This window comes from Misgurnus anguillicaudatus, chromosome 5 (genome assembly GCF_027580225.2).
Source record: "Misgurnus anguillicaudatus chromosome 5, ASM2758022v2, whole genome shotgun sequence".
Classification (NCBI taxonomy): Eukaryota; Metazoa; Chordata; class Actinopteri; order Cypriniformes; family Cobitidae; genus Misgurnus; species Misgurnus anguillicaudatus.
In genome coordinates, this window is record NC_073341.2 from 29,232,931 (window position 1) to 29,473,710 (window position 240,780).

Genomic DNA, 240,780 nt, shown 5'->3' on the forward strand with positions numbered 1-240,780 from the left:
TGACCCGCCGACATAATCCCCGATGTGCTGCATCTGGCGCGATACAGGCACTGCACGCGGCACAAGAGGTTATTCGCGGTCATTGACATTACTCATCACTGAGTGTGTGTGTGTGTGTGTGTGTGTGTGTGTGTGTGTGTGTGTGTGCGCGCGCACGTGCAAGCGCGCGCTTTCTCGTCAGTGTACATTACAAATATTTGGGGCTATTACTGGTAGAATTACAATGCAATTAAAATGAACAAAAGCCCTATCTGTGACTGGCCTGATATGTCAACTATATACATTCAGACCAAATTGATTATCCTGTGTTGATTTATTAAGCTTCGTTTTAAAAACGAACAGAATCTGTATAAAGTTGTGTTGCTATAATTTTTTATAGATTTGCACATATGCATAAATCATTCATAAATCATTGTTGTGCTTTTATTTCTTTGCATCTCTTAGACGTAAGTAACCAGAACGTGTTGCTAAACAAATAAAAAGTACTTACCCTTCTTTATAATATCAGGACTGGCAGATGTTTAGGTTGTCACTTCAACAAATTGCATAGATTCAAAGATTTAAAATCAGTAACCGTGTTGAGAGACAGATAATGTGCGATAACGTTTGTGTTTATGTGTGAGACTGTCACACACCGGCTCACTTTATCAAGTTCCCGCCTGCTAGTGAACGCATGAGAGCAGTAAGTGAAGTTTAATGATCTATAATCAATTCTCCAGCACACGCCCCCACCACTATCAAACTTCTCCAAAGCGACACCTGGTGTTCATTACATTTATGAACAAAATTAACAAAACTACCAACATTAATCACTATGCACTTTAGAGTTGTGTATATATAGCAAAATCATTAGTTAACATGAACTAATAATATACAATATATTTTTCAGCATTTATTTTAATCTTTGTTAATGTTAGTTAATTCTAATACACTTGTTTGTGTTAGTTCACTGTGCATAAACTAATGTGAAATTTAAATTCAAATACATTAACCAGAATTAATAAATGCATATTGTTTGTTTATGTTACCTAATGCAGTAACTAATAACAAATACAACCTTATTGTAAAGTACTGCCAATAAACCTAAAACAATACTTCTGAAATATTTTAGAGCTTGACAAAACTAGAAAGATGTATATTCGTTTCAAAATAAACAAAGAATAATTATTTATAATGATCTCAAGTTTTGGTTTTTAAATTATTTTAAATAATTTAAGTAATCTTGATGACCACTGGTTGAGAAGCACTGTTTAATGGTGCAACACTGCCACCGAGCGGTGATGGTGGCGAAGTACACCTGAAATGGGTGCAAGTGTGTTTGACAGCATGGACAGTTTTAGTACAGAACAAAAACATGTGCATGGATTGTTCAGACACAGTTCATGGAGTTCACGCTGTAACAACATTGTAGCTGAAAAATGGGCGACCCATGCCGTTTAAATACGTTAAACGTTCAAGAGTCATATTTCCTCAAACTCCTCTATATCAGTTTATCTGATATCTTGCGCGGTAAAATCACTGGTTTTGGCGGAATCTGAGCGGAGCCAAAGCGCGTTTTTGCGCCGCTTGCCGCGGGAATCAAACATTAACCGGTTAAGCCCAGAGAGTGAAATGCTTAGGAGGAGGAGACTGCGTTTAGCCCCTCCCCCTCTCGCTTTTTAGCCTATGACGTATGAAGAGGACTATAGCAACAGTTGCCTCGAGACCCCCGCTCGCCATAGTGACTGTAGTCGTGGAGACAGTTACTTACCAACGGGAGCAACACTCAGCAACAGCAGCAGCAGCAGCAACTGGAGGAGAGAGAGAGGGAAACGAGCAGTAAAGCCAGAGCAGATCTAAGCAGAAGCCTGAGGTGAATATCTTTTTACTGCTTAGAGACAGATTGAAATTAAATTTCATGTACATTTAACGGATCACAAGGGCTGAGTAATCTGCATCTGGACGTGTTTTCACGCTCCGATCTTCTCGCTGTGTTAGAATCACGTTAGCACGCTAGTTGGTTAGCTCATCTGGCTCGCCAACTTAAACCAGTTTGTTTTTAAACTAACGGGCGAAACCCCCAATTGCTCTTACTTACGTGTATGATAAATGTCATACATGTTTATTACATCTAAGTTAATGTAATACATTAACCGGTTAAGTTTAGAGCTAACTGGCTAACCAACCAAGTAGGTAAACTTTTCCAAAAGCTTAAACAGTTTTAATAACAGCAAGATGTTTTGCGGGAGAAGTGTATTATTCTTGTCATTCAAACGCTTTACTACACGCATCGCTTTAATTTTGGAAAGCGCGTGAGTTTACTTCGATTTATTTTGCGCTGATTCCGAGGGACTGGTGTGGTGTAACCCGGGTAATTTTTGGTTTTGTTCAACTAAAGCTCAGGTTAAATATCTTTTATCTTTAGACAAAGAATCACATATTTTTCATTTAGTCCTGTCGTGTTTATGCGAGTAAGCAGCTGCAGACTCGGACGGATGCATCAACAGGTTGTTGAAGTGGTGAGAAAGGCGCCCGGTTAGTAATCGGTGACTGTGTGTCTGTTATAGAAGCTTCATTGTCAATACAAACTTTATAAACTATTCAGACATTTACTTTATGTCTATTGATATATTTGCACAAGTAGATTTAAATATATCTTTAGGTCATCTGGTTCACATCGGATCGTTATCTAGCCTATTCTACACTAATTTCTTGCAGTCTGTCGGATCTGTAAATCATAAATTGAACGCAAAATACAGATAATTTTATGAGTCGGAAGTGATGATGGTGAGTCAAGTACTCAACAGCTGAATTTTTGGTAAAATGCAATGGAAAGAGTTTAAATTTGTTGTCCGTATCTTGTATTTTATATAGAGACAGCTGGCTAAGACGCAGACCCTATCTCAAAAAAATCCCAACACACTAAACATATACATTTACGCATATCATTTGTTATTGTTTCATGCCTTATTGACTAATTTTATGCGTAAGCACATTGAAAATAAGTGCAATACATTTGTTGTGCTTGGTATTTCCTTGTTATGGCTCAAATCCCCCTGCCTTTTCAAAGTTTTAACGGGTAACTAGGTAGATTAGTGTTAGTGAATCTCCATACTGTTGTAATTGTGAGCAAATGAGACATGTATTTGCATTATAACTCTCTAATGAGATATGGGTGTCTGTGGGTGCCAACCGCTTGACTGTGCTCATCCAAAGCTGCTGTCATTTTTCTGAAGTTGCAACGTGTCGCCGTGGCGATGTTACACCTGCTCAGCAGAGAGTCTGGTAATGAGTCCTCTTCATGACAAAAGCTTGAGGTCCAGGTGTCGACCCTCATTGGGCTCTACATCCCTATTGATCTCTCTTTAGCCGAGAGTGTCCGTGCTATTGAAAGCCTGCCTGATAATGAGGATAATTGCCATAGAGACGGATACGGGTCCTGATGCAACATGTGGCTCACGTTGACCAGCACTTTCCTCGTCTATAACACCATGCTTGGGTAGTTTCGATGATTTCACTCTCTCTGCAGATAAGGTTCTGGATTGGGTAAGATGAGGTGTTTTCATCTGTCGCATTGAAAAGTGTGGATGTGTGACGGGTCCCTCCTGAGCTCATCTGAAGGGGGGGCAACCGAGCTCAAATCAGTCTGTCAGAAGCTTCGCTGAGCTCTGACATTCTCCCCAAACACATCCTCGCGATGTGACATCTCCAAAAGCCCTAGATATCTGGTTTCTGTAATGAAATATGTTGTTACAGGTGCATTTCCAGGCTGGGGAGAAATGAATCATTCATGTAATTGAAGTTAATTATTAATGGGGGCTGGTTGCTGCTTCCTGAGCTGTGTGATGTCCAGTTGGGCAATTTTGTGGGGTTTGCACGCTACAGTGTTGCATAACTGACCTCTTCCTTTATTTTTTTCTTATTAGACTTATTATAAACGCTGTTCTCTGACTGGCTTACTTGACTAATCGGAATTCAAAGACTTTATTTGGTTTCACATAAGCTTGTGTGAAGTTGTATCATGTGTTGCAAATGGACACACTATTCCAGGGGACAACGTGGGTTGCAGGGCCAGGCCCCAAGCACTAGATGGCCCTGGGAACAGGCAATCAATTATAAGAGGTGTAATTACTAATTGGAATTGCCGTAATAATGATGATTTCTGCAGAGGTTTCCCAAAAATAGGAAAGAGTGTTTCACGAATTCGCATGAACATGTAATCAATAGGGTAATATTGTAATAAAGCATATATGGCATGCTGTCCATGGAGGAGGGATGCTGCAAAAACTGTCACGAGACAGAGATATGGGACAGCCATACACTCACCTAAAGGATTATTAGGTACATTATCTAATCAACCAATCACAAGGCAGTTGCTTCAATGCATTTAAGGGTGTGGTCCTGGTCAAGACAATCTCTTGAACTCCATACTGAATGTCAGAATGGGAAAGAAAAGTGATTTAAGCAATTTTGAGCGTGGCATGATTGTTGGTGCCAGATGGTCTGAGTATTTCACAATCTGCTCAGTTACTGGGATTTTCACGCACAACCATTTCTAGGGTTTACAAAAATGGTGTGAAAAGGGAAAAACATCCAGTATGTGGCAGTTCTGTGGGCGAAAACGCCTTGTTGATGCTAGAGGTCAGAGGAGAATGGGCCGACTGATTCAAGCTGATAGAAGAGCAACTTTGACTGAAATAACACTCGTTACAACCGAGGTATGCAGCAAAGCATTTGTGAAGCTACAACACGCACAACCTTGAGGCGGATGGGCTACAACAGCAGAAGACCCCACCGGGTACCAATCATCTCCACTACAAATGGGAAAAAGTGGCTACAATTTGCACGAGCTCACCAAAATTGGACAGTTCAAGACTGGAAAAATGTTGCTTGGTCTGATGAGTCTTGATTTCTGTTTAGACATTCAGATGGTAGAGTCAGAATTTGGCATAAACAGAACGAGAACATAGATCCATCATGCCTTGTTACCACTGTGCAGGCTGGTGGTGGTGGTGTAATGGTGTGGGGGATGTTTTCTTGGCACACATTAGGCCCCTTAGTGCCAATTAGGCATCATTTAAAGCCACGGCCTACCTGAGCATTGTTTCTGACCATGTCCATCCTTTTATGACCACCATGTACCCATCATCTGATGGTTGATTCCAGCAGGATAATGCACCACAAAGCTAGAATCATTTCAAATTGGTTTCTTGAACATGACAATGAGTTCACTGTACTTAAATGGCCCCCATAGCCACCAGATCTCAACCCAATAGAGCATCTTTTGGAATGAGGTGGAACGGGAGCTTCGTGCCCTGGATGTGCATCCCACAAATCTCCATCAACTGCAAGATGCTATCAAATCAATATGGGCCAACATTTCTAAAGAATGCTTTCAGCACTTGAATCAATGCCACGTAGAATTAAGGCAGTTCTGAAGGCGAAAGGGGGTCAAACACAGTATTAGTTTGGTGTTCCTAATAATCCTTTAGGTGAGTGTATATAGAGACCTCTTCGCGCTGATTGGTTGGATAATATGAGCATGCTCCTCCCGAACGTAGTTAAATAAATTTATTTAAAAAAAGTAGAAAGTTTACCTGTCAATCATTCAGTGCATAAAAACTGACTGATGTGTTAAATGTGTTTTGATGTAAACTGTAACCCAGCCCTAGTGAACCATATCTTATGCCAGCACCAGCAGGAAGTATGGGTTTTGGTAGTGGTGACATTTAACTCATTTTAGATCTCTGTTTGGGTGTACAACATGGTTGGCCATACAATAAATTTCATCTAACTGATTTAAGCTTTTTTGTATTTGTACTCACCTGTTCCAGTAGATGTTTCCCATTAAAATGTTTCCCATAAAAAATGTTTTGCCTTTTTGGTGCCTTTCTGGTTACTTAAATGCAAAAGGTTTTCTAAAAATGACATTAAGAGCAACTTTTTAAGTCTTATCTCATGAATATTAATTAGTTCATAGTGCTCTCGGTCATGTGATCTTATTAATATGCTAATACAAGCCAAGCTTAACCACCAAAGCAAACACTTTGCTGGCTATACAAAGTCTTATCATGCTAAAATCAATATGTGGTGAAGTTTCATCTCAAACACCACAGCTATGTGGGTAAATATTATATCACTAGTTTTGCAATGCACATCTGAGTAAGGGATTTGCTCTAAATCGGTGGGCAAATTTAAAACCATTTGTTCGCTTGTTTTGACAAAGCCCCATAATGCAACAAAGTCCAAATCAAGCTTTTAATTTGGTTACACACCCACCGCAAAGAAAAATAAAGGAATGGGAATGGAATTCTGTGCAACCCAGATCCAAGCAGCTGTTATGTTTACATGGCAACTTGATACACAAATACAGTCTTGGATATGGAAAGAGAGGGGCTGAACGGGGGGTGCTGTGTTATTCTTTTAAAAGTCAGTGGTTTTTAATCGGCTCCCTTCAATCTGATGGATGTACTCTCTGCTTGCAACCAGGTGAAGTGCTAGATGCAGAATTATCCGGCTGATCGCCCAAACACATCCCTGTTTTACACCAGATATCTGCTTGGAGTTTTGATGTCTCTTCTTTCTCTTCAACACCACTGAGAAGCATCAATACTACGAGAGCAGGTGTTTTGTAGCATCTATAGATCGTCATTCTTAAATCATAGGGTAACAATCTCCATTTACACAGTAGCAAGTGATAACATCAGGTGTATGTGAGAGATTGTTTAACTAGATCTGTACCCAGTACTACTCGCACACATTTATGCAGGGGAAATCCCTATTAGATCACGTTCATCTGTCAGTGCTCACATCAAACCCTGGTTGTGTCCTATGTCCTGGGTCAAACTAGTTCACCTCCTCTCCGATCCCTCCGCCAATCTTCTTCCAATACGGAGACTTCATGATTGTTTTAGCAGGGTCTACGGTAACCCTATACCGTGCTGAGCTTTTAATGGACTATAGTACAAGCAGACAGCTGCTGTGCTCCCCTGTGAAAGGTATTTGTGCATGTGGATGCACGATGGGGGTGGGGTGGCAGATGACCAGATACAACTCACCCGTGTATGCATGCGTGTGTATGTGCACATGATTAAGCTGGTGCTGTATTTAGCCCTTGTGGAACTGCTGTACCCACCCGGCAACTGCCCTTGTGTTGCACAGGGTGTACTAGGGGTGTCAGGCCTGTTTTAGGGCAGCAGTACTTGGAAATTTGAGTTGAAACCATTGGATGTGGCCATAAGACCACAGGCATTATTACATCGCATAAATCCGACAAAGTTACAAAATCAAATGACAAATTGAAATGAGCTGTTTTGGCACTGTCAGCGTGTTTGTTTCATGTGATTGAAAATGTATTTAGAAAGAAAGATTATTCCTGGCAGCGTAAGAAGCGATGTTAATCATTAGTCTTTTTTGTTTCCATAGATATAATCATCGTGTTTTGTTATCCTGTTTATGACTGTAATTATCTCATTATCTTATCTCTTGTTCAGACATTACAGAAGCAACTCTTTCATACTGTCATGCAAAATTGACAGCTTGAGGAAGAGTAAGAAGTTTGAAGTGGATAGGCAGGCATCACTATAGTCTTAGGGCTCAGTCACACCAAAAGCGCTTTAAACGCTTGCAAACGCAAGGCGCGACGCACTGCCTTTTTTAAAAAAGAGCAGTGCAGCGCGGCTTTTCATATTGCTAAGCAACCACCGAGTCAGCTGTCTTGTCAATCAAATATTGAAGCGTGAGCGCTCTTTTGCTGTTAACTGTCATATTAGCAGAAACTTTAAAAAGAGGGCGCTTGCTCTGACCTTGTTTGAGGATAAGAGGAGCACAAACACGCAGGAGAGAGTGAGCGAGTGGAGTCCGGTTCTTCAAAGCAACTGTAAACTTTCCTCGCCACAACGTAAGGCCCGCCTCTCCCCTCATTCGATTGGACAATGGAAGACGCGAATGACGTCAGGCGCTCCTCCGCTCTCAGCGCTCCTTCAAAAACGCGTGCGCGGCAGGCGGCAGAAAACCGCAAGGCGCTCGGCGCGCATAAACAGCGCGCAAACGCGCCCTGCCCATAGAATATCATTCAAAAAAGGCGCCTGCAACTGCCATAAACGCTTTTGGTGTGACTGAGCCCCTAGGGGCCAGTCACACAAAAAGCGTTTATGGCAGTTGCAGGCACCTTTTTTGAATGATATTCTATGGGCAGGGCGCGTTTGCGCGCTGTTTATGCGCGTCGAGCGCCTTGCGGTTTTTTGCCGTCTGCCGCGCACGCGTTTTTGAAGGAGCGCTGAGAGCGGAGAAGCACCCGACGTCATTCGCATCTTTCCATTGTCCAATCGAATGAGGGGAGAGGCGGGCCTTACGTTGTGGTGAGGGAAGTTTACAGTTGCTTTGAAGAACCGGACTCCACTCGCTCACTCTCTCCTGCGTTTGTGCACCTCTCACCCTCAAACAAGGTCAGAGCAAGCATCCTCTTTTTAAAGTTTCTGCTAATATGACAGTTAACAGCAAAAGAGCGCTCACGCTTCAATATTTGATTGACAAGACAGCTGACTCGGAGGTTGCTTACCAATATGAAAAGCCGCGTCGCACTGCTCTTTTTTTAAAAAAAAGGCAGTGCATCGCGCCTTGTGTTTGCAAGCGTTTAAAGCGCTTTTGGTGTGACTGGCCCATTAGGCTGTTGCTCATATTTAGTGTGTAACTCATCCAACACTGTTTGCGCTACCAATGTGTGACCCTGCATGTGAAATCTAGGCTAAAGTCGCATTAAAGTTTGACTTCACTCACTAACTTCAATTTAATTTCAATCTTTGACTTGTGTTTTTTTTAAATATTAAGGTTATATTTTTACAGAATGTTTACATTATGTAGGATGATTTTATGTAGAAAACAGTAAATAGAAAAATTAGCTAGGTTTTTGGGAAACTCATTGGCTTTTTGGGAATGAGTGTGCTTATTTTTAAGTCATCTGCCTGATGGATAAATAAAAGAAAAAATCTCATAGATTTGCGTTGCGTTGAAAGAGGGCCTGACACTACATTCCATAATTTAACTCCCAATTTATACTTGCGTCGATTATACGGTGTAACCTACGCATAGATGTGAACCCTATGCAGTAGCCCACAGCGTAGCCTCAAGCGCACCTCTCCAAAAGCGTTGGGATTGGTCTGCTAGAACCCCTCAGGTCAAAAAAACCCGTGTTTTCTTCGTAAAAAATGTTCTGCTTGTGACAGTAAAAAATAAGGATGCTCCGATCGATCGATAACGGCCTTAAATGACTTGATCGGTACTAAATTTGCATATCTCATTAACCAATCTTCCTGTTTACTTTTAGCATCATAGGGCTCCTAAAATGCGGCTGCAATTAGAGACAATTTTTACACAGTGCAAGCATTTTTATAACCCGTTGCCCATGTGCGACGTGCAGATTTGGATTTCTGTCTTCGCCTTTACAGAGATATGTGAATTTTTAATGAGGACGCATTCCGGTCCTAACAGTGCGACGCATCTTCACATCCCCATCAAACAGCGTATACAACACATATCTATCGCGGACAATTGCATGCTCATGCCGAAAGTTTATTATTTGCATGCGTTTTATTGTGGGTTCACACTGTTTGAGGCGTCAAAATCGCGTCTACCGCGCCTAGGTTGCCTCTTGAACAGTTTAATACTACGTACACACCAAACGCGGGGCATCGCGTTACTCGCTCTAGATTACTCACGGGATTTAGCCTTGTTTCATGTGAATTTTTTCGCTCGAGTTCAATATTTTGACATCGCTCCATGCGAGGACGCGTCTGATCATATCTTTCCATTGACTTTGTATGTAATCTGCAAATCGTTGAACTCACGTCTGGTGTAAACCCACAGTAAGTTTACTCGCTTCATTCGTGCGTGAAATTCTAGTCATCGAGACATTCACGTGGAAATTCGCGTCATGGGAGGCGCTTCTGTGACTCGGCCCGTTGCCTGCAATCACGTCACTACTACACTGTTAGCCCATACAGGTTCATTGAACTTAAAAAATTTATGGGAACTCGTTGCCCTAAAAAAGTAAATTTTGCCTGGTTAAAAAATAACAATTAATTTTAAGTTTAATGTACTTAATGTTTTAATTTCTTCCAATATCTCTGCACTCTTAACCCAGATTAAATGACAATAATACCATTTATAACATCAAAAGTAATATAAAGTGATAAAAACTAAAGTTATATGCAAAGGGTTTCCTCACATATTTCTAGTAATGTCATAACAAAAATTAATGACTGACTTTAAGTCAATCATTGAATAAACGTGATTCTCAACAGAAACACACAAAAAATGTGTTTTGACATACATTGTCAGTACTGTGGAGAGAAATACGATAAAATGTTCTGAACAGGGTTCATGTATGGAAACACTGATCACCTGAACGGTGACTTCACAAAATTATAATTTACAACAAAACAACATCAATAATATAAGAACCTATATGACATTTTATTAACAAATATTTGAGTAGAGAAAGTTCTTATCAGTTTTTAATTTGTGAAAAAGCAGAAAATAATCAAAATATTCAGGCGCAAAGGATTAGGGGTATTCCTCACAACATGAACTAATAATTTTAAGTTCATTTTACTTGAATGTTTTAGTTTAATAGATTTTGTAACCTTAAAAGTTAAATCAACTAAACTTTTTAAGCTTTGGCTTCAAAACAGAAAATATTAATGATGTTTTCTTGATTGTTTGAGTAAAGACAATATCTGGGTTAACAGTGTAGAGCAAGCTCCTGATTGGTTAACGTGGCGCGGTTTTCCGCGGCAACGATCAAAATGCGCCATTCGCGCTAACTAGACATGCCGCAAGACCTTCAGATGCGCGTCAACGCGTCTTTACATTGACTTAACATTGAAATCACTCGCGCTTGATGCCTCTGGTCTGAACACAGCATTAAAGTTTTTTGTACAGAGCAATCTCTCTCACGTCTTAAAGCTAAAGTAACCTAATTCTCTCTCAATAATATCTCTCTCTGCTCTTGACTGATGAATTGCTGTACTTCATATGAATGTGTGTATATTTAATTAATACAGTAAAGACTGTGAAGTGTTTTATTTTCATTACTTTTAACAGACATAAGCATTTTTACATGCATATTCAATTTCTCTTTGCAGAAGAAATATTTGTTGTGCAAATTTATTTGATTCTCTATTAAAACAATAATATACCTAATTACTGCAAGTAATAACAAAGGCAACATCTGTTGTATTACTTTATCTAGAAAACGTGTTAACAGTTACAGTCATCCAAGAGCCTGCATTTCAGCTTTAAGAATCGGTATCGGCATTGGTATTGGCCGATCACGAAGAGAACAAAACGGTAATCGGTATTGGCTGCAAAAATCCTGATCGGAGCATCCCTAGTAGAAACAGTGATGGACCAAGTTGAAGAGTAATATTTAACATCTCAAGCTGCAACAAAAGTCTATTTACCTCCATCACTGCTGATGCTTTTCCAACAACGTACCCAACAAGCTGCTGCTTCTTCAGCTTTTGCCCTGACACTAAAACATCCCCGTGGCGTGGACATCTGCATGTTGTCTACTAGTGATCTGCACCTCGACACAAGCAAAGTATAAAAAAAATAAATGACAGGTATAGGCTATGGCGGCGTAGAGGCTGCGACGTAGATCTGATGCAAAAGGTATAAATCAAGCTTCAAGTTGGGTTCTTTGGATTTGTGTTAATTTGTATATTTACGTTTACATTTAGGAATTTTATCCAAAGCGACTTAAAAACATTAAGGTAGCCCAACCAGGGTGGCCTTAACAACTAATCTGGCAATATGGCAAAAACATTCCATAGTAATCATATAGCCACACCCTGGCATTTTATTTTTATTTAAAAAAAATTTAAATGAATATGTACAAATGTAACTTTGCAAATCTAATTTGTGTCAATATTTATTTATTTATTTATTTATATAATAATGTTATTTTGTGTATTTGGTATAATACAATGTGTTTGCGTGGTTTATGTTTTAAAAGACATTACTTTCCACATACCGTACATTTTTGTAGCTCCAGATTTCACTCTGTTCCTGAAATGCACAGACTTTAAAAAGCTCTGTGTCCATGATTGACCAGCTAACCTGTACGTTGTGATTGGCCTGAATACCTCTGACGTTAGCCGGAAATGAGACGCTCCTTACCATGTTTGAAGGATTCGCTCACAATGCAATGCTAACAGGAGTTAAAGGTACTCTAAGCGAATTCACGCGTTTTAGACCATAAAACATTTTTTGTTACATACAGCAAACATCTCCTCACTATCTGCTTGCTACCTGTCCGCTGATCAAACTGTAAAAAAAGCGATCTCTGTAGACAGCCCAGGCTCCACAAACGGCAATATCAACACAGTGGCCAAACCTAACACCAAGAAACATAACTTCTCAATTAATGTAAAGCTGCTTCTATTAATGTAAAGCTGCTTTGAAACAATTGAGTATTGTGAAAAGCGCTATATAAATAAAATTGAATTGAATTGAATTGAATAACAAAGTTGTCCAGCCAATAAACGACAAGAAGGATTTGGGGGTGGGGGTTGGTCGCGTTCATGAAAGCACGGAAGGGAGAGGGAGGGGAAGGAGTTAGCTATGCTCCGTTTGTTTGAAAACAGTTCAAACATCAACAAAAAGTGACGTCACACAGATTCGCTTAGAGCGCCTTTAACTTACAGGCTGTGAGTCTGAGGCTGGAGGAATTGTAATAATATCGGTCTTCTCTACATCACCAATTCCAGGAAGTAAACCGTTTCCCCGAATCCATGCGTTTGTTGTAGTCCAAGAAAAGAGATTTACGTTGGAGACGATAACTCACGTCATCGTTTACTTTGGGGTTTGTACCTTTTGCATTTCATTAACATGTACACACTTACACACCAAAGGAAATGTAAAATCGTGAATCGGACCATTTGTGCTCTTTAAGCCATTTTCTCTGATGAACCATATGTAAAGGTGATCAAAACTTCTGTCTTGTTTCCCTCTCATGTCTTTATTTGGGGGAAAAAGGAAACGGATGACTTAGCTGTTAGATGTCTGGGCGGCAGGCTGAGACTTGTTTGAGATTGAATGTGTTGCTCACAAGAGCCTCTCCCTCAGCGTTTAACCCCCCTCCTGGTCTCAAGCCGCTCCTGGTCGGGCGTTCTTTACATTCCACCTGCTTTGTGTCGTCGCTGCACAACTGCTAATTAAATTTCCTGCCGCAAACAGCACACTGGGCTGACATTTGCATCACAATGGCATCGTCTCCTTCTCAGTCCCTCATGATCCGCAGACATGGACAGTCCCTGTAATGTCCGCTATTTAACTCTTGTGTATTATACAAAGTTGTCCATTCTCTAGTCTCCTCTTGTTGACCTCAAAGTTTAAGGAAGTCATATAGATCTAAAACAACATGAGGGTGAGATACAATGACAGTACTTATATTTTTTGGATAAATTACAACCAATAAACAGCATTTTTACGATCTGCTAATGTCTTAGTTTTTGAATAGCAAAAAACTAATTTAGACCAGACCAGACTGACTTTATTTCTCCCTTCTATTTTGATATCACTATAGACACTATCTGTTAATCCATCCTTAGAAAGTCACTCTGATACATTTATGTACACAGAGAAACTGCTTTCATTCATCACTTCACTTATGCTAACGTCTCTGTATTTATCATGTGTTGCTCAAGCTATGGCTGAGTACAGATGTGCACTTTAGCCCCTGAATGCCCATTCATGCCTCTATATGCACCTGAATAGACGATAAGAAAGTGTTTGTTTATTCTGTAGGGGCTGAACCCTGTGTGACTCTTGCTTTGCCCTCTGTGCTATTGTATGCAGAACTTGTCAATAGTCATCTTGGCCCCTTTCCTCCATCGTTCAAGGCCAGGTTTGTTGAGGAGGCTGGATCGAATCATCTCCAACAGGACCAAGTTGTTCCTTCTTTGTTTATAAAAAACCTTTTTGCCGCTTCCAAACAGTCAAATGTTCTCATAAAATACATTTGTTTACGAGACGCAATAAACACAGATTTTCACGCTGCTGCTCGCAGGATTTCTTATGATATTTACTAAAACCACAATTTGAGTATTACCGGTTCAGATGATTTAAAAGGTTTTGCATTGTAAGCATACTACAGTATGTTGCCTATAAACAAAACATGGAGTATTCATCTTTGGGTGAGCCAGTGATTAAATTGGATTAATTCTAGTCAATCAAATGCTTTTACACAATTAAATTGTAGTAATCTTTAAATTAGTCTCATGCAATTATCGAAAAGCAAAAGCATTTTACAAAGAAACCATCCATTAGATTTGGCGCAACCATTGACATTATTGTATTGCATAATGTGACACTCAGGGAAAGATGCCTGATGAGTTTTGCTTGCTATTACAATTTAGGTTGGGTAGAAACGTGTTAACAATCCCAAAAAGTCAAACATCATCCAGTCGGATTCTTTTCAACTGGTCTTTCTCTGCTTGTAATAATGACAGACTGTAAATCAAGAAGTTGAAATGTCAACAACTTACAGAGGTGGTTTCGCAGACAGAGCTTTTGATGCATGTTTGAGCTGTGTTAATTTAAAAACATTTTGTGCTGACATATCCTTACATATATCAGTGCCATTGTTTTGTTTCAAGATGCACACCACCCTCCTGAAAAATCACCCAGCCTAGTTTTAGCTGGCTTCGCTGGTGTAGCAGGCTGGTTTTAGAGGGTTTTGGGCTTGTTTTAGCTAGTCAGGCTTGAATACCAGTTGACCTACCAGCTTAAACTAGCTTGACCAGGCTCTAAGATTGGTCTTAGCTGGTTTAAGATGGAAGAAGCTGGTTTAAGATGGTTCTCCTAGTCTTGCAAAGCTGGTCTTCCAGCCTGGTCAAGCTATTGGCTCAGCTGGTTTAGATGGTGGGCCAGCTTGACCACCTTGACCAGCTAAAAAGGGCTAAACCCCCTATAAAACCAGCCTGCAACATCACCCCAACCAGCAAAAACCAGACTGGGAGACCAGCTAAAACCAACCAACCATCTGAGGCTGGTTTTAGCTGGTCTTTTCAGAAAGGCACTTAAATGTTCTAAAATAGCAAAGGCCTAGTCCTGGATGAACCCAAGTCTGGGAAAACTGCCATATAAAGCTTAGCCTAATCTTTTCATTTACAACTGTAGAGGTCGGTCAAAAGATTATCATGATCGTCTGATAATCAAGTTATCATTGAGATAGAAGCAAGTCAATCACAGAAGGTGTGTTGTTTTTAAAGATGAATAAAGGAAAGATTACTCGTCCTGCGCGACTCTGAAATCCCAACATGGAAGTTTTTCTCCGGAGAGCAGACGTAATGCAGAGACAATGTGGTGGAACAGAATCACGTAGGAAGTTTTCCATCTCTTCGCATCCCGCTATATAGGTAACAGTTGACCTGATGCCATTTGGCGCTTATCACTGGCCGTCTGGTTATCTTCCTTCACGAAGAGGTTCTTCAAACAGAAATGGCCAGCATTTGCTGTATTTTATTGCATATAGTAGTAACAAATGTTGACATACCTTTAAAACAGCTGGTACATTTGATCCATTTAATAATGCACTTATTTTTTCATCTGCTGGTTTGTTTGCCGGCTAGAACCTGTTGCACGGTTGCAACAGCAAGCCCGTAGCAGTAACTGATCCATCACATTTGTGAGGAAATTCTGACATGAACAGTTTCTGTAACGCGTCACTGGGTGTTGTAACCACTATGTATATTTTTTCGCCCCAAACAGGCACCTGCTTGGAGAGCGTTGTGAAATGCAACTCTTACCCTAGGGCACCTTTTCGTAGCTCAAGACTGTTTTTGTATCACCATGGGCAACAAAATGGTGTGACAACAGAAACTGGAGCTCCACCAGGTTGTCATGACTGGAAAAGAGAAAGGGAAATGACTCCTACGAAACCATTTAACAGTTTACCTTAATGACTCTGTCTTTCCCTTTACACTTCTTTTTGGTCTTTGTTTCATGTAAGCTTTCCAGTTTACAATGCACTTTCTCTTCTCAGAATCATCCTCTGATCTGGGTTGGGGGTGGTGCGTAATTCTGGAATGGGTTACCGGCGGCGGCGGAGGGTGGGGGGGTTGTAGAGTTGTAAGTGTGAACAAACGGTTTCTATGGCAACGACCGATTCTCCCTGGCTGCAGAGCCCTTTGCTTGTGGTGTGCTGGCGACGGATGGACTGGGGTTGTGATGGCAATTGAAGATTGAGGGTTCTGCATATGTGCATGTGTAAAGAGTCAAGGAGAGTAAATGGAGTTGCAGGTTTTTTGAAGGGTCTTGAATGGATCTGAAAAAGGATCCAGCTAGCCACTTAGACTGACCATATCTAGATACATCTAAAGAACTTTCTCTTTTATCTAACCCTAGATGTTTAATTTTGTAGGTGTATGTAAACTAATACGAATTAACATTTGAATTCACACAAATTACTAATTGGAATTGGATTGCAATTCAGTTTGTCCAATACATACAAACGTACACGCAATATCTGCCATACATTAGTAAATAATCTACAGGTTCAAGATTTGTTTTTCTGTCAGTTAGTTTAGATGGATGTCTTTATTACAGGCAGTAGGCAGAGCGCCGTGTCATTAGTCTGTGTTTTGAAAGCCGCGTATCTGCGAAACATCAGCCCAGCTTGTTGGACACAGATGTCCAGTATAGACAGCCCTTTAATGGCAACAAGTGCTTCTGCTTTATTGCACGGCTGTTTGAAGCTTCCGGTGGGTCATAAAAACAAACCGAGTGCATTTCCAAGACTGCAAATCTGTCAGAAAAAAGTCTGGATTATTTAGTTGGAAAAGTAATTTGAAGCTAAGTGATTGTTGTATCTCGGTGCATTGAAGGCGTGATGTCTTTTCCTTTTTTGTCTTAGTGTCCCCTTTCTGATGGCTTTAACATTCCTCATCACATAACAAACAAAAAAGACTAGAAAGTAAGTTTCTAGGTCCTGCAGTACAAAGTTTCTGAAGGCAAATATGTTTTTGGGCTGTAATGACGCATGGCCTCCACCCCTCCCCAGTCGGTGACCCCCCTCTCCCCCTTCTAAGAGGGTCAGAGTAATAGCTTATGTATTTATTGTTCTAAGTTTCTGGTTAATGTGAGATAGAAGGATCACTTGGGGGATGGCATTGTTTGGTTTGGGAAGTATTCTGTTGGTTGCCTAGCAACAGGCTCCTGGAAACGGGAGTGGACGGTGTTGCCACTAGCAACCGTTGTTGGTCTGCAAACAATGTGGGCCAGTGCAAACAAGAGCCAAGACTACGGGCTCCTGTTTTTAATTGAACATCTGCATGTGCTTTGCCCTGATAGAGTGCTGTTTAAGTTCGATCTGTCTTTGACAGATGCATCTAAATCTTTTTCTCAACACTAACCTTATCAACAGGTATTACGTTGTTTTTTCTCAGTCATGTAGTACTGGATTAATGCCAGGTTACTCCCAAGAAAGGATTTAGGTCTACTTTACTTCAAACTCAGGTTAATGTGAACAGAAGGAAGTTGTGACGGACTTTAATAGCTCATTTGTGTTACGCTGAGGCGAGCGGTTGTGTCGTGCGGCGGGGAGCCTGTGGTCTACTGTAATAAAGCGCAGCCCTATTCAGGACGGGCCTCTTTCGTTTTTCACACCAAAGTGCCGGGGCTCCCGCTGTTTGTCCGCCTTTGTGGGGCTTGTCGCAGTCGGTGGGGAATTTGTGCGGCTTTTAACCTTCTCTAGAAACTCGTATGAAGGCGAAAAAGTGACGCCGCTTATAGAAAACTGCCCCTGTTATCACTTTTTCTTCATCTTGAAGTTTTACCACCGAGCGCTGACTGACAGGCTGAAGTTGATTTGTCTCTGAACACCTGAAGGCTTACAGTGAGGAGTAATAACAGTGGGAATAATAGCGGTAGGCAGGATTCGCCTCCAAAGATAACTATGGGCCTACCAGAACGTATTTATATCCAATGCAACACCCCCACAGGCGAATTCCTTTCTTTTAAAAGATCTTAGTGCAGTGGTACTATTTACACAGAGTTTTGATGAAACTTATTGATGTTATGACTACGATTTTTTGAGTCTGGTTCAGGTGAGAATTGGACAAGTCTGTTGGAATTCAACCAAATAAGCCCTGTTGATTGATGCAAAGCTGAAAAAAGTTCTAACTGATGACATATACATGATATATATAAAACACCATAAATAATTTATCTCCATTGTTATTTTGTCAGTACTGAGCTACCCCAATGTCATCCAAGTTGTTAAAGAGCAACTCTATTCAGGCCAATCACAACGTACAGATTAGCTGGCCAATCAGGGACACAGCACTTTTGAGATCGATGAGGTTTTTTTTACAAAATCAATGTGTTTGAGAAGAACACTATATCTGGAGCTACAAAAATTTACGATATGTGGAAAATAATGTGTTTTTTAACCATAAACCACGCAAACACATGGTATTACAAAATACACAAAATGACTTTCTTCAGCCGAACTCAATTGCAGTTATATTAAGTAATATATAATGTGTGTGGAACCTTTTTAGCCACACATTAGTTACGACCAGTGTTGGGGTAACGCATTACAAGTAACATGCATTACGTAAAAATATTACTTTTCTGAAGTAACGAGTAAAGTAACGCATTACTTTTTAAAAGTACACATTAATATTTGAGTTACTTTTTAAAAAAAGGAATGCAAGTTACTTTTCAGTTTAATTAATTAAATTGAACGTATTAACGTAGAATTACACACTTTATGCGTGAACAGTTTCAGTCAGTAATGGAGATGGCAGACCAGAGCTTGACATTTTTGCGATTGAATGCAGAACTTCTCAGTCATAGAAAACACCTGCACGGTAAGAAAAAGTAATGCAAAAGTAACTTAAAAGTAACTTAAGCATTACTTTCCATGAAAAGTAAATAAGTAACACAATTAGTTCCTTTTTTGGGGAGTAACTTAATATTGTAATGCATTACTTTTAAAAGTAACTTTCCCCAACACTGGTTACGACACATATGTAACAACTCTAGATTCAGATATGGCGAACCGTGAAATCTCATTGATTTGTCATTAGTTGTGACGGAACACAGTCATGAGACATGCAAAAACCAATGCGGGGCTCCTAAAGTAAAAGAAAACCAGCAAATATTAGAGAATTTTAAAACTGACTAAAGCTTTGTTTATACTTGCGCTTTGGTCCGCAACGTGAGCCTCCGCTAATCGCATGCACATCTTAACAAACGGAACAGGCGTTTATAGTTGACGCGCTCGCTGTTGCAATATTCATTGAAATGACAGGGGGCGACGATGAGCAATCGAGTCAAAAACAAACAAAAAGAAGAGGATAGAAGAAGTTGTTCGCTGGAACAACCTTGCTTGTAACATCGGAGCTTGATATATAAATATGAGAACATGAATAAAACACCAATCTGTTAAATATGTTTTTATTAAACATTATAATTTCTTTAAAGTTTTACTAAACAAACAGTACAGAAATCTCATGGTTTGTATTATATTCCTCTTCCAGTGGTACATTTACTACAAATATAAGCCAATAATTTTAATCATATGTAAAGATGCTAGTGTTTTAAATGGTAAGGTTTTCATACTTTACTTTAAGAGTGTCAGATAACAGTATATGCATTGTTGTGCATGGATTGATCAAACATATACGTCACAGGCTTGCCTATTCGTCCAGGGGTGCGTTTCCCAAAAGCATCGTTGCTAACCAAGTTAGCAACTTTGTTGGTTGCAATGCAATTTCCCATTGTCAACCAACGAAGTTGCTAACAGGTTAGCACCGATGCTTTTGGGAAACGCACCCCTATGTGGAGCCGCACGCACAGTTACAAAAATTGTCGTGCACACCTCTACGCGAAATGAGGTCTCGCGCACCCAACACGCACAACCGCACACTGATGTCATGCAGCGTGCACCAACGCGCTCATGCGGACGCGTCAAGTATAAACAAAGCTTTACAGGTCATGGGAAATGTGTATGCTTTATACTGTTGGTGTGCAATTGCTTTTTCAAGCAATCAAATCTTACTAAATAATATCATTGCAGATCATTCCATTAGCAAAAGTCGTGTTCAATCCCAAGCAAACACACATTTTAATAATAAAATGCATACCATGTAATGCACTCCATGTCACTTTGAATTAAAGCACATGCCAGAATGCATTCATGTAAATGTAACATTTTGAGAGCTGATTTTTATGGGCAATTGCGTTTTCGGGGACCAAAGTTTGATTGCTGGCTAGTGGCCCTTTAACAGTCTTGTTATTCTTTATTCACTTTGTCCAATTTACGTAATGTCCTTTGAAATAAAATCATAAAATACCTTTAAAATCCAACTGTTTGTTTATAAAATTATTTTTTATTTACCCTTTTATTGTGTTTAATTCTATTTCTGCTTTATCTTATTTCAAAGTAAGTGTTTGTTCTTTCTATAATCCATGAAGTTCAAGCTTAACTGATCTGATTCATCGTATGTATTATCACTCGTCACGGTTCTTTTATTTTTAAACAGGCGATAGATATATTTGTCCACGTTCAGCTCTGATTAATTTACCTTTTAATTGATCTTTACACTTGAGAATTCATTATTTCCTATTCCTAATCTCAGAAACGCAATGAGTTGTTTTTCTTTATTCTTTCGCTCCCAGCGGAAAACATTGATTGCTTGTAATTAGCATCCGTGTTTCAGATGAAATCGTGCATGTTAAGCTTATTGCTTGTGTTATACTCTTTTGTACAACAAACTGTCAGTCAGAGAGTCTCTCCGAGCGCATGAGCTCTCAGTTCAGTCTTCGCTCTTGACAGCCCTCAGGATCGATGTTCTAAACGCTGATCCGGGACCTGTTGCACGCTCTGCCGGTTGTTTTTAAATGCGTAACGAAAGATCCGTGTCCCTGTCAGGCTGGATAAGAGCTTATTTAAACGTAGAGAGATCGGCAGGCCTCCTGTAGCTCTTTTTCCATGTTTCCGAGTCTGTCTGTCTCTCCAACACTCCAGAGTTCCTGTGTGTGAGCCTAAAAAAGAATAGCGCTAGGGGCGGAGGGGTTGGGGTGGTGGAGTTAGGGATGGTTTCCATGGATCCCTCTCCATAGCAACCGACAAACGTTTACAAAGCATTGAGGAATTTCCTCATATCAGCTGTATTATTGGAGCCCCTAGAGACGGGACTCATTCCAAACAACTGCTGGAGATCATCAGTATCCTGGCGGGGGGGACCAGCCTCATTGCCATTAGTTTTTTTTTTCAGGTGGGGGGTGCAGGTTGTTTTTTCACCTCGTAACTCTTTTCAAAATCCTATGATATTACCTCTTTAGTTCATTTAGTTTTTCTGACTAGTCTCCATTTGTGTCGTCTTTTCTCTTCTTTCCCATTCTCGTGTACACTGGCAAGGTAAGAGTTGTGAGTTCGGAGATGTACACTTGGCTCCTGGCGACAGCGCCAAACACTTCGCTTTAGCTAAATCCCCATTATGTGCCAAACTGTGGCTGTGATGGGATTGTTAATGTTTCTTTTGTTTATTTCCACATAATAGAGTTCAGAGGTGAGTGGCCTGCTTGGGCTGTGGGTGACTCGGTCTGACTTGGCTGCTTCAAGCTCTTCCTGGTCTTGTGTGAAAGCTTTTGGTCCTTTCTTAGAGACTTGTGTGAAAAGCCGCATTGTTTAATACGATTGTTGGCACATGCGCAAAATTGTGTTTCAGTGGGCTGCTCTTATCCCTCCAACAACCTGTTGGATCTCTTTGATTCAATTATGTATTTCTAGCAGCCTCCCACATTGGATTATTACAAGGGGTCGGATCAGCCGGGATATCATTAGACCCTCTTGGTGGGATTATGTGTTAGAATTAGCGTAGCAGATTTAAAGTACTACATTTATCATCTCGAAATGATTTGGCTACTACATCGGAAATTGTGGTGGCATTGTGTTTCCTGTCCATGAAACTTATCTATTTGGGTTGCATAAGGTGTTGAGGGCAATATTAGCTGAAAAAGCATGAACAAATATACACTTCAAAAACTTCACTGTTTGTAACATACGATAATACTGATATGCACTCATTTCAATTCTTCTGTCTACCACTGTTGCAGAAACATGCAGCGCTCAGAGGGTGGCTCAGAGACGGCGACCACTGTGGCGATGAGGACACCCACTTCAGCCCAGGCACCTGTGGTTCAGCCCGTTCCCCCTTCACAACAGGTAAAAATTCTCAACGCATCCTGACCGCACACCATAGCACCTCGTACAAAATACAGATCTGATAATGATTATTATGAAAGCCCTGCCACCTTAAAGATCTGCAGAGCTTTTATTATAGCTTTTCTCTCATCAGTCTGAATCTCTGTAAAGATGACTTCAGTATATGCTGGATCCATCTGAAGTGATGAAATTTCTCTCCTCACCCACACCCATCAGCTGTCAGAGCCGATTGAAATGATTAACCGTGACTTTGAGTTGAGCTGGTGACGGAGATGTAGGGTTTGGATCTACCACACATTAAAAGAAACCCTTCTTTATATAATTTCGATTCATATTTAAGTACAACATCATATTTCTCCTCATGAGTGTGTAGACGATTTGACTAAAACCAGTAGAGGACTTTAAACCACGATCTGCTTTTGCTGTAATTCATACTTTGCATATAGACTCCATTTTTATTGTCACACACATACATAATAACATCTTTGGTGCCAGTATCCCAAAGTGATTAAATAGGGTTTTCTTTAGGCTAAACTGCACTTTCCAGTGTATTTTTAAGGATTTTAAGATCTTTCACAGTGGTTCTCCTACTGGTGTGCGATTTGACATGAAAGAGGAACCAGTCAGAATTATTTCACTTTAAGGTGAAGTGTGTAATTTCTGCACCACCACTGGCCCCTACTGAAAAACATCTTAAACCACCCTAAGCTGACGTGCTGGTCTTGGGTGGTCTGCCAGTCCTGTCAGACTGGTCTGGTTTGCAAGTTTTAGAGGGACTTGAGGCCAAAGTATGGTTCTTTTGTTACGCGTTCGTGAGGGTCTGCGTACAATCATCATCAGATGAGTGAGCGCATACTATACGCGCACCACTGGATTTTTGAAACCTTGCATAAATGGTATGCGTAGGTCATGAATAAACTTTCAGGAGAATGTATTATGTAGCCCAGAAGATGCATTGCGATTTTTAATCAAATACACGTATGCAATAGGGGCGATTTACATTTCTCGTCTTTTGCGCGCTCAAGTTCGTTATTTCAAATGTAGGGGCGCGGTAGGCGCGCTCCTAATGCTGCATTCCCACCAGCTGCGGTAGAGGCGTTAAGCACAAGTGACTTCAATGTTAAGTCAATGTGAAGACGCGTTGACGCGCGTCAGGAGGACTCGCGGCTCGAATGAGGAGTTTAGCACAGCGCAGTAAACACGATTCCACCTCATTTGCGCTAATTGAGCGTTGCCGTGGCGAGTTGAAAACTTAGAACTTTGGCGAAAAAACAAGGTGCGTTAACCAATCAGGAGCTTGCTCTAGTAGTGACGTGATTACAGGATACGAGCGGAGTCGCATAAGCCCCTCTCATGATGCAAATTTCCACGTGAATGTCTCTAACTAGAATTTGACGCGCGGCTTTCACGCACGAATGAAGCGAGTAAACTCAAAATGTTTAAGCGGCAAACTAGACGCGGTAGACGCGAATTTGGTGGCTAAAACGCGTCTGGTGTGAACCCACGGTAATGGAAGCGACACCACGCGATGCGCTTGTTCTTTCCAGGCGCGTCAGCATCGAGGTGAAAACATTTCAACTTTCAAGAATGCCGCAACCGCACCGCAGGTCATGTGACAAGAACCAACCGACGGCTGCGTTTTCCACGCGAAATGTGATCCGCCCCATATGCATACATTTGCATACACGAAAAATACAGTCTATACTCCAGGCTTTAAGAACATACATCAGTTCAAAAATCGAGCTGAGCCAGCTAGACTTGTAATCTTTTAAGATTATCAGCCTGATTTATATCTATAGCTGGGGCGTCTACTGCTTTTTCCACGCCCCCTAATCTCCTATTAATCAGCCAAACAAATAGCCCCGCCCTAAACTCCCACTATTGGCTCAGCCAGAACCAGCTTAATGTTTTAAAGGCGTTACAGCAGTTTTAAGCTTTATGCATTATGTATAAAAGTATTTTTACGCTCACAAAAATGCCACACTTTACCTATCAAGAGACCTTTAATGAATCCGAGTCTCTTATTCTCACGTATGTGTGCGTGTGTGTGTCCCTCACCTGCAGCGTGTGTTAGTTCAGACCGCTGGTTCTGCCCAGAAGGGGACTCAGGCGCAACAGCTACCCGTGCCTAGAGTTCAACAGGTCCCTCAGCAGGTACACACACACACACACACACACAAACACACACACACATTGATACAAGCACATGACAGCCAATCACATCACACCCCAGCAACCCACAACACTTCCGGCTTATCTCTTTCCCTTCTGCTTATCTCTCTTTCTGTGTCTATTGTTCCTGCATCACCAACTCAACAACATGCCGTCAAAAAGCCCTGAAACACAGACACGCATCACCTTCACGCACGCCATGCCTGAAGCATCGCAACTAATAGACTAATAATTGCTTTCCCGTGAGTTTCTAATTGAGGTGAATCTTAGTGCTCACTGCCCTCTGCTGCCTGCATCCTGAACCTCATTTCGCTTACAGAATCCACATCGATGCATCTCAGATGTAATGCACTGCATTTGTACCAGTCTGATCTGTTTATCTGTGTGTGTCTTTTAAGGTTCAACAGGTCCAACATGTGTATCAGTCCCAGGTGCAGTATGTAGAAGGTGGAGAGGCGGTCTACCCCAATGGCACAATGTAAGCATCTATCTGTCACCCTCATGTTGTACTAAACCTGTATGAGTTTTTTTATTCTGTTGAATACAAAAGTAGATATTTTGATAAATGATGGTACAGTTGATGACAGCACACATTGACTTCCATAATTTTATTTTAGTCAACTGTGTGCTTACCATCATTTATCAGGTGAACGGTTACTTTTGTATTCAACAGGTGAACGTTCCCTTTAAGATGACCTTAAATTGGTGTGAATACCCGACTCTTTCTTATTTTTTCAGTCGTGCTGCATACTCGTACAACCCAGAGTCCCAGCTGTACGGACAGGGTAGCGGAAACACCTATTTCGACTCCCAAGCGGGTGGTACCCAGGTCACCACTGTCGTCTCGTCTGCCAGTGGAGTGCCTGCCCACAGCATGGTGGGCATCTCTATGGATGGCAGTCAGATCATTTCCAGCGGCAGTGCCTATTTGATCCACGGTGGAATGGAGAGCGGCCGGCACCACTCATCTCACTCGGCCCGCTCATCATCTGCAATGGTACGATCCACTAAAATTGTGTTTTAGTGTCGGTTACTTCAAGTATTCGGAAAGCTGAGAAATATGTGAGCTACCCTGCCTCACTTTATTCCAGTTTAGACGCCAGTATTTTACAATTCTGTTTATTTTTAAATAGTTACTCAGAGAGATGTTTAATACTCTAAAACATTATCATCTGAGTACAGATATCTCTCTATTTTGTTGTGCAGTGGGCTTGAGGAGGCAACTGCCTCTAAATAATTCAGCTCTGCCTTGTTTTAGCAGTTTTCACAGCCACTTGAGTGGCCTCCGAAACAAAGCAACCCCTGGGGCTCATTACCATTTACCCAAAAGCCCTCGGGAGTCTTTTAAACACTTGGAAGGATGCCAGTGTTTTATCGTCTACCCAGTCTCCCTCTTTGCCACTCTGCCGAATCTCACTGCCTTCTTTTTTCCCTTTAATCTGTATTAGGCCTCACTTTATTCCAGGTTTGGATAGACGGCAATTTTTTTGAGAAATCAAAATTCTGTTTGCCCACTGGACTTGGGTCCAATAGCAGACACCAAACTCCTCTTCCCCAGCTAATACCTTTAAAAAAATGTTTATGTGTATAAATTATGCTGTATTAGAATCATACATAAACACAAAGGCTGCAACCATGCGATTTAAGAAGCGTCTAAAGAGCCGGTCTCATGTTCGAGGGTAGCGTGACCTCGCACCCGTGTGCTCGGCTCATTAGCATACATGAGGCCGAGACAGGAAAAGTGCCGTAACCCTCCGAGTTCCTCGCATTTGCATGCTTTTTGTCCACCCATAATGAATGTGGCTGCAAATACTGACAGACTGTAATGGAAATGCTCAAAATTCGGCTGCAGCTAACAGACTGATTTCCTTTTCTTTTTGTGTGTGTGTTTTTCTCTGTCGTCCCCCCCACACATCCCACCCCCCTCCATTCTTTCTTCTCTTCCCCCGTTTCATGTCTCGCATGCCCTTACTTTTCCTCAGCTTGAAATGGCGATTGAAAACCTCCAAAAGTCAGAAGGGATCGCCACTCACAAAAGCAGCCTGCTCAACAGCCATGTAAGTCGAACCGGGGAAATAAAACTTGATTTGAAACCCTGAAAGAAAAGGCCAGTTTGTCTTGCCTGCTTCTTTCGCTTTGCTTTACACCGCTGCTGTGAGCATGCTTACGCAGAACTGCCCATTGCTTGGTTTTTATTTGGGTTTAAACCCCGTCCCACTGCATTCACCTATACACCACTTATAGAGATGCTATATTGGCATTCTAGGGGCTGAAGGTGGTTTGTATGTTTTTTAGCTTTTGTGAGGCTAATGAAAGGCCCTGATGTATAATTTGAATATTTCTGTATATTCCAAATCCACACACAGTCTATGAATTGATAACTTAACAGTAAAGCAGACCTCTCATACATTAACGGTTTCATTTCGCAAGGTGTAATCAGATCCCGATCGAAATGTGTTAGATGTTTAACAGCCTGAAGTGGCTTAGGGCTCTTGAGTCCGGCACATTTGTGGAGCTCAACATAAGGACAGACACCTCAGCCCACGGTTATGAATATTTACCAATATTCAATTATCCTCCTCCTAAGAGGGGGCTGTGTTGGCTTAACAAAGCCTGTGGTAACGCTTGTGTCAGTGGAGGGCCTAATTTCATCTTCACATATTAGCTATTACTTGTGCTTTAAAGTCCGCATTTCAAATAGAGGCATTTATTATGTATAGAACTCCCTTTTCCATGTTTTAATGTACCTCCGTAGGCCCTGCAGAAAACTCCAAATATTTTTGCATTCATTCACCTCGCCCCTTGCATGTTTGGTATATTTTGGCCTTTGTGATATTTCATATACCTTTAAACTCCAATCTGCAAATTTCCACACATAATCTGTGTAATAAAATGGGAAAGTGTGCACATACCGGGGTTTTGGTTCTGTGTGGTTTATGCTTTTGTTTTTGTGTGCTCAATACTGTAACATTTATAGTCTAGTTGTTTAGAACATTAATGAAAGTAAATTAATTTGATATTGCTTACCAGTTCTATTTATTGTGTTTGTGTGCGCAGCTGCAGTGGTTACTGGATAATTATGAGACTGCTGAGGGTGTGAGTCTGCCGCGGAGCTCTTTGTACAACCACTACCTAAGACACTGTCAGGAGCAAAAACTGGATCCGGTCAACGCAGCCTCGTTCGGCAAACTCATCCGCTCCGTCTTCATGGGCCTTCGCACACGGCGGCTTGGCACCAGGTCAGATAAAGAGTTACAAACACAGTTTAGGGTTAGGGTGTCACCAAATCAAAATCAAACCTGACTACAGCCACTATTAGCATCACTACAACCATAAACACTATCCACAACCCTAAAAACAACTAAAACACCACTTATACACATTCACCTGACTTTAAATGTCATTAAAGGACAAGTTCTGTATTTTACACTTAAAGCCCTGTTTTTAGATTGTTTATGATGAAATGGAACGGTTTTGACTGAAATTTGGACATATGATGCTGGCCCGAGAATTTTTGGGTGTTTCTTGTATCACCTCCCACCTCTATAATGGCTGTATAGGTGCACAGGAACAATCCTTCCTAAAATGCATTAAACTTTCATTTACAAAGACGTGAAACTCACTGAGTGGTCAGGGGTGTTCACTGATGTGCTCACGGAAACGCTGCAAAAGACGCATTCCAACAGGTTTCATCTTAGTTTTTGCCAACTCCATTGACTTGTATTAGATGTGCTGTGAGGTACGGTATTACTCCACGCCGGGAACCCGGTTGTATTCCTGCAATTGGCAAAGGCGGTTTATCGCCACCACCTGGGCTGGAGTGTCTATTATTCAAGCTCTCAGCGGAAGAATGTACGGGTGTGAGGCGTTTGGAAAAATAGGTCCACAAGTTTACAACGAATGCTAAAACACCTGTTGGAAAGCATCTTTTGCGGCGGTTTTTGTGTGAGCATGTCGGTGAGCGCCCCTGGCCGCTCGATGGGTTTCACGTCTTTGTGGACGGGAGTTTGGTGCATTTTGGGAGGCATTGTTCCAGTGCACCTATACAGCCATTATAGAGGTGGGAGGTGAAGCAATAAACACCCGAAGGTTCTCGGGGCAGCCGCATATGTCGAAATTTCAGTCAAAACCTTTCTATTTCATCATAAACAATCTAAAAAACAGGGCTTTAAGTGTAAAATACCAAACTTGTCCTTTAAAAAACTTTTACACTTTAAAAGTGTTAAACTTTTTTCCAGCGTAAACTTGTCCTTCACTTTGCGAATTATACTTATTGTTAGCTTATTGACAAATGTTAAATGCTGTCTCATTTGTAAGTTGCGTTGGATGAAAGCATCTTCTAAATGAATAAAGGTAAAAGCTGCAAACACTATATATATGACGCACTAAAACCATAAACTCTCTCTAACTAAAGCCACAAACAATTTTACGTTTACACAGCAATTATACTAACAACAGACAAGCTTATCGTATTAGCTTTTGAAAAAAAACTTCCCTAAACACTTTCCCTCGGGGGAATCCCTGTCGCCATTTTGAAGTGCGTTCCACTTTGTCAAGTGGACGAGGGAAGTTTGTATGGACAGACCCTCGCTCCCTCGATTTTGACTGAGGGAGTGAGTCTACTTCATATGTACACTTCAGGCAGCTCCATATCCCACAATGCATCACGATTGTGATGTCACTTCAGCAACTCGCGCTTTGCACATGGAGGGGGCGGTCTCCACTTTCCATGTGATCAAGGGCTTAGGGCAATCCATTTGAACCTACTTCAAGTGTTTCAGCAGTAGTGGGCACTCGTACAATGTAAGCAATGACGTACATCCGAGTGAACGAGACTGAGGGAAGTTAGCGAGGGAAGGTCATAAAAAACGAACTGGAACGCAGGGCTAGTGATGGGAGAAACAAAGCTTTTTTAAGCTTCGAATCAATTGAACTAATTGCTTCGGAAATTGATTCAGCTTTTCGAAGCTTTTGAAACACCACACACGCTGGCGACACCTGCTGATCAAAATAGTGTAAAAGCAGTTCTGTCCAAACATTTTACAGTTTTTACAACTCCCCCTTGTGGTGAATCATCAGATTTTCGTAACGTTTTGAAACAGTTAATGCCGTAATGAAGCCTTGTTTGCTAAAATCACGCGACTTGGCCAGTTTGAAACATGCTCCGAACCAATGATTCGAAACAAAAGATTCGTAAGCCTCATGAAGCAGTGCTTCGAAAGCCACCATCACTAAGCAAACCCACAAACGAAGAAGAAGAAGCTGATAGAGGTAAATAGACAGCGACTTTTGTTACAGTTTAAGTTAAATCACTTCTCAACTTGCCCCATCATTGTTCTTGCGTTGAAGAAATGTGACGATTTTTTACCTGACGAGAGGGATAATAGTGAACTAGAGATCGACCGATATATGTTTCCTGATATTTTCCGTGACATAATGGGACACTCCACTTTTTTTGAAAATAGGCTTATTTTTCAGCTCTGCTAGAGTTAAACATTTGATTTCTACCATTTTGGAATCCATTCAGCTGATCTCCGGGTCTGGCGGTAGCACTTTTAGCATAGCTTAGCATAATCCATTGAATCTGATTAGACCATTAGCATCACCCTCAAAAATAACCAAATCTAAAGTGGTACTAAACTCAATGGAAAAGCTAACCGAGCCGAAGTAAAGTGAATTGACACAACCCGACCCGTGGGGTACTATTAAATGGAAAAGCACCATAACACTATCAAAATACAAAATCACCCCAGACTACTGCCACACAACAAACACTATCAGACTACAGCCACATTGCAGGCCGAATCGTGCTCAGATCTCACAACAGCACAGATAAAAATATTCATCTTTTTGCCTCAAACACTGGTGTAATACTTAAAGAATGATCATGAGGTGATGGTCTGAAATAAATCACATTCAGTCTCAAACTGTGGTGTGTTGATCCAGAGATTGGGGTTGCTGGGATAAAAATGTGATGGCTTATTCTCTCCCTGTGTGTGTATATGTGTGTCTCAGGGGGAACTCAAAATACCATTATTATGGCATTCGTCTGAAGCCTGACTCTCCTCTCAACCGCCTGCAGGAGGATACACAGTATATGGCAATGAGACAACAACCTGTCCATCAAAAACAAAGGTGAAAATAATCATTCTTGTATGCAATCTTACATTACAGTTACATCAGAGTCTGTTGGTGTGTTTTTGTGTTACTCGGTTATTTGCATCCAGTCAGTTTTGATTAATTGAATCTATGCCTAATTAATTCCCACACAGGTTAATAGATGGAGATTCAAACTAGTTTTTCTTCTGTATTCAGACATAAATTTCACAAATTCACTCACATCTTAAGTGATCTCTGTAGTAAATTCTAATCCTCTAAGTTTCCTATTGTTTCCTGTGTCCAGGTTTAAGCCCTTGCACAAAATGGAAGGGATGGGAGACAGTTTGAACAGCAGCTCCCAGCATTTCTCCAGCACCCCTGAGCAAAGCGTGGCCGCCCAGAGCCAGCATCACCAGCAGTACATTGGTAAACCTATATGGCATGAACCACCAATCCCGTATTAGAATAAATTAGTATTTATCTACACTCAACCCAAACTTTTCATTTTTTATTTCATCATCCCACCACCCAATCCCTTCACACAGTAGTTACATTGCATATATGTGTGTGTTTTGGCAGATGTGTCCCACGCCTTGCCACCTTTCCCCTCTCCTGATCTCGGCTCATGTCCTCTGCCCGAGCCAATCAGCTTAAACGATGTGAAGAAACTACAGAGCAACTACAGAATCCACTGTGAGGTACTGCACACCTTTGACTATTATGAAGCTTTTTCTTAAAAATGATGCTCTTCTAGGGCATTCCTGTTTCCTTTCTACCTATGTAGTGCTGGTGCTGGTCTCACAGAAACCACTAAAATCTGGTATAGGGGTTATGCAACAGCTTGGTCTGGCTAGGCTGATGTTACAAAGCTTACAAGGACCCGATAGGAAGCAACAATGTTCATATCAACTAATCAAATAACTAATTAATTTAATTTGTGATAAACAACAGAGTGTAAGTCTTGTTCTGACAGGCAGGTAGGATGAGCTAAACGCTGCAGGAAATAAATATAATGCAGAAGAAAGTTAACATGAGAAATAAACACTTGTATTTCCAAATCATGTGTAGCCAGATTCTTTCTCGCTCTCTATAATTTTCGGTTTCTGGTTGGACGTACCTGAGTTTTACTTTACAAATGCAGCTGGTCTCATTACAGCACTGCTCTCAATATTCTGACAGATGGATTTGGCCCATCTTCATCTCAGAGCTTACAATCTTAATGTCATTTTTGCCGTAATGTTAGATTCTCTCTCTCTCTCTCTCTCTCTCTCTCTATCTCTCTCTCTTTGTCTCTCCACTGCACACCTTTGGTTCTGGTCTTTTTTTCTCAGATTAGGCTTTTCAGTCTTGCCAATTAACCTTTCATCCATCTGGATCTTTACTGTGCTGGATGAAAGGATCATCATCATCTCTTCTCATATCTTTGGGATGGACACCCTTAAAGCTCAAATAACACACGCTGTTTCTGCATTTCTGATGTTAATCTGGAGTACCTATAGAGTAGTATGACATCCTTTATATCTCCGAAGAGTCTTTAGTTTAATCAGATTCATAAAAGAAAGATTAGCTTTACCGAATCTTTCCGATAACGTACGAAAAATGAAGAAAGAGGAGTTACTACCGCGGGAGGAGCGAGTACGAGTCATGCAACACTATACAACACTGTTTAACTTATGATTCACCACATGTTCGTGTCATTTATATAATATGCACGCACCTATTTCCAACATAACACAAGGTCTTGCTTACCGCATGCAACTCATGACCCAGTTGGGACTTTTTAATGAAATCCAGCGCATCAATGTGATGTTTGAAAGCTCTAGCGTCTTCCGCTGATTGACGGGTGGGTGGGGTTTTCCAGGGGAACTGCCCATAAAACAAGTGATACGTATAGAAACCCCTGAAACGTCAGCTGGACTTGTAATCGAAAAAAACCTCTCCCGAAACTTGTACAAACCCTGGCGAAGTGCATTCGGCACAGAAATACTCCGTAACACGCTCAACTGCTTTTTTGACACTTTGCCTACGTTTACCATAAGGAAACAACTCTAAAACAAATTCAAAATGTGTGTTTGTTGAGTGATGTGAACCATGTGCATCACGTGTTTTGTCAAAATAAGTGCTTCCTGCACATGCGTCAAAACCGTTTATGATAAAAGAGACGCTCACATTCACAAAATACAGTACACGCAAGACACTCCTTTAACAGTAAACTCTGAGTATGCATGAGATTATGCGAGTATCTGGCAAACGCGAGCGTCTCTTTTATCATAAACCCTTTAGACGCGTCTGCAGCATGCACTTATTTTGACAAGACACGTGATGCATATACGATCACTCGACGCGCAGAACACACATTTTGAAATTACGAACCACACACATGATGGGCTACATACATGTTGTGACGAACTTCACATCGAGCACCCTCGAAAAAAGTAGTCACTGGGCACCATTGAAACATTAGTCCTTATATACGTAGTGTTCATCACTTTTGCATTCACGAAAGAGGATGGTTGGAGTTGTCACACTTTCTTTCTATTGGTTAAATATTTGCAAAACCCACAGACAGACAAGAGTAGCTAATATGATTCGAATCAAGGTTTCTGCCTGACAGCGGCCCAATATGGTACCCAAGCTGAGGCAAATGTTGATTTGTTTGAGCAGTGTTTTGTGTCACAGATCTGACTTTCGAGAAGTGACTTACAGTATATTATTAATTTAGAAGTTCCCTTTAAAGAAGTGCCTTGATATGCACAACTTTGTTTGATGTGTTTATGTAATTTCCACTGAAACAGGAAGTTAAGGTGGGGCATATAGAATGACTCCTCCCCTTTAAAAAAACGTTTAGTTTACCTCACAGCCTAGAATCTGATGGGACCCAAATGCAGAAATTTTCATGAAAATTATTGATCCATGACAGACAGATTTGTCAATCAATGTTTATAAATATCTTAAAGTTAAGGCTATATTGACATTAAAAGTAATTTTTACTCAGAGCTTTAAGTTAAGTGTAGTTTTAAGGCACAACTTCCATTTGTGATCTTTCTAAAGTTTGCTGCATATTTATAAGACTAGTACAGTACACTTTAAAATTATTGAATTGTCCCCTAGAAGCAGGGTGATCGTGCTTTCCCCTTTTTCGATGAAGGTAAGAAAGCTTGTTTGTCCAGGAAAGAGAATTTTCTCTTTTTTGTTTTGGAGTGCTGTGTTTAAACTGTTGCCGGGGCAACGGTAAACAAGGTTGTCATGGTGACCTGGCTGTGGAAGCCAAAACATAGCATGTGACCAGAGAAGGAGGAGGTGGAGGGCTCTGTGTAACTGGATACAATAGTGTGTGTCCTCATGGAGAATCTGAAATCTAAGTGTGAATCACTCTTAGACAGACACATACATTTTCACTTCTGCTCTTAAATAAAGTTCAACACCTTCCTCAATCCTCATGTCACGCTAAATGCCCTTTTTAATCTAAAACGAAATTTAAGATGGTTGAGTTTATGTACAGTTTTGTTAAACTCTTATTTATAGGAGATGGATTGCTTTCAGGATGGACGCTTTTCAATAAGTATTAGCTGTTTCATGATAAGACTTGATAAGATGTTTGTACAGTGATGATGTCATACTCGATTTGATCTCATTATTAATGCCAGCATGATAAAGAAATGTTACTCGTACTAAAGGAGGGAATTTATCTGACATTTATTTTAATTTATCTTAACTTATTAAAATGATCGTACAGCTAAAAAAAGCAAAATTAAACATCAAGAGCTTCATCTTTCTTTCTGTTTTTTAATAGGTGTAACTTTTTAATGTGTTTAATCCTGTTCAAACTTTGGTTTGTAATTTTGGTTTCTCTTTCTCTCTCTCTCTCTCAGGCAACTCTAGATGTAGTGATGAACTTGCAGTTCCATCTCATAGAGAAGCTATGGCAGACGTTTTGGTATTCAACAGCGCCATCTAGTGACGGAACCACTACCATTCCTAACAGGTGCCATATATACTAAAAATTATGGGGTCCAAAATGTATGGGATTTTAATTAGAAATTTAAAATAAAATTTTACCTGGGAATAGGAGGTTTTATGTTTTTGAAATGTTTAGAAGAAAGTGCATTTAAAAATCTGTAAAAAATGAGAATTGTCCCTACTTCTAGATCAGTAAACTAATTTTCTGATTTGTAAATATCTTTCATGTTAACTATTTATACAAATATAGAACATAGTAACAACATAAACAAGCGGCACGTAGCTTCCGGTAAACACTGCTAAGAATAAATAACAACAAAGTTCTTTAAACGTAGTTTATTTATATAACAAGCAAAAAAACAACACATAGATTACCTAGGAAACCAAAACATTTATTTTCGACGAGGCATTTGTTCAAGAGATCAGTTTAGCAACTAGTCAGACCATTAAAAAAACGAAACCGGAAGTAATGTTCGGATCCAGACGTGTATCACGTGCTTCCAATGAAACCGTCTATATGCTTGCTTTCATTGAAATACAAATGTCTCAAATAATGCCTGCTATTTTGAAATGTGTTACTTTTAAAACATATTTTAATTATGCAAATCACATTATTTTACAAATTATTCCATACATTATAACTAATTATAACTATTATCACTTGAAGGGGTGTCTATAAGACTGACCTGACACATTCATAATCATGACATGACACGTGCTATGAACATGAAACAGATTTTACGCATGTTTATGACATTAAGTGTCATTCGTTCAATTATGTCATTTTTAATGCAAAGATGACATTGTTTGAGATGTCTTTATTATGACTTGACATAAACCAATACATCATAACTTGTCATGACAACTGGACATTACCAAGACAACATAACTGACCACTTTTTACCAGTGATACAAATTGAATTTATCATTAAGTGTTAAAACTCTGTCAAATAGTTTTACAACAACATCATGAATATTCTTCAGTTCAACATGTTTTTTTAAGTTTCCTTAATGTTTAACAATAAAATCAATCATTCAAAAATAATAATAATAATAATAATTAAAATTGATAAATTATATTTAATTGCATTTGGAGACCGATTCACCTAAAATTAAATGAAAACAGTACAATAATGGGTTAAGCCATGCAGCGTTGGGTCCATATCGCTGCAAAGTTAATTACATTAAATGAAATTAATTAAATGTTTTGTTCGTTTTTTCTTCGATGTCAGAGAATTTTAGAACCCTCTGTGTGAGGAGGAACAAGCTCTGTTAGTTGTCAGTTTTTTTATTTTGATGTGTCTGTTGCATTTTTGTTAATTATTTGACAGAGTATTAATGACACTTAAATGACAATATTGTTATGTTAACCCATAAAGCTAGGTAATATCTTAAGTTTGACAATTATTTTGCTATGTCATGTTTATGACACATTTATGACAGGTTATGATGTATTGGTTAATGTCAAGTTGTCATAACAAAGACAATTCAAACTATGTCATCTTTGCATTAAAAATGACATAACTGAACAAATAACACTTAATGACAGTTGTCATAAACGTGGATAAAATCTCCTTCATGTTCATGACACGTGTCATGTCAAGATTATGAAGGTGTCATGTCGGTCTTATGAACACTTATGATCTAACACATTGATTTTTAAATGTATTTACTAACAGATTCATACAGTTGTTTTGTTGCTGTGACTTCTAAGATTGACTCCATAAATATCTGTCTGAATAAATGTTTTTGGGCATCTGTTTGTGCAGCGAAGAGGATGTGGAGGATATCCGAGGTTTCCCCAGAGAGAAGCTGATCGCTCTGTGTAAATATGAACCAATCAAAGAGTGGATGAGAAGCTGTGATCACATCCTATACCAGGCACTGGTGGAGATCCTCATCCCTGATGTTCTACGGCCTGTTCCCAGTTAGTACTTATACTAAGACACTAACAGTGAGCTGTTTTAGGATCAGTGTTGCAGTTATACTGTGACCAGAACGTATGAACTTGACTAATGGCAGATGTGATCTCACAGGCACCCTCACACAAGCTATCAGAAACTTTGCGAAGAGTCTGGAGAGTTGGTTAACCTCAGCCATGAGTGACTTCCCACAGGAGATTGTTCGCACTAAGGTACTGCGTATGTGCGTTTGTAATTTGTCTACACTTTGAGGACAAGATGTTAACAAAATAATTAAGCTAAATCACACAAAACATAATGTCTTTAACTTTAGATCCTTTAAAAATTTTTAATGATTACATTTTTTATTAAATATATTGTAAAAATCTATTATAAACTTTAAAGGTTAAAAAAATGCTATACAAACGAGCAAATAGGAAAAAAGTACTAAAATGCACCGTTTATAAATGTTTAGCATGGTCATTTTCCTTTAAGTTTTTCTATATATTTATAATCAATGTATTTTCCCCGTTGTATGCGCAGGCTGCAGTGGTGAGTGCGTTTGCGCAGACCCTGCGCAGGTACACCTCTCTGAATCACCTGGCGCAGGCGGCCCGAGCAGTACTGCAGAATACCTCCCAGATCAACCAGATGCTCAGCGACCTCAACAGAGTGGATTTTGCCAACGTTCAGGTACGTCCTTTTGGTTTCTGTCTAAAATTAGTTTAAATGCATATGCCGTACTGTCCGTATCTCACCCAGTGTGTGTTTTGTGTCACAGGAGCAGGCATCCTGGGTGTGTCAGTGCGATGAAAGCGTCGTCCAGCGTTTGGAGCAAGATTTTAAGGTGACCCTGCAGCAGCAGAGCTCTCTGGATCAGTGGGCCGCCTGGCTGGATAACGTTGTCAACCAAGTGCTGAAACCTTACGAGGGCAGTCCCACCTTCCCCCGCGCCGCCCGCCAGTTTCTGCTCAAGTGGTCTTTCTACAGGTAAAGTATGATTTAACCCACCAGCCCTTGAAATATTCAGCTTTGTTTCATTACTAAATATGAAATTGCCAAAGTCGACACTTGCAATCAGGGTTTCAATTGGCCCGGGGCTAATAAGTCATTTGTATTTATTTTATTGTATTTGTAGTAATTGTATTTACTAGCTGCTGACCGAAAATCAGCATAGGGAATCTTTATGGCTAATAAATGTTGTACCTTTTCTTGTTAATTGAGTCTTTTGAGGTATCTTGTGCCTAGAATTACTCAGGGATGTTGTATGATTCTTATAATTAAATTTTTTAAAAATGTGATCAGTTGTGGATGATGAAATGTGCAACAAATGCACATAGGGCGTCACACTCATAGATTTGCATCATTTAATGCAAATTTAGACGCTCTTTTTTTAAATATTTTGGGTAAACCTCTGGCACAGCTTTAAAGCTGAAACAATCTTATCAGAAATCCATCATGTCACTGAAACATACCAGTGGCTTTGCTGTCATAAGTATTAAACTTGTTTTAATGTCCATCCATATTTATTTAAGCTATTTTATTGAGATACAATCAGAAAATACAGGAAATATGTACCAAAAAATTGAATTTTCAGGACTAAATGTCTTCTTTAGGCATTGTCTGTTTATGCTCTCTTGGTACTAAACACATCTTGAGCGTTTTTGAGCAGAATGAAGTAAAAGACAAATTTCTTTAAAATTAGAAATTAGGATTTCCTTTTATTTAGGTTTAAGAGATCCTGCAGTTTTCTGCTACTGCTCAAGTGGAAGTGGAGTTTATCCTAAAAACATGACACATCAGTTTACATTTTTATACAGTTTTTAATACTACATACACATTTCCTGTATAATCTGGATGTATTCTATAGACGGTTTCATCGGACGCACGCGCGCTGACCGTCTGGATCCGAACTTTACTTCCGGTTTCATTTTTTTAATTTGTCTGACTAGTTGCCAAACTGATCTCTTGAACAAATGCCTTGTCGAAAATAACAAATGTTTTGGTTTCCTAGGTATTTCCTAGGTTTGCTTGTTATATAAATAAAGTACGTTTAAAGAACTTTGTTGTTATTTGTTCTTAGCGGAGTTTACCGGAAGTTACGTGCGGACCACGACAGCCGCTTGTTTATGTTGTTACTGCTGAAAGAAAATGTTGTTACTGCTGAAACCATCTATTAAAGAGACTGAGAAACAATTATATATGATCACTATAACATTGCAAAAACAACAAATCTAATTCTGGCATGGTGGCCTAAGACTTTTGCACAGTACTGTATATGGATGGTAATTAAAACTTTGCTAAAACAACAAAGCTGGCCATGGCCTAAGACTTTCACAAAACCCCAGTCTCACCAAACTAGATTTTTTAAATTTTGAATAAAGGTAATATATGGATGTTCTCTGCTTTAATATCATTACCTCTTTAATAAACACACAGTATAACAATAAGAGGTGTTAATTAAAACATGAAGTGCAGTTCTTAACCTGTGATTTGAATTTGCGGGTCATGTATTATAGTTTGTAATGAAACTCTCCTGTTGCCTCGGTTACAGCTCCATGGTGATCAGAGATCTGACTCTGCGCTCGGCCGCCAGCTTCGGCTCCTTCCATCTCATCCGTCTGCTCTATGATGAATACATGTTCTATTTGGTAGAGCACCGTGTCGCCCAGGCAACCGGAGAGACGCCCATCGCTGTCATGGGGGAGGTAAGGAGATCTGGCTTATCGATCGGTTCATGTTTCAGACCTTCACACATTTATATAACTGTTAACTGCCTGTGAACCGGTTGAACAACTTTTAAAACACATTTTCACACAGATTAGTTAAGCTGAATCGTCCACTAACAATGTCTAACAGTATGTGTACATCATGTATTATTACGTAATAGGTAATGTATATGCAGCTGGTCGTTATCGCGAAAATAAGACCTTTCAGTGTGATACACACTGTCTGGGCTTATTTCTGCGATAAAAACCTGCTGCCTATACATTATCCCGCTTATTACACGGCTATTTACCTCATAAGTAAAGCAAGGAGCATTAAATATTGATTTAAAATATTTTATTTGCTAATTTTTTAACGAATACAAACCTTCCGCGAGGAAAACACGTTTACTTTCGGTTTTAAGTTAAAACAAGACGTTCAAATGTCACGAACACACTCTTTGGTTTAATTATTTGTATATGCCGGTGTTGTGTTATTAAAAGGGATATTTATATTTAATTAGCTGGGTTTCAATACAAACGTGAAGCGAATATTTTCAAAATTTGCCCAAAAAACAAAGAAATGTGAATTAGTTGGGTTTTTCCGTCAAGTTGTTTGAGCGAATGACGGCGGTATTGGTAACCTAGCAACAGTAAACAAAACAAGGTACGCGTGGAAAATGGAGCCGGACTGCATGTAGTCACAATGGCGCAAGTTATTAATTTATTAGCCGTGCAGCTTGTAATTGACAAACTGAATGCTGTGCACAACAGAAGGAATGCAACATTTTTTATAAAAGCACTAGCAGCAAGGACATTGCGACGACGTCGAGCCCATGGTAAAGACAACTCCAGCGAAAACTGCTAGACGATCGGTCACGTGCGTTTAAAAAAAAATAATATTTAAACTGGGTCTTGTTTAGAAATGACTGTTCTGTAATATTTACCTTGATTTTTCTTAAACAGCGCATGTTATATTTCTCATACCGATCCTTACAAGTACCTATCGACAAATGTTTGATAAATCTAGACTGTTTTATTGTATACGTGCGCGTTTTCACAGTTTACGCGCCTAACGTCCGGTCTGTATTTATTCATCGGTCTGGCTAGTGTCTAAACTGTTTGCTGAAACAAATAACTTTAAAATGTTTTGGTTTGCTTAAGACGAGGGGAATTAGGTGCGTTTCCATCAAGTGGTTTGAGCGAATGGCGGTATTGGTAACCTAGCAACAGTAAACAAAACAATGGAGCCGGACTGCATCACAATGGGTCAAGTTATTAATTTATTAGCCATGCAGCTTGTAATTGACAAACTGAATGCTGTGCACAACAGAAGGAATGCAACATTTTTGATGAAGGCACTAGCAAGGACATTTCGACGACGTCGAGCCCCATATATGGTAAAGACAACTCCAGCGGAAAAAGCTAAACGATAGGTCACGTGAGTTTAAAATAATATAATATTTAAACAATCGGGTCTTGTTTAGAAATTACTGTTCTGAGGTAATATTTACCTTGATATCTTTTTACAGCGCATGTTATATTTTTCATACCGATCCTTACCAAGTAGCCTAACTGACGACAAATCAAATGTTTGATAAATCTAGACGGTTTTATCGGGCACGTGCGCGTTTTCGCCGTTACGCGCCCAAACTTCCGGTCTGTATTTATTTATCGGCCTGCTTAGTTAGTGTCTAAACTGATCGCTGAAACAAATAACTTTAAAATGTTTTGGTTTGCTTAAGACGAGGGGAATTAGGTGCGTTTCCATCGAGTTGTTTGAGCGAATGACGGTGGTATTGGTAACCTAGCAACATTAAACAAAACAAGGTACGCGTGGAAAATGGAGCTGAGTTGCATCACAATGGGGCAAGTTATTAATTTATTAGTCGTGAGGCTTGTAATTGCCAAACTGAATGCTGTGCACAGAAGAAGGAATGCGATATTTTTTTATATAAAAGCACTAGCAGCAAGGACATTGCGACGACGTCAAGCCCTTTAATTTGGTAAAGACAACTCCAGCGAAAACAGCTGGACGATCGGTCACGTGCGTTTAAAATAAAATAATATTTAAACAACTGGGTCTTGTTTAGAAATGACTGTTCTGAGGTAATATTTACCTTGATTTTTTTAACAGCGCATGTTATATTTCTCATACCGGTCCTGATTAAGTAACTGACGGCGAATGTTTGATAAATCTACACGGTTTTATCGGACACATGCTCGTTTTCGCAGTTTCGCGCCTAAACTTCCGTTCTGTATTTATTTATCAGTCTGCTTAGTTAGTGTCTAAACTGATCGCTGAAACAAATACCTTGTCGAAAATGAAATGTTTTGGTTTGCTTAAGACACGGGGAATTACGTGCGTTTCCATCATGTTGTTTAAGCGAATGACGGTGGCATTGGTAACCTAGTAACCAACAGTAAACAAAACAAGATACGCGCGAAAAATGAAGACAGTACTGCATTTAGCCACAATAAATACAGACCTTCGGTTTGTTAAGACAAGACGTTCAAATGTCACTAACACACGATTTGGTTTAATTATTTGTATATATATAATGCCAGGCATGTTATTAAATATATTTATATTTAATTTTGTGTAAAATAAAAACAAATAACTTTAAGTTACCTGTCAAAATGATTTGCAGCATCCGGCTTACAGTAGCTGGGTTTCCATCCAAACGTAAAGAAAAACATAAAAAGCGAATTGGGTGCGTTTCCATCGAGTTTTTTTGAGCGAATGACGGTCATATTGGTAACCTAGTAACCAACAGTAAACAAAAATAAGGTACGCGTGTAAAGAGGAGACAGGACTGCATTTTGTCACAATGGGGCATTTACTCTTTTTAGTATTTTTTGTTTATTAGCCGTGCAGCTTGTAACGTTAATTGCCAAACTGAATGTTGTGCACAGAAGGAATGCAACATTTTTGATACATCCGGGAACTTGACTGTCAATTTCATCACCGCCCCTTTTTGGGAGAAAACAAACTAGACATCCATAAAATAGCGGAACAAAGTAACGTTTGTACCCAGCCGACAGGCGTAAATAACTTAAGAAATCACTCAGATTAAACATGTCGAGTCTGCCCGCCATAGAGCGCGAAAGATACATATACAGATTTAATTTGGTCGATTTTAAAACATGTCCCTTTCATTCTCCCAGCGTCAAATTTGTGTTAACGAGATAAAAATTTTTTTTTATCTTAATTTGCCATTTTCATCACTCATTTTTGATGTGATACTTCAATATGCGCATAAAATCATGGCGATGGAAATTAGTTTTGGGCAGTAATTATTATTATTATTTTTTGAGCGGTAGTTATCTGAAAAGAACAAACCTTGGAATTACGCGACTGGCCAGTGGCCAATCAGAACCAAGCATTTAGAGCGCCTTGTAATAAATGAGAATTATGAACATGTACCACATCTCAAATGATGTGAGAATTTTTACCATGGTTTTTGTTTTCATGTTGTGCATCCTAAATGCACATTTTAATGAAATTTTGCGAGTGTAAAATAATATTTAAACAAATAACTGGGTCTTTTTTAGAAATTACTCTTCTCAAGTAATATTTACCTGTTATTTAGCTGTTTGTTTATGTTGTTGCTACTGAAACTGTCTATACTGTATGTGGTAGAAAAATAGTTGGAAGTGGGGGAAATGACTACACAGCTTTTTGCATAAAAACTTACTCGCTGAAGTAAGTTAGCTAAAGTACCCATACTTGATGTGGTAATATCAACTCTGTTTCTTGGTTTTAATTTTCAGTTCAGTGACTTTAGCACAATGATGCCACCAGTCATGGAGAAAGGTAACGGAATGCCCACCCAACATGCAGCTCTCATTTTCAAGGTTCTTACATGTTCTTACATTCACTTTCTTCTTCTCACAGACTCCTCATTCTCAGACGATATGGGCAGTGATGGAGATATGTCGAGGAGCATAAACGAGCCGGCGGTGAAGAGAGAGAGAATCGAGATAAATCACTCCCTACAGGAGATCTAACAGCCTCACCCCAGAACACGACAGCCCACAGCTGCCCGCTACTCTGTGTGTGCGTGTTTAGCAGTATATGTAGGGATGGCGGTGGTCAAGCTAACACTAAGTGGTTTTTGTTTATCTTGAGGGAACGTAGATTTGTGTAGGGTCAGTTTGTCTCTCTCTCTTTCTCTCCCTAGATAGCAGATGACTACGGGCCAGATCTGCACCGAAGCCGGCAGCTCCGGTGTGGATCCGGCCCGGAGTTGTCTGCCGTCTGGGTCCTTTAGGTTTTCTGCGACTGTGAATTAAGAACGTGCTAGTTTTGTGACGTGCCATAGTCTTCATTCAGTGCCTTAGAAACTCTAGAACAGAACTATCTCTCTTTCCTTCGGACTCCGTCTCGTCCTGTCGTTTTCTCGGCCGTGCCTCTAACCGCAGAATGAATGTATCGTCTCAGAACCTCAGATGTCTGAAGCACCTTTTAAAGATAGTCACATTTTCAGTCGTGCCCTTAGCCTCTCCCGTTACCTGCGGTTCCTCAGGCTGCACCCCCAAATCCGCCCAAACCTGCTTAAACAGCAGGGTTGCACATGCAAATGCCTTTCCATGAAATGAAGGGTGGACACTTATTTCTTGCAGTTTTGTAGATAAACGCCCTGGCCATATGAGATGACTAGTCTATACCTCAACAGTTTATATTCCTCAGTGTCTAATTGTAATGTTTTGTTCACTTTAAGTCACTATAACAGAGATTATTCAATCAGTTTGTGCTGATTGGTTGCCCTAAAAGCATCCTAATGTCGCTTGAAAGTTCCAGGATGCACATACATGTATGTGTTAATGGTTATATTACCCAGGTAGAGCCTTTTCCTAGTTTTAGGAAACCAAGTAGGGCAGTTCTCACCAAATATGATTTGTAACACTTTGGTGTAGTTTTCTAGCTATACTGTATAAGAAATATTAGTTGTTTGCAGTGGTTATAAAGAGCCTAAATGATTGTGAATATATTGAAAGTACCTGTGTGTGTGTGTGCACGTGTGTACACAAGGCCTTCTGAAGTAACTGGAAGTGAGTGTGTGTGTGTAAACCAGTTTATGTGAATAGTTTTTGTGTTATTTTTATTAATTGAACATACTGTATACCTGAGCTTTTTACATAGCCCATACGGTTGTTTTTTTATTATAAAGATTAAAAACTTCCTTTGCATAACAGATTGAAGTTGTGTATGTGTAATAGCAAAAAAGTTGTTTTTATTGGTAACGCGTTTTAACTCTGTAACCTGTCAAATGTCTAAGCTTTTTCTAGGAGGTTTAAAAACCCAAAATAGAAAAATCCAGTAAAATAATATGCAGATATCTACAGAAACGCCTCATCAACTGGTGCTGTACATCTGATGTAAGATCTATCGATCGTTTTAATGCTTAAAATAAAATAAAACTGTTGATGTGCCCAACTGACTGATGTAAAGCTGGAAATATTTTCAAAAGATGTCGTTTTCACAATGTTGTGCTGAACCCATGTGGGATCTTAACTGGTGCCTGGTAGCGGCCCATAACGGGCACCCTACACACCCCTCTGTGCTATATACAAAGAGTAATTTCATTTTTAGTCGTCGTTTTGTGTTTCTGAGAAGTGATTGGCTGATGTTCTCTCACTGTGGTTGGTCGTGAGTGTCAGGCTTTGTATTTCTAACGCCTGTCACGTTTGTTGCCTTTGTGTGCTTTTGGGATGGGAACTTTCTTGTTTCGATTTTTCTTTTGTATTGCTGTTTTAAAGCTTCTGGCTAAGGAATATTTTTTATGGAGGTAGATGCAATTCTTCTCACTACTATATTCATACCTTATTTTTGTGTCCTTTATTTAGCCTCAACCGCTTAGTTGGACTGTATTTTGTACTGGTTAAAAGTGTAATAAATTTGTGTAAACCACTTTTGTCTGAAGATAACTGTTTGCTGTAATGAATCTTTTCTTATAAACACACAAATACAAATTTTTCCATATTAAATCTTTCTTGAATACTCAACATGAACAGGACGTTTTTGTAAATGTCATTTCAAATGTTTATACATATCACTGTAGTTTATACTTAATTGTTCACAAACTTGCCTCAAAATGACATTTACATCCAGTTTTTTAAACTTCAAACAAGGTCTGTGCACAGAACAAACAATATATACAAATAAAATAGAGCTTCTTGGGTTTATCTGTTTAGATTTCAAGCTGGTTGCCAGCTGGTCCCCAGTTCAAGTGCATACAGTTCCTGCAAATACAAGTGATGCATCGTGGGTAGTCTCTATTTCCCGTATGTCACACTTGTGTACAATATGAACTCTCCAGCCCAGAAAAAGTGCAAACAGTGTGCCTCTGTGGTACCAGACCAGACACTATCACCTCTCTCACAAAGAACAGCCAGCCATATACTTTCCTAGAAAGTGATAGAAGAATATTATTACTACATCTATTGAAAAACTGTATGCCAACCTACTTATAATACGAATACTTTTTCCAAAACATTTTAAGATTTTTTCATTTTTAAAATATAGTTATATACTCCAAAGAGCCAGAAAAACAAGGATGAAAGAACTGGGTCTTACCAGTGGCAAATCGCTTCTTCACCAGGGACATGCGGTATCGACTGCCCACTAACTCCACATTCATGCCCGAGAGAGAAGCCCCAGATCCCACAAACTGTACAGCCAGACTTGGTGGAGGACCACGGGGCACCTCAAGGCACTGCCAACTGGCACACAATGTGCCAGACCCTGAGAACCACAAACATACAGTCAATAGCTGTTCATCTCTCTCATGCTACAATTTACTTTACCATATTTGGGGTCTCAGAGACCCATTTGATATGCGTGTAAAAAGTTAAAATAATAATTAATTGTCCTCTTCAATTCTTTTGACCTCTGATCTAATTAAAAGCCTGTAAACAGAATATGTAGTTGTAAAAGTAGACGTGATAGAGTACATTTTGTGTTATGAAGTAATGAAGGAATGTTAAACATTATTCTTCTTATATTTAATAAAATATGCATTTGGTTTCAAAATGTTCAAAATCCTCTCATTCTGCTTGCTTGTCTTTGATCAGATTATATGTATTTGCTTCTTGGCCTTTTGCTCGTACAACTCCTCCTCCACCCACTTCCACTGAAAACATCTTCAAGATTGTGTCAATACAGCAATCTAAAACTAGTTTAGATGCACTAACACTAAGCTATATATGTTATTATAATGGAACGTATGGTGTGTTACATTATGGCAGTGTTTCTCAAAGTGTGGGGCGGGCCCCACTGGTGGGGAATAGGAACATTACAAGTGGGGTGTGACAAATGGGAGAAAATCTATTAATTCAATTATTTATTGACCATACACTCAAAATAGTACATTTAAACATAAACCTAGCTTAAAACTTAAATAAATCAGACTGTAGAAAATGTCACGTGGTAACTTAAAGCCTAGCTGATTACGATTTTGTTCGGGCGATTGGGACAAGTGGGGCTTGGAACTCTTCCCTACCTCCAAAGTGGGGAATGGCAGAAAAAGTTTGAGAAACACTGCATTATGAGAACGTATGGTGTGTTACGGTTGTGCAACGTATAGAATGCAATGTTATGGCAATGTATGGTATGTTACGTTACGGCAATGTATGATATGTTACATTAGAGCAACGTATGAAATGCAACGTTAGGGCAACATATGGAATGCAATGTATGGTATGTTACGTTAGGGCAATGTATGGTATGTTACGTTAGGGCAGTAAATAGTATGCAAGGCTAAGACATATGAAGAGTTTCGTTGCAAAACGAGATAAATCCATTTTTTAACATTTTTGTCAAAACATGTTTATTAATATGTTATCATGTTTTATGGTGCTACTTAGCTGAATTTTGTAAGTTATGAAGGTTTAAATCAAAACAAACCAACTGCAGTTGAATTGAAATTAATTGGAATGCACAACCAAAAAACGAGATTTCTGAACAATGAAAAAAACGGTGGTTATCTCGTTTTGCAACGAAACTCTTCATATGGAATATAATGATAGAGCAACACATAATATGTTACGTTAGGGCAACGTATGGAATGCAATGTGAAGACAACATATGGAATGCAACGTTAGAGCAATGTATGATATGTTACATTAGGGCAGCATATGGAATGCAATGTTAGAGCAACGTATGTTATGTTACATTATGGCAACGTATGGAATGCAATGTTAGGCAAGTGCTGAGTCCCAATTCGCCTACTTATATTACGACCTAAGTATGTACTGTTTTTGTGAGGAAAACGTTTATACTTTTGAGTTTGTAGCAAATGAGTATGCACGTTCTGGAACATACTTTGATGACGTCATGCAACGTGAACGAAAACGTGGTTGCCTAGTTAAGCACACCACGACTGTTAACAATATTTCTTTCATTCTTATAACTTATATCCAATATAATTTTATTTACTATTCCCATCTTTTCTTCTCATCGTTTTTTTTCACGATATATATTTTACAATGTGTTCTTCCGAGTTGAGGAGTGAAGCAGGGCGTCATTGTAAAACCAAAGGCAGGTTGTTTGTAAGGGGGCTGGTTCTGATGTTCATGTCAATGTGTGTAACGAAAGCTACTTATTTTAAAGTCAAAAGTTTTAAAGTTTATAGTATAACTATTGTTTAACGTATTTTATACTTATGTATATAACTCAAAAATACCCTGATGAAAATGAACCATGCTTTACTATAGTAAAAGTGTAGTAACCATGTTTCTTTGGTTGGACTAATAAAGTTAACATTTATACAGCTACAGTATTACTACAAATAAGTCAGTGTGGTTAAGGTCCTCCCTCCCGCACGCAATGGGTTGTGGGCAATATTAGCCGTTAGAGTGTGCATTGATCTGCACTTCGAATTCTAACTGGAAATAGTAGACCATCCGGGTATCTTTGGGATTCTCATTTCAACATACTACGATTTGTGACATACTAATTCTAGTTTGCGAATTGGGACTCAGCAAAGGTATGGAATGCAAGGTTAGGGCAATGTATGGAATGCAACGTTAGGGCAACATATGAAATGCAATGTTAGGGCAACATATGGAATGCAATGTTAGGGCAACATATAGTATGCAACGTTAAGGCAAAGTATGCTATGCAACGTTACAGCAACATATGGAATGCAACGTTAGGGCAACATATGGAATGCAATGTTAAGGCAACATATGGAATGCAATGTTAGGGCAACATATGGAATGCAATGTTAGGGCAACATATAGTATGCAACGTTAAGGCAAAGTATGCTATGCAACGTTACGGCAACATATGGAATGCAACGTTAGGGCAACATATGGAATGCAATGTTAAGGCAACATATGGAATGCAATGTTAAGGCAACATATAGTATGCAACGTTAAGGCAAAGTATGCTATGCAACGTTACGGCAACATATGGAATGCAACGTTAGGGCAACATATGGAATGCAATGTTAAGGCAACATATGGAATGCAATGTTAGGGCAACATATGGAATGCAATGTTAGGGCAACATATAGTATGCAACGTTAAGGCAAAGTATGCTATGCAACGTTAGGGCAACATATGGAATGCAACGTTAAGGCAAAGTATGGTATGCAACGTTAGGGCAATGTATATTATGCAACGTTAACGCAAAGTATGGTATGCAACGTTACGGCAACATATGGTATGCAACGTTAGGGCAACGTATCAGGCTTTGAATTGAATTTGAATTTATGTCAAAAACAGGATCTAGAATTACAATTCGAATTTGAATTAAAGGAAGCAGAATTGCAATTCAATAGAAATTCAAAGAAATTCTTATACATACTATACAGTAAGTGAAGTGTTAAAAATGAAGCTTTCAGTATATGTTTGATATGATTGCATTACATATTCTATAAATATATTCATTTGTACAGATTATATTAACAGGAAATGTTTTTCCCCAGCAATTAATTTTAAAAACTCTAGTCACATAACAAATAATTAAGTTAGATTTTTTGCAATTGTAATTTTATGGAACATGATGGCTTTAATTTTACCAAGTATTTAAAATGGTCGCCAAACAATTTTCCAAAGCAACTTTCCTAACACTGAATGTATGTTAGATTCTTTCTGTTGTGTGACTGTGGAATTTCTTTGAATTGCCATGAATTTAATTCCACTTCCTGTCATTCCAATTCAAATTCAAATTCAACTTCCTGTAGGGTGGAGTCAATTCAATTCAAATTCCAATTCATGAATTGAATGGAGGCCAATTCTGAAATTCTGAATTGTGCACAAGCCTGCAACGTATGGAATGCAATGTTAAGGCAACATATAGTATGCAACGTATGGAATGCAATGTTAGGGCAACGTATGGAATGCAACGTTATGGCAACATATAGTATGCAACGTTCAGGCAACATATGGTATGCTACATTAGGGCAACGTATGGAATGCAATGTTATGGCAACATATGGTATGTTAATGGTATGTTACGTAAGGCAACGTATGGAATGCAATGTTAGGGCAACGTATGGAATGCAATGTTAAGGCAACGTATAGTATGCAACGTATGAAGCAATGTTATGGCAACGTATGGAATGCAACGTTAGGGCAACGTATAGTATGCAACGTTAAGGCCACGTATGGTATGCTACGTTAGGGCAACGTATGGAATGCAATGTTAAGGCAACAATGGAATGCAACGTTAGGGCAATGTATATTATGCAACGTTAACGCAAAGTATGGTATGCAACGTTACGGCAACATATGGTATGCAATGTTAAGGCAACATATAGTATTCAACGTATGGAATGTAATGTTAGGGCAACATATGGAATGCAACGTTAGGGCAACGTATGGTATGCTACGTTAGGGCAACGTATGTTATGCTACGTTAGGGCAACGTATGGTATGCTACGTTAGGGCAACGTATGGAATGCAATGTTATGGCAACGTATGGTATGTTACGTAAGGCAACGTATGGAATGCAACGTTAGGGCAACGTATGGAATGCAATGTTAAGGCAACGTATAGCATGCAACGTATGGAATGCAACGTTAGGGCAACGTATGGTATGCTATGTTAGGGAAACATATGGAATGCAATGTTATGGCAACGTATGGTATGTTACGTAAGGCAACGTATGGAATGCAACGTTAGGGCACCGTATGGAATGCAATGTTAAGGCAACGTATGGTATGCTACGTTAGGGAAACGTATGGTATGCTACGTTAGGGCAACATATGGATTGCAATGTTATGGCAATGTATGGTATGTTACGTAAGGCAACGTATGGAATGCGAGATAGAGGTAAAAAGAAACAGGTGGTGATGGTAATAACCTTTGCTGTGATTGGTTGGGCAGAGGCTGGGTAATTTCCATAAGAGTCGTCTTTCCTCTGCGTTCCTATAAAACAAAACAGATCAGTAAAACACCTCTTTATCACTTTACTCGCACCATTTCTCACTCTATCTTCCTCTTTTATGAATACCAACCCATCCAATATTTTTCATGGGAACTCCTGTTCATATTATTAATGTAGTTCATCCATACCACACTCTCTATGCACGCACGCACACACAAACACATGCACACAGTTTCTCACCAGGATGCGGGTGGCTGGCACTGCAGGTCGGTGGCAGTGTGATCAAGGGGTAGCAGCACTTGTACGGAGGTCAGTTGTGTGGCAGGGGCGGTCGCTGGGCAGCAGTGGTAATCCAGAGAAACGCGGGTCACCGTGCCGCTACGCTGACACTCCGCTGACAGCAGCAGGGGAGCACGAGCCGGATCCTGAGATGATGCCTGCAAGAGGATCATTTAACAAAGTACATGACACTAATACACTGAAATAAAAAAGGTAGTTAAAAGCATCATGACACTTTCATTTTTCTTAAGTGGTTACAGCTGTTCAATGATTACAAATAAACAGTTCAGTGCACGTAAAGGAACACAAGATATAAAGATAAAAAAGAGGTTAGATAAAGAAAATATTTAGCTCTCATCATTGTAAACCTCTACGACTTTCTTTATAACATAAATGTCTTATATACAAAAGTATGTACGTTTTGTCTGGACCGTCCCTTTAAGAGATGCAGTGCCTTTAAAATATCATTTGCAGGTCAAATTGCAATTCAAGCATTATTAAGGTTTGTGGTGACTGACCTGGTATTTAAGCAAAGCCACGTTGTAATAAGAGGCCTGTGGGTTGAGCTCTGCCTCTCGCTGCAGATGAAGTGTTAAGGCCTGCATGTTGAACCAGAAATCTTTAGAGTCTGGGTCACTCTGTGATGGGTCACTGCAGGTACAAGACACAAATAACCTTAAAGGAGTATGCAAGCATATCTGGCATGACTTATTTTTTGCACGTGCACACCCCTTTTAAATCAATGTGCGATTTATTGACATGAAATGAGGCATCATACCTGTAGAGTAACTTTTGATTGGGTAATAGGTGATCCACTCGGGAGATGTTGACCAGTCTGAAGCTAAGCACCGGTGGATTTGGGTTGGCATTGAAAATGCGGGTGATTCCGGCAGGAAACGACATGGTGAGGTCACCGGTGATCTTAACTAGACAACTGAAACGTACAGAGACAAATGGTTGGATTTGACTAATAACAATGGAAGCAGGACAGTGTGGTGAAGGGCTTTGTCCTCCAGATGGGGTGAAAGAACCAAAGCTGATCCACAGTCAGTACTAAACACAAGTCTAAACATATTTTTAGCTTTTTAACATGCTGTAACACTCTGAACTATTTAGTGATGTATGTATTGATAAGAGCTTTACTTTGAAATCAGATTACAGGCGGTCACAAGAGATGCATTTGAAACATTATGGTGTTAAATGAAGCGAAGGCAACATTTACATGACAGAGATGTAGTTAAAACGAATTTAAAAAAAAAAAAACTCAAAATATAAATGTGACAACACTGACAAAAAGTTATGCATTTACACAGGTCCTTGAAGACGACAAAAAGGATGTAATATGCGTGCCAGGCCAGACAATGGCGATAAATACAAACAATCAAGACGGCCAAAGCATTAAGTTTATTACTAAAAGTGACCCTGGACAATAAAAACGGCAAATTTTGTTGGAGAAGCGTTAATAAAATCAATATCTTGAGCAGCACAAACAAAGTCCTGTAGGCCACCATTGTTGTTGTGGTTTTACTCGCACATGACTATAGACTGAATTAACATATGTGCATGACTTCACCTTTATCAGAAATTCGTGTTTACGTACTATACACAGAGAGGTGATGTTTTCAAAAACGTGGACCTGTCATTAAAAGTTTGCATTTTCTGGACTTAAAAACAACAACCCAAGACTGACCGGTTGTGTTCTCCTCCTTTGAAGTAAGCATTGATGTACTCTGTGATGGCTGCAGCTACGGGCCACGACTCCTGAGTGCTCAGAGAAATGGGACTGGGTCCTCGAGACAAACCTGCAGGGTCATGCAAGCAAAATCATTCACATTTACATTCGATTCGTTCTAGAGGCATGTACTGTATTTGCAGGTTGTAATAATGTGGGTGTTTGAGGTGCCAGGGACACCTCGGGCTGGACTGGGAACACGATTCTGCACTCCCCACTCGCTAGGGCTGGAAGATGATGAAGAGGTGAGGGGAGGACTGGGCGCTGGCAGTGGAGATGAGCACAGTGATCTAGACTAAAACACACAGGTCAGAGGTCACATTTGTGGTACTTTGGAAAAAGATGGCAAACCAAAAAAGTGACACCACTCACATGCAATATGATATGTTATTCTATGTCTAAAACTATTTTACATTCATTTACTGTGTATAATACATGCATTGTACTGTTTTTATATTTAAAGGACAAGCATCTTTTGCAGCGATTTTTGTGTGAGCATATCAGTGAACACCCCTGACCAATCGGTGAGTTTCACGTCTTTGTAAACGAAAGTTTAATGCATTTTAGGAAGGATTGTTCCAGTGCACCTATACACCCATTGTAGAGGTGGGAGGTGAAACAACAAATACCCCAAAATTCTCGGGACAGCATCATATGTCCACATTTCAGTCAAAACCGTTCTATTTCATCATAAACAATCAGAAAACAGGACTTTAAGTGTAAAATACCGAACTTGTCCTTTAAGCATCACAATAGCATATATAAAAGTTTTACCTGTCAACAATAATTTCTTCATGCTTTGCAATAACAGTTTGAATGTTACTCTACACCCTTGCCTCATTTAGTATACACAAATCAATTAATATATGCATATTAGATTGCAAATTCTACTCAATCTCACAGCTCAGGCCATAGAAAATTAGTCCTCGCCTCCTCTCTTTTACAACACCTCGGACCATAGATATATATCTAAATAGATGCTACATTCACCAGTTTCAGACACATAACTGCTAAGTTTGGTTTTACACAATGCTTACGTAAACTGCGCTTTTGCAGCATTAATCTTTAAGCGCTGATGTTAACAGGTTACAGCACTCACCCTGCATGTGTGAGCAGCACAGAAGCAATGCTGAAGTCTATGATTGGTTACATGTTTGTGACAATGAAAACCAAGGCGATTTAAATCGTAGTAATGAAACTGTCTCTAATTTTATGGAGTAAAAACTCAGCAATGGAGTTGAATGATGAATTTGCCCATGGCTTGTCTTAAAACACCACATAGACAACAATAAAAAACAGATTATTCCCCACACTGAGACTTTAAATAGAGACTACGATTAATATTTTTATATGGATGCAAAATTAGTTTGCAGGAAGCTTTTGAAAGAACAGGTGACTGATTACATTATGTATTCTTAAAAAAAAGTACACTGCCCCTTACACACATAAATTTGAACCTAAATCTAAAGCTAACCCTTATGGGTTGTTGGGGACGTTTTTAGCCACTGTGGGGTTTTTTGTTTGTATTAATTTGGCCACAACTTTCTCTGTGTTTCAGCAAATAAAATGATTTTTGGGTGACAAATTTTACAATTTTCATATTTTGGGAAAATGCTTTGAAATTTTTCAAGAACTTAACAATATACTGTGGGCAAATTTACTACCCTTTCGGGTTGACCGTCGATAAAAACAGCCACTAAATTAAACGGCTGTAAACTTTAAAACTGTAAAAGAAAAATCCCTTTTTTTTGCATAAATCTGTTAATCAACCTCAATACTGATCAAAACTACCAATTGTTTACAAAAATTACAAAACATTGGCTTTAATGCATTTTTAGTATTTTTTTCGCAGCATTAGATTAAATTTTTTCTCCCTCATTTGCTGTACGTGGCTGTTTTTGCCCCATTGACTTCCATTATAACGACATTTTTTGATTGCAAAGCCATGACATCATATAATCATCAATAAGTTTTGAGGATCGCTCTCCATCTGATCTCTATCAAAAGTTCTTTACAAAAATGGAATTATCTCAGCTTTTTGCTCAAAATTTGATGTTTTTGAAGAAACCTACCCATATTTGAGAGGTGATAAAAAGAGAACTAATGAAGGTAGGATGAAAAGTTTTTTTTGTTCGAAAGCAGAGGGTTTGTTCTTTCATTTAATATATTGTATGTTTATATATTTAAAGAGCATTTTCTGGAAGGCATTAAACTTTTGTGAAAATCATGAAAAATGCTGGCGGGGAAAGAGTTAAACAGTTAAAATCATGGAATTTTTGTAAACATTTGGTAGTTAAGAAAAAATATTAATCTGATACATTTTACAGCTGTTTGATTTAGTGGAGGTTTTCATCTACGAACAACGCAAAAGGGTAGGGAATCCTCCCAAATCAGTGACATCACTCAAGAACTTGGCAATTAAAGAGTTAAAATCATGGAATTTTTGTAAACATTTGGTAGTTTTGAAAAAAAATATTCATCTGATACATTCTACAACCGTTTAAGTTTAATTTAGTGGATGTTTTCATCCATGAACAACCCGAAAGGGTAGTGAATTTGAACAACCCACAAGGGTTAAAGTAGAACAACAAAAATCAGACCCATGTTGATAATCAACTACCCACTTAAAACAAATGCGTCTTCTGTGGCTGAAATAAAAAAAGGGTTGTTTCTCTCTCTTGTAATAATATTTGTAACCTCCAAGTGTAAAGCAATTATAGTGCATCAAGTGAGATCTTAATAGTGCTGTTAATGTAGAACTATAGTCAAGGGAGCAATTTCAAAAACCACATCTCATAAAACAAGAGTGAAACAAAGAGTCTGTCGGCTGAGGGATTGGTTTATGAGGTTTTAAAGACATTTGAGTGTTGCTTATGGGACCGATGGTGTATTGAGGTCTGTGGAACATTTACCCGCTCACAGCCACTGAGTCTGCCTGAGGAGCGCTTGGACCGAACCGACCGGGGCGGAGCTAAGACCACATGCTCAGTGCTTTCCTGCCTGAAACCATGCTGGGAGACTAAGAAAGTAAGTGAGAGAGAGAAAGAGAAAGACAGGGAGAGAGAGAGAAAGAGAGATCAAAACCATAAACCTATAACCTTCGTGTTGCTAATCTGCATTGCCATTGACCCTTACAAAACCCACATCAGTCAACCACTAGTTAATACTGTACCTGGTTGTACGTTAATGTCCAAGCAGTTCTGGTCCTTGTCTGTAGAGAAGCAGAGGTCCTCCTGTGGCCCAGAATGCCGTGTGAGTGGCGGTCCGTTCCTTCGAGGTTCATCGTTAAAAGATCTCTGTCTTCTGGACACTTGCGTAACAGTTTTGTTATTGGGAGTTCCCTCACTGAAGGGGTTATGCACAGAGTTCCAATGTACCAGCTCCTTCTTTGGGACGGGGTTAGGACTGGGCGTCTGCCTATTTCCATTGACCCTGCCTTGTGCAGCGACCTGCGCTGCCAACGATGATTGGTGCGTCGGACTGCCAACCATAGTAATAGCGAACGGATCGTCCGGGGACTCTGGAGGCGGGACACTATGTTCTTTTCTCCTGTCTCTGTCCTTGCGACTGAAGGATGATGACGGTGGAGGAAGGGTCTTAGTGTCACTCAAAGAAACGGAAAAGGGGTCAACGCCTCTGCCATCCCTGGCGGGCCGAGGTGGAGGCAGAGCCCAGGCATCAGGTGGAGGCGTGCTGTCCTTGGGGGCCGAACGCTCGAAGGCAGCCAGAAAGGGGTCTTCGGGGGGGATGTGTTTGCAACTCCATACTGAGGGTTCTTGGTCTGAAGATGCCAGGCTGTGGGAGAAGGCCGGGAAGCTGAAGGTGGTGGCCTCGATGTCGGGTGGGGCACGAGGAGAGCGTAGGTTGGAAGGCCAGGCGTTGTTCGGGTCGTCTTGCGGTAGAGGTGAACGGCCGGGCGAGGGGTCGTGGAAGGCAGCTAAGAAGGGGTCAGAAGTTCGACTAAAGTTTGCAGAGTCTTTAGATGGAGCTGGGGGCCAGGCTGCCCAACCAGGCTCTGGGGACACACCGAGGGGCTGATGGGAAGGTGAATCCAATCCAGAATCCTCCACATTATCAGGAGACGACGAATCAGAAGAGAATGCAGCATCTAGCAGAAAATAAACAAGTGCTCAAAAAATACATTTTTAGAAAAGAAAATATCTGATGAGGATAAAAGACGGCAAAAACATAATTAATCTTTCAGTCGGCCCTTTAATCCATCATTGAATAATTTATGCTGTAGTGCCCACACAAACCGATCCAGCAAGTCAATTCATTTTAAGAATATGGCAATGCAACACTGGGGCTGGTTTGAAGCTTTTAATGATCTGTCTACAGGAGAATAGCTTGTTTAGTCGATTCTCATCTATCGTGGTAATAAGGCTGAGAGAGGTTTGGGGAGAGGAGATTTACATTCAGATGCTGCAAAGGCGTTCTGGAGTTGCTCTCTGCCAGCAAAACTGTGAGATTTAAAGGCGGACTCCAGAGGAGGTCCAAACAGAGCATCAGAACCGGATGCTGCCGAGCTCAACCTGCACAGATGGAGTGGGAAAGCAATACAGTGAATGGAAAACATGGCACTACAAGTGAAAATGCTGTGCAGTCAGAGCATACCTGATGTTTAAAGAGCCCCTATTTTCGGTTTCATGATTTCTTTTGGTGTGTAAGTGTGTGTTATTACATGTTAATGATGTGCAAATTTGGAAATTCTAATGTCTACAATGACTGAGTTATCGTCTCCAACTTAAATCTCTGTTCTTGGACTACAACGAATGCAAGGATTGTACTGTAGGCAACAGTTTGTTTACTTCTGCAGCGAGTTCATCTGGACTCGATGCACATTATTGTAATTTCGCCCATTTCTGACTCACAGCCTGTAAGTAGCCTATGTTTTCATAATTAAAGAATTTACTAGTGACTATTCAAACACGAGTTTTGAGCAGTGTTGAGTAGCGTTTGTCGTTCTAAATGCAAACATGGTTTTAGTATCCTTACTTTACTAATCTGTTACATTTTCCTTAAAGGGACACTTCAAAATATGCTCATTTTTCAGCTCCCCTAGATGCTGTAACATGGCTGCAGCAGGCGCAATGATATTACGCAGCACCTGAAAATAGTCCCCTGCTATTGAAAGTAACCATGGGGACTATATGTCATATCACTACGCCTGCTGCAGCCATGTTGCAGCAGCAAAGTCCTTGATTATTAAGCCAGAATGAGAGTATAGTTCTTAGCCATATCGGCCTAAAAAAAATCGCAAATTTAATTTTCTGTCGGTCTTAGTACACGATGTAACTACAGAAGAGACAAGTTTTAAATAGGAAAAATATTGAAACACTTTGGTAATTTTTGAGCGTGATGCTAATAGTCTAATCAGATTCAATGGATTATGCTAAGCCATGCTAAAAATGTTACCGCCAGACCCGGACATCAGCTGAATGGATTCCAAACCGGTAAAAATCAAAATGTTTAACTCTAGGAGAGCTGGAAAATGAATATATTTTCAAAAAAAGTGTTCCTTTAAGCCACGCTGGCAAGTTGGGCGATCAGCTTGGTCATCTGCATTATCTGGATCAGATTCGGTCTCATATTGATAAGGTATTAGCGACAATATTATCTCCTGTTGGGAGCTGATCTTTCAAATATGGTAAGGATCGTCACATTTCTGCCAGACCCTTGAAGTATTCAGCCAATCACAACGCACTGGATAGGTGGCCAATCGGAACACACCAACCTTTTTTAGAACGAGGAGCTTTGTAGAAATGAACGCGTTTCAAAAAGGCGGGGCATAGAGGACAATAATGTACGTTAATGTGAAAAATAATGTGCTTTTAACCATAAACTACACAGACATCTATCTAGCAACATAATAGAGGCTCTTTAATTGTATTTGCAATTTAGCTTGGTTTTGATAGTGGCATAGATATTACACTCTTCACCTTCAAATGTGCATTTTTGCATGTTAAGGAAAGTAATTATGCTGTGTGAGAAATTGCCTCTATACCTGCTGTGATCTGGACTAGATGTGGACCTGCGCAGACCTTCCTGTTCTCCATCTGCAAACCAACACAGCATTACGATACCACACAATTATACATCCAGGTATCATTGGTGATATTTTATGCTTGTCCTTTGCATCTTTTGGTTACACGGATAGATTTTTAACAATTAAACCATAGCATTACCATAGCTAAATAAACATATGATATGTAAATCAGACATTGTGATGCAGTCTGTGAAAACCCAGCTAAAGTCATTTTTAGTAATTTACTGCTTTCTACATAGAATCATCATCTTACATAATGTAAAGAACGCTTTGTGAAACTATAACCTTGATATCTTTAATATTGGCTGAGTGAGGCCATGTCACAGATTTTAAATAAAATGAAATCAGTAAGTTAAATCAAACTTTTATGCTCCTTTTCTACAACATTATTAGATAAAAGACATTTTACCTTGGATTTCACAGACAAGGTCACATATAATGAAAGCACATACTATCAAACTAAATCACTTTATCTAACAAATGCCATAAGGCATTGTGTCCCAAAACCAGAACAACCATTTTCATCAAATCCCACATACTCGCCAAACTGTTTACACTTTTGCCATTATTGTAAGGCCTGTGATATAAAAATAGAGCCCAGGCTTTGGCTCTAATAACAGCAAACTGCCATTCAGCAGACCTGAGATCAGTATGCCAGTCTAAGGCAATAATGACAGTGGAGTTATGACGTATGACGCTGATGGGTCAGCCGGATGGCAGATTGCTGTGATTAAGGCATCAGATGGAGCTTTGTTTGTGGGATAATAACATCTATTAATGTGGACAGTGGAGAAGATGGGACATTCTGTGTGTGTGAATGTGGCTATTTGAGATGATCACATGAACAATGTATGAACTGAAAAATTTATGATCTATTTGGTAACCGAAGCTGTATGAATACAGACGTTTAGCAGAGCGATACCGACCTCTATGAGAAACACTTTCTCCTTCACCTTCAGACCGACCCGCTGAACTGGAGTTTCCTATGACGAAGTAACAGCACGTGAAAAAAACACACACTTACATACACAATATGGTTTAGAATTGCAAAAGGATGCCCTGCTTAGTGCCAAACAGCCCTTATTATTGATCAATTGTGACCCTACTAAACAATTGTAAAATCCAGGCTGAAGTCTCATCAAAGTTAGATTTTCCCAAAATGGTTTTCACATGCAGGGTCACAATTAACAAAGCTATACTGTATTTTAACCAACATCTCGCATTCAAATTTCTTACAAATACATAAAAGATTCATATAGACTACAATTGAATCAAAATACATCAATCAAGTAATATAAATTTCTCCCTTATAGGCACAAAATGGGGCACCTATCTGTGAGGCACAGTATAGAGAAACTAGACTTACGTGATAGCTGTTTCTTAACAGATGCCTGTTTGATGGAGAGAATAAAATGCAATTTCAGTCAAGCTAGCATGAATGAGCCAATAAAAAACCATTACAAATCGCCCTTGCTGTTCTATTAGGAGGAAGGGTCAACGCTCCCACCGTGGCCTTAAGCTCCAGTTCATTGGCTGCTGAGTTGCTACGGCTACTGGTGGCGACTGGTCGGATTTGAATGTGAAATTTCTTGGGTTCCTCATCATCAAAGTCCGAGTCACTGGAGTAAAAATTGCCATCCTTGTTTTCAGCAGCACAACGTAGAGAGCAATAAAGTCAAGGAGGAATTTATGACACAAAACATACAAGGTATACAGACCAGTGTTGGGCTAGTTTCTTTAAAAATATATTATATAGACGGTTTTATCAGACGCACGTGCGGTGACGCTATTACACGTCTGGTCCAAACTTTACTTCTGGTTTCAGTTTTTTTTAATGGTCTGACTAGTGGCTAAACTGAAATCTTGAACAAATACCTAGTTGAAAAAAACAAATGCTTTGGTTTAGGTAATCTACATGTTGCTTATTTTGCTTGTTATATAAATAAACTATGTTTAAAGGACTTTGTTGCTATTTATTCTTAGCGGAGTTTACCGGAAGTTATGTGTGGACCACGAAAGTCCCTTGTTTATGTTGTTACTGTTGAAACCGTCTATACTTATTATGTTGCATTGACACCAGCCGCGGTAGAGGCGCTAAGCTAATCGGGTGTAGTAGGACACTTGACCATTTGAGTTTACTCGCATCATTGGCGCGTGAAAATCTAGTAATTCGAGACATTCACGCACAAATTCGCGTCATGGGAGGGCTTTTGCGACTCTGCTGAGACTCCACTCGATTCCTGTAATCACTGATTGGTTAACGCGGAGCGGAAATCCGCCGAAGTTAAATTTTTAAACTCGCGCGTTTCCCGCGGCACCGCTCAATTTGCGCAAGCCGCGCCGCAGTATGCCTAATTACTTAATTAATTAATTAATTTATTATATATTTAGTTTTTGATACATTTAAAAAATATATTATATAAATAAAAAATATTTAAATATACATAAATTATATATTTTTTACATTTATACATGTATATGTGTATTTATATACACATAATAATTACACACAATACACAAAAATATATTGTGCAAACACAAAGTTTTATTTTGTACGGAGCCCCTAAGGGGACATGTAAAACTATCGTAAAACTATCGCGTGCGCACATTGAAACTTTCGCTTTCACGTGCGCACGCGAAACTAAACACAGTAGTTTCACGTGCGCATGCGATAGTTTCACGTGAGCACAGGATAGTTTCACGTGAGCACGCAAAACTAAACTTTTCAAAAAAATTCTGCACATAAAGGTTTCGCGTGAGCACATGAAACTAAACTAAAAAAAAATCTAATGTCACCTTAGGGGCTCGGTAATTTTGTATGCAATTAATAGCGATTAATCTTTTGACAGCCCTAGTAATTATATAATGTTTGCAGTCTGTGAATCCATGAAAGCACAATAAATTGTTGTTTTTAGGGCTACAGTCATCATTCACGATTTCATGGTTGGCGATGGCTTTTCAACAAGTTTTAAATTTGTGTGCTGTCATAGAAGGTGTTTCAAGAGACTTTAACTGAGTTGATCGCAGTAAACAAACTTATAGTACATATACTGTACACAATTTACATCTGACATTGATGTTTTTGTTATTCTTTATTCCAACACTGGTAGTACAGACACACAAATGAAATGAAATACAAACACATTCTCTCATACAGACACAGCTGTTACGGACAGTCTACAAACCACGGAGAAGTGCTAAAATATCTGTCCTATTTAAAGGTATAGAAGTTTCACATCCTGAAACACAACTAATGGGGAACTTTAAATTCATAGGAATTTAAAAAAGGGACCAGATCTTTATCAGAAGGTTGTTTAGGAGAAATAGTTTATGGGAAATTGAATTGGCACTGGACAGTACTACAATTGTTCATTTCACATCCCTACAGCATAGGCTTGTTTAATGGAAATGCAACAAAACATATATACAGTTTCATCGGATTCACATGCAGTGACGCTATTACGCGTCTGGTCAGAACTTTTCTTCCGGTTTTTGTTTGTTTACTAGTCTGACTAGTTGCTAAACTAAATTCTTGAACAAAAAGCTCGTCAAAAATAACATGTTTTGGTTTCCTAGGTAATCTATGTGTCGTTTATTTTGCTTGTTATATAAATAAACTACTTGGTTGTTATTTATTCTTAGCGGAGTTTACCGGAAGTTACGTGTTTTCCACGAAAGCCGCTTGTTTATGTTGTTACTGCTGAAACCGTCCACACAGAGCCCACTTCAAATCACAAAAATACACACACATGCTCTTAATGCATTCATGAATGGATTTCCTGAAGGATATCATTTTGGTTGATGTCTGCACGTATGACAAATCCTTCGTCGTCCACTTCGAGGGGCGAATTCTGCACACAATCACAAACAGACACCACAACTCACAACAAGAATTTTTTTTAAAACACATAAAGAAACAGGAAATTTTACAACTACGGTGAATCTGTACAGTTCAGTAATGTGGATCTGATCTCATAAACACAATAATCCTGTTGCCATGACTCATGAGATCAGTGTTGATGTTGGAAGAAAGCATCAGTGGATGTCTGACAGAAAACAACACAGTCTCACATAAAAGCTCTTAACAGTGTTTATGAAGGATCTGTGGCAGCCGGTGGGCTATCACACGCTCTATTAAATACTAGGAGTGACGACAAGGTTAAATATAGCCTAATGAAGTAACCAGACTCTTAACAAACACATTACACACACACACACGCGCGCGTCTGTGTAGAAATTAGACCTTTCAGTTTACCAAACAAATACACAAACCTGCATTTAAACTATTTATCGGGGTCTGATTATGTTTTAATGCGTGGCTTGGCTTTAGGGGAAAATAGTTAAAACTTTGGTGACATCCCTAAAGTTAATTTTATATTCATATTTTATTAGTATTTCATTGTATAAGTTAGTCACGACGATTATCTTTATTTAAACACAACAGAAGTTATTTTTGGCATGGTGTGTTCTCTTTTAGACAGCCAAGTAGCGTGTAAACAACAGCACTCCAGATACATATTGCAACAGCAATTCGGGAGACCAGAGTTTAAGTTCATGGTCCCTTCCCAATCCTTCTGCCATTTCTCCTCCCCACTGTTTCCTGTGCTTCTGTACAGTCATCTAAAAACCCAAAAATATAACTAGAGCGTAAACAGAGAATGTTTGTGTGTTATAACTCACAAGAGCATCTGCCACAGCTGAATCCCTGGAGGACAAAAACAGAACAGGTATGAAAAATACAAACTGGAAAACCAGATACTGATCAACCACTACTATATGTCTATGGAAGTTACAGCTCTCTAATGGTGCTTTTCCATTGCATAATACCCCACGGTTTGGCCCGGGTCAAGTCGGGTTAGCTCACCTCACTTTGGCTTGGTTAGATTTTCCATCGAGTTTAGTGACACTTCGAAGTGGGAGGGATTATAGAGGTGTTATATTTGCGCTGCCTACTGCTGTGACATCATACAAGTGAGAGCGTCGTTGTACATTCCCATACATTTATTTATTACTCAGTCTGCCACAAATTTAAAATTGGCCACCACAAATAGATGTTTGCACATTGCGTTAATAACTACCTCTGTCTCACATGACAGTTTTTGAACAAACACCCGTTGCGTCAATCGACACACTCGGCTGAGCCTTATTTAAAGGGATAGTTCACTTTAAAATGAAAATTCTTTCATCATTTACTCATCCTCATGTTGTTCTAAACCTGTATGAATTTCTTTTTCTGATGAACACAAAAGAAGATATTTTGAAAAAAATGATGGTAAACACACAGCATGGATAGTGACCATTGACTTCTATAGTAGGAAAAAATATTTTGGAAGTATTGTGATAAATGATAAAGAAATTATTTTGATAAATGATGTAAGCACACAGTTGACGGTACCCATTATATTTCATCATTTTTTTATTCCTACTATGGAAGTCAATGGTCGCTGTCTGCTGTGTGTTTGCCGTAATTTCCCAAAGTGTCTTGTTTTGTGTTCATCAAAAAAAATACAGGTTTAGAACCACACGAGAATGAGTAAATGATGACAGGATTTTCATTTTAAAGTGAACTATCCCTTTAAGTTGCATTTAAGCGTATATGCATCCTAAAAACTGTTATGGTGTTCCTGATTCACAACCTGTGGATGTTTTTCATTGCTAAAAACGAGTTTGGGAACTTAAAGTAAAGCACAGATGACAACAGGTTTACTTGAGACAGCGCAAGCTAGCATGAAGGTAAAGCTAATCTTTAACATTATAGTGGTGACACTGGTAGTGATGATTCTCTCAGACCAAGCAGTGATCTCCAGTGTTTTCGCATCACGTTTTGGTATCAGTTCGGGTCGCTTGGAACCGCGACCGAGGTGGTACTAAAAAATGTATTGGGTTCTACGTAATGCACCCAGTGAAAAAAACCCAAAAGTAAGCTGACCCGACCTAAACCAAACCATGGGGTACTATGCAATGGAAAAGCATCATAAAACATTACATGTGTTGTGTTTCATATGCATGACTCACGCAGAATCAGGCTCCTTGTCTTTCTTTCCCAATCCAGGAATCCTAAAGGCTTTAGCGCGACTCTTTTTATTGTTCTCAGGTACCAGTGAAGACAGATACTCATCGAACCCTACGGGACCTTACATACCCAAACACACACACACAGGTTTGTTCAGCTACATTGGTGTGTTGATATCTCATAGACAGGTATAAAAACTCATCGTTTTCGTGCTCTGAAGTTGAAAATTTGCCTGTTAACACATGGAAAATGATAAAACCTTGTATTATGCTAAAAAATGATTTCAATAGATTGCTTTATAAACCATTTATATTTACCCATTAATCTTACATGCCAGAAACACAATACAAAGTCAATTGCTAATTTTTTATTCATTTAATCATTCTGCATCAACTTTTCAGACAGCATACCACAATTTTAGTCCTTGACTGACTTATATTTACATCTGGGAAACAGGATAATATAGAAGTTTTTGCGTCTCACCGGGTCTTTCTTTCCCTGTTCCCTTCTGCTCTGTAAACTTCTGGATGAGGTTCTCAATGCCAATGTTCTCCACGTTCTGCTTGAATTCCTCATGGACCTGAAGCAGGAACAGAAACAAGATTTAATCGTGCACAGCTAATCAAGACCACGTCAACCAGAAACCACAGGGGTAATTCAGCTGGACACACAATTTTCAAAACAATTACAGGACGAAAATAGAAAACTGAAGTTGGCTGAAATGATTAAAATCTTTAAGTAGATTTGATTTCAGAGCTCTACCTGGCCAACCTGTACGTGTGTATCTTCAATGGAATGGGAATACGCTTTGATGAGAAACTTCATCTGTCGTAGATGAGCCTCCTCAATGCCCTGAAATTTCTGCAGGTGTGCAAGAAAAAATACAGAGAGGTTACACTGCAAAAAATATTTTCAAGACAAACATTTCTTAGTATTTTTGTCTTGTTTTCAGTAAAAATATCTAAAAATTCTTAAATTAAGATGCTTTTTCTTCATGAGCAAAACGACCCAAGACAATAAGTCTAGTTTTTAGACCAAAAATATCAAATTTAAGTGATTTTGTGCATAAAACAAGCAAAAAATCTGCCGATGGGGTAAGCAATTTTTTAAAAAAAAATTTCTTGAATTTAGTGTTTAACAAAAATGTTCAAGATTTTTTTGCTTACCCCATATTTATATTGATATTTCTACTGAAAACAAGAAAAAAATACTAAGAATTAAGAATATCAAATTGTTATTTGTGCATAAAACAAGCAAAAAAAAATCTGCCATGGGATAAGCAAAAATTTATTTTCTTAAACACTAAATTCAAGAAAAATTCAAGAAAAATTAGCTTACCCCATTGCCAGATTTTTTGCTTGTTTTATGCACAAAATCACTTAAATTTTATATTTTTGGTCTAAAAACTAGACTTATTTTCTTGTCGTTTTGCTCATCAAGAAAAAGCATTATATTTAAGAATTTTTAGATATTTTTTTTACTGAAAACAAGACAAAAATACTAAGATTTTTTTTTCTTGAAAATCATTTTTTGCAGTGTATGCCTTATGATTTAGCAAGATATACCATACAACCCATTCTAGATTTTAATTTTTTTATAATGAAACACATTTTCATTAATTAATCTGCATTAATTAAAAAAGTCCATCAAAGCATCATCAAACAGAACTGAAAAAGTACCAAACCAAACAATATCCCACAAAATCATCCTTTTTAATACTAATTTATACCAATACACTTCAAAAAATTACGTTCTTACTTAGTATTTTTGTCTTGTTTTCAGTACAAATATCTAAAAATTCTTAAATCAAGATGTATTTTCTTGATAAGCAAAATGACCTAAGAAAAAAAGTCTAGTTTCAGACAAATAAAATATACAATTTAAGTGAAATTGTGCTTAAAACAAGCAAAAAAAAATCTGCCAATGGCGTAAGAAAACAAATCTTGTAATAAGTTTACTTTTTCTTAAACACTTAATTCAAGAAAAAAATGTGTCACCCTATTGGCAGATATTTTTGCTTGTTTTAAGCACAATTTTACTTAAATTATATATTTTTTCTGAAAACAAGACAAAATACTAAGTAAGTAAGTCATTTTTTGCAGTGTAGCAAGTATCACACAAGTGAATGTAATACCAAGAACTATAATGTAATGTAATGCAATACCAATCACCAAGAATTTAACTCTTTCGCCGCCATTGACAAGATGTCTCGTCAATTAAGAGAAAACGCTTCCCCCGCCAATGACAAGATTTTCTGTCTTTCCACAATACCACTATTATTCACCAGGTGGCGCACTTCCACAACTTATACAACGCGGAAGTAGCGCCTCACGTGAAAGAGAAAGAACTCCGTGTATGTTTTAAAGATCGCTCTGCATCTGATCTCTATCAAAAGTCCTTCACAAAAATTGAATTATCTCAGCTTTTTGCTCAAAATTGGGTGTTTTTGAAGAAACCCACCCATGTTTGAGAGGTGATTACAAGAGAACTAATGGTAGGATGAAAGTTTTTTTATGTTTGAAAGCAGAGGGTCTGTTTTTTCATTTGATATATTGTATGTTTATATATTTAAAGAAGAACATTTTCTGGAAGGCATTAAACTTTTGTGAAAATCATGAAAAATGCTGGCGCTGGCTGGCAACTTTTTTTTTTAAACGCTGGCGGGGAAAGAGTTAATATAATCACAAAGTGCATCTCAAACACCACATTACCCTCTATATTTAGGATATTAATTGATCACTGCCAACTTTGAAACAGAACTGTCATTACAATTTAATATTGATCAGCCTCTTCAATTTAAAGACTAATGTTGATGCCATAATTGTGGAATACCATGACCCATCTGCTCCTGGAGTGACGTCAGAACTCATTTTACAGATCCATCCTTTCTTCAGTCTCAAATTATTCATACCTGCAGGTCGTCACCCGGCAGAAATAGACTGCAGGCATGTAATTATTTTGTCAGAGAGACTCTCAAAGGGTTCTTGTAGCCATGGTTACTTTATCACTGCAACGATTCTGTAAAATTTGATTAATGTGTTGGCTCACCTAACATATTTTCTTTTTAAAAGATGTTTCAGATGCGGTTTGTGGTCTGCACCAATCACCCCAAAATGTCTGTGACCTCTTACATGATATTTTTTACATCACTAACCTGTGCTGATTCACACATCTTCTGTTCAAACTCTCCTTTAACACGATTGAACTTCTCAATAGACCCTGCAAAAGATTCGGCCACTTTCTTAGACTTCAGTTCAGCCTAAGAAATAAGCACAAGAGAAAAAAAGATAAATATGAAGATATCAACATGATACAAGAAAGCTACAGCTTCAACTTAGTTCACTCAAAGTGAAATAAACTCATCTTCAAGTTACTCATCCTCATTTCAAACCAATTTTCATCTGGAAAACACGAAATTAATGTAGTCCATAAGCATATGGCCATAGATAATCTCATATAATAGCTTTGTCTTAAGAGGGTCAATTTTGTGACGTTAATTATTTTGTGTCGTATGGTTCAATGTAATTATGTAATTAAATGTAAAAGGGTTAAAATTTCAAAATAAACTTGCAGATTACTTGCATACATTCTCTTTTTTGAGGACCAAGACTAAAATTTCTGGTTTTATTTCATTTTTAAAAGAAGATTTGGGGAATAATTGCCACAATGTCAATGTGGTGTAACCGGTCTTTGTCAATTGGTGTTACTAGTATTTTTTTTAATAAAAATAGAAATATATTCATAAAAAATGTGGAATAAAATATAATCATCTAACTTAGTGTAATATGTTTTTTTACATACATTTTTACATCATTTGTCAAAGCTTATTTAGAAAACAAGGCTGTTTTCAGCATATGTCTGGACAAATTACAAAAACGCATTAAAATTTACATTTAGAAATAACTAATAAAATGATATGAAAACTTTTTTTTGATGATTATGCGTACATGCCATCTAGGTGGATAAAATATTTCTAATATAATATTTCTCCTTTTTTGGCGCAATTGGTGGTTACACCATTTGACATTTTCATGTCCATTCAGTCTAACTTTCATAAAAAATTGTCCAAATGTAATTTTTTATTGCATAAAATCAACATAAATACACAATGTGCATTGAAATATACCTGATGCATGCTTTTAAAAGAAGTTTTTTTTTTAAAGATTTTTGAATTTCTCATCTTACTAAACCGTTTTTGTCACTGACCCAAAAACAGATGGAAATGCAAGTTGTTATTCAATCAAAATAATAAAATGGTGGCAAATAATGTTTTTTTGGAGTCAAATATTCCTTAAATGTTCTCCTCTCTTTCTCCTTTACATTTACATTTATGCATTTTACACATTAGATTTGAAATAAAACACACACACACACACACACACACACACACACACACACACACACACACACACACACACCTTTTCCAGCTCTTTCTGAGGAGCTCCTTCTTTGCGTAGTCTCTCCAGCTCCATACACTTGCTATGGTAGCCCTCTCTGGCCTTCTGCAGCTGGGCATTCTGCACCTGAAGCGACTGCACAGCCTCAAGAGTACCAATCACCTCCTCCTTAGTCTTCATAAGACAGAAAATAATACAGAGTCATATGTACATGTGGGCAATAACATACCCCCTCCATTCAAAAACTTTATACCCTAGAACACAACATTGTTCATCAAAATCATGACATATTAAATGTATTTCTTGTGAAAATAAGGGGGGGGGGGGGGTAAACGGTACTTCATGCATTCTGACTTATTAACACAGTTTAAGAGTTGTTTCCTCATACTAAACAAATGCAAAGTGTCAAAAAAAGCAGTTGGACGTGTTAGAGTATTTCTGTGCCGAATCCACTTCGCCAGGGTTCATACAAGTTTCAGAAAGTTTTTTTCAAATATGACTCCAACTGACATTTCAGAGGTAAGCTATACGTATCACTTCTTTTTATTTGCCACACGTCAATCAGCGGGAGAGTGAGAACCAAGGATGTTAAGTTTCAGGCACCACTTCACGCAGCGGGGTTTCGCGTTTGTGTTGTTTAACCCTGGATTTCATTAAAAAGTCCCAACCGGGACTTCTGTGTTATGTTGGAAATAGGCGTGTAATTGCATATAATTGAAATGACACGAACATGTTGTTAATCATAAGTTATCCAGTGTGTTGCATGACACGTGACTCACTCCTCCAGCAGTTCGTAACTCCTCCTTACGAATTTTTTTGTATGTTATCAGAAAGCATCGGTAAAGCTAATCTGCCGTTTATAAATCTGATAAAACTACAGACTCTTTGAAGATACGAAGGATGTAATACTACTCCAGATTAACATCAGATACGCATAAATAGCGTGTTATGGATGCTTTAAAATAGCTTGAATGCAACTCTACACCATTGCTTTATTTAGTAAATGTGTACCTATGGACATGCAAAGTAGTCACTGCCTCGTCATTAACGTAATTGGTTATAACATGATTGTGATGTGGAAACAAGGGCCGTTTCAAAACACGTTTCTGAGACTGTCTTTGGTAAACTGGGGTTTTAAGGACTGTTGCGCATGGTTTGTTTTAAAGCATATTACAACACCACACAGACATATAATCAACCTTAAAAACTTGAGTATAACGAAAGGGGGACTTCAATGTATAATTTATTTTAATGTATAGTAGATGGCATATAATTAAGGTACGTGTCACCATTTTTTTCAAGAGTATTCCCTTTTTTACTTCCCTTTTGGGTTTTTAGCTGCCATTTAGATACTTCAGTTTTGGGGTATATCATGTCAATCCACAGGACCACCAACTTTAAAAAAGTATTTTATGTCAACGGGGAGGGGATGAATCGCCTGTGATTATTGCTGCGTTCCAGGCAGGTTTTTGCGCCCGTAAATGACGACTTCAAACCACGACTCACGGCTTTGTAGCGTTCCAGGCAAGTCACGCCAAACTACCTGAGCGCAAGGAATTTACATCACCTTAACATGTCTATGCGGCAATATACTTTCATGACACACTTTTTGTTTTAGACACATAACATTGTAATACATAATCGTGTGTATTATTAACTATTATTATTACTTTGACTGCAATGTTATATTGTCCTAAAGTGTATTCCCACCATGTACCACTTGCAGAAACACTAAATGCGTGGGGGCCGCCATTGTTGTTTCGCGGGCTACGTAACGTCAGAGCTCGGAACTGGGAGTACACCGATCCAGTACGAGTTCACTCGTGGGAAGTCACGGGTTTGACTGCCGTTCCAGTGCACTTTCAAGGGTAGAAGGGTGGAAAAACACAGGTTACAGGTTGCCTGGAATGCGGCATATGAATGCGATATTTCCCCTCGTAAGTGAACTATAGCTCTGTGTAGTAAATGCCGCTCCATCTGAAAGCAGGTGATGGCGATTTATTACTAATCAACGAACCGGCTTTACTGACAAGATGCGCGTGACAATTGCATGCAATTATTTGTGCAGCCCTTATGTCAACTTTTCATGTAAAAATAAATAAAAAGTATCTGATGCTTGTTACAACAGAGTGAGGAGATTTGAGTGTGGCAGAGGAATTATGAAAAACTAAACAAAAATGCATTGTGGTACAAATACAGTTTGACTCCAGGCAATCAAAGACAAACAAAGAGATTGTGTTCACAGGCACTACAACAAACCGATGACAGATCCAACCGCAAGCACTTAAATTACCTTGCGGTGAATTTTGACCTGCTCCTCGTTGTACTTGTTGATGTCACGGATGAGGTCGTTCATCTTCCTCATGAGCTCCAGGTGGCAAAGGGCCAGTTTGTCGGAAGACACACGAAACACGTCCCACATGGGGGCGAATGTGCTGAGGAGAAGAGCAGGTGGTTAGATGCTGAAGTGTGGAAGTGCGTAAGCCTTTCGGATTTTGTAACAGCACAGCAGTATTAGAAAAACAGCAAGCTTCCTCGTCTTTGTACAGCAAGATCTCCACACTTCCCCTACATCACAAGGCCAATATGTCTTTATAAAAACATCCAAAAATAACATCTGTAGGAAAAATATGTCTTGGTAAGTTGCTGTTAAACACTGTAAGAGGGAATAAAAAGTATAAAGTTGGGCGTTACATAGAAATTCTCTTAGATGTGTATTTGTATTCGTAAACCTGCAAATTTGGCTCTTTTGCATGTGGCAAATGCTTTTTTAACAGTGTTATAAACACTGCGTGATTGTTAACACATGCTTGTGCAGACAGGAAGTGATGTGAAAAGCGCAGAGGAAAAGCTAACCATAGCAAAGATTTGTTCAGGCCAACTGCACAGAGTTAAACACAAATACACAAGCATGCATGCTGAGAGTCTTTGATAGCACAATCCTTTTGACTCATCCTATTGATATCTCTCTTCAAAACTTTAAGAGAAGCTTTGTTCTCCAGATGACATCAAATCAAACGTTTATGCCATTTCTATAAGGTCTAATTTGCTAAACTGCAGCTGTAAAATATGACATCATGATAACAGCAATGACATCACTTACCCGAGAGGGCTTCCATTGCTAGCCATCTTGGCCAGTTTACTCATTGATTTCGAGTAAGTCTCCTCAATGGACGCCCTTGAATGCAAACACACACAGCAGGTGTAAAGTTAGCTTATAAATATGAGACCATCAAAATTGATTTCACATATTGATTTCATTCATTATGTTGGAAGATTTTAACTAGAAAATCGTAACAAAAAAGTGGATCATATGGTAGTTTCAGTCCCTCCAGAAAAACGCGATTATGCGATCGCATGATTTAACGCATAATCAGCCAAAGTCCGTATATTTATGCGCTGCCCGCATTTTTTCAAATATGCCGTACTTTCGCAGCATAAATTGCAGATTTCCATGCCCAAAATATGCGGGCTTGCACATATATCTTAGCAGAAAGTTGAAAATTGCATTCACACAAGTGCATTCACATGCAGCCATGTTCCCTGTTGCCATGGGAATGTTATGAAGTGACGTAATTGATTAAAATGATTATGTGACGTAAACATCACTGAAAAGCTGCAAACAGGTTCCGGCAGTTTTTGCAAGTTCCCGCAATTTCATTGCATAAATATCCCGCATATTCCATCGCATTTTTGAGAAAACGTGCCGCAAGATCAAAGATTTTTGCCCGCAACAATCATAAAAAAACTCTGCGTTTTTCTGGAAGGACTGGTCTGCTTATAGGAAAATAATGTACCTTTGATTATCCTACACTGTACAAAATTCCTTGTTGCACTTAAATTTCAACTTTATTTTTATAATTTATAGCAAATCCTCACTAAAGTCAAGAAGTTGAAATTAAATGTAAATTCAAGTTGATTTAACAAAGACATTTAAGTGCAACAAGGTTTTATTTAGTGTAGTGGCTCTGTTTGTATAAGTGACTTTAACTTTAAAAATACATCTTATATACAACTTATAAGTAAAATTTTGTTTTCTATAGCAATGGAAAGTAAAAGCATAATTTACATCATGTCTTCAAAGAACAGACACAATATCCTAAGTGGATACAAAATTGATTTATGTAATTTATTGCACACGCTATGCTTTTATCAGGGACGTATTTGTCTCTCTCAATTTTCTCTGCACTCCCCTTCGGTACTTTCCAGGACAGATTTCTAACAAACAAAATACAATTTCATTCTCCAGCCCATGATGAATGTTCCCTGGGTTCAGATGCATTAAAATGGATAGGAGAAACGATGAATGTTGGCAATAGGCTTGTAGGAGTTGTAAATAGTCTCAAGTCTCTCTGCAGGAGTCTTTATAAGGTTTCATTTTAATTATTCTAATCAAAACTCAGCCTTGAATCCAGTGTCGTTTATAGACCTCCAACAAAGTTACACTACCCACATACACTGTCAGTGGAAGGGTAAAACTAATTTATCATCATTTATTGAACTACTGCATGAAAGTGTCAGTTTGGGAGTCTGCTGAGCAATCTTGCATATGTGAATGTGTGTAGGTGGACAGTGAGCACTTTGTTGCCTGTACTACAGTATTTCTCTCAGGTTAGTGTGTTTTAACACTCTAGTGTTGTGCAGACATCACAGTGCTGTGGACGGAGACCAGTTTAACTAACTAATGTTAAAAAAAACAACCTTATCAAAAGATCCCACTGCTTATATAGGTTAATAAAATACATCTGTTGCCTCCAAGACCGAAAGAAACAAAATACTATTGTACACTCCTGTCACACCATATCACCCCTCCTTGCCACCACCATGATGACTTCTGCCAAAACAACACCTTACCTCTCACGCACAAACTCTGCCAGCTCTTTGGTGGCGATCTGTCCATGCTTCATGTTGTGGTAGAGAACGTCAAAACCTGCATTTTTCTCTCCCTGTGAACAAACAAACAAAAGCACCAGCATGAGATCCATTCCCTGTGAGTGTTAAAATGATTCATAGACTAAAAACAAATCAAAAGTGTTAAAATTTAAACAGTAAGGGGAAAAACTTGGGCATACGTGCAATAACAAACACAAAATAAATGTATATGCATAACGTTGGCATTTCAAACGAACAATGACAGACAAACAATGTTCTCAAAGACCTTTTGCCCTGCTTGTAACACCTCTTTGTATACTTCACCCTTAAAATGTCTTGACATTTACCATGGAGAAATGCTCTGGTAAACTAAAACGCACAAATAAAAGAATAGCGTGTGCTGAAATGCTACGTGAGCAAGGAGCACTTGCTCCCAGACGTCCCTTTAAGGCCAAGACTTAGCCTGGAGATTCATAGCTGATAACCTTTGGAACAAAGTATCTGAACATCCTGCAGTCAAAGTTAGCAAGTATAAAAATAGCACCCTTTCTTTTCAGCAAACAGAAAAATGTCAACAAATGAGAGAGATGACAGAACCAGGGCAGCGGCCATAAATACCTCCATACCACAGAAAAAACTTCCCAGGTAGAAGAGGAATTAATAATATGTGAGCCTGCCTGTGAAAACCCAGATAAATTCTTTTTTTTTTGTGATTTACTCTTTTCCACTTAAAACAAAATGTAGAGATCATTCTGTGAAAGTATAACCTTGAAATCATTAATACTGACTTAGTAAGGCCGTGTCAAAGATAGAAAATCAATCAAACTTTAAAGTGCACATAACACAATGCGTTTCCATGGTTTATGGTTAAAACACATTATTTTCCACAAACCATATATTTTTGTAGCTCCAGATTTCACTCTCTGCCTCAAATGCACTGATTTTGTACAAAACTCATTGATTTGAAAAGCTCTGTGTCCCTGATTGGCCAGCTAATCTGTACGTTGTGATTGGCCTGAATCCCTCTGACGTCAGCCGGAAATGTGACACTCAAGAAAAGAAAAATCAAGAACTTGTAATTAGATTAAACTACATTTTAAAATACTCGTAATCAGACTACCGTTACTTTTTCATGGATTACATGATTACATATTATTCACACTATGGCAACAATGTTCACAATAGAGGGTTGGCATTGACGTCACTTTTCCACATGACCACGCCGGAGTTGGACTTGATAGTGACCCTAGCAACTTGTCAACCCACCTGTGGTCTGTGGACGTTGGCATGAACTATCTATTTTCTTCTCCTTTCTGTGTTTTTGGCAGTCTGTAAAATGATAGCTCCGAATTCTTTTTAATCTGTTAGTACAGTCTATCGCACAACAGCTTTTTTGCATTTAGACACAATTTCCCGTGTTTTTGATGATTTCACACTGTACTCAAATTCTGCCACTCTGTCTTTTGCCACTCAGTGGACGTAACAGCAGTCATTTTCGCTGAAGGTGATGTCATGTGCATACCTTGTATTAAGTAAATCTCCTTTTTTTAAATTTTTCATAATAAATTTACCTACCGCTTATATACGTTCGTGATTGTTTGAGTTTTTCTTCTGTGGGAGATAGGTGTGGAATCATACAGGAGAGAAGCACGACGAGACAAAATGCAAAACGGAGCAGCACTCAGTGTTTGATCACTGTATGGATGTATAGACGCCACTTAATTTTTAAAGAAACTTGCAGTTTAAAGAAACACTTCAGATTTATTTGTGAGGTGAAATTTTAGACCTAGCAGGGTTGTTGCAGTGAATTTCATGAAATTCAATATGTTTTTTTCAATGTTGCTGTTTTTGTTTTTATTTACTTAAAATAAAGTAATTATGTTTTAAATTTATTAAGTTTGCTTTTGTTTTATGCAATGTGTTACTATCAATTGACACTAATAGCAAAGTAAATCAGTGTTAGTATTCTGAAGTATTAACTGACCGTACATTGCACTTTAAAATGAGTTTTTAAGGCTCTTTTTAGTGAAAAAGAATTGAATCTATATTTTTCCTCTTTAAATAATTGAAATCAAAAAAGATTTGTCAAAAGTAATCTAAATGTAATCCAAAAGTAGTCAGATTACGTTACCAACGATGTGTAATCTGAGAGATTGTATTACTGACTGCAAATTTTGTCATGTAATTCGTAATCAGTAACTGATTACAATTCATAAGTAATCTACCCAGCTCTGGCTATTGCTATGGACATACTATTGAGATTTTAAATAACAGTTGTTTTCTCAAAGTCCCTTTCATTTTCAAAGAAAGCTTTAAAATGCTTATGAAGAAAAAATAGGATAAATAGTCCTTTAACTCAGGCCAAAAAGTGGGCAGTCATTGTTGTGCTGTAAAGTTCCTGTAGCTCAATTGGTAACGTATTGCATTAGCAGTACAAAAGTTTGTGGGTTTGATTCCCGAGATAAAAAAGGCACTACAGTATAAATTCGATTTGGATAAAGCATCTGCCAAATGCATAAAAGTTACAGGCTATCTATTCTGAGGTTTCACTTAGTCATTTATGCAGCTCATAAACAGAGTAAGGTTTAAAGAGTTTGCATTAAAACAAAGTAGACCTCAACAGTTGTGCAATTTCAGCAACCAACATGTAATTTCGGTGTTGTTTTGCCAGTATGCTTGTTGAAACATGACCTTTTTGGAAAGCTGATCTCCCATGATTCTCCGTGCTCTGCCCACACAGGTACGACAGCACACCACCTCTTCTCTCACTCTTTTCTGTCGGTCTTCTCTATCCTCAGTTTTGTGTGCCAGTGTTAGTTAACAAGTATTTGGCAGGCAACCACCAGCATATTCCCCTGACACTTGAAATGATAGCCCACCTGCCGATATCCAAAGCCTTAGCTTTGCTCCCTAATGTTAATTTGCAAAGTACATAGCCTATATATTCACCTTATCTAATGCAATGCAAGCACAGAGGATGCTTAGCGTTCAAAGAGAACCTGATAGACAAGAGAGAGAGCTGGAGAAGAAGAAAGACTGGGGTGGGATTGAGAGGTGACATTAAGCAGGTGTTGAAAGAGGAACTCCATCGGAGCCCATCTGATTACACTCGGTATTAACGTGTCTCTACCAAGATAGTGGTTGCTAAAGAGACAGGGTTTCCGTGGTAACTGGGGGAGAGTGGGAGACACCTGACAGCTTTTTTCGGAAGGTGACATCTATATACGTAGGCATGTAATGTGCTGAAGTGGGATAAAGAATGGCTTAAGTATTATTTCTTGTTCATAAGCCATAGGAACGGCTGGTAGATGCGTTGAATATTTCACAGCAAATTGCAAAACAGATAAAAAGTTTTTTTGTTGAAATGGGTGTCATGTTAATGTGCCCTCAAACTGTATAGGTAACTAATCTAAATCTTAGTGATGAGGTCTTTAACAGCATCTTCAAAAGACTAACATGGGGCGTGCAGAATGAGTGTGTCTCATGTAAGTTGTAATTAAAAGATTGCTGGACATTCCAGTGCCAAGGCAATAAAACAATCATGTGAGACCACAACAAACCCATTCAAATGGCAAGCAACAGAACAGAGGACTATTTTCACTGCAATCCCTCATAATACCCTTTTTAAATATTGTTGTCAGTGCAGGTCCATGAGTTTATTGTGTCATTGTGGTCGCAAGAAGACCCGGAGTCTGTATGATACAGACTGACTTATCTAAGATTTAAATGGCACCTATTTCATTGCTATAAAACATTATTTTGTTATATTTATTTGGTATAATACAATGTGTTTGCGCAGTTTATGGTTCAAAATAGGGTTGTGTATCATGTATCGACAATCGCCAAACATATCGCCAATAGCAGGCTTTCATGACGATAGTTGGCGATGGGTATTATTATTATTATCACCATCATAGTTTCACATTAACGTGCTTTTCCTCACATGAGAGTGTTTGTGGGCTTCACTTTGCGACGCGCGATCAGCTGAGGCTCACGTTGCGGACCAAAGTGCAAGTGTCATTGCTTGCTCGGACCTGAATGCGCGGGGCTTGGAGTCCTTCTAGCACCTGAACTTGTAATGGTCATGATTCAGACTATTCCTTGTACATGAGCTTATAATGCGCGGGTCTTGGACTCTTGCTCGGACCTAAATGCCCGCGGCATGGACTTCTAGAACCTGAATTTGTAATGCGCATAATTCGGACTCTTCCTTGCACATGAGCTTGTAATTCGCGCGGCTCTGACATTTTTGCACGAGTTGCGGTCATGACAGTGTTGCCTTGATTGGCCATCTAATCTGTATGTTGCGATTTGCTTGAATACCTGTGACGTCAGCTGGAAATATGCCGCTTATTACCATGTTTGAAAGATTCTGTCACAATGCAATGCTAACAGGAGTTAACTTACAGGCTATGAGTCCAAAGCGGAGAAATTATGATAATGTTGGTCTTGTCTACATCACCAATCCTAGGAAGTAAACTGTTGTCTACAATCTCTGTGTTTGTTGTAGTCCAAGAAAAGAGATTTACATCGGAAACGATAACTTGCATCGTCGTTTACTTTAGGGTATCGTTAACATATACTAATACACACATACACACCAAAGAAAATGAAAAGTCGTGAATCTGACAATATTTGTACCCTTTAAATAAATTGCTGGATTGAATGGAGGACACAGCTAGGCCCTAAAGCAACTAGAGCTAAAAGTCATCTCTTCTTTGGGTATCATTTGCACCATCATCAGAATCTCAGATGGTGTTGTTCAATGCTGCAACAATGCTCATGGTACTGTAGATATCCCAGGATTCCCTGTAGAGGTACAGTACTGCACTATGAAAGGACTGCTGACTGTGCACCATGGTTAAACACACACACACACACACACACACACACACACACACACACACACACACACACGACCCAATCCTGTCAACCCTGATGAATAACTGCATTAGCTCTTAGGTGAGAAATTGGAGAAATTGAAAAGTACATTATCCTCCTATCTTTCACCCTTGTCTTCACAAGTCTTGATTAAATCAAACCAGCAGGACAGATATATCAATATTTGCCTTCATTTGAAAAATTGAGTTTTACCTTCACATTGGGAGCATCACATTCTGAATACTTCTGCACTATTTTATGCCATTTTGTTAGATAGGCACTAAAAGTACCCAAATGAGGCACCTTTATGTTCAGTGCTGGGAGATATTGACCTAAATTCATATCTCTGTAACTTTAGGATGATTAACAATACTATATTTCTACAAAGTATAATAAATGTTTGCATGTAAGTCAAAGTCTCATGTGATATATCACAATCACCTTTATTAAAACAGAACATAATTCAAATGAAATCTAAAGACTGGGCTTCCTCCCTGTTTGAAACTACACAGCTTTGCAAGCTGGATGGAAAGCTTACGTCTGACCTCAGTGTACATTTCTGCCAGAGAGCTTCTTTTGCAAAGGTCATATCAGACCATAAAATACAGATATATATTATTATCAAAACTCGATAGCCTGCCATCCCTACCCAACAGGCGTTTGAGGTTCCTCAGATGAGCTGCCCCACAAGTGTAACCCTCTAGGCATCTTCATAAAAAAATCATATATTTAAGGAACCTAAAAATATATTTCAAGTGCCTCAAGGCCTTTCCCCTAGAGTCATCATGATTTGAAAAAAAGCAGAATGAAGGTTCTTGAGTTTAAAAATCTGAAACTCATCTAAACGTGCCTATAGGTTCTTTAAAGGGATTCTTTCAATGTGGTATCTGAGGTATCCCATTGCTGTTTTTGTTTTTCATTTTTATCGTGAGTATGTGCCACTAGAGTGTGAGATGAATACAAACCTTATCTTTCAAAGCTTTGCAAACACTTTAATCTAAAAACGAGAAAATGGCAAGTAACCTTGAGGAACTAAACTAGTAAAAGTGGAACTAAATGGAGCGATTAGGCTGCTAAATGAGCTCTCTGTTTGAACACTATTTTGTTTCTGAGAGGAAAACAGATTGAAGACAGTGTAGAAGATGAAGACATACGGACTAAATTAGGAATGTGCTTAATCACTGCGATAGAAAATTCCCTCTCGGAGACTTCCTTCATCACACGCTTTCAGTAATTACTAAAATGTGTCGCCTCAGTCATTTGACGCAGGTGTTTATTATTCACTTCTGGAAGAAGAGTCATAGCAGAGTGAGCTAACACACTCACACAAGTGTTAGAGATTAATTGCGACTTGGGACACAAATTATATAAAAACCCAAAATGTGGGGTCAAATATTTCATCCGTAATTTATTTCTTATATGATACATTTATAGAGCATTTATTGTAGCGAATTGACTAAACGTCTGCCAAGATGGCATGTAGTATATAAACTTAGAAAAATGGCCCCTGGAAATCAATTCACACCATTTTTAATATTACATGGCATGCACTGATGAATCATGCACAATGACTGAGTACAAGAAAATTGGGTCATTATTTTGTATTGAGTTTTAAAGCACCAAGATTTCAGAGCTTTATAGAAAATGAGAAAGTGGACCCCAAGGCGTCTCTATGGGCCTGAGCAATGAGAAGATAAAGAATGAATAAATCTGCATAGATGGTTAGACGTTTGGGGGGTGTTTTATACAAGCTTTGTGTGAGAACACAATAGGGGAGGTCTCCGCATCGACAAAAGTCCAGCGAGACAAAAGCAGACATGACCACAATCTGAAACCACACAGCAGAAAACAAAAATAGAACCTGCAAAAAAAGGAGCGTGCTAAGATTACACTGCAGTAAACACAAACACACAGGTGCACATTAGTCTTGCAAAGTTAGGGGGACCTGAAATTGAATTGTAGCCTGCAATGATACAGTAGTTTCTGAACGTTCTGTCTTGCTTTTCCTCTCTAGTCTCCTCTATCTTTCACTCTCCCTTTTTCTCTGAGTTGGGACCAACTAGGTATTAAAGTAGGACACACCCAAAATAGCCCTGCCAGGTGTGGGGAAACATGGAGCATGGTTGTCCTCATGGGAATGCTGACAAAGCCATTCCCTCTCTGGTTCTCCTCTCGCTCTCTATTTCTCTTTGTTTTTTACTCTTTTCATCCATCTACCTTCATACTTCCTAATCTGATTGAAGCTGTCAACAGTTGAATCCCAAACTGCTACAAGGTAACTGAATAGTAAACAGTCAGACCTGTTTGACATTGCATCCAAAGGTTGCAGCATTCACAAACTGTAGACTTTAAAAAAAATATTGTTTCTCTTCAAATTTTAAGTTTAATCAACTTGAATTTACAATTAATAAATTATAAAAATAAAGTTAAATTATCTTACTTTTTTTTCATATTGACCAGTTAACCGTTAACCGAAAGTAATAATTTAAGACTTTTTTATTTAAGATTAATACTATCAGTTAAAAGAAATATTTGTTAACGCACGGTGCATGTCAACACATGCCTACAGACATTTAGCCACTTTTCTATCCTTAATTTGATATTACGCTGCGCCTGAAAATAGTCCCCTTGGTAACCTTTAATAGCAGGGGACTATTTTCGGGCACTGCGTAATATCATTATGCCTGCTGCAGCCATGTTACATCAGCAAAGTCCTATACGCCAGAATGAGAGTATAGTCCTAGCCATATCAGCCTAGAAAATCGCAACTTTTAAGTTTCTGTCGGTCTTAGTACACAATGTAACTACAAAAGAGTCAAGTAGGAAAAATATCTGAACTCTTTGGATATTTTTCAGTGCGATGCTAATGGTCTAATCAGATTCAATGGATTGTGCTAAGCTATGCTAAAAGTGGTACAGCCAGACCCTGGGATCGGCTAAGAATTTAAGCCTTTTTTAATTTAGGATTAATACTATCAGTTACAAGAAAAAATATTTGTTAAAGGACAAGTTCAGTATTTTACACTTAAAGCCCTGTTTTCAGATTGTTTATGATGAAATAGAACGGTTTTGACTGAAATTTGGACATATGCGGCTGCCCCTAGAATTCTTGGGTGTTTGTGTTTTACCTCCCACCTTTACAATGGGTTTAATGGTGCACTGGAACAATCCTTCCTAAAATGCATTAAACTTTCCGAGTGGTCGGGGGTGTTCAGTGGTATGCTCACACAAAAATCGCTGCAAAATACGCATTCCAACAGGTTTTATCGTAGTTTTTGCCAACTCCATTGACTTGTATTAGATGTGCTGTGTATGGTATTACTCCGCGCCGGGAACTTTGTTTCTATTCTTGCAATTGACAATGGCGGATTAGCGCCACCACCTGGGCTGGAGTGTCTATTATTCAAGCTCTAAGCGGAAGAATGTACGGGTGTGAGGTGTTTGGAAAAAAGGTCCACAAGTTAACAACGAATGCTAAAACAGCTGTTGGAAAGCATCTTTTGCAGCAATTTTTATGTGAGCATATCAGTGAACACCCCTGACCACTCGGTGAGTTTCATGTCTTTGTAAACGAAAGTTTAATGCATTTTAGGAAGGATTGTTCCAGTGCACCATTAAACCCATTGTAGAGGTGTGAGGCGAAACACAAACACCCGAAAATTCTCAGGGCATAAAATACCGAACTTGTCCTTTAACGCACGGTGCATGTCGACACATGCCTACAAACATTTTGGCACTTTTGTATCCTAAATTTGTGAATGTCCTGTTAATGATGCAAATCAGTGCTCACTAGTCAAGAAAGTTGAAATTAATTGTAATGTCAAGTTGATTAAACTTAAAAATTTAAGTTCAACAAGGATTTAGCAACAGCTCCCAATTCACACTGATATTATCTGAACTTAATTCTGAATTTTGATTATTTAACATGATGGTTTATAGCTTAATTTTGAGATTTAGGTTCCGCTCTGTGCAGAATAAAATTTAGATGTAAACCATCCCCTATGCATGTAAATTAAATTTCATGAAAACTACAATCATTTCAATTCTTACATTACACTTCTATGCCCGTCATGCAATATGAAAAAGGCCATATTCTTATACTGTATAGACAAACATCTGAAACAAAAACCCCATTATTACATATCACAAAAAAGTGCATGGTCAGACTTACCCAAAAATTGTTCTTAAAGTACGCCATCTCTGTCGCCATCTTCTAATGTGTTCTGAAAGAGAGATAAAGGTCACGCCATTAGTTTCATCCGGCTGCTCTGAAAGGTGCTACAATATACAAGGTGTTACAATAAAATTAGTAATTAGTATCTTTAAAACAAATGAGGGTATCTTAGTTGTGCCTTTATAAATCTGCTAAATGGATGTTAACCAGAGATGCAGACAATGCTGATATAAGCTACTGCAAAGGCTGGTAGCAAAAACTCAAAGCCACTTTTAATAAGATCAAACCCACGGAGACACCCTTACATTCATTCTTTATTCGTCTCAATGCTTTGCTGAAAAAGGTGATGGTAAGGTGACTGTAAAAGTGTCTTTTTGTGAATATAAAATGTCAGCCAACTAAATAATATAAAATCTTTACCCAAGCATACCGGATTCTTTGCTCAGATCAATCCTATTCAACGTAACCGAATGAAACATTTTCTATTAATGTCACTGAAAGGTCTGGAGCAAAAACTAAACGGTTTTTAAAGCTTACTTTTCAGATCAGTTGAACCTTGTAACATAGCGTAAGCATAGCGTAACTCTTTCACACTTTGTATAGGCTGGATGTTTGGCTAAACACCTTTCTGAAGTGAGACATTACTCTGACAGCCACAACAGGTGCAGGAAGTGCAAAGTCATTATAGACCTCTTCTGTAATAAAGCCTCTCTCAAAACACTCACAGATCTTATAAAAAGATATTTTTATAAAAGAATCTGGCACCTGATGCACATATATTGGTCCCGAGTCATTTTAGATTATTTTTTATAATGTATGTGCTTTTCAGAGCTTCAGCATTATATTCTATGTGCATAAAGTTATGGATATCATACATCTGGGATGCCATGAAGTTAAGTAAAGTATGAGACATTTTTTATTTTTGTGTGAACTAACCTTTAAACAAACCTTGACATTATTTAAAGCTTAATTTAACCATTGTTAAACTGTCCTTAAATGGTTCAACATGTTTCACTACATATGTGAGGACAATTTGGCTATCACAAGTATAGCCAAAACCTGTACAAACCAAGTCACACATGATCCACACCTCTTCCCCAACCTCACCTCATCTTTCCTCAGCCTCTGGTAACCATATCCTGCCATTGACTGGAGGCCACAAGCACAGGCATTACTGGACTAGTCTCAATATCTGCCATGTCCAGTATGTGGACAAGCTTTCTCATGGTGCAGGAGGTTGTTGACGCCTATTTCGTCACAATTTTGAAATATAGACCATATTATTGGGTAAAAGGTTAAAAAGGTAAAATATCTGCTGATATATCAGCCTAAATCAGAGGAACAGGGCTTTGTGTAGCTCAGTAAGTATAGCATTGCATTGCCAGTGCAAGAAGTCACAGGTTTGATCCCAGCGGGAACACACATATTGATAAAAACATACACTCAGTGTAAGTCATGTTGGATATGCCAGATCATCAGACAGATCACATATAAAAGCGTCTCCAAAATGTATAATATGTAAATTAACTATTCTACATCCTTTGCACACGGTATAGTGATTAGCATTAGGAAACAGCTGAATGACAACGATGTCCTTGACTAGATATGTTTACGTGTTCCCAAGCAGAGAGCTGGTTGGAGGTGCGATTCCTCTCATGTTTATGAGAGCTGGAAGCTGGCAGGATCTGCAGCTCATGTAGTGCTGACCATAGGGCTTTTCTCTGGCCTGTTGGCCCGCTCTCCGCCTTCTCCTGGCACTGTTGAAGGCCATCAGCCGGGGCCCAGCACAACCTCTCACCGGACAGAGAAAGACTCATGCTTACCCTTTACTCTCTCTCACTCTCCCACACCCCTTTAATTAACTGGCCAGGCCAATTCTGCACCCCCATGGATGACACGAGCTTGGCAGCGTGGCTTATTCCAAAAATAAAATTTAGTGGTGGGTTCAGAGTGCTCCAGACAGACGTCAGGGCGCAACGTGGCGGAAAGGGAATACGATCCAACTGGGACCAGAAGGAATTTCTAAAGACTGGCTTCATTGATGTTGTAATTAGGCATGTGTGGCAACTACTGTACATGATAAAAATGTATAAAAGATATTTAAAAAAATGATAATCTTAATGCTAATCTTTTTTTAAATCAATAACGTCTTAAAACAGACAGGCTTGTAATTAATCAAGCAACAATGACATTATTGCCCAATTTCAGCCATTGAGGAGCTTGACAGATCTTTGCTTTGGATTTGGCACCAAAACTGAGCGTCAATGGCAGCTGAATTTTCCACTGGCCACTGTCAGCGTGCTAGAGCTGATTCTGTGGTCACTGTGGAGTAAGACCCAAATCCATCTGCTATTCAATGAGTCTGTCAGGACCAATGTACTGAGAAAGATAATAAAAAGACCCAGGAACTGCTGGGAAGAAGCAACATGGCTAATAATACGACTATTGATACAGTGTCCAGATGTTCATTCTCAAGTATCTGTTCTTCACTGTGAACAGTAATGTATGCGTCATTAACACAGTGTTTATTACAAATACACCTGTTACATACAGATTAATTGACAGAAAGACAGATAAATTGATGAAGACAGAGACAGGGATAGACTGATACAGACAGATAAATAGATAGATGATACTTTCACAAAGAAACAGACGGGGCGGGTGGACCATGAAAAATTAGGCCCACACGCCTATAGCCTCATGCCTCGGCTGAATTTCAATAGCAACACTCAGCATTTTAAACCGGTCCACCCTTTCTTTCTTTTCACTTCGTTGTGGCTGAGAGAGAGGATTGTTATGCAGGTATTGGCAAATGGAGATTCAGCTCAGAAGGGACAAAGATGGGCAGCGGGTCTGATCTCTTCTCTATTTTTGAAGCTTCATGTGGTGCTGTATATAAACAGAAACAGCATATCAACCCTCAGCTAAGCAAACTCCAGGAGTGATGCAGCTTAGAGGCGACAATCAACAGTAGACAGCCTGCTTGGATAGTAGCAACCCTATCTGTCAAAGAGTGATTATTATTTATGAGAGAGAGAGAGAGAGAGAGAGAGAGAGAGAGAGAGAGAGAGAGAGAGAGAGAGAGAGTAAGAAAGACAGAAATTACAGAAGGAGCATCAGAAAATAAGGAAGATGTAATGCTTTGTTTTTAAATATTACTTTTTCCTAACTTCAAGGCTTCATTAAAAATAAGAAATTGAGGAAGCAAACTAAAATATACTTATAAGAACAAAAAAAACACTTAAAACTAAATACATGCCCAGCAATCATGAGGATAAAGATGAGCTTAACGTCACTTACTAAGACTAATCTGTTTGGGTTACTGTGTGTTTTTTGCCCTTCCTAACAGTACCTGGGTTGGCATAATAATGCAAAGAGAACATTTCCTGTCAAGAGGGGGTTTTGCTATAAGTTTCAGAAACACATTGCCAAATTCCCCACCCACCTAAGCCAGCCTATTGGTATCAGTGAAATGCACAGAGCTAGATCTGGTGTAATGACAAATAAATTTTGGGGGATTTTTATAGGGCCTTTTAAATGCTACAATGCTAGGTGTAGTATCTTTTACAAAAAGTAGGCTTTACTGTGGTGGCAAAATGAAACCATGACGTAGACAGCATGGTACTTCGATGTACTGTACGCCAGTAGTTCTGAAACTTTTTCGGCTTGCACCCCCCTTGTATACAGTGCATTCTTACGTGGACCCCCAAAGAAAATTTATGACAAAAAACATGTCAAAACTTAATATTTAAATTAAACATTAAATTATACAATGTTGTGCTGTTGGTTAGTAGCCTTATTTTTTTAGACGTAATTGATGAATTTATAATAAATTAATTTATTTTATAAAATGTCATACAACCGCAGAACCCTGGATCCCAGGTTGAGAACCACTGCTTTTTGCCATGGTACTACTGAATACTTACCATAGTACGGTACTCCAAGGTGCTTCAAAAAAATAGCACAGTTACCATGGTACATGAAAAAACTTCTATTTTTGTTTAAAGGTGCAGTGTGTAATTTCTAGAAGCATGTCTTGACAGAAATGCAAAATAATATACAAAACTATATTTGCAGGGGTGTAAAAGACCTTTTTAAAATGAACCGTTATGTTTTTATTACCTTAGAATGAAGCGTTTTATCTACAATCACAGAGGGGCCCCTTACGTGGAAGTCGCCATTTTGTGCCGCCATCTTTCTACAGAAGCCCTTAACGGACAACTATTTTACTAAGTTGTCTTCGACGATGACATGTTTTTCCAGTGGCTGCTACCGTAGCTTCTCTATGCGTTTTAAAAGCAAGGGGTGAGTAGAGGACTAAGCTAATCATCACTAGACTTCACTAAAATTTACACACTGCACCTTTAATTACTATTAAACTTTAATTAAAAAACAATTTTCAATTAAAAAGTGTAATATTCTTTCAGTCCTTCCAGAAAAACGCGGAATTTTTTTGTGATTGTTGCGGGCAAAAATCCTCAATTTTGCGGCACGTTTTTAAAAAATGCGATGGAATATGCGGGATATTTATGCAATTTATGCGATGGAATTGCAGGAATTTGCGAAAATTGCGGAACTTGCAAAAACTGCGGAAACTTGCAAAAGCTGCAATGATGTTCACGTCACATAATCACGTCACTTCATAACGTTCCCATGGCAACAGAGGACACGGCTGCGCTTTTGGGAAGTAAATGCAACATTTTTCAACTTTCTGCTAATATATATGTGACTTTTTTATGAAATCATGCAAGCCCTGCATATTTTGCGCGCGGAAATATGTAATTAATGCGGCGAAAGTGTGTCGTATTTGGAAAAAATGCAGCCCCGCATAAATATGCGGACTTTGGCTAATTATGCAATATATCGCGCAATCGCGTTTTTCTGGAGGGGCGGTTCTTTACACTAAACCTAAAAGAATCAAAATACTACCGTATCATAATTATTGTATCATGCACAGACATCAATATTGTATTGTAAAACATATATATTCACAATCCACAGCCTTTTCTTATCTTATTGCTATGTCCCTGCTGATTCCCACTACTACTTTGCATAATAAATTGTCTTCTAAATAGCTAATTAGTCATTAGGACACATCTGAGTCACCTCAATAAACATTAAATAATAATGAAGCATCATGAATGGCACCATGTGGACAACAGTATCGCGGCCGTCTACACTAGCTTGTGCAAAGACCTGCTGTATCTCTGTCTAGGGTGCAACGGGATGAAGTCACAGTCTCTGCTGGCTTTTTGTATTGAGCTAAATGCTGTGGTCGTTGTCAGTGGGCATCGAGCACAGTCTATGACAGCAAGCCAGAGCCTACCTCCAGTCGGGACATCAACCAGCTGCGTTCAAGCAAATGCGCAATAATTAACTTTACACAATGCATGAATTAATTCACACGATTAGGCCGTGTTTGTACACCCTGACTGCATATTACAATGCCAGAAGGTGTCTACAGGACGATAATGAAGACAATAACAGTCATCTGTGTCTCCATTAAAATCTGTCTATCAGCATGTTCTTCCTAAATTACCTATGTTGCAAATTAGATTAGGGTCTCCTGAATTCGAGGACAGTCGCGAAGGTCTTGAGGGTTTAGCGCTGACCTGATCATTTTACTCAAACACTAAAGTTGTTTAGTTAAAAAGAACAGTCCTTTAATCTGATTCCAAGATTTAATGCCTCTACATCTGAATTAGATCATCATGAAGCATTTATGTAGTACTCATTAAAGGCCAAGATATGACCAACACACTCCAATTCATATAATAATGACCCACAAAGAGGCGTAGCTCAGAGCAACATGTCAGCCATGTTCTCCTCACCAGGCTTCTAAGTGCCTCAAGACAGCCCTACAGGCAGAAATCCTTCATCTGTCAAGCTTTACCCACAGGCACTGTCCTGCTTGGCAGGACTCTATGTGAGCCAGCAGCACTTACACACAACTATGAAGCTGTCAATATTGCCCATTTAGCATGATGAGTTAACACTTATAAAAGAGCGAGTGGCAAACTGGACCAGGGATCCATTGAAACTTGCCATGTTGTTGTTGTGTACTATGATGCTAAATGAGCTTCACTTTGATTATAAGGGAGCTCATGCTAACGCAGCAGGTTCAATCTTAAGTCTAATCAACAGGACCAACTCAGATTTAAATGCAAAGTAGTGCGCAACCACCACCTCACGCTCTGCACTTCTCCATCCTTTATTCCTCTCTCTCCATTGGTCTTCAGAGTCCTTGGATGATCCCTCTTAGATCAGACCATACTGGCTTCCATGTGCCTCTTTGGGCTTGATAATGAATCCAGCTTGACTCAAAATATGCCAGACCAGCTAAGACTCAGAAGGCCCAGTATAAGTTCAATGCAGTATGATCTTCAGCACAAGGAGCTAATGGGTCCAAGCATGTTCCTTTAAGTACAGCTTATAGATCTACACATTTGGCATATTTACCCTCCCCTGGCGTTAAAATTCAGTTTGGAACTTTAACTGAGAGAAAAGCTTACACTACAAAACAGAAAACAATGCATTCTGCATGCATGCGTGCCTGCACTGGTGACCCATGTGACACTGCAGCTCTGCAAAAAAGTGAGCACAAAGAGGAAAAGCGACATCAAACTGAAAATGTTTTAGGTTCATAACTTCATACCAAATTTTTAGACTTTGTTTTCAAGTTTGACCTACTACTTAAAAACATTTTTTATATATTTATTTGCTTATATACTTATTTACTACTACTAAACGCATTAAGTCTTATTACACCACAGGGCTTTTGAATGCTTTATTCTGATTGGTTGAGAAATGTTCCATGGGTGTTGATTATTTTTCAATAACCGCACACCTAACCTTTAAAATATCTTAAAAATAGGCACCAGAGCAATAATTTTGGTTACCGTGGTATAAGAGGAATAATTGACTTCGGTCCTTTAAATTATTCGAAAATAATGCACACCCACGGTGTAATGGCACTCCGTGAAAGAGTGTGCATTATTTTCTTATAATTCAACGGCCAGTCGTCAATTATTCCTTACTTAAACACACACACCCATGAGTGAATAGACTATGCTGACAACCAAATACTGAAACTATTATACTTTAAAGTGGTTTGCATATATTCTGAAATGAATGGCACACATTTAACATTATAAACGTGCAAGATCTGTGATAAAGATGCATTCATCAGCACTGATAAAATGATCAGTTTTGTATTCAGTACAACTCATGGTAAAAGTCCATTTCAATTTATTACAATGTATGCTAAATAACTACAAATTTCAGTGTTTGATTTGATCAATATTGTAAATGCATGCATTAAAATATCAGTTTGGCTTTAGGAGAATCATACTGTAAATGTTTTAGAGGTTCGTTTCGGTTTTGAAAAGCATTCCTGTATTCTTTTATCATTCAATCATCTTGGCTCCCATGTGGGTCATAATATGGGCTGTTGTAATGAGTCTAGAGAGGAATGTTTTGTTTGTATTTGTAAGTGCGAATACAGGTTAACATTTTGTGAATCCCTGGGTTGCTTTAAGGACATACTAAACAAGACAAGACACACTCAAAAGACAGTCTGTATCACAAGACCCTTATCATGAGGTTAGAATACCATGACATAAACTTACAACTCAATAAACAAAGATCTCTATGACATTACACAGTGGAATACAGTGTTCATGAGAACAAGGATCTTTTTACACAGTCACTAGGAAATGAAAATAACTTGCAGCTATTATCTGCGAGTCTAAAACCACATGGCAATGGCTCAGGATGTGACATCGTCCACCAAGTGTTTCTAAACAACCTGCCACACTTCTGAGGTGACGAATGACGACTTCTTATGACGTGTCACCTTGTCTACTTCATCAAACATGACAGAAAACATCCACGCGCAATTTGCAAAACAAACGAGCTGTCTTTCAAAGCATGATAACATTTGGCAGTAAACATAACTGTTTGAATCTTCTTAAAAACATTCCTAAAGTCATTCCTACAGTTAAGGCAAAACTCTAAATGTTAAACGTCATATAGAAAACACATCTACTGAGCTAACATCCATCTTCATCACCACTTTGCCAAGCATTACTACTATAGAGCATAACTTCCACAAAACATCACGTTTAAAGTCTTTGTTATAGAGAATGAAAATATAGGTTTCAGTTAAAAGCAATATACGTTGCAAAAAAACAGAAAACTGTCTTTCTCGCAATAATAGAGCTTACTCCATAATGCTGATACTGTGAAACAGAGATGCTCCGGTGGGGAAAGCCTCTCCTGTCATTGTAGCATACAATGCTGGACGCCTTGATGTTGCATTCCCAATAAAATGTTTCAATAGAATAACTAGAGAGTCCGTTTACTAAATAAAAACCAACCGAAGCAAGTTACCTGTTTGAGATTTCAGTACAAACAACGTGGCTCATTTTCTTCTCCGGTAAACCCCGGTTAGTTGTTCTGACCGCGCCGTGTTCAATCTGTTACGGAGAATAACGAGGTTTGAACGAACTGTTGACGAAATTTGAAAATCCCCGCCTACCTTTGCAGCGATTGGTTCACTCACTCCGTCACTCAAGTGTCACCGGAGCGAAGCTGTGTAGGCATGGCAACTGTGTTTCTAACGGCAAAATTCGAGCCAATGGTATAACGGCTCTGTACAATAGGTAACGCCCCCTGCAATGATTGGATATAGCGATTGTCAGTCAATACAAGACTTTATAAAAGGCGGGAACTCTTGAGTTCGACTATTATTTGTTATGGATGCAAATTCCTTATGGTATAATATCTCGCTATCCAAATCATCATAAAGATTACGCATTATAATAAATAATATATAAACTGCCTTATTGTCTTTAGTTAATTTGATGTATTTTGTTATAATCGATTTAATACAATAAACCAAATCTAAATATTACGTTTATTCACAAAATGTACAAATAAAGATTTACAGTGTATTCACGTTTAGGTTTCCCAAACATTAAATTCAGGTCATTTTTAGAGAAGTCCAGCCTCTGTCGGACATCAACACATCACAGGTTAAAAAACCCATAAAGAGAGTCAGTCTCATGGGGCTTTAAGCATTTACAATTTCTCAGTTGTAGGACATTTGTGTCAGAAACAGCACAAATGTTATACTAGTGTACTTTGATCTATGGCAACGGCATCTGATGAAGATCTAGACAAGCAGGTTTCTAAGTTGGGTGTATTATGGTCCGGGTGGCTCTTGCTGCGGTGAGCTGTCACATTGTCTCTTTTTTCAAAGCGACGACCGCAGATCTCACAGGGGAACTGATAAGTGCTCTCAGCATTATGCTTCCGCATGTGCCAGTTTAAAGAGGCTTTCTGTCGACAGGTAAATCCACACACCTCACACCTGAAAGAGAGAGAAAGAGACAAGGGAGTTGAAAATTTGTAAGCCAGACTTTAGACCTTTATTTACCAGTGTTTTGTCCACAGTGCTGCCACTGGCCAAGAAGCAATCACATCCTTAAAGACGGCCAAATGTAAAGTGACCAACAATAATTGTTTTGCTTTTACAAACCTATTAGGGGTAGTTTTATATGAAATCGAAACTACACTAAGTTTTCTGTCCATCTAAAAGTATTAACACAGTACCCAAAAATGGCAGATGGACTATGTTATGCATGCTAATACTTAAAGGCGGGGTGCATGAATTTTGAAAAACACTTTGGAAAAGGGAGTCGGGCCTAGTACCAAAACACACTTGTAGCCAATCAGCAGTAAGGAGCATGTCTACTAACCGACATTGTTGCCTGGGTTGTGTATGTGTGGGGCGGGTCTATCAAAAGAAGGTCTAGGGGCATGTTTGTTTAGGTGATTTCAAGGCCCTGTCCCAAAATCCGCACTTCCGCCCCTCAATGTGCGTTCTCGCTAAGGGGTGCAAGACCGTAGGGTGTCCCGATCCTCTCATGGTGTTCTACAGGGGTGATTATAAGGGCACTTAATGCACCCCTTTCACAAGTGCGCATCAGACCGCAGTTTGCTGTAGGCTATTACCCAGAATCCTTGTAGTGACGTGACGAACATCTAACTCAGGGGTGGGCAACTCCTGGTCCTGAGGGCCACAGCCCTGCAGAGCCCAGCTCCAACCCCAATCAAACACAGCTGAAAAATCTAATTGAAGTCTTCAGGACTGTTTGGAAATGACATTCAGGTGTGTTCGATTAAGGTTGAATCTAAACTCTGCAGGACTGTGGCCCTCGATGCCCACCCCTGATCTAACCAATGAGGGACCAAAACGGTTGGTAATGTCAGACGCCGGGAAAACTCAGAAGGAAAACATTGAAAATTTTTACTTCACAAAGATTAGTTTAATGTAATTAATTACAAGGGTTTTAATTAGCAGAAATTAAAGTAATTTCATACTCCTAAAATAATGGTTTAATGGCTTACTTCAGTAATATGTCAATAAACACATATTAGTGATAATATTAGCTAACATTTGACTTTATAATACATTCATTGTGAAATTACTAACAGCTCGAAAACGCTCTGAGCGGGAGTCAAACCGGCTTAAATCCAACCAATAATATTACTGCTTTCCAAATTGAGAAAGTGCTTGTTTTAATTGAAATATGCTTAAAATGGTAAGCAAACAAGATCTAGGCCTGTTTGTATGTCACGTGAGGCTGAAAATATAAGCAGTAGACTTTGTGTTAAACAGTAGTATAACGTTCACACAAAAATTTGTTATGTATGCTAAGGTAAAAAACTAAAAGCCCAATGCACATAAACAAAGGGCAGTTTGTGTGTTTGTGTGTGTGCATTGAAACTCATACTGTAGTGGTTTCTCTCCAGTGTGTATCCTCCGATGAATGATCAGGTTACTGCTGGTTCGAAACGCCCGGGCACAGAACTCACATATATAGTCTCTCTGATCTAACAAGCCACAAAGAACCATACAAAACTTTACACATGTCACACAGAACAACATTACATAAAAGAAATCACTATTTTTACTTATCATGTTTACTTATCAATCATTTATTTTAATATGAATGCACTTTTGTCTATTCACAGTAGGATGGAGTGTCACATAAGATACACAAAATATGACACAACAAACACTCAGGTTTATTTCTGGCAATGACTGGATGACACTCACTGCTGTGAAGCTTCTCATGTTCTTTTAGGTGCTTTTTAAAGTTAAATGACTTGTTGCAGGTGGGGTGCGAGCAGGAGAACGTCTTCTGCTGGAGGTGCTGGTACTTGACGTGATGCTGAGAAGAGAAGAGTGAGATGTACTGACTACTGTTTTTACTCTTAACAATGAAGAATAAGGACAGCGCGGGCCTTTTCTTTCACTGAAGATTAATGTACATGTCATGCAGTGTGAACACACGATTGACTCAGCACTCACATTTAGATATTGCCGACTGGAGAAAATCTTATCGCAGCCCTCAAACTCACACGGCAAAATGACTTTCTGTGTTATTTTCCTGCAATTACAAACATCAGTTTCATATAACATGAAAATAAAGACAGGCACCATATACATTTTAACAACATTAACACAATTATAATATATCTTTTTAATTATAATATAGAGCAAACCTTTTCTTCCTGCCACTGATCTGAGACATGTCATCTTTAAAAGACTGGAGGCTGAAGAAAAAATGTGGTAGAGAAATTTGTTAAATTTATTGAAAATCTTTATGTATTAACTTATAAAGCCATGTTCTTGTCAGGAAAGATTACCTGTTGTTTTTAAGAGCTCCTGCCTTTATTTTGATGTCATTTGCTGCATCTGCTCTCCTCTGGGTCCCTCTTTTGGTTAAATTCAGCACTGCAGCATCATCATCATCATCACTAGGAGACTTGGTTATATTAATTCAGAAACCCATTTTGTGTTCAGTAATTCAGTACAGAAGCAAAAAAGGTTTTAAAGAGATTTGATTTGAACTGCAAACCCTATTAGGATCCACTACAGCCATCTCATCATCTTCTGCTGGTGAACCGACAAATGTGCACCAGAGAATGACTGACAGAACAGCCAAAAACTATGAACCATGATTATACTAAACTAACTAAACAAACTATACAACAAAACATGCAGAGATATATACTTAGGTTCTGGAAACAGAAAGACATCTGTTACATCACTTCCTTCCTGTGGGACAGCATCCTGTGCAGTCTCAGTCACTGTAACACCTTTACACAAGATAGTAGTTAGTCCTTGAACACAACAAGTACTTAAAGTCAATTCTTAATTTTGATCTTACTCACCTGCATTCTTGTCATCTCTACAAATCTCAGACCCTGCTTTAATTTTCTCCAATTTTTCCTCTAGTTTATTTAGGGTAACGCCTTGTCGTTGACTGGTTGTAACTGGAGTCACCAACTCCTGCCTCACTATGACTGGCTCCATTAACTGCTTTCTACCTCGCGGTCGGAGTCTCTTTGGACTAGCGGGGATCACATCTCCACTATTGCCATCTCCCTCTTTTTTAGATTTGATTTCCTTCTTCTCAGACTGTTTTTCAGCCGGAAACCACAAAAAATGATGGCTATTATCACAAGTGTATTTGAGGCATATGTCCACCTCAGAAGAATGATTCGAGTTCTTGGATTCAGATTCAACAGCTGTTCTTTCTGTTTCATTGCCAATACTGGGCTGCAGGACAGGTGGAAGGGGGCATTTCTGTCCATGGTTGTGGACCAACAAAATAAGTTCCTGCAAAGACTCCACTGTAGTCAACAAACGTCTTGTAACATCTGTTTTCTTGTTACCTACAGATGCCACAACCACATTAATATCTCAAGGGGTTAAATGTGATTCATTTAGGCTATTACACATTTCAGATACCAAAATAACTGAAATACTGAAAATACTGAAACCACCCATAATCTCATGTTTACCTGAGCACTTCATACAAATTCTTGAGAAGTAGCTGCAAAAGAAAGAGCACACATAATCGTCAGTTAGACCACAAATTATCTACAACGTTCACATCACCAAAAGGCTTGGCTGTTGCCCAAAACGGAATATCTTAAACTGCATAAACCATCGTCTTTGTTTTCTGTCTACATTCCCTCTAAAGCTCACTCATAATTCCTGTCTTTTCCCTGTATGATCTGGAACTGGATCAGAACAAATGGAAAGATTTAATTCTCCGCTTCAAAGCCAGAAACAACAACTGCAGATCTAATTCTGCATTGCCCATCCAATGAACTGTCATCTCTAGTGGGTCTATGGGTAACTTTATCTTTCGGCAGTACAGGATGACTTTATTATACCTCTCCAGCAGATGCTGGGCGAGCTCTGAGTGAAGAGAGAAACCCAGTTCCTCCTTGAGCTGAACCCAGTTCTGCAGGCACGAGCCCAGCCGTATGCGCGACTTACTCCTGCGGGCATCCAGCTCCCTGCGCCGCTGACTTTGAAGAGTGCTTTTGGAGGATGACATCACGCTGACAGCTGTCAATCAAATGGCACTTGAGGTGGAAAGAGATTACAAGGGTTTTAATTAGCAGAGAGTTAAGCAGGGAAAATTACAAGTCTTGTCCATCTAGCTGGGTCAAGATGGGAAGTAAACTGGTCAACTAGCTGAAGAATAACTTGCCCAGGCTGGGCCAAATGTAGACCAGTGGATCTCAAACTATTGACCCCATTCCGCTTCTGTGCGCAACATCTGAAGGCCCCACCAACTCACAATTTTCCACCAATCAAATACTGTAGAGCTGACACAATGCTTAATATTGATTATAATAATTTAAATGCTTGTTTTTCCTTAATTAATTACACTTTTAACAGCAGTAAAACATGTGTAGAATTGTAACTATAATTTACGTTTATTTAAGTAACGTAATTTAAGTAACGTTAGTACATTGCTGTACTAATAATATCAATAAAAATAATAAATGTGCGAATACAGTAGTCTTATAATGACTACAGTAGGTAGCACCTGCCCTTTGTTGGACTTTTATTTCTAGTCCGGCATGTTCTTTTGAAGGAGGAGATCAGACACGTAATTCAAATCAAATTATTTTTAATAAGTATCTCAAATGAAGTATTACAGAGCTCTGGGTCAAAACTGTCCCTATCTTTACACAACACCAATGCAGAAACAGGTCCCCCGAGGAGCGGTTGATCTGATCTGCCTTTCCCTCTGACCCCAAAAATATATATGTGTGCCGTTGGGTGGGGGCTCATTCAATGGAAAGTTTTACTTCTTTCTTAAAAGTTCACCATGCTATAAACATCTATGACCGTTATTTCACCCTGTCGCCTTGACATCCTGTTTCTCGTTTCCCCAGGTATCTCTGCAAAGCAAAAGTTAAAAAACACACATACATACATACCACACACGACTGCATGCCTCCAAAATCTGCAGACATGACCTTTTAGAGTCAAATGCAATGGATTCATATATAAGCTTTGATCATGCACAACAAATAAGACCAATCATAAACATAACTAATTTCAAAACTATGTGATAAACTGCTAAATATTAATACTCATAACTGCTTTATAATATTAGAAGCAATGCAATTATTAATAATGAAAGGATATACTGATGTGGGAAATGTTCTCATTTTCCTTCATTCCCCCTTTTGATCTCCTTTACAGGAGATCAACCACTGGTTCATCCTCCTCCTAGCAGTGGCATCTGATACGGTGGAGGATCCTTTCCCTCCACCGTCTTCACGATACACCTGTTACACAAAGATCTGATACATGGCATACAACAACATCCACAGTTTACTATTATTGCTGCCGCCACCACAATAGACATTATCAATGAGGTTATTAGTGCGCTGTATTGTCCAAACCATTTTGTCATCCAGCTATTACATGGGTTCTTAATCCCTGAATTTTGCCACTTTATTTCTTTGTTTATTTCAACAGGCACTACCACAAATATATGATTTTGTGTAAATCTTATCTCGGCTTGAAAATATTCTAAGAAGACAGGCACAAACCTTAGAATATAGAATATCGTAAAAGAAGTGAAAAATTTAAAATTGGTGAACATATATTATAAACGTCCTGTAAAATATAGCAAAAGAATTTCTTCCACACACTGTCAAATATAACCAAAATATAGTTAATATTCCTCTAAAAACTGTCACGTAATAAAAATGTAAAATATCCCAGAAATAAAAGAATTATAAAACATTTATAAAAGTATAGATGAAGGATGTAAAATATAGTCAAACTGGATGTAAAATAATTTCAAAACACACACATTAAAAGTAAACTGTTAAGCCTACAAATCTATACCACAATATATTTTAATTCAAGATAAATGTAAAATGTTTTCAAAATGCCTTTGTAAAATAATCCATAGACATGTAAAACAATAGTATTAAAAATACTCCTGAAAGGATATATGAAAATTGTAGAATTTTAGCAAATATTTTCAACAATGCTCACAAAAGGATATATTAAAATGTAAGTCCTTTGAAAATCATAAAATATTGTAAACTGGAAAACCCTTGAAAATCACAATATGTAGGAAAATGTAAAATATTTGAAATTCTCAAAAAATAGTCACATGTGAAATACTTGAAACTCATGAAAATGGTAAAATGTAACACCTTTAAAAATCACCAAAAATAGTAAACTGTAAAATACTTGGAAGTTGTAAAATATTCAAATGTAAAATCTTTAAAATCTGAAAATAGAAAAGTGTCAAATATTTGAAAATCATGAAATAGAAAAACGTAAAATATTTGACAAATAGTAAAATACTTCACAATCACAATCTCCTCTTTTTTCCACTTATTATTCCCTTACATACACAGTAATGGTTATTTCAGTGTTTTGGAACTCTTCTTTGATTAAATCCTTTACTTTTTCCCACTCTAATCTATCCAGACCACACCCAATCGTGGGTATAGCCAAGTTTTTTACCCTTTGTTCTTCACAGTGTTTTTTTTTTTTTTTAGTTCTTTTATTGCCTGTCTCAATGTGTCGTATTTTGGAAAATCTTTGGCTTTCTCTTTTGAAAATTTTTTATTTTTGCCCTTCCTGTGTTACCGCGCACTGTCCCACTGTTTCCATTATCAAACTACTTTGTCTACTCCATATCTTTTTCTGAATTCCAATGCTATTCCTTTTCCAAATGCACAATCTTTGCTAATGCAGTGAGCTAATGCTTCATGTTCTGGACTGTTGAATAATCCCCCTTTAGTTCTTTGAGTGTAACTTTTGTGTTCTTTTGGGAAATGTCAACCTGCTGTTGTTCTCCTGTGTTGGATTCCCCCTTTTGGTCCTGCAGTTCCTGCAGGTCCAATCTTACCATATCCCTTAGGAGCACCCAATCCTCCAATTGAGTGATTTCTGCATCTGGATATGCATGAGAGATGGTTTTCTGTTTGAAAAACTTGAAACAATATAATTCAGTTTGGTTAATTATGTTCTGTTATCGAGATTTTTATTTGTTCAGGGTGCACTGGGTTGAACGGAACAGGAAATGAACTACCATCAGAAGTTCAAATTGTGTAAATGAGGTCATGCGGTTAAGATTCATGTGTTTAACTTTTCCCTGTCACTTAGGATGGTATACGGTACCGAAAAGGAAACGCAATCCCAGTGCACTCCCAACCTTTTGCAAATCTTTATTCTTAAAATGTGAACCGTTGTCTGAGCGAATTATTCGCGGAAAACCATGACACGAAATTTATTGGTTAATCAAACACTTAATCACCGAAATCTAATCTTCCTTCCCCGTGGGCCATGCCTCTGGCCAATCTGAAAACTCATTCACGAAAACCAAAAGATAACGTTTAGCTTCCACGCTCTCCCCCATGTCTGTGTAATCAATTACCACTTCCTCACCAGGTCCCCGTGGCGGGAAGACACCTGGGGCACATTTCACTCCAGCACGTACATTGTGTATGGAGCATACCCTGCAGTTAGCGATAAATTCTTTAACTGTAGCAGCCAGGTATGGGTGCCACCACTGGTTAAGGTTGGACACGGGTTGTTTGATTCCAACATGTGAGGGGGTGTGTGCTTGAGCGAGAAGAGGTTTTACCATGCTGGGCATAATTACGGGTCTACCGTCATGCCCTACCCAGGCTGTTTGCGTCCATGCAGCTTCTTTTTGGAGCCACATGGATTTTTCCTCATGCTTTATCTTGTTCTACTGCTATGTTTGGATCATGCAAAATGTCGGTGGTACATTCTTGTGTTGCATTCTGCAATACCATCTGTGTTACGTACCCTGCACCTATCTTTACTGCCATGTCCGCTATCCAGTTACCTTGTGCCGCATCTGAGTTACTGTTATCATTACCTTTGCACTTTATGATCGCCACCTACTTGGGTCTCAAAATAGCTGCTGCTAATGCTATGATGTCTTCCTGATGTTTAATAGGTTTGTTGTTAGCTGCGATAAAACCACATCTTTTCCACTTAGGTAATTCTGTTACTACTGCACCCACTTCATAGGCAGAGTCACTAAAAATGTTAATTATTTTTCTTTCTCCCCACTCTAGCGCCTTTGTCATTGCCACAATTTCTGCTCTCTCAGCTGACTGATGTCCCTGTAAAGGTTCTGCTATCAATATTTCAATCTCTTCCTCTTGCAGTGCTGCAATACCTATTCCTGACCTCAGTGTTCCACTCGAATCTCTGAAACAACATCCATCTGAAAACACCATAACTCCCTCCGGAATGATGTGTGTCAACAAATCTGGTCTAATTTTCTCTTCCCTTTCCACGGTCATACAACAGTCATGGGGTTCTCCTTCTGTCCAATATGAGGCCATGTTTATGCCCTCATGTGTGAAAACCAGATTTGGTTGTGTGAGACAGTTTTCCAGCCGTCTTTGTCTCAGAGTGGAAATTGTAAATGATGCTGAATTAACATAAGCTACCACTGAATGTGCCGTGAGAACTGTTAAACAATGTCCCTGCACTATGTGCCCAACTTTGTCCACAATTTTTGCCAGTCCTGCTGCATATCTGGTACATGGGTGTTCTCTTACCTCAATGTTATCCAGTGAAATGCTGATGTACATAAGAACTATCCGATTACCCTGATCTTTCTGGAACAACACTCCGTTTACTGTAGTCTTACCCTGTGAAACATCTAGGAAAAATTGCTTGTCATAATCTGGTTTTGCCAAATCTGCTGCCATGGATAAACTGCTCTTCACATCTATGAATGCTTTTTCTGTCTCTGTGTCCCATGCTAACTTTGCTTTTAGTTCCCTTGGCCCTGCCTTCCTAACCATTTCCCTTAGTGGGCGTGTCAGCTCTGCATATGCTGGAATATAATTCCTGCTAAAACCTGCCAGGCCAAGAAATGATAACATATCTTTTACTGTAATTGGTTTGGCATGTTGCAAAATTGAGGTTCGATGTTGGCTGGACAATCCTGATCCCTGTGCTGACAATACTCTTCCTAGAAAAGTAACTTCCCTTCTACATACCTGTAATTTGCTCTTGTTCACTTTGAAGCCTTGTTCATACAGTCTTTTGAGCACTTCATGTGTGGCCTGGATACATTGCTCTGCTGTTTCTGCGGCCAGTAACAAATCATCTACATACTGAATGAGAGTCGTGCCCTCCGGCAAATTCACTCCCTGTAACATATCTTTCAGTGCCTGGTTAAATATCCCAGGGGATAAAATGAATCCCTGGGGAATGCGGGAATATCTTATTTGTCGCCCCCTGTAGGTGAAGGAGAAAATATCTCTTAAGTGCTCTGCAAGAGGTAAACAGAAGAAAGCATTAGCGAGATCGAGGCAAGTATACCATGATTGATTTTGAGTGATTTCATTCAGAGAAGTGTATGGATTTGGAACAGGTAAAGTTGGAGTTTTAATGATTTGATTGATTGTTCTCAAATCATGTGCCATTCTGAATTTTCCTGTGTTTTGTTTTTCCACAGGCAGAATGGGTGTGTTCCAATTGGAATCAGCATACTCTAAAACCCCTGCGGTTAACAAACCTTCAATGGTATCTCTGATCCCTTCCTCTGCCTTTGGTTTGTGCTTGTATTGAGGCCTCCAAATTGGATCATCACATGTCAGCTCGAACGAAATTTCTGGGTAATTTTTACAAAACCCTACATCTGTGGGACTCTGTGTCCATAATTGATCGGGCAAACTTTTCAACATTGTTTCAGCATCTTCATGATCACTTTTCTCCCTACCATGCCATCTTGTGAGCCATTCGTGTTCCAACACTACAGTGTCTTTTGTTTCTTGTGTGATCAAATAATACCCTGAGCTAGGTGAATATTTTACATCAGGAACTTGGGTTTCCCTCCAATCTGTTAAATTTATTCCCTTCTTTACCATTGGTCCTAGATCTTTAGCTTGGTGTTGGGGATGTACTAATAATGATATATGGGGTGATGCCTCTTCCCTCATTCTATACCATTGTTCCTGTTCGGGGGTAAGTTCTACTATAGCTGCCACTCCCTCTTTGCCTATCATTATTCCTGCCCCACAAATTTCCCATTGTTCTCCTGCGATGTTATCAAATTGTTCTTGGTACCAGTACTCTTGTGTTCTATCATAAAACAAAGTGACATGCAATGGATCTATTAGCTGAGTGTATGGTGCTAATGATACTATCCAAGGTTCCCATTGACAGTACAGATCATTCAGGGTGTCCCTTGTGTCCCCCAGAAGCACCCTCCCCCAGTAAATGTCAGCTCCCTGTGGAGAGGTGTTTGCAGAAAGTAACCATTGTCCATGCGTTCTCATTGTGGTCATGATGGAACAGTTCATGGTGATACCATTTTTCATAGTTACTATAATCCCCTCCAGGCTGCATAGGATTTCAGCTCCAAGTTTCACTAGCAAGTCTCTTCCCAACAAATTTGTCGGTGAGGAATATGACAGCAGAAAAGAGTGAGTCAGTGATTGTTTTTTCATGCACTGCACTGTGAGTTCTTTGGAGAATGGCAGTCTAGTTATAGCCCCGGAAAACCCCCTTACTTCAGTGGTTTCGTCTGAAATAAGATTTTTTGGAAGTTCATAGTTCAGTGTGGAGTATGTTGCCCCAGTATCCACCAGTAATTCAACAGGACGTGAGTTCACCTCCAAAGTCAGCAAGGGTTCCGCCCTAGCCCTGCTGAGGTCGTTCCGTGGGCTGTCTCAGTACCACTCCCCTTCCCCTCTAATGGACAAAGGGTACTGGGAGTGTGGTCGTGGTGCTTTTTCCACGTTAGAGGCCATGTGTGTGTTATGGCCTCTGCCCCGAGATGGTCTCTGTTGGGCTCCGAGTTCAGGTTGCCGACAATCACGGGTGAAGTGTCCCGGACGACCACAACGGAAACACCCTTCTTGATACTGTACTCTTCCCCTCCCCCTATTGTAATCCCCACCCCTACCTCTATTGGAGTAGTATATTGGTCTTTGGGTGGTTCTTTCCCATTCTACATTTGATGGGTCAGCTTCCTGTTCTTTGTTGTATCTTGGAGGGGTTTTCATTTCCTGAACTACCATTTGTTTATCCTTCTTTTCCCCTTTTTCTTCATTTATTTTAGATCTGGCTTCCTGCAACTGTAATCTTAGCAACTGTTTTTTCAATTCCTCTACTTCCCCTACTTTTTCTTTTTCGTTCGCCCTAGACATGTGATGAAGGAAATGTCGTTCCCAAACCTCACATACAGCACCTGGTAAATCGGGGTTGGCTTTTATTTCATCTTGTACAGATTTAGGAGTCCCTTTCAATACAGCAGCTCTGAAAATTTGTTCCTGTATTTTGTCTGCATGTGGATGAGCCCCAGTGTGCTCTTCCCATTCTCCTTTGCATCGACTCAGTTATGCTGCTGCTGTTTCTTCCCCTTTTGGAGAAAATTTGATATTATAAAGGGTGCCTGCTGGCGCCGGGTACAGCTTTCGCAGGGCCTTTTCCCAAACTGATGCCACTTGACAATATGGGTGGTCATCATATATCCCAACCGTTCCTGCCTCTTGCTCAATTTCCGTCCTACAGTCAGTATCTGTCCCAATAACGCCCTCAGGTCTCCAATCGCCAACGTATGGCCCTGCGTCAAAGTTATTACCTTCCCTTTACATTTACCCCCTCCACTCGTGATATGAGGTAACTTTGCAAGGATAGCTCCCATGTCTGTGAATGACCATGGTTTATATTCTAGGTTTCCATTTGTGTCCGCTAGTGGGCACATATTTGGTATCCCTCGAATGAGACCTAGTTCCCTATATTCCTGTTCTTCTCTTTCCTGTTCTTTCTTTGGTGTCTTTATATTGGAGTTATATTTGCTCTCCTCTCTCATCCTCTTACCCATCCTCATTTCTCCTCTGATTTCCACTGGATATGTTCCCTGATTTTCAACCTCTATCTGACTCCCAGTCTCATCCACTGTTATAAATCTGCTGCTCAATGTTTCTCCTGGGGTGCTTTGTGCTCTGGGCTGAAATGTCATTTCCTGTACTACACTATTCCATTGTTCCCTTATTTCTTTCTCCAGTGTTGCTTTCACCTGTTCTCCCTGCACAGCCAGCTCTTTATGTTGTCTCATCAGCTGAGCTGTCTCTCTCTCTTTCTCCTTAGCTTCGCATCTCTTCATTTCCTCTCATGTTTCTTCTTACACACAAACCCTGCTTCCTGTACATTCTTTCTCAGAAAGTTGCAGTTTGCATCTCCTTCCTGTATTCTAATTTCTTTCAGACTTAACCTTTTTTTCTTCATATCTTTTAGTTTGCTTCCAATCCTCATATATTTCTTTTAATTTCTGAATTTTCTTCTCCCTATCTTTGTTCTCCCATCGTTCCTTAAGAGTTTTCATTTTATTTTCCCACTGAAGTAGTTCTTACCCTGAATGTGTTGTTTATTCTTCCTTTCAATGTTATTTGATGCCAGTCCTTCTGTAAATACACAAAAGACTCTCACAAAATTATTTTCTGTGTTTTCTTAGTCAAATGAATAATAATCACCTCTTTATCCAAATTAAAGTTCACTTTAATAATATTTAATACTTGCCAGACAATAAAATTCAGTAATGTTAACTTCTTTTTGAAATTAAAATATAATAATATTCAACTCTTCAGTCGATGACGGTTAAAGAGGATTCAAGGCGTTGTCAAAACTTAAAGCGAATTCAATCCAGTAATATGTAATTCTTGTCAAAATTCAAACTACATTCATTATATAATACTTGTCAAATTTGAAATTTAAAATCTGTCAAAGCCCAAAAAATGTAATGATATTAAACACTTGTTCTCTAATCTCTTTACTGATCTCACTAATATTCTAACGTTTTTCCTAAAAGTTACAATATTCTTATTAGAAGTCAAAACAATTTATACAATATGCGTCTCAATCAATTCACAGGCACTGTACACTTTTATGATAACCATGGCTGAGTTTCAAACAGAGTCGGTTGATTTTTATTAAACCCTGTCCCAATATTGCAATCAAAACTATTAGATATAAGTAACCGTTTGAATCTTTTACATTTCAACACTTTATGTCTCTTGTCTATCTCGGACTGGGTTTATCTCTCTTCCGCACGCCTTTTTACCATTGATACTCTATAATATATAACTACTTCAATTTTATTTTTCCAAAATGAAAGTAAAACTACAGCCCCGTAGTGGACAAACAACAGAATAAGAGCACGACTTCTAAAGTGAAACTAAATTACGCTACGAGCTGAAAAGTTCACAGTTTTCTCTCCCTTATTTTAGAATCTGTTAAATATGAAACAATCTCTTCTGGTAATAAATTCACCGAAATCAATTCTCAATTTCAATTTATTTTAAAATCAACTACAAATAAACCACTCTTTCTTCCCGAGTCACACCCCGGAATGAAATAAGAAAATGAACATCCACACTAAAATACAATAAACATAAAATATACTGCAGAAACGTCTACTCCTTTAAACATGAAATAACACTAGACAACTCCGGAGAATCACACATTCACACTAATAAAACAAAAATAAAAACTGGATCCGTCTACACTTGTACCGTGTAAATGAAATGATACTAAACAAAATCCCCCAAATACACACAATAGTAAAATATAATATACACAGGATATAAAATATGCTTTTCTACAAATTGAGTTAAAATTTGCTGACAGTAAATTGCAACCACAATAAATTGTCTAAAGACGGAATCCGACGGCTTTTAAAACTAGAAATTTTATTCCAATTTCAGTTACAGTAAAACGATTAACAACTGAACACATAAAAACTGAATTACGATTTTACTTATAATAATAGACAATACTCAGATTTTAGGATGCTAAATTAAAATGTACTGATCATAAATCTGACTCAAAATAAAATGTCTTCGTAGAAATAGAAAATTGAATAAAAATTTAAGATATACAATTAAGTAAAAATTACTGATAATAAAATTGAATAAGAAAAATAGAGAATTGAATTAAAACCTAAGATATAAGATTAAGTAAAAACTTTGTTAAAAATATTTCGTAAAAAGATAACACTGAATTGCAATTCACTGGCAGCAAAAATCAATAAAAATATTTATCCAAAGAAGTTGAATTAAAATATACTCACAGTAAAGCTGATAATATACCGGTAGCAAGCAGAGGGCACATTTACAAATAAACAGCCATTCCGTACAATCTTCAGTAAGTTTCAAATTCCTATTCTTTAGCACAACTTAACAATATTGCTTACAATAAAACTTTTTCAAATACCAATATTCTCTTAGTCTTTTCAACTTTTTCGTGGCTTTCTTACCACTTTCACTTTCTCTTATGCGGTCCGACCGCTATGTTCCCCGTGGTCCCGGACCACTTTCTCGGGTATGAAACCCACTTCAATCTCTATGTATCGCGGTCCAACCGCTCTGTGTTCCCAGAACACTAAGTCCTAATCTACTGCATTCTATTCTCGCGGTCCAACCGCAACGTGTTCCCTGAACACTAAATCCTATTCTACTGTATTCTATTCCCGCGGTCCAACCGCAACGTGTTCCCAGAACACTAAATCCTATTCTACTGTATTCTATTCCCGCGGTCCAACCGCAACGTGTTCCCAGAACACTAAATCCTATTCTACTGTATTCTATTCCCGCGGTCCAACCGCAACGTGTTCCCAGAACACTAAATCTTATTCTACTGTATTCTATTCCCGCGGTCCAACCGCAACGTGTTCCCAGAACACTAAATCTTATTCTACTGTATTCTATTCCCGCGGTCCAACCGCAACGTGTTCCCGGAACACGTATCAAATTTGTCCTACGCTAACAACGTGGTACGTGTCCACGTTCGGGTCCCGGACCCATAATTTTGGAATAACCCACAGAACACTCGTCAGTGCCGGGTTTCCAATTCTGCGTTCCAAACGCCTCCTGGTCCCGGACCAGTTATAATAATATTTCCTTTCTTTTGTTTTACTATTTTTATTTTATTTTATTTTAATCGTATTCTTGTTATTTCCCTTTTTATTTTATTGACACATTTAATAGTTCATTTGAGATATACAATTTAGATAAAAATGACAATAATCATTGTATCATTAATTATTCTTCACGACATTTAAATAAAGCAGAATTTTGATATAACAGGTATCTGCTTACCTTTCCTATTTTGCGCAAGTGGAATGTCGAGAAGAAAAATCAATGATGTCTGATTCTCCTCATCACGTCGACGGGGTCACCAATTGTTGGACTTTTATTTCTAGTCCGGCATGTTCTTTTGAATGAGGAGATCAGACACGTAATTCAAATCAAATTATTTTTAATAAGTATCTCAAATGAAGTATTACAGAGCTCTGGGTCAAAACTGTCCCTATCTTTACACAACACCAATGCAGAAACAGGTCCCCCGAGGAGCGGTTGATCTGATCTGCCTTTCCCTCTGACCCCAAAAATATATATGTGTGCCGTTGGGTGGGGGCTCATTCAATGGAAAGTTTTACTTCTTTCTTAAAAGTTCACCATGCTATAAACATCTATGACCGTTATTTCACCCTGTCGCCTTGACATCCTGTTTCTCGTTTCCCCAGGTATCTCTGCAAAGCAAAAGTTAAAAAACACACATACATACATACCACACACGACTGCATGCCTCCAAAATCTGCAGACATGACCTTTTAGAGTCAAATGCAATGGATTCATATATAAGCTTTGATCATGCACAACAAATAAGACCAATCATAAACATAACTAATTTCAAAACTATGTGATAAACTGCTAAATATTAATACTCATAACTGCTTTATAATATTAGAAGCAATGCAATTATTAATAATGAAAGAATATACTGATGTGGGAAATGTTCTCATTTTCCTTCACCTTACCAGGCCTTAATGTAATTAAATATACGCAATAATAAACAACTGTCCGACGTTTCGCACATTAATAAACTTAAAGGTAACAGAATAAACAGGAAAATATTGTCAGACCTTCGCTGTGTGCTTGTGTTTGCGGGGTCCACGCACTGAAACCGTTGCCCTTTTAAGGGGATGCCGTTGCAGTCAATCGATGACTGCGCGCGACAGATATAAACTACGTAGGCTACGTGATGCTTTTCGACACAAATAAAAATAAGAATGCTGTCTGAAAATCATCTACCGAGAAAATATTTACTTCCAGTGAAATCTCTTAACCGAGACGAAAAATTCAAATCGGAAGTGTATCGTCCCATAATTCTTCACGGCATTGGTGGGATTTATGGGTAATGTAGTCTTTGTAATATCATTTTACAGTGGCACCTGTTGAACGTGTGGTGATTGTGAACTACTGTATTCCGGCATTACCCTTTTAGTGCACACACTGGACAGTTGCAAGTCACAAAAGTGAGCAAAAAAGACTCAAAGTTAGTTCTAAAAAGGGGTCTTTTTGTAACTTGCAAATGCCTCCTGGTTTGGTATTTTGTATCTAATGCAATGCCATTCAGACTCTTTAGGTGTGACCTAGTTTTCCAAAAGTGTAGTTTTTATTGTTTTGTGCATCATATATGATCAGAACAGTATTATAAATGTTTAAGTAATTTGTTCTGGTGTTCAGTACAGTAGGTTTTAAATATCTGTTTAACTTTTTAAAAAACTATATTGCAGTATGCCTGTTTAACTTTGCTCATTTACCTTCAAATTACATTTTCAATTATGTATAATATAAATGGACTCTTATTGGCAAATTAACTGTAAATACAATATTTGTTTTGTAATAACACAAAAATATTATACTGTTATTACTCAAACTAATAATACTAAAAAAAAAATGGCAAGGAAAACACCCAAATGTAATGAGTGCACAAAAAGGAAGCAACATCAGTTTCATATGTGGCTCAGCCCACATCTGCTTGTGTAGTCTCTCAGCCACATATTCATGTTCAGGAACACACAGCACACACTGATCGGCTCTCATCTCAATATAAACCAGCATGGATGATCTTGGTGAGTTGTTAAGCATTTTGTGTAATTTTAACATTAAAGGAAGCACACAGTTGACGGTACCCTTTTAATTCCAGCCTATTTGTTTTTCCTACTATGGTAGTCAATGAGAAAATTATGACAGAATTGTTGTTTTGGGTGAACTATCCCTTTAAATATAAAATTAAATCTTAATTCATATAAGGGCAGTTTCCCGGACAGGGCTTATTCTAGTCCAAGACTAAAATGTATGTTTGAGCTGCTTTCATTTAAAAACATGTCCTGACTCATTTTAAGATATAGCTGTGACATTTTGTCTCAAGATGCTCACCTGTAGTGTTTTTTGTAAGGTAAGTTTGTAAAAACTTCTTTAATGACCTTATTTAAATAAGGCCTAGTCCTGGACTAACCTAAACCCTGTCCGGGAAACAGCCCCGTAGTGCCTCTAAATGAGAGACATGCTTTTTAATCTAGACTGAGATTCTTTCTCTTCTTTTGATCCTTTGAGTGTATTTTTTATATTTTGATTTTAAAAAACATCTCTGTGGAATCTTTAAATATTACATACAAAGTTATGCAAACAAGTGTGTGTGTGTGTGGTGTGTGTGTGTGTGTGTGTGTGTGTGTGTGGTATGAGAATTGTTGTAAGAGATATTCACTGACATACATACAAATTAAAAAGACATGCTTCTAAACACGCCAGGTCTTTCAGTGTGGCCATTGCATTAACCCTGTCAGGATGTGACACATTAACCATGTTAATGTTTTTAGGTCTTTACGGTTAGAGTAAATTACCTCAGCATTTTCTAAAACGTATGCCCTTTTAACGAAAGTGAAAAAGTAAAAAAATATACAGCACATGCACAATTTGAAATAATTAGATGAGGATAAATAATTCTATGACATTTTCCTATAAGATGTATCAAGGGTTATTAATAACATTTTGAACTATTAGTCATCTGACACATGTGAGTCAGACCACCCATCTATATTAATTGAATGTCAGCAAAAATATGTGCTTTCAAAGATTGAACTTTTTGTGTTTATGTGTCATGTTCTGTTTTTCTGTATCCGTTGCAATAACAGATGCAACTTGCTTTTTCACTTCCTCAGGAAATGACATTGATTGCTTGCTGTAGTGGCTTCACCTTATACCACACCTACAGTATACTACAACACGACCCTGATTCCTTTAGTGTAACTTTTATTCCCTTGGTGTATTTGTTTTACATTGATTAATGTATCGTTAACCTAAATTACATTTAAAAGGACTTTAAATGTTTAAAAAAAAAACTTGCTATGTGTACACTATGTCACAAATCTAACAGGTGTCCTGTGTGGTTATGGTTTTACAGACATGCTTTTGGAAGAGTTGGCTCAGGCCACTTCACAGAATCCAACTATTCCAGCCAAAACTCTGGCACCTGGAACTTTAGTCAAAATAGACATTACAACTAAACATGAAGAGGTACAAATTTTTAATTTAGAAATTAAAAGCATTTATGTTTTATCTGTCTCACTGAGAAAACATGATCCATTGTAATTCTGTTGTCACAGACCTCGGGTCTTGTTTCTGGACCGGGAAAGGCATTTGATAATCATTCCTACAGGTACAGACACCTTTTTGCAAAAATTAAGAATAGAAATCTGTACCCTGTATAGATCTGATAATTTGGAGGGTCAGATCTGATTTTTCAATAATAATGAAACATACAGTATACTGCCTGTAAAAACCAAGCAGTGTCATTTTTTGTGATTTACTGTTCTATTTCAAATCATCCTACATAATGTAAAGAACATTCTGTAAAAATATAACCTTAATATGTTTATTAAAGGGACACTCCACTTTTTTTGAAAATATGCTCATTTTCCAGCTGATCTCTGGTTCTGGCGCTACCATTTTTAGCATAGCTTAGCACAATCCATTGAATCTGATTAGACCATTAGCATTGGGCTAAAAAATAACCAAAGAGTTTTGATATATTTTTTTTATTTAAAACTTGACTCTTCTGTAGTTACATTGTGTACTAAGACTGACGGAAAATTAAAAGTTGTGATTTTCTAGGCAGATATGGCTAGGAACTGTACTCTCATTCTGGCGTAATAATCAAGGACTTTGCTGCCGTAACATGGCTGCAAGAGGCGCAATGATGTTGCGCACTGCCCGAAAATAGTCCCCTGCATTGAAAGTAACCACAGGGACTATGTTCGGGCAGTATTGGCCTAGAAAATCCGTCAGTCTTAGTACACGATGTAACTACAGAAGAGTCAAGTTTTAAATAGGGAAAATATCGAAACTATTTGGATATTTTTGAACGTGATGCTAATGGTCTAATCAAATTCAATGGATTATGCTAAGGTATGCTAAAAGTGGTACCGCCAGACCCGGAGATCATTTGAATGGACTCCAAAACGATAAAAATCAAATGTTTAACTCTAGGGGAGCTGGAAATGAGCATATTTTCAAAAAAAGTAAAGTGTCCCTTTAATGACTAAGTAAGGACATATTCAAATGTTAAATCAATGATTAAAATCACTGTCACTGGGGCAGTACCCTTTAAAAATCTCCTAATATCTACCATTAGGTACAGATACAAACATTCGGTACCAATATGTACCTCAACTCTTTAGTTTCAATTGCTGTACAGCCCAAAGGAACAGCTAGAGTACATATTTTGACCATTTTTTTCTTACAGTGTTGACGCTATTATTATTATAATTATGAAATGTTAGCTTGGATTTCACAGACAGTGTCACATATTGGCATGCATGCTTTTCTTTGTGGTGAATACTAAATAGAAAAATCTTTTTTTAGTGTGCCTCCAACCCATGTGGAATCAGAAGTGATGAGTCCCACCACAGCCACAAAAGAGTTAGACTCTCTCATGAACAAGCTTTTAGGTTTAGACCTCGAGGTAAGTGAGAAACAGATGAGATCAGTTCTTGACCATTTCCTGCTCCTTGACCATTTTTGCACCGTTGTAGTCAACAAGTAGCAACTGTAGAGGGCAGCATGGACACAAAATCATTCCTAAATTCTCAGAAAAAATTTAAATGCTCTTCCCCTTTTGAAAGGTACACATCTGTACTTAAAAGGTACATTTTAGGACCCTTTTAAAGGGCACCATCCAAGTGACAGCTTTTGTACATTATTCCTGACAGTGTAGGCAATTTGTAAAATCCTTCAAAATAATCATATTTGTTATTATCACAAACATGGATTTTTTTTTAGCTTCCAGAACAACTACCCACATCAAACCCACCTCCAATCGCTCGCAAGTCAATAAAGGACAGAAATCCAGCGGTAACTACAGAAAGCAGTGGGAAACAAGCAGAGGAAACTACAGATGCTAAGAATCCACAGCATCAGCCTCTATCTAAAACATTATCCAAGGGTGTGGATGCTATAGATGACTTGCTGGGCTCTCTTAGTTCAGACATGGAGAAGATGGGGGTCCGCACGGCTGCCAAAGGCCACTGTGCGTCATGTGGCAAATGCATTGCAGGGAAGGTACCATAAAAATATATTCAGACAGGTGTTTTTTTTTTAATCCCGTGTCCCAAATTTGCTGCATCTCTTTAGCATGTGTATTAATCTGACGCAGGTTGTCACAGCTTTGGGTCAGGTGTGGCACCCTGAACACTTTGTGTGTACGGTGTGCAAGGAAGAGTTTGGCAGGTCTGGTTTCTTTGAGAGAGATGGCATGCCATACTGTGAGAAGGACTACCAAAACCTCTTCTCCCCTCGCTGTGGTTACTGCAAGGGTCCTATTACACAGGTGACCAGTCTATATTGAGAATTTGTGACATCTATACATATAATGCAAGAAACAAATACTTCATTAAATAGCCTGTATATATCTAATATAATAAGCATTAAATACAGCACAAAAACCTCTCGAGAATACTGCTGTCTGGCATTTGCAAGTCTGTCATTACAAATATTTATTCAGTAAAGCAGATAATAATTATGTTTGTTTTGCTCAGAACATTTTAACAGCGATGGATCAAACATGGCATCCAGAACATTTCTTCTGCAGCCACTGTGGAGATGTATTTGGACCTGAAGGTATGACGGCTAGCTGGTTGCAGATTACAAACAGCATAACACAGTTTATCCTGTCACCACACACAGGCTACATTTTGTTGGACTTTGCTTGTCGTTTAACATTTGTAATGAATGGATTTGTCTTGCCAGGGTTTATGGAAAAAGACGGTAAACCATATTGCCCCAGGGATTTCTACCGCCTCTTTGCACCCAAATGCTCTGGCTGTGGAGAACCAGTGAAGGAGAACTATCTGTCTGCAGCCAATGGAACCTGGCATCCCGACTGCTTTGTCTGTGTGGTGAGTGAGTTAGTGGAAGACTGGAATGCAATACAATCATCTGATTCACTGCTTATAAATAAGGATTTTGGAGTCAGTCAGTCTGTTCTGTTGTGGTCAGGTTCAAAGGTGAATTACTATCACGCTAAAAGTTAAATGAATATTCTTAATTTGAATTGTTGCTTCTTTCTTATTCATACCTCTTACTGTCTTTAGCCAGCGGGAAGCTATTACATAGTTCAGAAGACTTAATAGAGGTCTCATATTACTCTTTAAGTACAGTATTAGCTTCTCAAATGTTTAGTCTTAAATCCCTTCGGAAAAATAAGAATGAATTGATACAGTCTTAGGTCTTTAAGGAATTTGATGAGAAACGTTGTGATTTCTATAACTTAAAAGTCAGTGTAAAGTGATTTTAAATGTGTTCTGAGTTTGTCACACCACGAAAAAATGTGCTATTAATCAAAATATGAATGATAAAAAATGCCAAGTAAATAAAATAAGTTATCAGAATCTGGGAAAAGTATGCAGCATTCTCTGAACTCAAACGCTGGGGGCGTGTCCGCTGTCAGCGCTGAAACCACGCCCACTCGCAGAAAAGCTATCATCGCTCTCAAATTTAAAGGGACACTCCACTTTTTTGAGAGTGTGCTCGTTTTCCAGCCCCCCTGGAGTTAAGCATTTGATTTTTGCAGTTTTGGAATCCATTCGGCTGGTCACCGGGTCTCGCGGTACAGGTTTTGGCATGGCTTGGCATAATCCATTGAATCTGATTGGACCATTGGCATCGCGCTAAAAAATAACCAAAGACTTTTGATATTTTTCCTATTTAAAACTTGACTCTTCTGTAGTTACATCGTGAACTAAGACTGACAGAAAATTAAAAGTTGCGATTTTCTAGGCAGATATGACTAATAATCAAGGACTTTGCTGCTGTAACATGGCTCCAGCAGGCGTAGTGATATTACGCAGCGGCCAAAATAGTCCCCTTGGTTACTTTCAATAGCAGGGGACTATTTTCAGGTGGTGCATAATATCATTGTGCCTCCTGCAGCCATGTTACGGCAGCAAAGTCCCAGAATGAGAGTATAGTTCCTAGCCATATCTGCCTAGAAAATCGCACATTTGGTTTTCCGTCGGTCTTGGTGCGCGATGTAGCTACAGAAGAGTCAAGTTTTAAATAAAACTCTTTGGTTATTTTTCAGCGCGATGCTAATGGTCTGGTCAGATTCAATGGATTATGCTAAGCTATGCTAAAAGTGGTACCGCCAGACCTGGAGATCAGCTGAATGGGTTCCAAAACGGTAAAAATCAAATGTTTAACTCTAGGGGAGCTGGAACATGAGCATATTCTCAAAAAGGGTGGACTGTCCCTTTAAAATACCGCTACACCCTGGGTTGTGGCTAGAAGAGATACACCTTTGGAAAAAATCTTGTGAAATTTAACAACAACAACATTTATTTATATAGCACATTTAATACAACACTTGTTGACCAAAGTGCTTTCCACTCTCATATTACCCAAGGGAGAAAAAAAACACATCAAACATAGACAATTACACTAAAAACAGGTCTCTCAGAGACAAGTCATAACTCAGACTTCACAACTATGTGCATTTTTATAGGCAGCAGAATAGAGATGAGTTTTTAGTAAATATTTAAAACATTCCAGCGAGTTAAAAGCTGGAAATATGGGGAGGAAATATTCAAGAGGTGTGGAGAGCCCACAGAAAAGGCATGATCCCCTTAAGTTTTTAGTGTGGATAGGGACATTCAAAGTAAAACCTTTTTACAAAATGTTATGGGCGGGGCCATACTTGGTGGCTCCAGTGCGTCATCAAGCCACTGTTTTAACCCATGTGTCAAAATAAACAAAAACATGTGGAAAAATGGTTTAAAGGGGTACAATTTAGTATTACACACTAGTCAACATTTGAAGTGGATCAAAAACATTTATCAAAGTTGTCCTAAGACAAAAACGGGTACCTTTAGGAGAGGTTTTGATCCACTTTAAATGTTGAATAGTGTAGTTCAACTTCACAGTCTTTTTAATTTATTTCAGCATTAAATTTCTAAAATTTATCATGTTTAGAAAAAATGATCTGAAATGACTTTACAGAGACTTTAAAAGATATACACAAGATTACATGAGTGTTTTTCCTCACAAGAGAAAAACCTGAATAAAGTGGAGACTTCAGCATATTTCCACTCGCTCTCTATTTAATCTCATTGCAGTTTCAGTACAATTCAGATTTTAGTATTCTAATGCAATCTTTAATTCTTCTCTTTCTTCTCAGGATTGTTTGAAGCCCTTTACCGATGGTTGTTTTATGGAGTTAAACGGTCGGCCGCTCTGTTCTCTGCATTATCACTCTAGACAGGGGACTTTGTGTGGGACCTGTGGAGAACCAATCACCGGCCGTTGCATCGCCGCTCTCGACCGCAAGTTTCACCCCGAACACTTTCTTTGTGCGTTCTGCCTTCGACAGCTCAGTCAGGGTGTGTTTAAGGAGCAGGGAGGGAAGCCGTACTGTTCGGTATGTCACGCGAAACTCTTTCGGTGAAAGAGGTAGAATTCTCAAGCATCTTCTGCACATGAAAAGAAAGTGATTCACAATCGATTTTATGCTGGATTTTTTAAATGGAGGCGGTCTTGAGTGGTCCTTGAGAACTTTGTCGAGCCATGAAGTGTAAATTCAGGAAAAACTATATTTTGTCATTTCATTATTAACTGTAATTTTAATGCTTTTTAATGTTGGACAAAACCAAGTATTACTGATGTGAGATATTTCTAAAAAATAAATAAAATAAGTTTTGGATTGAACAACCCCGTGATGCTTACTGTGTTTCTCTCAATGCTGCTGGATATGACTATGGGGGGCAATTCTGACAGAACATTAATTAAAATTTATGTTCAGGTGATTAACATAACACAATACACGTCGGGGTATTGTGATTACATACGGGTCTGAATGACTAAGAAGACTCAAGATTCTTATTAACTTAATACCATCTGTGTTTTCTTAACCACTGCATCACAATGACACCATGGGGATGTTATTCATAAACATTAAAGAAGGGTTAAAAAAATACCAGGCATCATTTGACTGAAAATACATGAAAAGTATGATGCGTGGCATGTGTTTATGCTGGCAATGAGGTAACAGCCCTAAACTCCAGTATATAAAAAAGGCTTCTTGACAGAAAATAATATGTTCAGTATACATTCACCATGTGTGTGTGTATTTATTTGGAATTCTGCTAAAATTACATTTTTGATTTTTAGATATTTTAAATGAAAAACAAGACAAACATATTAAGAAAATCATTTTTCATTTTTTGGCAGATGCTTTTATCGAAGCTGTCTTAGGGGGCGATCACACAGAACATGTTTATAATGGTTAAAAACGCGGATCGCACTGTCTTTATTTATTTGACTTCAGAGAACTTTAAAAAGAGGATGCTTGCTCTGATCTTGATCAAGGGTGAGAGGCGCAAACACACAAATGGTGCACTTCATATGGACTATCGGTATCGTGGTCTTAAATTGTGTGTGCTCGTTTAGTCTACGAGTCCGTAGGGTGTCCCATCTGTCATTTTTATGCTCCAAAGTGTGCTCATCAGCGCCCGCTTTGCACCCTTGATGCGGTCTTTGGCAACGACCGATGGGAGGAGTTCACACTGATGGGCAACTTGGGGTGATGCTCGAGTCTGTCCCAAAATACAACTCCGGTGCGCATCAAGGGTCCCTAAGGTCTGCACTACATGATGTCATCAAAGTGTGGAATCTGCGGAAGTCCACAAGTCTGGAGTGTGCCATTTGGGATAGGGCCAGTGAGTGCAGTTCGGTTGTTTCAAACAACTGTAAGCTTTTGTCACCACAACGGAAAGCCCGCCTCTCCCCTCATTCAATTGAACAATATAAAAATGCAAATGACGTTGGACGCTTTTCCGCTCAGAACGTTCCCGTGGCACAGGAGGCAGTCAAAACGTGAGGCGTTCAGCGCGAATAAACAGTGAGCCCATAGAAAACTATTTAAAAAGTCGCCTTCCACTGTCATAAATGTGTTCTGTGTGATCGGCCCCTTACAGTGCATTTATCATTTATTATCAGTGTTCTGAGGATCCAACCCACAACCTTTGTGTTAATGCAATGAGCATGCACATTCACATGTAAGACAAAATTGACATAAAGCTGTTTCATTTCATTTCAGGCAGGCATTGCAAGGCATTGCTCAAGATCATCAGATTTGTCAGTTCAATACACTTACTCATAATTTAGTAACTTAAGGAGGAGCGTTCTCATCTTCAAAGAATGTTCTCTGATGTTCTGCTAAGAAATGACAGCTGCTTTCTGGGAGAAGAGGTCAAAGATCAAGATGTTTATCACACCGCTAACAGTCACAAACCTTCGAAACCTCCCACAGCGTGTGGACAAACACGAGCACGCGGTCAGCTTTAGATTTAGATGTAGTGTTTGGATCTAACCGTTACTTGCCATAAATGGTACGGAATGAGCAACAATACTTTGTCTATATGCCAAACTGACCTACAGGAAAACCGAGTTGATCACAGCGTTTTATAAAAAGCAAGAGACTGTGTGAGAAAAAAGACAGAGGAACACTATAGAGGGAAGTGTGAGGGAGATGTAACGTTTGTGATTGTAAATCAAGTTGTCATCACTACATGAGAACTTTCACTTCTTACTTATGAAGCCCGGGTTAAATAAATGCTGTCATAAAACGCCACAAAAAGAGATTGTTTTCTTTTTTTAATTCTCTCTCTTTTACTGTCCCTTTGCTCAAATAACTGCTAATCTTGCTCTAATATAGAGCTTCCTGAATGGGGTTTCTATGTGGACCCACGCTGGGTGTGACCTGATTTGTGTTCAGGAGGTTTTCCCTCCTGGATCCAGGCATGCTGGTTGCTTACATGTCCAAATTAAAAGACTCATTCCCAAGTCCCCAGGATGTTTTGGTCTCTCGATGTAAGTCTACAAGATTTTTCTTTTTTTATCAGCACCAGGCAAAGTATGATTGATTTGAGGTATCATTTACATTTTTGATTTACTGTTTTCTACATAAAATCACACTCCACTTTTTTTTAAATAGGCTCATTTTCCAGCTCCCCTATAGAGTTAAAAACTTGATTTTCACCGTTTTGGAATCCATTCAGCTGATCCCCAGGTCTGGCGCTACCACTTTTAGCATAACTTAGCATAATCCATTGAATCTGATTAGACCATCAGCATCGCGCCAAAAAATGACCAAAGAGCCTCGATATTTTTACCTTTGCAAAACTTGACTCTTCTGTAGTTACACCGTGTACTAAGTTGTGATTTTCTAGGCAGATATGGCTAGGAACTATACTCTCATTCTGACGTAATAATCAAGGACTTTGCTGCCGTAACAGCAGCAAAACGCAGCGCCCAAAAAATGTCCCCTTGGTAACTTTCAATATCAGGGGACTGTACGGCAGCAAAGTCCTTGATTATTACGCCGGAATGAGAGTGTAGTTCCTAGCTATACATACAAAAATTTCTGTCGGTCTTAGTACACAATGTAGCTACAGAAGAATTAATGTTTAAATAGGAAAAATATCAAAACTCTTTGGTTATTTTTGAGTGCGATGCTAATGGTCTAACCAGATTCAATGGATTATGCTAAGCTATGCTAAAAGTGGTACCGCCAGACCCGGAGATCGGTTTAATGGATTCCAAAACGGTAAAAATCAAAAGTTTAACTCTAGGGGAGCGGGAAAATTAGCCTTTTTTCAAAAAAGTGGAGTGTCCCTTAAATATTGACTGAGCAAGATCATGCCAAAAATTAAAATCAATGTGAAATCTGCACCTTATCTCATAGATTATGAGACTTAAGCCTGGATTTCACAGACAGGGTCACATATAAGCAAAAGTAACAAAAATGCCTGCCATAGCAGGCACCACTAATAAACCAAAATGATGGTCATATATCTTGAAGAGACAGACTGAAGCGTCCATCCATCTTGTTGGCGTAAACTTCAATGATATGCAAAATATTATTGGGGGCAATGGTGTTGAGTGCACACTTGTAAAGCCACAGGGAACGAAACAGGAGTGTTCGACCTCATTAAAGCGGCAAGAATAAAAGGCCTGTCAATAAGTGTTGGTGTGGCAGGAGTCAAGTGACATTTACAGCTATGGGGCGAGTGGAGGCCGCTGGGTGAATTGGTCTGTGGACCCATAGGGAAAATAGAGAGGGGTGAACAAGTCATTTCAGAGTCACTCTGAAACCCTATAGCCTCACCTGAACCAGACCGTGGCCTTTCTCTCACCCCTCCAATCTACAAAGCCACAGCACGGATCACGAAGCGCCATAAATACCAACCTGGCAACTCTGAGACTCGAGTTAAAATGAAGCCAATAACTGTCCTATATGACACCGCCAGACAAGCCGTTGAGTGTGTAAACCCGGCGAACAAAACCGCATTCAGAAGGCCCGGGCTTGCCTTAAAGGGCCGGTAAGATGAATGTGGAGCGCTGGATGCCAAAATGATTAACTGTATGTGATACTTAATGAAACCAATGAAGGCAAAAGTAACTTAATCTATTTACGGAGCGAATGTGAAATGCTGAAGTGTCAACAGAGTTGGGTTTTATTGATTTATTTGCCGTGTACATACTCCATCACCAGGGAAGCACATTGTAACGTTTATTCTTATATGAACCAGATGGCTGCCAGTGTGTTAGTAAGATGTTAGAGAAACGAAGCAGAAGCTTAATTCAGAAACACGCGAGGCAGCGATGCCATGATGTCATTTATATGAAATGTTTGCCGCCGCTTTTTTGGTCTAGATTACATCCCTATGTTTATTATTAAAATCAAACAGAAAATTATTATGCAAATTAAAATGAACACATAGCCAGTGACTATATGAAATGACAGAAATGTACAATATGGTTCACTGTGTAAATCCAAAAACACTGTATTCAAAAGTATGTAAAAAAAGTATGTATTCATCAAAGCAAGTGACAAGTGGTTATCTAGCTGTCACTGGGGTTGTACCATTAAAGTAAACCTTTGCACCTAAGAAGTTCATGTACCTCAGAGGTACATACTGGTATTAGTACCTCAAAAGTACATACATTATTGCATTTGTACTGGTACCTCGAATTGTTTGTATTACACTCTTAGAAAGGATGTGTTAATTTTTTTACACATCTTTTTGTGTTAAGCTTTCAACACCAGTGTTGGGGAAAGTTACTTTTAAAAGTAATGCATTACAATATTAAGTTACTCCCAAAAAAGCAACTAATTGCATTACTTAGTTACTTTTCATGGAAAGTAATGCTTACGTTACTTTTTAGTTACTTTTGCGTTACTTTTTCTTGGCTGAGGCTTGATCTCTTACACGCCTTGCAGGTGTTTTTTATGACTGAAAAGTGCATTCAGAAATTGTATATTTCATCACAAAAATGTCGAGCTCTGGCTTGCCATCTCAGTTTCTTACTCATAGAGGCATGTACGCATAGAGTGCATAATGTGACAATAGCCTCTTTCACACAGTAATTCTGTTAAATTACCGTGAATTTACCAGAATGAATTTACCAGTAAATACAAAAATGTGCTGTTCACACATTCCGTCTTTTTACCAGTAAGACATCATTCACACATCAGTATCAAAATCCCGGTAAACTCGGAAAGAAAGCGGAAGTTACCTGTGGCGCGCGGCCGGCGAGCTCCGTGTCGTATTTGTAAACGGCGGGTTATGACTTAATATCCACCGTATTTTGTTGTTTTCACATCTGTGGCAAACAGTCGCGAAGTTGCTTGTGACCAAACAAATTGCGTGAGGCGGCGTCAACCTGCGTTTGCACATTAGGCTTCACAGATGGTGTGCTAAGGACGTCGGCAATATGGCAGACGGTAAGCTGTTTTAAACAACTTTGGTGAAGAAATGTGAATGTTAACTTCAGGTGTGCTCGATTTTTAAGCAGCATGTGTGTGGAAACATCCGTAAACAGTTCGGGGGTAAACGCGTCACCTGTATAAAAAAACTTTCTGATTGGCCCGATCTGTCAGCGTGGTCTGACGTCGTCCGTTCTAAATGCCGGTAATCCTATATTTTTCGTTCACACATAGCGCTTACCGGTAAAATACTGGTAATCTTACAACCTGTCGGCTGCAGTCACACCAAAAGCGTGTATGGCAGTTGCCGGCGCCTTTTTTGAATGATATTCTATGGGCAGGGCGCGTTTGCGCGCTGTTTATGCGCGCCGAGCGCCTTGCGGTTTTTTGCCGCATGCCGCGCACGCGTTTTTGAAGGAGCGCTGAGAGCGGAGAAGCGCCTGACGTCATTCGCGTCTTCCATTGTCCAATTGAATGAGGGGAGAGGCGGGCCTTACGTTGTAGTGAGGGAAGTTTACAGTTGCTTTGAAGAACCGGACTCCACTCGCTCACTCTCTCCTGTGTGTTTGTGCACCTCTCACCCTCAAACAAGGTCAGAGCAAGCGCCCTCTTTTAAAGTTTCTGCTAATATGACAGTAAACATCAAAAGAGCGTTCACGCTTCAATATTTGATTGACAAGACAGCTGACTCGGTGGTTGCTTAGCAATATGAAAAGCCGCTTCGCACTGCTCTTTTTTAAAAAAGGCGGTGCGTCGCGCCTTGCGTTTGCAAGCGTTTAAAGCGCTTTTGGTGTGACTGGCCCCTTACTGGTAAATTGGGAGCACTGATTTACCGGAAAGGTTCTGTTCACACATGACATGTTAACTGCAATTTACCAGTAAATTACAAGTAAAGACTGTATGTGTGAAAGGGACTAATGTTTACATTAATTCAGTACATATTTTTTTTAAATCAAATTAATTAAACTAAAAAGTAACTTTTTTGAAAAAGTAACTCAAATATTAATGTGTACATTTAAAAAGTAATGCGTTACTTTACTAGTTACTTCAGAAAAGTAATATTATTACGTAATGCGCGTTACTTGCAATGCGTTACCCCCAACACTGTTCAACACATTATATGTAATTTTAACACATTATGTGTCATTTTGTGTTGATTTTGTGTTAAAATAAAAGTAACACAAAATGTGTTGTTAATAACACAGAGATGGATGGCAACACATTTAGTGTGTTGTCCCAGAATCAACACTAATGTGTTGTTTTTAACACATTCGTTCGAAGAGTATATATACGTAGTTATATACGCATTATATACACATTAGTACCCTTTAAATGGGTACTGTCCTAGTAACAGCTTGATTTTTTGACCACTTTAGCAACAGAAGTGTTCCTGTAGCTAAACTGGTACACTGAAAAAAATATTAATTCAATTTACTCAATTTTTTTAAAAAAAAAATTAGTAAAAAGAAAACAAAAAACCTTTGTTTAATTGTAGTTTATATAAATTGATTGCAACCATTTACATTTAAAAAACGGAGTAAATTGAATGAATAATTTTTTTGTTTCAGCAACACAAAGGTCATGGGTTTGATCCCAGGTAACACACATACACTCTTAAAACGAATGTTTTAAAATAACATCATTAAAAAAAAAAAACATCATGGTTGTGTTAATTTTAACAAATTTTTTTGTGTTAATCTAAAATTTACTGGAAATACAAAAATTGTGACCTATGACGTTTTTTATATTTCCACTTTTAAGCTTTACGGCACGTACAGTTCAAGCTCTGTTTACTGAAGTTAACTGCCCATGACTAAATGACGTTTTTGAACGAACACAAGAAGTGACAACTTCAACACTTTCTAATTGCTTCCTGGTGACACAGTGCTCATATATTAATTAGACAAGCTCATTCAAAGACGTAGGAAGGGTGGGTGAAACATTTCCCCCTTTACCTATGTTTGTTTTGGCCCAAAGCCACCCTAGCGCAGGTATCATACCAGATTAATGACTGGCTTCTCTGTAGCGAAGACTTCCTGTAGCTCAATGCTGAGTCTCCTGCCAGGCGACTACTTTTTTCTTTATCACTTGATCTGTGGTTTCACGCTCTCTTTCCTCTGGCATAGTACGTAGGGCCTTGTGGTATAAACGCCAACGTTCTCAACTGTTTTAACTTCTGTGTGATTAGTCTGAAAGGCATTTTGTATTAGTTTTAATGCCTATTTTTGAGAATATACGTCTTGTTCCTTTGCAGGCCCTCTGCATAGCTAAAACGCAAAGATTTATGAGTCTCAAACATGCCTTGGGAGTTTTGAGCCAAGTGGATCCAACTTCCAAAGAAACAAATCATTTTTGTGTGTGTCTTTGATGATTCTGGTTGTATGGTGGTTAAACTGAACTTCATCTCTCATGATCATCTTTCAGGCTTACATGTTGCTCTAAAGAGATTTTCCTCTGAAGCACAATTAGGAGTTTTGGACATCAAAATGTCCAAGTTGTTATTTATTCAACAAAATGGATGCTGATCACTGTCAAGATGCAATGTTTAACAAACTGTAAATAAAAAAATCTAATTCAATGCCACCTCTGTCAAAAATATGTTGACCGAATGCTTTCGCCACGTATTTTACATTCGTCAAATACTTTTGCTTTAAATCGCTTAGTCCCAGTCTCAGGCCAATCAAAAATACTGGTTTGTTGACAGAATTCATTTAAGTCGGAATTAAATTGAAAATAAAAACTGTAATTTGTTTTGGTATATTGTGGTATTTTTTTAAAATGACTTATCTGTGAGCTTCATTGTTTGTATGTGCCCTCATAATCTTAAATCAAAAACGCAAATCTCCCTCTTTCCTCCAAATGATCTCTCTTTACTTCTGGTCATATGGTATGGCAGGTGGGCGGAATCCGGGAAATGATTGCAGCGATTACCACATAGCAACATGACCCAACTTCAAAACGACCCAATCAACTCTCGATGGACGAAGTCCAGCCCTACCTTTTTTTATTTCAGAAGCCCTTTCCCTTGGATCAGAGATGTTCATGAGTCTCTCATCTGAAGTCCAGTATTTTCCACATGCCGTATATTTTTGTAGCTCCAGATTTCGCTTTCTTCCTGAAACGCACGGATTTGAAAAGCACTGTGTCCCTGATTGGCCAGATAACTGTACATTGTGATTGGTCTGAATACCTCTGACGTCAGCCAGAAATGGGACGCTCTTTACCATGTTTACAAGAGTTGGTCACAATGAAATGCTAACAGGAGTTCACTGTTATGTCCAGCTGTATGTCTGAAGTGGGAGGAATAATGATAATGTCGGTCTTTACTACATCACCAATCCCAGGAAGTAAACTGTTGCCTACAATCCGTGTGTTTGTTGTAGTCCAAGATAAGAGATTTACGTTGTAGGTAACTTGCGCCTTCGTTTACTTTGGGGTATGTACCTTTTGCATATCACTTACATGTACTAATACACACTTACACACCAAAGGAAATGTAAAAATGTGAATCGGACAATAGGTGCTTTTTAAACAATTTTGTAAATACCAAATACATTTTTTATTTAGACAAAACTGTACATAATATACATATACACATGTAAAAGTACACTATTATTCAGTTCAAACTAGTCAAACTTTAAAACTATAATTCTATTTATTTTTCACAATTGCATAGTCATGTTAATGCAGTTTCTAAGTGAGGCAAAAATGGCGACAGTCTCTGGTTATTATGTACAGTATTGCTACTGATGACTTTGTTATTATCAGAAAACAGTTCTTTTAAGGTAAAATTAAAATAAGACGCATATTGTAGCGCTGCACACGTCAATATCTTCTCGGTCTATACAAAAAAACAACAACAACGTAGATTTAAAGGGTTTATTTTTGCTCATGTTTTTAACAGGGAGACAATAGCAGTCTAATGGAGCGAGCAGGCGATGAGTTAACGTGACTAATCTTTGTGGGTGTGTTCTCCGGTGTCTGATAAAGTTCGAAGTTGTTGTCCCAGTATCCTTTATTGTTTTTCCACATTCTTTGCATGAGACTGTTCTTCCAAAAATACCCTTGGATACATTAGAAAACGCAAATGACAAAATATAAGGCACTGCCGGTCCTGCCACCTTTTATAAGACTCTTATGACATTTAAGATTTGATGCACTGCACTCGGCCAATATATGTCATTGAATTCTATAATAAAGGTCCAGTCCGATCCTATTTACTGCGTTACAGCATACACAAAAAAATCTGAAGTTAAGGATAAAAGACTCGAGTTGATTTTAAAATATTCACGAGTCTTTTATGTCGAGTCGAGTCAAGTCTCAAGTTATTTCTGTTTGAGTGTGAAGTCGTGTCTGAAGTCCATAAAAATGAAAGTCGAGTGCGACTCGAGTCCGAGTCACTAACTCGAGTGCCCATCTCTGCCTCAGATACACATCACCACGGGGAAAATAAAGCCGCAATCAGACAGCCAGCGACTTTCTCGCTGTGTGTCGCCCTTCTCTTTCAATGAGGCGTTTCTAAATCTGCTTGTCATAAACAAATGAGTACCATCCACTCCAGTAGCTGACGAGAGAAGGATGACGTGAACTCCACTGCTTCGTTCTCATTGGTAGTCGCTCCCGAAATTCGCTCAACATTTGCATAAAGATAAACTTTTCTTAACTTTCTCGTGTCACATGCTGTCGCCAACGGTCACTTTCATGCCACCGGAAGTCGCCAGGTTTCTATTGAAATCAATGAGATTGCGCCACCCTGCTACTGCTGGTCGCTGTCTGTCTGAATGGAGTGTAAGACAATCACTATACTCCCATTTCATGGCGACTTTAAATGCCACAAAACAAATTTTCAGCAAAGGCCCCTAAGTGCACACAAGAACTGCATTAACAATGATGCACATATGTCGGATTTCATTTGTGGAGCTGCAAAATTTTTTTACCCGGTTAAAGGAAGTTTACTGAATATATTAGGATATTGACTGACTTTTTGAGCTATTTCTTCATTCAGAGAGCACAGTGAAGAGTGACTGAAGACTTTTTTAGAAGTGAAGATTGTTGCATGTACTTTTTGGGTTTTGCAGCACAACACAGTCAAATTTGTTAAATACTGTACCAATTAAAATAAAAAAATTTAATTACTGACTAAAAACCTTTCCATTGCCATTAAAGTGAAATTACTGAACCTAAACCTGATAAAAAAGCTCACTTACAAAAAAAAAACATGTCAGATGCACTATAAAAGGGTTTTGGATCTGAGCTCTTCAAATATTTATAATAGGTTAATGGGATATAATGGATTTACATTATTTACAGACGCTTTCATCCAAATTGACTCCCAAAAGTGCAGTGCGATCTGAATGAGAGATTTGAAGCTACTTGCACACTAATTTTTTTCCACATTTAAACCATGTGTATCTGTACACCGTGTACAAGTAAACTAGAACTGCCACTAGTGCTTTGTTTTTATAAAGCAACATTATCCATGAACCCCTGGTCTCAGTACACTTTTAAAAATAAGGGTTCCTCGCCACTGCCAATGGTTCCAAGTGCAATTTCTTTCTTCTTCAATCTTTCTATAGCCAGTAGAACTTTTATACAACAGAAAAGTTGGAACCCATTTTGGAACCTTTATATAGTGTACTGTAGGTCATTAACAGAACCCCAAAAATAAAATTCTGCCTCATAAACAATAAAGTAACTATGTTGACAACAGAGCTTGGAGGTAACCTGGGGGAGCTTCAAATCAACCTCAAACCGCAATCCTCCCACATACTAAATCCTTCGCTCTCATCTCTACTCTCATCCTCCCACTCCACTGATCTTGAAAAGTGCGCATGGGAGTACTGGAGTAGTGCGAAGGCTGAAAAAGACGAATTCTCCGGGGTGATACTTGCTTTTGTGCTGAGTGGTAAAGTAACATTGACATTTGTCATCTACGGGATCTCCCCATAGTCCACACACAAAACCTGACGCACAATAATACAGTATAGTAAAAGTATTTTTGAAAGTTCCTTCACAGCTTTTTGCACAAACGACACTTTAAACTCAAGGTCTACCTTACCGAGAGAGTTCAGAGTGTATTACTGCGAGCTTTTGAGGGATGGTTTACCACATATGTGTGCATAGTTTTGAGGCAAGTGGTTGGCTACAGTAAGTGATAAATCACAGGTTATGTCAGGGGAGATTTTGGCCTGGGGGTCTGTCTGGCCCCTGCCATGGAAAACTTTGAGAGCCCTTCGCACACACATGCGAAATGTATGTACTGTATATAAACAACCACACCATCCCAAGCTATTCATGTGAAAAACAGAGGAATTTGCTCCAAACTAATCGAATTAACCATATGCAGAATCCGACTTTAGGGTACGACTGCTGTTTTGTTGTTATAGCTGTTTGGTGATCACAAAAAATCAACTGGACTGAAATACAACCTGGAATTAATTTGTATATACTGAACTGTAATAATTTTTTATCAGCACTATTAATTTTACAAATTGGATCCCTACACAAATTACAGTGCTGTTTTACGTCAACGGCACATTTCATACGTGCAAGAACACGGTAATTTATAACTTCCAAGGGTTTGCTTGACATCAGAAACCTTTTCCCCGGTATCAAACACAGTTCCTTGTTTTATCAGCATATCACGTACTGTCAAACTGAGCCAGGATAAACAGGAAAGCCAGGATTATTGCAATTTTTCATCTCCGGCTTTCCTTTGCTGGGATGGTATGTGGTGGTCAGGCTATGAAATTGTTTCCACTTAATAACAGTTTTGAAAAAAACGATGCTGCAGCTCAAGGGGGATTATTTCTCCAATTACCTACATCACGGCTAATTTACTGTCTGAGCCCTGCATCTTGAAAACAGAAGTCTCAACAAGCACAACTCTATGACAGCAGAATGAGAGAACACATGTTGGGTTTGACACGACATCTGATGTAAAAAAGTAAAAAACAGCTAAATCATAAGAAAACCATTATTTCTACTCAGTTCTATGCCATATGCACTCTCAGAAAAAAAGTACCTATACCCTTTTAAAAAGTACACAAAGGTTGCATATTGGTACCTTAGAGGTGGTTCTTACTTATTATTAACTTTTTTAAAGGGTGTGTTTTGCATTACACGCTGATGATACTGTGCTGCAAACCCTTTCAAACATTAAAAAATTTTATTCTTTAAAGTGTGCATGGCATTTGTTGTCTTTATATTTTATACTGTAGAAATGCAACTATTTACAGTAAAACTATGTACATTAATTTAAAACACTGTGTTATACCAGTGGTTTTCAAACTGGGGGCCGGGGCCCCCAGGGGGGCTGCGAGATGGTGCCAGGGGGGCCCCCAGTTTTATGACATTTTTATGAAATACATTAATTTATCGTGAATTCTGTGTAATTAAACCTAAAAAAATAAGACTTCTAACCAAAAGCACTACTGTTTTGTATAATTTAATGTTTTTTTATTAAAATGTGGAGTTTTAGAACAGTTTTTTGTCACAAATTTTCTTTGGGGGGCCATGAAGGAATGCACCTTATACAAGGAGGGCCACACGCTGATAAAGTTTGGGGACCACTGTGTTATACCACAAATAAAACCAAATTTAAAGGGACACTCCACTTTTTTTGAAAATAGGCTCATTTTTTAGCTCCCCTAGAGTTAAACATTTGATTTTTACTGTTTTGGAATCCATTCAGGTGATCTCCGGGTCTGGCGGTACCACTTTTAGCATAGCTTAGCATAATCCATTGAATCTGATTAGACCATTAGCATCACGCTACAAAATAACCAAAGAGTTGTCTCTTCTGTAGTTACATTATGTAGACCGACGAAAAATTAAAAGTTGCGATTTTAAAGGCGCAATGAGATTACGCAGTACCCAAAAATAGTCCCCTGCAGTGTTTGGAAATGTTACTTTTAAAAGTAATTCATTACAATAATATGTTACTCCTAAAAAAAGTAACTAATTGCGTTACTTAGTTACTTTTCATGAAAGTAATGCTTACATTACTTTTTAGTTACTTTTGCGTTACTTTTCGAATCAAAATAATTAAACTAAAAAAGTAAATATTAATGTGTACATTTAAAAAGTAATGCGTTACTTTACTTGTTAATTCAGAAAAGTAATATTATTACGAAATGCACGTTACTTGTAATGCATTACCCCCAACACTGGTCCCCTGCTATTGAAAGTTACCAAGGGGGCTATTTTCGAGCAGTGCATAATATCACTGCCCCTCCTGCAGCCATGTTACAGCAGCAAAGTCCTTGATTATTACGCAACTTTTAATTTTCGGTCGGTCTTAGTACACAATGTAACTACAGAAGAGTCAAGTTTTAAAAAGGAAAAATATCAAAACTCTTTAGTTATTTTTGAGCGCGATGCTAATGGTCTAATCAGATTCAATGGATTATGCTAAGCAATGCTAAAAGTGGTACCCCCTTGTCCGGTGATCAGCTAAATGGATTTCAAAACAGTAAAACTCAATGTTTAACTCTAGGGGAGCTGAAAAAATTGCACATTTTTAAAAAAAGTGGAGTGTCCCGTTAAGATAGACACTATATAAATAACATGCTTTATGGTTTAATAGTAATGAACTGTAATTTAACACGGTTATTAATGATTTTAATGCCTCGCAATTACTGGTGGCCAGGCTTAAAAACATTCTTAGAATTCTTTTATTTCTTATGATAAAAGTTTATTTAACTTGACAACGATACGTGACGGTTGTTTGGTTATGGTCTCGGTCTAAATATGGGAGACAGATTGCAGATTGCGCCTTTGGTACCTGCACGCCTATGCATCATTTAAACCCGACATGTATGATAAAGCAGATGATGAAGATGTGCCGATTGGCTGTGGCTTCTCCTTAGACTAAAATGTTCTTAAAAAGAAACAAATAAAGGATTTCATAACATGCCACGATGTGGATGGAATCTGCATTTGACAGCAGAATGGAAAAACAAGAAAATGTATCATCAGGGTCCGATGTTATTTATTATGTCTGAGCGTGCGGTACTCATCTCATTCAAAACAAATGATACAGAGCATTTACGCTTAAATTGAGGGAAACGGCGATATCACGAAAAGCATCTAGATGATGTGCAACTCGACACTGATAAATCTGCAACTTTCTGGATTTGATTCAACAGCATGTTATCGAAAACAAGTCTGGATGAAGCCAGCATGGTCATCAATCCACAATGCGGGCCATGCTATGTTTTTGACCTCCTGTTGAGTGCTGTGTGTTTAGGCAAACAGAGTCTTTTGCCTTTTAAACAAACCTATGGCTTTGGTGGAGCCCAGCGGAAATGAATGTACTGTAGTAGAAGCTTGAGGTTTACTTGCATAGGAGCCTGGCTACACTCTTAAAACGAATGTGTTAAAATGACACATCTTGTGTCTAGTTAAGGACAACACGCCTAGAGTGTTTTCCTTAATTTAACACATGTCTGTGTTATTTTTGGAACAACGCATTTTGTGTTGTTTTAACACCTCTTGTGTTGTCCCCTTTATTTATACGAACTCAAAATCAACACGAAATGACACATAAGGTGTTAAAAACAACACATAATGTGTTAAATAGTTTAACACAAAAAAATGTGGTAAAATGAACACATCCAGAATGACGTGTTGTCCTTAACTAGACACAAGATGTGTTATTTTAACACATTAATTTTAAGAGTGTATGAAGATTACCAGAACCAGGACAACGGTTTGACAGGCTTGTGGTAAGACCTAGTTTTGAAGATAGCTGCATTTGGCAGACGTTTTTGTTCAAAGTGACGTATTGTGCATTAGAAGGTATACATTTTATCAGTGTGTTTCCTGAGGCTTAAACCCCTGACCTCTGCATTGCTAACGAAAATTGAGCTACAAGACGGCTCATCTCTATAGTATAAAGGCTGCAGGGCAGGTAGGCTGTCAGCTTTAGTGTTATTGAAAAGCCTGTCTTTCAATGCTATCTTACTGAAAACAAGGTGGTGCAGATGAAAGTGTGTCTTACATGTTGTAAATAAGCATTTTATTAGGCTCTGTTGTTTTAGGTAGGGATACACCAAAAGAAAAATTCTTGGCTGAAGCCGAATAAAATGAAACACTCAGCCAATGGCATTATTTAACAATTAGAAATGTTTAACATTCGACATAGGGCCTTTTTACACTGGGTCACTTCTCTGATCGGAAATGATTTGTTAAAACGGTTCCATTTACATTCGACCACATAAATGATTATTGGCTAAACCAGGGATCCCACACCTTAGTTAACTTCATATTCAAGGGCCTTTCAAGGACTTTCCAGGTCCAATACCCTCAAATTGAAGGACTAAATGTGGGGAAACATTTCAAGTGAGAGCAAGGTTACATCGTGTTACCTTTTAAGATACATTATTACAGTTCCCTTTTGAGGGAACTCACGTTGCGTCACTGTGGTGACACTTTGGGGACGCCTCCAGGGGTAAGTGCGTCTGAATGTGTCTATCAAATTCAACCAATTGTGAGACTTAACGACAAAGACAGGGTGACGCGGGAGCCAGGAAGTATATCGCTATCTGAAATATTGCCATTGTTGACTGGACTTAGATATGTAAGTTTTTGTCCAACTCGTTTACCCAACTTGCCAAATTAAGTATTCTGAACAAACAATTAATAAAACAATTGTCTGAATGGTTCCCAGCATGCATTGCGACATGTTCACTTCTTTGGTTAATATTTATTTAAAATAATGACTGTTTTAATGTTTGCTGGATTTATTTATATTGTTATGTTGTTAATGTTAGTTATATGTTGTATTTAGAGTAATTTTGAAAGAATGATGTTTGTTCACTGTTACCATGATTGAGAACTGTGTGCTCAGTGTAGAGGTTCGGCACAGTGGGTTAGTGTGCATCATTATTGCCTCACAGCAAAAATGGTTTCTGCTTCAAGCAAGGGCTAAGTCAGACAAAGACTTTGTCCAGGAGACCTTTCTGGTTAGCTGAACTGGATACTACATTGCCCTTTACCCAACTTATGTGTGGATAACTTTATGGATAGATGCTGGAATGGTGTTGGGACAGTTGTAATCTTAGTTGAGAGGACTTAAAGGGATAGTTCGGCCAAACCGATATTAAACCCATGATTTACTCACCCCCAAGCTGTCCAAGTTGCATATGTCCATCGTGTTTCAGACAAACACATTTTCGGATATTTTAGAAAATATTTTAGATCTTTCAGTTGAATAAATGTAATGTTACGGGGTCCAGCCATAGTCCACGACCTTCAAGTCCCAAAAAAGTGCGTCCATCCTTCACAAATTAAATCCAAACGGCTCCAGGATGATAAACAAAGGTCTTCTGAGGGTAATCCATGCGGTGTTGTTGTAGAAATATCCATATTTAAAATTTTATTAACGTAATTAACTACCTTCCGTTAGCGCCGCCATCTTAGACTCAGGAGAGAGTATTAGCGTAGTGTACGCACTTTTCTTAGTGACGTATGACAAATTCGGAGGGCGGGGGGACAGAGCCGCAGCAGAGAAACCTCTGTATGCTGCGTAAGCGCTCATCCTGAATGCGGATGATACTAAGATGGCGGCGCTACCGGAAGGTAGTTAATTACGTTAATAAAATTTTAAATATGGATATTTCTACAACAACACCGCACGGATTACCCTCAGACGACCTTTGTTTATCATCCTGGAGCCGTTTGGATTTAATTTGTGAAGGATGGACGCACTTTTTTTGGACTTGAAGGTCGTGGACTATGGCTGGGCCCCGTAACATTACATTTAATCAACAGAAAGATCTAAAATATTTTCTAAAATATCCGAAAATGTGTTTGTCTGAAAAACGATGGACATATTCAACTCGGACAGCTTGGGGGTGAGTAAATCATGGTTTTAATATCGTTTTTGGCCGAACTATCCCTTTATGTCACTACTTTGTACTAACTTTAAAGGAACAGTATGTAGGATTGTGGCTGAAACTGGTACTGCAATCACAAAACTTGTGGCTAAAACTGGTACTGCAAGCACACAACTGGTGGCCAATACACAACATGACAACATAAACATCAGTTGAGGGCTGCAACTCCACTATTTAAATGACAATATCCTGGCCGGACGACTGTTGTCAGTGATATAAGTATTTGAAATGAAAATGATTTCTTAATGTTTAGTGACATATCAGAGCCATTTTATGATTAATTGATATAACTTTCTTACATACTGTTCCTTTAAGTTTGCATTACCCAGTAAATTTAGTTAGCTGAACTACATCACCTTCTTATTAGTTTGATAAACATAAATATTTATGTTGTGACAACTTGTGATGTTAATGCAATTTTTTTAGTTGGTCCTTGTTAGCTGAGTTTACTCAAAAATGTGTGTGCGATAGGTTGACTTAAAATTTTACGTTTACCCAACTTTTTTTTACAGTGTGATACTGGGTTGCGTTTAGCGGCTTTTGCATTTAAGCTCTTCACATCTACACCTGCATGGTGCATTTACAGTATAGATGAATTCCTGTTTCATCCATAATCACAAATACCTACGTAATTTCTTCCATAACAACACACTGTCTGTGGAATGTATGCGCACGCCATACAAACGTGTGACATGCAAGGCTCCTGGCAGGACAATAAACAATTCACCAAATGAAAAGAGCATAACGTGTGTTTTCTTTTCCGAGGCGTACTGTAGATTACAGTAAAAGCCCAGACACATGCTCAGAATCAACATGAGAAGCAGAAAATGGGAGTTGATCTTTTCCTGGAAACGGCCACACTCATTGCGAGCGAGCTCTCAGGCTCTCATAGAGGTTGTGGTGGGTTTTTTCTGTTTGTCTGTCATTCATTGGGAAGAGGGGTACTAGAAGCAATGAAGAGGTGGAGAGCGGGTTGTTTTAAGTTCCCATTGACAGCTTCTCTTCACTTCTGGGTCGAGCCATAGAGTAACAACTGTTTGCGAGCCGAAATTGAAAACATGCAGAGCAACGAGAGACGGCAGGAATTGATTCTTCTGTTTACACACAGGACTGGATGAGAACAAACTGTAAAGGAATGTGGCACAGTTGTAATGTCACACAGTATAAAATCTGTCACTGCAACCAAAATAACGGCCTTTTACTGTACTTCAGCCTCCTGTGAGCTTTCCTCTTTGTTTTCCCACTTGAGGATAACAAAAATGGACGTCTGTGTCCCTGGAGAGCTTGGGTTCATTGAATTTGTTTTGGTCTTTAGTGTGGTTCCTTCATGCTGGATAGGAGATTTATTTGACTTTTATTTATATGGAAAAATTGCATAGAGATAATCTCTTCTGAAAAATTACACACACAGACATGATGAGAACGAAATGAAATGCGAGACAACAAAATTATGTTGTTTGACATGACCAATGATCCATTTCTCCAAACCCTGACAGGCTTTGTAACATGGCATTGCAATTCTGTGCACTTGACAGACTGGGGAACCAGACAACATCTTCTCTCTCATGGCCTGCAGGGTCGCTGTGCATTATCACCGATGTTTTTGACAGAAAAATTCAACCCAATCACAAAGCATTCACATAAAAATGACGAGAACCTTGAATCGCAGTGTAGACCAGGGGTCTACTTTTTTGATATAGTCTACTCAAAACTTTTTTGTTTTAATTGTTCATCTTATTTTATTTATTTATATTTAACATACATAAAAGAAGCCAAACTAATATAAAAAATATGTAATAAATAAATATTAAAATTGAGTCTATTAATAGAATGTGCTTTGGAGGGCAACTCACAAACTCCATGTGGGGGGGCACCATGTTGGAGACCACTGGTGTAGACAATAAGATTTTATAAGTTAACATTCACAACATTCCTGTTAATTCACTAGCAAAGATTAACCATAACTTTAAGGTCTCATTTTAAAACATTAAATAGTTAATGCATTAGCTTACAATAAGCTTAATTTTTACAGCATTCATTATCATAAATTAAGTTAATACAAATACATAAATTTAGTTAATACAAATTTGTCAATATTCTAATATATTCTGTAAACCTCCTTTATCCGGGTAAACAACGCATGCACCGTGACGAATGCACGCCATCGTTTATTCAATTCTTCTTCTGTGCACTTAAGAGGACTTTGCTGAAAACTTATAATGGCATTTAATGGATTCTGCTAACAAACTGGTATTTATGAATTGCCCGAAACTGGGATAAAGGGAATTTGAAGCTAAAGTATTTTATGAACGTGTAATATGCTGAGAGCACTCTGTCAATATCATCTATCTCATTTAGTTCTTCATATACAATGTTTGATTTTAAATATGCATTAGTATGTGTTGAAATAAGAAAAATATGGCAAGAAAAATAAAAAATATGCACTTTTAAACCACAACTTCTCGTCTTCCTCCGGTCCTGTGACGCACCAGCGCGACCTTACGTAATACATCATCACATCAAGAGGTCACGGATGACGTATTGAAAACTACGCCCCAGTGTTTACAAGTGTGGAGAAAGAGGACCGTTCCAACGTTTTTGTATGTTGAATGATACGAATTAATGTCATTGTGTTGCTTTATTGTTTAAAATGGTCCGCAAATGTGTGTTTCATATATGTAACACGTGACCTTTCGACGTCATTACGCAATAACGTGATGTCACACTGGCGCGTCACATAGCCGGAGGAAGAAGAGAAGTTGTGGATTAAAAGTGCATATTTTTTATTTTTCTTGCCGAAAATTACAATCGTTTGGCTAAATAAGACCCTTATGCCTCATTTGGGATCGTTTAGAGTCCTTTGAAACTGCAGTTTTAAACTGCATGAAAACTGTTAAAGGAACAGAAATTTATATCAATTAATCATAAAATGGCCCTGATATGTCACTAGACATTAAGAAATCATTTTCATTTCAAATACTTATATCACTAACAACAGTGGTCTGGCAAGGATATTGTCATTTAAAAAGTGGAGTTGCAGCCCTCAACTGATGTTTATGTTGTCATTTTGTGTATTGGCCACAATCCTACATACTGTTCCTTTAAGTGTTGGGGTCCATTACTCTAAAAACAAATGGTGCTATGTGGCACCGAAATTGGTTCTTTGCTCGTGGTCATAGAATAACCGTTTTTAGTGCCATATAGCACCGGTGAAGCACCTGTGTAGAACCATATAGTGCTATGTAGAACCAAATGTGGTGCTATAGTGGTTCTATATGGCCCCTATATGGTTCTACACAGGTGCTTCACCGGTGCTTCACCGGTGCTATATGGCACTAAAAACGGTTCTTCTATGGTTACGATTCAAATAAACAGTTTTGGTTCTATATAGCACCGTTTGTTTTTTTAGAGTGAAGTTCATTAAAATGAGAAAAATCTTGGGATGTTTTCCTCAGAAAACATAATTTCTTCTCGACTGAACAAAGAAAGACCTCAACATTTTGGATGACATGGTGGTGAGTAAATTATCTGGATTTTTTAAAGAAAATACACTCTAAAAAAACAAACGGTTCTATATAGCACCAAAACTGTTGATTTGAATCGTAACCATAGAAGAACCGTTTTTAGTGCCATATAGCACCGGTGAAGCACCTGTGTAGAACCATATAGGTGCCATATAGCACCACTATAGCACCACATTTGGTTCTACATAGCACTATATGGTTCTACACAGGTGCTTCACCGGTGGTATATGACACTAAAAACGGTTTTTCTATGATTGCGAGCAGAGGGCCACTTTTGGTGCTGTATAGCACCGTTTGTTTTTAGAGTGTAGACTAATCCTTTAAGTAAGTTAAGCAATTGTTGGCTTATATTTAAGTGCACCTATTCCATTGATAAAAACAACCTTATTTTGTGTATTTGGTATAATACAATGTGTTTGCATGGTTTATGAGTAAAAAACACGTTATTTTCCACATACCATACATTTTTGTAGCTCCAGATTTCACTCTCTTCCTGAAATGCACGGATTTGAAAAGTGTCCCTGATTGGCCAGCTAATCTGTACAATGTGATTGGCCTGAATACCTCTGACGTGAGCCGGAAATGTAAAGCTCCTTACCATGTTTGAAAGATTCGGTCACAATGCAATACTAACAGGAGTTAACTTACAGGCTGTGAGTCCGAAGCGGAAAAATTGTAATAATGTCGGTCTTGTCTACATCACCAATCGCAGGAAGTAAACTGTTGCCTACAATCCGTGTGTTTGTTGTAGTCCAAGAAAGGAGATTTACGTTGGAGACGATAACTCGCGTTATCGTTTACTTTGGGGTATGTACCTTTTGCATATCGTACACATGTACTAATATAAAAGAAATGCAAAATCATGAATCTGACCATCGGTGCTCTTTAACAAATGTGATTAACTAATGTTAACAAATGGAATTTTATTGTAAATTGCGTTACTATTTTTAATCTTTAAATGGTTAGGCTTCTTTCTCATATTTTAGCCTTCGTGGACACACACATATACATTAAACATTTAATGCATCAACCCAATTCCAAAACATTTCAGTCCTTACAAGCAATCCAGGTCAAGAAACTACTATGTTCTTTAAGAACACTGGCAAAACGCTGGATAAACATGGTTAAGATTTCAGCACTCATAAAATCCCCACACAGTATGCAGCAGCCAGGAAACAGGCCTCTCCGTATTTTCTTAGGCACCTCTCTGCTCACCCCCACCAACTTCTGTCTCCTCTCTCTTTCTCGAACATACACACATAAGTACATTTTAAAAAGAAGATGATACATATGGCATATGTGTGTCAGTACACAGTGAATGGCAAATTTATTCAGATAAATATTTGCCTGTATTGGTCAGATGAAGTGCTTCTGCGAACCACATAATTACATGTTCTGAGATGAGATTCACACCGGCTTCAATATGAAGTACGTCTCTCTTTGTGGGAAGTTTTCAGAGTCCTGCTGCCAATGTCCTTTATTTCAGAATGTCTTGGACAAAGATAAGCGGATTTGTGGTAAATGTGAATGAACTGCTGCCTGACAATGATGTTGCAGTTATTTCCATAACATTATGATTTACACAGTGTCTATTGTTCACATTCTTGCTTTTAGGATATTGGACTACCACAATCTTAAACCAGTGGTAATTTTTGGACCCCTCAAATGGATAGCAGCAGGGCTAAAGGCGCTCTTTTCAGACTGTGACACTACAAGGACCACTAACAGATGAGTCCCCTGCAGATCATCATACAATTACACATAATCTCTGATCTGAAAGAAAGCACTGTTGCATTATGGGAAGCTTTTGTTTGCAGATGTTTTGATGTGATTCTTCAGTGTCTTTTGAGGTTATGAATACAGAAATGTGCCTTACATCAACACTTAAAATTATTTAAATGCAAAACAGACAGCGAAAAAAAATCCATCTATATTTTTGAAAAAAAAAAGATTATTGGAGGCAGCAAAACTTGTGTCACTTTGCCACTTAATATCTATGAAAACCCATTATAAAGAACAACAAGCATATTTCACCATCCATGCTTATCAACATATATCTCTCCACCCCCTCTCACTTTCACTCCTTCTCTCCATCTCTCCCATACTGATTCATGAGATAGCCTGACAGTCTTTAGCTGCATGTGAGCACACGCAAGGACAGAATTGAGCAAGAAAACCTTTGGGCAGTTTTGTTTATAGTTTTTACTCACCCTAAAGTTGTTCCAACAATGTATGACTTTAATAAAAAGTGTCTGGGGTTGTCAGTCACTATAACATTATCCTTGTCATGCATAATTCATTTGTAAGTGAATCCAACTATTCAAGTATGCTAGTTCAGTTTTCAATTGACCACCAAATGACATTTGATCCTGTGAATACTACCACTTTGTCTTCTGGAGTCTCGAGAAAAAACAAACATAAAGAGCCACAAACCACAACAATACCTCAATATTTACAAGACATCCGTGTTGTTTTGGGGTTGATGGACGGTTACTGCTGATCGCACCGTCGTACTACCCACATCAACCACGTTCACTACAAGTCACGATGATCAAACAACAAGATTTTATTTTCATTATCATTTCTTCATAACCCACTCGCCGAACATTTCCCTTTTCTTTGAATTTGTCACACTGAAAAGTACAACTCTTACAACTACCTGCCACACCATAAGTGGGTGATAGAGGGCGCCCTTTTCAAGACAAACAACTCGTACAGCCACAGGTATAAGATTGGGTAGGTAATGGGTAACAAATCAAAATATGCTCAAAAACAGGGGTGGACCTTCACATATGAATGGAAACCATTCTGTCCTGACTCAAATATGATTCATGAGCTCAGTCGAGGGTGAGCTGTGAAATGTCACGGCGTCAGTCCTAGACTCTTCTAGCTCCAGCAAACATGAGACTTCTGGAACCCGGAGGTGAAAGACATTAAGCACTCCATCACAAAAAGTGGTCTGACAGCATACGAGAGCGCAGACCGGTCTGTCAACGCGGTTGTTTGGTTGAACGTCCATTGAAGTGTTCTGAGGACAAGGTGAATGGATGCAGACACAGGCGATGACAGCGTGACCATGCCCATGCAAAACACACAAACTCATGCGTCCCACGACATCCTTTCCAGTGATTTTGGAAGTTTGCAAGAACAACATTACCATTTAACTTTTTAATTTGTCTTGCACTGTACATTTTCGAAGTAGCCTACTCAAAAAGTCATTTTAACCATTTTAGATATTGACTATGAGTTGCAGCATCTTATGTAGAGTGTACTGTAAATTCTGGCATTGATTCAGATTTTTTTAAGTTTTACACACTCACCAGGCAGGAATGTGAAAGTCGCCCTTAGACCTGAGGTGTGGTTTCAACAGGTAAATTCATCTGCAGGTGGCCACAGGTGATACAGCCGACTGCTGTTTCCCATCCGAAGGGAAAAGTCCTGAATAGAAGATCACACACAATGAGGGGGCAGATGTGCTCAATTATCCTTCACTATGAGCCAGGTCAATGAGCCGTGGAATCTAGGGGTTTTATACTCTTGCATTGAGGATTTCTGTATAGCAATTCATTATATTCCTATAACCTGATATATACTTTTAATCGTTCATCAACATGCCTATAACACGCGGCCTCCGACTTGTGATACTGCAAATAATTAAAGCCTGGCTAAAAGCAGGCCCACGCTCACATAAACAAATATAAGTCTGTAATCAGTGCCGTGTAATCACAGCGCCTACAGAAAATATACAGTAGGTAAGAGCAAGTATGCCCACACTGGAGACTCATAACTGACCTGTGGAGAGTCTGGAGATGATGGAAACACAAAGGGGCTCTTGTGCCGACTCTTACGGGTGTCACCAGCAGGGCTGTATGTGGCACTTGTTATGAAGGATCCTTATGATTAATTGCCCACTACTTGACACCGTCACTCGGTCATCCGCTCGGACAATAACACGGGTCACGGCACCAGCGGAAAACGACAACTCGCTTTCAGCACTGCCATTCATTCTCAATCTGTACTACACAGAATGACACAACCATAACGATACCGGGAATGAAAAATAAACTTCAAATATATTTTTGCAAGCATTACTTCCTGCGGTGTTTGGATTCATTAATCATAGCGAGGTCTGCTATCCAGTAAACGTCAATGCAAAAATGATTAGAGTCAAAAGCCATGACGCATTACTGTCAAATACGCGTTGACAGTGATGAATTGTGGGTAAACGGTACAATATGTCAAAACAAGAAACGTTTACGCGTTAAAAGACGACGATAGCCAGCGTAGCCTACATACTAAATGATGATAAGCATTGTTTTAAATAATAAACGAATTAAGGAAGAATGTGTTAAAATGTTTAAAATCTTGGTCTTGGGAAACTTGTGAATGAGTGGATTATTTTGATTCCCCGAAATTCAACCTTTACCTTCTGATCAAGCAATGAATATTTTGAAGATTTAAAGATTAATGCTCTCCATTTTTATCGTCGCTGAAATGTTTTACGCACTCGTCCTTCAAAACAACCTGCTCTCCCCTCCTCTAGTAAAATAAGCAGCGGGGGGAACACGCGAGGCGTTGCGCGTTCCCGGCGCAGTGAGTGAAGCTCGTGTAGAGTTCGTGCGCGCCACAGCTGGGCAGTTTGCGAGTGAGGAGACACGGAGACAAAACTCAAAAGCATTTAAAGTTCGGGACAGGAGCATGGCGGAGGGGCAGAATGCGTCGTGTGTGCTTTCGAGGCGGCATATGTGAGCCGATCACCATAACCGGCGAAAATCTGCGTTCAGCAACAGGGATAAACTTTTGAGAGGTGCTGTGCGGGTTACCCTGTGCACTCTCATCTCGAGATGAACTGTCACTCGGGATTACGATGGCTGGTGATTTTATGCGGTTTCTTTCAAATTGGCTCATCCCGGGATACGCACGAGAGGACGCGGCAATGTGACAAGCATGTGTCGGTAAGTTTGTAAAGCGTGCGCTTTATGAGTTGCGGCATGCACCTTTGCTGCACCTCGTAAATGGCACGTCATGAAACTGTAAAGTGTATAATACATATTTAACTATGTAATTACAAAATATTGTGTTTTTGTTGGCTTGTAGATATCTTTTATTCCCAAGAACTGAAATCTGCTTGATTGATGGCTGAAATTATTAGAATGTCTGTATAGTTTAACAAAATAGCAGCTCACTTGAAAAACATTTAGTTTAACAAAATGAAACAGATGGAATTAAATATGTCAAAATTTTATTGCATTTAAAATCTTTTTTTTATTTTTCAGCAATTTAAAATGTAAACACATTCGTTTTTTTATAACGTTCCGAACTTATATAATTTCGTTGTATAAAGTTCTTGTTAATTCTTGTTCTTCTGTCTCTTCGGGTTATTAAAGATGTTATACAGCTTTTACAATCGCTATAAAAACAAAATTTCTAAGTAACAATAATTATTATATTTTAAGTATAAATGACGCATAACTGCATATTCATTTTAAAGCAATGACAAATATTTTAGGGGCGCCCAGCCAACTTGTCACTTCTTGTCGTTTGCAAGTAAAAATCTGGGCCTGAAAAATGATTTTTTGTGCCAAGTGTAATACTACTCTTACCAGTGCGATGCCAGTTTATGTGTCAAAGGAAAAAAGTTAAAAACCCATGAGTGAATTGACTTGAAGTGCATTTATATGGAACAGTTTCACTGACCCTCATAAACTGATCAAGTTTCAGTCAGACGAGAACTGTTAAAGTTGTTATCGAGCATATTTACGTAATTATGAATTGGCAAGTGCACCAGCTTGTTTAACGCAATTAACTTCTCATTGCTTTCATCTGAGCCATACAGTATATTCATATTCAGTGTATTCATCAGTCGAGGAATGAAAAATATCACCATAGCCGTATTTATTGGATTAGTAATACTCAATTTTTCAAGCATCTCGTATTGAATTTTCCTTTTACACTTCATTCATTCAGTACATATTTTAAACACAAATTTAATAGACTTTAAACAGCACAAAGTTTGTAATGCATTATGCCAGCCTACTTTTATTCTGTCAATTGAGTTTATTTGACATTCATATTTTTATCTGAAATTTAATGTGTATCTTTACCTGGAGATGTATATCATTAATGGCACCATTGTCCAGGATATGACCCGCGCATTCTTTGTATAATTCATAATGCGCACGCACCGCGAGGCCTGGTTTTGGTTAAGAAATTATTCATAAAACTAGGCAATGCTCGTCAGAGAGAGTCTGTGAATGTGACCTTCTTATAAAAAATATAATGTAAGGCCACGAAGACAAAAGCAATGGCGAATAGGTCAATACGTGGATTTTAAAGATTTAAAGAGTTAACATTTTAGATATTTTCTAATATTATTATTAAACATTTAAAAAATGGCATTGCTCACATGCATACTGTAAGGCCTGTAAGGATGAACTAAAATACAGTAGGCCTACATAGTCAGGTATAGTTCATTTCCTTAGACTTGTGATAAACTCTATTCAAAGGCACAGGTAGTTGAATAATTACATTTACAGATTGACCATTTAAAAGTGAGATGTACATTTAAGTTTCCATTTTTACAGCTATTGACAGCCAGCAGTAAATACTTTTCAGCGTTTCAGAGGGTGAAGAACAGCAGAGGTTTGCTGTACTGCGGAGTGTAAAAGCTCTGTTTTACGAGGGGAGGCACACTGTAAACTAAGAACCCTGGTTAAACATTTCCACCACAGATTTTAATACGCCAACACTATCAGTGCTGTGGCATGAACCAACTCCTCTGTGATTGAGCTGTTATACGGCTGGTTGTTTTTTTGTCCTGTTTTGGCAGTGAATAAGAGGACCAATTAAGGAAAAGTTAATGCATTTGTATGGTTGTGGAATCAGTTAAACAAATATTGTTTTATTATGGTTTAGAGATGATTAAATAAGTGTCTAAAACTTCATTGGGTGGTTTACTTTGATTCATGTGTGTGTGAGAACAAGCTTTACTTTATGGGTCACTCTTAAAAGTAAAGGTGCTACAAAGGGATGCCATTAAAGTGATGAAATTAAAGAACCATTTTGGGTTCCCCAAAGATAACCTTTCAGTCAACGGTTCGTAAAGGAAACATTTCTTATGTTTTTATAGTCTGAAGAACTTTTACAAAGAAACTTTTTGTAACAGAAGCTGTTAAAGGTTCTTTATGGAACCACATAGCCAAGTAGGAACCTTCAATTTTCATACATCTTAAATTTTCTACATTAGAATTTAATAGATCTATAAGCACTTACAGTATATCATATTTGTTCAGTTTGTCAGAAATAAATTGTCATAAAATGGTCCCTAGCTGTCACTGGGACAGTACCCCTAAAAAGTAACTAAAGAGGTCATATTAGTACCTCAAAGGTACATACTGGTTCTAAATGCATACATATCTGTACCTACATGTTACATAATAGGGTACTGTCCCAGTAACAGACAATTCTTTGACCATTTTATGAAGGTGTAATGTTCTGCTCCCTGACACTAAAATCCTTATTTCTCCTTCTAAAGCAAAAAGACATGAACTCCTTCCTGTGGACAGTAAAACGGCCTCCTCCTTATCCTCCATCCTACCTGTTTGGGACGATCCACGTCCCCTACACACGAGTCTGGGACTACATCCCTGAGAGCACCAAAACTGCCTTCCAGATCAGCACCAATGTGTTCTTCGAACTGGATCTCACAGATCCTCTAACCATCTCAAAACTTACCAGCTGCCAGCTGCTGCCCAATGGAGAAAACCTCCAGACGTTACTTCCGAGAGACCTTTACCGCCGCCTTAAGCGCCACCTGGACTACGTCAAACACATGATGCCCATGTGGATGACAGCGGACCAGCGTGGCAGAGGGCTTTATGCCGACTACCTCTTTAACGCCATTGCGGGGAACTGGGAACGCAAGCGGCCCGTATGGGTGATGCTGATGGTTAACTCGCTGACGGAAGCTGACGTGAGGTCGAGGGGAACGCCGGTCCTGGACCTCTTCCTGGCGCAGGAGGCCGAACGCCTTCGAAAGAAGACAGGGGCTGTGGAAAGGGTAGAGGAACAGTGTCATCCACTAAATGGACTCAACTTCTCACAAGTAAGTCAGCAACCAATCCTAGAAAGAGATGTGCGTGTGCGCTTGGAAATCTGGTGGTGGAAATAAATGTCGCTTCAGATTAGGTGATTATTACTGTGATTATCCATCAACAAACCAGATCGATGTGGAAATGAGATCTGAAGCCACTAGAGATAAATCAAAGAAGGTGGGAGAGCAGCTGTCGGCTTGATCGATTAGAGTGGAAATCAATGCTAAATAAAATTGATGATGTACAGTGGGAGGAAAAATAATGACTTTCTGCCTGTGCGGTCTCGCTATCATATGACACCTCTTGATTATCCTATTGCTGCCTGTCTAATGTAACATTACAGTGAAAGGAGGACAAACTTACCTAATCACTTGATGATGTGCAGGTGGAGGTTTATTTCTGCAGTGTTCCTGAAGCATTGCATTAGCAGCGGTTGTGGGTTCGATCCTCAGAGACACACTGATAATAAAGAATGAATGCACTTTAATAATGACTTGAGCAGATTTCCAGAGATCTAGAAAAACTGTAAGAGCAATAGACAGCATGGTGGTAAGATTTTTACTAAATAGTCAGTTTTAAAGTCTCGGGGAAGTTATTGTTCGTGTCTGTGGAGATAAGAGGACTTTATCTTTATTTCTTTATCTATTTATTTGCAATGGTAAAATTATGGGGAGATTGCCAATCCAAGGAAAGTCAAGATTAGGGGTGGGCGATATGACCAACATTTTATTTCACGATAGGATAACGATATGTATCACAGTAGAGTTTTTTTATCTTTTAATAAAGTTTTTATGTTATTAAAATATTTAATGCCATAGAATATTCATAATTCTCACAAAAAACTTATACATGCATAAAAAAAGAAGATAAAAACAAACAAAATTCAAGCTCAATGAAGATAAACAGTCAAAGATAAACAGTCAGAGATAAACGAATGATGTACATCAGTGATGCGTGGGTCAATGTATAAACAATGTATAAATATAATTGTTTAAAATAGTTAATTGGCATCTTTATTTCAAACAACCCGACCGACCGCGACCCGAATATCATTAACAATATTTTTGGATGACTCGTAACCAGGGGTGACCCCAGGCACCCACTCATTTCGGATTAACCCGCGCATCACTGATGTACATTATATATCTTATTAAAGGTAGAAAACTGATTTAGTCAAGAGCAGTGAGAGATTTAAAAAAAAACATGAGTGACAGACACGAGCAAAATTGGGCAACTTCCCCTTTAAGACCAATGTCCGGATCCAATCTACCGTTACACATGCGTTTTCTATTTCAGCTGTTTACTATCTCTTAAGCCCTAAATTGTTGTGTTTATGAGGAAACTTGCAAAGACGGGAATTTTGACGCATATATGTATTTATAGCTTATGAGCAGTAGATGGGCGACTTTCGCGCTCCTCTCACACAAAAACAGGGCGCGCATAGCACTGTTGTATCTGTTTCAATGACTTAAAATCGTTTGTTAAAAACTGCGGTGCTTAAATAGGTGTACAAACGTTAAGTTTTCGTGACCATGTGCACAGCAACGTGACGTGGGTACGTAACCTTGATAGAGAAGATAGTCTAAAATCTCTCATCATACCGGTTTATCGGCCACCCGTAGTCAAGATGAAAGGTTAAGGGGTCCTGCACAAAATGCTGAGTTATTTTTAACCCATGGTTGCGCCTAAATAGGACAAACCCAACCGTTGTGTTATAAATTTACCTGTGCTGGATTGTTTCCCTTACAAAAATTAACCATGGTTTTACTACAGTTAAAATCTAAAAACCATGGTTACTGTAGTAAAACCATGGTAACCACAAAATAACCATGGTTTTCAAAAACCATATTTAAACCATGGTTAGTGTAGTAAAACCATGGTTTTGCTGATAGTAATCAATACACCAAAAATCCATGGTTACTACACTTTTTCCACTATAAAACCATGGTTAATTTTTGTAAGGGTTTAGCCGTACTTTTAGGTCAAATATGGACATTTTTGTTAGGTTCATTTAACCCAAACTTGTTTGTTCGTTTTTAACCCAACCATAGGTTAAAAAGAACCCAAATAGAGGCATTTTGCCACCAAAATTTTAGAGTGTACCACTGAATTTTACATCCAGTCGCACATTTGCGACCAGTAAATGTGACCTTTTTTTGTAATGTGACACTGAATTTGAAACAGCACATTGCACTTTCTGCATCTATCATTAAAGTATTTATTAGTAATACAGTGGAAATTAGTAGAAATGTGAAAATTTGGTAAGCATGTTGATTTACAGTGTGTGCCCCTAAATTTTCTGGTTGCGCCCCTAAAATTTTCAGTTGGGGGCCACTATGCTCCTAGTGAAAAAAGTTAGTCTGGAGCCCTGAATAATGTACAACATTTCATGAGGATGTTATTTTAGTTTTATTATGTAAAGACAAAGACTTGTTAATTTTTAATGTTCATTTAACTTTGAACAAACTGTTTCCAGCAAATAACAAATTTAAGTTACTGGCAAACAGTTGCCAGTAATACTGTAATTTCTACAGAATTTTTTTTAACAGTGATGTTACATGTGTTTCACTAAAAAAGTTTATTTAAAAAACATCTTTAAAGCTAACCATGCTAGAATTACCATATTCAACAGGTTGCACCCTGAAAATTATGGATAGAAAAGTCAGTGTAAAATTTGCAGACTGATGACTGCCTCAGACTCTTTTGCATTGGTGGCAAAAACAAACAGACACTACCGCCCAGACTGCAACTGAATCTGTGAACCGGGCCCCCGTGTGACAGGCAACAGGGCTCCTGTGCTAATTTGAGAGGCTACAGAGGCAACATAGCCTCTCCACTTTCATCAGCACCTCCTAACTATGCTGTCAAATAAGAACATGCCTGCAGGGTCTGCCAGCCAGGGTGCCCGGTGAGGAATCGTGGGAAATGTGGACTCAGCACAGGGCGACGTCTCTCTTGTCTTGAATATGAGGGAGAGGTCAAAAAAACAGTCTCATTCCCAGGCTGGGAGAGTCGAAATATATTTGATTCATAATACTTTTCGACTAAATGGAAATTGGATAGCATTCCACTTTGTTGCTAATGTAAAACCAAACAAAGCATATTTACAGCATTGTGTATACAACAAATGTAATTCATTCCTTGAGTCACAGTTTATTTTTCACTGAATTACACTCGATGTCATCCGAATGGGCAGAACAGACGTAGTTATCCGGCGCAATACGAACTGCTGCAAAGTGCTCTCAATGATTGTTAAAGTCTCTGTTTTATATTCTGGCAAAAGCTCAGCCAGCGATCCATTTTAATCACAGGGCTAATCAGCAAGCTTTTGAACATCTGAATTTCCTCCCCCAAAATAGTCCCAGAAGATGTAAAGACCACGAAATGAAATTGACAGGCAAATGATTATGCAGCATTAGAATCTGAGGGATAATTTGAGCGCCGTGCTCGCCTGAAACGCTAAAGTAAGAGTGAGGTCAGCCGACGAGATCATGCATGGAGGCAAGAAAAGGCGGAAGGGGTGGATGATGTGTAGGCTGTGGTGTCGCTGCGAGGCTTAATCTGAAACAGGAGCCATGGGATTTTGAGAGATCAGAGTTGGGAACGGCGCCAAATGCCGCGAGCTGGCTTAATAATCCATCCTAATAAAAGTAACTGCCTACAATATCCTTCAAATTAACGTGGTCTCTTTGCGGAGCTCCAGGAGTGCTATGCAAACCTGGTGGTGTCATTTTTGTTGCGATGTGCACGCTTGGCGACCCGACGCTTGTGGTAGATTCAAGCCGTCTAGTCTGACTGTTTACTGTGATGCTGCACCATTGCCAAGATCTTTGCACCTTCATGGGAAGTGATTTGAGTTCGGAAGGTGTTACAGAAAAACAGGTCCTCATCACGGTGTTGATGCGGTTGCTTGGGGGATAATGGGGTGTGATGATTGGTGCGCAGAGTGGTTTGCATGGCCTGGCGCAGATCCGTGTCTGGTTGTCGGATGAATCGGTTTTCTCCTTGATGCAGGAGTTGGGAGTTTCAGAGGCCGCAGGGAACTTATGGTTTATCTCTAGCTCTACAAAGGAGGATGAGCGTAGACAGCTGGGCATGCAGGAAACAACACACACTTGCTTGAAGCAAGCAAAAAAACACTGAAGTACAAAACAAGTAAATATTTTTCAGCACTCATGCCTCATGTAAGCAAGTGCATATTTATTCATCTCGGGGTCGGTTTGTAGATAACATTTGAAAACTGGGGGAGGTGACCAAAAAACTTTATGCTGTATGTGACCATGTCTGAGAAATCCAGACTAAAGTCTTTTAATGTGATTATGATATTAGGAGCATTAAAGTTTGATTTTAATCATTGATGACCTTACTTAGTCCATTTTAAAGATATCAAGGTTATATATTTCACAGAATGTTCTTTACATTATGTATGATGATTTTATAAACAAAAGTAAATCACAAATGATTTTAGATGGGTTTTAACAGAATGGGTCATATATCTGGAACTCACTTTTGGGTTGAGGTTAAAGGGACATTCCACTTTTTTTGAAAATATGCTCATTGTCCAGCTCCACTAGAGTTAAACATTTGAGTCTTACTGTTTTGGAATCAATTCAGTTGATCTCCGGGTCTGGCGCTACCACTTTTAGCATAGCTTAGCATAATCCATTGAATCTGATTAGACCATTAGCATCACGCTAAAAATAACCAGTTTCGATATTTTTCCTATTTAAAACTTGACTCTTCTGACGGAAAATCAAAAGCTGCGATTTTCTAGGCAGATATGGCTGGGAACTATACTCTTAAACTGGCGTAACAATCAGCGACTTTGCTGATGTAACATGGCTGCAGCAGGCGTGTGATATTACGTACTGCCCGAAAATAGTCCCCTTGGTTACTTTCAATAGCAGGGGACTATTAGTACACGATGTAACTACAGAAGAGTCAAGATTTAAATAGGTAAAATATTGAAACTCTTCGGTTATTGTTTAGCGCGAAGCTAATGGTCTAATCAGATTCAATGGATTGTGCTAAGCTATGCTAAAAGTGTTAGCATATTTTAAAAAAAAGTGGAATGTCCCTTTAAAGGTCATGGTCGTGCTGCCAACTACACTGTAAAGGAAGATTTATTGGTTCAACTTAAAAAAGTAAATTACCTGGTTGCCTTAAAATATTAGTTGACACAACAATTTTTACACACCTTTTTTAGTTAACTAATATTTTTAATTTGAATTAACTCAAATCTTTAGGCAACTTACTTTTTTAATGTGAACCAACTTTTTATTTTTTTACAGTGAGCCTTATAAAGACTAGAATTTGTGATACTGAGCTGGCCAGCAAACATGGAAAGTTACTTGGCTAATTTAGGCTGAAGAAATAAAGTAACGTCACATTACATTATACAGTTTTAGTACATATCCAGTCTGATCTCACGAGAGTTGGCTAATTCATACGAAGCTAATCATGCAAAAACGTATGATTCTTATGAAAAACAACAACGAAACCGAACCCCTAATCCCGCACCTAAACCCAACGTCACAGGGGTCAAGGAAAATCGTACAAAAATTACAAATGTGGTTGTATGAATTAATACGAATTAGCCAACTCGTAAAATATGTACGAATTCTCGTGAGATAGTGTTGACATAGATTCAGATTTAAGGTTTGCTACAGCCACAGCTGTTTTTAAGCTGGACTGAAACTTTCAGTCTGAAGTTTTATTAGTTATTTCATTTAACCATTTAGGTTCGCTCTTCTGATTTGTTTGTATCTTTGTCTTTGCTAAAATTTCAGTTATATTGCAGGGCTTCAGACTGCCTCCAAAATTTGAGAGTGTGCCACTGAATTTTACATCCAGTCGCACATGTGCAACCAGTAAATTTGACCTTTTTTTTGTGATGTGACACTGAATTTGAAACAGCACGTTGTACTTTCTGCATCTATCATCAAACTATTTATTAGTAATACAGTGGAAATTAGTAGAAATGTGAATATCTGGTTAGCATGTTGATTTACGTTGTGTGCCCCTAAATTTTCTGGTTGCGCCCCTAAAATTTTCAGTTGGGGGCTTTCCTAGTGAAAAAAGTTAGTCTGGAGCCCTGTATTGTTTGCGAGATTGTAAATGAGATATTTTTTGGAGCAAAATGAAACAAAATAACTCACACTGTCTTAGCAAATGCCAACCAACACCAAATTCCAATGGTAGTTCAGTTTCGCTGGGTCTGTGTATTTACTCGGTTAATGTTTGTTGTGCCAGTGTAAAAATGTCAGTTATGTTTGCCAACATTGTAAATTCAACATCCAATGGTAGAAAGTGTTAAATAGTGTAGTAGTGGTATCTGTTGGGAAACCATTACCTACTGTAATATTCACTTTCGCTTAATAGATCTGCCAGCTTGTCACTGTAATGTGACCCAATCTGTGAAAACAATCTGTGTAAAGTCATTTTTATTTAATGTCCTCTATAAAATCATCCTACATAATGTAAAGAACATTCTGTTAAAATATAACCTTTATATGAGACTTTAGCCTGCTGGGTTACACAGACAGGGTTACATATGTGACCCTTGACCACAAAACCAGTCATAAGTCCCGGCTATATTTGTAGCAATAGGCAAAAATACATTCTATGGGTCAAAATTATAGATTTTTATGGGATATTAAGTAAAGATCATGTTCCATATAGATATTTTGTAAATTTTCTACTGTATATATATATATATATATATATATATATATATATATATATATATATATATATATATAAAATTTATTTATCATTAGTAATGTGTTGCTAAGGACTTGATTTGGACAACTTTAAAAAGCAAATTTCTCAATAATTAGATTTTTTAACACCGTAATACCAGATTTTTAAATGGTATCTCTGCCAAATATTGTCCTTTCTTAATAAACCACACATCACTGGAAAGCTTATTTATTCAGCTTTCAGATTATGTATAAATCTCAATTCAAAAAAATGACCCTTAAGGTTTTGACTCTTATGGTTACTAAACAAGAAATGCTATTAAGAACGATACTACATATGTATGCAAAATGTTTCCAAAATTTCACAACTGGCTTGTGATTAATACAATTATTCTTCGGTATTGTGCAATTACAATTACTCAACACATACTCAAAACGGCATTGTGACCATCTGATAGACCTGAGGACATATCATATATTTAAATAATAGAATAATGGACAATCTGAGCATTTAAATATTTACATTCCAGTCCTCTTGTGTAAGAGCTGTATAGCAGTGTGATGGAAAAACCAGCCACCTTTTGCCCCTGCTGGATAACCTCCTAGCCCAAAATATACTCTATACTGTATGTCTCTCTCTCTCTCTCTCTCTCTCTCCTGAAAGGCTCTAGAATCATAATCTTAGAATATGGGCATTTACTGTAGCACAAAAACACACGCAGGACATTCAGTCTGGTAGAAGCAAAGATGTTATCGTCAAATTCTTTCCTCATTGTTTCAAGATGGGATTTGAGCTTTGCATTTTCACATGGCTCATTGAAAAAAAATCAATCTTTGGAATGAAAGATGTCTGTGAATATGAACTAAATGAAAGATGTTTGTAAATATGAACTAAAATCTCAGCCCTCTCTTTGTCTTAAAACTATTTGACTCATAAATGACTATCCAGGTTTTCATATTTGCAATTATCAATCATTCTCTGCTACGCCACTGTGAAGGATGTCCACTAGGGGACCTAAGCCTTCAATAACATCACTAGCAAATGTGCATAAAAGTGCCAAATCAGGCAATCTGCGGGCCCATGAGCATACACACGGCAGTCGAAACGCTGCTCTAATTACTTAATTGGCCTTTCAAATGACTAAATTGCCCCCTGCTGTCCAGAACCACTTAGACAATTATGGATTGGCCTGAATACGAGGCTTGCTCTGGAATTCAGCGGAGTGGAAAAGCCAAGCCACGGATATCGTGAATGTTTACTTTCATCCACTGGGAGGTAGTTAGTTACCTACATCAAAGTGCCATCTTACCCCAGAGCGTGGCACACGCAAAGAGTGGTCTGCAAGCCATGCGTCTGTGTTGTGGGTGCGCCCTTCCTCGCAGGAGTAATTATCCATGAGATGCCCACACAAACATCCTGTTCTGTGGCTTTTCTAAAAGATGAAAATAAGAGAGAGGAGTTTCATTTTTACATTATTCTCTTAAGCGGACTACACAATAAAATGTGTATTTTAAGGTAGTTCTCTTGATTCAATGTTTTTTTGTTATAGGGGACATTTCACAAGACTTTTTAAAGATGTCAAATAAATATTTTGGTGTCCCGAGAGTACAAATGTAAAGTTCTAGCTTTAAATACCATATAGATAAAATATTATGGCATGTTAAAAGTGCCACTTTGTAGGTGTGAGCAAAAATGTGCCGTTTTTGGGTGTGTAATTTTAAATGCAATTGAGCTAATCTCTACTCTAAAAGGCAGTGCCGGGGTTGGATAGTGCAGAATAACCTGATAAGGAACACTGTGCCGTAGACGCTACACCCCCTCCCTTGCACGTGAGGCTGCATTATGTCATTGTAACTTTGAAGCATTAAATCTTTAAAATATATGGTCGTGCGGCACATCGTTGCAAAGCTTAGACTTCAGGGATTCCATTAAACGCACACACAAAACATAATATGATTTTTAGCAGTCATAAAACTGTAATCTAGGTGTTAGTTACCTGAACCGGGCGGCGCCGATTTAGGATATTTACTTACCTTCAAAATCTTCCCTTTATCCGCTTCGGTGAAATTGTCCAAAACAAATTGTTCATAAATTTGTATATTAATATCCAAGCCTTTTTAATCCATTTGTTCATCTCACAATCTTCACGTTCCTGACCGAATTACGATATAAATAGTGTATACAATTAGTTCACTAAAGGACATTCGTTCGAATCTCACTTTTCATTCACGATTTATAATGAATATATTCGGATGTCACGTTTATTGTGCAATGTCTGAGGAACAAATACGCCCCCTTGTGGAATTTCAGGCCTTCCATAAGAGGCTACGCAGTCCTTCTAGAAAAACGCTGCTTTTTTGTGATTGTTGCAGGCAAAAATCCTTGATCTTGCGGCATGTTTTCTTAAAAAATGTGAATATGCAGAATATTTATGCAATTTTATGCGATGAAATTGCGGGAACTTGCAAAAATTGTGGGAACTTGCAAAAACTGCTGGAACTTGCAAAAACTGTTTTCAGCTTTTCAATGATGGTCACGTCACATAATCACATCACTTCATAACGTTCCCATGGCAACAGGGGACATGGCTCCGCTTGTGTGAAGTAAATGCAACATTTTTCAAATTTCTGCTAAGATATTTAAAAAAAAAAATTGCAACTACATGTCAATTTGTTCTACTAAACTTACCCCTTCCCTAATCCTATAACAGTCTGCTATCCTCTGGGTCTTTATCAGGGGGTCCTGGGAGCCTTGGGGGTCTGTGGTGGTATTACTGGAGGTCCTCAAAATAGTGTTTAATGCAAAATAATTTTGGGGGAAAATGAAATCAGGCATCAAACAAAAATTGATAGGTTAATAATAAAAAAAATGTGTTATAAAAAAAATAAACGCAGTATTAATTTGCTACATTTACTGGAGGTCCCTGCACCTCTTCTCTATCATTTATGGGGTCCTTTGCCTAAAAAGGTGAAAGACCTCTGCTTTAATGAGAGTAACATATCTAGTAGTCGCAAATTAATGAGAAATAGTTGACATGTAAATGCAAAATGATTTATAGTTATAGTAGAAATTATTATCAAAATAAAGCATAACCGAAACCTGTTACAAAGGCGTTAAATGAAAAATGTATTGTTCAAACAAAAAAAACATCAAAATGTAACTTTGAGTTCATAGAAGAACCTATTGTAGTTCCACAAAGAACCATTCAGGTAAAGGTTCGTATTTATTTCTTACCTTTTTATACACTGTCAAAAATAGGTGCCCTTATGATGCCATAGAGAAACTATTTCTGGCTGAATGGTTCCATAAGGACCTTTAACATCTGATGAACCCTTTTGTTCAGATTGCAAAAAGCTATGAAAGAAATGATTCTTCCAGAACCTTTGCCTGAATGGTTCTTTAGGAACCCAAAAAAATTTCTGTGAAGAACCTATTAAGCACTTTTATTTTAAAGTGTAGTCTGTATGACCTTTTATGCAACAGAAAGGTTCTTTGAATGTTAAATGTTCTTTATGGAACCATAAACCCAAAAATGGTGTTCTGTGGCATCATTTTGCACCTCACTTTTTAAAACTGAGTCAGCTCAAGTTTTGTGCGTGTGTAAAATCAGCAATTCCCTTTAAAGGCGCTTTTTTAAAAGGGATCTGAAGATACAACTTTTCAGAGAGAGTATTAACTGTGCTGACAGTTTATCATTCCCAAATGTGCAGAATTCATTCGAGTTGGAATAGTACTACGGACCGAGCTTTAAACCCCATAAAATATATGTTAAATCTAAGAAAAATCTAGATAAACTGGCCATCCATATTCACAAACATGTTCCTTCAAAACTTCCATACATTTATCTAAACATAATGTATGTGAAGTTGCTGATAATGGAATGATCTATGTTATACCGTATCAAGTGACTAGTCCCTGATGTTTCCTGTCTGTAGTTATTTATGAAACATCTCAATGACTTAATAAATGGTCCTATCTTGCTAAGGCTGTATTCCAACCCTAATGAATTTTGCACATTGGCGAATGATCGTGTTCAGGCCGCAGGGCTGTGTGCTCGCTCAAGAGACACAGCAGCTGGGAATGCAGAAGACTGACTGCTATTCCACACAGCTGTGATCCCTGCACCAGGATCCACCTTTCTTTCTCTTCATCTTCCTCGCTGCATTCCTCTTTAAGAATGGAACAGTCATTTCATCTTCGCTTTCATGGCCTCGCGTCACGCGAAAGGTCGTATACCGGCTGTCTTAGCTATCAGCGAGAATGGGTCCCTTTTTACGACAAAATCATCTAAGCATTCATTTATACACACACACACACATAGAGTACACACAAATATAATATGCTTTTATTAGGGTTCGATCCGATTGAGCATCATTTGCTTTAAATTATACAAATGATTTCCCCACCCTTGTTTTTCCAGTACAACACTTACAAAGTTTTCATCAAAATGTTCAAGCATTATTTCTACAACTAAATGCACGGTGATCACGGCTGTCAAATGTAGTTGCAATTCATTAAAAAAATGACACAGCCCGGGATTTGAACCCCACTTTTCTTTCACGCTAAATAAAAAACCATACCACTAAACTAACAAATCTTACACTTCTGTCACGGACTACGAAATTGTTAGTTTTCTTTTTCTTTTGGTCATGTCTTACCTTGCCCATATGCACCAAGTGAGCCAAGACGCAATTGATTCCTCCTAAAAAAACAAATAGGCATTATGTCTCTCCAAACACAGACGCAGATAAAGAGAGGGTTAGAAAACAGTTTGCTCATTCATTGGAAAGACTTCTGAGGCGATTGACCACAGACATGGCAAGCTTAAAGAAATATGAGACTTTCCTGCATTGCATTTGTTAATGGAAAAAGAACAGAGATAGCAATGAAACAGAAACATATTCATCATGTGTACAACAAAAAACACACAGTTTAAGCTGTCAGTACCAAATATAATTCCATACAAATACAGGACAATTTAAAACAACACAATTTTGGCAATATCTCTCTCCACATGCTGTTCTGTGTCTCAACCCCAATAAAAGTGACCCTGCCTGTCAAAATCCAGCCAAAGTCATTGTTTGTGATTTAATGTTTTCTACATAAAATCATCCAAAAACATCCCGTGTAAATCAGTGACATAAATGATTTGGCAAGATGAGAAATTCAAAAATCTTTATAAAAACTTGTTTAAAAAACACGCATCAGGTTTATTTCAAATGCACATTGTGTATTTATGCTTATTTTATACAATAAAAAAATTACATTTGCAGAATTTTTATGAAAGTTAAGACTGAATGGACCTGAAAATGTCAAATGGCGTAACTGCCTATAGTGGCAAAAACTGAAAAATATTAAATAGTTTATCCACCTTGATGGCATGTTAGCGTAATCATTTTAAAATATCATTTTATTAGTTATTTCTAAATTTTTAATGCATTTTTGTAATATTTGTAATATTTAGTTTTCTAAATAATTTTTGACAAATTATGTAAAAATGTATTTAAAAAATCATATTACCCAAATTAGATGATTATTTTTTATCAAATTTTTTTAATGACTATATTTAAAATTTAATAAAAAAAAAATACTAGTTACAACAGTTGACACAGACCGGTTACACCACATTGACATTTTTGCATTTATTCCCCAAATATTTTTTCAAGATGAAATAAAACCAGAAATTTTAGACTTGGTCCTCAAAAAAGAGGATGTATGCACACTGTAGAAAATACTTTGCTGCCTTAAATTTTTTTGTTAAATCAACTCAGATTTACAAGTCATGTCAACAGAGATGAGTTGTCACAACTTATAAAATATAGTTGAGAAAAGTCAACTTCATTTATAAGTTAAAACAACTCACCTGTAGTTATAACAACCCATCTTTAGTCAAGATAAACAATAGTAACTTAAAATGACTTGTAAATCCGAGTTGATTCAACAAAAAATTTTAAGGCAGCAAAGTATTTTTACAGTGCAAGTAATCTTCAAATTTATTTTGAAATTTTAACCCTTTTACATGTACTTAAATCGTACGGACACAAAATAATTAACGTCACGTTATTGACCCAAATATAACCTTGACATTTGTAATATTGACTGAATAAGGTCATGTCAAATATTGAAATCAATGTAAAATCAAACACTGAAATCAAACTAATGCTCCTAATCTCATTATCAGATTATGAGACTTTAACCTGGATTTTACAGACATAATAATATCATAAATAATTATAAATAACTCATACATGTTTTAACAATTAACAAAGCAGATTTTCACTGAATATTTGGTTTCACATTACGGACGTTAAAATGTTGCGAATGACATGTAACGTTGCCTCTAAATGGAGACCTACCATCTTGGGTTACAGTGGGTTCAGGGGTCTTTTTCTAAGGCGTCATGTTGGTGACCTGTGCTCTAATACGATCCTTACTCTCCCTAAACACTCTTTTGGGTCCTGACCGCTGGTATCCCCACAAATCCCACGAGACGAGTAAGGATGGAAATATGGTTACTACCATGACCTCTGACAGGCACACACAGGCAAGCATGCACACATACACATGCAAGACAAGAAAATATAATCAACATAATATTCATGGTCCTGTGGACAATTTAGCAAGTTCCTCTCTGGCTGCTATTGTTTGAACAGATGCTACCAAGCCACCGATTAAACCACGTATCCATTTACTTTACAAAGTATTTCATTTACAAAGCCTTCATAGTTCGCAGCCGCCAGGGTGGACTGATGTGAAAAACGCCCGTCGGATCGGTTGAAACGTAGCTCCTTTCACAAACTTTTTCTTGCGTGCACATAAATCCCCCTAAGCTATTTTCCCTCATTTTGTTACTCCAACTTCTACGGCCTGTCCCGCTTCTTCATGAGCAGCCCCCAAACAGCATGCAGCACCGGAGTAGAGACAAGCTTGAGTAATATTAACAAGGTACTTGATATTGCTCATACTGTACATTTTCTCTAATAAGATCAGGCAAAATCAAGCTCACTCTATCGATAAAACAAGGGTGTAATACAGCCCACACTGTTCATGCCTGTTAAGGAATGGATTATAGTTATATAATAAGCGGAAATAAGTATGTTTATGGCATTTGCCACTTTATTTCTCAGTCTGATACTGTAGGTGCAGCTTAGCACCTATTAGGTTTCTGTGAGACTGTCCTCCAAAAATAACGACCACATAGGTCGTTTGTGCAAGCACCTTATTATGACATAAAGTGACGTATTAAGGGATTAGTGTCCTCTAGCGGCAGTACCTTATACAACCTGTTGTTATGTTTTAAGGTTTTTGGCTTATACATCAGATTAGACACATTTAATTTTATGAATTTGTAAATGTAGAAACGGTTTCATAAACATTTATGGTTTTAAAGATATTTTGGAGCATCTAACCCCACTCTCACCCTTATCCTAAACCCACCCACTTCTCAACCATATAAAACACAACACGCAAGTAAGGTATTTATTGCATACAACAGTATAAATATTACAAACCATTCGCGTTGCAAACCTTGCGAACTGAAGCCATACGATTACTTTATATGAAGAACTCAAAACGCACAGTTAGATCTCATTCAAACATAAACCAGCATGATGTAGTCGGTCACAAGAGCCAATAGCGCTTCACATTCTTAGCTAACGTAAAAATGCAATCGGTCACAAGACACACGAAAGCCAATGTGTTTTCACAATCATAGACAGTGTTGGGGGTAACGCATTATAAGTAACTTGCATTACGTAATAATATTACTTTTTTGAAGTAACGAGTAAAGTAATGCATTACTTTATAAATGTACACATTAATATTTGAGTTACTTTTTTAAAAAAGTAATGCGAGTTACTTTTTAGTTTAATTAATTTGATTTAAAACAAATTATGTACTAAATTAAATAAGAATGACGCACTCTATGTGTGCGCGCCTAAGTGGGAACGGTTTGAGTGAGAAACAAAAATGGCAGAGCTTGACATTTTTGCATTCATGCAATTTCTGAATGCAGAACTTCTCAGTCATAAAAAACACCTGCAAGGCCTGAAAGAGATCAAGCCTCAGCCAAATAAGAAAAAGTAATGCAAAAGTAACTTAAAAGTAACGTAAGTACTACTTTCCATGAAAAGTAACTAAGTAACGCATTTAGTTACTTTATTGGGGAATAACTTAATATTGTAATGCATTACTTTTAAAAGTAACTTTCCCCAACACTGATCATAGATTATGTATCATCGCTTCTTCTGGCGGCAGTTTTTGAATCAAGTGTACACCCGATCTAATATTTACAGCAGATTGTCATCACTTTTGCATCTTTTCTTCAAATAAATCGATCGGTTGACCTCGGTACACTTGGAATATTTTAAGTACATTTTAAAAAAGTTGTGACTGTTTTGTATGCAGCTGTGTTTATATTATATAATAAATAAACAGGTACATTATTTGCCCTAAACACCTGAATAGTGTGATGTGTAATGAAATACAATTAATCCTGGGGGTTTAAATTAAAAATCTTACCCTATGTCATTATAGGAAAATTATACCCCAAAATATAATTTTATACCTTATTATACAACAGTTCTTTCTGGTTCTCGAATCTGATTGGCTAAGAGCTATGCGATATTGTGCTGATAACGGCACTGTAACTGCTTCACCTTTCGTATCATTCCGCCACCTGGTGAATGGAGGTCCTAAGCAGGCTCATCTCTGAATGGAAAAACACAGACGCCCTGATCTATTACACATATGCGCAAAGTATACAGTAGGTGGCAGTAATACTCCCAAGGAGTGAGCAGCCATTAAACGAAATGAAGAAGAAGAAGAAGCAGACGCCCTGTTTTGAATCACTCTCCGTGTGTTTCATTATTTTACTAGCTCATAAATCAGTCTGTTAATCCCCATTCGGAAGTTATTATTCCGTCAAAGATCAGCGCTCTTGGATGTTACGTTAAAGTTAATGGGAGAAATGTCTTGTCACATCGTGTGGACGATTAACACTTGGAAAGAGGAATATAAACACTCGTTTTTTTCAGGACCTATTATCTCTTATCAGAACGCGAAAACACCGTGGAACTGCAGGTAAGCACCGCAGCTTTTAAATGTGGACATTGATCATTTACTTTATCGTGACGTGACTATTAAAACATGTTATGAGATATCGCCACTGGTATATTTATAAGCAGCATGCAAAAACATCTCTCTGACACTTATAAAAAAACGTTTTATATAGTACTGACAAGAACAAAGTTTAATAATAATAATCGATTGCTCGTATCGCGTTAAGAATAAATGAGAAAGCAATAGTAATGTTATACAAGTATAGTTTTATTCACTTTTACCTCGCGCCAAAACAATAACAACACAAAATACACTAAATATGAATAAAAAACAAGTAATAGTTTGATCATGACACCAAATACTGCTGATTTGATCTCATTTTGACGATCATAAACAAACAAGGCCAACATGAGAGCCAGGGAATCCCTGTCAGAGATGTAGCCCAGAGAGGGCGGTGGTCAGCAGGGCGAGTGAACCCTGACGTCCGCTCATGCTTTGGTTCTCATTCGTACCGAATCTCACTAAGCAAACGTTCAAACAGGCGCTATCTTTACTAATCAACTGCAGATTTAAATATAATACATATATATTCTCGACTGAACTAATCTTAAAACTACACTTTGTGACCAAAACGTTAATATAAAGAAACGTCTATCCGTCCATTGAGTTATTATGAGATTCAAAGCAGCGGAAAGTTTTACCTGTCATTCTGGCCGCCCTCAAATCCGTGGCGGAAGAAGTAGTTCTCAAACAAAGAGGCTTTTAAAATTACTCCGTTGTTGTTTTCTAGTTTCGTTTTTCAAGCGTGTGCCGTCGAACTGTTGTATAAAAGCAATATCGCTCTCGGAGTTGTGCGATATAGCTCTATATCATCAGGGCTGATTGCCTCTGGCCTAATCACAGCCGTGATGATATAGAGCTATATCACACTCCTACTCGAGCGATATTGCTTAAATATATCCAGTTTCACCTGCTGCTGGTAGAGACAATAATTTAGTAAATGCATCTATATATATGGTCATATTTGGTGAAATAGAGAAACGACCAAAGCAATCGTATGGGTTGGAGAATGGTTTGTTTTTATCATTTCATACTCTCTCTTTTATTTTCTCGCACAGCTGTTTTTGTCTTTAAGGTCAGAAGTGATAGCTCATCAGTTAATGCTTGTAATGTTTTCTGCAAGCTTGTTACATTTATTACATTTATGCTCTTGGCAGATGATTTTATATTAAGTGACTTCCAGTGTTTTACAAGGTATACACATTTATAAGCGTGTGTGTTCCCTGGGTTTAAACCCGTAATCTATTACACTACTAACGCAATGCTCATCTAGTAGTGTAAGCTATACAGGAACACCTGATGACTATTTAATGCACTTACTGTTCTCAAAATTGTTTACATTTTAGTCTATCTTTGATTTGTTACATTTGTAATGTTTATTTAATACACCAATGACAAGAACAACATGATCTCACAAAGTGGTATAGTCACGGAATATTTTGCTCATTTATTCGTGTCATTGTCACGGATATCCGCATTTTTCCGTGCCCGTACCATGGACTTTCTTTTCTGTGTCAGTTTCGCGTATTGGTTACTCAATTGTTTTTCCTATTTTTAAACCATTTTTGCTCAGGTTTGGTGTTAGATTTGGAGTTTGGGTTAGGATGTCACTTTAACTATTAGTTTATACTAGGGATGCACCGATATGGAAATTTTGGCCGATACCGATAACCGATAACTCTTTATATTTGGGGGCTAATAACCGAAATAGGCAGATAAATATTCATATTAATTTCACAATGAAAAACTCCCAGACCGCGGACATCTTGTCTTTGCGCTAGGCTAGCATACTCTTCTTAAGCCCGCAACATGTGTCATCTTCGTGCTATGTCACAGGAAGCACCAATCAAAACTCCACATGGCCAGCAATGAGCAAGTGAAGTGGTTCAACAAACCAAAATAATCCATCATTTATCGGCTTTCATTTATCAGCCTAATTTTGCTATCAGACCGATAACCGATAATATTAACAATAAGCAGTAACGATATGTCGGCCGATATATTGTGCATCCCTAGTTTATACTATTTTTTCCGGATTCTTAAACAATTATCCCTGACCTTAGGGTTGGGTTTGGGTTAGGATGTCATTTTACAGAAAGTCGTTCTAACCCCGAACCCACATGAAAATGGTTAGAAACTAGGAAAAAAAATTGAGTAACCAATACGTGAAACTGACACGGAAAAGAAAGTCCGTGATACGGGCACAGACAGATGCGGAGATCGAAATTCGTTGGATCACGTTGCCAAGAAAGTGTGTCTGGAAAATCCGTTTCTTAATCTTAATTTTAATTTCAGCAATTGCCAGCACAGAAAAAACACATTTTAGTTTCTTCTAATACTTTTCATTTTGGAAACCACTCTGTTGATTTATCCTGTTGAGTTTGTTGAAAATGGGTTTGATTTCAGCGCTTCTGGATAGCTTTTTGTTGTATCGTTCAGGTTAGTTGTTGAGATAATGGGGTATTGTTTGTTTCTCCGTGTCTGCTTGTTGAACTTTCCATGTTCTGCCCTTAAAAGGGCAAACAGGATGTTCTCACTTTCGCATGTACAAAATAGACTGAATTAAAGATGAGATCTTTCGCTTTCCTCCTGTTTGTTGCCAAGACGAGAGGAGATGTTTGGCGTATTGTTACTCTCATTCTCTGTTCTGTTTTTCCCTCGCCTCAGATCTCGCTTGATTTCACCTGCCATTTAATTCTCCGGTTCCTGTTCCTCTTTATTCTCTGCACCCACTGGAACAGTTTATATGTAATATCAAACATATGGCAGTGTTTATAGAAGGCAAATGGGTTGAGAAATCGAATTTGCTTAAAGAGTCCTGTACTAGTTCAGAGTTCCTCAGGAGCTGGTCACTACGGGAGACGATGATGGGCAGCTGAAATTACACCCTTTTGACAGAAAGAAAGGAACAGAAAAAAATAGTAATCTTAAGATTTGGGTTCAGAGGAGATACCAAGTGAGAAAGAGCCACACGTCTGTAGCAAAGCTCTTCTGGGCCTGATGAGTTTGGTAACTTCAGACTGTGGTGAGACCAGAGCAAACAGATTAGTGGGCAGCTGTGGGGGAAACCTGGAAAACTTGAGTGGCCATGATAAATATGTTTGTACTATAGAAGCCACAGAGGTAAGAGAAAGAAAGTGGGTTAAAGTGTGTTCAACAGATATGTAATACATGGCAAACATGTTGGAAAACTGAGGTGTGTATTTGCAAAACCTATTGACAGAGAACAGTCCAATGCTTGAACTTTGGCACCCCTTTCTTAAAGGGACATTCAACTTTTTTTTGAAAATATGCTCATTTTCTAGCTCCCCTAGAGTTAAACATTTGATTTTTACCGTTTTGGAATTCATTCAGCTGATCTCTGGGTCTAGCACTAGCACTTTTAGCATAGCTTAGCACAATCCACTGAATCTGACAAGACCACCAGCTTAGCGCTAAAAACAACCAAAGAGCTTCGATATTTTTCCCACTCAAAACTTGACTCCTCTGTAGTCACACTGTGCACTAGAACGAAGGAAAATTAAAAGTTGTGATTTTCTAGGCAGATATGGCTAGGAACTATACTCTCATTCTGGCGTAATAATCAAGGACTTTTCAGCTGTAACATGGCTGCAGCAGGCGTAGTGATATTACGCACTGTTCGAAAAAAGTCTCCTGCCATTGAAAGTAACCAAGGAGACTATTTTCGCCAGAATGAGAGTATAGTCCTAACCACATCAGCCTAGAAAATTGCAACTTTTAATTTACTGTCGGTCTTAGTACACGATGTAACTACAAAAGAGTCAAGGTTTAAATAGGAAAAATATCGAAAAATATTTAAACTCTTTGGTTATTTTTTTGTGCGATGCTAATGGTCTAATCAGATTCAATGGATTGTGCTAAGCTATGCTAAAAGTGCTAGCGCCAGACCGGAAATCAGCTGAATGGATTTCAAAACGTAAGAATCAAATGTTTAACTCTAGGGGAGCTGGAAAATGAGCATATTTTAAAAAAAGTGTAATGTCCCTTTAAAACACACACACACACAAACACACACACACACACACACACACATATTAAACTTTCAATGCATCTTTCCCATAACATACTCCTCCAAATCCTCTGAGAGAAATCCTCAACACACCCTCACTTTATAAATACAATGTAATTGCTAATAATTGCTAAATGGACATCCTGAAGGTACGTCAGTGCATAATGGAAATGAAGAAAAACAGAAAGATGGAGCGCAGGGACATGATAGAGTAACATCTCACATTCCTCCTGCCGTGAGCTGGACGCAGAGAAAGAGAGAGAGGTGGGGGACACGTAGGCCTATTCAGATAGCATAGTTTGGCTTGGCAGCTAAAAGCCTGTGTGTAAGCAGTCTGGGTAATTGGTTTCTGATGCCCTTGTCAGACCACCTGCCCGCGGGGTAGAGAAAGAAAATGAGACTTGCATTACAGCATCTTAATCCCGCCAATCAAACCTCTGACCCCTCCCCTATAGTTCCCCCTCATACACTAGTTTCATCCTATGGGTATCTTGTGACGAGAATAGGTCTATTAAGATTCGATCTTCCCTAAGCAGGTTGCCAGCACATGTCTGAGATGTACAAGGCAACTTTGTTTAATGTGAAAAATATGGCACTTGCTCATGCCAGAGAATATTTTTCCGTGTTATTCGCTTGACAAATCCTTTCTACTTCAAATCTATACATCACGTTTGGGTTAAGCGTGTTCTTCACATTATCTGCTTGGTGTAAATGGCTGTTCAAAGCCGGAGAGACTGAACACCGCTTGCCAAAAGCTTAAGAGATGGCGAATGAGACATGAGTGAACATTTACTGTAAGTGTGCGTATAACAGGCACCCTCCAGACGTTTTAGCTCATCTTTTATGCCGGCCAACTCAAGCACATGGTGTCGGTGTGAATGGTTTTTTAATGCCTGCTAACAGGAGTGGTATTTAGCACGGCGGAGAACTGGAAGAGGGAGTATCGATGGAGCCGCTACGGTATTTCCACCCATCTCTGTCTGAGCTAAACACATCAGCTTTTCCTGTTACCCCTTTAATCCAGAGCGCTACATGCATACTGGATTTGGTTAGACCCACGCATAAAGCCCAAAAAAAAGACCTTGAGAGAAGTTCAATTAATAATCTGTTATTGCTGGAAAAATTCCTGGCTATGTTGAGGAATTAGCTAAATGTTTGAAAACATGGGTGTGGAGGTAAAACGTTGTTGTGATTTCAGCGAGTCTGTGTTATTATAGCGCCCCGATTGGCTCGACAGCTGAAGCAATTACAGATTTTCGTGCTTTTGGGTCCAAGGTTTACATATTTTAGAGCATTTGACTTGAGCCCCGAGATGACCTCAACAGCTCAGCACACACAAACATCTCAGTGTGTTTGTATATATGTGTGCTTTAGTCTCTCTCTGTGTGTCAGCGGCTCTGTACACATCCAACACCAGTAGCTTCAGTTGTAAATTACTGAGAATACAAAAAAGAATTTGTAACCCCAGCTGTCACCATGGTTATACACTTAGATAAAGTACAGTACGCCTTTGCACCTAAAGACATATTATTAGGCACTTTTTATACAGATATTTTGGAAAAACACAGAAAATCAACAATGATTTGTCCGGAGACCGTTTGATTTTACTACCATTGATTTTCCGAAATCTGTACGTTAACTTCTTGTTGCAATGACACGCATCTCACTAGCCACGGCCCTTACGACATTGTTTCCGCCTTTTGTTCATCACGTGTTTTGTCAAAATAAGTGCCTGCTGCACACGCGTCAAAACTGTTTATGATAAAAGAGACGCTCGCGTTCACAAAATACACGCAAAATACTCCCTTAACAGTAAACTCTGATTGCGCGTGAGATTATGCGAGTATCTGGCAAACATGAGCGTCTGTTTTATCATAAATTACCGTGGCCTGGAAAGGCAAAACTAAATTACAATGGTAAATTACTTATTTACAAGATTAAAAACAAATTTACAAGTTTTTTTAAACAAATTTACACGGTTTTTTTTAACAAATTTACAAGTTTTTTTAAAAAATGTACAATGAGTGAATAAATTTAATTTTTTTAAAACAAATTTACAATGAGCGAACAAAAGTACAACTTTTTAACTAATTTACAATGAGTGAACAAATGTACAAGTTTTTAAACAAATTTACAATGAGCGAACAAAATTACAAGTTACTTTATTTTTAAATGTTTAATATTTAATTGTAATTGTTACAAAGCAGGCTCCCTTTGGACGATTCAGCTTACAAGATCATTTAAAAGTGTTTTGTAGCTCAAGTGGTAGACCATTGCATCAACAGCGCAACAGTTACAGGTTCGACTCTCAGGGAACGCACATATTGATAAGTCATTTTGCCCAAAATGGATAAATGTAAGCCAATATGTGCACACCTGTGACAGCATCAGGTGAATTATTTAATAATAAGCTAACCTGTCCCCCCCCAAAAAAAAATAGTTTAAACAAAGATCTATCTTCCAGTGACTTCTGTGCATGTGTATCTTCCCATAATGGCTTTACCGGCCAATCCCCACCCACTTTATGTTCTTCAGGAGCCGTGACCCCGCTGTGTGGCGGTTCAATGTGACAGCACACCGTATATTGCGAGAAAAGCACACAGGAGCTTGTTAACTTTACTACATCTGACCAGGCCACACGCCCCCCCTTGATCGCTTTGTTTGGAGTGCCATACGTTGTCGGGGGAAACAAGTCCCATCACACTGCTAGAGAATAGCAACGTCTCCCCCCAACCTTAGTGCTGTCCGCGGTAAAACAGCCATCCATCAACCTGTAGAATAGAGGCCTATAGGGGCCCCTCTCAAACCTGCCAAGGGCCGGGGCCGAACTCAGGAGGAAACATCCCTCTCCAAACAAACCTTTCAAGAGGCACCCTGCATCACAGGAGAGAGACAAAGAGGGATGAAAGAGATGTGAGGAGTCATTTGAAACACATTAGCCATGGAGGAAAAGTAGGAGGTAATGGTTTTTCTGTGAAGATAGAAAGCGAGAGACAGACAGAAAGAGAGAGAATCTTTAGTGTACTAATCTGCATCTGGGGACCTGCAGTATAAACTGACTTCTCGTTTTGTTTACTTTGGTCATAAAACTTGAATTCTTGCTGTTGTGTGTACTGTAGATCTCATGGTCAAACGATATTCCCATAGCGCATTGGGTAAGCAAAGCAAAGGTGATGGGTTCGAGCCCAGGGAACATGTATAGCTTGAATGAGATAAAAGCATCTGCCAAATGCGTAAATGTGATCAAACTGTCATTTTTCTCTGTGTTGTGGGTCTGTCATAACTGGTTTAGTTTAGTCTCATCTCCGTATGGGAGAGAAGTTCAGGCTCACCGTTTTTCTGTAAGCGAATCCAAACCGCCTGCTAACCAGGATGCCAAGCCTAACAGGCACTGACAGTCCTACAGAACGTCTGTATATATGTGTGTGTGTTTTGCAATGGCAGGCTGCCCCGTCAAATCTCCATTCGCATTTTTCCATGGAGGCGAGCAGCCCACACGTTTACACTGACAAACCTCTGTTTGGGCTGGTTATCCGCGTGTATCTATTGGCTTGCGGTATTTTGAGCGCTATTACAGTATATCGTGGGAATAGATAACCTTCGACTCAACATGGGAAAACGCTTTGGAGCGCAGATCTGACACACTAGACGTGCTTTAATTCCAAACTCCCGGATTCGCTTTCACTCGCGGATCAGAAGCAGATGAGAGTGGGTGAAAAATGGCGAGAGAAAGGAAGAAAGAAAGAGAGAGAGAGAGACAAAGATGGGGAAAGATAAAGGTTGAGAGGGTCACAGCAGGGTTTGGGAAACAGTCAGTCACCCCCATATGACTGGAATCCACAACATCCCTCAATGATAACCATGTGTCCCGGTCAAAACTAGTCGATTGAACTAAATTAGTTTAAACGGACAGACAGGAGAAGGAAAAGTTATTTCCTCTGAGAAGAGTTCGGTTCAAGGCTGCTTTGCCTCATCGCCAGCACTGGACTGCCCACAAACCAAAGTTTATTATGTGTGTGTTGTGGTCTGGCTAATTTTCACCTTTAACATCTCCTGCAGGCATCGGGTTTGGATCTGATGTCTGGAGCTCATCTTAGCTTCTCAAGGATTCTGGTAGCAGCCGTTTATGGGGCACACAATTCACTGCCTGTACTCCGTGTAAAAAGTCCTTGAAAATTAAGCTTTCCAGACTGTGTTGGTGGTCAATGAGTTCATATTATTGCAGGGATGGTTCTTTTTTACCATCCTTATTATGTTTAAAAGAATCGAAACACACACACACACACACAAAAGAAAGAAGACAAACCACAAGCACTCAACCGAAGCATCTGTGACTAAATGGAACAAGAGCAACGGCTGTATTCAAGCAAGATGGCTGCTATCGTTCTTTCCCAAACACATAAACAAAAACATGTTCCTCTTAACAAAAGCGGTTCGGGCACAGACAGTTTTATTGAGAAATGTATGACAGGTATTTTGATGTGGAAGGTTGAACATAACATATCCAGGAACCAGACCTTACATAGAAACCAAAACAAGACACATCCAGAGTTTCTCAAATGTTTTTTTAAGAGACAAGGCCAGTGTCCGTTTCAATTTTAATACTAATTTCGAAAACCAAAAGTGATTGGGGCTTGAGGTTTGGGCAAAACTTTCTCTGTCTGAGATGTAGACATAGAGACAAAGGCGCACATGCCCTTATTACACAAAAGACATAGCCAGTGTCATAGTAGTTTAGATTCACTGTGTTTCAGTATAATAGTAAGATATACTGAGATGTTAAACAACCAGGGGGCATAGACAACCCAGACAGCACTGTCCCAGAGAGAGATCTGAATAAGAGATAGTGGTGGGGTCACAAGATGGTCAATATGAAGCACAGTGTTTGAGTGAGAGAAAGCGAAAGAGAGAGGGAGAGAGACTAAACTAAATCAAAACGGATTCGATTTTGCTCAAGGTTTTATCTGCACACCAGCATCCTTTGGATTGGTGACAGAGATCGACCGATATAAGTTTCCCGTTATTTAAGCATTTTCCCATTATCGGATATCGGTTTTGTAATATCGGATTGACCGATAATTGCCGTTTTAAGAATTGCTCGCTGAACGCCATTTCGTCCAGTGATGCGACTTCATTAAAATGACTTTGAGTATAGTTACTTTGCTTTAATTAATCAACTTATTTAACATAACAGACATTAATGCACAGATAAGATGTGTTATAAATGCTTGATATGCAATGTAAGCAGCTTGGCTAAGAAATAGAGGCGAACTCACAGAGTCACATAAACTGACTAGGGATGTTCACATTGACCGTTTAACCATTAACCGAAGGTAAGAATTTATGACCGATTAACATTATCAGTTAAAATAAAAAATATTTGTTAATACATGGTGTGTGTCGTCATGAGCCGACAGACATTTCGCCACTTTTCTATCTTTAATTTGTGAATGTCCTGTAAATGACACAAATGATTGCTGCCCTGACGGTCTGATAAAGTAATCATTTGTATGAGAAATCATTTGTATGCATGTTTGGAAGCGTGTCCGCGCAAGATGACGCAGTCCATCTCGCGCACATCCGGACAGACGTTCGCTGATGGCCTCTGACCCCAACCATAAACATCTAGCTCTTTTTTTACAAGCGGAGAAAGACGACGCAAAAGCAAAACTTTCTGAAAAGCGTCCTGCTTTAGAAATGACCACTGTGGTAGATGAAACGGAGACAATCTGCCCTTATGATATTAATCCACTGGACCGATCGCATGTTTTTTAATAAGGCAATGTTGCATGAATATCTGATAATGTATGAATCCTGGTTCTGTTGTTGATCTGTCGCTGCTGTTTGCACGTTCAAATTAAATGTTTTGTTTTTACTAGTTCACAGACAACCGTCAACTGTATTTTTACTCAATGACAATTTCATATTAAAATCTTATAAGTTAACGGTTAATGTTAGGTTTAGAAGCTACGGTTGTCGGTCGGGAAAATTAACTGATATGAGCATCCCTAAAACTGACCCATCAAATCCTGTCCCAATAACAATGTAGCTTTACATGAATAAAACAGTCATGAATGAATGCTTGATGGAATTAAAAATGCTGAATTTAATCTTTTTTTTGTTATTTATGCTTATTAGTAGCCTCGTAAAAAGCAAAGAGGAAGTGATTGTTATTATTATAAGGGTTTGTTCAGTTCAGTGTTTTAGTAATTGTGTCAAAAACAATAGTATAACAGTAAATGAAAATCGGTTCAGCATATCGGTTATCGGGGACATAAGCAACCAAATATTTGGTATCGGTTAAAAAAAATGGTCAAGCTCTTGTAGGAAATATCTAAAATTTTAAGTTTTAATCCCCATTGTAAAGAAAGATTTGTTGGTTCAACTTAAAAAATTAAGTTACATGGTTGCATAAATGTTTGAGTTAATTCAACTTAAAAATATTTGTTGTGTCAACTTATATTTTTAAGTAAATTTTAAAGCAACCAGGTAACTTACTTTTTTAAGTTGAACCAACTTTTCTACGATGTAAAAGCATAAACCTTATCAATGTGTCTCGTTAAATATTCATTAAAAGACATGACATTGATCCAGTAGTCTAAAAAGTGTACTGTAAGCTACACTGTCAAAATTAAAGGTAGAAAGCTGTCACTGGCGTGGTACCCTTTTTAAAAGGTCCTAATATGTACCATTTAGTTACAAATATGCATCTTTGAACTGCCAATATGTACCTTTGAAGTACTAATATGCACTTTTGGGTACAAATTTGTACCTTTTTGAAAGGGTACTGTCCCAGTGACAACTTTTGTACCTTTATTTCTGAGAGTGTAGCCATGCTATACATTTCGAAAATCGCACGCTCGCCCTCTCTTACACACCTCTCACATCTGCGACAGGCTTTCGGAATCACGCCTGTTCCCCCAAAGACTTAATCAGCACCATCTATTACAGAAATAGGAGACTCAAAGCCTGCTTAACCCAACAGAGTCCTCTGTGCCCGAACACAGCGGCCTCAAATTTATGAACAAAATCAGAGAGGAAAGAGAGAAAGACTAGTAGTGCGGAGTCAAATAAAAGAGCTCCATTGTATGCATTCCCATGAGGCCTCAGTGCTGCCCTAATGTGATGGGAGGCTGTGTTGTCCAGAGCAGGAAAAAGACGACTCATTGAATTAAATCAGCTGAGATCAGCCTGGCGGCACCGCTGGATTTACTGCTCACAGCTGCTGCAAAGAAAAGTACCGTTTAGTGCGACCGCAAAACTACCTTCGTCCTCACCTGCTCCATCACAGGCTATCAAACCTTATTAAAGGGATTGATGTACATTAATGATACTATATCCCGCAAGAATAAATCAACCTGAGACAAAAAAAGTGAAAATGTTATATGCTTTTTTCAGTCTTTTATAATTTTGCTTGTTAAAGGGACACTCCACGTTTTTTGAAAATAGGCTCATTTTCCAGCTCCCCTAGAGTTAAACAACTGATTTTTACCTTTTACCGTACCATGGCTGCAGCAGGCGCAATGATATTACGCAGTGCCCGAAAAATAGTCCCCTTGGCAATAGCAGGAGTATAGTCCTAGTCATATCAGCCTAGAAAATAGCAACTTTTAATTTACCGTCGGTCTTAGTATACAATGTAACTACAGAAGATTTAGAAGTTTCAAATTGAAAAAATATCAAAACTCTGTGGTCATTTTTGAGGGTGATGCTAATGGTCTAATCAGATTCAATGGATTATGCTAAGCTATGCTAAAAGTGGTACCTAATCAAATGTTTAACTCTAGGGAGCTGGAAAATAAGCATATGTGACCAGTCACGGAAACTAGGGACACAAGTCGGCAGCGCAAGTTTCGAGATAATGAGCAACAAAGTGTTTATTTTCAAAATTTGTGATTTTCGTTTTATTGCAGAATCTGTTAGTTGAGATCATGAAGAAGCCTCTTCATGTTTGAGATAGCAGTTTTTGTATATTTAAAAGCGTACATTTTGCGGTTGAAATAGGCTTGTTTTTCCGGAGATTCTAGCGTGCAGCGGGGGGCGTCATTGTCTGTGTGTATTTACATACTGTATAAGCAGCTTGGTTTTCGCCCCCGCCCCCAAAGGGAACAGCGTGACTACTAAAATAAGGATAGTTTGCCCAAAAATGAAAATAATGTAAGCAATGACTTACCCTTATGTCGTTCTAAACTCAAAAGACCTCCGTTCATCTTCGGAAAACAGTTTAGGATGTTTTAACGTTAGATTTAGTCCGAGAGCTTTATGTCTCCTCCATTTAAACTCTATGTACCGTTTCCATGTCCAGAAAGGTAATAAAAACATCATCAAAGTAGTCCATGTGACATCAGTTGGTCAGTAAGAATGTGTTAAAGCATCGAGAATACAGTTTGGTCCAAAAATAGCAAGAATTACAACATTATTCAGCATTGTCTTCTCTTCCGGCTCGAGCGTGAAGTCACGTGACTGTAGTTCCGTGTCACTGACTTTATGCGGCGCCGCAGTCGGATGATGTCAAAGTACCGCGAGATCTCTTTAAGAAATCTTATGGAGTAGTTTAATTCGACTCGCTCTCGCGGTACTTTGACGTCACTTCTTGCATCACAACATGAAGACTTACACATACACAAAAAGTCACATAGACATTGTTGAATACGTTATATAATTGGCAACATGTTTTGTCTATCAATATTTTCAATGAAGTCATTGGCTGCTGGAGGAACGAGCGAGCGATTGGTTTCATTAAAGTGTAATATATGCTGTTGAGAACGGGTTGTTTTTCCCGAGATTCTAGCGTGCAGCGGGGGGCGCGGTCATTGTCTGTTTATTTACATGCAGCGGCGTTTGATACTTTAGTTATGGACCCGCCCCCCAAGGGAACAGCGTGGCTACTTAAGCAGCACTCTGACAGGCTCAATCTGATATCATTGATATCACAGTGCAAACTTCGGAAATGATAACATCCACAAAGACACCGACAAAGAGAGGTGTGCCCGAACAACTTATTTCATTGGAGGGAACAAGATCTGCAAGAACAGTTTTCTGTTTCTTATGGGGTGAGTTTCCATAAACATTAAAGTTTGTTGTTTTTTGTTCATTGTAAGAACACGTACACGTAGACCTTCACATTTATTATTGCAATTGTTATTAGCTAGCTCAGGTTTCGATTGCCAAAACCCAAAGTTGTTGTTAACTCAGGACTGTGGTTTCGATTGCCAAAACCCGTATTGTTATTAGATAGCTCAGGACTGTGGTTTCGATTGTCCCCATTACTATAATGAGCTTTTAGATGGCAATATGAGCATCTGCTATTAATTTGAATAATGCCTGAATTGACCGATGTTAATGACTTAGCTCACGTATGAAGTATGTGTAGCCGTTAAATGTGCATTATAAGTCAAAACTTAAAATATTTTTACGTTTTTTTTAATCAGACTTAAACCAGCTCTAACCACAAACTTTTACAGTGAATTAACAGTAAAAGGTATTGGTCATGGGGGAGCTTTACAGAGGGTATGGCTTATCTCAATGAGATGTAAATGAGCCCTATTGTCCCTCCCAGCAGCTGAGAGGGGTGAAAAAGCACAAACTTTAAAAGCCGTTTTCTCAGCATTAAGAATTTTGGAGTGCCTACCTTCAAATGGCCACAACTTCTCCAATTCTTATCAGATTTCCATGTGTTACATATCGATGGAAAGCTTAGAATCTGCACTTTCAGGATCTGTGAATAACTCAAAATGTCCCAGATCCGACTTGTGTCCCTACTTTCCGTGACTGGTCACATATTTTCAAAAAAAGTGGAGTGTCCCTTTAAGGGGCAAGCATGACTATTACTGTTGTTCATGACTAGAGATTTGAATAAACCCTTAAATTTACATTTAGTCTTTTAGTAGATGCTTTTATCCAAAGTAACTGAGAGCGCATTTAACAATTTGTCTAAGCAGCCAACAATAAGTTTAGTCTACAAAGCTACAATGGAGCTCCTTAGCCAACAGTGTGACATTTTGATAGGCAACATAACATTTTCGTCCATGCTGTTTGTGGCATGGACCTAATTTATAAGTTCAAATCAAGTGACTTGTTGGAAAGAGGTGTGCTGTTACTTTTAAAGCAATCAAACTTTAATTTTATTTATAAAATGAGCCAGAAATAATATATGCTTTGAAAAGAGACCTTGTATGAAGTAAACCGTACACTGTCCAAATAAATTGTCAAAATATATACCCCACTGTCACTGGGGCCTTTCAAAAAGTACTGCTTTGCTTCTAAAGAGTTCATATTAGTAACTCAAAGGTACATAATGGTACCAAATGTATACATATTTATGCCTAATAGAACATATTAGGTGCTTTTTGGAGGATACTTTCTCAGTGACAGTTGGGGTACATATTTTGACCATTTTCCCCTAAAAATACACACTCTAAAAATGACTGGGTTATTTTTTACCCATGTTGGGTAAATATTGGACAAAACACATGCTGGGTTAAAAATGGCACAATGCTCGGTTAAATATGACCCAATTGTGGGTTGTTGTTATGCAAACATATAATAACCCAACAGTTGGGTTAAAACAACCCAGCATTGGGTACATTTTAACCCAGCGGTGTGTTCTGTCCAATATTTATTAAGTGCAATAATTATAAAAAACAATAACGAAACCCCATCCCTAACCCCAACGTCACAGGGGCGTATTTAAATAAACAGTAAATCTGAAATTTACATGAACCAAGATTAATAAATTCTATACACTCTCAAAAAATAAGGTACAAAGCTGTCACTGAGGCCGTATCCCTTCAAAAACTACACTTTTGTACCTAAAGGGTGCATATTGGTACTTCAAAGGTGCATACAGTACTAGCACATCAAAGGTACATATTGGTACCTAACAGGTATATAATGGTACATATTAGGACCTTTTTAAAGGGTGCTACTATCCCAGTGACAGCTTTTGTACCTTATTTTCTAACAGTGTAGAAGTATTATTTATTCTTACTTCATGTTAGCTAATGCATTAAAGGGATAGTTCGGCCAAAAATTATATTAAACCCACGATTTACTTACCCCGAAGCCGTCCGAGATGCATATGTCCACCATTTTTCAGACGACATTTTCAGTTATTTTAAAAAATGTTTTAGATCTTTCAGTTAATCAAATATAAAGTTATGGGGTCCACGACCTTCAAGTCCAAAAAATGTGCATCCATCCTTCACAAAACAAATCCAAACGGCTCCACGATGACAAACAAAGGTCTTCCGAGGGCAATCCGCACAGTTTCGCTGCAGAAATATCCACATTTAAAACTTCATAAACGTAAATAACTCGCATCCGGTAATGCCGCCATCTTGGTCGCGTCCGCATTCAAGATCAGAGCTTTACGCAGCGTACGGAGGTTACTCTGCTGCTGCTCTGTACCCCCGCCCTCCGAATTTGTCATACGTCACTAAGAAAAGTGCGTACACTACGCTAATACTCTCTCCTGAATACAGAGGAGTCTAAGATGGCGGCGCTACCGGAAGGTAGCCATTTTAGCCCATAAAGTCTTAAATATGGATATTTCTACAACAACACCACACGGATTACCCTCAGAAGCCCGTTTGGATTTATTTTGTGAAGGATGGATGCACATTTTTTGGACTTGAAAGTCGTGGACCCCGTAACTTCACATTTAAAGGGATAGTTCGGCCAAAAACGATATTAAACCCATGATTTACTCACTCCCAAGCTGTCCGAGTTGCATATGTCCATCGTTTTTCAGACAAACACATTTTCGGATATTTTAGAAAATATTTTAGATATTTCTGTTCATTAAATGTTATGTTACGGGGTCCAGCAATAGTCCACGACCTTCAAGTCCAAAAAAGTGCGTCCATCCTTCACAAATTAAATCCAAACGGCTCCAGGATGATAAACAAAGGTCTTCTGTGGGTAATCCGTGCGGTGTTTTTGTAGAAATATCCATATTTAAAATGTTATTAACTTTATAAACTAGCTTCCGGTAGCGCCGCCATCTTAGACTCAGGAGAGAGGATTAGCGTAGTGTACGCACTTTTCTTAGTGACGTATGACAAATTCGGAGGGCGGGGGCACCGAGCAGCAGCAGAGAAACTCTGTACGCTGCGTAAGCTCTCATCCTGAATGCGCATCACTCCAAAATGGCAGCGCTACCGGAAGCTAGTTTATAAAGTTAATAACATTTTAAATATGGATATCTCCACAAAAACACCGCACGGACCACCCACAGAAGACCTTTGTTTATCATCCTGGAGCCGTTTGGATTTAATTTGTGAAGGATGGACGCACTTTTTTGGACTTGAAGGTCGTGGACTATTGCTGGACCCCGTAACATAACATTTAATGAACAGAAATATCTAAAATATTTTCTAAAATATCCGAAAATGTGTTTGTCTGAAAAACGATGGACATATGCAACTCGGACAGCTTGGGGGTGAGTAAATCATGGTTTTAATATCGTTTTTGGCCGAACTATCCCTTTAATTAACTGAAAGATCTAAAACATTTTCTAAAATATCTGAAAATGTCATCGTCTGAAAAATGATGGACATATGCATCTCGGACGGCTTCGGGGTGAGTAAATCATGGGTTTAATATAATTTTTGGCCGAACTATCCCTTTAACTATTGTTAACAAATGCAACCTTAAAGTGTTACCAATATTTCCACTCAAATCTGTATGATTTTACTGTACGAAGTCGGCAAATCGCATTAAATCTTCATTTTAACAGGAAAAACCAAGCACATCAGTTACTCCGAAAGCTCCACATCATGTGTGGTTTCCCTGTTAAACATTTGAATAACTTCATGACTTCAATAGAAAATCAAGATTTAACTCAAAACAGTCTAGCACGCTGTTTCAGCTCCAGTAAGTCTGTTTTCATTACGCTGTGGGTATCATGCAAGCTATACTTTTATATTTTGCTCCTAAATATTGATGCATTGATCACACAAAGCGATGTGCAAAATCAGTGCAGTCCCATTTACCATTTGAAGTGTGTAAAGTTGTGCGTGTTGCTATGGTGTCAGCTACTCTTTGGTTTCATTGGTTAAAATAAAGCGCAATACTTTCCCTTCCCTTGCTGTTCCATAACATCAGCATTGCTCTAAACTTGAATCTGCTATTTATTTTTTCTGAAGGTTTTCCAAGTAATAAACCGCGTTGCCATCCAGAAAACAGGTGTTTGCGTAAATTAGCACATATTTAATATTTTTGTAGGCCGTGTTTGCATGTGTGTGTGTCAAAATCAATGATTCACTTTACCTGTTTAAAATATCTCTATTAATACTTAACCTTAAATGAGTTAGTATCTTTGTCATTACAAAAAAAAACAATCTTTTATTGCGTGTATGCCTATGTGTCAGTTTCCAGGGATTTAGTTAGCCATAAAAGAGATTGGTTTGTGATTGGTTGTTGGCAAAAGTTGGAAAAGAGGATTGCTTGTGATTGGTTGCTGGCAGTAACAGGAGCTAAGGTTGGTTTGCGATTGGTTGTTGGCAGTAGTCTGAGGAAAGAAATTGTTTGTGATTGGTTGCAGGCCCATCGACAAAAAACACAATCTGCATTTCTAACAGAAACCCAAATCCCAGATTTCTGTTTTGCCAAACGCTGCACATTATTAAAGGTCTAATGAAATAATAAAGTGTTTGTTTTTCAAAGCACACGGCCGCAAATGAAACACACTCGCACACTAACAGATACCGAATGAAGCAAACCAAATACTGTTGTGTAATTTCAGCAAAATATGCAAGGTTGCCAAGTGCGTGTGTTACTACTGGAAAGCAAACAAACACACATACACGAACCACCATAAAAGCACAAAACAACAATAAAACATTCATGGAAAATAATTACAGCTGTAACAATATAAGAGAAATGAAATCAGCTTTGAGCACTGCTGGACTACCATGAACTAAACACATCATGTGAATGATATGAAAGCTCCTAATTATGTTAAAAGCACCTATATAGTCCAAACCTGAATTACATGCACGCACGAAACACTGTGTAAATTACATCAGCGCCGCCACCCTGTAGCTTTAAAGAAACACTTCACCCCAAATATACTTGAATGTACAAGCCAGTACGACTATTTCTTTCATAAGGAAAAATTATAAAGAAAATCATAAAAGTAGTCCATACGAAGCTCATTTGTGTATGCGCATATTGAAACGTGGCACGTCAACTTTGGTTCCGACACGTGACAGATCCAATAGCGTTTGGCATCAATAACGGCAAACCAAGCAAAAGATCATAGTGGTTTGGAATAACAGATGGGTTAGTAAATATTGAATACAATTTCCTTTTATAAAACTCTAAACTATATATATATATCATTAATACACATACACTCAAATACAAATACATTTGTGACACGCTAATAAAGAATAAAATGAAGCAATTCCTGCCATTTTGGAAGCACCCCGATGGCTCATTTACAAATTGGCTCTGTGCTCACCTGCAAAGCATTCTTGAAAAGCAATGAACCTCTCTCTGGTTTGGAAAGGTGGGGATGGCCGATAGACAAAAAGAGACGGGAAAAATGAGAAAAAGGATAGAGTAAGAAAGAACTTTGCATCCCACTTTTTAATTAAGACCAGCACACAGTAAAGCAGACGCTGTGTGTGTGTGTCTGTGTGCAGTTGTGTGTCTGTCTGCCTGACTCCATCCTTTGGCACTCTCTCTTTTCCTCTCATTCATCCTGTCGTCTGTCTGTCTGTCTGTCTATGCTTTATCCCTCTTTCCATTTTGCCATTTTCCGCTCTCTTAGTCCCATGCACAGATCGAGATAAGGATCCGGCCATCTGTAGACTGTGCTGTAAGAAACAGAAGCACTGTTTGTGTGTATGTGAGCGTGTATATCTGTTTCAGTGTGTGTGTGTGTGTGTGTGTGTGTGTAAGGGAGTATGAGTAAATCTGTTTTGGTAAGCAACAATCAGAGAGTTTAAGTTCTCAGTGCTCCTAAAACATTGGCTGTGAGTCCACATCTTCATCTGCTTCTAATTCACACTCTTTCGTCTCAGCTCCCCCTTCACCCGTTCCGTGTAGATGGGTGTGGAGGAAAGGAAGGGACCTGACATGATGCATTCGGATGATCTGAGGGAGGGCTGGGCGTATGGCAGGGCGCCCCGAGCCAACTTGCACCTCGCCCGTCACACATACCGTTGAGGTATATTGGTGACGACATCTGAAATGTTTTTCGTATTATGATTATATTATATTTATTCCTATACTTAATCCTATACTTAACTTTTTGCATCCGTCTAATTGTTTATTTCTTTCTACACTGTAAAAATTCCTTGTTGCTCTTAAATGTGTTAGTTTAAACAACTTGAATTAATAAGTCATTTCAACTTTTTTGATTCGTTAAAAGTTGCAAATAAATTATAAAAATAATGTAAATAAATATATATTTTTTTAATTTATAGCAAATTCTCACTAGTCAAGAAAGTTATAATGACTTGTTAATTTTAGTAAGTTTAAAACTTAACAAAGTTAACTGAGAAAAAGCTAAATGTGACACAAAAAATATATCGCTCCATTCTTACATTTCCAAAATAACGGCCACTTTGTGAAATGACAGCATTTCCATAAATCTCCCTTATAATGCTGCATTTACACCAGCCGCGGTAGAGGCATGAAGCGCGAGTGATTTCAATGTTAAGCCAATGCGAAGACGCGTTGACGCGCGTTTGGAGGTCTCGCGGCGCGGATGAGGCGTGGAAAGCGCTGTTCCGCCTCTTTCGCGTGGCTAGTTCGCACGAATGGTGGGAACTGAACGCCTGGCGCAAATGGTGGTTTTGGGGCATTTTGCGTTTGATGCGAATTTGCGGCTGACACCCGAGTTGAACAATTTTAACAGAGGTTAACGCGTGGCGAAATTATCAGGAGCCTGTTTGCTGCTGTGGCGGCAGCCCCGCCCGCAGTCACTCATTCAAACTGAAGGCTTGATATTGTTCGTAAGCAGTCACCCGGAGCTATATGACACAAGTTCTTATTTCTATAGAGACAGGAATAAAAAGGACCTCGCTTGGAAGAGTGTCAGTGAGGACATCGAGAACCTGGTAAGTTGTAATACACATTTCACTTTTGAGTCATGTGATGTTTATCGGCAGAACCCGCTTAATCTCAGCTTAATCTCCGCTTAATCTCCTTATCCGTTTATATCCGTTTATATGTCCGTTTATATGTCCGTTTATATCTCCCAGGGGTTTTTCCCTCCTAGGACTTTTTTTATTTCCTCGGCTAAAAACCCAGGTTTTTTTCTCCTAGGGGTTTTTTTAACCCGGGGAGGCAGCCTTCTTGGGCTTAACTTAGCTTCCTCTTCTAGACGTTACAATGTTGAGTCATAGTCGTTTTTAGAAACACTTACATTTTATATAGAGACAGAGTGCAGTTATGCTAATTTGAAAACCACGCCCACCAGGGGAAAACAATCCAACAGTCTCCATTGACTTTGTATTACGTGAGGCTGCTTCCTTGTCATTTCTGGCTTATAACAAAAAGCAGAATGATGCCTAAAAGCTGCTGTGTGACAAGCTGTACAGCTAACAAGCTAAAAAACCTGTCGACCCCAAAAGTGGATCGCCAACTACGTTTTCCTCCAGTGGACGTAGTTATAATAATAGTAGTACTATGAAAAGTTGCCTGTATCCACTTTTGTGTCTTTTTTTGTCTAGCTGTGTTTTGGTCACTTTTTAAGCTGGTCTTGTTGGACTTAGCTGGTCAGGCTGGACGACTAGCTGACCCACCAGCTTTGCCAGGCTGGGAGAACTAGCTTAAGGCTACTGCCACCTTAAACCAGCTAAAACCAGCTACCAGCTTTTGCTGGTCTAAGCTGGATTTTTCAGTAGGGTGCATATTAGGCCGAAAGCATACGGTTGCCATAGTTGTGCAAGTCACCCTTTTTCTCATTTCAATACATGTTTGTGAATGACATGTTTCAGTTATCCGTATGAAGCTTGCTCACTCTCATGAGTCTATTGTGGGTGTCATTTATGCAATTACATTTACATTTATGCATTTGGCAGATGCTTTTATCCAAAGTGAGCGTATTAAAGCTATACATTTCTTTTAGGAGTATGTCTGTTCCTTGAACCCTTGAACTATGGGGTGCTAACGCAATGCCTTTTGCAATCAAAATGCGGTGCTAACGCAATCAAACATGTTTGATATTTACAATTTGGAATGTAAATCACTCAGACGTGATTCGGAGCAGTAAAATAACACCACAACTCAATCTCCCGATCACAAATCTTCAAGTGTGTGGCACAAAAAATTCAAGAAAATTAAGGGGAAAAGAGAGAGAAAGAGAAACAGATGACATAACATTGCTCAGTACATACTTTCCATCAGAAATAAATGTCATTTCTTTCTTCAGACTTTGAGCCAGCCAGCATTCATTGAGCTTTGGCTTTCCACACAACCATACAGTGACAGTCTGCATGCATTTGCTCCGCCTAGATCTGTTCATACTCTCGTAGGTTTTTCTTGTTGCTGACAGGATTGTTTGAAATACATTAAAACCGACTGAGCGACTTGACCTCTTCAACACAATGCAGTTGTCTTTCTACATGCGCACACATATGACAGCACACACACATCCATGTACCTTGTCATCAGACCACATGTGCAGTACTGTACACACAAGACAAAGTCAAGTCAGCATTTGCCTGCCATTAACCAAACTCAAGCTACACACACACATTTTCTGCTTCTGTTTTCTTGTGTGGGACCGTAGCTTGCAGGCAGGGCTGGCACTGCGTATGTGTGAAATCGGACTTTTCTGCACATGATTTGCCGTGAAATGGCGTGTTTGTTTGGGCTTGGGCTGCATTGAGTTGTAATCTCTGCACAACATGAAGTCACAGACGGGCTATTGAATCGTACATTGCGTCCGATCCAAATACAACACAATTGATGGACGAGAGGTAAACTCAAGTCTTTTAATTTTGATTTTTCTTTCAACTAGCTGTGACTGCAACATGCAAGAAACCATGTTGTCAGTCACTTGGTTTCCTTTGCGTCATAGTGGTAGTACCAGCCAGAGTAAAATCTCAGTGGCCCATACTCTATAAATTATTATGGGTTGTTATTAATATCATAAATATTGTACGTAATAAAATTTAAGTACACTCTTAAAAATAAAGGTTTCAAAAATGGTCTGTGTCAGGCAAAGAAGCACCTTTATAATCGACAGACACTTTCTGTTGCACAAAAGTTCCTTTGTTGTGGAAAATGTTCAAAAAAAGGTAAGAAAGAAATAGTTCTTCTATGGCATAACGTGATGAATCAACATGGGGGATGTAGTCTGTCCAAATTGCATTCGCACTACCCATTATCATACTATATAGAACATACTGTTTTAACGTTCAATGAGTATATAGGGGTGCGCGGGGCACAAACTAATGCAGGGTTAATTGTAACACGGACTATTTATATTGTTGCACAGGGTTGAGCGATTTTTTTTATCCGGTATTGTTTTCACGCTTCAAAGCATTAGGTTGTGCCCCTCTCTCCTACTGTACTTCATCTGATTCAGTATGTATTGTCACAGAATGCGATTTCAAGCCCTCAGTATAATTTTTTTTACGTGTACGCGAACGTACTTGCACAGTCGAATGCAGAGCTTGCAAAGCATAGTTAATTTGACTCGTCCGTGTACAGAGGCGCTTGACGTGTGCACTGTAACAAAATGCAATCTCCTGGGCAACATACTACATTATTCCTACATACGCATGCAAAGTATGCATATTTAAAAAATACACACTTTCTATTCTGATGATGAAATTTACTTCACACGCAAGCTGTGTCCCAATTCAGAGGCTGCGACCTTCTAAGCATGCGACCTTAAATATGAGCACTCGGTCTTTCAAGGTGGCAGCCTCAGAAGTCCACGAAGAGAACTGAAATGAGACGTCTAACCTTCGGACGACCCATAATTGGCGTCACCTGCTGCGCCTGTCAGCAGGACATAGCGGAAACGTTTCTGACTTATTAAAATAAATATGAAATCAGAAAAATATTAATTTAGTTTAGAAAATATGACACGTTGATGTAGATTAAACTATTCAACAGTATATTAAATTAAATTAACCAACCTTAGAAATATATGCGTCATAAAAATAATAATATTGACACAAAACATAACTTGTAATACTAAAACAGTGACAAACTTTTTTTGATAAATACACACTTTTATTTAATGAAGGTTTTAATTGTTTATTTTAGAATATCCAGCCGCCGTTGCAGGCGCGCAATGAATCTTGGGATATCCTCGGCTATTAAGGATCCATTCGTTCTATCCTTAACAGTGCGGAGAAATGAGGACGCATTTTGAGGCTTCATTCTAAGCATCCTTCGAATTGGGACGGCCTTACCAGCCTGAACTCGCGCTGCTATGACGCAATCGGTCTTAAAATACGTCCTTAGAAGGTCGCAGCCCCTGAATTGGGACACAGCTGCAGTGTATGACCCTCGAGTATGCGTATAAACAAAACTATACTTCTAGCCTCAGACGCAGGGTGAGTGTTAGTTGGAGTTTGTTGGTGTAATTTGTTGGATCAGTGTGAATTAGCATTTTAAATTAAGTTTCTATTCACATGTATGGTCATTATTAACATTTTTGGTTCCCAATCCATGCATCAATTTCAATGCATCCCTTACACGCAGGTAAACACAAACACATGAACTACAAATCAGCCAAAACAATCACACTCTCACATCCAAATAACACCAACTTAAGAGTACATGAAAGGAAAGCAGCGCAGGGAGGAGATGAAAGGAGAATAAACATTTTGCTGAATATGAATCGTAGTGCACGAGAGAGAGAGAGAGAGAGAGAGAGAGAGAGAGAGAGAGAGAGAGAGAGAGAGAGAGAGAGAGAGAGAGCAAGAATAAGAGCAAGACAGTGAAAAAGAGAGAGAGACAGAGAGAAAGAAAGGTTGATATCACTGCAGGTTTGGGTGGAGAACGGCCCAGCTGTGTTCCAGATCTGATCTGTGACTGTAAGCAGAAGAACATGACACACATCCCTAGAGTCTGTAACTCTGCCTGCTTCTAATTCACGCACACACACACACACACACACACACACACACACACACACACACACACATGTTTGCCTGTATGAATGAACAGCAGCGGTAGGACCCCAGACTTTTTTCCCAGTTTCTCTGCGCATTTATCTTTATATTAAACGTATGGGCTGCGCTCAGGTTTCAGGACAGCCTCCAGCAAGAATTTGTGAAAAATACAAATCATTCTGGGAGAATTACGCTGTCGGAGGGCATTAAACGAAACGAAAGCCGGTCCTGGAGATAAGAAAGAACTTGGAAGAACTTTCTTTCTCTCTTCATCTCAACACTGGAATGAGCATCATATGGTTAAGATGCTATCAGACGTCTCAGGGTCTGATAAACTCTGAGCAATGGGAGTCTGTTATCTTTCCCGGTGGGAGGGGTCACTATCTTCAGAATGTGAAAGGATCAATGCTGTACACAAACACACACGTTTGTTTTTCTATCATGCCGGGACTTTCCATTGACTTCTGCCGAGATAATGTTATTTTCTATGCGTAACCCTCACAAAAAACGTATAGAGGTCCTTTTGTGGAAAGCCCAACACATTTCCCTCGGCTCTTATTGGCAAATATGACTGCATAGCTTTTACTTGCTGTACCAAATAACTTTGTACACTCTTTAAAAAAAGAGGTTACTAAAAGCATTCTTTATCATCCACAGAACCTTTCTGTTGTGCTATGTAGTCGAGGAAGGTTACGAACGGACTATAAAAGTAAAAAAAAAGGTTATTTTCAAGAACCTTTAAATGAAAGGTTCATTGGGGAGCCAAACGTGTTTTTTTCCATTGCATGTCTGTGAATATAATGTATACACTCAAGTTAATAGTTACACAGAATTCACCAGAAGAAAAACAGAACCCCCCCCTTCCCCAAACACACACACAAAGTTTAATAAAAGTGCCGAAGCCCCATGCAGCTCAGCTCATCTTAACCATGGTGTTTGTACAGAGATGCTGGCTTTCAGGGTGCTGAGTTTGGTTTGACCTTTGACCCCACACAACAATGCTTTTCTCCTCCTCTTCTGTTTATTCATCCCTTCATTTCGTCTCTAGCGACCGGCCCGAGAGTTTTTCTCTTTTTCTCTGTAACTCCTCATAGCACAGAAGCAGCTGGAACGCTGAGCCACAGTTGATTATTTTCCTCTATTTTGGCCTTGTTTTCCCTTTTGTTTAAAGGGAAAGAATTGTTAAAGATTTCTCTACTGGTGCTGCCAAGTCAAATGGCAGAGTTTGTTTTTGGACAAGTGTAAAAGAGAAGGGGAGGGGGGGGGTGAGAGAAAATAACATGGGAAACTCTCCTCAGGATCTTATTAAACAGACACTGCAGTGGCCTTTGAGACTGAGTGACTGACTGGATGGAGAGATTAGACTAACAGATAAAGAGATTTATCTGGCAAGGGAGGCAGAAGAGAAACGTACTAAGCTGGACTAACATGCCACAAACGTCTCTTTGCGGTAACTCAGACACCCCTGCAACTCCTGGAAAAGAAGAAAATAAAGTATGCAAGGTAACAAAAAACTGGTCCAGAATATGCAAACGTCTGCATTGTGTTTCCACACGGTATACAGTATGAGCTTACTGTATGCTTACAACACTTTCCACTAATAGAGTAACAGTTTCGCATAAACAAATGTCTTAAAGGGATAGTTCACCCAAAAATGAAAATTCTGTCATCATTTACTAACTAGCATGTTGTTACAAACATGTATATATTTCTTTGTTCAGTGTATTGCTTGTGTTTTCAAAATATGTGTTTGTTGCTTCATGTAAACCATGTGCATCACGTGTCCTGTCAAAACAAGTGCCCGCCGCACACGCGCCAAAACAGTCCATGACAAAAGAGACGCCCACACTCACAAAATACACACAAGACACTCTCTTAAAGGAATAGTCCATTTTCTTAAAACAAAATCCTGATAATTTACTAACCACCATGTCATCCAAAATGTTGATGTCTTTCTTTGTTCAGTCGAGAAAAAATTATGTTTTTTGAGGAAAACATTCCAGGATTTTTCTCATTTTAATGGACTTTAATGGACCCCAACACTTAACAGTTTTAATACAGTTTCAAATTGCAGTTTCAAAGGACTCTAAACGATCCCAAACGAGGCATGAGAGTCTTATCTAGCGAAACGATTGTCATTTTTGACAAGAAAAAGTAAAAAATATGCACCTTTAAACCACAACTTCTCATCTATCTCTGGTCCTGTGACGCGCCAGCGTGACCTCACGTAATATGTCATCACGTCAAGAGGTCACGGATGACGTATGCGAAACTACGCCCCAGTGTTTACAAGTGTGGAGAAAGAGGACCGTTCCTACATTGTTATATGTGGAATGATACTAAATAATGTCTTTTTGTCAGTTTATTGTTTTAAAATGGTCCGCAAATGTGCGTTTCATATATGTAACACGTGACCTTTCCACAGCATTACGCAATAACGTGAGGTCGCGCTGGCGCGTCACAGGACCGGAGATAGAAAAGAAGTGGTGGTTTAAAAGTGCATATTTTTTATTTTTCTTGCCAAAAATGACAATCGTTTCGCTAGATAAGACCCTTATGCCTTGTTTGAGATCGTTTAGAGTCCTTTGAAAATGCAATTTTAAACTGCATTAAAACTGTTAAGTGTTGGGGTCCATTAAAGTCCATTAAAATAAGAAAAATCCTGGAATGTTTTTCTCAAAAAACATAATTTCTTCTCGACTGAACAAAGAAAGACATCAACATTTTGGATGACAAGGTGGTGAGTAAATTATCTGGATTTTTTTAAGAAAATGGACTAATCCTTTAAATGTAAAAATGACCCAGAAACGACAATAGTAGAACTTCAGCCTAAACACTAGCATATGGCATTAACTAGCATAAAGCGCTAACTCAGCAGTCACAACCAAGGGACAACCTTACGATCTCTCTGATGAAGCCAATACGGAAGTGATTTAAACTGCAATTCATCGACTGGCCAGTAGAGGCTGACTCCAAATAGGGAGTCAATTCCCATAAGGGTCTACTGGCCAGTCAATGAATTGCAGATTAAATCACTTCCGTGTTAAAATGTCCAACTTTAGAGCAGAAAAATATGTTTACAGCCTGGTACAAAAAGTGTTTTGGTCCATATAGCTTATTCTGTCCTTCATGACAACTGTGAGAGAAGTGAATTTTTTTGTAACTCACCCATTTAAATTATATTAAGCCTTAAAGTTCTGCATAATTAAGGGCGTGGCCACTTGAGTGAGGGGTGAACTGGCACTCCTGCCATTAGAAATGAGCAAGGGGGGTGTGGTTTTTTTTACCCATTTTCGGTTATCCGCAAGTGATGCGCAGTGACGCACGGCCAACATGGTGGCGGCAGGCACTGCCTACTATCGGCTTCAAAAAAGTTCTTCACAAACCTAAGAGTGACGGACACTACATCCATATTTTTTACAGTCTATGGTCACAATGTGTGTGTAATTTAATGTTGGGGCATACATCCTGACTGAAATGTCACAGTCGGTGTAATGTTGAGATTGGCCTGTCTTTGCATGCACGAGATTTACATAAGAAGAAGGAAACAAAAGTGTTTGAGGCTCACAATATGTCATTACAATTACCATGCCTAGGTAAATACAGTTTTACATTCTATGGCACCTTTAAGACTTATTTTATAAGACTTTTTTAAGAATCTTTTAGATGCTAGTGTTCTTGCATCAGGTGGTGTCCAAAATAAAGAATACAGGAAATAAGAGAAATAGCGTATGAAAATAATAAATAGTGCAGATGAAAGTCAAACAACCATTAAAACCTCAGGATTTCAAATATCTTTCTCCCTGTGTACAGCATGTTCTGTACTGAAGGATTACTAAAAAACATCAAAATAACTATGATTATTGCAAAATAGAGTAAAGCAAATGAACAAAATGTGCTCTATCGCAGGTAGGGTGCAGTCCAAAGTAACAAAAAAGCAACGGCAAACTCTAATAATAGTCTATTAACGATCAAGTGTCATCCTTAGAAAGTGCTCAGCTGCTGTCAAGTATAGTTTTCTTCTCTTACTGGATACTCCGAGGCTGATTTTGGCTCACGCTGCCCACCGACTGCACCTGTGCCCATCTGCACTTTTCCCATAATGCCTCTGACCATTCTAAAAGCGACTAAATCACAACCAGATGTGGAGCACATGTGTATTATTTATTTTGCCATCTCCTCTCCTTCTATCCCTCTGTTCTTCACCTCGTTTTTACCTCGCTCTCTGTTTTCTGCTTTCCTGTCATCTGCCTCATTTACACTTCCTTACTTTCCATAAACAAAGATGACCATTGAGTTTTAACGCTGGAGAGTCAAACCGAAATGGGAAAGTTCAAATAAAGGTGTGAGAGAAATGATGCCACATGCTGCACGTTGATCGCGTCGAACCAGCAAATCTGGAACAGTAACATTACGTAAACAAACAAAAGTTCAATTGCTTCCATGCTCACATGTGTTAATAAAATCGAGTATTTTTTTCCCTCCTCACTTGGGAACATTACTTGAGAGTTAACGTACTCTTGTTTTTTGGTTTCCTTTCCTAGCTTGGTCTTTTTCTGTTTATTCTCTCCAACCGCTAATGAAATTTTGGAATGCAATGCTTGGAAGATGGTTAGACATTCCAGAAGCGGACGGCTTCTCCAAGCTTTGTTGTGTGCCGAGGGGTTTCTGTGTTTAATTGGGAGACACATAGAGTCCATCTGGGTAGATCGCACACCTTACATCCTGTGAAATCACTGTTACCGAAAATGAAAAGAGAGAGAGAGAGAGCTGAAGAAATATGCTTTTGTTTAGCACAATGAATGCTAAAGGCTGTTCACACTTCAGCACATGATTTGTTCCTACACACTTTTGCCATTTTTCATTCCAAATAAAAACACACACACACACATACATACACATGAAACATCGGGCCATATTATCCGTGCACTCTCGCACTTCGTCCATCAAATGAAAAGAAATGGAGAGCAGAATGATCTAATTCTCTTTCCTGGCTCACTCTCATCTCATCCTCTCCATCCCACACTTTAATCCCTCTATCCATCATATCCCAGCCATCCTTTTATCTCCGTTTCTCGTGTGGAATGCGTTTAAGGTTAAGGGAACCCCTTGTTTTTGGACACCAGCACCTTCCGCTAATTTTATTGTGCCCCCGTCGCAGCTGGCATCACTAAAAAGCTCCCAAGGGTGAGCACATACCACGGTACACAGAGCCAGGGCACATCTGCTCGAGAGGGCAACACCCCGACATGACGTGGCAACGTAAAAACGGAGACAATAAAACAACACACGCAATATCGAAATAAACGGCCAGCGATTACAAGGCCAACAGGAGGTCGGCTCAGAGCACATGCGGAGTGCTGGCTGGATTTGAAGTGAGATAGATGGAGAGCATTTGTGCTGTTCTGGTGCTGGATTGATCACAGCCCATTTTGGGATTATCGCACTGGCAGGGGGACAGAGGTCTGCAGAGCATTGGGCTGAAAATAGATCGTTTGAAAATGTTTAATAGATTAAATATGATCCTCCATACAAACACACACTGACATTACACATGCAATTGGAAAAGACTTAATAGGCTTTTCTTTATTTCATTTCATGCTTTACTTTTTCTTGTTTCATTGACAGGACGCACAAATAAAAAAGGGAACTGAGCAAAGGGATACAGACTTAAACTCCTGCATTAGCACAAAGGCTAAATATGTGTGCCAAACACAATATGCCACAACATGTAAGCGTTTACATTTTAGGGTTGCAATCGTTTATTTTGGTAGTGGAGTAACAATGTTTTTTTTTACATTTGAGTAATCATTTTTAGTTGACTTAAGTGAACACAGGTCTAAGGATAAGGCCAGTGGTTTACATTTTTACTTGCAATGCCCAACAAATGAAAATATTACTATGCCGCATATTTTAAACAATGTGTCCAAGGCCAATCTCTGTGTTTTAAGAAGGAGCTACTTCATTTCATTGTATTTGTGTAGTAAACATGTTGTTTCAAATCAGTTATCCAATGTCAGAAATTAACAAGCCATTTAAGACAACAGTATACTTAATGATCCGCAGTTGTTTTACATCACAATGTCATGTGATTATGTGAATAAATTATATTTATAGCTTATTAACTCTTTCCCTGCCAGTTTTTTTGTCACGATTATTGAGTTTGGCTGATGGGTAATTGTCTAATGAATTATGACGATTTTAATGCTTTGACATTTAATTCTTATACATTTTTTGTTTGTTCATGAAACAGGGCTCCAGACTAACTTTTTCACTAGGAGCAAAGTGGCCCCCAACGTACAAAATTTTAGGGGCGCAACCAGAAAATTTATGGGCACAACATGCTAACCAATTCATCACATTTCTACTTAATTCCACTGTATTACTAATAAATACTGTGATGATAGATGCAGAAAGTACAATGTGTTGTTTGTTGTGGTTATTTAAATTAAATCATTTGTCTTATGTTTGTAGTGGCTGCAAAAAATCAATTCCTTACAGATACTAAGAATAGCATCCTTCACTTCCCTAAATTTGAAAATGCCGTTTTGGAAATGTATGTTTTACCTGGCAGTTTGTACTGCTTATCAAAGTTTTGCAGCACTTGTTTAATTGCTGTTTTTTCCACTGTACTGAATGGCTTTGCAATGTATCGCATCACACTGTCAGTTAAGGGGCGCCATCTGATACAGTATCGTTTATTCAGGCTCTGCAGCTCCCCCTTGTGTTTTTAAAGAAATGTGCAATCATTGCAGTGATCTGAAATCATCGCGATGAGGTCAAACAATTGCAATGAGACGATTATTTAAACATTGTGACAGCCCTAGTTGCCCGCCGACCTTTTTAAAACCGCTGGCGGGGAAAGAGTGAATAGGTTATAAATGTAATTGATTTACATGATCACATGTGAATTTTAGAAAAGGTTTACAAAATGCCATCCAGAAAATTTTCTTCTGTAAACATATAAACATGCAATATATCAAATGAAAGAACAGACCTTCTGCTTTTAAACAAACAAACAAAAAACATTTCATCCTATATTCATTTGTTCTTTTTATCACCTCTCAAATATTGTTAGGTTTCTTCAAAAATACAAAATTTTGAGTAAAAAGCTGATACAATTGCATTTTTAAAGGACTTTTGTTAGATATCAGATTCAGAACGATTATTAAAACATACACAGAGTTTTCTATGTTTTTTAATGAGTTGATGCTTCAGTGTTTATAAGTTGGGTAAGAGCGCTACCTATTGGATACTGGCAGAATTATAGATTCCTGTAAAAACTTGTCAGGTTTACGGTAGAGAAGCATTTTCTCTTAATTGACAAGATAACTTATCAATGGCGGGGATAGAGTTAAATTCAAGTAATTCAAATTTAATTGAGTACTTGCCCTAAAATGGTTAACTTTAAAGGTCCACTGTGAGGTTCACAGCTCACCCCTCACTTTCGAAATGTGAATCTAGTATGGTAGCCGCCACAGGACAAACATATCATCATCTAAGACAACATACTAGTAATAAAATGCGCTCTGTAGAATAGTTTGTCCATTTAGGGCTACTATAGAAACATGGCAGCACAAAATACGTACGGGACACGCAGTGTATGGAGATAAAAACAGCTCGTTTTTAAAGTAAGAAAAATAATTCAGTTCATGCAAGGTCTTTATAAACCACTAATAATATAATTATGTATATTATATTAGAATTCTGTCAAGTGTTCTTAAAAGTACACAATGCACCTTTAAAGTGTAGTACAGTTATTATGCAGTACAGACCAAGTACACAGTACATTGTGACCTGTGCTCAGCTCTCCCAGCACTAAAGTGAAAAGGACAAACTTTCATTTGAGCCATTCTTTGTGATGCAAGGACTAAATCTTCTGTAGACTTTAAGCTAGTATATAAATCAGTCAGCATCACTGCTCTCATACGCCATTTTCATTACTGTATTTCTGTCACATGCACTCACAAACACACTCTCTCTGTAAATCTCAGAGGCAATTAGCATGACAGGTCCCAACCAGAATAGAGGGGTGTAATTGAGTACACAAATCAACTGACCACACATGATCGGGTACCAATGTGTCAACCAGCGAATGCATGATGGCGTGAAATTTAATCTGCCTTTCCATCACAAAATAACAGAAAAATGTACCCTCCTCCCATTTCCAAAGGCCTCTTCTGTCAAAATGCTTAACTGTGATTGACAACCAGAGCCGGGCTATTCAGCCAGTCAGGAGTGGCGTGAAAGTGGAGTGGGCGGGACTTTGAAGTCTAAGAGTTTGGGGACTGCAGCTGCAGTGTCGCTGTGGTCTGTGGCTGTTGCACACCATAAATCCTCTCTAAAGTGGGTTTATTTTCTATTTTAATGGGGCTGTAAATTTACGACCTTTGGACTCTTAAGATAGTCTTGTTTTAAAGGCGCACTCCCTGTCTTCTCGCACAATCACTCTCCCTTATACCGGTTGCTCTGGAAACTGGACATTTTATGCAGCATATTTACGGTATGTCTGCCCTTATGTTGGTGTAATATTTGGCCAGTCCTGAAGGAAAAAATTCCCATTCCATGGACTATGTTTATAGGGTGTGAATAAATAAAGTGTGTGTATGTGAACATGTTACATATTTGTGTTCGATGTGACATCATCATAGTGTGTGTAGAAGAGAAAATGAGTAAGTTTGTGCATTTTATGAAAAACTGACTCTTTTTTTACTCTCTCGCTTTCGCTCTCTTTCTGCAGGTGCTGTTTGCTCTAAACCAGACTCTACTGCAGCATGAGAGTTTGCGTGCAGGCATTCTGCAGGACTCCTTTACCACTGAGGACCTCATCACACACTACAACTGTGGAGACCTCAACTCTATCATTTTAAACCATGATACATCACAGGTACAGACACACCTTAGACTGTATACTAGTGAGTATTTTTATCCTCATCAGTATACAGCATACATTTATAAAAGGATCATTTTCATAAATGGTAATTAAACGTCTATACCCTAACTGTGCATCAATTACATTTAAAGCAAAACATGATTTAGCATTTTAAAAATTGAGGATCACTTCAAGGTGTCCTCACGAGAATATTTTATTATGTTTCCCTTCACTTTTGTGGACTTTTTTTTAAACATTTGTCCAAGTGCCTGTACTCTAACACCGTTGTTTTAATATTAAGCTAATCATTATGTCCAATCTCCTGAACCTAACCCTAACAGAAACACTTTTGCATTTTTATTAGGAAATTTAGTATGTTTCCTTACTTTTGTAATAAAAGCAGCTGCTAAATACCTAAATATAAATGTTTCTTAAAGGGACATTCCACTTTAAAAAAAAAAGGCTCATTTTCCATCTCTCCTAGAGGTAAATGTTTCATTCTTACCATTTTGGAACCCATTCAGCTGATCTCCAGGTCTGGCGGTACCACTTTTAGCATAGCTTAGCATAATCCATTGAATCTGATTAGACCATTAGCATCGCACTTAAAAATAACCAAAGAGTTTTGATATTTTTTTCCTTATTTAAAACTTGATTCTTCTGTAGTTACATCGTGTATTAAGACTGATGGAAAATTAAAAGTTGCAATTTTCTAGGCAGACATGGCTAGGACTCTCATTCTGGTGTAATAATCAAGGACTTTTCTGCCGTAATATGGCTGCAGAGGGCCCAATGATATTATGCACTGCCCAAAAATAGTCCCCAGCTATTGAAAGTTACCAAGAGTACTATTTTTGGGCGCTGCATAATACCATATTACGGCAGCAAAGTCCTTGATTATTTTGCCAGTTTGAGAGTACAGTTCCTAGCCATATCGGCCAGAAAATTGCAACTTTTAATTTTCCGTCGGTCTTAGTACACAATGTAACTACAGAAGAGTCAAGTTTAAATAGGAAAAAATATCAAAACTCTTTGGTTGTTTTTGAGCGCGATGCTAGTGGTCTAATGTGATTCACTGGATTATGCTAAGCTATGCTAAAAGTGGTACCGCCAGACCCAGAGATCGGCTGAATGGATTCCAAAATGTTAAAAATCAAACGTTTAACTCTAGGGGAGCTGGAAATGAGAATATTTTCAAAAAAAGTGGAGGGTCCCTTTAAGCTTTCTTTCATGGGGTCCGTTGCTGGTCCCCACAATGTAAATGCTGTGTTGTTTCAACCCATGGTCGGGTATACTAGATAAACCCAACCGTTGGATTAAATTAACCTAGAAAATGCCCATAACTGACCCAATCATGGGTTAAAACAATTCATCATAGTTTCATTTAAACCAACGTCTGGATTTGTCCATATTTTATTCAATCATGGATTAAAACAACTTTCAACTCAGTATTGGGTCATAAAAAGGACGAATTAACTCAGAACATTTTTACATGTGAACTAACAATGGGTTAAAACAACTTTCAACACGGCATTGGGTCAAAAAAGGACGAATCAACTAGGAAAATATTTAGATGTGACCTAACAATAGGTTAAAACAAAGTTAAATTACAACCCAATAGGTTGGGTTTGTCCCTTTTTGAACCTATGTTGAGTTGAAAATAACTTTAATAACTAGTGTAGGATTTACTATTTTATACTTTCCAACCTCTCATAAAAACCCACAGACGATTACAAATGCATTAATGAAGCTTTGCATCTGGTCCCATTCTTATGCATCAAATTACTTAATATGCGAGAATTTGTGTGTGTGCATGTGATGTATTGAAGTCATTATGAGCTTAAAATTTGAGCACCAGCAGCTTCCTTGTGATCGATGGCCCACAATTCTCCACTTCACTTAAACCACACACACACACACACACACACACACACACACACACACACACACACACACACACACACACACTTCTCTCTGTTCTTCCATATTTCCTGCAAAGGTCAGACACAGGGCAGCTAATGGCTCTACTGTATGATAAGTTATCAGTAAGCTCTTATTTTCACTGCTTTCCGACTCTTGATTTGTATGCCGTGATGCAGACCTCCAACCATAAATGCACATTTTGCCTGATACGTTTGGAATCTTGAACTTTTGTACATATTTATTTTAAGCCTTACTGCTAACAATGTTAGAGGATCCTAACCTGTCCAATAGCTCACAAACACCTAGAGTTTGTGCAGTGAGCGTGTTTTTGAAACTGTAATGCGGTAAAAAACTGTAAAAGCAGTTTGGATGCTCCCATAAGTTAAAACAGTTAATCTGTCAGAACACACAAACACAATGGAGCCAAAGGTTTGACTTTCAGCTCTGCTGTACTTTAGTTTGCACTTTAGGAATCTCTCAGATAAACACACACACACGCGCACACGCACACACACAATTTAGATGTTTCTGAGCTCTGGATTCTAACAAGAGGCCACCTTGGTTGTTTCCCTTTTAAGTCTCTTTCTCTTCCTCTGTCCCTGTACTATTATCCAGTATAATGATCTCTGGACTTTGTATAGCTGGACAGGACATGGGAAGTGTCGTTTTCATCAGTTAGAGCTATAGGACCATAATTGCACCCCATAACTATATATATTACCCTAATGCGCTGTTATGATCCAAAATGTATATGTAGCGTTGCCAAAAGGTCTGAAAACAGATCTCCATGGACCACATTGAGTACTGATCAACATCACACAATCACAATGTAATGTTTTATTCTTGTAATAGCCCCTAAGACCAAATTGAATAATTTATCTCATTTTCTCTCATTTACATCCATGCATTTGGTATCTATGCATATTTTATACAGTCAGTTTTCTGTTATCTTCCATTTTTTACTTTATGTCTGTTTCTCCATATCTCTTTTGTTCGTCCATCTGTAAATCTAAATGCATTGACAGACCCAGCCAGTTGTAGCTGTAGCTTATTAAACAGCACTTGTTTGAATGTATAAATGTCTTTATTTAAAAGTCTTGCCACCCAGTTTCTCACACACATACAGGTGCATGCCAGGCCTTTAGTAACCTCTCTCTCTCTCTCTCTCTCTCTCTCTCTCTCTCTCTCTCTCTCTCTCTCACAGCTTCCACATTTCATCAACAGTTCCCTGCCAGCTCACGAGCGCTTGACGGCACAGCAGATTGACAGTTACCTGCGTCAGGAGCTCATTTACAAACGCAATGAGCGAATGGCACGACGCGTCTCCGCCCTACTGCAGAGAAGCCCCACACAGAGCTTCTTCTTTGCTTTCGGAGCTGGTGAGTCACATGACCTCACAACCATCACAGACACGTGTACACACCATCATCTGAGAAAACATGCTGGTTGACAACACGAAGAGGAGGTCAGGTGACATTGACAAGGGATTAGTCCAGCTACACACACATTCCTCCAGATGGTGGTTAAACCAAATGGCCCTCAAAAGTTTTTGCTGCTGAGAAACACACATCCCTTTCATTGCTGCTCTATGTGCACCTGTGTGTGTGTTTGAATGCTTACACAGTATGGCCGAGACATCTTTTTCCAATTCATTTAATTTCACTATTTAAAGCTGCAATCCATAACGTTTGCCTCTCTATCGCCATCTCTGTTTGAAACTTAAATCTGCAGTCCCTCTATACTCTACACAGATTTGCATTTAATTACATTTACATTCATACATTTGGCAGATGCTTTTATCCAAAGAGACTTATGCAGGGTTCACACCAGACGTGGTAGACGCGCAAGCGCGAGTGATTTACTTGTTAAGTCAATGCAAAGAAGCATTTAAGTGGCTTTCACATAGGACGCGGTGTGCGCTGCGCTATAAAACCCATTCACTTCAATGGCTTGTGCTGCACGAGTGCGTTTTTTTGTTGTGTCATGCAAAGCGCGAGCGCAGCTCATGCCGCGGTCAAAGTTCAAAATAGTTTAACTTTTGCGCTGCGCTCTGTGAAGATTACCCACGCGGCCAATAGAAACTGGGCGTCCAAACAAGAGCAAAAATCAAAATGGACGAAAAGCTTATACCCGGAGCTTTATAATACAAGTTTACGCTCCTACAGAGACATCGGAAGGAAAGCTGTGTCATGGAAACACCTAGCAATTCAAGTTGGCATGTCAGCTGTGTTTTAAGTCAAGAAGCTTGTTGTAGGTAGGCAGCTTAAAGGTGCAGTGTGTAATTTTTGGAAGGATCTCTTGACAGAAATGCAAAATAATATACAAAACTATATTATCAGGAGTGTATAAAGACCTTTTTATAATGAACCAATGTGTGTTTATTGCCTTAGAATGAGACGTTTTTATCTACATACTGAGGGTCCCCTTACGTGAAATTCGCCATTTTGTGCCGCCATGTTTCTACAGATGCCCTTAACAGACAAACTTTTTTCACTAAGTTGTCTCCGACGATTACATGTTTTTTTCCGGTGGCGGATACCTTAGCTTCTCTATGTGTTTCAAAAGCGAGGGGTGAGCAGTGGACTAAGCCGTTGGTTGCAATTCGCAACATCACCACTAGATGCTGCTAAATTTACACACTGCAACTTTAAAGTTACGTGAAATAGAGATGGGCAACATCAGTCTCTGTATTCCTCATTCACTATTTAACCCAAATATAAACAATGTAGTAATTTATTGAAAACCCCGCCTACTTTGGTCTGGCCAGCAGAGCGCTAATCGCTTGGCAGCGCTGAACCCAGCGGCGAGGGAAGCGCACACCACGTCCTATGCGAAAGCCGCATCAGGCATCCTGCGGCGCAGTACGCGCGAATTGAACTTTGCCCTGGGAAATACGCGAGTTGAAAAATCTGAACTTCGGCAGATTTCCGTGTCGCGTTAACTAATCAGGACCTTGCTGTAGTAGTGACGTAATTACAGGAAGCGGAGTCGCAGAAGCCCCTCCCATTACGCAAATTGCCGCGTGAATGTCATGAATGACTACAATTTCAAGAGTGAATGAAGCGAGTAAACTCAAATGTTCAAGCGTCCAACTACACACGAATAGAGCGTTTTTGCCGCCTCTACCACAGCTGGTGTGAATGCACCATTACAGTGTACACATTTTATTTTATTTTTTGTATGTGTATTACCTTGGTTCAAACCCACTGTCATGTCGATACAACACCTCAACGATGAATATATTTACACAATACTGAAATTAAGTCTCTGTAAGCATAATTGTAGTTTAAAAATAACAGATGGCCAAAAAACTAAGGTTGTGTTGTGGCACAGTCACTGGTAGTTTACATGCACATTAAAGTGAGCTGTTTGTTTCCATTGCCATTCCAGGTAAATACCACTAATGTTTACTGAGCTCTGCATCAGGTCCTTGGGGATAGCTGTGGTGTGTGTGTTTATATTTGTGTGCACTAATAGTTTAATTCTAATGTTTTCTGTCTGTTACGACTACAGGGATGACTACGGGGAGCACAGTTAACAGTAATGACTGCGCAAATAAAAATAGTGTAAATATGTCACAGCTACGCACTTTATGTGCCGATACAACCATAGCAGGGAGACTGAAGCTTCTTTGGTGTTAAGGTCCATCAAAATGTGTTTGTTTAAAGCTCTTGTTTGAGTTACTCACAGTTACGCTGCGTTTGCCTTGGACCATTTCACAAGGAAACGGGTCAGAGCTACTGACATTAGGAGCTAAAAACCAGGACTCGGAGGGTTCTACAGTTACCATAATGTTCCTTGAGGCTTTCTGGGGGTGATTACAATATAGTACATGCTGTGCTGGTAAAGTGGTTTGAACAGACCATCCATCTTTGTTCTATGGCCGTCACCTTCCTTTTTTGATAATCCAAAGCATGTTTTTCTACAGGAAGTCTAATGGCACCGGCTATGAAGCTCTCTTGGGAAATCATACGCATATGTACTCGCACATACCCAATGCCCTGACCTTGGGTTAAGTTCACCTTAGTATATAGCAGGAAAATCTGTTGTAAAAATTGGTTAGATAATAAAGTGCTATAGTAGAATTCTCAGTGTTATGTGATGGAATTACTGCCCCCTTCTGTTTTGGAGTGGTAAAACCACTAGCTTGTGGTCGGAAATTAAAACGTTTACCATACTTCTACGCACTGGTGTCAAAAGTATTTACATTCATTACTCAGGTAGAAGTATAGATACCAGGATTCAAAAAAGACTTCTGTAGAAGTTGAAGTATTAACTATCAATTGGGATGCACTAGGCCAGTGGTTCTAAAATAACTTTATAAATAAATAAAATGTATTTTTTGAGTAACGACCCCAAAACTAGCCATGTCCTTCTTGCTGGAGTGTGACGTGATTTGTGTCACTTGCAAGTGCGATGTCATTAATGACTCACCCTCATGTCGTTCCAAACTCGTAAGACCTCCGTTCATCTTCAGAACACAGTTTAAGATGTTTTATATGTAGTCCGAGAGCTTGCTGACCCTTCATTGAAGATCTACGTACGGTATACTGCCCATTTCCAGAAAGGTAATGAAAACATCATCAAAGTAGTTCATGTGACATCAGTGGGTCAGTTAGAATGTATTAAAGTATCAAAAACACATTTTGGTCCAAAAATAACAAAAATTACGACTTTATTCAGCATTGTCTTTTCTTCCACGTCTGTTGTGAAGCCCATGGGAGACTAAAGTCACCTGACTGCAGTGACGTGGATGACGTGTTATCTGGTGCGCCCCAGCTGTTTTTTTTTGTTGTTTTTTGTGCACCCGGGCTTCGTTTACAGTCTGAGGGAGACACACGCTGTAAGTTTAAAAAACAACTTTGCAAACATGTCTGAGGATAACACGTCATCCGCGTCACGTGACTTTAGTCTCGCACATGCGCTTCATAACAGACGCAGAAGAGAAGACAATGCTGAATAAAGTCGTAATTTTTGTTATTTTTGGACCAAAATGTATTATCGATGCTTCAACACATTCTAACTGACCCACTGATGTCACATGGACTACTTTATGATGTTTTTATTACCTTTCTGGACATGGACAGTATACCGTACATAGATTTTCAATGAAGGGTCAAACAAGCCCTCGGACTAAATCTAAAACATCTTAAACTGTGTTCTGAAGATGAACGGAGGTCTTACGATATTGGAACCACATGAGGGTGAGTCATTAATGACATTATTGGATGAACTATCCTTTTAAGGTTTGGAACGACACATTATACTTTAAAAGCATTTATTTTTATTTTAAGGCGCAAAAGATAATCTTATTATTATCTTTATAATCTTATTTAATAAAAATAATTTTAACTAACTTTACAATGTTCTATATTATGTATATTATTTCATCTCAAAATGACAAATCATATTATTTGTCAATTTATCTTATTGTCTGTTTTTAATCTCGCTTTTTAAAAACTTATTAAAACTAATATTAAAACCCTGGCTTCATTTAGGCAGTTTTAATAGATAGTTTCTGTTTGTCATCAGAGTGGTGATTCTCATTCTTCTTCAAGTCTTTCATCTCTTTGGCTTTGTTCTTTTGTGAATGTGACCTTATGAGACTGCACAGTTGCATAACCGTCATAACAGGTCAACTGATAAGCAGTAACACACCAGGATGGCACATCTGTTTAGTGTACCGTTCACACACATAGACACACAAAAATCCTAACAAAATAATGGCTTAGTACGCTATTTACTATGAAATTTCTTTTACAAACATATTTATCATATTGTAATTATCAGTAAGCTGAGCGTGGAGAGAGCATGTGTGCTGTTTCAGCAGGTTCTCATTTGCTTGGTTCCTTGGAGTTTCGTAGTCTTATTGAAAACATCCCCAGGAATTTCCTGCGATGGCCACGGCCCAGGCACTGCTCTATTCTTTAATACACACTAAAGATGTCTGTGTGTGTGTGTGTGATTGAGAGATAAGACTACTGCAATAACACAGGTGCCAATGCAGTCTGTTTCAGTGAGTGCATGGATCCCTTTCGATTTCTTACTATGTTTGTATGAATGTGTTATTTCATAAGTTTGTGTTAAGGAGGTACAGTATTCAGCACATGTGTTCTGCAGTTGTTTGTGATGGCTGTTGTAGTGGTTCCTTACAGAAGTGCTCGACAATAATTGATTCAATTGACTCTTCAAAAAGGCAACAACGCTGTTTGCACAGAATAATAATAAACGAACAATCACGAATGAACAATCATCCATTACACAAATAAACCTTTGAAACTCTGGGATGTGGATATTGGCATGAAATAGATCAAAGTCATGTTTACCGTATTTTTCGGTCTATAAGCCGTATTTTTTTTCTTAACTTGGCTGGTGCTGCGTCTTATTAATTTTGACATTTATGAGGCAAGAGACAACATAACCGTCTACAGCCGCGAGAGTCCGCCATATGCTGCTTCTGTATTTATGTAATTCAATGGATTCAGTAATGTGGATTGACGAGTATGCAAACTTCATGCTAGTTGGCTTGTTCGGTTAAAGCAACACTAAAGAGTTTTTTTACCTTAAAATATCCACCTCATTCATCCACTCGAAACAGGGTGAACAGCACTTTCACATTCGGTTTGCAGCCCTCTATCGGCCAAAACCGCACTAAAGAAGTTTCCAACCGTCGGGTCGTGGTCCTGTAGTTCGAGTGAAAACTACAAAAACTTGCTTAACGGCAGACCTACAATCCAATCGGAGCCAGCTTTGCTGCATTAGGCTAAATTATTCACAACAGTGGTAATGGACAATTCCCATTCCAACCTGTAGGGGGAGCAAAGAGCAAAAACTCTTTAGTGTTGCTTTAATTTAGCCTATTCAACCTTCCAGGTAAGTTCTGTATGCTATGGTTTATCGTTTAAATAAATTATAATATTACTGTAACGTACAGACATCTATTCAGCCTGCTGTTCTGTCTGCTATTGTTTAGTTGAATAACTTGCCTTTCCATATTAAATGTCTGTTCTTTGGCTTGGATTTGTGAAATATTTTTCTAAATAAACGCGACGTATAGTCCACTGTGACTTATATATATTATTTCGTCTTAATGGCGCATTTTTGGATGATGTGGCTTATACTCCGGTGCGGCTTATAGTCCGGAAAGTACAGTACTATAGACCATCTTATTGACACCATCCCGGCACATCTGGGCCGCCTTAGACATTTACATTTACGGATTAAGCAGATGCCTGTATCCAAAGCAACTTTTTGTGCTTTTATGCTATACATTTTATCAGTATGTGTGAACTCTAGGATTGAACTCATGACCTTTGGACTGCTGAGCTACATGCAACTCTCTACTATTGGTTGCATATACACAATTTCAGAAGAAACAACATAAAAACCTCTTTTGTGGCCAATAACAACAGTCCTTCTAGAGTAGATTATTTTTAATACAAGCAAAATAAATAACCAGTAAATTACCTTAGTTCAGATCATAACTAAAGCGTATCAACCATTAGACTGAACTAACGTTACTATGTAAAAATAATGTATACAATGTTAACTACAGATCTTTAAATTATTTCCTGACTGCCAAACCCACACAGCGGTGATCCATGCTCACTGTCTCCCCTCATCTTTCGGAAACCAAAACATTTTTATTTTCCATAAGTAAGGTGAGTTCCAGAGGTCAGTTTAGTCGCAAGCCAGACATAAACAAGCACAGACTAGATGTTAACTTTGGGCCAGGTGTGTAACCGCGACAACGCATGCATGTCTGATAAAACCATAAAAAACCCTTGTTTCCTCCACTGTCAATGCTTTTGCTCAGTTAGCACCACAATAGCCCTGCGACTTACCCTTAAATTGGAAAGAAACATGATACAGTGTATTTATGTGAATTTCATTCCAGAAAGCTATACCCCTGTAACCCCCTATAGAAAATGTAAGGGTTGAAAGGTAAGGATGTTTTCTTTTAAACAGTCATTACACAATTTGAACAGCGAAGTCATTAAATTATTACTTCAAATGGTTGCGAAATATAAAGCCCAACTATTAAAAGCCCATTAATTATAATGGCTTTCAGGACCCAGGAGGAAGCAGCGGGTTAGTCTTGAGCCACGGCGCAGTGTTGGTCTGCATCTCGTAGGACATTTGTGCAGATGCTAAAGAGACCCTAAGTGTTAATTAGATCAGCAGAGCTCATTATCTGACTCTGCTATTACACGCCACATTAGTTACTAAAACAACTGATCTGAGTGCTAATAGAGTTTATGATTACATTACATGAGCTCTCCCACACACAGATTCTCATAATACATTTTACACACGTGATTTCAGCCAGCACATGCTTATATTCAAAGAGTTTGTTAAATGTACTGTTAGCCTGTGATTTAGGTGAAAAGGGTGAAAAAAGGATACATACGGATTTAATATATATATATATCTCATAATGCACCTTAAAGGGACACTCCACTTTTTTTGAAAACAGGCTTATTTTCCAGCTCCCCTAGAGTTAAACATTTGATTTTTACCTTTTACCCGATCTCCAGGTCTGGCGGTACCACTTTTAGCATAGCTTAGCATAATCCATTGAATCTGATTAGGCCATTAGCATCGCGCTCAAAAATAACCAAATATTTTTGATATTTTTCCTATTTGAGAATTGACTCTTCTGTGGTTACATCGTGTGCTGGAACTGACGGAGGGTTGGAATTTGCGATTTTCTGGGCAGATATGGCTAGGAGCTGTGCTCTCATTCTGGTGTAATAATCAAGTAACATGACTGCAGGAGGCGCAGTGATATTACGCACTGCCCGAAAATAGTACCTTTGGTAACTTTCAATAGCAGGGGATTTTCGGGCACTGCATAATATCATTGCTGAAAAAAGTGGAGTGTCCCTTTTTTTGGATAAACCTCTGCCAACAACAGTGTGAATGTAAATTTAAGAGAATATTATCACACTCTCAGAAAAAATTACATTAAAGGTACAAAAGTTTTCACTGGGGCAGTACATTTTTAAAAAGTACACTTTTGTACCTAAAAGGTGTATATTAGTACTTCAAAGGTGGTATAGGACCTATTTAAAAGGTACCGTCCCTGTGACAACTTTTGTACCTTTTCTCTGAAAGTGTACAGAGAACAGCATTATGGGAGTTATTGGAGACAAAAAAGTCAGAGAGGAAAAGAGAAGGACTAGAAAAGTCACAGTTTAAGGGAAAGTGAGTGATCTTTATCCTCAAGCTCAAGGACTTTATGCATGGTTGCAGATAATCATTACTCATCCGGGACAGACAGAAACAAAACCACCATAGGATCTGTTTCTCATCTCTACTGCTGTTTGTTAATTGGTAATTTTACTCGGCGCTTAAAACTGTATTTTACCAATTTAGTTTAGTTTAGTACATTTGATCATTTCCATTTTGGTTTTATCCAAAGCACCCTTATTCTTGAATGAGGGAGCATTGAACATTTTGTCTTAAAGGAATATTCCACTTAAAAAAAAAATCAGTATAATTTACCCCCCATGTCATTCAAAATGTTAATGTCTTTCTTTGTTCAGTCGAGTTTTGAGGAAAACATTCCAGGATTTTTCTTAATTTAATAGACTTTATAAGGGTCTTATCTTACTGTAAAAAATTATGTGTTAATTTTTTAGACATTGTATATGTCATGCCATTTAACGTGTTATTTCATGTTAAAATAAATAAAAGGGACAACACAAGTTGTGTTAAAAACAGTGATGGGAGTAACGCGTTACAAAGTACTTCCGTTACTGTAATTCCACTACTTTTAGCGGTAATGAGCATGTAACGAAGTATTAAATGTGTTGTCCCTAAACTAACGTGTTATTTTATGTTAAAATAAATGAAAGGGACAACACAAGTTTTGTTAAAAACAGTGATGGGAGTAATGCGTTACAAGTACTTCCGTTACTGTAATTCCACTACTTTTAGCGGTAATGAGCATGTAACGAAGTATTAAATGTGTTGTCCCTAAACTAACGTTTTAATTTTAATGTTAAAATAAATGAAAGGGCCAAAACAAGTTGTGTTAAAAACAGTGATGGGAGTAACGCATTACAAAGTAATTCCGTTACTGTAATTCCACTACTTTTAGCGGTAATGAGCATCTAAGTATTTTTTTTAAATCAAGTAACGCAGTTACAATTACTGAAATTTAAATGAGTTTGTTACTCGCGTTACTCTATTTTGTGATAAATGAACACTTGCAGACAAGCCATTTCTGATCTAATGTTGCAGGACCGTGGTGGGCTGCACAATGAATAACATAGAAGGTGTGTTAGTTTAGGGACAAAACATTTAATACTTCGTTACATGCTCATTACCGCTAAAAGTAGTGGAATTACAGTACCAGAATTACTTTGTAACGTGTTACTCCCATCACTGTTTTTAACACAACTTGTGTGGTGCCTTTCATTTATTTTAACATGAAATAACACGTTAAATGGCATGACACACACAATGTGTAAAAAATTAACACATCATTTTTAACAGTGTAGCAAAACCATTATCATTTTCAGCAAGAAAAAAACACACTTTTAAACTTCTTGTCTTGCACCAGCCGTGTGATGTAATGCGTAAGCACGTCGAAAGGTCGAGCATGACGTATGCGAAACTACCGCCCCAGTGTTGTTTTATGTGGAATGATACTAATTAATATCTTTGTGTCAGTTTATTGTTTAAAATGGTCCACAAATGTGCGTTTCACATTTGTGATGCATGGCCTTTCGACGTGCTTACCCCTTTCGTAAGGTTACATGGCTGGTGCAAGACGAGAAGTTGTGGTTTAAAAGTGCATATTTTTTATTTTTCTTGCCAAAAATGACAAATCGTTTTGCTAGATAAGACCCTTACGCCTCGTTTGGGATCGTTTAGAGCCTTTTGAAGCTGCATTGAAACTGTAAAGTGTTGAGGTCCAATAAGGTCTATTAACTTTTCCCCGCCATTGACGAGTTAACTTGTCAATTAAGAGAAAACGCTTCCCTGCCAATGAAGCAGATTTAAAAGAGGAACTATATTTTATGGCGTAATAGCACTTTTGGGAGTACTTCGACTCGCCTGAAAAGTCCGCTCCCCTTCTCCCTCTCATAATGGGAGAGGGAGGGTGTTACTGCGCCGAGTCGAAGTACTCCAAAAAGTGCTATTACGCCATAAAATGTAGCTCCTCTTTTAAATCCGCTTAGAGAAGTGCTACGTTTTATTTTGTACCATCAAACTTGCTCGTATAACTACTCGTCTTAAATACGAAAAACGTTGATGTGTTTGGTCACTTCTAACTTTATCTCTAAATGGTAGCATTGAATGAATGGGGCTAAGCTAAATGCTATTGAAGCGTCGCAGCGCGCTCCAGCGCTTACGTGCACACACACAGATGATAGAGGGATGTATCAACAATTCTTAGTTAAGGTAATAACATATTTTAATATTGAAAATGAGTAGACTATTCCTTTAAACTTTTGTGAAAATTATAAAAAATGCTGGCGCTGGCTGGCAACTTTTTTTAATAAAGAGAGTTAAATTGAGAAAAATCTTGGAATGTTTTCCTCAAAAAATATAATTTCTTCTCGATTGAACAAAGAAAGACATCAACATTTTGGATGACAAAATATATACCCTTAATAAAAAAGGTGCTTCACAATGCCATTGATGATCCATTTCTGGCTGAATGGTTCCATAAAGAACGTTTCACATCTGTTTCACAAAAGGATTTTTGTGGTAATAAAAGGTTCTTTAGATTATAAATGTATAGATTATATTTAGATTAGGTTCTTTCTCTTGAATCGTGTCTGCTTCTTCACAAAGTCAGCATTCCTAAAAGAAGTAGAGACCCCTACTCTCAGAAGCTAAAACAAACTGTGTGGGCAATTTCACCTAAATGCTTTAACCCCTGTGAGTTTAGACTGTTAATGTTCTCCTGCTCACACGTTTTTTCCCGTCCCTTCATTCAAATTTACCTAAGCGTAGTAAATTTGCTTGCCCACCACCCTACAAGTTACTGTAAGAGAAATGTAAATATTTAAAGCCATAAAGAAAAAAGTCTCTCTTTTTCTGCATCAAACCCTCGAACCCCAAACAGACCTTTAAACAGTTCAGCCCAGTTCCCCGGACTCGTACCACACCCAATACCTAACCCTCGTTAAAGAGTCCGCTTCTACCACCAGAGGAGTCCCTTCGGACAGGTAAAAGACAGAAGAACCCCCTTAATTCTCACTAATCTCTCGGCTCAGCTCAGATCCCAGAGATGGCCCGAGGGCTGGAATTTCCTGATCTCACAGTGAGATTTACAGAAGGTGCGAGACCTGCTCGCCAAAGTGATTTGTGGGTCATATACTCGCACATACACCCGGGGCAGTACAGGAGGTTTGTTGACTCAGAGACCATGTTGAGATTTATAGATTTCCTGCTGCTGTAAAACTCGCAGAAGGCAGTATGTGTGTGTGGATTAGATAGAGCCGTACTGCATTACAGGTTAGGAGTTTGTGGTGTAATCGCAGGGGATTAAGAGTTGGATGGAAACGTAATGAATGAGTCAAAATGAGTCTGTGGTGGAGGTTTCCCTTACACATCTGACACACAGCCACGAATACACACACAAGCTCATAAAAACAGACAGCAAGCAGAGGACAATTAAGACAACCGCTATAATAAAATAAAAAATTGGTGGCCCACATCGCCTTTCACTATAATTGCAAGCGTACATATATATCACATTATGTTTCTTTTCCCTATCTACCAATAATCATTGGGTGTTTGTGTATGGTCTCATGTGTCAGGCATCAATGTGCATGAAAGTGCTGACATACCTGGACGCAAACCAAAATATTCACACCAACTGGAAAAGATGGTTTTGAAAAATGTATAGATGTTGAAGTCCTGCAAAATGTTATAAAGAACCTCTAATTATGCAGAGAAAGGAAACAGAGTCTTATAGTTACACAATCTAGAGATGGTTATACTGTATACAATAGTTGCCAAATGTGATGTCTGGATGGAGGTGATCGTCTTTTGTGGTAATATTTTGTAGTCATTGTCGTTACTCTGAAAAAAATTGTCCTAAATAGTAATTAAAGCTCGAAATCATATTTGCGCTAAATAGCACCTATATAGCACCTAAATAGCCCTTAAAGGGACACTCCACTTTTTTTTAAAATAAGCTAATTTTCCAGCTCCCCTAGAGTTAAACATTTGAGTTTTACCGTTTTGGAATCCATTCAGCTGATCTCCGGGTCTGGCGCTACCACTTTTAGCATACCTTAGCATAATTCTTTGAATTTGATTAGACCATTAGCATCGCGCTAATAAGTTTCGATATTTTCATAAAACTTCCTTTTAAAACTTTCCTTTTTAAGACTCTTCTGTAGTTACATCGTGTACGAAGACCGTCGGAACATTAAAAGTTGCGATTTTCTAGGCAGATATGGCTAGGACTATACTCGCATTCTGGCGTAACAATCAAGGACTTTGCTGCTGTAACATGGCTGCAAGAGGCACAATGAAATTACGCAGCGCCCGAAAATAGTCCACTTGGTAACTTTCAATAGCTGGGGACTATTTTCGTGCACTGTGCAACACCATTGCACCTCCGGCAGCCATGGCACGGCAGGAAAGTCCTTTATTATTACACCGGAATGAGTATAGTTACTAGCCATACAGCCTAAAAAAATCGCAACTTTTAATTTTCCGTCTGTCTTCGTACACGATGTAACTACAGAAGAGTCTTAAAAAGGAAGTTTTACAAGGAAAAATATCGAAACTCTTTTGTTATTTTTTAGCGCGATGCTAATGGTCTAATCAGATTCAATAGATTATGCTTAGCTATGCTAAAAGTGGTAACGCCAGACCCGGAGATCAGCTGCATAGATTCCAAAACAGTAAAAATCAAATGTTTAACTCAAAGGGAGCTGGAAAATGAGCATATTTTCAAAAAAAGTTGTGTCCCTTTACTGGTTGTATTTACATAGCCAAGACAACATATATCAAAGTGATGTAGTGGGTTTTTAATTAAGCACTAAGCGAGTACCTACTAAGAAGTCTTTCATGCAGTGGAACCATTTAAGCAAAATATATCAACTGTGGTTACAAAATCAACACCACAAATACTGAAGTGTATCAGCTTTGAGAGAGCTAAAGCTCAGTGAGTATTTTTATAGAGCATGGGTTTGTTTGTTTGTTTGTTTATTTATGTCTGGGTGTGTCTATTTATTTTTGCATGCCAGTTTCTGGGTGTGGGTGCCTGCAGAGAAAGCAAGCGAGAGATCCTCTACGCTGATTTAATCTCAGTGGCATGCTTCTGCCTCCATGCAGACAATTAAAACACGGCCTTTCAAAAGAAATATCATTTTAGCATCTACACGACATGCGGGCGAAGCGAGTCAGGACCAAGAAAAACTCTCCAGGTGTTCTATGGAAAAAGAAACGATAGCCATGAAAGCATGTTTAGCATTCAGCCAGGTGACCACCCATACTTTACCGCAGTCTGAAACCTAAACTGACTACTTCCAGTAACCGAATGTTCCATCATCTAGTAAACGAATTTCTGTGAGAGCATCTGTCCGACACGGTTATTTATGCATTTGAGTGTTTGCAAACATATGCAATAAAACGGCATGGGAAGATGCTTGTTTTAATATCTTTAAAAACAGCTTCTGAGATTAGTATGAACATTTATTAGACATAAATGCGTCCGTGCAAGTGTGCTGACCGTATCACTGAACCTGTCTGAATCTGCACTCCCAGCCTCAATGGGCCGCCTGTTTTCCCACCACGGTGCCTCGCTGAGCGGCATAATCTGGCCGTCTGATCTGACCGGCGCTCAGCAGTAGCCTCTTCGCGCTCCGTGCCAGTCGCCCCTAGAAGCCTTTGAACTTCGAGGCCAAGAAAGAGCCGCAGACCCCCCCCCCAGTGATCAGCGAAATAACGATGATAAAGAAGCATGAAAAGAGACAGCCTTGAAGATTTTCAGCGTGCTGTTAATAAGCTCGCCGAGCATGCTGAGCCGATGAGGTCAGGCCTGTATTAGCGCTTATTGCTGAGTTGAGTGACACGCGGGATTATCGGCCGCGCGGAGAAGTGAAACAGCTTTCATCAGCGTGGCGCTGGAGCGCGTGCGTTTGATGTCTCAAGAGTGAAGGAATTATGAGCGCATTATACGTGAGAGCTGAGGCGGAGAGGCAGGAACATGGGGGCGTACGATATGGCCTCATTCTTCGAGGAACAAGTGCACCTTAAGATCGAGAACAAAACAAGGATAGGAGAGTGAGAGGGTTATTGAGAGTGCACACACACACCCCTCGACACCCTTGTCTGTCTGCGCTTCATGTCTGTACATATCCATCTGACATACATCATTGAATTTCGACTTGTTAACGGCTGCTCTGTTTCCTGTTTGTGCAGGGCATTTCCTGGGGAACCACAGTGTGCTCGACATTCTGCGCCAGGAGGGTTACGTAGTGGCCCACACGCCAGCGCAAGAACCCATCACACAGTAAGTGCAGGCACATACAAACATACGAAAGGCTTGTAACCTTCCGATACCGTCAAAAATCACAAGGTTGTAAATGCTTGCACAACACTTTTAAAAAATTAAGTTTCCTTGCAGTGATACAATAGAAGAACCTTTCAGACAAATGTGATGTGTACTGGCAAAATAAGTCGGAATTAGCTAATTTTCATTCATATTTTGACATTCTCTATTACAAAACTTTAAAATGATGTATGATTTGTTGGAGCTATGGGGACGAGACCGACTATGCCGAGTCCGAGTCAAGACGAAGTCTTTGAAGGGTCGAGACAGAGTCTGTTTGTTGATGGATTCTTATGGCGCTTTTCCATTGCATAGTACCCCACGGTTTGGTTTGAGTCGGGTCAGCTTACTTTTGGGAGCTTTTCCATTAAGTGCAGTACGTGGTACCCAATACTTTTTTTCATACCACCTCGGTTGGGGTTCCAAGCGATCCGAGCTGATACCAAACGTGACGTGAAAACACTGTAGATCACTGATTGGTCTGAGAGAAATGTCACTACCTGCGTCATCGGTATAATGTAAAGATTAGCTTTACCTTTAGTGCTAGCTTGCGCTGTTTCGAGCAAACATGTTGTCATCTGTGCTCTGCTATAAGTTCCCAAAAGCGATGAAAAATATCCACATGTTGAGAACCCGGAACACCATACCAGTGTTTTTTCCAGACTTACAGTTTGTAGCGGCACATTCGCAACGCACGTGCACATAATATGTGTATATTCAACTTAAATTAGGCTCAGCGGAGCGCGTCGACTGACAACGCCACCGGTGTTTCTACAGAAATTGTCATGTGATACAGAGGTAGTGATAAACACTATGTGCAAACATATTTGTGGTGGTCAATTTTGATTGAGAAATAAATGAATGTATGGGGATGTTTAGCATTCCGACAATGCTCTCACTTGTATGATACAGCAGCAGGCAGCGCAAATATAACGACACGCCTATAATCCCTCCTACTGCGAAGTGATACTAAACTCGATGGAAAAGCTAACCAAGCCAAACTGAGGTGAGCTGACCCGACCCAAACTAAACTAAACTGTGGGGTACTATGTAATGGAAAAGCGCCATTAGTTATAGATGAATAACTAATGTAGAGTCGAGTCCGAGTCAAGACCGAGTCTTTGAAGGGTCGAGACCAAGTCGAGACTGAGTCCGTTGGTTTTCAAATAGAGTCGAGTCCGAGTCTATGAGGAAGCAAGTCCGAGTCGAGACCGAGTCCTTTAGGAGTTGAGACCGAGTCGAGACCAAGACCATAAAAACATATCAGTTTTCATATTCGTGATTTAATATCACCCTAGTTAATAATCAACAGTAAGGGGGCGTACACACCAAAGCTTTTACGCCCGCGGCAGACGCATGGTTACAATTGTTTCCAATGGAAGCTCTGTGTTTTTCAAATAAGACAGCAGCTAGTGGTTGTCTTCTGCGCTGAAAACCGGAGCTTGGCTTTTTCCGCGCTCGGCGATGAGCGTCGAGAGTTGAAAGAGATTCAACTTCGAGTGAAAAGCTCCGCTCATAAATTTTTTATATGAACATAAAAAATGCGCTGGTCTCAAGGAATGGGTCTGAAATTACGAGTCCTTCTCCTCTCACTGTGGTCCGAGACTGAGTCAAGACGAGTCCGAGAAAGCAGAAATCGGTCTCGAGACCGCTCAAGTACTACATCACTAAGCTACACCTATTCGAAGTTGACAGAGTCAGCAAAGTCAGTTTTGAGAAAAATCAAGTTACAGACTTTTGAGGGTTCAAAAGCAAAATACAGCATCCATACCTTAAAATCATGGATAAAACTAATAGATTTACTGACATCAGAGGTATTCAGGCCAATCACAATGTACAGATTAGCTGGCCAATCAGGGACACTGCGCTTTTCAAATCAATGAGTTTTGTACAAAATCAGTGCGTTTTAGGAAAAGAGGGAAATCTGCAGCTAGAAAAATCTATGGTATGTGGAAAGTAATGTGTTTTTTGAACCATAAACCACACAAACACATTGTATTATATCAAATACACAAAATAATGTTTTTTAGCAATGAAATAGATGCCCTTTAAAAGGTTCTTCACAGAGATGATATAAAAGAACAACTTTCGGTTCCTCAAAGAACCATTTACTCAAACTATTTCTTTCTTATTTTTCCACAATCTGAAAATGTTTTTAACCACTTTTTTCTTTCTTTACCGTTTGATTGACATTGAGACAGACAGCTTTAAGATCTACTGTAATGCAAGGATAATGTTACACATCAGATATGTTTTTCCCAGCTGTTAACCAAACATTCACTTAATACATAACAGATTATATCTGCATGAATTCTTGTCAAAACAAATATTTTTAAAACTGTAATTCTTTGTAGATATATCGGCGCGTCCGTGAATGCTTCGGATCTGGCAGTCAGCGCGAGGAAGATTGTTTTCATCTCTTATCGTGCTTAATAACTCTTTTAACATCAATCAGGTCCCGGACTTTATCTCTCTCAATAGATATTTTCACATCAAGCAAGTCCTCTGTTTTCTAATTCCTGCATGTTTTAAAACATGCAAAACCAAAATGTCACATGCATGTGGATGATGGACACATCTTTGTATTAGATTAAGAATTTAGGATGGTGCATCTTTTAGAAAACGTACAAATAAATATCATTTTAGATGTTCAATGACTATATAGAGCACTGAAATCACTAGATAAGGGCTTAGATAATTAACCTCAATTTCGATCAGAATCGTAATTTATATTATAAATACATCATAATATTACCAATTATCAGATTCAAGATTGGTGTGCAAGTGTGTGTTAGTACATGTTAACGATATGCAAAAGGTACAAACCCCAAAGTAAACAATGACCCAAGTTATCGTCTCCTATGTAAATCTCCGTTTTGTAATCATAGGGGAACAATTTTGAGTGCCATATAGCACCTATGTACTACGTGGTAGTACCACCTGTGTAGAACCATATTGTGCTATATAGAACCATATCTAATGCTATATCATCCCCGGATGGTTCCCCTATGATTATGAGCTTTTAGTGCTACTTTGCACAAATTTTTTTGAGTGTAGGTGCATATGCAGTTTAAAAGGTTCTTCACACCCAGCAAGCAATTTTGGCTAAAACAAGGCTAAATTTGGGCTGTCAGTGAAAGTCTAATAGATGTTTACCATAGCCCAAGAATAGACGATACATATACGTTTAAAACAAATGTAAGCAAACACCTGAACAGGTGTTGACTTTGCTTACATGTTGGAATATCAAGTTATTTTGGCAAAAATGGCATGTAACGAAATTCAAGGTTATTTAGGGTAGAAGTGGGTCACTCATAGACAGACTATATTGGGTCTATAGTCAGCCGTCATTTCAATGTCTTGGTTTTTGCTTGCTGGGCAGTGATGCCATTGAAGAACCACTTTCGGTTCCTCAAAGAACAATTCACTCAAACCATTTCTTTCTTATTTTTTTTTACCACAAAGAACCTCTCATGAAACAGAAAGGTTCTTTAGATGTTAAAGGTTCTTTATGGAAGCATTTAGCCAAAAATGGTTCTTCTACAGAATCGCTGTGAAGAATCTTTTAAACACCTTTATTTAGGCACTTGTAGGAACCTTTTTAGCAGTGTATGCTTTATACACTCACCTAAAGGATTATTAGGAACACCATATTAATACTGTGTTTGACCCTCTTTCGCCTTCAGAACTGCCTTAATTCTACATGCCATTGATTCAATAAGGTGCTGAAAGCATTCTTTAGAGATGTTGGCCCATATTGATAGGATAGCATCTTGCAGTTGATGGAGATTTGTGGGATGCACATCTAGGGCACAAAGCTTCCGTTCCACCACATCCCAAAGATGCTCTATTGGGTTGAGATCTGGTGACTGTGGGGGGCATTTTAGTACAGTGAACTTATTGACATGTTCAAGAAACCAATATGAAATGATTTGAGCTTTGTGACATGGTGAATTATCCTGCTGGAAGTAGCCATCAGAGAATGGGTACATGGTGGTCATAAAGGAATGCACATGGTCAGAAACAATGCTCAGGTAGGCCGTGGCATTTAAACAATACCCAATTGGCACTAAGGGGTCTAAAGTGTGCCAAGAAAACATCCCCCACACCATTACACCATTGCATTAATGAGAAATTGAACGGGTGTTCCTAATAATCCTTTAGGTGAGTGTATATAAATATATATATATATATATATATATATATTGTAATTCTTGCCATTTCATTGTGATAAATCTATTACGAAAACCTTACTTGCTCCGGTCATGTAAGTGAATACACATTATTAAATTCTTTGTGGATAAGCTGCATTCAAAGCTATTACAATAAACGACACACACCAGATCACAGATTCCACATTAAAGCACACCTGCTGTACATTGGCGTGTTTCATCATATTGCTGTTGCCAGTGTTTAATAAAAAACAACTTTAGTGCATTTTTTCACTACAAATACTCGCGTGAGAAAAATGCTGGGTTGTTTCAAACCATGGTTTGGTCAAATATGGACAACTGCAGTTGGATTCATCCATACAGTACTATATTTTACCTAACTGTGAGTTGAAACAACCCAGCAGTGTAAAATAGGCCAGATTACTTTTATCTGTCAAAACAATATTTTTAAAAATCAGTATATTGAACCGAGCTCATGGTTGATGGTGTTTACCTTGACTTTTCTTTGACTTCTCTGCCTCCTTTTCATCTTTAAGTCCCCTTCATTCTGTGCCAGTAACCTTGCAAATGCACAAACGCACATAATAGTTATGAAGTTATCAAACAACAGCATTTTCAATGTATTCAGTGGCGCAGAAAACAGTTGACCATGCATACACACACTCAGCAGTGCATCATATTTCACCTCATTGAAAGCCCAATCACATTGTAATTCACTGGCAGGATATTCCACTTACCGTGTTAAACTGCAAACAGAGCCGAACTATGCCTTTGATCTCCCCCCGCTAACCATGACGAGGTGGGTCAGACCGGTTCTCTGCCAACTCAGATGGCTTAAAGGCTTCATCCATTTGTCTTGTAGAGAGGGGTGCTATGCCTGATCACCAACAACGCAACCCCCCCTCCTGGCATATTCATATACCATTACTCAACCGGCGTTTGGGGGCAGGGTGAAGGTGATCCAAAGGCTGTGTAGGTTGTGCTTGTTAAAACAGCAGTTGTATTGGCTCCAACACCTGGCTGAAACAAAAAAGCAAAAGAATAAGAGCATACTAGAGCAGGCGAGTGCTCTTAAAAACTCAAAAGTTGCCACTGTCGTATGAAGAGCCTCCCATTGAAAATCTCAGTTTGAGCTGTTTTGCCTGGCAAACTGCGTTATTGGAAGTGGTGGAGGGTCTCGGATTGCTGTTTGGAGATGCTGACAGTGGCCGTGGTAACAGCTGTATGGACCGACTGAATGACAGACTGATTGTGGTTTAAAACGCAAACCCCTTCCAACATTCTCCGGCTTGCTTCTTTCCTATCACTCTTGCTTCCGCTATCGCAACTGTAAAGGAAAAATGAGGTGATATGATGGGCAAATAAAGCAATGTTTAATAGCAGCCAGACATATATGTTTACTGAAAGATATGCGCCTGTAGTGCATTTGGGGCGCACATATGTGTGATCATGGACAGACTAAACACAACTGGTTGGTCTGACCGCAAGGAGGCATTTTACCATAAGGCAAATGTCGTCACGGTAACCCAACGTGTGCGGCTTCTGGATGATGTTTATTGTGTTGGAGTGGCCCAATGGGCACTTACAGTACCATCTGGACACGACAAGTGTGCACAGAGGCATAATTTGGGGCAATACTACGCCCTACTGGTAAAAAATATAGTTTGTCGCGTCTCTCTAATGTTTGCATTTAAACTAACTTTTTCTCGTTTTAGTTAGACAATACAGAACCATGTAAGCAGTTATGGATTGGTATGTCTAAACTTTTGAGAGCTGAAAGCTTTAAAGTTGTGCCTTTGACCTTGCTGGTTAAGTTTGGCTCTTTGTAAATTCTTAGCAAGCCGAAAGGTTGATAGGGCCCTGTTTGAAGTCCAAAGTCTCTTTGCAACACATACTCTTACATATAACACCAGAGACTCTTATCTTGCATGCTTTTTAGGTGTCTACTGCCCAGTGGTCAGATAGCCTACAGATATATTAATAAACCATCTTAAGCAAACACGTTAATACACACTGCAAAAAAAGTATTTTCAAGAAAAAAAATTCTTAGTATTTTTTTTTTTAAATATCTAAGAATTCTTCAATTAAGATACTTTTTCCTGATGAGCAAAATGACCCAAGAAAATAAGTCTAGTTTTTAGACCAAAAATATCAAATTAAAGTGATTTTGTGCATATAACAAGCAAAAAGAATCTGCCAATGGGGTAAGCAAATTCTTCTTGAATTTTTCTTCAATTTAGTGTTTAAGAAAAATGTTCAAGATTTTTTTGCTTACGCCATTGGCCTTGTTTTATGCACAAAATCACTTAAATTTTCTAATTTTGGTCTAACACCTAGAATTATTTTCTTGGGTCGTTTTGCTCATCAAGAAAAAGCTTCTTAATTTAAGAATTTTTTGATATTTTTACTAAAAACAAGACAAAAGTACTAAGAATTGTTTTCTTGAAAATAATTTTTTTGCAGTGCATATATTGATTTTAAGAACATCACATGAAATGTTAATCTGTATGTTCTCACCTAAGGTCTGAGATGGAGAAAACCACTGTGGCTCCCACTGAATGGGGTTCAGAGCCAGTGACCGAATGGATATCAGGACCTCCTGAGCTGGACGAGGCGAGTGAGGAGGAGCTTTCACACATGCTGTTGCCAGACAGTCTCAGTCAGCTAGAGGAGTTTGGCCGGTACAAGCGGCCCCGTAAAACACATCACGCACACAGTCGACCGCGGCTATTTAGTGACCTGTGGGTGCGCATGGGAGACAGGTGAGGAGATACAAGCACATGCCAGAAACCACATTACCACAACTATTGTGGCAGAAATTCAGTTCTGCTTTATCCATATGAAACAGTACATTTCATGAAGTGTTCTGAATGAAAGTTTTATATTAATACATTTATTTGTTGGCCGCTTGCAGCACAACGCCACATCCGAAGATCAGAGTAACGAATGGCTATGTGACCGTGGATCCTCCTCTTACACGACAAGAACATCAGCAGAGAAGAAAACCACTAGGAAACGCAGCCCCCCGCCAGCCCACAGACCCCAGTGCACTTGACTCAGCTGATCCAAACCAGAGATATACGCTGACTTGCCTTTTGGCCTGTTGTCTTATCTCACAACTGGTTTTCAATTCCTGAGACGCCGAAGGGTCATTGGAAGCTCACAAGCCAGATTCCTACCTGAGTGACTGCAAATGCAAAGCTGGGGTCAGCTTTTGGGTACTGTTTGTTGACGTATGTCAGCAATCGCTAAATATGAACCGTTACCATTTGGAAGAAATCAGGAACATTCGGTTATGCATTGATTCTGTCCAAAGCTGATTCCTGGAATGTAATAATCAGCTTGTGTGAATTACAGATTGTACCTTTATGTGAATAGCTACAGTTCCTTATTCACCCCATCAAAACAGACAGCAGAATATGAATGTGCAGTTTTTCTAATGAATGAAATGGGGCAAAAGATATATCGGTGTAGAAACGTAACAGTATCATATAATGGTTTAAGCCTAACACCTAAATTATATAATACAGACTGTTATTATGTGATATGATCACTGATAGACAACTGAATAACTTAAAATAGTTCACAGAGATGATAGCCTACTTATGATTTGTAAAAATTGTGCATTTGTTCATACAGAAAGTTTATATTTATTATTTCATGAAGAGTATATTTTTCATGCATTTCTCAAGTATTAAAATTAATAATTAATAGAATTCACTTTTTATTGTCGTTTTGGTGTTTTCAATGTTAAAATGAACATGTGCTGCCCTCTACTGGTGCTCGACGCATATGGTTTGTTATAGAATTGCTTGTTTTGTGTTTTTAATTATAAACAAAATTATTTTAATGGGTTTATTAAATAGTAAAAGAGACATGTACTGATTAGTATAAGTATACACTTGTTTAAAAAAAGTCACATTTTAAAGTATGGATTCATGTAATTCCTGCAGCAGCCACAAGGTGGCAGACAAATCTTTCCAAACCAATTGAACAACTATGAGCTGCGTCTACCGTAGGTCTATGGTGGTTAGTACACATTGAATATCAATAGTAATATATATATAATATATATATATATATATATATATATATATATATATATATATATATATATATATATATATATATATATATATATATATATATATATATATATATATATATATATAAATATACATATATATATATATATATATATATATATATAATATATATATAATTTAAAAAATAACCAATATCTATAAGAACAATTTTGATAAAATATAAAATCTGTAACACTTTATAATTCAACAACCCAGTTGATCACTTTCTTTGTCACGTTTTCTTTTCTTTACAAAATAGGCTAACATTAAGCCTAGAAAATCCTTAATAACAGGAAGTTCTGCAAATTTACAAAAAATCCTAGTTGATATACTGTATGATCGAAAATAAAATCCACTTTTGGTAAAATAAATGTAAAGGGGAAATAAAACAAACAAGTGCCCGCATAATTAATAAATTAAAAGTCTTGCTCATCACAAAATGTAAAATAACAAATATTGTTAAAAATGCCAGTCTCAGCTTCACTTTATTTTGTAAATGTTTATCTTTCTTTAAATTTTACTGTATAAATACTGCTAAATAAGCCAAGGTAAACACGTTTAGCCTACTAAAGTATTAAATTAAATCTAAATTAAATGTTCATGATTTCCTGTTTCGCGTATCGACCTCCTGTCGGTGTTCGGGAAGGCATTACACTTTGCAGGAACAAGTTTTAAAACAAACAGCTATTTCGCCCCTTAAGCCAAGACAGGACAATGTTTGCCTTTGCTAAAATACCATTTTCCCTGGGCTTCGGGGTGTTATTTGAGGGAGTAGGGGTCCTGACAGGCTGTGACCCCTCCCTGGGCTTAGGGACAGAACGCACACTGCATATTAATAAAAGATTACTGAGGAAAATCAATGTGTGAGCAAACTCATTAAAAATGCCTCTTCATCTTAAATGATTTCTGTTCTTTACCTCCACACACAGTCTCTCTCTCTCTTTCTTTCTCTCTCTCTACCACTGTTGATCATCTCAAGCGGTAATTACTTTCACAAGTCGTTTTCTGCCCTTTGAGTTGCACCGTTTCACAAATGAAGGTTAAGTTTGTTTAACCGCGCTGGATTTGCCATCCATGTTAAAGCATATAATGTGGAAGGCCTGACTTTGCCCACACACCTTCAGGACCCCCTCGGCTTTAATGCCCCCCTTCCGCGGTCATATGGTCCAAGGTTAAGGCCCACCAGGGCCGGACCAATACGGAGTGTTAAGGGTTGCAGGTGTGCGTTATCGGGGAGATGCTATAAGGCTAGCCTAAATGTAGCTCAAAACCAGAACAATTGCTACATTGCGTTTATATAAAAAATACAGCGTCGATTGTGTGTAGTTTTGTTTGGGTCCTCGGAAGGCTTTTTGGAAAAATATCCAAAAGCTCTCTAATTGAGTAAAGCGAACAAAAAGAAAGCACGCGCATAATACTGAAGGTCTTTTATAAATAACACGCTTTTAATGCAGGCTGCATGTTATGTTTCATTTGAGCGATAAAATGTTCAGGGCCACACAAAACAATAGAGAAGGACTTCCTAAGAAATCACAAAGAGTTAAAGCACAATTTATTATTTTAAATGTGCAAACGTGCTATTATTTGAGTTCATTCGCTTCAAATAGATGTCTGAATAAAACACATTAGCCCATCAACATTCACCTTGAAAAAATTCACGTCTACAAAAAATCTATAACAGCTCTCCCCATCAGAACGAAAGACGATAATGTTGTTTTTATTATTATTGACAATACTAAATAAATCATTGTTCTAGGACAAAACAGCAAAAAATATTGTTATAATAATGTAAACCTAATAATAGATTAAATTTCAAATCGTTCAAGACCAAGCAAGAATAAAACGGTAACACATGTTTTAATGCAAATTTTATCGAGATTTTATAAGCTTGTTTAGAAAATGTATATACGCATTTTAACAAAATATAAAAAATCGTTTCATGTCGCCATATTGTGTAAATATTTTGCCACACAGGAAGAAAATCTTTCAATAGGGAGAGAGAGAGAGAGAGAGAGAGAGAGAGAGAGAGAGAGAGAGAGAGAGAGAGAGAGAGAGAACGTCGTAGTTCACAGGTTTTCTCGACATTTCAACGATTCATTATTTGTGAACAAGGGGCACTTCACGCGCTCTCTTTGATACCGACAGTATACGGTAAGAGAGTGCACTCAAAAACAGACGACAACAAATAAATAAAAAATATATATAAATGAATGGAAAGATAGATTTTTTTTCGATAAAGATGCAAGCTTTGATGCAAATGACAATCATCTCAGTAGTGATGTCTGATAATTACACACATGAAAGCTTGACTACAGAATCTACAAGGAGCAGAACATGACTTTATCCAATGATCTTCCCCTCATAATGAATAATAATTTAATAAACATAATACTTGATCCTAGCAACTACAAAGCAAAACAAGGCACCATTTGACCACAAAATGATCCAGAATTAAAGGTTTTGTAGATTAACAAGAATTTTGTTCACATTGGATACTCTCAAAAGGTTGGAAAATATAGAATGGGTGGTAAAAGGAAGCCCATCCGGTAAAAATAAAGTACATTTCTGAGTGCTCTATTTTTGCACACTAATTTTGTACTTAATATACCAAAAATTCTACTACTTTTTAAGATAGAACATCTAAGTGTACTTATCTGTGCTAATTTGAGACACCATGAATATGAACGAAAATGTGCTTTTAACATACTATATCTGTATTGAAAAATGTATTTTGTTACCACTTGTAAATTTGAACCCATATTTGTATGACAGATGGGTTCAAGTTTTACAAGTGGTAACTTAATACATTTTTAATACAGATATAGTATGTTAAAAGCACATTTCAGTTCATATTCATGGTGTCTCAAAATAGCACAAATAAGTGCACTTAGATGTTCTTAAAATTATCTTAAGAAGTACTAAAGAAAATGTTTTAGTCTATTAAGTACAGAATTAGTGCATGAAAATAGCGCACTTTATGGAAGTGTAGCCTACTTCTTTTTCACCTGGGAGTTTAAAAACTAACAACAAAGTTACAGATAACAGATCGTCCTCATTGGGTACATTTATTTACTTTAAATTGAAGTTGTAATTTCAGTAAACATTCGGCAGACATTTGTACCTTTTTTACTATATTTTCTTGTCCTGGACCTGAGCTCTACTTTGGATTTGAATGTGCACATCTAGTCAACATTCGAAGTGGATCAAAACCTTTAATAAAAGTTTACATAAAACCAATCCCTAATACCCATTCTTGTCTTAGAACAACTTTGATAAACCTTTTTGATCCACTTCAAATGTTGACTAGTATATTTTGTATTCTTATCATCAGCTACAGATTGTCCACCGCTATCACACACTGAATTAAAGAAATGTAAAAATCCATCTAAAGTCTTTATTTTTTTTACATAAAATCGTCCCACATAATTTAAAGAACATTCTGTGAAAATATAACCTTGAGTTAGGTGATGTCAAATATTGAAATTAAAGCAAAAAAAAAAGTGAAGTTAAATTTTAATGCTCCTAATCTCATTATTACATTTTGAAACTTAAGCTTGGATTTCAGGCAGGGTCACATGTGTTCTGATGATGTATGTTTCTTTTTTATATTTGCCATAAAACAATTGGTTTCCTTTTCTTTTTAAAATCAGTTTCATAAAACCGAATGGGAATGGGGAGGTGCTTGAAAAAAGACAGAGAGTGAAGGAAAAGGGGATGTGTGTTTGACCATCAATGTTTACTCATGGTCAGACATCAAGGCACACACACACACACACCTTAGCCTTCATCTCTCCGGGGAGTTTGTTAGAGGTCATAGGGAAGGTGGAGGTCAAATGGACCTGGATTAAATTTGATCAAACATTGCTAATAGGGGGAGAGTGTGCATGTGCTTGTGTATATAAGGCTAACTGACATTAAAAGCTCACTATAGGTAAACACACACATACTGACGTGCATGCACACAGACACACACCAACACAAACACGACCACATTTTCATATGCAAATCCTAAATTTAAGTTTAGTGACCAAATATATTCCCATTAAACACCTGTTTGATGCTCCCAGTATAGCATTGAAAGTGAAGCTACGGTCCACTGCATTCACTTACAGACAGTTCAGATAAGGACAAATCAAGGACATTTAGACCCAGGAAAAAAACTGGATAATATGCACCAGACACACTCTAATGGTGAACCCGGAAAGTAACTTGGCATGGGTTTAATTTAAGCGTCTCCATTAACTTAAGCCTTTTATCACCTCCCCCCAGGTGTATCCAGGTAACCTCAAGGCCAACCAGCTTTAAAACCAAGACAGTCAAGGTAACAGGCAATTGCAGTGCAGTCTCATAAAAACATCCTGTTTGTCAAAGGCTGGCTCCGCCTCCTTTTAAAAACTAGAGGATGAATGAGGAACTGCACCTTAGGTTTTTATTCAAGCCTGCTCCATTTGCACCATCTCTTTGTCTTTGTACCTCTTTTCTGTTTCTTTTAACATGTCTGTTTTTGTTTCTTTTCTCTGAAACACAGTATCTTCCTTCACGCTCTTATTGTCACGTGTTCTCTCCATGCCTCTTTCATTATTCTGTACTTTAATCTCGTTCTCATCTGTTTCCCCTCAGTCGCTCTCTCTCTCTTCCTCGTTTTCAGTGTTTATTTCTCTTTTTAGGTAAACACGTATATGTCTCTTCCTTTGAATGTTTCATTGGGGATGATAAGAGGAGCCATAATGAAAAACTTAATGTGGTCAAAGGCCACAAGCCAGCCGTACAATAAGCAAACAGAAGTGTCAGACCTACACACACGCAACGTTTTCCAATATGGTATTGTCACATAAAGCACTGAGAAAAAAACTACTTCTTGCAATAAACCTTTATAACCAAACACCACAATGCTTAAGGTACTTGAGAATAACGCTGTGTTCACACATATAGTACATGTTTACTGCTGGCTTTGCCCAGTCTATTTTCTCACCTTCGACAATCACTTGTTTATTTCCATCTGTAAACAAGCAGCCACAAGCAAAATAGGTGCCATTGACACCGATAATGTCCTATTTCTGTGTGTCTCTGCGTGTATGTGTGTCTCTCTCAATGCTTTTCACCTCCCACATGCTATCCATCCCTCTCTCGGGTTGATTTTGCTCCTCTGCTCTTGGCATTATAAATTCATTGTGCACAGCTTGTGCTTGTAAGCCTGATTGAAGTGACGGGCTCTGATTCCTCCGGCTTGCTGGCTGGAGGGTGCTATAGCAAATGGCCCAATGGCACTGTTTGGATAACACTGACCTCTCTCCTGCTGCCGCCGCGTGGGCCTAAGTGAGCGGTTTTATGGGACTCTGCCGCTCGTAAGTGGAAGGGCAAAAAAGAAAAAAAGAAGGCAAATTGATCAATTCAGAACTGGAGAGAGGAAAAAGATTGGGGCGATGGTTTGGGAGCACATTGTAATTTCCACCTGCCCCCTGTTCCTGTGAACAAAAGTGACAGCTATCAAACTCGATTGCTGAGGAGAACACAAGAGCAGCGCGCGCCTGATCTGCATTCTAGAGGCGCCGTTACCAGGGCGACTTACTGTATGTGGCGGGAAAAACACTCGCGGCCACTCTTTAGAAATGGATATTCGGGTCTTTTGTGCCCCGTCATAAATATATTTATCAAACCCGTTCTGGTTGCGCGGCCACTTAAGCTGTGCGCCACATATGGGTAGCCAAGTGCCAATGGGTTTAATTTAGAGATGAGTGTTGATCAAAGACAATGAGATTAATTGAGGGTTTGCATAAACAGATGCATGGGTCGAGTAGATTCCTGGTTGGGGTCTTCACCAGCCCATGACACTCACCTAACTTTTCACTATGACTCACATCTAGGTGAGGCCTAGGATTCTGCTTCCTAATTCACATACCATCTATCCTAAACAGTATTCGAAATTAGAATTAGTCTCTCAAAACGTAGCATGCTGAAATTAGCATCCTTAAAGTACCCGGATGGTATATTGCCAAAGTGCAGATATATGCACACGAATAATGGTGGTTATTACCAACAACTCATTGCGAGGGGGAGGAGTGCAGTGATGCAACACTGAATTAATAAACTAAATAAGTAATGCTTCACTGCCTTAATCAATATAAAATGTAAACATAACATAATTATACCATATATTACAATGCAAAGGAGTTGTGTTTTAAAGTTGTGTTACATCCATTACGCATTAGTATGTCCGAAGACTTGCATGCTCTTGCAATAAACAGTATATTTTTATGGTATAATATAAGCAGGTAAATAGAGAGGCAGCACTGTTGTCTAGATCTTGATGTCCTTGTTTTTATTTGTGCGTGTTTTATGAGGTAAATAAAGACACTCAGAGCCTCTCCCTCTCTCTCTCGCGCGCGCATACTCTCTGTGGTCTTTTTAAAGCGTGTTTTTTGGTGTTATGCAACTTTGTGCACACAGAAAGTCTGTTAAAAAGTTATGGGGATCGCAATTATTGCTCGTCTCTAGAAGCAGGCGATTGTAAAACCTCCTTGTAACTCTCACATGACAGGTGCAGCAGCAGAGTGCCATTAAACGCGTTTGGAGAGGAGCGTGAGCACTACAGAGACTTTACTGTGTGATCAGACTGTAAAACTAACGTTGTTGTGCTTTAATTAAAACATTGAAACTACAGATCCCTCCCTATTGATCCAGGGAGGCAAAGGAACGGGACTTCAAAGAGGTTTAGCGATTTGACAATGTGCCGGAGTCAGCTAAATGTTCCGCAAACTGCGCGGGCAGGGTTGCTATTAGTGAGGACTCATAGACTTCTATGGTTTTCAGGCTAATGATATTTTTCTTTTCTTTTTTAAACTGTTTTGGAGAATGTATGTGATATTTTTGTAAGGACCGTTTTATCTTGGTACAACAGTTAATCACTTTATTTTAGTAAAATTATGTTCTAATGTGTATTAGGGTACTAATTATTATTTATTCATCTAAACGTACTATTTTTCGTTCCTAAATTATGACAGTAGCTGATCAAACTATATGCTAAATAATAATAACGTGCAAACAATATTTGAGAAAGTCTGAGACGTATTGGTTGTTGTGTGGTCTTACAGAAATTAGGGCGTGTTGTTTGCAGGGGACTCGCGCGTAACATTCTGTTTGCGGGTCACTAGGAGGCGCTGTTGAACATGGCTTTGTCCTGCTCTCAACACAGCCCCTAAACTATAATCATCTGCAGGACAGACAATTCATCCACCACAATTAAAGGAGAACTATGATGGATGAAATGCCTTTTAGTAACTTAGGCTACATAAAATATTACAATTTAGACATCCAACATACTCTAAACATAAAAAATGACCTACAGAGAAACGTTTAATTAATTTAATCCACAAATGCCTGCGAATGATTTACATAGCTTCACTACACTTCGAAATATTAAGTCTTGAAATTACATACTTGAATTGTTTTAGTGCCGTGTCTGTTGAAACAGTTTTTCATAGTGACGAACTATGGACCTAATTTTAAGCTGTTATTATGTTTCAAGTACTAAACATTTTTTACCTTTAAATTATTACTATTATTTCTATTTATCACTACAAAGTTATCATCTCTAAAACGAATTAAATAAACGACTGGAAATAAAGATTTAAAAAACGAATATAAAAGAGTTTGACATGCACAATATAAACTGAATGTATTAGTAGGAGAAACAAATATGGTTTAAGGATTTGTTTATTTTTTGTTAGAGGCCTTTATTTTTTCTAAAGCACTAATAGTATATTCATTCCACTAGTTACATTTTATTTTACTTTTATTTATTTATTTATTATTTTAGAGCAACAAGCATTTCTTTTTTTTATTTTACACGATGGGGGAATAAAGTTTAGGTCAACGTTTTGTATGACAAATGACCAAAATGTAACACGGCAGAATTAATGTGAAATAATTACGTGAAGGCTCTAAAGAAATCGAAGAGGATGAAGAAATCCAAGTGATTCAAGACTTTTAACGTGGTTCCCTATAGAAATGCCTTAATACCAGTGAAGGACATTGTCCTCCTGGTCAACTCTCAGCGTCGATATTTCAATGGAATGCAAATCTCGGGGTCTACGGGGCTTGCTATGGGTGATCTATTGATTTGGGATGAATACAGTGGCTACTTTCAACCCCTTCACAGTTATTAGACCTAAAAGAAAAACATAAAATAAAGGAGAGCGAAAGAAGGGATCCGCACAAATGGTGCGAATTGCTCGCCTCCTCCAAGCCCTCTCCAACAGTTTGGCCAGCAATTTGCATTCCTTTGTACGACAACTTGTAATCCTCCCCTCAGCATGCCAAGAAACACACAACAGATTTATTGTCCCAGTCAACAAATCGTTTAGGTCATCCCAAACCCATTACCGCCTAATGCAGTGAGAGAGAGAGCGAGCTTCAGACCCAGCTCTCCCCTTGGTCTCATCACACGAACCACTGGTTTCCAAACACCGATGAGGAGCCCAGAGCTCGGCCGCTTTGTTGAGACCCCGATCTATTCATGCCAAATACACTTCTGAGGACTAAACCACTTCTCGAGGTGGGCTAGAAGGGCTATGAACACAGCAGATTCTCAAGCCTGGCTGCCCTTCTGAAGCTGTTACAGAAGACGAGCTTTTACGCCATTAGTTTTTAAATTAAAGTTACAACCCCTACACTTAGGCTATGCTGCTTTTCCTTTGTAGCTAGCCTACACCCAACACCTATAAATAAAAAGCCACAAACATATTTTCTATATTTGTGTGTTCCTATCAATTCCACAATTTGAGCTTCAGACAGAAAGACAGACAATTTTTTTTTTTAGATAGATAGATAGATAGATAGATAGATAGATAGATAGATAGATAGATAGATAGATAGATAGATAGACGAAATCAAATCTCAAACAGTCGATCCTGGCAAAGCAGCAAATCATTGTTCAGCCAGGATGTCTAATTGACCCGTGTCAGTTTAAGACGGTAATGGTGACAAGAGCGTGTTTTCAAGAAACGGCGCTGAGATGCGTGTTGGTTTTGCGTGCATGGCTGTTAGTGCAAAAAGAAAAAGAGAAAAGAAGAGACTAGAGCCCATCTGCTCGCCTTTGTGTCGTACAATCCAAGACTCCAATGAGGGGTCATCTGAAAAAGAGAGAGATCGCCCGCGGAGAGAGCCACAGAAAAACTAAACACGTCTTTGATTCCGTTCGTTTTGTTTGGAAACACACATTGATTTCATTCTCGCGTTTTTTCCTGGTCTTTCATCCAGGTAAAAGACACTGCTTAGTCTTTCTACAAAGGCAAAGAGTATGCCAAATAAAGGGTATAAAAACACTACAAACAAAACAGTTGAGTACAGGACACAGTCAATGCGGTTATCTGGTCTTAAAAGGCTATTGTCATATTATAGAAACAAAAAAGTTAAGATATATAAAACTTATAATACATATATAAACTATGTGTTAATATTAATATATACTCACTGGCAATTTTCTTAAATAATTTCATAATGTAAAAAAAACACTGTCTTCTTAATAAAGCCTCCCGGTTACGTCTTACTTAAAAAAGCAAATATTATGTGATTACACCCATTTAAATATTATGTGATTACAACGAGGATCGTAAAATAAATTGCGGAGAAAAAAACACCATCTCGTGGTCCAGGCTTGGACCACTGTGCCTGTGTGCGACTGCTGTTGAACAAAGACTTTTGATTTTTTATTATTTCGTTATTATTGATTTTTTTCTCCCACAGTTATGTTGCTTGCAACAGGACGCACTGTACTGGAGCTCATGCAGGCCTGTGCAGCAGCCAAAATCCGGATTTATGTCATGCCGATTCACTCTGATTTTAATTGTGCGTTTCCTTCCTCACACTAAAATGTCATCTTCAGTGATTTCATTACATTACATCATACAGGGAGCATGACATGGATAAAACGTCGGCGGCATCTCCAGCTCAATTCGCTGTGTTGGAGCCAAAGCTGAAACATATGTCGGTTTACTTACACACGACCACATATGAAGTGTGCTGACGTTTCTGTGCGGACTGCGATTCTGGATATCTCTTGATGTGCAGTGCAACTTACAATAGGTATAGACTTTAGATTTAAAAATATAAATGTAAAAGTAAGAAAATGGAACAAGAAATTTGAAATAATAATAATAATTTGAAATGTTATACGTATTATGAAATAACAATTTATTGATTAATAATTGCGTAATAATAATAATCGTAAATAATAATCGTTGTTGTTTTTGTTATAAAGTAAAATAAAATTTCGTAATATTTAATAAAATTAAAATAAAGTAATAATAATAATAATAATAATAATGGCCATTGTCAAAATTAATCAGTAATATTATCAGTTTTAGTACCAGTAATCAAAAGACTAATAAAAGTCAAAATAGTGCAAAGTTTATAGAAAATTGTCATAACAATCTACTTAAAATCTGCTCGTGATGTCTCCTGTTATTAAATTCTATTTGTCAAATTTAATTTTCCGTTTTTCTGCGTCGACTCTAATAAACCGTAGGGTTTCAATGAGCGTGTTTGTAAGTTGTGCTTGGCAACGAATTACGGGGCTTTTTGCGATTTGACTTTCTTGAGTTTCAAAGGCTTTATTTATCCATTTATTTAATTCATAATTATTTTTTCTTCCCCGGACTAGTCTGTAAAATATTGATACAAGCTGAAGACTATTATATTTCTGTCCAAACGGACAACTCACAGCTGCCTTATTGAAAATAAATCAAGTTTGGACACACACAGAAAACATAGAAACCTTTGAAGAAAGCTGCTTTGGATGTGTTTTGAATTAGGCATAACCTTTCACGCGTGGCAGAAACTAGAGGAAATGTTGAAAACGAAAGAAATATTTTCAGCACTCCCGATTATATTCCAATACGTTTGCGTGGCAGCCAAATAAATATTAAAATCCCACACTTTCAAAGTTTTTATACTTTTCCTGTAATGTGCACGGCTGGGTTGGGGTAAATTGCATTGTCGGATTAAGAATATGTCCCTCGTTGACAGAAATGGCAGAAAGTTATCTGGGCTGCTACGACGTAGAAAACATAAAACTATCTGCGCTCAAAATACTTGAATTTCATCGCCACGCGCACACATGCGCCTTGTTACATTGTGTCTTTTTGAACAGACTTTCAACAGACTCTCTCTATAACACAATCTGTCCACAATAAACAAGACACCGCCTCCAGTCAATTGAGTAAATGTATGATTTAATTATTCCAAATTCTGGTCTGTTCTTTGTTCCCCCATTTTATTCAATAAAGAGGTCTGCAAATGCGCGGATAGAGACAATTCTGGTGAGAGCAGAAAAAGGAAACAAAATGCGGTCACTAAAGACCAATTATGCTACGATTGTTTCCTTACAATTGTCTGCTAGTTTTTCCTTCGTAAACATTAAAGTTGATTACAAATAACATATTTCTTCAATAAAATCACTGCAGCCTGCTGCTGCAATTAGTAGCAGAGCCCATATTGCTGGATGTCTCAGTGAGCCTATAGACAGACAGGCAGCGGGCAGTGGCAAGGAGATGGAGGAGGTTTGGAGTAGATAAGCAGGTGTTTGTTCTTTCCAGTGCTGGTGTGTCTCAGTAGTGAGCACCCCCATCCCGCCTCTTCCTCAATGATCACAGCCTGCATTCTGCAGCCACCTCCACTTGGCTGTTCCCCCCTGGCTTTGATCAAAGCCCTCCCACACATACAGCTGGCCATGTGTGAGTTTCTGCCATCTCTTCAAGCCAACCCCCTCCACACATACACCCAAAACCTCAGATCACCCCCAGAGAGACAGTCCTCAAGGTGGGGTGTTTGTGCAGTAGGGTGCAATAGATGGAAAGAGAAAAGATTGCCATGAAGCTGGTGTGCATGTTGGTAGTGGCAATAATGGAATGAAACCAAAGAAGCCCTTGAAAGAGAATCTACAGTGAGAAAGCAAATGTGTGCATGAGAGAAAGAGAGAGGGAGAGGGAATTTACTGTTGTTTTGTGTACATGATTAAACATACAGACGTTAGGCAGTCCTTTTATCACACAAACAGACAAGACCACAAATGAAAGCCTACACACTCAATGCCAGTAAACATATGTGAAACGTACAGCTATTTGGCAACACCTGCGTGTTCTTAACACTCCCCAGCCAAAACTGTAATGGTACTCTGATCTTTTACTTAAACTAAACTGTAACTGTGTTTGACAGATACAGTACATTGAATCAAGCACTTATGGTGGATAATAATTCAATTGAAAGAAAAAGAGAGAGCTCTTGGAGAAAAGCTTTGGTTAGTGAGCCAGCAAAACTGCATTGCTAATTAAGTAAAGCTTTGCAAATAATATTTTAGAAACTTTATAAAAGATTTAAGGCGTAATGTCACTGCACATTAATTCGTATATTAACAAATTATTACCAAGACAAATAAAAAATAACAAGTTCAAGATTGACAAATTGAGTCACTGTATGGTGTCCAGAGAAATTGCTCTGTCTTAGCCTTTAACATTTCCTCTCTTTAGCCTTTCAAGGTCAATCAACTATATTTAAGTGCCAATTGGGTAATTCTCGCAAAATTAGACTTATGAGGTGTCATGAAACATTTTGACAATAAAAGTAAATGCTATCAAAATAAGAAGCATACAGTTATAAACATCTCTTCATTTACTATTTTGCACTTGATTTCAAATGAGATCATACAAACCAATTTTGTTGTTTTTTCCACATTTAAGGGGAACATTTTCATTACCAGAATGTGTCCATGACTGGATTTGGGTTTTTTGACATGGAAATATTTATAATTAAAAAATAAAAAGCTTCAGTGCTATACTATCAACATTTACGGTAAAGAAACATGTGGTATTTGGCGATCATTGGTAAATGTAGAGACAATAATAAGGAATTAAATGTGTTCAAGAAAAATTTTCTCATCCTCCGCAACAATTTTCAAACATTGTTTAAGCCCTCAAGAAACTAACATTTTCAAAAAAAAAAAAAAAAAAAAATAGTTGGAAGGGTCATAATTGACTGTGACACTCAAGATGGCTACCAGGTATTGAAATTTAGTTTGTCATAGTACCTAGACAACTTTTTAGTTCTCATTACCGAAACATGAGTTTGTAAATGCATATGTTTAATGTAATCATGTTGCGGTAATGAAATTTTTTATAATGATAATCTAAAAAATCTAAATAATTTTATAGGGAAAATGTTTTAAATCCCCTAAAAATAATGGTTATAGTAAGTTCAGACCTTAATCTTATATGTGCAAAAACAAAAAATTGGCTTCAAGGGCTTTTTTAAAAATTCTGATGCTGGACACGGATTTCGTGAGAATGGACACTGGATCTCGTGAGAATCACCCAATTGCATTATTAAAGGGATAGTTCATCTTAAAATTAAATTTGTATGTTTATTAGCTTACCCCCTTGGGCATCCAAGATGTAGGTGACTTTGGTTCTTCAGTAGAACACAAATGTAGATTTTTAACTTCAACTGTTTCAGTCTGTCAGTCGTATAATGCATGTCAATAATAACAAAATCTGTGAGAGTAAACAGACAAATCCAAATTAAACCCTGCGGCTCGTGACGACACACCGATGTCCTAAGACACAAAACGATCGGTTTGTGCGAGAAACTGAACAGTATTTCTATCATTTTTTAACTCTAATACACCACTATGTCCAACGGCAATGTGCACATCATCTTCTTGTTCTTTTGTGTTTTATGGTGGATTGCAATCATGACTTATAAGGTGCATACCACCACCTTCTGTAGCGGGTGCATGGCATGAGGGTACATATACACACATCATGCAGCGGATGCACCCAAACGGTTAAAAATTTTAAAAATCTCCTTTTGTGTGAAGAAATAATGTCACTTATAGACGGTTTCAGCAGTAACAACATAAACAAGCGGCTGTCGCGGCCCGCACGTAACTTCCGGTAAACTCCGCTAATAATAAATAACCACAAAGTACTTTAAACATAGTTTATTTATATAACAAGCAAAAAAACAACACATAGATTACCTAGGAAACCAAAACATTTGTTATTTTCGACGAGGCATTTGTTCAAGAGATGAGTTTAGCAACTAGTCAGACCGTTAAAAAAACGAAACCGGAAGTAAAGTTCGAAACCAGACGTGTATCACGTGCGTCCGATTAAACCGTCTATTGGATGCCCTGGGGGTTAGCTAATAAACATCAAAAATTCATTTTAAGATGAACTATCCCTTTAAATACTTCCCCATAGGCCTCACACACAAGGAAAATAAGACATCACAAAAAGTAAAACAGGGAGTCAGGAATAAAATTCACAGACAGTCAGAGAGCTGTAAATTAGAAACAAAAATTGTTGAACGATGACATCATTGTGATACATTATGCACATGATTGACATCAATGATCCACAAAGAAAATACACACAGACTACAATAAACATTTATCAAGGGGCCTATCCAGACAGCATCCACTGGCTATTTTCTATACATCTCAAGCTTGTTGTCATGGCTCACTTATGGCTGAGATCAAAGCCGAGTATCCAGAAAACTGCCCCAAGGCAGGACAAAGCAGGAAGACGATCATCAGAGGTGGGTGAGAGAGGTATGACACATAAGATGCCATATGCCAACGCAATTTCTCACCCAGACTCGATTTCCGCAAAGCATTATGTTTTGCCACTTGGGATGCAGACTGGCTGTGTTATTTTTTAAGCAACGTCTTTGTGCTTCTTAAAGGCCTTCAGATGTTTTTAATGCAACAAGAAATAGCCTTCAGCTGTTCTTCCTCTTTCGTTTAGGACAGAACGCTTTTTAAACTAGCTTTACAAATATTACTCATTTTTCAATCCGATTTCTTTTACCATAAACCATAAGCCTAAACTCTTATTGCAAAACAAGCAATATTAAGTCCTATACTTCCAAAATTATTACCCCAACAATAAACCTGACAAACACTGTTAACCTAAGCCATATTTCTATTCTCACTCCTTATAGTCGAGGCAATAAAACGTGCATGTGAGCTTAAAAGCAAGTTATTTTGATAGTCAACTAAACATTTGCATACAAATAAAGAAAGACGAAGAACAGTCCAATGCTAGTCTTTTCCACAAGGATGGAAAGTTTATTCATCCATAATGCATGATGTGACTTCAGCCGGTTGCTCATTCCTTCCTAATGTTTCATCTGGTTCTCCTGACTCCCTTCAAGTGCTGATACCAGACAGAGTCACAGAAACTCATGAAACTCTAATCCCCTGCCTGTTTATGTAAGCTCCTGCCAGTCCTATTAAACAGCCTCTTATTTTTGGTTCAACCTGTGGAGAGGCCAAAGCCCAAACTATTCAGTCGGTCTAAAAGTGTGCGTGTGTGTGCATATAGCATGATAAAGAAATGAAGGAAAGTGTAGCTAACAAACAAAAAACATTTTGTTTTTCTGGATGCATTTTGTGCCGTTTACTGCTATCTTTGTATGCAGGATTTCAAAAAAGATTCTTAAAGGAATATTCCATTTTCTTAAAAGAAAAATCCAGATAATTTACTCACTACCACGTCATCCAAAATGTTGATGTCTTTCTTTGTTCAGTCCAGAAGAAATTATGTTTTTTGAAGAAAACATTGCAGAATTTTTCTAATTTTAATGGACTTTAATAGAACCCAACATTTAATACTTAACTCAATACTTAACAGTTTTTTTCAACGGAGTTTCAAAGGTCTATAAACAATCCCAAACGAGGCATAAGGGTCTTATCTAGCGAAACGATTGTCATTTTTGACAAGAAAAATAAAAAATATATACTTTTAAACCACAACTTTTCGTCAAGGTCCGGTCCAGCGCGACCTAACGTAAATGCGTAGTGACGTAGGGAGGTCACGTGTTAGATATATAAAACGCACATTTGCGGACCATTTTAAACAATAAACTGCCACAAAGACATTAATTAGTATCAGTTGACATACAAAAACGTAGGAACGGTCCTCTTTCAAGACGCTTGTAAACACTGGGGCGGAGTTTCGCGTTCGTCCTCTGTGACCTCTTGACGTCATGACGTATTGCGGTGACGTAGTGGGGTCAGCTGGGCGCATCACGACCGGATCTACACGACGAGAAGTTGTGCTTTAAAAGTGTATATTTGTTTTTTTATTGTCAAAAATGACAATCGTTTTGCTAGATAAGACCCTTATGCCTCGTTTGGGATTGTTTCTAGTCCTTTGAAACTCTGTTGAAAAAACTGTTAAGTGTTCAGTTAAGTATTAAATGTTGGGTTCTATTAAAGTCCAATAAAATGAGAAAAATTCTGCAATGTTTTCTTCAAAAAACATAATTTCTTCTCGACTGAACAAAGAAAGACATCAACATTTTGGATGACATGGTGGTGAGTAAATTATCTGGATTTTTCTTTTAAGAAAATGGACTAATCCTTTAACATAAACAATAATAAATACTGGATGTTCAATTGTAGCCATAATGTTTAGATGACATATAGGTGGTGATCTGTCTATTTACAAGCTGAATGTTAGGCTGATGAGTACAGATCCTTCAAAGACATGACATCACAACATGGCACGAGTTCATGAGTCTACTGTAACTAAAAACACACATCAATCTTACTCATTACGGCCACAGGTGAAACATTTTTAAACAAACCAGTACAGGGGTGTAATGCCACACTGTACTCTACCTTGTGTGTCATAGGGGGCTTTCACTGATGTGATTTCAAGATATTCAAAGGCTATAATGTACTCACCACTCAACAAGCTTCATGGGTGACGAGAGACCGGAGTTTGGACTAGATCGCATGATATGTGCAACCTCTGAGTCCCATAAATTGAGCAGGTAGCATTGGGACGGTCAGTTCACTGCAAATACACTATTTAAAAACTGTGTAAAACTTTAAAATATACTGCTAATGGGAGAAAGGGAGATGGTGGAAAAACTAAAGGAGTTGGAAAAGGACAGAAAACGGTAGATGAAATGTGAGGCCTGTTATGCGGAAGAATGTAAGGCTTTCCCAAGCGCAGCTTCCATAAATCCACTAACGTTTCTCATGGGCAGAAATATCAAATGTTATAAACACAAAAACGCATACATTGACAGTAAGTCTAACGGCATGAACTTCACATTCTGCCGTGCCGATGTCAACAAAAGAATGCTTGGAATGGTGCAGTTTACTAAAGCCCACTGAGAAATCTCTGCTCCAGAACATTTGTCATTGTGTGGTTTAACATAGGCATTTTAACATACTGGGAATTTCATTGAACAGTTTAGTTTAAAATCAATTTTAAAATCAAACTCAAATTATATTTAACTACACAATATCAATGGTCACAGTATTTCTAATAAAGGCTATAAAAATCCTACACTGTCAGTTACCAGACAAAAACTAAGTGCTGATATGAAGTGTAAGTTTCAAGTTCAAGGTCAGTACAAAGTCACACACTAGTCTCTTTCCAACAGAAGTTAAGTTTGTGTCTCATAGTATAAAGTCTTAGTAAGTTGTAATAATAGGCAGCTAAAAAACCTAATACATAATAAAACATGATGTTACAGTCCCTAATAAATAACAATGAATATGATAGTGAGATTTAAAATATAGTCATCATTTATAGTGGATCAAAAACATTCATTAGAGTTTACCTCTACAAGAACGGGTATTGGGTATTGGTTTTAAGACTTTTACAAAACGTTTTGATCCACTTCAAATAATGATTATTGTATATAAACACTTAAAAATATAAACACACTCAAAAAATGATTCATTGGATCCAATATGAATGTGTACCCCTAACTCATAAAAAACTGCTTTACACAATAAAAAATATATTGAGTTTAAATTAAATGGCAATACTCAACTAAGTGTAGTTGCCTCAACTCAATTTAGTGTAGTCTGAATAACTCGATTTAGCGTAGTTTGAATAACTCAATGTAGTGTAGTCTGAATAACTAAATTCTGTTTTTTATATAAAATGTTTTAATATCATACTAATTAGCATAAGCACATGTTAGCATGCTAATAATAATAATAACTTATGATACTTTGGATGAGCATGTGAGAAGAGACTGATCTCCAAACAGGCATTAACACAGTTAGAGCTCATTGAGAGAAATACGTCACATCCACAACCTAACCATAAGCGCCACTCTTCTGGACGATGGTAACCAAACAATTTGAAAAAATATAACACAAACGCTTCTAAATCAATAAGATAAACGGACATTAAGTCTTTTTCTTTACCTAAAAATGCATAAAATAACACTTAATTGAAAAAAAATACTCTCCAAAAGCAGTTCCATGCAAAGCATGCTAGGAAATACAGATCCACGGCCCAGTTAGTAATAGCAACAAAAATCATTCATGTTGTCCCAACATAAAATGATTAAGTGGACTGAACACGATAAAATTAGGTTGAGATAAAAAAAGGTATTCTTTTTCCAGAACCCAAACTCAAACTAATTGTGTTAACGCAATTAAAAATAAATCAATAAATTATAGTACATATTCATTTTTTGTTAGACTAATAAAATATATTATTGCTCTTAATGAGTTTTTTTAATTAATTGAACACAATTTTAATATGTCATATCTAAGAAGGGCTTGAATCATTTTTTTGAGTGCACTTAAAGGGAAACCAGGCAAGTCTACGTAATAGTTCTCTACAAGCTCCCCCTAGTGTCTGAAAGTAAATGATTTCAAACACACTGTCGTAAAAACAAACTGTTGTCCCTCCCCCCTCGGAACCAAGTTTATCAGCTTATTTCCAATCCAGTTAGGTTTCCCTTCCGTAAAGGGTTTTCGATGCTTCTTCGGCTCTGCCATTTGCAACAATCGCTAGCCGTGTTTAGCTCGCCTGCCTCTGTGTTGTTTGCTGTAAAGTGATACTGCTTCTCGCGATATCTGAGACTTTGCGAGACTGAAGGACACCGGGTTGGATACAGCGAAGTTGCAAGTGGGGTATTCTTCCTACAGACGGTAGGGGTGGGCGAGAGAGACTTCATTCGTCCGATAATGAGTCATTTAACCATATACCGACTTACGAAGATGATTTATTAACACTAAAATGCTGCCTTGTGTCCCTTTAAAAACACCTAAAAACCTATTACATTTTTACTATTTAATTTTTACTGAGCAAATACTTTAGGCAACTTATCTGTATTTCCATAAGGTGTCACAATGCCAGACATACAATTTCCTTACTGTGTGTGGTCATTCCATGAGTTCATTTCCTGAAAAGTAAAAACAGATTAATTGAAAATACAAGAAACAGAAAGCAGGGAGGCTGCTAAGAAATCTGCAATGAAATGCTATCTTAAAAATAAACATTAATCATAACCTCCAGATCCTGAACCCATCACCACCGTACTCATCAGTCTCTCTTCTTTCCGTCTTTTTCATGTTTTTTCTGGCATTTGCACACACACAAGCTAGAAACAAGCAGATGGACAGAGTCAATAAAATACACACAAATCACATCTCTGACACATCTGTTCCCCAGCATTAGAGTAATTCTCCCTGCTGCGGAGACCTGGGCCTAGGACAGCAGTAAAGGAATGGGGGGGTCCAGAAACCTCTCATCTTTCATTGTAAGTAACTATGCTAATCCCTCTTGGAAGTTCTTGATGAACGAGCATCCTTCTGGATGAGACTTCTATTGTTGTTCTGAAAACATTGGAAATCCCCATGTAGGTTTTATTACACATTTGGCACAGAATTGTTTACTTAATTAACATTGCATTTCATTGTGTCATCCCAGATGCTTCTTGTTCATTTCATGTTCAAAACTCTTTCTGTACCCCATTCAGTACAATTATTCTGACTTGTGTCCCACAGACAGCAGGTGTAATGCAACATGTGTCAAAGCAGTGGCGGCCAGTGTCTTTTTTTTACGAGGGCGCACAATGAAGTTTGTTACTGTTAGGGCTGCACGATTTGGGTAATTTTTCGCATTGAGGTTATTGCTGCTAATATTGCGATGTGCGATTGCGATTATACTAAATGGTATCATGAGTCAACTTGATGGGTTTTAAGGAAAATCCACACACAGTTTAGCTAAAATGTGTATTTGTAAAACTAGAAATATTTTCGTATTGCCACGTTTTTTTTTAGCTACCAGAACACTGTCAACCTCCTCTGCATCCATCTTCACTCTGGTATAAGTGACGACGCACACCACACACGTGCATGCCACACGGTGCACTGCCTTTTTTGTTCGTTTTTCTTTCTTTTTTTTAAACAGCAAGGAAAATCATCAAACTGTTATCAGAAAGTTTGTGTTAACAAGTCCTCACATTTATTTATTTAATATAATTGCAACATTTTGCTGTCATATAATCACACAGGCTGACATTGCGATTGCGATGCGATTAATTGTGCAGCACTAGTTACTGTTAAGTTAGTGTCTTGTGTGTATTTTGTGAACGTGAGCGTCGCTTTTATCAGCGGTTTTGACACGTGTGCAGCAGGCACTTATTTTGACAAAATATGTGATGCACATGGTTCACATGACGCAACAAAAACATATTTTGAAAACACGAGCAACACATGATACTCCGAACACATATTTTGAATTTGCGCCCACCAGTCACCAGCCGCCACTGTGTCAAACTAAGTATGGTCCATTTTTATGCATATGGGAGGATCTGTGTAGAGTGCACGTGATGCAATTTTCTTTATCAGAAGATAAAAAAATTTAAGACTGGGGGATTTTTTAAACCATTGTACCCGCAGCTCTCGCATGCACATACAGGAGAAAGTAGTTAAAAGGGTTGAATGTACGAGCCAAATAACTATGCTTTGCAAGGCTGTGCGTTCGACCCTGGGGTACGTTCGCTTACATGTAAAAATCCTAACTATACTCCGGGATTTACACATTTACGTATTTGGCAGACGCTTTTATCCCAAGCAACTTGCAGTGCATTAAGGTATATATTTGTGACCCTGGACCACAAAACTAGTCTTAAGTAGCATGGGCATATTTGTAACAAAAGCCAAAAATACATAGTATGGGTGAAAATTATAGATTTATATTTTATGCCAAAAATCATTAGGATATAAGGATATTTTGTAAATTTCCTATGGAAATTTTTGTGAGTGGATGCACTTGCTAATGACTTGATGTTTTGCACCCTCAGATTCCAGATTTTCAAACAGTTGTATCTCAGCCAAATATTATCCTAACCTAACAAACCATACATCAATGGAAAGTAGGGATGCATAACGATTAACCACAATTAATCTATAGCAGACTAAAAGTTTGTGTTTACATCATATATGTGTGTGTGAACTGTGTATAATAATTATGTATATATATATATGCACACATGCAATGTATACTTTTAAGAAAGAATATATATTTATATATTAAGTATTTATATTTAAATAAAATATAAATTATACATAAATATACAAATGTATATACACGTAAACATTTCTT

At 38.5% G+C, this 240,780-nt stretch overlaps 5 protein-coding genes and 2 long non-coding RNA genes across 15 annotated transcripts; 3 read left to right on the forward strand and 4 right to left on the reverse strand.

Annotated features, from left to right (window-relative positions):
• Positions 1-1,597: 1,597 nt before the first annotated feature.
• On the forward strand, positions 1,598-44,970 carry rfx2 (regulatory factor X, 2 (influences HLA class II expression)). 5 transcript variants are annotated; one of them, XM_055168808.2, is made up of 19 exons: positions 1,598-1,852; positions 6,469-6,603; positions 22,111-22,219; positions 24,284-24,373; positions 24,790-24,869; positions 25,130-25,388; positions 26,374-26,448; positions 27,449-27,630; positions 30,407-30,526; positions 30,795-30,916; positions 31,070-31,188; positions 34,363-34,475; positions 36,220-36,377; positions 36,487-36,584; positions 36,895-37,044; positions 37,133-37,341; positions 38,906-39,059; positions 42,831-42,873; positions 42,955-44,970. In XM_055168808.2, the coding sequence occupies exons 3-19, from the start codon at positions 22,115-22,117 to the stop codon at positions 43,065-43,067; spliced, it is 2,190 nt and encodes a 729-aa protein (XP_055024783.2). In that variant the 5' UTR covers positions 1,598-1,852; positions 6,469-6,603; positions 22,111-22,114; the 3' UTR covers positions 43,068-44,970. The 5 variants fall into 5 exon arrangements, with proteins under 5 accessions (XP_055024783.2, XP_055024782.2, XP_055024786.2 ...); XM_055168807.2 differs by lacking the exon at positions 6,469-6,603 and having other exon boundaries at positions 1,600-1,852; XM_055168811.2 differs by lacking the exon at positions 24,284-24,373 and having other exon boundaries at positions 1,601-1,852.
• On the reverse strand, positions 38,742-42,093 carry LOC129414717 (uncharacterized). The gene is made up of 2 exons (XR_008634507.2): positions 41,689-42,093; positions 38,742-39,099 (listed from the first exon to the last, which is right to left on the reverse strand). It is a non-coding gene; the product is annotated as an uncharacterized lncRNA (long non-coding RNA).
• Positions 44,971-45,032: 62 nt separating the features above from the next.
• On the reverse strand, positions 45,033-91,359 carry fcho1 (FCH and mu domain containing endocytic adaptor 1). 2 transcript variants are annotated; one of them, XM_055168805.2, is made up of 27 exons: positions 91,180-91,359; positions 82,786-82,837; positions 73,716-73,807; positions 71,965-72,039; positions 71,155-71,296; positions 68,883-69,035; positions 67,619-67,723; positions 65,227-65,325; positions 64,948-65,044; positions 64,467-64,584; positions 63,132-63,156; positions 62,242-62,302; positions 59,926-60,110; positions 59,818-59,842; positions 59,378-59,434; positions 58,410-58,461; positions 56,819-56,937; positions 55,578-56,513; positions 55,318-55,424; positions 52,586-52,700; positions 52,364-52,475; positions 51,452-51,607; positions 51,192-51,324; positions 50,635-50,831; positions 50,371-50,435; positions 45,637-45,804; positions 45,033-45,467 (listed from the first exon to the last, which is right to left on the reverse strand). In XM_055168805.2, the coding sequence occupies exons 2-27, from the start codon at positions 82,822-82,824 to the stop codon at positions 45,439-45,441; spliced, it is 3,462 nt and encodes a 1,153-aa protein (XP_055024780.2). In that variant the 5' UTR covers positions 82,825-82,837; positions 91,180-91,359; the 3' UTR covers positions 45,033-45,438. The 2 variants fall into 2 exon arrangements, with proteins under 2 accessions (XP_055024780.2, XP_055024781.2); XM_055168806.2 differs by lacking the exon at positions 91,180-91,359 and adding an exon at positions 91,014-91,092.
• A 332-nt stretch (positions 91,360-91,691) lies between these two features.
• Positions 91,692-96,289, reverse strand: znf692 (zinc finger protein 692). Of its 2 annotated transcripts, none has more exons than XM_073867944.1 (10): positions 96,046-96,289; positions 95,668-95,699; positions 95,039-95,538; positions 94,875-94,963; positions 94,507-94,617; positions 94,363-94,413; positions 94,169-94,247; positions 93,914-94,028; positions 93,588-93,687; positions 91,692-92,161 (listed from the first exon to the last, which is right to left on the reverse strand). In XM_073867944.1, exons 1-10 carry the CDS (start codon positions 96,210-96,212, stop codon positions 91,918-91,920), a joined length of 1,488 nt encoding a protein of 495 aa, XP_073724045.1. In that variant the 5' UTR covers positions 96,213-96,289; the 3' UTR covers positions 91,692-91,917. The 2 variants fall into 2 exon arrangements, with proteins under 2 accessions (XP_073724045.1, XP_073724044.1); XM_073867943.1 differs by having other exon boundaries at positions 94,875-94,959; positions 95,035-95,538; positions 96,046-96,286.
• An 11,857-nt stretch (positions 96,290-108,146) lies between these two features.
• On the forward strand, positions 108,147-116,197 carry lpxn (leupaxin). 2 transcript variants are annotated; one of them, XM_055168815.2, is made up of 9 exons: positions 108,147-108,394; positions 110,447-110,559; positions 110,649-110,701; positions 111,907-112,006; positions 112,324-112,602; positions 112,697-112,870; positions 113,079-113,160; positions 113,290-113,438; positions 115,715-116,197. In XM_055168815.2, the coding sequence occupies exons 1-9, from the start codon at positions 108,391-108,393 to the stop codon at positions 115,979-115,981; spliced, it is 1,221 nt and encodes a 406-aa protein (XP_055024790.1). In that variant the 5' UTR covers positions 108,147-108,390; the 3' UTR covers positions 115,982-116,197. The 2 variants fall into 2 exon arrangements, with proteins under 2 accessions (XP_055024790.1, XP_055024789.1); XM_055168814.2 differs by lacking the exon at positions 108,147-108,394 and adding an exon at positions 108,969-109,115.
• A 25,132-nt stretch (positions 116,198-141,329) lies between these two features.
• Positions 141,330-219,319, forward strand: trabd2b (TraB domain containing 2B). The gene is made up of 7 exons (XM_055168812.2): positions 141,330-141,682; positions 144,262-144,831; positions 193,506-193,652; positions 196,765-196,939; positions 210,963-211,053; positions 217,787-218,026; positions 218,179-219,319. Exons 1-7 carry the CDS (start codon positions 141,572-141,574, stop codon positions 218,399-218,401), a joined length of 1,557 nt encoding a protein of 518 aa, XP_055024787.2. The 5' UTR covers positions 141,330-141,571; the 3' UTR covers positions 218,402-219,319.
• LOC129414716 (uncharacterized) lies at positions 162,805-216,440 on the reverse strand. 2 transcript variants are annotated; one of them, XR_008634506.2, is made up of 4 exons: positions 216,002-216,440; positions 215,758-215,824; positions 163,467-163,530; positions 162,805-163,374 (listed from the first exon to the last, which is right to left on the reverse strand). It is a non-coding gene; the product is annotated as an uncharacterized lncRNA (long non-coding RNA). The 2 variants fall into 2 exon arrangements; XR_008634505.2 differs by having other exon boundaries at positions 162,805-163,530.
• Positions 219,320-240,780: the final 21,461 nt, after the last annotated feature.

Coding starts and splice junctions, on each gene's coding strand:
- rfx2 (XM_055168808.2), top strand. CDS start 22,115: ATGCAGCGCTCAGAGGGTGGCTCAGAGACGGCGACCACTGTGGCGATG. Junction 31,189..34,362: donor ACTACAGAATCCACTGTGAG/GTACTGCACACC, acceptor TCTCTCTCTCAG/GCAACTCTAGATGTAGTGAT. Junction 42,874..42,954: donor GCCACCAGTCATGGAGAAAG/GTAACGGAATGC, acceptor TTCTTCTCACAG/ACTCCTCATTCTCAGACGAT.
- fcho1 (XM_055168805.2), bottom strand. CDS start 82,824: ATGGCGACAGAGATGGCGTACTTTAAGAACAATTTTTGG. Junction 67,724..68,882: donor CTCAGAAAGAGCTGGAAAAG/GTGTGTGTGTGT, acceptor CTTATTTCTTAG/GCTGAACTGAAGTCTAAGAA. Junction 45,805..50,370: donor CCCAACCAATCACAGCAAAG/GTTATTACCATC, acceptor TGTGGTTCTCAG/GGTCTGGCACATTGTGTGCC.
- znf692 (XM_073867944.1), bottom strand. CDS start 96,212: ATGTCATCCTCCAAAAGCACTCTTCAAAGTCAGCGGCGCAGGGAGCTG. Junction 94,029..94,168: donor CCAGTCGGCAATATCTAAAT/GTGAGTGCTGAG, acceptor TTCTCTTCTCAG/CATCACGTCAAGTACCAGCA. Junction 93,688..93,913: donor ACATGAGAAGCTTCACAGCA/GTGAGTGTCATC, acceptor GTGGCTTGTTAG/ATCAGAGAGACTATATATGT.
- lpxn (XM_055168814.2), top strand. Junction 110,702..111,906: donor TTTGATAATCATTCCTACAG/GTACAGACACCT, acceptor ATCTTTTTTTAG/TGTGCCTCCAACCCATGTGG. Junction 112,603..112,696: donor GCAAATGCATTGCAGGGAAG/GTACCATAAAAA, acceptor AATCTGACGCAG/GTTGTCACAGCTTTGGGTCA.
- trabd2b (XM_055168812.2), top strand. CDS start 141,572: ATGAACTGTCACTCGGGATTACGATGGCTGGTGATTTTATGCGGTTTC. Junction 196,940..210,962: donor CTTCTTTGCTTTCGGAGCTG/GTGAGTCACATG, acceptor CTGTTTGTGCAG/GGCATTTCCTGGGGAACCAC. Junction 218,027..218,178: donor TGGGTGCGCATGGGAGACAG/GTGAGGAGATAC, acceptor GGCCGCTTGCAG/CACAACGCCACATCCGAAGA.